The sequence below is a fragment of the Rhineura floridana genome, chromosome 17, assembly GCF_030035675.1.
Source record: "Rhineura floridana isolate rRhiFlo1 chromosome 17, rRhiFlo1.hap2, whole genome shotgun sequence".
Classification (NCBI taxonomy): Eukaryota; Metazoa; Chordata; class Lepidosauria; order Squamata; family Rhineuridae; genus Rhineura; species Rhineura floridana.
Window position 1 is genome coordinate 19,839,157 of NC_084496.1, and position 254,023 is coordinate 20,093,179.

At 44.0% G+C, this 254,023-nt stretch overlaps 1 protein-coding gene and 1 non-coding gene across 4 annotated transcripts; one reads left to right on the plus strand and one right to left on the minus strand.

Annotated features, from left to right (window-relative positions):
- Positions 1-21,512: 21,512 nt before the first annotated feature.
- PRKAR1B (protein kinase cAMP-dependent type I regulatory subunit beta) lies at positions 21,513-238,784 on the minus strand. Of its 3 annotated transcripts, XM_061599940.1 has the most exons (12): positions 238,626-238,784; positions 236,874-237,077; positions 200,412-200,582; positions 188,923-189,014; positions 181,929-182,003; positions 148,635-148,696; positions 146,970-147,016; positions 116,785-116,943; positions 77,208-77,268; positions 68,953-69,074; positions 27,661-27,742; positions 21,513-26,389 (listed from the first exon to the last, which is right to left on the minus strand). In XM_061599940.1, the coding sequence occupies exons 2-12, from the start codon at positions 237,048-237,050 to the stop codon at positions 26,217-26,219; spliced, it is 1,221 nt and encodes a 406-aa protein (XP_061455924.1). In that variant the 5' UTR covers positions 237,051-237,077; positions 238,626-238,784; the 3' UTR covers positions 21,513-26,216. The 3 variants fall into 3 exon arrangements, with proteins under 3 accessions (XP_061455924.1, XP_061455927.1, XP_061455926.1); XM_061599943.1 differs by lacking the exon at positions 200,412-200,582; XM_061599942.1 differs by lacking the exon at positions 181,929-182,003.
- TRNAA-GGC (transfer RNA alanine (anticodon GGC)) lies at positions 97,021-97,092 on the plus strand. Its single transcript has one exon. It is a non-coding gene; the product is annotated as a tRNA-Ala (tRNA).
- Positions 238,785-254,023: the final 15,239 nt, after the last annotated feature.

Consider the following 254,023-nt stretch of genomic DNA (forward strand, 5'->3'; position numbering starts at 1 on the left):
CCTCCCTGCTGAGTTCTACAAGAACAACAGTGAGATGGAGGAGGAGGAAGCGGATAGGCAGGCCCCCTCCTGGACTGGCTGTAAGTAAGCAAGCAGGCAGGCAGGTGGGCTTGGAGGAATCGAGTCTGAGGTTGGTCGGCCGGAGCCCCACTTGCCCTAATGGACCAGCCTCTACTGCCTGATGTCAAATGTGACATCAAGTGTGGGGAAAGGAGGAGTCCCATTCCCATGCATTTCAAACAGAAGCAGTCATCGTACCTCGGTTAGGATTAGGGATGGGGGAGAAATTCAATTCAGTTTGCATTTAAAGCCAACTTGATCAAATTCACACTTTCTGAAACAATATGAGAACTGAAACACGGCCATCCTCCAAACTTGACCCTTATCCAAATTTTGCGATGCGGTTCTCCAACCAAGCAGTGTTTGCAAAAGTGCATTTATCAGGGGAAAGTGTGCACAAAATGAATATATTGGTGAAAATAAAATGCATTATATTAGGATAAATTGCTTGCAAAAACGTGTACATTACCCAAAATTGCCTACAAAAAAGTATGTATTAGGGAGAAATTTGCACTAAAATGCTGAACATTTTTCATGAGGGTTGTTTTTTTTTTAAAAAAAATCATAAATTGCTGCAGAAATGCTGAAGAACAAATTTAAGATTAGAAAAGATTAGAAAAATGAGCAACTGAGAGAAACAAATTGACAGATCATTCTGTCTCTCATTGGGATGAAAGGAGCTGCCGGTGCATATAAGAGATCCAGCCTAAGTCAGGCTTTTAAATATAATGGCACCAAAGAAGGGAAAGCAGGCGGGACTTTGAAGTTGCCCATCAACAGTGAGCACCTGGACAGCAGACTTAGCAGGCACATAGAGCCCCAGGCTTCTCTGCTATGCATTTCTGTGTCTGTAATAGTAATTATTTTTACATTTGCCTCTATACATATAAAATGGCATATGCACATTTTATGCAAATCTTGTTCTCTTTTATGGCAGCACGTAAGTGCCCATCTGTATTGCAAAATATTTATATATTTATTTATTTATTACATTTATATACCGCCCCACAGCTGAAGCTCTCTGGGCGGTTTACAGCAATTAAAAACAATAAAAAGAAATATACAAATTTTAAAACACAAAAAACAACTTAAAAACAATTTTTAAAAAAAATTAAAAACAATTTAAAAACACATGCTAAAATGCCTGGGAGAAGATATAGTACAGTGTGTCACACATTTATTTTATTTTTATTTATTTGTTTATTTATTTTATTTATTAAATTTATTAGTCACCCATCTGGCTGCACCTGCATAAGCTGCTACAATAGAATAAAGAATTTCATAGCCTGTATCTATCACTTTAGATGCATGGTAAGTAAATGGGCTTGGCACACAGTGGGTTAGAACTGATGGGGAACCATGGAAGATAAAGATTAGAAGTGGTTGTAAAAGTTTTTTACCATCTTGTGAAAGGTTTCTGAAATTCAATAAAAGCTGTTGGTCCAGCCACTCTGGGCGACGTACAAAATGAAAACATACAAATACATTAAAACATTTAAAATCTCAATAATAATAATAATAATTTATTTGGAAGATTTATAAACTCCTAAACATTACCAAATATTGTTAACAGTATACAACAACAATAGAATACAACAGATTCCCTAAAACACCCAGGCCTCATCTGCACAATATATTTAAGGCACTGTGATACCAGTTTTAAACAGTCATGGTTTCCCTGAAAGAATCATGATGTGTAGCTTTTGAAGGGTGCTGAGAGTTGTTAAGAGACCCCCTCCTCCCCTCACAGAGCTACAATTCCCAGAGTTCCCTGGGAAGAGGGATTGTCTGTTAAACCACTCTGGAAATGGTGCAAATCATTTCCTTTGTCTTTCCTGGCGAGAAATTTGCCCCAAGTCCTGACGAAAGTGCTTGCCATCTTGTTTCTAGGTGGACAGTGAGCCTGATCCACCCTACACTATCGGAGAGTTTGCGGTGCAGTTAACACAATTCTGCACTGCAACCTTGAACGCAATCCAAGCTTATATGCAGTGCTGGTGGGTGCCCATTGGGACTGGTGGGGCAGAAGGCAGAGAGCCCAACAGCAGGTGGAGTCAGAACCAATGACAGGTGGAGCCAGCTAATTCTAGTTCTCCTGCTTGGGAACTGTAGTTTGTGAATGGTGCTGAGAGTTGTTAGGAGACCCCCTATTCCCCTCACAGAACTATCATCCCCAGAGTTCCCTGGAAGAGAGATTGCTTGTTAATCTACTCTGGGAACTATAGCTCTGTGAGAGGGGTAGGGGTTTCCTAACAACTCTCAGCACCCTTCACAAACTGCAGATCCCAGGATTCTTTCAGGGAAGCCATGACTGTTTAAATAGTATAGTACTTCTTTAAATGTATGGTGCGGATGGGGCCTCAGTTCACATAGGTCACTGGGCAATATCTTTGTACCTCATTTTCATTCTACATCAGTGGTGGGGAATCTCTGGCCTATGAGGCTGTTTCCTCCAACCAAGCCCACATTCCCCACATCTAATGTTATATGTGACATCAAGTATGGGGCACACAAAGTCATGGCTGCCAATGCACAATCAGGAGACTTCGAGTGCACTTCTGACTGCACACTGACAAGGGAAAACAGCCTTTGGCTCTCCCAGCCAACAGCGGATGGGTGGTAGAGCCAACGCCTGCAGGATCGCTTGTGCAGGGCTTGCAAAGCACATTGTGCAGGGGTTCCCAGGGCTTGAAACCCCTGCAACTGGGATTTTGACACATGGGCTGTGTGGGCGGAACAACCAACCTGTCAACCTTCTGATGTCATAATGACATTATATAATTGACAGGCGGATTGTCCCGTCCATCTGTCAAAGGTGGCCTGCAGGGGTGGGGCCAGAAAAGTATTCATCCCATGGAGTCAAAAATGTTCCGTTTGTTTTACATGAATGGGATCTGCTTCCTGAAAACGGAAAGCGCATCCCTGTGGCTGCAAATTGCAGGGAAAATTGGAATAGTGGCCCCCAGTGTTCCCCAGAACAGACTTTGAAACATGCTGTAAACTTCGTAGAGACCTTTGTAAATTTCAATCCAAAGAGCAAGCCTAATGGAAACTGGAATGAATGTGGTGAGATTGCAATGGTGTTGCCACTCAAGATGATATTAGCAGCTCTGCTACCTCCCAAGGCATTCAGCGTTGCTGGCGGATGCACCAGAATGGCATGTTTGGATGTGTTCGAGCCTGGCACGGCTGCCTTCCTCTCTGCTAAGCCACCTCTTTACGGCTCCCTGGTCTCAATGTAAGCTTTTGAAGGTTCCCTTTGCAACTTGCCTACATGCAAGAGCCAGAATCTGTGGGGATTTCCTGTTCATATACAATTTGAGAGAAGCTCACAATTCTGTTTCAAGACAAAGATGTAGGTGAGCAGAAGTGCTCACTGTCGCCAGGCAGCTTATCTGTGCTGTTTTAGGATATGCCTGCAGAGAATCCTCTCGCATTCCCAGTCCATTTTCACATAATAAACAACAGGACCAGACTTACCATTAGGTGTAGTGAAAGAGCCTACCTCATGTGGCAGACCTTTGGGGGCACTGTTAAAGTATGGCTGCCAACTCTTGAAATAAACAATTATAGCACTGGTATAGAAGCAAAGGGTGACAATTCAGTGGTAAAGCAACTGCTTTGCATGCAGGTCCCAGGCTCAATCCCTGGAAAGGCTGGGAGAGATTTCCTGTCTGAAGTCTTAGAGAGCTACCGCCAGTTGGTGTTGACGTGTGGTTCCCAAACATTTTTTGCCCACCAACCTTGACAATTGCTGCATTAGTCTTGACAGACCACTGAATTATTTTTCTACCTGTTGTAGGAATTGTAATTCCATAGCATGCAAACTATAATACAATAAAATGCAATATAAGTAAGTAAAATAGTAAGTAAAATATTTATTTCGGTCAAAGACCAGCAGATACAGGAATAACATGCAACAGCATAATATTATATCTGGTGAGACAAATAGCAAATTTAAAACTACACCACAAATGTCACAAATGAATGCAATATAAGAAGTAAAAGAAGCAATGAAAATGCAATTAAAAATCAACATGAGCATGCAGTGTGATGGATATGCTGTTGCCCATCTTCAAATCCACAGCCATGCTGCCGACCACCTGAATGAAGCTTGCGGACCACTGGTGGTCCACAGACCACAGTTTGGGAACCCCTGGTGTAGACAATACTGAGCTAGATGGACAAATGCTCTGACACGGTATGAGGCATCTTCCTATGTTCCAGGGGTCTGGAGCCTAACTGGATTTGATGGGCCGGCCCAGGGCAGAGCCTAGCTTTTTGTTGTTGGGCTGGGGTACCGCCTAGCAATATTTGCTTTTGCCTCAATTTGAAAAGATCACAGGCATCTAAATGGATCAAAAAGACATGATGCAACCGCTTTCCTGGGGGACCACTGCAGAGTCATCATATTGCACCAGGAATGGGGAACCAGTGGCCCTCCAGATGTCGTCAGACTCCAACTCCCATCAGCCCCAGTGAGCAGGACCAATGGTCTAGGGATGATGGGAGTCAGAGTCCAGCAACACCCGGAGAGCTACAGGTTTCCCATCTCTGCTTTAGAAACAACAGGGACACCTTCCTTCTTCATTTTAATCCTAGTGCAGGCATGTTGTTGGACTCCAGCTAAGATCAGCCCCAGCCAGCCTGGCCAATGGTCAGGGATGATGGGAGTTGTCTGGAGGGCCAAATTTTCCCTACCTCTGATTTACACACTGTGTTCTATTAAAGAAAGTCAAGATATAATATAAATATATTACTATAAAATAAAATAATATAAAATATAACAATACCAAGGATTTACAGCCAAGATTTGCAGCTTTAAAACACACCAGGATGTATGTGTGGGGCGGGTGGGTGAGATTGGCTTTGCCCCATGCTTTTCTGGCTACTAGCCCAAAAGCCAGTTGGCTGTCTTTATGGTCCATTGGCAACCCTAATTAACAGGCAGCAGATTCTCAATTACTGATTTTATTCTTTATAGTTTTTACTACCGGGGGAGGAGGGGCACTGTTTGCGGGTTGTTGCTTCAGGCACTAAAATCTCTCAGGCCATCTGTGGAAAACAGGAGCATGAGCAGCGGTCCCACTAGAGGGACAACATCCTCCCATATGTGCGGGATTATTATGACCGGGGCTCTGTGCATGACAGCTCTGTACCAGATTTTGTGATGAGACAATCTGTGTTCTGCCACATATATACATGTTTGGAAAGTTGCATGGTTTTTCCAGAGTTTGCCCAATATTTATTGAGTTTCTGCTCGTGATGAGCAAAGGCAAAAAGCCAGACAGGCACTCTAGCTGTGGGGAACGTGGAAGCTTCTCCCAGTTTCAGTTTTGTCCATTTCTCATTTTTCCAATCCTAAATTAAGTTTTCCACAGTTCTGCAGCACTTTGCAATGTTTTTTTTAAAAAATCCTCATGAAAATTCATCAGCAATTTCTCCTAATATACACACTTTTGTATGCTGTTTTGAGTAATCTGCACATTTCTGCAAGCTATTTCTCCCAATAGAATGCATTTTGGTATGTTATTTTCATGAATGTATGCACACCATTCATGCACACTTTCCCCAGTATATGCATCTATTTTTTGATTGGAGAACTGCAGCGCAAAATTTGTACACATGCAAATTTTGAAGGATAATTGTGTTTCGATTAGTGGATTGGTTCAACATGTGTGAATTAGGTAGCTTCTTAAAATGAAAATGTAATTGAATTTCTCCCCCGTACCTAACCTCAAGGGCTGCTTCCACCCACACAAAGATGTCCAGGTATTATTGAGAACCTCTGCAGAAACCCTTCTGCACATCCATTCACCATCCACAGTGGAGGCTAGTCCATTAGGGTAAGTGGGACACTGGGACACCAACCTCAATCTGCGTACGTTCGACACCCACCTGCCTGTCTTCTTTCTCACAAGAAGGTGGCCAAAGAATCACTTCTTTATAGAAGTTTTTCTCTCTTCCTGATTTTTATTGCATGGAGTTTTTGTTGACATTTTCTTTTAGCATTCCTATAAACCACTTTATTTTATTTATTATTAAATGTATATCCCTGCCTTTCCTCCAAGGAGGACAACTTACAAACACAGTTCTCCCCCTTCTGGTTTTATACTCCCAACAACCCTGTGAGGTAGATTAGGCTGAGAGGCAGTGATTGGCCCAAGGTCATCCAGTGAGCTTCATGACTGAGTGGGGATTTGAACCCTGGTCTCCCTGGTCCCAGTCCAACATTCTAACCACTACACTACAGTGGCTCTCACTTTGAGAGGTGCCTCTGTCTAAAAAGGGTTGTGAAATGCCTAAATATTGGGATTCGTCTTTGCTTCCCTTAAAATTTCTCAGGTTGCTGAGGCCTCCACAAACATCCCTTGGAACAGCCTTTCCCAACCAGTGTGCCTCCAGATGTTGTTGGACCACAATTCCCATCTTTCCTGACCATTGGCAATGCTGGCTGAGGCTGATGGAGTTGTGGTCCAACAACATCTGGAGGCACACTGGTTGGGAAACGCTGCCTTGGAATTTCCCTTTTGACAAAAATTTGCCAGTCAATCACTTGGCCACTGGGAATCTTCCTCTGCACCTCAGCTTCAAAGGTTTCACCCACATGCTTCTCTGTAAGCCTGTGTGTGTATGTTTTGTAAAGCTGAGGTTCTTAGCTTGCTGAATCCAGTGTAGAAGAAGAGACAGTGAATCCTGATGCTAGCATCCCATCTACATCATCAAGCAGTTTGGTAGCAGCGGGAGATAAATGTGTAGACACTGAATTCAGTAATTCAAACAGTATCTTGAGAGTGAGAAAGGACAGTCAAATGGTGACAGTGAAAGAGAAGCAGAAAGCAATATTCAAGCCTGGCCAGATTATTCTACAATCTTAGAAGGTTGCATAATTTTAGAAGAGCGTGGCTGTGAGGAGGCATGGCTGTGGGCTGCGGCTGTGGCTATGATGAAGGGACCCTGCCCTTCTGAATTTGCACTACACTACTGCCTGCCTGCACCCAGTACCAGCTGCAGGGTACTCATGCCATTCACACAGCCATGGTAGACTATGATCCTCATGCAAGCATGATTAGTGCCGCATGATGGAGCACAAAATGTCCCTCCAAATTCCAAGCAATGGACAGTTAGTAGCAGATGTTTGCCTCTGTGGCTGGCTGGCTCTGTTACCCTGCAAGCAGTGTTAGCCAAATACATCTTTAGTTCCCTAACATGGGCTGTGGGGAATTTTCAAGCTCTGGGGATGAAGCTCATCACACAACTTGTTTTGAATTGATTCACGGAGCTGCGCTCCCAGTCACAATTACATGAGCGCTAGGCTACATACAGGCCATACATTTAAAGCACCCCCCAAAGAATCCTGGGACCTGTAGTTTATCCATCACAAAGCTACAATTCCCTTAATAAACTACAGTTCCCTGGATTTGGCGGGAGGGGTGCTTTACATTTGCTGCATGCTGTGCGTGCATCCCTAGCCTGCCGGTACTCCACTGCCCTTGTATCTTATCTCTCATAGTAGGGAGTGATGTATTAAAGCAGATTACCTTGAAGGGAACAGGAGGAAAGATGGGAGGATTAAACCTTAGTCAAGGGCTGTAGCTCAGTGGTAGAAACTCTGCTTTACAGGCAGGAGGTCTCAGGTTCAGTTCCTGGCATGTCCAGGTAGCATTGGGAAAGTCCTCTGTCTGAAACCCTGGAGAGCTGCTGCCAGTCCGGGCAGTCAATACTGAACTAGAGGGGGAAGCTTTAAAAAAAAAATCCGTTTGGACATTCCAAAGCCTCTGAGCAACCTGTGTTTGCTCCTTGAATCCCAAGCACAAATAAACACACAATAAATCAGAAATGTCATGGTGGGCAGAGACAGACCACCAGGGCCTTCTCGTGTTGATCCTCAGTCGCTACCCATCAGCGCTATAAAATACTAATATAGCTTCTCATAAATTATGAATTAAAACTGTCTACTTGTAAAGCACCTCAACTCTTGTTCAAATATACCAATATACAGTGGCTGCTGCCAGCCCGTGTAGTCAGTACTGAGCTAGATGGACCAAAAGTCTGATTCTGTATAACGCAGCTTCCTAAGTTTCCTATGCATGTACTGAGTCTCCCTTTCAATAAAGACAGATGAGGTCAGACTGGATTGCACAAGTCACTCTTTATGTCATTTATTATTATTTAATATATAAAACAAATATCTTATCTGGAGGACTATTCCGCACAATATAGAAATCGGGGTCTCTTGTGTTGTGGCACTTACTGTCTGGAATTCCCTCCAGTTAAATATTAGACAGCCACTGTCTCCATTGCCTTCTTGGCATATGTTGACAACTTTCCTCTTCCAAAAAACATTTTAAGCGGAGAGTTTTCCTAGTCTGCATCTGTATTGGAATTGTTTTTAAGATGTTGTAATTGTTTTAGTGTTTGTGTGTTTGCCAACCTGGGCTCCTTTGGGGGGAACGGTGGGAGGATAACAACAACATTAATAATAATGAAGAAGAAGAAGCCGTAGTGGTAGGTAGTACTAGTATTATGATGATGCTTTTCTGGGCTAATACCCATCCAAAGTAGCTTACCAGCAAAACAAAAGATTAAAAACAGTACAGAATTTAAAACTTTAAAACACTACAACTCAACAATGACATTAAAAAAAAATACAGAACGGGAGAGAACTTGATTGAACCTTTCTACAGATGCCACCAACATTTTAGTTCATCCTCTTGAGTCTCTTCTGTGTTGATTATTGTCAGGGCCGGCCCAAGACATTTTGCTGCCTGAGGTGGAGTAGCAAATGCCCCCCCCCCAATCAAGATGCATATTAAGGCCCATAGCCAGTCAAGCAATTTGTTTATTTAATAAATTTATATCCCACCCTTCCTCCCAGAAGGAGTCCAGGGCGGTACTAGAGGGAGACCTAAAATCCCCCAAGTCCCTCTCCCCCTGCCTGGAAGCAATCAATGAAATAACTCACCATTTGCTGCCCTGGCACGACACCCCAAATCAGCTGCCTGAAATGGCCACTTCACCCTGCCAAACGGTAGGGCCGCCCCTGATGAGTTGCCTTCTTATTACTCCTTATTGCTCTCCTCTCCACTCTGTCCTAAATGCTGCTGTTTGTTCGGTCTTGTCTGTTTGTTGTTCTGATTATGTCACTCCCTTTTGCTGCACCTTTTGGCTTGCCGTCTCCTCTCTCTTCTCCTCATCAGTTTCTTTTGCTTACTTTCAAATGCCTCTGAGGTCCTCCTCCTTGACCATCTCTTCTTGCTTTCTGCATATGCTGCTCTTAAGGCCCTTTAGGCTATACCCCGGGTGCAGAACCTTTTTCAGCCTGAGGGCCACACAGGGATGGGGCTCCCTGCCTAGTCCCAATCCCCTTGTATTCTGACAGTCCGTCGTTAGATTGATCCTCCCTTTTTTTGTTACCGTTTGCTTTGGCACTTGCTGATTCAATCTGTGTTTTGGGGTTTTTTTAGAGATTCAATCCGCGTTTGTTTGGTTTTTGTGGCAAAAAAACCCATAATTTTTAATGTAAATGCTTACGTAAATGATCATGGTGTTCCACATGTTATTTTCCTGTTTACATATCAATGAGGCAGATAATCGCCTTTTGAGTTTATCCCTTGCCTGGAGCTAACTGATGTGCTACTTAATGATTCCCCTCCCTTTTGCTGTTCACCATTCTTGAATTAGTATGCCAGCAGTACTGCAGCAGCATCACCACCGCCACTAGTGCCACCTTGTATTTTTATTCTCACACACACACAATTCAGCACACAGACAGCGAGCCAGCCCCTGATGAGCTGAGGACAGCACCAATGAAAGAGGGGCGGGGCAGGGCGGGTCACAATGGGTGACCTTGGGCCAGTCACTGCCTCTCAGCCTAACCTACCTCACAGGGTTGTTGTGGGGATTAAATGAGGAAGGGAACCATGTACCCCACCTTGAACTCCTTGGAGGAAAGGTGGGATAAATAAATAAATAAATAAAATGAATAAATAATGTTTCCCATGCAAGAGGATGAAGATTAGGAATGCTCTGAGCTGTCTTGTTTAAAATTGCCATTCCATTGGCGACCACTCGTGGCTGAGTAAGATTGTCTTCCAAGATAATTTGGTTAGAAGACGCCTGTGCACGGATTTGTTTTATGTGGGAAGATCAGTGCACAACAATCAACACACAATCTTGACAGAAAAAGGCTGTGATCCAATGGCATGGGTACCACAACGCTTGGAAGTCTTGTATCTGCTGCAGCCTTCATCCGCCTTCACAGCCGTTGTAACATACACATTGTTATCCTCCGCCTGTTCTGCTGCTGAGGACATTCTTGGATCGTTCTTTGTCTGGTTCCTCTCCCTTGACCTTACCGCCATGGATGACCCTGCTGGGAATACATGACTCCTGACGGCATCACTCACAGGGTTCACTGGAACACACAAGCCCACTCACCACTACAAGGTGACAATGCAGCGAGTGGGTTTAAAATTGCATGATGATTTGACAATTAACATTGATGACACACACATAGCCTAGGGCAGGCCAGAAAACCAATATTTTTTGCATTATGTGACGATAATAACACAAACTTTTGTAATATATAATGGACAAATGGCGATCACTATCACATCTACACTGTTATGAATGCAGCAACTTTGAGGAAATTATGAATATAATTATGTAAAATAGGAGGAAATTTTTGGGGGGGAAATCTGTGCTGATTGCAGACACGGCTGCAAAATTCATGCCGATTATAGCCGTGGCCCACCACAAGAAATCAGTGCTGGTCTGAAAAGATAGTGGATTGTCAAATTCAGTAGGAATCTGGTACTAAGACTGATTTAATGGATATTCTCCCCCATCCCTAGGGCCACATTCCTTTTTGGAAAACATTCTGAGAGCCACGCACCAGGGTAGGTGGAAGTTGGGCCATAGTTCACTGCTAGAGCATCTGCTTTGCATTGCACCCAGGTCCTGCTTGCAGGCTTCCAACGAGGCATCTGGTTGTGAGAACAGGATGCTGGACTAGATGGGCCTTTGGCCTGATCCAGCAGGGCTTATGATGAAAACCTGGGGTTGGTCCTAACTGATTTTGCTGAATGTGGCTGTGATGATGATGATTGTTGTTGTTGTTATTATTATTTATTTCTACCCCGCCTTTCGGCCAAAAGGCCCTCAAGGCAGCTTACAAAAAAACCACAAATATAAAAATATATCAAAATACTTCAAAATAGATCAATAAAACAATACCATTTACAATTTACAGTAGCCAATACATAAATAAATAAATGTGGGTGAGAAGAAGGATGGACACACGAGAAGTCCAAAGAAATGGATCTTAAGGGAAAGACCTGGAGGAGAGATCCTTTCTCCATGGCGACTGAGATGATGGGTTAGCAACGCCATGCTACTCAGAGTGGATTTTAGTCCAGCCACCACTGACTGCCCCAACCCAGATCATCAAATGGCACCAGTCTCTTTGCTCAGGGCTCACTCCTCAGCAGCTGCAGTGGCGGCGGCTGTGGCTTCCCCTCCGGCTCCTGCGCCTCCTCCTGCCCCAGCGGTAGCAGTGGTGGCTTGGGTGAGCCTGGCGTGGGCCACTGTCCAGTTGCCTGGAGATGTTTAAAGTAGTTTCCTGTGGATACAAGTCTCAGCATTTGTTGGAAAGCCAATGACCAAGAAAGCATTGGCATCTGCTTCCGTCATTTCTGCCTTCACTTCCGTTTGCATTAAGCACACTGCCCAAACTGCCACTCCCTCCCCTGCCAACATGACGTTCTCTCAGTCCACTGCAGCTTCTGTGGGCTGATTCAGGTCTGAGGCTGCTGCTGCTGCTGGATCAGATGACAATGATGAAAGGGACATTGGCATCTAGGCATCACTCTCTAGAGACTTCAGTGGACAATAATGTCACACAAGTGCAGTTGAAACCAGGAGTTCTTTCGTTTCCCTCCACTGTGATAGGATACTACGGCCACTGCTCCTTACTCTAGATCTAACATCCTCCCAAGACAGATGCTGCACTTACTTGGGAGGGGAAAGCAACTGTGGCAACCTCTCCACTGGCCCCTGCAGAAAACCTTTGCTCAGAAGACCCCCCCAATGCCTTAGCTTAGCTTTTCCCTACTGGATGCCCTCCAAATGTTGCTGGGCTACAGTTCCCATTGTCCCTGACTATTGGCCATGCTGGCCAGGACTGATGGGAGTTGGGAGTCCAACAACATCTGGAGTGCATCTGGTTGGGGAATGGCTGCCTTTGACAAATGGTGGCAAGCCAGCAGAGAAGGCCTTGGAAATGAGCCGAGGGCAGACTTTGAAAGGAGAAAAGGCAAGGACTCCCCTTTTAAGTGGGATGTGCCCCTTCATCTGTTGGACATAGGGTTGCCAGGTCTCCAGTTTTTGCCCAGAGACTCCATATATTTGGGGTCCTGCTCGGGTCTCGGAGTGAGTCACCCTAATCTGCAGGCTCTCAGCTTTCATTAAAAAAAAGTTTCTAGGTGATCTGGTTCCAGAGATATACACCAAAACGTCACACACACACCCGGCAAATTCTGTTAAATGAGCTTGTATCTGGTTGCTCTAACCCTGGCCTTTCAGGTTTGTAGCCAATAAGTGAAGTCAGGGTTGTGATTGACAAGGAATTTGTTGACCCCCAGGCAATAGCTAGAACCCACTGGAAGGCCAGAAAACTGTTGTCTTTTCCAGCTTCTCTGAAAATCTCATGAACTGATTAAGTTTATAGCTTTCAGTAGTAGTAAAATCCCTTTCTCTCTGTTTGCAGGAGATGTAGAACAAAAATCACAGCAGGATCTTGGTAGGCAATTGTTTACTGTAAATAATTTCAGTTATTATAATAAAACTGTACATTCAGGGTTTTTTTAATTACTTGCAAAATAGCATATTTTACACTTTATCTTTCAAATAAGTTTTGAACAGAAATTTAAAAGAAGTGTACATGCAGCTTATGATGCCATTACTATTCTAATTATGAGGAGTCAAACAAGTTTAAAATTTCCTGGTTTGTTGAAGAGGCGATAAACTATTATATGGGGTGTATGTATTTTTACATCTCTAGCGAATGTGTATATGAAGTCTTTCCAACAACCCTGTGAGGTAGAGTTGCTGATTGGAAACCAAGGCAGCTCACAAGAAATAAAGCCATTTAAAATCCAATAACCATAAAACAAGTATAAAACAGTTGCAAAACAGCTTAAAGTGACATGTTTCTGAATTTTGGGTTGGGTGAGTGAAGTTCCTTATCACTTGAGATTGCAGACCTGTGCACACCTCCCTACTTGAATAGTCCCCATTGAATGCACTGGGACTTGCTGCTGAGTAAACATGCATAGGATTGCACTATAAATATATTTATAGGTTGTGTAAATAATAAACATCTTTGACAGTCATGCTTATATAAATATTTCTGCATACTACGTCTCAGTAAGTAACTGAATTCACACTATGGTTGTACATTATTATTTCCTCTACATTTTAAATGTGCTCTTCTTCCTTGGGCTTGTCATGGTTCCCCTCTGTTGTTTTCATCTTGAGGGGCAGATTAGGCTGAGAGATGAGTAGCCCATGGTCACCCAGAAAACCTTGCGGGTCATTTCCATTTTAAAAAAATTAAAATGGTTTTTACATGTAAGCAAAGTTTATGAAGTAGATCTGAGCAATACATTTAAAACACATCCAACTCGCATTTAAACTGTATGATTTCCCCCTAAGAATTCTGGGAAATGAAGTTTCCCCCTCACAGTTATCGTTCCCACCACCCTTAACAAACTACAGTTTCCATGATTCTATGGTGAGATTCATGTGCTTCAAATGTGTGTTGAATATGCTTTAAATGAATGGTGTGGATCTGCCCTAGGTATGCTGTGGATTCATTAGTGAATTGAAAAGAACTATTTTAAAAGACACTTTTTTAAACAGTGGAAGGGCTATAGTTTGGTGGTAGGGCACATGCTTTGCATGCAACGTTCCAAAATTCAATCTCTGGAAAAGACTATTACTTGGAATCCTAGAGAACCAATGCTAGTCCATGCCATCAGTACTGAGCTAGATGGTATCAAATGGTTTGAGTCTGTAGAAGGCAGATTCCTTTGTTCCTAAAAGTGGAAAGAGACCCAAGGGCCACAGTGACTCCAAAACTTATTTATGCATTTTATTCACAACATTTATACACTGCTTAAATGAATGTTGTGGATTTGCCCTAGGTATGCTGTGCTTTCATTAGTGAATTGAAAAGAACAATTTTAAAAGATACTTTTTTAAACAGGGACAGGGCTTTAGCTCAGTGGTAAGGCACATGCTTTGCATGCATAGGTCCAAAATCAAATAATCTGGAAAAGACTATTGCCTGGAATCCTAAAGAGCCAATGCTAGTCCATGTCATCAGTACTGAGCTAGATGGTATCAAATGACCTTAGTTGGTATAAGGTAGATTCCTTTGTTCCTAAAAGTGGAAAGAGGCCCAAGGGCCACAGTGACTCCAAAATTTATATATGTATTTTATTTACAACATTTATATATTGCTTTATTGTAAAAAAAACCCTCAAACCAGTTTACAGAATGAATTAAAACAAAAAAATGGCAAAAAGAGTTAAAGACTGGTATTTTAAAACATTCAAAATAATAAAACCAACAATTAGTCAAAACCAGATAAAACAATATAATAGTTTCTACATGCCTGGGTAGGTTTGCCTAAACAAAAATGTTTTTAGCATGTGCCAAAAAGAGTACAATGAAGGTACCTGCCTAATGTCAATAGGAAGGGAGTTCCAAAGCGTAGGTGCTGCCACACTAAAAGACTGATTTCTTACAAGAGCAGAACAAGTATTATGTAGCACATGGAAAGCACACCTTGAACTTGGCTTGAAAGCAAATTGGCAACTAGTACAGATTTCAGAGCAGAAGTATTATGTTCTGATAGGGTCTCACTCATGTCAGCAATCATGCCACAGCATTCTGTACTAACTGCAGCAGCCGGGTCAGGTTGGGGATTTCTGTGACCTTGGTTGACTGGCTCCCAGGTATTTTTTAGTTTTGGTTAGGAACCCTGACTGGTTGTGGGATACTGAGTTTTCTGCCTTCTTCATAGGAATCTTTGATTCCTATGGTGGTTGGTATGGTATTGCATTTAGGAAATCAACACCGTCTTTTGCTTTTGTTTTTCTATTTGCACTTCATTTACCTCTGACCCTACTCCCTTACATCCATAGAAGCAACAGAAGTGGTTCCATGCATTCAGCTCAACCCCTTAAACCCACTGATGATGCACCTTGTTGTTTGCATGGTGGTATCCTGCCCAAACTCACGGGACCCATACTCAGACATGGTGTTTTTTCTTTTATTGAAGTAAGAGAAAGTTTCAGTTAAGTACCCTTCATGAATCTACCTACGGCTTACTTAGAACTTACCATCCCTCTCTAGCTAACTAGGTACAACTTGGCAGCATAAAGACGTTGACTCAGCAACTAACCCTTCCCCTTCACCCAGCTTAAGTAGGGCTGGGCGCCCCCCCTTGCTTGTACCCTGAGTCATGGTTGCAGGTGGGTGCTTATTTGTAAACTCCTCCTGAGCTGGGTTTCTTGAATTTCCCATTGCATCTGCCTCCTGGACCTGGGTGAAGGTGGGGTCTTGACATCAGTCCCATCGTCTCCGGGAGGGAGAGCTGTCTGGTGGTGGTGGCGGCGGCGGCGGAGAACGGGCTGGTCCAGGGATCCCTCTTGGGGGATGCCTGGGATGGCTGGAGATGGCCTGTCAATGCCCAGAGTGGGGGCTGCTTCGACATCCCACCCCTCACTGGGTCCTTACCTGGCTGACACATCCCAGTCCAAGTCTTCCTTTCCCCCTCCTGTGCATCGGTGCACCTCTAGCTAGCATGGCTCATGGTTTGTTTCTTGCCCAATAGTGGTAAAAGAGAATCCACATACTGGGAAGTGTGGCTTCATTTCTGTTGTTCTCAATCTACTGCCTGTGAAGGTAGACCAAACTATGTGTGTTTTCTCTCTGTCAATTAATATTCATTGGAATTGGGTTGCTGTCAAAGTTAGTTTATAGCAGCCCACAGGGTAGGCAGGAAAGGCTAGAGAATCTTCTTCTTACTCATTTCTCAAAGCTCTCTCTGCAGTGAAGGGTCAAGTCTGTAAAGAAGTTTAGAGCAGCCACGTTAAAAGGCAGGCAGGGGGTTGCCAATCTTGCTTGGATATCTATATCTTTATAGAGGATCCCTAGTTAAGCCTTACCAACAGCACAATCCTAACCATATCTACTCAGAGATAAGTCCTGTTGAGTTCTGTGGGGTGCTTAGGCCCTTAATAAGTGTGCTTAGAATTGCAGCCTTCAGGGGCATCCATCTTTACTCCTGAGTGCTCCCGAGTCCCATCTAACATCTCTATAACACTAGGCTTTCTTCCTACAATGGCCTTCTGGTGACTGGCCTGGCCTGAGGGCACGTAAACCCTTCTTGCCGGAAGCAAGTAGGCTAGATTAATTGTTCCTCATCCAGGCTCCCTAAGCAGGTGAGAAGTAATGATCCCGTCACTTCAGCTGAATCTGGGAACACCCTCATTTAGCTAAGATTTCTATCTTAATTTCCAATCAGAGATTTTTTTGTTTGCGTGGTATGCTCTAAGCAACTGTGGTTGATGCTTAATGCATCATAATTAATGACATCACTAGGGCCTGCCCTGTGACATCATAGGGCTCACTCCATGACATCACTGTGGCCTGGGTTTGGGATGCTTCTGACCTGGCGACCCTAATACAAAAATGTGAGTGTTAGGAGAAATTCACACGAAAATGCTGATGAATTTTATTGAGGATTTTATTTTTATTTTTAAGAATTGCAAATTGCTGGAGAAATGTGGAGAACTGAAGACTGGAAAAATTAGAAACTGAGAGAACTAAAATTTACAGATTCTTCCATCCCTCTTGGTAGTAGATGATAACTATTAAATATTAATAATAGTAATAGTACCAGATGAAAATATATTAACAATCATAATAATAGTGCTAAAGACTGATGGTGGTACTACTGCTGCTGCTGCTGCTGCTACTAACATCCCTAGACGCCAGGATCTTTCAAACTGTGATAGTGGTTTTGGAGTCATGTGACAATGTTTGCAGCTCATAGTATGGGATGGCAAGGCTGATCAAAGAGAGTTTACATACCAGCAGGGCTTTTGTTGGCAAAGGAAAAGGGTACTGTGGTTTGTGGCTACCTCTGATAGCAAAGATGGAAGCCTCTGGCTACATCATAGCAAGTAGGCTAGATTAAATGATCCCTACCCAGGCTCCCTAAGCAGATGAGAAGGAATCATCTCTTCGCTTTAGCTGGACCTGGAAACACCCACATCTTTAGCTAAGCCTTCTATCTTACTTTCCAATCAGAGAATTGTTTTTTGAGTGGTATGCTCCAAGTATCTGTCGTGGATGCTTAATGTATCGTGCTTAATGACATCACTAGGGCCCGCCCCATGACATCACTAGGGCCCGCTCCTAAAATCTCAGGGTTTGGGATGCTTCTGACCTGGCAACCCTAGCTGGGCATGGAGAAAAGGCAGCAGAGACTGGGAAGGAGCCAAGAGCTCCGGAACTTAAGTGCTCTCCAAAAGGCTGAGAGCCAAGGCTGAAGTCAGTGAGAAGGAACACAGGTGTCAGGCAGACCCAGAAACCGCACTGGACCCAGTTCAGAGAGCAGGAAGGGGCAGGAGACAGTTCCCAGCAGCAGAGACAATCCGGTTCCTGCAAGTGAAGAAATGCCTTCTTGTGCTTCCATTTTTTTCTGTTTTGTTTCTGCATTTTCTCCACTTGTTCTTCAATCTGCAGAGGCCCTTCTCTGTAGTTAGAGCTAAAAGTCCACCGGTACTGAGCTCTAAAGCCTGTTTGGGGGCACGAGCCCCTGCAAAGCACATTTAGTGGCTCATATTGAAACTGTTTCTACTGCTACTAATTTTGTGCTGTGGCTGCTCTGTAACTGTCCTTTTTTTTTGGGGGGGGGAGCAGTAGGAGCTGGAATCTACTCTGACATCTAGGGATGGGGGAGAAATTTGATTCCATTCGCATTTCAAGGCAAATTTACCTAATTTGCACTTCCCAAAACAATATAACCAAAACCCAGCCATCCTTTAAATTTGCACTTGTCCACATTTTGCAATACAGCTCTCCAGCCATGTAATGTGTACAAAAGTGCATATACTGGGGGCAAAGTGTGCATAAAAATATTTGTGAAAATAATATACAAAAATATACTATATTAGGGAAAATTGCTTGCAAACAAAACCACTTAACAAAATGTGTTTATTAGGTGAAGATTGCCCTAAAATGCGGATGAATTTTCATAAGGATTTCTTTAAAAAATAGCAAATTGCTGCAGAAAAGTGAACTGACTATAAAACTGGGAAAAGGAGGAACCCAAAGAACCGAAATTGACAGATTTTTCCATGCCTGACATCTAAACTTTTAAAATGCAAACGAGCCTGTTGCTCCCAATTTAACATTTCCTAATTCTAATTCCTAATTCTAGTCGCCCCTGTTTATGTGGTGCCCCAAGATACTTCTACTGATGGACATGTTACAAGTGAGACCTGCAACAAAATGTTGCAGCATAGAGTGCTCCTGTGCAATGTTCCAGTCATGCATTCTTTTGGGATATTCCATTCCATTCCTTCCCCTCCCCCTTTTTTTCTACCCCCATAGCAGTGAGCCACCATTACATGGCCATTGAACATGTTTAGTTCTCAAAGCGCTGCTTTGGGTCCCTCCCCTCTCTTATGTTTCCCCCCCCCTAAATATTTGTTGCATTTCTGCAAACCTTGTTTCCCCTATGCCTTCTGAGAACCTTGTGTATGGATTTTGCCACTTCAGCTACATAAGAATTGACAGCTGGAGAATGACTTTACTATTTACTATATATTGGTAGATACTCTTAGGAGGGATGGGTGAATCTGACAGTTTTGGCTTCCTTCAGTTCTCCACATTTCCACATTAGTGTGCAAATGTGTGTGTGTGTTTTAAAAAAGCCTCATGAAAATTCATCAGCATTTTAGTGCAAATTCCTCGTAATATATACATTTGTCTATGGAGTTTTGCTTAAGTAATTTTCCCTAATGTAACACATTTTTGCATGTTATCATCCCTAATATATGCATTTTAATGCACACTTTAACCTGTATATGCATTCTTGTACACATGACGGCTGGAAAAATCGTATTCCAAAATTCAGAGAAGTGTAAATGTTGAAGCATGGCTGTGAATTGTTTGTAAATTGTGTCACAAAATGCAACTTGGGTTTGTTCTCCTGTACATGCAAACTGATTCAAATTCTCTCCCCCCCCCATCCCTAACTATTAATATATCTATTAGGAGTCCAAGATGAGTTGGGAGATTCTAAAAAAGGAAATTCTAAAGGCACAATTGCAAACAATTCCAACAAGGAAAAAAGGGGGAAGACAGCAGAAGAAGCCAATGTGGCTCCACAAAAAGATTAAGAGATGACCTGAAAACAAAAAAGGACACATATAGGAAATGGAAGGAAGGCCAGGCCACAAAGGAAGAGTACAGACAGATAGCATGGAATTGCAGGGATGACATCAGGAAGGCTAAAGGTGAGAATGAGCTGAGGTTAGCAAAAGATGCTAAAAGCAACAACAAAGCTTTCTTCAGGTACATCCATAGTAAAAGACAGAGAAAGGAAATGGTGGTACAGCTACTCAGTGATGATGGCAAAATGATAACAGATGACAAAGAAAAGGCAAAAGTGCTCAATTCCTACTTTGGCTCAGTCTTCTCCCCAAAGAGGGTCTATGACCCTCCTGAGAAACATGAAGTTGAAAGTGCAGGATTGCAGCTTGAGATTGACAGACAAATGGTCAAGGATTACTTAATCACTTTGAACGAGTTCAAATTTCCAGGACCCAGAGAACTGCATCCTAGGGTATTAAAGGAATTGGCTGAAGAACTCTTGGAACCACTGTCTATTCTCTCTGCAAAATCATGGAGGATGGATGAAGTGCCAGATGACTGGACAAGGGCTAATGTTATCCCTATCTTCAAAAAGAGCAGTAAGGAGGACTCTGGGAACTACAGACCAGTCAGCCCGATATCAATCCCTGGGAAAATTCTGGAGCAGATTATAAAACTATCAATCTGTAAACACCTTGAAAATAATGCAGTGATTACTAGAAGCCAACACGGATTCATCAAGAACAAAACTTGCCAGACTAATCGTATCTCATTTTTTGATTGGGTAACCTTTCTCATAGACTGTGGGAATGCTGTGGACATAATATAGCTCGACATCAGCAAAGCTTTTAACAAAGTGCCCCATGACATTCTGATTAGCAAGCTAGCCAAATGTGGACTGGATGGAACAACTATCAGTTGGATCCACAGTTGGCTACAGAACTGTACTCAAAGAGTGCTTATCAATGGTTCCTTCTCAAACTGGGGGGAAGTAATGAGTGGGGTACCGCAGGGCTTAGTCCTGGGCCCAGTGCTCTTCAACATTTTTATTAATAACTTGGATGAGGAGATGCAGGGAATGCTTATCAGATTTGCAGATCACACAAAATTGAGAGGGATAGCTAATACCATGGAGGAAAGAAACAAAACTCAAAATTATTTTGATAGGCTTAAACACTAGGATGAAAACAAAGAATGAAATTTAACGTGGATACGTATAAAGTTCTACACATAGGAAAAAGAAACCAAATGCACAGTTGTAAGATGGGGAATGCTTGGCTCAGCAATACTGCATGTGAGAAGGATCTTGGAATTTTTGTTGATCACAAGCTGAATATGAGCCAACAGTGTGATGTGGCTGCAAAAAAGGCAAATGCTATTTTAGGCAGCATTAACAGAAGCATAGTTTCCAATCTTGTATAGCATTAGTTCCCCACTATTCAGCACTGGTTAGGCCTCATCCTGAGTACTGCATCCAGTTCTGGACACCACACTTTAAGAAGGATGCAGACAAACTGCAGCAGGAAACAAAGCCCTATGAGCAGAGACTGAAACAAGTGGGTATGTTTAGCCTTGAGATGTCTGAGGGGAGATATGATAGCACTCCTTAAGTACTTGAAAGGGTGTCACACAGAGGAAGGCCAAGATCTGTTCTCGATCATCCTAGAGGGGAGGACATGGAATAATGGGCTTAAGTTGCAGGAAGCTAGATTGTGACTGAAGATCAGGAAAAACCTCCTAACTGTTAAGGGAGTATGACAATGGAATCAATTTCAACAGGAGGCGGTGGGCTCCCCACCACTGGAAGGATTCAAGATGTAACTGGATGGTTTAACTTGGATTCCTGCATTGAGCTGGGGGTTGGACTTGATGGACTTATAGGCCCCTTCGAAATTTACTATTCTGTGATGCTATGACACTATATAGGGTCTTTATTTCAAGAAACTCACAAGCCACTTTGAAGTTCAAAGAATTTTATTCATCTCATCCTTCCATCTCATCATCCCAATCAGTAATCTTGAAAACACAACATTGCTTGTTTTGTTTCCACTGAAATGAACTCCAGTGGTCCCTGTTTTTGATTTTTCTTGGAACAGATACAACAATAATTGCAATGTGGTTTTGGCCAAACAACAGGAGTCTGGAAGAGAATGGGTGCAATCCAGAAGTATCAGGTGGGCCAGAGTCCCATTTGAAATTAATAATACTTAAGTATTTATCTGTGCACTGGAGTTCAGTCTTGCAAATCCACAAAAAGATGCTACCCCTCCCCCCCAAAAAAACCCTTACTACCCTTCCTGCCCACATGTATAGAGGAAAGAGGATTAAAAAGGGCTGCAAAGATATGAAGAACAACAGCTCTTGTCTAGGGGAATAAATGTTTTGTTTTGTTTGAGAGCCAGTGTGGTGTAGTGGTTAGAGTGTTGGACTATAACCTGGGAGACCAGGGTTCGAATCCCCACACAGCCATGAAGCTCACTGGGTGACCTTGGGCCAGTCACTGCTTCTCAGCCTCAGAGGGAGGCAATGGTAAAACCACCTCTGAATACTGCTTACCATGAACACCCTATTCACATAAATTGGGATCAACTTGAAGGCAGTCCATTTCTTTTCTTTTTTTTACATCTTTCAAATATACCCTGCCCCAAACAGTAATGCAGCAGTTAGGTCTTTTGTCACTTCTCATGGACAAAAAAATCTCACGTCTCTCAAGATAAGACAGCAAAACATCTTATAACCACTTCAGAAATGGTGACTAGTCCCATCAATTGTTGGTCAATTTATCAGCAACACTTTTTTAATCCATTAAACTTTTTAAAACTGAATTTAATTTAGCTACTTACTCAATTTATACATTTCAGCCCTGTTTATGTAATCTGTAGCTGGGCCCCCAATTCTGTCTGTTTCAACGGGACTTGTATTATTTGTTGAATTGCACCCCAACTTTTTATATCTGTAAACCTTTGCACTGTCTGATGCTCTTCACAATGCGATCAAACGTGATCAAATGTTTCCTGCACATTACATCAGTCACATTTTTTAACCAATGCAGTCACAGAATTGCAATAAGCAAACAGAAGGAGTAATTAAACATTCATTTCCCCCCTTTTTAAAAAGCGCCTTTTCTATAAAAAAAATCTGCACAGAATACCAAAACAGTTCACAGGAACTAAATCTTAGATAAGTATTACATATGTTGCATTTTTAAAAAATCTTTTTAGATGGTGCCATTACATTACCAGTTATCTAACACAGCATCTGATTTTCCACATTTCGTAATGCATGCAAAAATGGCAATCAAGGTCATAAACAAGAATCATAAATACACATTACAAAGATCAAACAAAGTGTGTGTGTGTGAGAACCCATGAGACAGAAACTCTTCTTGCAGATACAGGATCCCATCCTGAAATTAATGGCACAAGACACAATCCAGTGGGCAGCTCCTGTACATTTCAAAGGGGCTTGCAGAATCCTGCAGAATCGTGCCTGCAGTAAATGGAGTTAAATATTGGAGGACAACTTGATCAGAGTGTTAAATTAGTGAGTTTAGAAGGTGGACAACCTAACTACAAATCTAAAAGCAGATTCAAAAAAACAGAGTAGCACTCAAATTAATTACTGTCAGAATACAACAATTTCCTGCTTTTGTAAGCATCAAATTTGAATTGAAACTTTATGCAAACAGTTACTAAACCTGTAGTTAGGGCGTGCAAACTCAGCTACTCCCCTAGCAAAGAGATCCAAACTTTGCAAACGTTTGCAAACTTTGGAAGTGTGAAAAATCTAATTAATTGTTTCACATCTTCGGGTCCTAAAAAGCTATGGGTTGTGTCCAAGGCCAGGCCTACTCAGAGTAGACCCATTGAAATTAATAGGCAAGACTAATTTAGGGACTTAGGTTTACACCAAGTAGAACTTAATTGGAAACAACCTTATGAATTTGAACTCCTTTTTCTTTGATGCTTCCTTCATCTCTTGAGTCCTCGCTAAGTGGTAACTTAACCCTTGGTAAGATGATCATCTATATTGCCCTGCCAAGAGGTGAGGTGAATCTTACTACGCTTTGGCAACTGATCAAAGTTCAGGGAAACAGCAGAGGGAATAGCAAGATTCTTCTCCATGTGCAGCGGGGCAGACACTCTGGCTTATCAAGTGGTTGGATGCATATTTGTTACCCCTCAAAAAATGGTCCTTTGTATTTGCTGTCTGCCCTAACATCTTTTTTATGCCTCAATGCAGAAATGGCCACTTTCTTTACCTAGGCATTTGATGGCTGAAGGGGACTATTCCTAGTGACCTGATGATCACTGATGAAATAATGTTTTTAACTGTGAATGTGTTTTAGAACATTGTAAACTGTAACTGTGTTTTAGAATGTTTCAAACTGTTTTTAGAATGCTTTTCTTTTTCTTGTTCAATTGTTTTTGTTATGTTCGCCACATTGGGTTCCTTTGAGAGGAAGGGCATGATATAAATTCAATAAATAATACATAATAATCATTCTGCATTCTTGGAGTGGAGGGACATTCTTTCACCCAAAGGTCCAGAATTATATCCTGCTGAAACAGCATACACAGTGGTCAAGCACTGTAATGAAGCTGTTGCAATGTAAATGTGGGAGGATCACAGATGTGAAGAAGGGCCACTGTACCATATACAACACTCAAAGGGAGATGTTACATTAATGCATGAAATCATCTCATTTTGGGAAGGTTTCTTTCCACCCTGCTGCCCCCTTTACAAGTGAAACTGAATGCAACTTTTTAATCAACTTTTTTGGCCCCAAACAGTCATTTTGCACTTGTATTATTATTATTAATTATTATTATTAGCCTCAGCAAATCTAATAGCTGCTTTGGGGGGGTGAGGGGGGAAAGAAAGTTAAACTGAGAAAATATTCTGCTCCTGTTCCATTTCTTGAATCAAAATCGGAGCTCACCTGCGTTGCTTTAAAGGTTGTTTGCTTTTAAATTGAGAAATCTGATCAGGGATCACACGTCAAGTACACTTTTGCTCCCTCAGAATTGCTCCAAAGGCCTATCTTTGACAGCAGGGGCTCCATTACCTTTCCCTGCCTTAATTATTTTAATCATATTCGTTCTCCGTATACTTCATGTAAATATCAGTTGCCTCGTTCCCCATGTCTTTATAAAGAGCCACAGAATCATAGAGTTGGAAGGGGCCTATAAGGCCATCGAGGCCAACCCGACTTGTGCGATGGTTGAGGAAGGGCCCTGGCTCAGTGCTTAGAGCACATGTTTTGCATGCTGAAGGTCCCAGGTTCAATTCCCAGCATCCCCAATTAAGAGGGTGTCAGGCGCAGGACTGAGGGAAAGATCTCTGTTGGAAATCTACCTTTCAGTCAAAGCAGGCAGTGCTGAGCTAGACAGAGCCATGATCTAACCCATAATAAGGCAGTTCCCTGTCTTCTTCAATAATGCATTGAATGAGTAATTCAGAATAGGAAATGGTGTCACAGATCTACTTTCCCCCAAACAGCAGTGTGGTTTTAGTTCTGGCAGTGGTGGGGTTCCCTGCTATGCCCAAGTCACCTGAGATGGGACTATGCCCAAAGCAGCCTCACCACTGGGGCCAAATTCCTGGGCCATAGAGAGCTATCGTGACTTTAAGGCAGGAAGAAGTTTTGATCTAGAGGAGTGAAGCTTATACACTGGCCAATGGAGGCTGCTCCGTTTGGTCTAGTAGTGGTGGCCCTGACTGTCACTTTCCAACTCTACTATTCTATGATTTACTCTTCCCCTTCAGTCTCAGCGTTGCCCTTGAAAAACTCAGCAGGGACGAGGAGGATGGGGACAAAAGCAGAATGAGTTGGCTCTGTCTGTCCTTGGCTCTGGCTCCACCTAGTGTTAGGGTTCTCTGCCTTCAGCCCCACCAGTCTCAATGGGCACCAGCCGCCAGTAACCCCTACCCCTTTACACCTTGCTGGTACTGTGATCCAGCTATCCTGGGACAGACTAGGTTGTCCAAAATGGAAGCAAAAACAGACCTGCTAGAGACTTTTCACACTGACAAGCAATCGCAGGGTAGGATAGTCCTAGAGGGGAAACCTGCTTTGGTGACGGCCCCTCTTTTGAACATTATTCATGGCCAGGGTGGGTTGGGGTAGCTTAAACCTGGTGATTTCAATGGTATTATGGTTCTGTCGCTCCTTACTGGACTATGGCTCCATTCACTAATTCCCACCTAAATGCTAGGAGGCGTTTTTTAATGTAGTGTTTTGGGAAACATCTAATTCCATAAAAAGAGCATTTAAAGATGAATATTCAAGTATTTCTCGGTTTGGGGTTTCTTTTTCTATTTACAGTTTGTCAAAACATACATAGGACTGGCTGTTCAGCACAATCAGATTAAAAAAATGCCGAAACAGACAACAATGTGGCTTTCAATGTTCAAAAATTACATTCTTAAAGTTAGGAAGGTTTGGTGACAGTGCTAACCTGGAATGTAATTCAGGATGTAAAAAACCCCCTCCAAATAGTTCCTGAAAGCCACTTCCATCCATGCCCTTGTTAACACAAGATAATGACTGGATATCTCGTGCTCCTAACTTGAGCATTTGAAAAATAAATGTAAAATACACACGTCTCTTGTTTTCTTCAGAAAGCTATGGAACAGCATGGGTGAAATGTTAAGTGCACAAATTTTTAACGTAAAAAGCAGCAAACAGGAATGGCTTAAACGGTGAGGGAGATGAAACTGTTGTATCTCTGGATGTTCCTCTTGAGGATTTCTGAGCAAGGGCCAAGGACACGTTCAAAGCGAGGACGATCCAACTTGACACACTTCAGGGGCCCACGAGCCACTACGGTGGCAGCCCGGGGCCTGTTGAGCAAAAGGGCTATCTCTCCTGGAAGCGAAAAAAAAAGTGCCATCATCGTATATTGGAGGATTTTGCATGAGACTGTCCACACCATGCATTTTATGCACAAGCACATGGCTTCCCCCAAAGAATCCTGGGAACTGTAGTTTGTTAAGCGTGCTAGTAATCATAGCTCGGTGAGGGGTAAATGGCAATTCCCAGGATTCTTTGGGGGAAGCCATGTGCTTTAAATGTGTGCTGTGGATGTGACTATGGTTATTTGATGCTTTGACCACAGTGGAGGTCTCTGTTCCCTCCTCTTTAGCTTTATCTCCCTTGGTTCCTCTTACCCAGTTGTGGGGACCCTTTGCCCCTCCAGATGTTGCTGAACTACAACTTGCATCATCCTTGGCCATTGGCTGTGCTTGCTGGGGCTGATGGCAACTGCAGCTCAGCAACACCTGGAGAGCCAACGATTCCCCACACCTGCGCTTAATCATCACTCTTGCTCATCATGCTTTTCTCTGCACTGGTTGATTTTATCACACTTGTTTCATTTCTCACCTCAAGACTGTCCATTTTCCATGTAGAAAAAGTCTTAAAAACTCCAAGTGGAAGCAACAGGGGAAAAAAGCATGCCTGTCGAGGGCCACCCTGTTTTCAACGGGTTTTTTTTTTAAGTGTTCTCTAGATTGACTGTGCTGACCCACCCTCTCTGAAAGTGTTACCCCCTGGGTACCTGCTAGACCAGCCTTTCCCAACTAGTAGGCCACCAGATGTTGTTGGACCAAAATTCCCATCTTTCCTGACCATTGGCAATGCTGGCTGAGGCTGATGGGAGTTGTGGTCCAACAACATCTGGTGGCCCACTAGTTGGGAAAGTCTGTGCTAGACCATTCAGGCCATTTCCTCCTGTTCCAGCTCAGATGGCTCTAGAGTACCCAGATGCAAAAGCGGAGAGGGCACCATTATTATTGTTGTTGTTGTTATATGAAGCACTATTGCAATCCCAGCAGAGAACATATCATATGAAAGCATGAAGAGAGACTCACATTCTGTGCAACAGAGCAGTGTGGCGGCTGGTGACTCTATGTCTGTGGGGCAGTGGAATCCATTCTAGGTTTTAGTCTAAACCTCAGCACCTAAGACAGCTCCTTGAAAGTTTGGACTAAAACCCAGAGCAGATTCCACTGCTCCACTGACATGGAACCACCAGCCGCCACTGAATGTGACTCACACAAAACCATCCTATGAGTGTCATAAACCTACATTTGCTTGATATTCTAAACATTTTCCAGTTGAGATTAAATGGTGCTTACCAAAATAATCCGACGGTCCAAGCCTTCCAACTTCCACATACTCTTCGTTGTCAGACCTACGCTGAAGGACAGAAGCTGTGCCCTGAAAAATATGTCCAGAAGGTTTTGTGTTACTTCAGTTAAATACTGAGCTTGAAAATTCAACCTTGGGAGAGGGACCATATCCAAAGATGTTGTGCGTGCTGAAAGTCCCAGGTTCAAACCAGGGCAGTCCAGTGAAAGACCCCTCTGCCTGAGAGCCACTGGAGAGCCACTGGTGGTGGTTATTATTATCTGGCTTCCTATTTACAATATAATAACATATATAAAACAGCTGCATACATAAAAACAGTTAAAACAATTGCATATATAAAAACGATTTCAAGAAAACAACTATAAATATAAAAACAGTTTAAAGCAACAGGACATACACAAAAGCCATTCAGATCTAAGACAAGATACCCACTGGGATGAAGATTTTAAGGGCTTGTTGAAAGAGGAAAGTCTTTGGCAGGCACCAAAAAGACAATAGATAAGGGAGGGAGTTCCAAAGGGTTGGTGCTGCCACACTCAAGGCCTGATTTTGACATTGTGTGGGATGGACCTCCTGGTAGCATCAGGTGTTCTGCAGAACACAGTGATGGGTTGGGCAGGTACAAGATGAGGCGATCTTTTAGGTAACCTGGTCCAAGGCTGTATCTTGGTCCCTAGTAGATCAGCCTTCCTTAGACTGCTGTTCTCCAGATATTTTGGACTAGCCATCAGCCAGCATGGCCAGTAGACTGGAAACCACCAGTTTGAGGAAGGCTGTAAGTAAACAATATAGGGCTTGGGCTAAATCATGGGTAGCCAATGTGGTGCACTCTAGATATTGTTGGACTCCAGCTCCCATCATCCCTGACCATTGGCCAGGCTGGCTGATAGGGCTGATGGGAGCTGGAGTCCAGCAACATCTGGAGGGCACCTCATTGGCTAGTCCTGGGCTTGAAGGGCAAATCATCTGACCTACTACAAGGCAACTTCTTGCATTCCAAGCCAACAGTTGTAGCCAACTACATTCTACTCTGAGTAGACCCATTGAAATGAAAGAACCTCAGTTAGTCATGCACCTCAATTCCATGGGACTAGCATTGTATAAAACCTTAAGAATATAGGGTGGTATTCAACACTAGTTCTACTCAGAGTAGACCCACTGGAGTTAATGGACATAGCTCACAGGTTCATTCATTTTAATGTGTCTGCTTAGTTGAATGCCACCTAAATAAATGTAAATGTACTGCCTTCAAGTCGATTCCGACTTATGGCAACCCTATGAATAGGGTTTTCATGAGGCTGAGAGGCAGTGACTGGCCCAAGGTCACCCAGTGAGCTTCATGGCTATGTGGGGATTTGAACCCTGGTCTCCCAGGTCACAGTCCAACACCTTAACCACTACACCATGGAGAAGAGTGAGGAAGATAAGCAGATATTCCCAGGAAGGGCATAATGCAGCAATGGCCAGTTGCCCTGGGACTGCAGAGCCAAAGGGAGGCATACAGTAGACTCTGTCATTGGCCAGGGCATCAAGCACCGTTGGAACGCTGAACTCCCTGCTTCCCAAGAAGATGACTGTGGAAAGCTGAAGAGCAACATGGCCCAATCCATCAGCCAGTGAAGAAGCAGCTGCTCTAATCGCTCACTTGCCTCTTCCCTCCCCATTCCGTTTTCCTTTTGTATCATGTCTATTAGATTGGGAGTCCGCAAGCAAGAACTATCTTTCAATATATGTAGAGAACTTAGAAAATGTAGCTTTTAACAGTGTTTGACAACAACTAGGGGACTTGATAAGTGTTTAATAGTAACAGTAATCCAAAGCACAGGATCCTTCACAGAGAAAGCCCTGGTAGATGGCCATCAAGTTGTAGCAGCAAATGTCTTAAGTTGCCTTTCTCCTGGGAGGCGGGGGGTAGCGTTCAGTAATTTGGCCTAGGAAGGCTTCCTAACAAGTCTCGTGCACCATCACAGGGGAGTTCTTGCCTCAAAAAGCCATTTTGGCACATAAGCAATATGTAACAATGCTCATGATATCATCTAAATGCCCTTTTAAATGCATCTTTTAGGACAAAATATATTTAGAAATGTATACAATGTGAGTTAAATATGTATTTTGTGATAAAGTACATATTTATACCTTTATGTAAATTCAAATTTTTGTGCAGTTTTTTTTGGAAAAAAAGCAGATTTAATGCAAAAATGGGATAGAATGGAATTCCAATACATGTGAAATTGACACAGATAGGAAAGAGACTGATTCACCTACCCTTATGCACTAGTCACACACATAGAAAAGAAAGCAATGGCTCTTTTTAAAACTTATATCTTCACTTGAGGTAAAAAAAAAATCCAAATTTTAAGCAATGCTTTGCCTTAGTCAAGACGAGACTTGCTGTCAGGTAAGTCTCATGCTTGCAGGATTGCACCAGCCAAGTGAGGGGGTCTATGGGGCATCATGCAGGTGCACACATTTTGGCTGACGTGCAGAACTGCTGCCCAGTTAATACTGCTGCTCTCGTGGCTGAGTAAGCATAATCTTCCAGGGATGCTGGCCACTCTGCCAAATCTTTCTTGACTGTGGCTGTGCAGACACCATAAACTGAAAGTCCATTCAAAGCATATCCCCTCAGTAATCATGGGGACTCTAGTTTACCCCTCACAGAGCTACAATTCTCAGCATCCTTAACAAACTACAGTTCCCAGGATTCTTGGGGGTGGGGTGCTTTAAATGTATGGTGTGTATGCAGCCATACTGTCCTCTGCTCACTTTCATTCAAGCTGAAGACACAATAGGATTTATCGAAGGTGCTCAGGTGCTGCCCACAAGCTGGCTGCGCACCAGCATGTCTTATAAAATTCTCCAACAGCCCCCCCGCCTGCTAGTAGCTAGAGGATTTCCCCCTCCCTTCCTAGTGCACATTTTTGCAATCAAAATGCAAGCATGTATGCATGATCCACAGACAACGCTGCTGTGTCTTGAAGATGCTTAAGAAGATGAAAATGCAAAACCAGCAGATTGGAAATTTCTCAGCTGCATAGACAGTGGAGGATGCTCCATTAGGGCAAATGCAGAGCTTGGAAAAGTTACTTATTTGAACTATAACTCCCATCAGCCCAATCCAGTGGCCATGCTGGCTGGGGCTGATGGGAGTTGTAGTTTAAATTTATTTATTTATTAAATTTATATACCGCCCCATAGCCGAAGCTCTCTGGGCGGTTTACAACAAACAAACCAATAACATACAATTAAAAACCACATATCATCAATTAAAATAAGTTAATTATACAAAAGTTAAGATATAATTAAACAGATACTAAGTGCATATTAAATACTAAAATGCAAAAATGCTAGGATACTAAAATGCTAAAATACTAAAATGCCTGGGAGAAGAGGAAGGTTTTTACCTGGCGCCGGAAATATAATAATGTTGGCGCCAGGCGTATCTCATCAGGAAGAGTATTTCATAATTCAGGGGCCACCACTGAGAAGGCCCTTTTTCTTGTTTTCACCATCTGGGCTTCTCTCTGAGTAGGCACCCGGAGGAGGGCCTTCAATGTTGACCGCAGTGTATGGGTGGGTTCATATCGGGAGAGGCGTTGCATCAGGTATTGTGGTCTCATGCCATATAAGGCTTTATAGGTTAAAACCAGCACCTTGAATCGAGCCCGGAAACATATAGGCAACCAGTGCAGGTAACTTTTCCAAGCCCTGGCAAATGGGGCACTGCCCCACCAACCTCAGTCTGCCCTCAGGCAGGCAGCCCCTGCCTCTTTATTTATAACCAGTCAAGGAACCCAGGTCCTGCCTGTCAGCCTCCTCCTCCTTAGTTTCAGTGTTGTCCCTGTAGAGCTCAGCAGGGAGGAGGACAGGGGCAAAACTAGCATTGGTTGCCTCTGCCTGCCATTGGCTCTGGCGTCACCTACTGTTGGACTCCCTGCTTTCCGCTCTGCCAGTCCCAATGGACACCAGCTACCACTGTGCATACAGGACCAGACCTTACAGCTGTCCAAACAGACAACTCCCACGCAGGCAGGGGACAGGAACTGACCACAGGAAGGATGCTGGCAAAGGGGAAGTTGGTGTCCCTCCATTCAGTTGTGGCCAAAAGAGGGAACTGCAGCCTGGACCCAGGGAGCAGTCATTATTTCCAGTTTGTCTCAGCAATGCCTCCATTGCATTATGCCTGCAAGCAGAAATGTCTGCGATACTTGAAATTTGCTAGGGCAAAATCGCATTAGGGCCCATTGACAGGAAGGGGAGGTGCCGTAGTTCAGTGGCAAGCCAGGTGATATCTCTGGCACCTCCAGTTAGAAAGGATCAGGATGAGCAAGGCCTCTCTGCCTGAGACCTGGCAGCTCCTGCCAGTCAGAGTGGACAACTGTGGGCTTTGATGGCCTGAACTAGCTTCACAAGTTGCTATGGGGAAAATGGCCTTATCACATCCTAAAGATGTGGACGAAACGCTCATTACTCAAGCCAAATACTTGTCTGTGCTATCTGGAAAAGAAAGCTCCTTCATGTCTCAATGCCTTTTCCAAAGATTTATTACCGATGAAGGAAGGGAGAGAGAGAGAGAGAGAGACAGAGAGATTGGCATTCCTATATCATGTAAGAAAAAAATAACGACCATCCTGTCTAGTCTCAAACCTGCTACTTGCCAAATGCCACGTCCCACAGGTCTCTTGTACCACTTACAGTGGGGCCTCCCCTTCCCCTCCCTCCACATACAAGACTTCAAGAAACACAAGAGTTTTCGAGAGCAGTTGCTGCTGTGCTGCTGTCTGCCTTCTGAATCCAAGAAACACCATGATATCTGCTGGAGGAGGGCAGAGATGGCTAGCCTCCACAATTAAAAGAAGAAGGAGGGGGAAAATTCAGATTGGCAGCAGAGAGCAATGCCTCTTCCAGAGACATATTTTTTCCATTCTTGTTTTTTTTAAGTCACATTTTCTGCCTCTGCCCAGCAAGAATGGGCCTATTGCAGACCCAAAAAAAGCCTCTGATATCCAGACAACAGGAAGCAGATGCAAGAGCAGATTATATCAGTTTGCCTCTCGCTGTAAAGCCTCGCACTTGATGAATGCTTCCTGGAGCACCATCAGAGGGTGACCCTCCTGGAAATCTGGTCCTTTCTAGGGCATAAAGGAGAGGATGCTCATAATTAATCATCAACAGCAACTCCATTTTACATTTGGGATAAACCCCGTAGAATATTCCATCTCAACGCATCCATGTTATTCCATCTGCTAAGGTTGCAAAGTTTAGTTGTAGAAACACAGATGACATATAGCCCACCAACAATTGACACTCAGTAATGTGCAAATACTGATATTTCCAAACCCATGCTGCTTCTCCTGACCTTATTCTGACTGCCCTAATTGGTTCACAACCCTTTGATAAGGATCACAATGAATATATATAGGAAAGTAGGGTCCCATACGTTCTAGTGGGGTTGTCTGTCCTTTAACTGTTGTTTCTAAATCAATGGGGCCCACGTAGTTTGTGAAAGAATCACCCAATGCACATCAGTGCACCTTAGTGCTGTTCAATTAATTCTAATATATTCCATAGATTTCTAATAAAACCATGGAAACTACAGGCTAATCTGTTTATGCAAGCATATCCAGACACATAGATGCTGATGTGTTTTAATTTCTTTTTAGTTTACTGCTGTTTTAATTGTCCTTTAAATGCTTTAACTAATTATTTTAACTGTTTTATTGATAATTTTAATATTTCTTGTAAACCGCTTTCAGATTTTCTTATAATCTAGCAGCGTATAGATATTGTTAAATAAAATAAAATAAAATCTGGAGAACTGAATTTAAGACTGGAAAAATGATAAAGTGGAGAACTGAAATAGACAGGCCTGTCCATCTCACCTCTGAGGCCCCTGACCATCAGATGGACCTCTGGATATATTAGAATGGAATACAATGGTCATGTGCCCATGTGCTCACAGTCTTCTGGTGTTGTTCACTGAAGACTTAACCTGTCAGCTGGAAAGCTTTGCAGCCTTAACATTTTATGAGCTTCAACGTTTCAAGTTGCCTGATGCCTGTTGCATTTGAGAAGGATGTTTGACCTCAGGACAGCTCGTGAAGAAAGATGCCGGCCCTATAGGCTAATAAATGTTTTGGGATTGAAATGATAAATCTTCAGTAATCTCAGGAATTCTGAAAAAGCACTAGAAGGTCTCTCTCTCTCTCTCTTCCCAGTAACTGATATCATTTAACCTCTTCTCCTCCCCTCTGAGTAAATATGAGCATCGCCTTGCAAGAAAAACAGTCCCTGACCTAAAATCAGTTTCCTTTTGCTACCCACCCAGGGTCCTTGCTCCCTCCCTCTCTTCCCCATGCACCTGTCTGCCTCTCCGACCCACCCACCCTCTCTCACCACACCAGGCACTCCTGTATGGCCAACCAGCTCAGGTTGCAGTAGAGCAGAGTGTTTCTTCATGGCTTTTAGATGCACTGGTGACTCATTGTGCAAAACTTTACAGCTTATTGAGGGCGTCATAATTTAGGAGATGAAAAATGAATTAAAATTTACAGCCCGTGGACTTGCATCGCTTCTGAAGTTTCAACAAATCATAATAATATTTTAAAAAATCAGAAGCCACCAAGAACTGATAGATGCTTCATTTTGAAGTGGTGGAACATGTCCAAAATGCTGTAAAGTCCTGATTGCAAAGTTTACCTCATGGGGGGTGGGGTGAAACTGGCCTCCTCTGCCATTTACCCATATACTGCCTGCATATTGGTGGCAATGTTAGGCCTCATCTGCACAATACATTTAAGGCACTGTGATACCAGTTTTAAACAGTCATGGTTTCCCTGAAAGAATCATGATGTGTAGTTTTTGAAGGATGCTCAGAGTTGTTAAGAGACTCCCTCCTCCCCTCACAGAGCTACAATTCCCAGAGTTCCCTGGGAAGAGGGATTGTCTGTTAAACCACTCTGGGAATGGTGCAAATCATTTCCTTTGTCTTTCCTGGCGAGAAATTTGCCCCAAGTCCTGACGAAAGTGCTTGCCATCTTGTTTCTAGGTGGACAGTGAGCCTGATCCACCCTGCACTATCGGAGAGTTTGCGGTGCAGTTAACACGATTCTGCACTGCAACCCTGAACGCAATCCAAGCTTATATGCAGTGCTGGTGGGTGCCCATTGGGACTGGTGGGGCAGAAGGCAGAGAGCCCAACAGCAGGTGGAATCAGAACCAATGACAGGTGGAGCCAGCTAATTCTAGTCCTGTCCCTGTCAACCTTCCTGCTAAGTTCTAAAAGGGCAACACTGATATTAAGGAGGAGGAAGCTGGCCTCACAGAGCAGTCCCATTTGCCCAAATGGACCAGCCTCCATTGCTTACATGGCCCTACACGGCTTGGGATCTGGGTCATGAATGGAAGCCTTGCTTACCATGAACCTTCCTGATTGTAAAGATTGTCTTCTGAGGTCTTTCTCCAGTTTCCAATACAAGGGAAAATAACGATGGCAGCTCCACTGGTGGCGTTGTCCCCCCGTTCCAGACCTGTGTTTCAAATCTACCAATGGAACACCCGCTTTGGGGCCTTACTGTCCTTAGAACAGTGGTTCCCAAACTCCCCCCATCCCACTCCTTCAAACCACTTGGAAATTGCTGAGGGTCATGGAGGATCACATAAAAGATTTTTCTGCCAGTTTTTAATGGTGGTTTTTTAGCAATTGTAATGCTCTGTGAAGATGCTAAAAGTATTTTATTAATTATATGGAATTCAAACTGTAATGTAATAAAACAGAATAAGAAATAAAAGAAGCAATATGGAAAATAAATAAATGATAAGAGTTGCTGCCGCAGACTACTTGAATGAAACTCATGGACCACACTTTGGAAGCCTCTGTCTTAGAACACTGAAGGCAGATCAGCAATGGTGGTGGAACTTTCTGATGCCACACTGGGGAGGCTTCTGGCCTTTGATTTCTCCCTCCCTCCCTCCCTCATATTGTCCAATAATCTCCCAGCTGCCTTTCCAGGGATTCCAAAGGTTGCTCCCATCATTTGCACTTGCATTTCATACCTAGGGTATTTCATTTGTGTATTTCGTTTCATACCTATGCTTTTAAAAAAATAAATCTAACAAAAATAATTTTAAAGTAAAAAAGGAATAAATCCAGAGTTATTATGCAAGACGACTTTTAAATTGCTAAAGACAAAGCTCAAAAGAGGGGGAGGGTCGTTGCTTGGTGGTAGAGCATCTGCTTTGCATTTATTTATTTATTGCATTTATATCCCACCTTTTTCTCCAAGGAGCTCAAGGTAGTGTACCTGATTTCCCCCCTCCTCATTTAATCCCCAAGACAACCCTGTGAGATCGGTTAGGCTGAGAGGCAGTGACTGGCCCAAGGTCACCCACTGAGCTTCATGGTGGAGCAGGGATTCGAACCCTGGTTTTCCAGGTCCTTGCCGACACACGCTGCTCTCCACACTGGCATGCAGAAGGTCACAGATTCAATCCCTGGCATCTCCAGGTAGGGCTGGGAGAGACTCCTTGTCTGAATCCCTGAAGAGCTGCTGCCAGTCAGTGCAGACAATACTGAGCTAGACAGATCAATGGAAAACAGCTTCATATGTTCCTGCCTTTTTAATGAAACACTATAATCTACTATACACCTTTTAGTGGTGTTGAGAAGCGCTCTACAGCTGCCACTGACATGGCCCACCTGTTCACACTGGACAAACCAGGTTATAACAGCTACCTCTCCTTCTCCATTGCAGAGCCATTGTTGAATGTTGGCTTACTGGTAGTATATATATAAAAAAACCCCACAAAAACAACCCTAACTACTACTTAGCATGAGCCAAACAAAAGCACAATCCAAGTCACGCTGAAATCAATGGAAACTCTTGCTGGCTTCTGCAGGAGTTGGACAGAACCCCCTACGAGTGCAAAATACATTTATGGCACAGATGACTTTGAAGTATGTTTTCATCCTGTTGGGTCATGTGCTTGATAATTTACCAGAAATTGACTGACTGACATGATGCCTCATGGTCATTATTCATTTGAATTAAGGTGGTTATTGTAGCTGTAACTGCCGGAATTACAAGTTTGGAAACACAGACAGACTAATCACTCCAGCAGATGGACTGAGATTCAACCCAACCTCAAGGTGATGTTTTTAAAAACTCCAAAACAATTTTTAAGGCAGAGCAGCTGGTTTTAATTTAAACTCTATACCAGCATAATTTCAAGCAATTTCAGTTCAGTTTCACCAGCCTTTGCTTGCATACCTATTCTGTCTTCTTGCCTGTTATAATGATTACCCCCTTTTGAATTGGGGTTGCCTACACAGGCCTCAAATTTGCATTTCAAAAGCAAACACTTTCTTGGAGTGATGTCCTCCAACTGACTCGCTCTTTTCTTGGTCCGTGAAGATTAATTCGACAATAATGTGATGAAAGAAGCATTTCTCAATCTGTGGTGGCACCAGCTCCCAAGCAACAGGAAGAGCTAGTGACTCCTTAACAAAACTGTAAATCACTTCATGCCAAACAGCCACGTGCTGCTTTGTGAATGATGGGCTAGTGGAAGAGAAGTGCCAAGGACTTTCAAAGCCTATGGGTGTTCATGGGATTCACATGAATCTCGCATGAACTTATGGAAAGGACAGCTAAAAATGAAAAGTGTGTATCTAACAGTGTGGCATAGTAGTTAGAGTGTTAGACTACAACCTGGGAGACCAAGGTTTGAATCCCCATACAGCCACGAAGCTCACTGGGTGACCTTGGGCCAGTCACTGCCTCTCAGCCTCAGAGAAAGGCAATGGTAAATCCCCTTTGAATACCGCTTACCATGAACACCCTATTCATAGGGTTGCCATAAGTCAGGACTGACTTGAAGGCAGTCCATTTCCCCCGCAACAGGATTGTACCTGAAAGATCTATCCCATTATAGTGACAAGTGTTTTTTTGTTGTTAAAAATGCAATAGTTCTGTGGTTTAGAATAGGGGTAGAAAACCTTAGACCCAGGCACCAAATGTGGCCCCCCAGACCCCTCTGCTGGAGGAGAGCTTTGCGCATACCATGGACTGCGAAAAAGACAAATAATTGGGTGTTAGAACAAATTAAACCAGAAGCTAAAAAGATGAAACTGAGATTATCATACTTTGGACACATCATGAGAAGACATGATTCATTAGAAAAGACAATAACACTGGGAAAAACAGATGGGAGTAGAAAAAGAGGAAGGCCAAACAAGAGATGGATTGATTCCATAAAGGAAGCCACAGACCTGAACTTACAAGATCTGAACAGGGTGGTTCACAACAGATGCTACTGGAGGTTGCTCATTCATAGGGTCACCATAAGTCATAGTCAACTTGGAGGCACATAACAACAACACACCCCTCTATTTGTGCCCCAGAACTCTCCCCAGGCCACACCCCTCACTGGCCCCGCTTCATACTCTAAGCATTTTTGCCTGACTAGAATGTGCCCTGCAGCTCTGATCATGCCTCTTACTTACCTGGACGGAGGACAGAAAGGGGAGTGTGACTGTGTGTGCAATCTGAAATTTGAATTTGTTGCTTTGCCCACTTTTGCCTCTGGCCATGCCCACAACTGGCATGTGGCCCTCAGAAGATTGCCCAGAAAGGAATGTGGCCCTCTGGCTGAAGCAGGTTCCCCGCTCCTGGTTTAGAATAGCAGTGGTTTTTTTTTTCTGTATTGAGAAGCAGTGTACCACTTTGCTTTTTGTGAAATACCACTTATTCACACATAACAGTTGTCATGCAAGTGACACTGCTGTAAGTCCCAAACTATGGTCTGGAGGAACATGAGGCCACCACCTTGCTGAAGCTAAGCAGGTCTGGGTCTGCTCTGTGCCTGGAAGGGAGATTGCCTGGGAACCACATGGATGAGCTTTAGGTTTCTATGATGCCCACCACTGGCATGCAGCTCCTGGAAGGCTGCTCATAAGGGAATGTGGCCCTTGAGCTGGGGGGGGAAGGGTTCCCCCTCTTATACGTGTATTAAAATAAGATATAGAAGACGAAGAAGGGGAAGAGCAATCCTCTCGCCATTCCTTCAGGCTGCCTCAGCGGGAGAGATGAGGTGTGAGGTGCGTCCCATCAGCTTTGCCAGAAGACCACCTCCCTCAGGCACCTCCTGCCCCTGAACTTTTTCTGTGCCAGCTGGTCCTTCTAAGAACTATTAATAGGTGATGCCTGAGTTTGCTATTTTATCCCCCTCCCTCCCTGTCCCTTTCCCCTCGTGTGTTGGGCTTGTTAGTTTGTAAGGCTGCAGGCAGGGGCTGTCTTGGTTTAATTGACTGTACGCAAGCCACTCTGGGAGCCTTTTGGGCTGAAAATGTTCTAAATAAATAAATAAGAAGAGCTGCTTTGCTTGCTCTTTTTGGCACAGACTCAGAAATATCCACAGGGTGGGGGAGAAAGAGTGAGACTGAGAGGTGCTTTTCAAAAATGACAATCCATCACAACCAGAATGCAGTAAAAACAACTGAGCCCACGGGACATTTCCGAGGGACTCATGAAAGGGTTAGGGTTAAAGCCCAGACACGGCTCCACCCGACTGGCCATTAATCACCAGGAAATTCCTTTTCCTTGATCCTTTTTCTGGTCTTTCCAAATTAGATGGAGGGGTGCTTTTTTACCATCGCCCTGTCATTGCAACAGAAAGTGTGTCTGCTCTGTGTGGTAGTGGCGAACACAGTGGTTTTGTGTGTGTGTGTTAAAATAATCATCAAAAGTTTGTGCCAGGAAAAGCTGAAATCAGTGATTACTATACATTATGCAAGAGGCTCCCGCAGGTAGAGAGAAAGGAGGGATGGGGCTTGATTGCCTACTTTCTCCCAGGGTTTATTCTAGCTAGACACATTTTGTGTAGTGTCAGAAAAAACTGTGCTGTGTGAAATATGCAGGTGAGCATATGGGATTTTATAAGGAGCTAGGTAGTTTTGAAAAAACAAATAGATGAGAAATGATGAAAGGCATAGAAAATGAAGATAAATGCTGGTTTGTATCAAAACTTCATAACCTTATATGAACAGTATATCATGGGACTGATTCCTTGACTAGTTTGGGTTTCAGCAGTGTGCTGGCTGTTTGTGTAGTAGGGGAAAAAGCCTAGGATAAGCCCTGCCTTCTCCCTCATGTGGTAGCATGAGCAGCAGCAGCAGCAGCAGCAGCAAGGTAAGTGATGGAGGTAGGGCTGCTGCGAGTGCCTGGGGGGTGGTTTGGAGAGCTGCCTGTGAGTGGGGAAGCTTTGGTGGCCCATGGGGGGAGTGTCTGGAGCTCATGGAGGGGGCGGGGGAGTGTTGGCAACCTATGGGGGGCAGAGGGAGGTTCAGGGACCTGTGAGGGGAGGGGGAGGTTTGGGACCCATGGGGGAAGGAAGAGCTTCAGTGACCCATGGGGGAAAGAGGGAGAGCTTCAGTGACCCACAGAGGAGGAAGGGGGAGCTTCGGGGACCTATGGGGGGAAGGGGCTTTGGCAATCCAGGGGGGGCCTTGGCAATGGCAGGGGGGGTTGGTGAGTGAAGTGAGCAGGGGCAGAATCCCTAGTAATACCATATTTTAAACACATTATTATAGTTCTTCTCATTATCCACCATCAGTGTATGTAGCATTATGCCAATTGACATAAACAACAAAGAAACGTCCCAGTCTTGCAGGTGGAAAAAGAGGAGCAAGAATAACCAGGTTAAGACAAGGAATGTCTTGTGTGGCGTAGTGGTTAGAGTGTTGGACTAGGACCTGGGAGATCAGGGTTCATATCCCTAATCAGCCAGGAAGCCTATTATTTGGAGACTGTGATAGACTTAGAGGTGGTAGGTAGCAGTACTAGGACTATTGCTGGCTGGGAGGTGAATACAATTTTTAGACCACCCCCCAGCCCTTCTGTACTGCACCTGTTCCTGGACCTGAAGAACTGCAACCTGTTGAGGAGCTAGAAGGTTGAGCCAGCCAACCCCACCCTGGAGAGCAAGTGTAAGAAGTTTGCCACAGCTGTAGCAATGCAATCCATGAATGTATAAAGTGTGATTTATGGTGTGCCTGGATTTTTATATATTTTATATTTTTACTGGTTCATTGTATTGTACTTTTGAATTTGTAGTTGCTGTAACTGCATATTTTCTTCTGTATAATTCTGTTCACCACTTTGGGGGCCTTGGCCAAAAAGCAGCATACAAATAAACCCATGAATGAATGAATGAATGAGGACGCTTGCTGCGTGGTCTTGGGCCACTTGCTATCCCAACCTACCCTCCAGGATTGTTGTGAGGATTAAAACGGAGGAGGAGAACCAGGTACACCATCTTGATCTTCTTGGAGGAAAAGCAGGATAGAAATATAAATGTAACAATAAATGTAATGTAACAATGAACAAAAACAACTTTTTTGGAGGAAAAAGCCAACATTTAATCTTTGCTTTTTCATTTCCTGCTTTATTTCTTCTGCCCCAACCTAAAAAAAAAGCAAGAAAGGAACAAGCCTGCCTTTAATTATCAACCCCTACTGATTAATATACTGATCAAATCGATTCAATCTCACAGCATTTCTTCCAATGCTGCCACAGTAAGACAAGGAGAAAATTCCAGTTGAGAGGGAAATCTGCCAGTATTAAAGGGGGGGGGCTGTCACCTCAAAGAAACTCGGCTAAGAAAAACAGACCTAATTTAGGTACACTAACTATAAAAGGCATAGTCAGGTGTCAACCTGGAAAGAATCACCTGGATGCTTTGGCCATAAAAAATTATTACTGGCTTCTATGGGAAAACAAAAAAATTAACATGCACCCTGACACCAGATCTTTCTGTGCCAAGCAATGTGGCATATTGCCAAGAAGTCTCTGTTTTCCTCCTTCAGACATGCCAGGGGACAAAGCCATAAAAGTCGCGAAGGGAGGGAAATGTTGCATTTTAAAGATTCCTCTGCTCGACAAAGCTGGCCATTCTCTTTTGCTCTCTCTCAGAAGCCAGGAAATGTCCACTGAGTCAACCTAAAAAACGCGGCTTAATAATGGCTTATTCATGAGCACTTCGTATTTGGAACTGACCTTAGCAGTTACCAGGTTTGGAGCTCAGACACTGCAAAATACAGCCCTCCCCCTCAAGTCAGCAAGATTTAATGTGAAAAGATGAAAGGAACAAAGGGGAGAGGAAACAGAGAACGAGGTGGGTGGAGAGGACTGAAAAGATGGAGGCAGTGCAGAACGGCCTGGCTCAGCCCGCCCCAAATGCCCTTCTGGAGGAAATCATGTTAAGCTAATGGACCAAGCTCCACCTGCTACACTGTGAAAATATTCAGCAGATAGCGGGGGCGGGAACCAAAGCCAGGCATCGTAACGAAAGCCTCCGAAAGGATGTTGTGCTTGTTGCCTGGGCCATCAGCCACAGGAGGAGGAAAGGGCAGTAGCGTCTGACCAGGAACAAAAAGGGGATTTTTCTGAATATCTCCTCCTTTGGGGAAGAGTCATCGCTCAGTGGGAAAGCATTTGCTTTGCATGCAGAAGGCCCCAAGTAGGAATGGGCTGTTTTCAACTAAGCCTTACTCAGAGTAAACCCACTGAAATTAATGAATCTAAGTTAGTCATATTCATTATCTTCAAAGAACCTACTTTGAGTAGGACTAATATTGAATACCACCCTTATGTCCCCTGCCTGAAACCCTGGAGTGCCGCTGCCTGAGCCAGATGTTAGGGACTGGGGGGAGATACTCAATTCAGTTCGCATTTAAAGGTGGATTTACCTAATTTGCACTTTCTGAAACAATATGAAACTGAAACACAGCCATCTTTCCCAATTAGCACTTCTATGAAATTTGCAATGCAGTTCTCTGGCCAAGGAATGTGTACAGTCATACATTATACTAACATAAAGTGTGCATCTAAATGCATAAAATAGTGAAAATAACACAAAATGCATTATATTAGGGAAAATTATTGTTCTTTTAGTGTGGCAGCACCTACGTTTGGAACTCCTTGCCTATTGACGTCAGGCAGGCACCTTCGCTATTCTTTCTGGTGCCTGCTTAAAACATTTCTGTTTAGGCAAGCCTATCCGGACACGTAGATGTTGATGTGTTTTGATCTCCTTTTACATTACCACTGTTTTAATAATTAAAAAAATGTTTTTAATTGTTTTTAACTGTTTTTATTGATAATGTTCATGCCTTTTGTAAACCACTTAGTGGGTTTTTATTTTTTAACAATCAAGCGGTATATAAATATTGCTAAATAAATAAAAATAGAATTGTTTTGCAAAAATGTTGATATTAGGCTAAATTGCATACAAAATACGTTGAAAAATTCACACTAAAATGCTTTTGAATTTTCATGACTTTTTTTTAAAAAAAATGCAAATTGATGTGGTAATGTGGATAACTGAACTTAATATTAATAAAAATGAGAAACTGAAACTGACAGATTTGCCCATCCCTACGAACCAGTAGTCTGACTCAGTCTAAGGCAGCTTCATAAGAATGAATCATTTGTCTGGCTGAATGGGCCCTGCACAGCTGTTAGTGTGGAAAGGAGACTTCATGCCCTTTAAAAGAGGATGATTCTATCCAGCAATAATGGGCTTCCCATAATGGGCATCTGGTTGGGCCACTGTGAGAATAGGATGCTGGACTAAATGGGTCATTGGCCTGATCCATCAGGCTGTTCTTATGTTCTTAATAATCCTTATATAGCTTTAAATACTTTCCTTTGGCTTAACACATTAGGAAAAACAGAACCAGATTAGATGACAGACAGACAGATAGATAAAAAATAAAGGGCAGAACTAGACTATAACACTACACATGGAACTCTGATCAAAAATGGCACCTTTGGGGCAAGCTGGTTCCCTCTGTAACGTTGTATTTACTTACAAAAACATGATTACCCCACCTTTTGGTACAAATCCCCTTAATGCAGCCAGCACCAACATCAGTATTAACAGGGCCAGGGCTAGGCATGACTGGGCCCCTGGGTACCATCCTGCCCCGGGCCCGTGGCAACATAGCCCAACCCCCCTACAGGTGGCATGGGGCTAATAAGCCTGCCCACCTGTCTCTCCTGTCCCTGTGAATGAAGTGCACACTGTGAGTGCATGCCTGCTGTCAACCAAGGTGGCGGTGGGGGCATCAGCGCCTTAGGGAAGCCCTCACCGCCATCCTGGGTAATGGCAGGCATGCGCACACAGTGTGCACGTCAATCATAGGGATGGAAAAGGTAGGTGGGGCATGCATGCAGGCTTATTGAAGCCTGCACTGACTGCATTGGGTGTGTGTGCCTGGGACCTTCCTCTCCACGATCTGCGGCAGGGTTGGGAGCCAGCACTGCCACAGATTGCGGAGAAGGAGTGCTACCCTCCCACCATAAGGAGGTGGGGCCCCTCTAGGCAGCAAGGGCACCACAGTCAGGGCCTGACCTGGCTGCACTCTGGCACCAGCTCTGAGTATTAAAACTATAATGAGAAAAAACCCAGCCAATTTTGCAAATAATAATAACAGAATGGTGCCATGTGAGAATACAAAAACAGAACTATAAATGAGCAAAGGTACAGTAATTAATTTGCCCCTGTTGGAAAAGCCGTATCTTTGCTGCTTGGCAAAAGGCAAGGAGCTGAGAGGCTGGGTGGCTGGGGAGAGCATCCCACAACGTAGATAGCACAGTTGAGAAAGCCCCCTTTCAGGTCCCCACCCACCATGCACCAGACACCAAGGGAGACATATAGCTGAGTTTCCATTGATGTTACGCTGCAGCCAACTCAGAAGGGACAGGAAGGGGGGAGGCATGAATTTCAGGCGCCTCCGCAGTCAGAAGAAGCAGAGTTGGGGATTGTTGTATCTGAGCAGGAGCGTGTGGGAGGGGGACAACCTGCTCTTCAGCCATTTCCCACGAGTAACGCCCTTTCCGAGCAGCCGAGCGCACTGCCCCCAGTTGTTGCAGAGAACTTGTGGGAGGAAGTTTCAGAAGCAGTGCCAGCTCCTCCTTTCCCAAGCAGTTCCCAGGAGGATTCCAGTGAGGCACTGCCTCTTGACCTCGAGCCTGTTGTTCGGGAGCAGGTGTCTTCGGATGAGCAAGTGGAGGCGTGGCCCCTGTCTCCTCGTTCCCGCCGCTGCGAGAAACGGACAGGGCAAAGACAGGAGTTACGAAGGAGTCAGAGATTACGTTCGAAAACATTTCCTATATAAGCCTGCTGCTCCCGGGGGGGGGGGTCGCTGAGTCAACTTCCTTCACAAGCTGCAGAGCATGTCTAGAGTTTAGTTAGGGACTTTAGTGAGTTAGCATAGGGTTTCCTATGAAGTGCAATGCTTTTGATGTATCCATTACTCTAATAAAACGAGATTTACTTGCACACACGCTCCAGCCTCATTCTTTCGGCTCTGGGCGGGACAGTTTGACTCAGCCACCATCCCTACTCGAACCTGTTCCCATGGCGGATGACATGGACCAGAACGGAGCAAGAGGGGGAGTACCTATCACCATGGAAGCCTTGTATGCCGAGATCCAGAACCTCCGAGTGACTACGCAAGCCCTACAAGCCGAGAATCAAAACCTCCGAGCCACAACACAAGCATCACTCACATCAGACCGCACCGCTCACGGATTGCCTGAAGAGCTCAGGACCCTTCCAATGCACAGAAGCTGCACAAGAGGCTTTCGAGAGCCTGAAGCGAAGGTTTGCCACCGAACCCATACTACAGCATGCTGACCCGGCGCTCCCTTTTGTGGTAGAGTCGGATGCGTCCGATGTCGCAATTGGAGCGGTTCTTTTGCAACCGGCCCAGAAAGGGGAAGAGCTGATGCCTTGTGCCTACTTTTCCAGGAAGCTAACCGCCTCTGAACAAAACTACACTGTGTGGGAAAAGGAGCTATTGGCCATTAGAGATGCCTTTGAAGCCTGGAGACACCATCTGGAAGGGGCGCAGCATGAAATAGAGGTGCACACGGACCATCGTAATCTAGAGAGCCTACATACCGCCCACAAGCTCAATCAGAGGCAAGTGCGCTGGTCTCAGTTCTTCGCACGGTTCCACTTCAAAATTCATTACATCTCCCAAGCAGAGAATAAACGGGCTGATGTCCTCTCAAGGAAGCCAGAATTCCTGAGGGATCCCACCCCGAGACCATTACAGTACATAATCCCTCCCGAGCGGGGAGTAGTAGGTGCCTGCCAAGATTCTTGGGAAGCTGCAGTGCGCGAGGCGCAACAACGGCACCCTTTCATGCAGGAGCAGCGGGTTGACGAGGGAGTGTCACCCCAGGCAGAACAGAAGGACCTTATATGGAACGATGGCATATTGCACCATCAAGAAGCTGTTTATGTGCCCCCTGGGGATCTGCGAGTGAGGGTACTACGTCAGTGCCATGACACCCCCACGCAGGCCACTTTGGGGTTTTTAAGACCATTCAAGCTGTCACTCTGGAGTTCTGGTGGCCCAAGGTGAAGAAGGACGTACAGCATTACATCCGCTCCTGCCCCACTTGCATGAGGGCTAAACATGCCACTGGGAAGCCACCGGGGCTACTGGAACCCCTCCCTACTCCAGGAGGGCCCTGGAGAATGATTACTATGGATTTTATAACAGACCTTCCACCTTCGCAGGGGAAAACCACAGTTTTGGTGGTCGTTGATGCCTTCTCGAAAATGGCTCACTTCATTCCGTGTGCAGGACTCCCAAGCGCTCAAGACACTGCTAAGTTGTACGTGCAAAATGTGTATTGGCTGCACGGTCTGTCAGACAGCCTGGTTTCTGATCGGGGCACGCAATTCACCTCACGCTTTTGGCAAGCGTTGTGGAAGTTACTGCAAGGTGAGTTGAGACTGTCGTCTGCCCACGACTTCCGGGAAGGGTGACTTAGCCTGTGCCTGCTTTTGAGACGGGCTCCTGCCTCAAAAGAAGCTTATTCAGATATATCAGTCAGTTTTTTCTTTTTTTTTGACTGATTAAACTTCTCCCGGGTAGGGAGAAACGAAGAGATTAACCTCAAAGCCTATTTTTGTTGGGACGACCAGATCTCATTAATTTATGGGACGAGGTCCAGCCGACGAAGGTGGGACGGATTTTCAACAGCAAGCTCTATCTGATAAAGCGAACGTTCATCTTATCTTCTAAGAGAGAACGCACTAACAGGCAAGCACCCTTCTTTCTATATTTTTCTTTTACTTGACTTAAATTGTTGCTGTTTAAAAGAGATTTGCCAGATTGATCGGTTTTTGACATCTCACTGGGGAGCCATAACTTCTCTCTGCTACGCACTAATTAATAGCTTATCTCTGTTTTTGTTGCAAAAAGCTGTCCTGGATTTGCATTCTAAAGATATACACAGAAGAGGGATTTCTATTCCAGATTTTTATTTTGAAGAATATTATATTGTCTGAGACTACTCTCTTTTTGGTCTATTTTATTTTGACGAATCTGTTTTCTGACGACTGCCATTAATTGTTTCGATCCTGGGAACTGCATTTTGTTTACTTAACTATGGAGAGATAAGGCTGTCTGCTCTGTTTATACTGTGATGTCACCAAGTTTGGAGTATTAACCCAATTGTTGCTGAAATAAGAAGTGGTTTTCCTATATTTTTCTTTTAAAATGGCAATTAAGAAAGTGGCTGAGAATCTGGAAATAACTATGTTTCAGAAAATAATGGATGAGATTGAGATAACGAAACAAAACCTGCGACAGGGTTGTAAGGAGTTGAAAATTGAATTGAGTAAAATGACGCAGGAGATTAAAGATATAGGGGTCCCTGTGAGAGAGGTGACCCTGGAAGGGGTCCCTGTGAGAGAGGAGACCCCGGAGATTGGAACAAACGTGGAACAGGAAAAAGATTTGGAGTCTATGGACTTTAGAAATAAAATCTATTGTTTGGAGACACAGGAGATTAAAGACATAGGGGTCCTTGTGAGAGAGGAGACCCTGGAGACTGGAACAGGGGTCCCTGTGAGAGAGGAGACCCTGGAGACTGGAATAGGGGTCCCTGTGAGAGAGGAGACCCCGGAGATTGGAACAAACGTGGAACAGGAAAAAGATTTGGAGTCTATGGACTTTAGAAATAAAATCTATTGTTTGGAACTCAATGTTATCTCTGAAGAAATTAATGAAGATTCTAGAGATAAAGTTATCAATGGCATGGATAATCTTCTGGACTGGAATGACGTGATGGAGCCCAATATAGAGAAAATCTATGGAATTAACTGCAGCCATGTGACAATGGAAAAACTTTCAAGAGATGACCCAGTGTATTTTGAAAAAAAGAACAGAGATATGATTTTACAGCAGTATTTCAGCAACCTATTCAGAATGGATGGCAAGAAAATATTTGGGATAGAGGTAATTCCCATCAGACTCTTACTATATGACTATGGCTTTGACAGCAAGATTATTATGGAATACTGATAATGGAAGATTGGATACTGAAATTACTGGACTTAACAAGACTACTGAAGATGGAAGATGGAAAATGGAACTAATAGGGATAATAGAACAATGGCTACTGAAATTACTGAACCTAACAGATTCTGATGTGATGGATTAATTGAAATGTTTATTTTGACTATGGTTATGACAATAAGATTATCATAATTAGTAATGAGATGGATTAATCGATATGCTTATCTGGAAAAAAAAAATTGATAGATATATTTCTTAAAGAATTGAAACCTCTCTTTGACTTTTTGTGGAAAGAATAAAGTAATGTTTATGAGATTTGATGATTAAGTAAGATAACTATTGGAGGAAAGTGATTTTATAATATGACTTAAGAGACAGGATTGTTATATATTATAGACTTATAACTGATCTGATCTTTGACAAATGGGAAGTCAATATTTTACTCTTTATTTTTTATTTTTATTTTTATTTTTATTTTTTTTTTTGTTTAACTATTTTTGATTTTGTTTTTTGTCTTTGAATGTTTTATGATTTCGTCTTGTATGTTTTATGAAAATTTGAATAAAAATTATTGAAAAAAAAAAAAAGAGACTGTCGTCTGCCCACCATCCCCAAACGGATGGGCAGTCCGAGAGGGTCAACGCAGTGTTGCAACAATATTTACGTTGTTTTGTGGGGTATCAGCAGGATAACTGGATGTCCTACTTGCATTTAGCAGAATTTGCCTATAATAATGCTGTGCATTCACACACGCAACAGACTCCTTTCTTCACCAATTTTGGATACCACCCCCGAGCCTTCCCTGCCCCAAAAGACAGTCTCTCCGTCCCAGCCGCTGAGGATTACTTGCAGGAACTTCACGCTATGCAACAGCTACTCCAAGAACAACTAGAACAGGCCAAAGCGGATTACAAACACGCAGCTGACCAGCACCAGAGAGAGGGGGACCCCATACGAGTGGGGGACAAGGTCTGGATCTCTACACGTTTTCTAGCTATGCCTGGCTGGTGTCGTAAACTGCAGGATCGCCATGTGGGCCCCTTTGAGGTGGAGGCACAGATTAATCCCGTGGCTTACAGACTAAAATTGCCGCCCGTCTTCAAGATGCACCCAGTTTTCCACAGGGCATTGTTAACCAAGGATGCTGGCCCAGACCCTCACCGGCCGAGAGTGGAGCCCGTGCTGCCATTGTTGGTAGAGGGGGAGGAGGAATACAAAGTAGAACAGATTTTAGACTCGCAAAAATGCCGAGGGCGTATTCAGTACCTAATTCATTGGAGGGGTACGATCCAACTGAACGTTCCTGGGAAACAGAGGAGAATGTGCACGCTCCGACTTTGGTGAGATAATTCCATGAGGCTTATCCAGAGAAACCTAGACCTCGGGGGTGGGAAGGGTTAAAGCATGGAGGGGGGATGATGTTACGCTGCAGCCAACTCAGAAGGGACAGGAAGGGGGGAGGCATGAATTTCAGGTGCCTCCGCAGTCAGAAGAAGCAGAGTTGGGGATTGTTGTGTCTGAGCAGGAGCGTGCGGGAGGGGGGCAACCTGCTCTTCAGCCATTTCCCACAAGTAACGCCCTTTCCGAGGAGCCAAGCGCACTGCCCCCAGTTGTTGCAGAGAACTTGTGGGAGGAAGTTTCAGAAGCAGTGCCAGCTCCTCCTTTCCCAAGCAGTTCCCAGGAGGATTCCAATGAGACACCGCCTCTTGACCTCGAGCCTGTTGTTCGGGAGCAGGTGTCTTCGGATGAGCAAGTGGAGGCGTGGCCCCTGTCTCCTCGTTCCCGCCGCTGCGAGAAACGGACAGGGCAAAGACAGGAGTTACGAAGGAGTCAGAGATTACGTTCGAAAACATTTCCTATATAAGCCTGCTGCTCCCGGGGGGGGGGGGGTCGCTGAGTCAACTTCCTTCACAAGCTGCAGAGCATGTCTAGAGTTTAGTTAGGGACTTTAGTGAGTTAGCATAGGGTTTCCTATGAAGTGCAATGCTTTTGATGTATCCATTACTCTAATAAAACGAGATTTACTTGCACACACGCTCCAGCCTCATTCTTTCGGCTCTGGGCGGGACAGTTGATGATCCAAGTGCACAGGCAGATTCACTTGACAGAAATGAATGGGCAACTGACCACAACGTGGGAAGCTGCCTTATACTGAGTCAGGCCATTAGTCCATCTAGCTCAGTACTGTCTACACTGACTGGCAGTGTCTCTCCAGGATTCCAGATAGGCTTCTTTCTCAGCCCTGTGTCATGTACTGGTAACCTTGATTACTGCAATGTGCTCTATGTGGGGCTACCCTTGCACCTGATCCAGAAGCTCCAGCTGGTACAAACAGCTAGGCTGTTGATGGACCACCTGATCCCTTATATCCCTGCCTGATCACTGAGGTCTTTGAGGGAAGTCTCTCTGGTGATGGCCCCCCATGGCACAGCTGCTTGGCTGCTTACTACTAGAAGCCATGCATTCAGTGTTGTGGGCCCAGCCAGTGGAACTCCCTTCCAGTGGAGATTAGGCAGGCACCCTCCATGTTTAATTTCAGGCACATGACAACGACATTCTTATTCTAGTAGGCATTTTAAGGTAGTGTTTGGTTTTATGATGGATTTGTATTGTTTTATTTTCTGTATGGTTTATTTTTTATGTACATTGCTTATAAATGTTAATGGTTAAGGGATATGTGAATGCCACCAACCAACCAACCAACCAACCAACCAACCAACCAACCAACCAACCAACCAACCAACAACTACACTCAGGAGAAAAACGCATTGATCACAAAAAATCAAGTGAAGGGCATGAGTTTTCCTGCTAGTTTACAGTGATGGTGAGCTTCTGTGAGCACCCCTGCCTGAATCCTTGCAACACCTGTAGATCCTACCCCACTCCTCACTTTATATGTGAACAGAGCAGACGTGAAAAGAAGCACATATCTGACATTGCCACATTTAATTAAAGATCACAGCTCAGTGGAAATGGGTCCGCTTTGCATGCAGAAAGTCCCAGTTTTAATCCCTGGCATCTCCAGGCAGAGCTAGGAAAGATTCCACGCCTGAAACCCTGGAAAGCTATTACCAGTCAGCAGGGCTGACCCCAGGCATGCCAGAGCCCTTGGGCACAAGCCTGCCCTGGGCCCTGGCACACACACGCACGCCCCAGGCAGGCAGAGGAGTGGGAGGTCGGGCAGGAGGTTGAATGAGAGAGCGGGGAGGGCGAGAGAGGGAGCCGCCGGGGCAGAGGGCAAGTAAGGGAGGGAGGAAGAGAGCAGGTGGGTGGACCGGCGAGTGAGTAGGCAGCTCCCTCCCTGCGATCCGCGGCAGGGAGCCTGCTGCAGAAGGGGAGCGTTACTCCCCCACCATAATGAGGGGCCCTCAGGACGGCAGACAGGCAAGCAAGTGGGCGCGGGTGGGCCAGTGAGCGGGCGGGCAGCTCCCCCCTTCGATCCATGGCAGCCTGCCATGGAAGGGGAGTGCTACTTCCCCACCATAAAAGGGCCCTCGGGACAGCAGGCAAGCGAGCGAGCGGAGGGAGGGCCAGCAAGGTGGGAGAGAGAGAGTGGGTGGGCAGCTTCCTCCCTGCAATCCACAGCAGGGAGCCTGCTGTGGAAGGGGACCACTACTCCCGCACCATAATGAGGGGCCCTTCAGGGGTCCTGGTGGGCTGTGGGGCCCTTGGCCAGGGCCCCACCTGGCCACCATTTAGAGCCAGCCCTGCCAGTCAGTGTAGACTATATTAGGTGAGATGGACCACTTGCCTGCCTTAATATAAGGCAGCTTCCTATAATCCTATGGATTTGCCCGACTGGCAAAAATTTATCAGGTTCCGTACAGAAAGAGGAATAAACAGCATGTCTTAGCCATGCCATACATGAATGGGGAAGTGTCAGTAAAACTAGACTTACCTAAACTTTGTGAAGATCAAATGATGTGTAAGATGGTGACATTTGTCAGAAGTGAGCTCACACTCAATCTATACATCTGGATACATCACCTTTTTCCCTCTAGCTATCAAAAGAGCCTGTGGTGGGAACTGCTAGTCCCACCACTGTTAAGAACACATTGGCATTTCCAGCGTAAACCTCAATTTTAAGGGGTTTATAAATCAGATGTTTTAGATTACATCTGTATGAGGCTGAACTGTTTGGAGGAAGCTGTCATTCCAGATGTGAATGTAAAAACTAGCCATACTGATCTGTTGCACTAGATGTTCAGCATGCAAAAAAAAAAAAACGGGGGGAAGGAAAGAAAAGAAAAAAGAAAAAGCTTTGCATACTTAAAAAGAAGTTTGGGGTTGACATTTCTCTCTCTCTTTAACATTGCAAAGCTTGTGAAGGTAGCTCAAATCTGGATCAATAATCCAGGTTTTACAGAATACCAAACCTAACTCTATGATGTAGAGGAGAATGTTTTCATATGTACATGTGCTCATCAAATCCTCTCCCTTATTTCATCCCATCATTTCCAGTCTCTGCCCTTCCCCCCCATCTACCTACTGTTAAAACCCCTCTCCACATTCCAGTCTTCTCTCATCTTGACTTAACACATGGTGGATAGGATTTCTGTCCCCCTTGACTACGTAGATTGAGAGCCCCTGAGCGCTTCTGAAACGCTTCTAACCTAGACTTGTTCCCACTTGTTTAAGGCCGCATCTACACTATAGATTTAAAGCAGAGCTTGGGAAACTTACTTTTTTGAACTACAACTCCCATCAGCCCCAGCCAGCATGGCCACTGGATTGGGCTGATGGGAGTTGTAGTTCAAAAAAGTAACTTTTCCAAGCTCTGATTTAAAGCAGTATTATACCCCTTTAAACAATCATGGCTTCACCCAAAGAATCCTGGGAAGTGTAGTTTGTTAAGGGTGCTGAGAATTGTTAGGAGACCCCTATTCCCCTCACAGAGCTACAATTCCCATAGTGGTTTAACAATCAAACCCTCTTCCAAGGGAACTTTGGGAATTGTAGCTCTATGAGGGGAATGGGCCTCCTAACAACTCTCAGCACCCTTCACAAACTATATTTCCCAGGATATTTTGGGGAAAGTCATGACTGTTTAAAGTGGGATAAAATAGAATAAATTTATGGTGTGAATGTGGCCTAGGATGGGATAGACTCTCCAGCCCCTAACTGTACTTTGTTAAGATTGCTGAGAGTTGTTAGGAGACCCCTAATCCTCTCCCAGAGCTACAGTTTCCAGAGTTCTCTGGGAAGAGGGATTGATTGTTGAACCATGCTGAGAATACTGTCAAAACTAGGGTTGCCAGGTCTCCAGTTTTTGCCTGGAGACTTGGGATTTTCAGGGTCCTCTGCAGGTCTCTGTGTAAGTCACCTCAATCTCCGGGCACTCACCTTTCATTAAAAAAAATTAAGTTTCTAGGTGGTCTGGTTCAAGAGATATATACCAAAATGTTACCCCCCCAACTTCTGTTAAATGGGCCCATAGTTGGCTGCTCTAACCCTGCACTTTCAGGTTTGTAGCCAATAAGTGAAGTCAGAGAAGTGACTGAAAAGGGATTTGCTGACCTCCAGGCAATAGCTAGAACCCATTGCAAGTCCAGAAAAATGTTGTTGTTTTCCAGTTTGTCTGAAAATCTCATAAACTGGGTAAGTTTATAGCGTTCAGCAGTAGCAAAATTCTGTTTGTCTGTGGAGATCTAAATGCCATTACAATGTGTTATACTTTTCTAATTATGAGGAGTCAAATCAGTTTAAATTTTCCTGAGCTGTTGAAGAGGGCAATGTTTTGAAAACCTTCCCAATATGAAGCTTTAATCCTGTACTCAATTTTTTGGGAGTAAAGCTGCAATGTTAATCTCACATACTGAGAGTAAACACCATTGAATTCAATAGAACTTACTTTTCAGTAAATAATCCAACAGGAGTCACTTTGGAGTAAACATGGTTGGGATAGTGCTGTAAATTAATGGGACTTTTGAGTGTTTTAAATCTTTCTCTCCCTCTCCAATCCTATTTTTAAAGCAATTAGGCAGGGCTTACTTAGATGTCACTGCTTTGATTTGGTTGGAAACTAATACTGGTTGTTTTTTTTTAAAAAAAGTTCTGCAATGACCAACTGGTTTTGACAACAAAATATAATATGGGGTGTGTGCATTTTACATCTCCAATGTGTGTGTACACAGGCCCAGCGCTAAAGGGTGGCCAGATCAGTCCCTAGCTGAGGGCCCCTGTGGCCCAGAGGGGCCTCTGAACAGCATAGCACGTATGCGTTCCATCAACAGAGATGGCAGTGGGGGTATCAGCCCCTTAGAGAAGCCTCTGCTGCCATCTTGGTTGATAGCAGCTGTGCATGCAGGGCATTCACAGAAAGAGGTAGGTGGAAGGGTCCCGCATGGTCTATGGGGGGGCTGGGAGCAGGAGGCCAAGGGCAGGCTGGTGCCCAAGGGCCCAGTCATGGCTGGTGCCAGCCCTGTGTGTACATGGAGTCTTGCCAACAACCCTGTGAGGTAGGGTTGCCAACTGGAAACCAAGCCAGCTCACAACAAGAAATAAATCCCTTTAAAATCCAATAGCCATAAAAAAACCCAAGTATAAACAGTTGCAAAATAGCTTAAAGTGACATGATTCTGAATTTTAGGTTGGGTGAGTGAAGGTCCTTATCACTTGAGGTTGCAGTTCTGTGCATGCTTCCCTGTTTGATTAAGCCCCATTGAATACATTGGGACTTGCTTCTGAGTAAACATGCATGGGATTGCACTATAAATATCTTTACAGGTTGTGTAAATAATAAACATCTTTGACAGTCATGCATATATAAATATTATATCTGGGCATTGTGCCTCCAATTTCGGTAATAGCGGTCGAGGTCCACTCAGCCTTCCATCCATCCATGGTCGGTAAAATGAGTACCCGGCATATGCTGTGGGGTAAAGAAAGGCTGGGGAAGGAACTGGCAATCCCACGCCATATATACGGTCTGCCTAGTAAACGTCGCAAGACGTCACCCTAAGAGTCGGAAACAACTTGCACTATAAGTGCGGGGACACCTTTACCTTTTTTTTATGTTGCAGTGATTTAAATGCAGGGTAAAAACCTGCTACTTAGGTAAATACACACACTGGCATACACAGATCAGACAGCTGAGTTACTCTCCATATGCATAATAACATCCACAGAAGCAACAACAGTGGTTTCATGTGCTCAGCTCAAGCCCTTAAACTCACTGATGATGCACTTTGTTGGCTGCATGATGGTTTGTTTCTTGCCCAAAGAGAATTCACATGCTGGGAAGTGTGGCTGCAATTGCTATTGTTTCCACTCTACTGCCTGTGAAGGTAGACCAAACCATGTTTGTTTTCTCTCTGACAATTATTACTCACTGGAACTGGGTTGCTGTCAAAGTGAGTTTATAGCAGCCCATAGGGTAGGCAGGAAAGGGTAGAGAATCTTCTTAACTCTTAGTCATTTCTCAAATCTCTCTCTGCAGTGAAGGGTCAAGTCTATAAAGAAGTTTGGAGCAGCCACGTTAAAAGGCAGGCAGGGCATTCCAGGCAGAGAGTTGCCAACCCTGTTTGGATATGGATATCTTGGCAGAGGATCCCTAGTCAAGCTTTACCAACATCACAATCCTAACCATATCTACTCAGAAGTAAGCCCTATTGAGTTCTATGGGGCCTGGAATGGGAATGGACTGCCTTCAAGTAGATTCCGACTTATGGCGACCCTATGAATAGGGTTTTCATGGTAAGCGGTATTCAGAGGGGGTTACCATTGCCTTCCTCTGAGGCTGAGGGGCAGTGAGCGGCCCAAGGTCACCCAGTGAGCTTCGTGGCTGGGTGGGGATTCGAACCCTGGTCTCCCGGGTTGTAGTCCAACACCTAACTACTACACCACACTGGCTTAGTCCCTTAGTAAGTGTGTTTAGAATTGCAGCTTTCAGGGGCATCCATCTTTACTCCTGAGTGCTCCCATCTAACATCTGCACAACATTAGGCTCCTTTCTTCCTACAATGGCCTTCTGGTGACTGTCCTGTCCTGAGGGCACTTAATCCCTTCTTGTGAGAAGCAAGTAGGCTAGATTAAATGTTCCCTGCCCACACTCCCTAAGCAGGTGAGAAGGAATGATTCCGTCACCATCTTTTAGCTAAGATTTCTATCTTAATTTCCAATCAGATAAATGTTTTTGTTTGAATTGTATGCTCCAAGCAACTGTGGTTGATGCTTAATGTATCGTGCATAATGACATCACTAAGGCCCACTAGGGATCTCAGAGTTTGGCATGCTTCTGACCTATCAACCCTAGTCATAACAGGAAATTATTTAAAAGGGACAAGTACCAGAAAATATGGGCTTCCCTGGTAAACAGTGACAGTTGGACATTACATGGCTTTAGTGTTGTTTTAGAGTGGTCCTTACACATCTACACTATATATTTAAAGCACATTTAACATACTTTTAAAGTACATGGCTTCCCCTAAAGAATCCTGGGAACCTGAGTTTACCTCCCCCAGGCTATAATTCCCAGTACCATTAACAGTTCGCAGGATTATTTGGGGCTTCAAAGCCATATGCTTTAAATGTGCTTCAAGGGTGCTTTAAATGTATGGTATGAAGGTGACCCATGTCTCTTCTAAAGCTGCATAGGCACCATATATATAAAGCACATTTTTGATGGGGGGGGGAATGTGCTTTAAATATGTTTCAAATGTATGGGGTTGTCTGCAATTAACTTTTCCTCAGAGCAGACTCATCGAAAGTCATAGGCCTAAGTTAGTCATGGCCACTAATTTCAACAGGTTTGTTTCATTTAACACAAGGATTGCTATCAGGATCGCCATGGACTGGGGGACAGAATAGAGGAGCTGCGTAGCTGACCACTGCCATGGCTGACAGAAAAGGCCGGTGGCTCATCATCCTCATTAATAATTAATCACTCTGCCGTGTTCCTTGAAGAGATTACCAAGCGTGATAGCAAAGTGTATCTAAGGTGGGCCCTCCGCTCCATTAATCCCAAGAGAAGACATTTATTTGGAAGTTCTCAGGCCTTGCTTGGCAGCATGTGTGTGTGCATGCGCACACACAAGTGTGCCAAAGGAGTCTCTCTTGTGTTAAAATGGCAAGCAGTTAAGAGAAGAGACCAATAGCTAGCTAGATTTCTTTCTTTCTTTCTTCACCTTCAGAATCTGCAGCAGCAGATAAGGATGGGGATCAATTCAGTATGCATTTAAAGCTGATTCTATCAAATTTGTACTTTCTGAAATAATATGCAATATACATTTTTGTAAATTATGTTCACAAATATATTTGTTTTTATGCACATTTTCCCCCAATATATGCATTTTTGCAAGCTTTGTTTGGGTGGAGAATTGCATTGCAAAATTTAGATAAGTGCGAATTTTGAAAAACGGCTGTTTTGATTCTCATATTGTTTCAGAAAGTGTGAATTGGAAAAATTCAGCTTCACATGAACTGAACAGACTTTCTCCACCATCCATAGTGTGTACGCAGCCCATGGAATTTAAGACTCTGGATATTAATTAATTAATCAAATTTACATCCCATCCTTCCTCCCATAAGAACATAAGATCAGCCTTCTGGATCAGGCCAGTGACTCATCTAATCCAGCATTCTGTTTCTCACAGTGACCAACCGGCATGCCTGTGGGAAGCCCGCAAGCAGGACCTGAGCAGAAGAGCACTCTCCCTTCCTCCAAGTTCCAGCAATTGTAGTCAGAAGTATATTTCCTTTTCCTATGGTGGCATAGCCATCATAGCTAGTAGCCACTGACAGCCTTATCCTCTATGAATCTATCCAATCTTCTTTTAAAGCCATCCAAGCTGGTGGCTATCACTGTCTCATATGGGAGTGAATTCCATAGTTTAACTATGTGCTGTGTGAAGAAGTACTTTCTTTGTCCTGAATCTTCCAACATTCAGCTTCATTGGATGTCCACAAGTTCCAGAGTTATGAGGGAAGGAGGAAAACTTTTCTCTATCCACCTTTTCCATCCCATGCATAATTTTATACACTTTTATCATGTTGCCTCCCTCACCTTTCCTCTAAACTAAAAAGCCTCAAATGCCTTTCCTCATATGAGAGTCACCATCCCCTCCCAGAAGAAGCCCAGGGTGGCAAACAAGTGATTTGATGGTCTTATGCTTCTGTTCCCTCTTTAGGTGGCAAAATGTGTATTCACTCACTTCAAAATGTGGTAAGCCAGCCCTTACAATTGGGGCCCCTCCTGCTCATTCTTCTGGCAGGGCCCCGGACATTTGCCCCAAAGTCCTGCCTTGACAGTCCCATTGTCAGCCAGCTCCAACCAACCCAAGGTCTTCTGCTGCTGCCTTCAAGTAATTTTAATGTCTATCGTTTGTGTTTTTTCCTGTTGGGTATTTGATTGTTATTAGATTTCTTTCCTCTTAAGCCACCTTCAGCCATGAGGCAAAGTGAAATAAACAAATCTAAAGTTTGAAATCTGCTCCTGTTAATCCTGCAATTAATTAGGAAGTCAAATGGTTCAATTACTCAGTCTTTCGGAGCTCCAGACATTGACCCATGGACCCTCACAGCTTCCGTATTTAAGCAGAGGGAGTTGCTGGCCAGTATTCAACTCTCATCAAAATCAATGGCAGACTTCCCATCTCCATTACAATGTGGATGTTGGGGTGGTGCGCATGGAAAACTTTGCTAGCTTTGCAGGGCTTTCCCCACTGTGGTGCTCCTCTACAGCATGGCCAATGGTCAGGGATGATGGGAGTTGGCCTCCAAAATAGGCAGAGGATACCCGGTTGGGAAGACTGGGTTAGGTGATCTGTGCTAAATGTCACAGAAAATGCTCTGGCTGCTGTTGGCTGAGATGCTCAGTTGCCTGAAGGGCTTTGGCTCCCATTGGCTGCTCCTCTCATATTCTAGAGAGAGGGAGAGGCCAGCCCAGGCAGAGGAATTGATTGAAGGAGAAATAGAAGAAATGTGGGGAAGTTGGAACATAGAAACATAAGAAGTTGCCTTACACAGAGTCAGACCATTGGTCCACTGAGCTCAGTCAGAAGGCTTGGACCATCGGATTATTTGGTAAGCGCCATTTAATCTCAGTTGGAAAATGTACAAGCAAATGTACAAGATTTATGACGTTCATAGGGTGTTTTTTGTGTGTCACACTCAGTGGCGGCTGGTGACTCCATGCCAGTGGGGCAGTGGAATCCACTCTGGGTTTTAGTCCAAGCTTTCAAGGAGATGTCCAAGGTGCTGGACTAAAACCCTGGAGCAGATTCCACTGCCCCACTGCCATGGAGTCACCAGCCTCCACTGATCTGTACTGACCGACCGGCAGCTTCTCTCCAGGATTTCAGATAAGGGACATTCCCTGCCCTCCCTGGAGATGCTGGGGATTGAACCTGGAGCCTTCTGCATGCAAAGCAGTTTCTCTGCCACTGAGCTACGCCTCTTTCCAAGTTGTGGGATGAGACCCAAGAAAAGTGCAGGTAGGGTGGCTAGTTACATATCACCCTCCCAAAGAACAATTTGCATAAAATTTGATGTGCACAGTGCTAATTTATAGACGCACACTTAGACATGATAGGTATAATCTAAGTAGAAATACAATATATCTCATAACAGTGGGTTCGATGGTGGTCAGGTGAGCTATGTGCCTGCTCTGTCTGCTGTCCAGGCACTAACTATTGATGGGCCCCCGATGTTCTCCCTTCTTAAAGTTTTGTCTTTAAACCAGTCTTAGACCCAAGAGCTGTTCAAACAGGACTGTCCTCTGGCAGCTCTTCAAATGTTCTCTGTAAAGCAGGACACATGTGTGAGAAGGGGGGGCAGGAAAGGAGCATTAGAAAATACATGAAGTCCAGAGGGAAGAGAGAGAGAAGGGTGGATGGAAGGATCTGACGGGAAGGGCCATAGCTCAGTGGCAGAGCCCCTGCCCTGCACACAGAAGATCCCAGGTTCAATCCGCAGCATCTCCAAGTAGGGATGGCAGAGAACCCTGCCTGAAAACCCTGGAGAGTTGCTGCCAGTCAGTGTAGACAATATTGAGCTAGATGGACCAGTGGTCTGACTCACAATAAGGTGACTTCCTACAGTATGTTTCTATGAAAGCAAAACTGCAGGGCATCCAGATGTGGATGATTTAGCAGCAGCCAACCAGTGCAATTTTGCTTTCAGCTGGAAGTGGAATATCGACTCAGCATCTGGACTTCTAATACCCTGAGGCCAAGTGAAAAGTCCCCCTTTCCCCAGCCACAAATGTTGGAAAGGGAGGACAATAATCATGGAGATGATTGCATGTGGGGAAAGGGTTAAATGCCTCCCCACCCCTCACTGCACCCAATCATGAATGCCCTGTCTCATTGCAATTTGAGGGATGGTGGTGGGAAAAATGGATATAAAGTCAATCGTGTTTAGAAAAGGAAAGCTTAAAGTGATATAGTTGATTCCTAGAGTTGAGAGTCACAGGCCATAGAGAAAAAAATGCCAGGAGCAATCCAGGAAATGGGTGGAGGTCAGAATCAGCAGAGTAGCAGTGACAGGCCGTCTACACCTGGAGAAATTGTATAGCTCTTCTATTACATTAAAAAAAACACGTTTAATTTTCTGAACTCGGGAGGAAGCTGAACAAGGCAAACATGAGAAGGGGGTGTTTTGTTCATGATGTCGTCCAGATGCGCCATCAGAAGTCTGTGAACACAGCATAGCTATTCCACAGTAAATGCCCAATGTGGCAGCAGAGAGAAAAGAACAGAAGGGAGAGGAGCATCTGACCAGGTTTGAAAGGCTGAAGTTCACATGGGGTTGATTTGAAATGACCAGCAGAGGTTTGAAAGGCTGAAGTTCACATGGGGTTGATTTGAAATGACCAGCAAAATCTTGGGATGGAAGCACTCTGGTGCATTTAAATGTGTCTGGAGTGAACCTTTGGTGTTTAATGTTTTTGGCCAATATTCAGAAGGGAGGTGAGAGAACTTAGACAACACATGGAAAACTGGGTCCCTATAAATTACGTGAAATGATTTGGCATCCTTCTCTTGCTTTCTTTTCTAATTGCATCCTGCTCCATCTCTCTCTCTCTCTCTCTCTCTCTCTCTCTCTCTCTCTCTCCCTGATCTGCAAGTTAACGTTGTTGGAATGGTTTCCCATCAACAATATGGCACTTCGCCCAACTGCTAATCCAGCGTGAAGCTCTCGACATGCAACCAATATCAGGTGGGTGGGGAAAAGGAGGGGCGGCTCTCTCAGCATACTGAGAGGAGTTCCATGACATAACTCCAGGCCATATATGGTGCTTGCTGATGAGAACTAGAGCCAAGGGATCTGATACGGGGAGGGGGGGAGCGTGGGAGCTGAAGAAGCCAGGATGGCCTGCCACAGCTGTGGGCTCCAGCATTCTCGAGCAGCTGAATCAGGCCAACTCCCTCCTAGATACTGTGCTACTAAAGTCAGCCTTAGGAGAGGCTCAGCTTGGCGTTCCTCAAAATGACTCCCATTCTGAAGAACTGTCTGCAGATAACTTCCCACAAGGGCAGGTCAACACCTTAGCCTTAAAAAACAGATGGGCGGGAAATTGGGAGACATCATGATATGCGGCTCAGAGTTCAGTGAGCTGGGCTTCTGTTCTCTAGCATTCATAAGAACATGCAAACAGCCCTGCTAGATCTGGCCAATGGCCCATCTAGTTCAACACTCTGCTCTCAGTGGCCAACCAGGTGCCTATGGGAAGCTCAAAAGCAGAACCTGAGCACTGTAGTGCTCTCCCCACTTGTGGCTGCCAGCAACTGGTATTCAGGGGCATACTGAATATGAGAACATAGCCATCGTGGCTAGTAGCCAGGAATAGCCTTGATAGTCATTGATGATTAATTTTAAGTTCGTTAATAATCAACTGCCAAGACAATGCACAGCTTTACTGGAAACCTTGCACAGAACTTTGGCATGGCATAGGGTAAGCCTCTGGATCATATCCAGCACCAGGTCTGAGACAGCCCTGTACCGCAGAACTACCCAGCTGGATCAGGCCTTTGCCCTTCTGGTCCAGCATTCTGTTCTCACAGTGGCCAGTCAGAGGCATGTGAGAAGCCCACAAGCAGTATCCCCCCACTGTTCACTAATATTATATATGGGGTTGTTTTATAGTTACACTGGAAAACTAGCTAAATACACAGGCTGGTTCTTTAAGGTAAGCACCTTAAAAACACGCACACAACACTGTTTTAGATGACATGAGAAAGGCAAAAGCTGCTGAGTGTTGTGTGCATACTCTGTGATGATAGTTTATGATATGGCTGCAAATTTGTTTTTTTGGAACTGTGCATCTGTTACGACGCTCACTTGCCAAGATCTAATTCTTTATGGCAACAAGCATTGCACGGCCCTTAAGGTTCTGCACCTCGGTGCCAGGAATCTTGAATGGGATAATCCCATGACCTTGAAAATCCAGCAGATGCATTCCACATCTGCCCAGGCTGGGAAAGCCTGACATTGTTGGGTGAAAAGGCAGGGTGGGAAACGAGATCTCAAAAATGTTTGAAGGCGGGAGGAAAAAATGACAGGAGGTTTTCAAAACTATTTTTTCCTCCTATCCTTTGTTCACCAGTTTTCACAAATCAGTGAGAACACTGGAAGGTTCCTTATACTAAGATCAGATTATATTGCCCAATGTTGTCTGTGCTGACTGGCAGCTGCTCTCAAATAGAGATTTACACAACAGCCTATTTCCATTCCGTATCAGTTTTGCATGCAGTCAGTCCTAAATCTGTTCCGTCTAATTTTCTAAGGATTTTTTAAATAAACTGCTTGAAAAATGTGCATTTAAATTGTATGCACTTTCCCCTAAAATACATTTTGTACACAATTCCTCTCCTAAAATAACATGCTTTGTGTTTTGCCCACAAATGTACATTTTTGTATGCATTTTCCATGTCTTACTATATTATATTTTTGCAAGTGTCACGCTACCAGTGAATGCTTCCGCACAGGCATGTGCCTCTGCTGAAGTGTTCATGGGTAGCATGACGTTGGCAGGCAAGGCGAGACAAACCATGGTGGTGATGGCAGTGGAGGCAAGAGGGGCAGCAACGGGGGCGGCAGCGGTGCTGAGAAGAGGCGGCAGTGGAGGTCAATGGGAGGGTGCCGAGAGAGCAGATGGACAGGTGAATGGCAGCAGCAACAAGAAGGCACTAAGCTAAGCAGGTGGAGGCAAAGCTGTGGTGACTGCTTGGGGGTGGTTTAAAGAGCTACTTGGGAGTGGACAAACTATGGTGAACCGTGGGGGGTAGGGGAAGATATGACGCCCTGTGTGAGGGGTGGGGGAGCGTCGATGCCCCATGTGCAAAGGGGCTGTGGTGACCGTTGTGGAGGGCTCTGGCAACCCATGTGGGGTTGGGGGGCCTCTGGTGACCTGTGGGGGGTGGAGAGCTCTGGATATCCATGTGGGGTGGAGTTGGGGTGGGGTTGGTAAGGTGGTGGTGGGAGGGCTAGGGGGTGCCTGGCAGAGTTGGTTTGGGGGGTGCTAGGGGGCATGGCAGAGGCGTTAGAAGGAGGGCTTGGGATGCTGTAGGGTGGTACAGGTGGGGTTGGTGAGCGAAGTGAGCAAGGGTGGCAGCCCCTAGTAAAACACATATTTTTCTGTATTCATGCATTTTCTATATGCCTGACTTTTAACCAAACTGCATCGCTCAAAAAAAGGAAAAATTCAGAGCAGTACACAGTCTGCATTCTGATCCTCATATAAGTCTGGGAACTGCAAATTAGGCCAGATTGCTTTAAGATAAAAACCAAACAAAATTCTCCTCCAGTCATACTTCCAGGGTCTCCTTCTTACCTGATACATGATCCTTGTAACTCAAATGTGGGGAACCTTTGGCCCTCCAGATGTTGCTGAACTACAACTCCCATCATCCCTGGCCCATTGGCCATGCTTGGAGGGGCTGGTGGGAGTTCTACTTCAGCAACATCTGGATGGCCAAAAGTTCCCCACATCTGCTTTAACTGGAGATCCTGGGGACTGAACAGATGAGAACAGAGAAAATATTGATAGAAAGATGCTTGCAGGACAAACAATATGACTCCCAGAGATGACCCAAGCCACACCTTGTTGGGGTGTCCATGTGTGAATCCAGAAACTAAGAACAGCTGGAGGAAAACACCTTCTCATCCCAAATATGACCCAATGAAGCCAATGCCATTCTCCAAGTCATCTTAAGGCAAGGATGGGGAACTTGTGGCCCTTCAGATACTTTTGGACTCCAACTCCCATCATCCTGAGCCAGCACGGCCAACCGTCAAGGATGACGGGAATCGTAGTCCAGCAACATCCAGAGAGCCACAGGTTCCCAACTCCTGGCATGGGGGGAACCCTCTCTTTTGGAAAATAGTATGTGAATGTTTTAGAGAAAGTAGATGGATGTGGCAAAATTCCCCATCCCCAATATCGAAGAAGATTAATTTGAGAGGGGTATCATAGTAAAGCTAGTAAGACTGTGTTATCATCAATTACTGGTCACTCTGCTTGTCTTGGATACATTTGAGCTTTATGTTGGTATTTCATTGACAATGTACCTCTTGCATTTCATGCCCTTTTGGCACCTCTGTTTATCTCCCTTTATGCTTTAATTTGGATTCCTGCACTGCTGGACACAATGATCTGATAGGTCCCTTCCAACTCTGTGATTCTATGATTCCCCCCCCCCCCAGTCTAGATGCCCGTTCACTTACTGAGGATAGTACTTTCTGCATTAGTTAAAGTGGGGTCTTATTGAACGGTAGGTGGAAGGTAGGTCTGGATCTACTAGTAGAACTATGATATGAAATAGATTGGCAAAGATTTCCAACTGCCAGTTGTTAAACAAGAAAATAAACACCCTGGGAAGAAGGGTTGATTGTTAAAACTACTCTGGAAATTGTAGCTCTGTGAGGGGAATAAGGGCCTCCTAACAGCTCAGTGCACTTAACAAACTACAGTTCCCAAGATTCTCTGGGGAAATCCATGACTGTTTAATCTTTGTTAGCTAAGTATTAGGCAAGTGCCATCTCCGTTATCTTTTTGGCGCCTTTTGAAGACTTTCCTCTTTCAACAAGCCTTTTAAGTTGAGACCTATCCCAGTCTGCGTTGGAATTGCTTTTAATATGTTTTTTTAAATTTTTAAGCAATGTGTTTTTAACCCTTTTTTAAAGATGTTTTTAACCCTTTTTTAAAGATGTTTTTAAAGCTTTTTAAAAATGTTTTTAAAGTTGTTTTGTTTTAATGTATTTTAAGGTCTGTTTTTATGATGTTTTGATGTGTTTTTAGTGCTTTTGTTTGCTGCACTGGGCTCCTGCTGGGAGGAAAGGCGGGATATAAATAAATAAATAAATAATGTTGCCACCCCCACTCTCCTTTGCTGCATCCACCCGACAGCAGAAAAACTGAGCATGATCCAATCCAGTGAAACAAAACACAATGGATAGTATTTGCAGTAGACGTGCTCCCTTAATTCTAAATTCTTTCTCAGTCCCCCTTCACCCCACATACACACCTGCATTTCAACCTAGCACACTGCTTAGAAACCGCAGGGCGGGCTGGTATAGAGATAAGTGAGAGGCAAGCACCCTCCTGCTGCTTTGGCACAGAGTGCTAAATTCTCAAGCTCTGTTATGGCTGTAAATCTCCACGAAACGAGATTTTAAACTGTGGCCCCAAACTGTAATGAGAACCAAACGTTCAGGACTGCAGAATCACTGAGCAACCTACACTACAGACTTTAATCCATTTAACAGTCATTCTCTCTCCGAGAGGAACTCTAGGAACTGTGGTTCTGAGGAAGAGCCGGGGTGTATGTGACTGGGTAAGTATCTCTCATAGAGCCTTCTCAGCATCCTCACCAAACTACAATTCCCACATAGCATTCATTAGGCCATGAGCTGATGAATGTGTCACTTCTATAGAACTAATGCAGAACAATACAGACCACTTCCCCGTGAGCAAGAAATTCACAAAAGGGAGGCATGAATATCTAGAGAGGTAAATGGGAACAGACTGCCTTCAAGTCGACCCCGACTTACAGCTACCCTATGAATAGGGTGTTCATGGTAAGCGGTATTCAGAGGGGGTTTCCCATTGCCTCCCTCTGAGGCTAGTCCTCCCCAGCTGGCTAGGGCCTGCTCAGCTTGCCACAGCTGCACAAGCCAGCCCCTTCCTTGTCCGCAACTGCTAGCTGGGGGCAACTGGGCTCCTTGAGACTATGCAGCTTGCCCACGGCTGCACAGGTGGCAGGGCACGTAACCCCTGAGCCACTCACTGTGGGGTGATCTTTAGCTGTCCCTTTGCATCCAGAAGACATGAGCAGGGATTTGAACTCACAGACTCTGGACTCCCAGCCAGGCTGTCCTCCCCACTGTGCTATACCAGCTGTCATCTAGAGAGGTAAAGGAAGTACAATTCATGTTTATGTGCATAGGACTTATCCTTGCTGCCCATCAGGGCCAGCATCAGGAGTGGGCATGGCCGGGCACCTGCCGAGGCCCATGTCCTTGGAAGGGGCTCATGGCCAGTCCCTAGAGCTTCCTGGAACATCTGCTGTTGCTGCCTCCACTGTCAGAGGTAGTATGCTTCTGAATCCATTCACTAGAAACTGAAGGAGGGGAGAGTGCCGTTGCGCTCAGGTCCTCTTTGCAGGCTTCCCACAGACGTCTGGTCAGCAACTGTGAGAAGAGGATGCTGGACTAGATGAGTCACTGGCCTGATCCAGCAGGCTCTTCTTATGTTGTCTTGGAGACAAACTGTGGCTCTGTGGTAGAGCACCTATCTTGTATGCAGAAAGTCCCAGGTTCAGTCCCCAACATCTCCAGGTACACAGACATTCTGGCCTGGCCCATGCAAGAGGGTAAGCCGAACCTTGGCATAGCCCAGCGCAGCAGGATGAAAGACTGCGGAGGAGCAAAAGACTGGCTGTGAGCTCTTCTGCAAGAGCCCACACTTTTGTGCAATCCTGGAAAGCCATTGTTTGGTTTAGCGTGTGGTGTGAATGCAGCCTGTATTTATTTATTTACTTAACAAAATGTATACACCACTTGACTGTGGGGAAAAAAACCCTCTAAGCGGTTTACAAGACACGTTGAAGTTATCAATGAAAACAAGCTAAAAACAAGTAATCAAAAACATTTTTAAAAATAACAGTAGACTAAAAAGAGATTAGAACACATCAGTATCTATGTGCCTGGATAGGCTTGCTGAAACAGAAATGTTTTAACCAAGCGCCAAAAAGAATACAGCGAAGGCGCCTGCCTGATGTCAATACGCAGGGAGTTCCAAAGTGGAGGTTCCAAATACTAAGAACTGCTGAGTCCGCTCTCAAGCAGTGCTGCTCAGCAACCTGCTGTATGGCTTGTTCCCTCCATAAACTGTTTTACATTAAAGCTGTTGTTATACATCCTCTGTGTGGCCTCCTCTTCAAGACACTTTTCACTGGCAATGAGGATGGAATACATGAGGAGCACAGAGGGGTTTTTTCTTGCTTTCTTTTTCATGGACTAGACAAAGAGAGCAAGCCGCTCCTAGTATGGCAAGCCAGGAGGACCAATACCAGGGCCGGCACCAGACTGCAGCAGACCCCTCGAAGATGATAGCTGGTGGCAACCAGCAGCAGCACTACTGCCACCGCTGCTGAGGGCTTAAATAGGTCCAGCCGTGTCAGCAGATTAGCACAGTGCGCGCATGCCTGCAACCTCCCAAGATGGGGGATGTATTGACACCCCGGCTGCCATCTTGGGTGATGGCAAATGTGCACACAACACGCTGATGCAGCACTGCAGGAAGTTGTGTGGCCAGCCCATGCTGGTGGTAGTGGGGGGGTTGCCTGGGAGGATGGCTGCCACCCCACGATCCGTGCCAGTACCAGGTGGCAAGGTGCACATTCCGTGACCCAATGCTAGCACAGATCATGGAGTGGTAGCTACACTTGCCCAGTCCCAGCAGCATGGGCACTCAACCAGTGCCCAACCTGGCTGCCCACTTGCACCTGGCCAATACACTACACAGTGACCATCAATTTTCCCCAGTAACATACAGCCACAAAGACACTGAGAACTGCCTGGAGTAGTGACAAGGAACCTGGTTTCTGTGTGTGATTGCCATATGGGGTGAGCAATCCGAGCTGCAGCTTGGACAATCTTCCTAGTAATAAAGTGTTCTCAGGCTCAGGACTGGCCCTACCAGAACAGGCTGGCTATCGGGGCCCTTCAAGGCAGGGAGGTCCATAAAAGGTTTCCTGTTTGGGCTGCAACCTTACCTGAGCCACAAGTGTGGTGCTTCTGTGCATTCTTCAGTTCTGACCCCCTAGCTTGGCCCCCTGTCTCTGACTTGCTTGCTCAGCACCAAACTCCTAGTTCCTGACCCCTGGATCACTTCTGACAGCTGGCCACAGCTTAGTCTTGACAGGAGGGATGGGTTCACTCTAGAGCGCATTCTCATTTCGCAGGGGATGACGGTAAGGCCCAAAGAGGCGTCTAGTGCTGCACATAAGTTAAGTGAGTACCCTAGAACAGCCTTTCCCAATCTTTGGGTCCCCAGTTTTTGCTGGGCTATAGTTCCCATAATTCCTAACTATTGGCCATGCTGTCTGGGGTTGATGGGGATTGTGGTCCAGCAACATCTGGGGATCCAAAAGTTGGGAAAGGCTGCCCTAGAACATTTCCCAGAATTCTTTACAATGCGGTTATTTTTATTCAGGCAGGTGCACAGAGGGTTTTGTAGCACATCAGTCAATGTGGTCAGTGTTCCATGAAGGTAGGAAGTTTGTTCAGTTTTCAGAACCAGCTCCCTTTCTAGTTCACTCTCACTAGTTTACACAATTTGCAGCTTTGAGCTTAGAATCTCACTTGTGGCAATAGCTCACAGGGCCAGTGCAACACAGCCATTGGATGGTTATAACACATTGGAAAATGCACAATGTTAGAAAACCAGACTTACCTCTGTGATGATGAAAAAGTCATCCCCAGGCTCTCCCTGAACAACTATTTTTTCTCCATCTTCAAATTGGACAGGTTCTAACGCATCTGCCACAGTCAGCCGCTCCCATTTGTCTAGGGATTCTAAAATATGAATGGACACATTGGCTTTTTTCCCCTTCAGCACATCCATTTCATTCATCTATTTGCCTCTAAAAGTTGAATGCACCTTCTTTGCAAATGGCAAGCAAGTCCTACCTCACCCTGCCTCCATCCTTTCTTCAAAATGGTGGCTACTTCTAGGAAGAATCTTGATGCAAACAGCTCAAAAGGCTTGTGAAAAGAGTTACCTCTCTCACTGAATGGGATTTGGAAATTTGAGGACTGCTGGAACGGTCCTGGTTTGCAGCTAGGGCTGCATAGGGTTTTGCGCACTCCTGTTTTGGTGCAAGGGTTTTGCATGAGGGCATTCCACCATATCGGGTACTGGTCAGCAGAGTGATGGAGACCCACCCAATTGCAATGTGACAGTCTGAGTTTATCCATGATGTTGGCACAATGACGCATGTCCTCAGGTTACAGTGATATGCTGTTCATTGTTTCTCCATACTGGAGCACTACCTTGCTGGCACAATAGCTCACTAGTTTGGACCTCGACAGTCCCACAGGAAATTCTCCTACAAAATTATCCATTGGCATATGAATGGGAGCTGCACCAGAGCATGTGCCACGGGTCTTCTGCAATGGACCATAAGAAGTAAGGCTGTGCACAGTATTTGTTCAATTTGTTTAAAGTTCAAAGCTGGCTAGCATGAAAATCCCAGGAGCTATCCACCAGTAACTTGGCAAGTGTACTTCCCTATACAGCAGATACCATGTCTCCAAATTCCGTGTCTCCAGATTAAAAAAGAATGTTAAGGCCATTTTGGTTTTACAATGTAAGTCAACAGGATTTCTGGAGATTTGTAATATCCAGATTGTGATCTGGATTCAGATCCAAATCGAGTTGGATTTGGTCCAAATCTGTCCAGGCTGGATTGGGCCTGATCTGTATTTAGAATCGGATAGGGGGTTCCGGGCACAGCCCTAATAAGAAGAGCCTGCTGGATCAGGCCAATGGTCCTGAGGCCCTCATTCTCCATGACAGCAGGGCAGTGATCATCTTGGGAATGGGACACAGATTTAATGTCTCTGAAGGGCTCATCCACCAGCCTCTCTGCCTCTCTCAACCTTTCCAGGTTAGCCACCTTGGCCTCAAGGGAACAAACTTGTTCCTGGAGAGGCAGGAGTTCACTGTATGTTTCCGAGCTTGATTCAGGGTGCTGGTTTTAACCTATAAAGCCTTACACGGCTTGGGACCACAACACCTGATGGAACGCCTCTCCCGATATGAACCCACCCGTACACGATACTCAACATCAAAGGCCCTCCTCCAGGTGCCTACTCCAAAGGAAGCTCGGAGGATGGCAACAAGGGAGAGGGCCTTCTCAGTGGTGGCCCCCAAATTATGGAATGATCTTCTTGATGAGGTGTGCCTGGCGCCAACACTGTTATATTTTCGGCCCCAGGTCAAGACTTTCCTCTTCTCTCAGGCATTTTAGCATGTATTTTTAAATTGTTTTTAAAAGATGTGTTTTAATTTGTTTTTAAAAGATGTGTTTTAAATTTGTATATTTGTTTTTAATGTTTTTCATTACTGTAAACCTCCCAGACAGCTTCGGCTATGGGGCGGTATAAAAATACAATAAATAAATAAATTATAAATTGCACTGAGGGGACACCCACAGATTCTGTCCAAAAGGCAGATAGCTGTCCAATCAACAGACTGCAAAAACTAGAAAGCCCCCAACCCCCTGCTGGCTTCCTATCTCCATAATGGTTCTTGTAGTTTATTAAGTAACTATATGGAGAGCTCAGGCTTTCTTTAGGTCAAGGGATGGATGGGCAGGGGTGGTGTGCCCTGGCCTCCTTGCCCTGCTGCCGCACTCGCTCCGCTGCTTAACTCGCCTCGACACTTTGTCAGCTGGGGCTCCCTCCAGCTCGAGCAGCTCAACTCAGGGCCAGCTCAAGACATTTTGCTGCTTGAGGCAAAGGACAAGAAGGTGCCCCCCTCCTCCAGTTCCATATTCAGAAGCCGGCTGGCTGGCACCTGCATTTTACTTCAACACTAGCATCCACAGACTTAGTATAGGGGATGCACAACTAGCACACATAGTTCTAGACACCTCTCCAGATGTCCTTTTCATTGTGCATTCATGATGATTTGTGCTACTGGGGTGGTCACACACAATCCCACTTTCAAAACTAACTGTGCTTGCAAAAATTTTGGAGCAGTCACACGGATTCACGTCCAGTCAGAGCATATGCTGTAGCTTCCTGCTGAAATCCCATAACTTTTTATACCACAAATGTTCTGGTTTATTTTTGTCCTGCTTTTGTTCTGCTATCGCCCCTCCAGACAGCAATGATGTAATAGCATTAGGGAAGCATCACGGAACAAACTAAAGCAGAATAAATCTACCACTAATGCACTGTTTTTGTGTCAAGACCTTGTTGCAGAATAGACCTGCAATAAAACAGCACTCTGGAGGGGACCCTGGTCTTCCACACAATGGAATGGCCTGGGGACTTAAGAGGAATTGCCGCCTAAGGCAATTGGCCCACTCTGCCTAATGGTAGGGCAGGCCCTGCCTAATTTACTTGGGGTTATGTATATCCATCTTTAAAGCAATTTTACCCTTTGCATTTGGCTCAAAACTATAAATGGATATAATTTGTCTCTTACAAGTGCAGGTGCCAGGATCTTTAATTTGCTTGCTCTGATTTGCCATAATTGGCATTCTTAAATTATCTTTGAAAATAAGCTCCAACGAAGGTGTTTTTTTGGCATTCTGGATGCATCATAAATAAATGGATGATTTCCCAGACCTTTTGCTGAGCCTTGCAAGTGTAATTGCAAATTCTCCTATCATGATGTAACAAGAAGTATCAGGTATGTGTCTGCAAAAATGGTAAAGGACTATCACCTAATATGTAGAGCTCCACTTAGGGATGTCAGAGAATTCTGACAAAAATGGAAATGGAAGCAAGAAAAGAAGTAAAAATGACAGTCCTCTAAATAGAGGTAACCTTCAAACAGAGGACTGAACAAATGAACACATATGAATGCATGAAGCTTCCTTACACCAAGTCACTCAGGTGGTCCACTCAGCTCAGTATAGTCTACTCTGACTGGCAGTGGCTCCAGGAACATGCTAGGGATGGAGCCTGTGACCTTCTGCATGCAAAGCATGTTTTGTACGACTGAGCTACAGCCTCTTCCTGCAGGACGGTCCTCTGTAAAGTAGGTCAACCTAACATTAACCAAAGCCAATAGAAATAAAACTTCAAGGGCAGTAAGACCCTTAAACAATTGTTTAAACCAGGTGTGGGGAACCTTTGGTCCTCCTGGTGTTGCTGAACTACAACTCCAATCATCCCTGGTCATTGGCCATGCTTGCTGGGGCTGATGGGAGTTGTAGTTCAACAACATCTGGAGGGCCAAAGTTCCCCACACTTGGTTTAAAAAATGGAAGACATGTCTTTCAAAGAATGCAGAGGAAAGACAGAAGGATCTCAGCTCACTTTTGGGGAAAAGTTTATTTTGCCCACGTTACATATGCATGAAAGGCTAGTATTAAGAATTGCTTTTGTCTGGGGAAAAAATAATTTCTCATCTGTCAACTGGAAAACCTAACAGTTTATAGCACATCCATATTTCTCCACACTCCCTGCACTTTCCAGCTGCCTACATGAGAAATGATTCCACGGATTATCAGAGGGGAAAGAAATGCCTCCCCAAATCTTCCAGGAAGCTCTGTGTACTCATACCCAACTCCCCTGTGTTAGGCAAAGGAGAAGAGGAAAATATGACTCTCAACATGAGGGAACTATGTTTTCCTATATCTGTTCTTTCCTTCCCCTTCTTCACCATGAAAGAGACACAAAGATGCTAAGGTGAAGCCTCAGCATTCAATCACTAATGTTATCAACATTTCATCAAAGGTCAAAAATACATTCATAACCACCTGTGACGTGACCATCCCCTCCACTCCAATACACCTGGGAACCATGCAATGGCAATTTATAAGCTTTGCATGCAGAAGGTTCCAGGTTCAATTCCCAGTATCTTCAGGTGGAGCAATGAAAGACTCCTGTCCAAAATCCTCACAGAACTTCTCCTACTCCATCTAGACCAGGGGTGAGGACCCTCTGTTCAGGGGCCAAGTGGGGCCCGCTAGACCTCTATCTGGTCCTTGCGACTCTCTCCCGGCCATGCCCCTCACACACTCTTGTGCCTGTGATCATGCCTCTTGCTTGCCAGGTTAGAGAATGGAGGGGTGTGTGTGCAGAAACCTTCTTGCTTTTGCATGGCTGGAATGAGGCCTACCGTTATAAGGGTAAGACTTACGCCAGTTGCTCTACCTACTTTTGCCTCTGGCCACACCCACCATTGGTACGCGGCCCCTGGAGGGCTCCCCATGAGAGCCCGTTGGGCTAACAAACAATTCCCTATCCCTGGTGTAGGCAATATTGAGCTAGATGGACCAATGGCCCGACTCAGCATAGAGGCAGTTTCCTAATATGTATGGGCTGTATGCACACCATACATTTAAAGCATACGGCTTCTGCAAAGAATCCTGGGAACTATAGTTTATCCCTCACACAGCTACAATTCCCAGCACCTTTAACAAATGACAGTTCCCAGGATTCTTTGGGGGAAGTCATGTGCTTTAAATGTGCTTCCAAGGTACGGTGTGTACACGGTTAAGGGCTATGTGGCCACAATACCTGTTTAAGGCTGCTGTAACTTTTTGGTGTTGTTCCAACAGCTCCCAGCCAATGTCCACAAAGTTCCTCCAATGAGTGGTGTGGATCAAAAAATACTGAGGGGCCCAAATGCAGACAGGAATCAATGGCTGTAGGCAATGATCAAGGGGATGGAGCAATTCCCCCTATGAGGAAAAGTTGCAGCATTTGAGGCTTTTTGATTAGACAAAAGGGGAGTAAGAGGTGACATGATAGAAGTGTATAAAATTATGCACGGCATGGAGAAAGCAGACAGAGAGGTTCTTCTCCCTTTTTCATAATGCTAGAACTCACTGACATCCATTGAAGCTGAATGTTGGAAGATTCCGGACAGACAAAAGAAAGTATTTCTTCACACAGTTCATAGTTAAGCTACAAAATTCGCTCTAACAACAGGCAGCGATGGCCACCAATTTGGATGGCTTTAAAAGAGGATTAGACAAAATGTATGGAGGATATAAATGGCTACTAGCAATGATGCCTATGTTCTGCCTCCACAGTTGGAGGCAGCCTGCTTCTGAATAGCAGTTGCTGGAAACCACAAGGTTGGAGAGTGCTCTTGTACTCAGGTCCTGCTTGCGGGCTTCCCATAAATGGGCATCTAGTTGGCCACTGTGAGAACAGCATGCTGGATTAGATGGGCCACTGGCCTGATCCAGCAGGGCTCTTCTTGTGTTCTAAAGGAATGCATTACCACATCACAGTTTCTGGATTGCACCTCAGATAGGTTCCCATCTAGACATTTTGGCACACTTTGTTCCCAAACTATTGAACATTGTCTACAGTGACCACCAGCATGTGATGGCAACCTTATGCTTGGTGTTCACATGCAGCAGCTGATGAGGGTATAATCTTGGGAGGTGGCAGAATGGACCGCACCACTTCAGACCATGGATGAGAGAGAAGCCATTGTGGAAGGTTCTCCCATATAAACACACACACCTAGCACATCAGAAGGAAATGTTCTAGGTGAGCCCTTTCCCAGCTGTGGCCATTTTTTTTTTACTTGCAGAGAGTCATTTTATGTATGGGAGCTTTAAAAAAATGTATACAAAGACATTCCGAACCTACAGTCTGATGCTGTAATCCATTCTTACCACCTTAAATCTGCTGCACTATATAGACCAGACCTTAAATGTACGCATAGGCTTTATGGATATTTTCTTGATACTCAGTTTTACTGTTAAGCCACTGTGGAATTTTTGTTTTATAATCAGCATATTGTTACAACATGCTCTATATGGGGCTGTCCTTGGGCTGCATCTAGTGCAGAATGCATCAGCTACACTGCTGATGGGTCAGATAGCTGACAGCATGTCACACCTCTGCTGAAACTTCCTAACTGTTAGAGCCATACAACAATGGAACCAATTACCTAGAGAGGTAGTGAGCTCTCCAACACTGGAGGCATTCAAGAGGCAGCTGGACAGCTGTCTGTCAGGAATGCTTTGATTTGGATTCCTGCATTGAGCAGGGGGTTGGACTCGATGGCCTTATAGGCTCCTTCCAACTCTACTATTCTATGATTCTATGAAACATCTACACTGGCTGCCCATATCCCACTGGGCCAGGCTTGAGATTCTTGTGTTGATATACAGTTAAAATCTGGGTTCAGGCCTGGTTATTGGACTGAATTGGCCTTGGTCACCCTGATGGAACACCTTTATCAGGAGAAGGACAGGAGGAGTATGAATCTGTTATTCTTGCTTGAGCAGTTTTTGATACCATTGACCATGGTATCCTTCTGAGTCAACTTGGTGAGATGGGTATTGGAGACACTGTTTTACAGTGGTTCCAATCCTATTTCCAGAGTTGGTTTCAAAAAATAGCATTGCAAGTTGGTGTTTCAGCCCTCTGGCTATTGAGCTGTGGGGTGCTGCAGGTTACCATCTTATCCCCAATGCTGTTTAACATCTATATAAAGCCACTGCAGGCGGTCATTAGGAGATGGGGCAAGGTGTGAGCAGTACACTAATGATACCCAGCTTTGTTTCCCGGTAACTTTTGAATTGGCTGTGCAAGCCCTGGACCAGTGTCTGGACTTGGTGGTGGGCTGGATGAGGGCCAACAAACTGATTCTGAATTCTAGCAAGTTGGAGGTGCTGTGGATAGGTGGTTCCCAAGTCTGGATAACTGGTCACCTGGCTGCTTTGGATGAGGCCATACTCCCTTTGAAAGAGCAGGTTCGTAGTCTGGGAGTGCTCTTGGATCCATCTTTGTCATTAGAGGTCCAGATGATCTCAGTGGCTAGGAGTGCCTTTTACCAGCTTCTGGATCTGGATAGCATCACTGTTGTTGTCCAAGCATTGGTAACCTCCAGGCTATAACATGCTTTATGTGGGGCTATCCTTAATGTTGTTCCAGAAGATGCAGCTGGTGTAAAATGCAACACCAGCAATTGCTTACTGGGCAAGATATCACAACATGTTACCCTGCTGCTGAAAGAATTGCACTGGCTGCCCATTAGCTATTGGGCCAAGTTCAAGGTGCTGGTTTTGGAGTATAAAGCTCTATAGAGCTTGGGACCAGGATACCTGAAAGATTGTCTTATCCCTTATATACCCAGTTGATCACTGTGCTCTGCAAGTGAGGATCTCCAGCAGATACCATCTTATCTGGAGGTATGTTCTGCACAACATAGGCCCTCTACTGTTGTGGCACCAGCATTTTAAATTCCCTCCCCTTTAACATTTGACAGGCACCATCTCTGTTGTCTTTTTGGCACCTATTGAAGACCTTCCTCTTTCAACAAGCCTTTTAAACAGAGACCCTAACCCAGTCTGCATCTGCATTGGAATTGTTTTGGGTTTTTTTAAGATGTTGTAAAGATTTATTTTAAAAGACTTTTAAAACATGTTTTTAAAGATGTTTTCTTTTTAAGATGTTTTAAATATGTTTTTCTTGATTTTGTTTGCTGCCCTTGGCAGTTTAGGACTACCTGATCTCTTATATCCAAGCCCCATCACTGAGATCATTCGGAGGAGCACAGTTGTCTCCCATGTTAAAGAGGCCCAACTGACCTCAACCAGAAGTCAGACATTTAGGCTGCAATCCAATGTGACTCAGAAGTGAGCTCCACTGGGTTCAACGGGACTTAATGGAAAGTGTGTACTGGATTCCAGCCTTAGTGTCATTGATCCCATGCTGTGGAACATTCTTCCACCACAGAATCGGCAGGCAGAGAATCCTCGCTTTTGACTTTCAGGCATCTCTTAAATACTTTTTTGTGCCTACAGACCTATGCAGCTGTTTAGAATGTCTCTTGAGTAGCCAGTGATGTTAATGATTGTTTTGCATGCTTTTACATGTTTCTGTGTTGCTGTACACCACCTGGATGTTGAGAAAGAGGGTGATAAATAAACAAACAAATAACTGGTGCACAGGGGACAACATCCATCCATCCATCCATAGGAAGAAAAGGCAACAAACCCAAAATGGAGACTTTGCTGAGGAATTCTTCATACATCTTCCGCTTTCTCAAGGTGCTGCCCTGATAGAGAAAAAGAGAAAAGGGAGAAAGTGAACTCAGTACGTATTGCTTCGTGGGATCACACTGAAAATTCCAGGTTGCCTAGCAGTCTGTCGCCAACAGTGGACAGCCAGAAGATGCCTCCTGATGGAAATAGAGGGAAGGACCATTGCATCTACCTTCCATGCACAAGTTTCTAGGTTCAGTCTCTGGCATCTCCAGATAAGACTGGGAGAGAACCCTGTCTAAAACCCTAAAGAATTGCTACCAGTCAGTGTAGACAATAGTGAAGTAGATGGACCAATGGCCTGACTCAGTATAAGGCAGCATCCTGTGTTCCCCTGGTGTTTGTCCCCCGAGGCCAAATGGCGGATACCACACTAGGATGTGTTTGTGAGGATGCTCCCCCTTAATGGAGGGCAGGTGTATCCATGGCTATTAAACTATGATAAAAATCCTGCAACAAAATGTTGCAGTGTGGTGTTCTTCTGGTCAAGACACCAGCCAGCCATGTCCTTTTCCAGGATACTCAGTTCCATTTCCCCACCCCAGTTTTCTGTAATCCCCCTTAACTACTAGTTAGCATTCTGTAGTCATTGTGCATTCTCAATCCTCACTGAGTTCATGGGGGAGGAGGGAAGGTTTCCCCCCAAACTCTTTTTTGTATCTCAGCAAATCTTAGGGTTCTCCCAAGGTGCTTAAACATCCGTCTTGTGCATGGATTATGCCATCTTGGCTTCATAAGAATCCACACTTTGAGAATGAGCTTGCAATTAGTAAAAATGATTAATCCACATGCCACTGAACCAATGCCTGGTCCACAGGACTCCTGATTTCAGCCCAGCAGTACGTGAGCCCCAGAACTCCCCTTACTAAATGCAGTACTCTGTCCAGTATACCAGGGGTGGGGAATCTGTGACCCTCCAGATATTGCTGGACTCCAACTCCCATTATATCTGACCATTGGCCCTGCTGGCTGGGGCTGATGGGAGTTGGGCTCCAACAGTATCTGGAGGGCCATAGGTTCCCCACTCCTGTGCTGTACCATGCTACACAACACAGTTTCACTCTGATGGTGGTGAGCTACACAACAGGTTTCCATAACCTGAGTTTTCAGCCGTTTTTTTAAGTGATTCCTTCTGCTGCCATCTCTCCACTCCTCCAAAACATCAGCACTGATAAAGCAAACAGCCTACAGAGAAAGTGTATTCACAAACCTACCTGGATCAATTACATTCCCAAGAAGTAAACGTTATGGGGATCAAATGAATACCAGGTAGAATGCCACCGGTTTTGTCGTCATGTAGGCAAAGTGACACCAAGGGCAAATCTGCTCCCTTCTCTCTCTTTTAAATGTGGGCTGGATGGAACAACTATCAGGTGGATCCACAGCTGGCTATAGAATCATACTCAAAGAGTGCTTATCAATAGTTCCTTCTCCAACTGGGGGGAGGTAACAAGCGGGGTAGTACAGGCCTTGGCCCTAGGTCAAATGCTCTTCAACATTTTTATTAATGACCCGGATGAGGAGGTGCAGGAAATGCTTATCAAATCTGCAGTAGACACAATGTTGGGATAGCTAATACCCTGGAGGAGAGAAACAAAATTCAATGGGATCTTGATAGGCTGGAGCATTTGGGCTGAAAACAACAGAATGATTTTATCAGGGATAAGTGCAAAGTTCTACACCTATGGAAAAAAAACAAATGTGCACAGTGATAAGATGGGGGATACTTGGCTCAGCAATACTACATGTGAGAAGGATCTTGAGATTATTGTTAATCACAAGCTGAATATGAGTCAACAATGCAATGTGGCTGCAAAAAAGGCAAATGCTATTAATGCAGCAAAAGGCTGCAATAACAGAAGTATCATTTCCAAATAATGTGAAGTACTAGTTCTCCTCTGTTTGGCAGTGGTTAGGCCTCATCTTGAGTACTGCATCCAGTTCCGGTCACTGCACTTTAAGAAGGATGTGAACAAATTGGAACAGATTCAGAGGTGGGCAACAAGAATGATCAGGAGAAAGAAACAAAGCCCTATGATGACAGAATGAAAGAACACTGGGCATGTTTAGCCTTGAGCAGAGAACACTGAGGGGAGATATGATATAGCACTCTTCAAGTACTTGAAGGGTTGCCACCCAGAGAAGGGCCAAGATCTTTTCTTGATCATTCCAGAGTGCAGGATGCAGAATAATGGGCTTAAGTTACAGGAAGCCAGATTTTGACTGAACATTAGGAAAAACTTCCTAACAGAGCGACACGACAGTAGAACCAATGACTTAGGGAGGTGGTGGGCTCTCCAACACTGGAGGCATTCAAGAGGCAGCTGGACAGCCACCTGTCAGGTATGCTTTAAGTTGGATTCCTGCATTGAGCAGGAGGTTGGACTCAATGGCCTTATAGACCCAACTCTACTATTCTATGATTCTATTTTTCTTCTTCTCAACAGCAGACTCAGCAGAAGCATCTAGCGGTTAATTGCTCAATTAAACTGCCTTGTTATCCCTTAAAAGTTAGGCAAGCCTGTAATTGAAACCAGAGGAAGCCATGCAAGTTACACTACTCAGAGTCCCCAAAGGCCTGCTTGAGAACAGACCTCATCGCCTGGTTTCCTATCTTGTATATGTCTCTGTCTCCCTGGGGTAACGCACCAGGATATAATTTTATTGATGGCACAGCACAAAAGATGTTGTTGCACCCAGGGATGGTGGACAAATGCAATTCAGTTTGCATTAAAGGCAAACCTACCTAACTTGCTCTTTCTGAAACAGTATGTGAACCAAAACACAGCCATCCTTCAAAAATTGAACTTTTGTGAATTTTGCAATGCAGTTCTCCAGTCCAGTAATTTGTACAAAAAATATATACATTGGGGAAACATGTGCATAAAAATGCTTAGATTAGTGAAAATAACATACAAAAATACATTATATTAAGGGAAATTGCATACAAACGTATATTAGGAGAAACTTGCACTAAAATGTTGATGAGTTTTAATGAGGACATTTTTTAAAAAACATTGTGAATTGTTATGGAAATGTGGAAAACTGAACTTAAGCTTTGAAAGATGAGAACCTTAGAGAAACTGAAATTGATTATTTATTTGTTTGTTTGTTTATTGTATACCGCCCTATAGCCGAAGCTCTCTGGGTGGTTTACAGTAACAAAAAACATTAAAAACAAATATACAAATTTAAAACATCTTTTAAAAACAATTTAAAACACAATTTAAAACAATTTAAAAACACATGCTAAAATGCCTGGGAGAAGAGGAAAGTCTTGACCTGGGGCCGAAAAGATAACAGTGATGGCGCCCACCACTGAGAAGGCCCTCTCCCTTGTTGCCAGCCTCTCAGCTTCCCTCAGAGTAGGCACCCGGAGGAGGGCCTTAGATGTTGAGTGTAGTGTACGGGTGGGTTCATGTCGGGAGAGGCGTTCCATCAGGTATTGTGGTCCTAAGCCATGTAAGGCTTTATAGTTTAAAACCGGCACCTTGAATCGAGCTCGGAAACATACAGGCAGCCAATGCAAGCGGGCCAGAATCGGTTTTATATGTTCAAACCATTTGGTCCCTGTTACCAAGAGTCCCTTGTTTTGCCTCTGTATGGGATAAGTACTTGGGCTGCAAGAAACAAATGTAAATACGGTGATAATGTGAGTATCTGCTGCTAGAAGTGGGGGCCTTTACAGTTGTGTGGCCTCTAGAGTTAAGGAATTTGTTTTAAATTATCCCTACCTTGGTTTTCAATTTCAAGGAAATTTACAAGGTGGCTTATGAAACATCAATAAAATACCATTGCTCCTCTTTGCTTGTATTCCGGATGGGCTGAGAAACCTACCTTTTCTGTTGGGATTCTGAGATTTCTCACCTAGAGTGACTTTTCTAACTGGCTGGTACCATTTTCTAATTTTTCTTTTTGGTTTTTCATTTTTTTTAATGCATTTTATATTATTGTGGATTTCCCACACACACAGTTGTAAGCTGCTGTGAATGCAAGTGGGATATAAAGATTTAAAATAAATGTTTAAAATAAGATTTAAAATAAGATTTTAAAAGATTTAAAATAAAAGTCTTAGGGAACAAAATCAGGTCAGATTATTTGTCCATTTAGCCCTGTATTATCTACTCCAGGTGTGAGAAGCCATGGCCCTCCAGAAGTCGCTGAATGATAATATCCATAAGCCCCAGCAAGCATGGCCAGGGATGATGGGAATTGTAGTTCAGCAACATCTGGAGGTCCACATGCTCCCCATACTCAGACTGTCAGCAGTTTTGCAGGGTCTCAAGCAGGAGTATTTTGTATAACTTGCTACCGGATCCTTCTAACTGGAGGTGCCAAGGACTGAACCTAGGACCCTCTGTATGCAAAGCATGTTCTCTGCCATTGAGCTATGTTCCCTCCCTATCTATGCTATGAATTACACAGGAGCTCAGGTTCTGTCCAGTTCAGAGCGAGAACCACCAGTTGGAGACGAGGGTGCAATCAATTCTTGTTTTATTAAAGTAATGGATACATCAAAGTCTGTGCGCCTCGTAGAAACCGCTATGCTAACTCACTACAATCCCTAACTGCACTCTAGACATGCTGTGCAACTTGTGAAGAAAGTTGACTCAGGGCCTACTTCCAGGCGCGGTAGCCTCAAATAGGAGAGGTCTTGGGGCATAACCTCTCACTCCGTTGCACACACGCCCCCTTCTGCCCGGTCCACTTCTCCCAACGTCGTAAGCACGGTGAGGGGGGCGAGCCTCCAAAGGCTCATCGGAAAGCACAGGTTCCTGATCGGCAGGTGGGAGAACGGAGGGCGGGGAAGCGTCGGGCATTTCTAAGATACTGCTTGGTGAAGGAGGAGTGTCTGCTCTCTCAGGAGCATCCCCCAACAGTCCCGTGGGAGTGCTGGGGGGCTGAGCGCTGTCCCATTGAGGGGCAGGATCAGCCATGGGAACTGGTGGGGCAGGCGACTCGCTCTCTTCCTCAAGGTCAGGGTTAGACTCAACAACAGCTGGATAGTCCATGCTCCCTAATGGCTGAGGCTTCTGAAACTCATGCCTTCCCCCTCCTTCCTCGGGAAGGCCGCTGGGTCCGTCACCCCTGGGCTCAACATCATCCCCCCCTCCAGGTATCCCCTCCCCCCAACCCCTCGGTCGGGGCTTCTCTGGATAAGCCTCATGGAAGTCTCTCATCAACTCTGGTGCATGCACGTCCTCCACTGACTCCCACGAACGTTCAGTCTGATCATACCCTTTCCAATGAATCAGATATTGGAGACGCCCTCTGCGCTTCCGCGAGTCCAGTATCTGTTCTACCTCGTATTCCTCCTCTCCAATGACTATGAGAGGAGAGGACGGCTCTGACTGTGGCCGGTGAGGGTCGGGGGAAGCTTCCAGCGTCAACAGTGCCCGGTGGAACACTGGATGCATCATGAAAGTGGGGGGTAACTTGAGTCTATAAGCCACTGGGTTGATTTGCGCTTCCACCTCGAACGGACCCTCTCTCCAGACTTGTAACTTCCGGCAATGGCTGGCCATGGGCAAGTAGCGCATGGACAACCACACCTTGTCTCCCACCTGGATGGTGGGACCCTCTTGCCGATGCTGGTCTGCAGCTCGCTTATAAGCTGCCTTGGCACTCTCCAACTGCTCTTTTAGCAACTGCTGCATGGCTTGAAGTTCCTGCATAAATTCCTCAGCTGCTGAGACAGAGGGACTGTGTTGGGGGTTCGGAAAAGCTCGAGGATGATATCCTAGGTTAGCGAAGAAAGGGGTCTGTTGTGTGTGCGAATGCACTGCATTACTATAGGCAAATACAGCTACAGGCAAATAGGACATCCAATTATCTTGCTGGTACCCCACGTAGCACAGTAAATACTGCTCCAAAACAGCGTCCACCCTTTCCAACTGCCCATCTGTTTGGGGGTGATGAGCAGATGACAGTCTTAGTTCACTTTGTAACAAATGCCACAAAGCTTGCCAGAAACGGACTGTAAATTGGGTTCCTCGGTCCGAGACTAAGCTGTCTGGCAGGCCATGCAACCGGTATATCTGTTGTACATATAATTTGGTGGTGTCTTGAGCATTCGGGAGCCCAGAACATGGAATGAAGTGTGCCATTTTCGTGAAGGTATCCACCACTACAAGAATGGTGGTTTTTCCTTGAGAGGAAGGGAGGTCTGTAATAAAATCCATAGTGACTATTTGCCAGGGTCCCTGTGGAGTGGGGAGGGGTTCCAACAGCCCCGGCGGTCGTCCAGTGCCATGTTTAGCTCTCATGCAAATGGGACAGGATCTCACATAGTGCTCCAAGTCTTTCTTCACCTTAGGCCACCAGAATTCCCTGGTTACAGATTGCATAGTCTTAAATACTCCAAAATGTCCTGCCATGGGGGAGTCAGGGCATTGACGCAGTACTCGGGCTCTCAAGTCCCCTGGGGGCACGTAGACGGCTTCTTTATGGTACAGCATGTCGCCCTTCCAAGTGTACTCATCTGGTGCTACTTCGGGCTGTGTAGCTAAGGCAGTTAATCTTACCTTGATGAACGGGTCTTGCTTTTGAGCCTCGCGCAAGTCCCTCTCCCATGAGTTTTGGCATGCCCCCATTACGCCCTTCTCGGGGAGAATAATGCACTGCAGTGGCCTCAGGGTGGGGTTTCCCAGGTACTCTGGTTTGTGAGAGAGGGCATTGGCCCTCTTATTCTGAGCTTGAGGAACATAGTGGATTTTGAAATGGAAGCGTGTGAAGAACTGGGCCCATCATACTTGCCTCTGGTTGAGTTTTCGTGCGGTGTGAAGGGTTTCCAGGTTGCGATGGTCTGTGCGCACCTCAATCTCATGCTGCGCCCCCTCCAGATGGTGTCGCCAGGCCTCAAAGGCATCTTTGATGGCCAACAGCTCCTTTTCCCACACGGTGTAATTTTACTCAGCATCGGTTAACTTCCATGAGAAATAAGCGCAGGGTCTCAGCCCTCCGCCTCTCGGCGCCGGTTGTAAAAGGACTCCCCCGATGGCTACATCCGATGCATCCGACTCCAGCACAAAAGGGAGCATGGGGTCCACATGTTGCAGGATGGGATCCGACGCAAACCTCTGATTAAGTCTTTCAAAGGCTTCCTGAGCATCTTCCGTCCACTGGAAAGGTCCTGTGCCTTTTAGGCAGTCAGTGAGAGGTGCCATCTCCTTTGAGTAATTGGCTATGAAACGGTGGTAATAATTAGCAAACCCCAAAAAGCGTTGCAAGTCCTTTTTCGTCTTAGGGGGTTGCCAAGTGAGAACACAACGGGCCTTCTCAGGGGCCACCTCCACTCCCTCTGGGGAAATGCAATACCCTAGGAAGTCTATGTTGTTTAGATCGAACCCACATTTCTCCAACTTTGCATAAAGGTGGTGCTCTCGCAGCTTCTGCAGCACTGCACACACATGGACTTCGTGTTCCTCCTGAGAGTCTGAGTATATCAGGATTTCATCCAGATAAACCACCATGAACTGGTCCACAAAGTCCCTAAAAATGTCATTCATAAAATTCTGGAAGACTCCAGGGCCCCCCGACAATCCGTAGGGCAACATTAGGTACTCATACTGACCATAGCGGGTCTTGAATGCGGTCTTCCACTCATCCCCTTCCTTTATCCGCACCAAATTATAAGACCCCCTCAAGTCAAATTTTGTAAAGACTTTGGCGGATTGCAACCGCTCCAGCAGCTCCCTGATGAGAGGCAAGGGATAACTATTGGGGATCATGATTTGATTGAGGGCTCTATAATCATTACACGGATGTAACTCACCCCTTTCTTCTTGATAAACAACAGCGGTGCCCCAGCCGGGGACTGTGAGGGACGGATGAAGCATTTCCTCAGATTAGTGTCTAGGAACTCCCTCAATGCCACCAGCTTCTGCTCTGACAGGGAGTAAATCCGTCTGGTGGGGATGCGCGCCCCCGGCAACAGGTTGATGGTGCAGTCATAAGGCCAGTGAGGGAGTAGATCCTCTGCTTCCTTCTTGTCAAATACATCCCAGAACTCCTCATACTTAGCGGGTAAGGGTATTCCCCCTTGGGCAGGCACTCCTGCCAGCAACTCTGGTTCCTCTGAGGGCAGGGTAGGCACTTCCGCCAGCAACTCTGGATCTTCCAAGGGCTGGCAATGTTGATGGCAGTATTTGGAGGTAAAGACCACCACTGCTTCATCCCAGAAAATTGTGGAGTTGTGTTGAACCAGCCATGGCATCCCCAGGACCACCGGAAAACAAGGTAAGGACGCTACATAGAACGACAGTCCTTTCCGATGCCCCGGGACTTCCACCTCCAACCTCTCCATTGCCTTGGTCACCCCGCCGGCCTTCAGGGGCCGGCCATCTATGGTCTCCATTGCCAACAGCTGCTCCAGTCCTTGGGTAAGGATGGCATGCTTTCGCACCAAATCAAGGTCCATGAAACAGGAGGATGCTCCACTGTCAATCATCGCCTTGGCCTGGAAGCTCTGCCCCGAGGGCAGGGTGACTTGGATAGGCAACAGTAGAGCGCCCTGGGACGGGAGGGGTTGTTGTTCGAGGCCTATGGTCTTCTCTGCCCCCCAACTCTACGGCCTTCACGACAGCTGGGATGTGTAGTTTCCCGGCGGCTGGGTCTTCCCGGCCTTCGCTGGGCACCCTTGGGCCAGGTGGCCTAATTTTCCACAGTACAGACAGGCCCCTTCTCTCCTACGCTTCTCCCTCTCTTCTTCGGTTAAGCGTGGCCTAGCCCCCCCCAATCTGCATGGGCTCTTCCCCCAAGGGTACTGGGGCTCCCACGCTGGGCGGAGGGCACACACGTGGAAGGGGGGTAGGTGCCTGAGCGCGAGGGGACTCCATCCGCAGCTCCAACTTCCTCCCTTCAAGATGGCTATCGATTTGCATACACAGCTGGATCAGGCCCTTCAGGGTGTCCGGGGACGCGGAGCGTGCCAGTTTGTCCAAAATCTCCGAACTAAGGCAGTTCCTGTAGAAATACATCAAGGCCGGGTCATTGTAATCCGTTTCCTGGGACAAGACACGAAAAGCATTGGTGCCCCTTCCCTGCTTCAGGGTTCCCAGTTGGCGGGCCACCGTCTCCTTTTTCTGTGGGTCACGGAACATCTCGGACATCACATTCTTAAAGGCATCAAACTGTCCCAGTACCGGGTCATTACGAATCAAGGACGGGGTGGCCCACTTTGCGGCCTCTCCTTCCTGGAGGCTGATGAGGAATGCCACCTTGGCATCATCTGTCAGGAACTCGGCTTGGCACACATGAATATACAGTTCACACTGGGCCAGAAATGTAGCGAACTGGTTGCTCTGAACCCCGTAGCAGGCAGGCAGTCCCACTGGAGACTTGACCGGGACCGCCACCACCCCAGGCGGCATGGCTTGGATCTGGGCAGTCAGGGCTCGGAGGTTCTGGTTATTGGTCTGCAGAGTTTGAGTGGTGGCTTGGAGGTTCTGGTTATCAGCTTGCAGAGCCTGCGTGGCCATCCTGAGGTTCTGGAGGCCGGCATACAAGGTTTCCTTTTTTTTTTTACAATAATTTTTATTCAAATTTTCATAAAACATAGAAAACAAAATCATAAAACATTCAAAGACAAAAAACAAAACAAAAATGATTAAACAAAAAAAAATGTTGACTTCCCATTTGTCACATATCAAATCAGTTATAGGTCTACAATATATAACAATCCTGTCTCTTAAATCATATTATAAAATCACTTTCCTCCAGTAGTTATCTTAATTAATCATCAAATCTCATAAACATTACTTTATTCTTTCCACAAAAAGTCAAAGAGAGGTTTCAATTCTTTAAGAAATATATCTATCAATTTTTCTCCAAATAAACATGTCAATTAATCCATCTCGTTAATAATTATAATAATCTTATTGTCATAACCATAGTCCAAATAAACATTTCAATTAATCCATCTCATCAGAATCTGTTAGGTCCAATAATTTCAATAGCCATTATTCCATTATCCCTATTAGTTCCATCTTCCATCTTCAATAGTCCTGTTAAGTCCAGTAATTTCAGTGTCCAATCTTCCATTATCAGTATTCCATAATAATCTTGCTGTCATAGCCATAGTCATATAATAAGAGTCTGATGGGAATTTCCTCTATCCCAAATATTTTCTTGCCATCCATTCTGAATAAGTTGCTGAAATACTGTTGTAAAGTCATATCTGTATTCTTCTTTTTTACAAAATGCACTGGCTCATCTCTTAAGAGTTTTTCCATTGTCACATGGCTGCAGTTAATTCCATAGATTTTCTCTATATCAAGCTCCATCACATCATTCCAGTCCAGAAGATTATCCAAGCCATTGATAACTTTATCTCTAATATCTTCATTAATTTCTTCAAAGATAACGTTAAATTCCAAACAGTAGATTTTATTTCTAAAATCCATAAACTCCAGATCTTTTTCCAATTCCACATTTGTTCCAATCTCCAGGGCTTGTATCTTCCCTTTATTTTTTCTTTTCTCATCTCTGATCTCATTCTCCTCTCTCACAGGATCCCCTATTTCTTTAAGCTCCTGCGTCATTTTGCTCAGTTCAATTTTCAGCTCCTTACTACCCTGTCGCAGGGTTTGTTTCGTTATCTCAATCTCATCCATTATTTTCTGAAACATAGTTACTTCCAGATTCTCAGCCACTTTCTTGATTGCCATTTTTAAAACCACAAAAACAAAGCAAAACAAAAATAAAGAAGAACCACTTCTTATTTCAGCAACAATTGGGTTAATATTCCAGGCTTGATGACATCACAGTATAAACAGAGCAACCTGCCTTATCTCTCTATGTTCAAGAATGCAAAACAAATTTAGTTCCCAGCATCAAAACAGTTAGTGGCGTCGTGAAGAAGCAGATTTGTCAAAATAAAATAGACCAAAAAGAGAATAGTCCCAGACAATATAATATTCCTCGGAATAGAAATCAGGAATAGAAATCCCTCTTCTGTTTATTATGTTTAGAATGCACTTCCAGGACAGCTTTTTGCGACAGAAACAGAGATAAGCTGTTAATTTCGTGAATAACAGAGAAGAGTTATAGCTCACCCAGAAGTTTTCCAAAGCCGATCAATCTGACAAATCTCCTTTTGCTGCAACAATTTAAACCAAGTAAAAAAAATAATAGAAAGAAGGGTGCTTGCCTGTTAGTCCGTTCTCTCTTTAAAGAAAAGATAAACGTATCGCTTATACAGATAGAGCTTGTTCGGAAGTCCGTCCGGCATTGTTGGCTGGACCTTATCTCATAAATTAATGAAATCCAGTCCTCCCAACAAAAACAGGCTTTTGAGGTTGATCTCTACGTTTCTCCCTGCCCGGGAGAAATTTCATCAGTCAAAAAAAAAAAATGTTCTGACTGATTTATATCTGAATAAGCTTCTTTTGAGGCGGGAGCCCGTCCCAAAAGCAGGCACAAGTGAAGTCACCCTTCCCGGAAGTCGGCATACAAGGTTTCCATGGTGACTGGGATTCCCCCGGCTGCCCCATTCATATCCATGGTATCCGTCATGGGAAGGGAGGCGACGAGGGATTGTGGCTGAGTCAAACTGTCCAGTTCAGAGTGAGAACCACCAGTTGGAGACGAGGGTTCAATCAATTCTTGTTTTATTAAAGTAATGGATACATCAAAGGCTGTGCGCCTCATAGAAACCCCTGTGCTAACTCACTACAATCCCTAACTGCACTCTAGACATGCTGTGCAACTTGTGAAGAAAGTTGACTCAGGGCCCACTTCTGGGCGCGGTAGCCTCAAATAGGAGAGGTCTTGGGGCATAACCTCTCACTCCGTCGCACACACTCCCCCTTCTGCCCGGTCTGCTTCTCCCGACATCGTGAGCACGGTGAGGGGGGGCGAGCCTCCAAAGGCTCATCAGAAAGCACAGGTTCCTGATCGGCAGGCAGGAGAACGGAGGGTGGGGAAGCATCCGGCGTTTCTAAGATACTGCTTGGTGAAGGAGGAGTGTCTGCTCTCTCAGGAGCATCCCGAACAGTCCCATGGGAGTGCTGGGGGGCTGAGCGCTGTCCCATTGAGGGGCAGGACCAGCCATGGGAACTGGTGGGGCAGGCAACTCGCTCTATTCCCCAAGGTCAGGGTTAGACTCAACAACAGCTGGATTGTCCATGCTCCCTAACAGCTGAGGCTTCTGAAACTCATGCCTTCCCCCTCCTTCCTCGGGAAGGACGCTGGGTCCATCGCTCCTGGGCCCACAGGTTCCAAGCTGCAGAATATAAGGGAATCTTCATTCATTCACTTCATTGAAAGAGGAGACACACACAGGGATACATGCAGTGGGCTTTCTCCTGTGCTGAAATGAATGGGGAAACCAGTTTGTATAGGAGCTCCCGTGTCTGCTGAAGCATGTGTAGGGCTCTGAATCAGGATGGATGTGTGAAATTCAGAGAAAGCTAGCTGCTACTAAGGTTGCGATGTTATGAACCTGTTACTTTTTCTAATAGTATTTTCAATTTTTGTAAACCACCCACATAACATGCAATTGAAGGCTGATATTAAAATCTGATGCGCAAATAAATAATACCTGGGAGGAAGAGACCATGTGCCCTACTTTACAAAAGCCAGTCCACAGTTTAAGGGGTGGTCAGAGGAGTGTCCTCTGAAGGGCTCCTCAACCCAAATCCAGTTTAAAGATGAAGAACCCTAAGAAGGGAGAGCATTGGGGGTCTTGAAATTAAGGGGAAGAGCCATAGATCAGTGGTAGAGCAGATGGCTCCAGGTTCAATCCCTGGCACCTCCAGGCAGGGCTGGGAAAGAACCCAGTTTGAAATCCTGGAGAGCCACTGCCAGCCAGTGTGGAAAAGGCTGAGCTAAATGGACCAATGGTCTGATGCGGTATAAGGCAGTTTCCTGTGTTCCTATGCCCAACAGCAGTGAGTACCTGGACAGAAGTCACAGTCTTCCCCACTATGTGGTCAATTTCTATTTAAATTATAATTATTTCTAAATTTCCATCTATACATATTAATTAGCATACACACGCTTGTCCTTTTTTTTGGTGATCCATTTCTCTCTTTCTCTTTTTGGGAAAGTGAAAGTCACCACCCTCCATGGGAGTAAGTTCAACTGAACTCCCTCACTGAGGTTTACTTCTCAGTAAATACACACAGGATTGGGCTGTGTGGTTCGTTTCATTCAAGGGGACTTTGTTTTCAAGGGGGAGCACTCTCCAGGCAGTGGGGAGTCCCACCCTTCCTTTCTAGCAGCTGGAAAGTAACCTAAGAGCTGTCCATGTCCCCCCGCTGTGTACAGCTCAACTGGTTCACTGCGAGGCTTTAAAATTCTGCATTCAATGCTTTAACTGATTCATCACACCGATTAGCCAGTTCAAGCTTGCAGTCTTAATGCCGAGCTGCACAAAATTACTTCCCGTCTTTCTTGCCCATGGCTCTGCACCTGCCAGCCGCACACTTAGGAGGCCAAAAGGACTTAGCAGAGGGTTGACATGTTAATCTATCAAGGGATCAGAGAAGCAGAAGCCGACACACAAATTCATGGGCTGGGTGGTTAAGCCGTAAACAAACACTCCAATGTTTGCTTATAGCAAAGGGGAAAAGGGCACTCGCCTTGCCTTCCTTGCCAGGAAAGGGTGTTGATAAACTCTGAGAGGAGACAAGGAAGCGGACAGCGATTACAAAGAGCAAACAGAGGGCATCCTTCTATATGCCGGCAGCAAGCCCCACTCTCTGAGTGCTGATCTTCATGCAGCCAAAGCCTCACCATTAGGCAGAATGAAGCAGGAGCTGATTTTGGGTGTCATGAAAGGGCAGCAATTTGTTAAGTTATTTAATTCATTATTATCACCACGGAATTGGGAGAGGTTCCTGTGGGACTTTCTGCATCAGGTGCCAAAATAACTTGGCTAGTCTTGGGTACGTACTATGCACCTTGCCTTGGAGAAGGGGTGCTAACCTGCTTCACCCCAGGCAACAAATCATCTTGGACCAGCCCTGCCAGAAAAAGGCAGCATTAGGGATGGGGAGAAAATCGGTTCAGTTTGCATTTATAGCCAAACATAATTCACACTTCCAAAAACAATATGCAAATCAAAACACAGCCACCTTGAAATTGGCCTTACTCTGAATTTTGTAATACAGTTCTCCAGCCAAGTAATGTGTGCAAAAATGCATTTTACTATGGTAAAATGTGCATTAAAGTGCAAATAACATACAAAAATTGCATTATATGAGGGGAAGTTGCTTGCAAAAATGTGCATGTTATGAGAAATTCACACTGCAAAGCTGATGAATTTACCTGAGGACTTTAAAAAAAAATATCTCAGACTGATGTGGAAATGTAGAGAATTTAAGATTGGAAAAATGAGAAACTGAAATGGACAGATTTGCCCATTCCTAGGCACCATCCATAAACAAGAGGGAAGTATGAGCGTGCTGGAGAGAACCTCAGTTTTGCAGACATACAACAATATTTTAGGAGGAAAAAACAGCCACCCCAAAACAGGCCAATGAAGACAGAGCATGCTCAATGGCCACAGGTTACTGACTAACTATTGGAGGAGGGGAGGAAATGAAATGGAGTATCCTGGAAAACGGCATGGGTGATTGGCTGGAACACTGAGCAGGAGCACTCTACACTGCAACATTTTGTTGCAGGTCCCACGTGTCATCCCTGTCACCTTACGTAAACCATATAATAAAAGCCAACACTGAAAAGCGGGACCACATATATGGTAATTCACTAATATGCAAAAAACCTTGCGGTTTAAGAATGTACCTATAGCCCACACATATTTCTATCAAACTTTAAAAAGTAGGGAAATTGGGCAGCTTATAGTGAATGCACCAAGGGAGCAGGAGACCTGAACTCCTCTCTGAGATATTGGACTGCCCTACAAAGTTGTCAAAATGCAAACACAATTTGGGTTGGTCTTTCACAGTCCAATCCACTTGCTGTGTAGCTTGGAAGAATTTGGTAGCATGTGCCTCTGAGCATATGGTGAGTGGTGGCAACACCTGCCATCTCCAAAAATGAAGAATTATATTTTTGTATGTTTGTTAGTGTTCTTCTTACTTTGCTTCTTTTCTGTGTTACTAATGTTTCTACAGAGAATCTAAACCAGAAAATTTCCCCCCTCCTTATTCATCCTAGAAATCTGTGTCAAATGTATTTTTATTAATTTCAAAGCCTTTTTATTGGTCATTGTCATGTGATGGTGAAGACAGCCTTTTGTGTTTTATATTGGAGGTTATGTTCTATTTCTATTTTGGGTGCATTAACAGTTGAATCTGAAACTGCAGTTTGATGTAAAATCAGATTGATCACAATATGTTGCTACTTCAGCAATGACTCTAGGTGTTGGAAAAAAGAGGATGAATGTTTTCAGCCTGCTATGTTTAAACCACTTTATTTAAGGCAAGGTGTTCACGATCAATTAAAAACATAGAGCACATCTAGAATTTTGCTAGAATATATTTCACCTCCCACTGTCTTATCTTGTGCAAACTGAGATACATCTGAGGTCCACTGGAGACGATTCTGCAGAAGTCAGTGCCATTATTCCACAATTATGTTTGGAGCTTTTTTAGTATAAATTTTGCAAAGTGTTGCTGTACTTCACATATTCATAGAAACAAAAGCAAAAGAAAATGATTTCCTATAGGAAACTTCACTAAAATTGCAAAGTAAATCAGACATATTTAAAGTGACCATCTCAACTATATCTTTTTTTTTTCATAAATTTTTTTATTCAAGATTTCAAAAACAAAACAAAACAAAACAAAAAGAACAAATTAATAACTAATACAATAAAAAATATTGACTTCCGATTTGTCATAAATCAGCTATAGGTCTATAGTATATAACAAACCTGTCCCTTAATATATTACAGAATCACTTTCCTCCAGTAGTTATCTTGATTAATCATTAAATCTCATTAACATCATTTCATTTTATTCTTTCCACAAAAAGTCAAAGAGAGGTTTCCAGTCCTTGAGGAATATATCTATCGATTTTTCTCCAAATAGGCATGTCAATTAATCCATCTGTTCAAGTCTAGTAAATCCAGTAATTTCAACAGCTATTCTTCCATTATCAGTGTTAGTTCCATCTTCCATCATCCATCCTTGCACACATAATCCTGCTGTCATAGTCATATAGTAAGAGTCTGATAGGAATTTCCTTCATCACAAATATTTCCTTGCCATCAATTCTGACTGTGTTACTGAAATATTGTTGTAAAGTCATATCTCTGTTCCTCTTTTTTACGGAATGCACTAGCACATCTCTTGAGAGTTTTTCCATTGTCACATATCTGGAATTAATTCTATAAACTTTCTCTATTTCAGGTTCCATCAGATCATTCCAATCCAGGAATTTTTTTGAAACACTGATAAATTTATCTCTGATATCTTCACCAATTCCTTCAGAGACAGCGCTGAATTCCAAACAATAATCTTTGTCACTAGGATCCATCACAGCCATAAAATCCAAATCTTTTTCCAATTCCACATTTGATATATCTATTCCAATCTCCAGGACTTGCACCTTCTCTTTAATTTTTCTTTCATCTTCTGTTGCTTGTCCAGTTATATCTTCTTTTCTCATAGAATCCTTTATTTCTTTCAGCTCCTGTTTCATTTTGCCAAATTCAATTTTCATCTCTTGTCTGCCCTGTCTCAATTCTTGTTTCGTTATCTTAATCTCATCCATTATTTTCTGAAACATATTTAGAGAGAGAACCCCTTCCTGTACATCCAGGGTCTCGGCCACTTTCTTGATTGTCATTCTTAAGACCGGAAAAAAAACCCTTCAATTTCCAATATAGCCACTATTCCCAAGCAAAGAGCAATTTATTTCTTTTTCCAGCAACAAAGGAGTTAATATTCCAAGCCTGTCGACATCATCTTCTAGACAGCACAAACTGCCTTATCTCTTATGTTACCAAGAGTGCAAAACAAATTTAGTTCACAGCATCAAAATAGTTAGTGGCATAAAGAATAAGCAGATTCGTCAAAATAAAGTAGACCAGAAAAAATAGTCCCAGACATATAATACTCAAATGTTCATATTAATCAGATTTTTCCTCCTCAGATTAGATGCCCCTCATCCGTTTATATCTTTATAATGCTCAATTCCATGCCAGCTTTTTGCAATAAAAACAAAGATAAGCTATTTCGATTTTCTTCCTCCTTAATTCCGTGTATAAAAGAGAAAGGTATAACTCACCCAGGGATTCTTTGTTGCTGATTCTTTAACAAATCTCTTTTACTGTAACAATGATAAGAATGATAAGAGTAGACAGAAGAATGCTTGCCTGTTAATCCGTTTTTCTTTAAAGAAAAAAAAAGTCTCGCTTAGTCAGTTTGAGCTTGCTTGAATTCCCTGACTCCGTCCGACGCTGCTGGCTACACCTTCGTTCATAGGCAATCCTGATGAATTCCAGTCCCCAACAAACACAACGAAGCTTCTGTGGGTGATCTCTTCGTTTCTCCCTTGCCTGGGAGAAAGTTTTTACCAGTAAAAAAATTCTTCTGACTAGTTTTAAAACTGAAAAAGCTTCCTCTGAGACGGGACCTCATCTCAGAGGCAGTCACAGGCGGAGCAATCCTCCTGGGAAGTCCCACCATCTCAACTATATCAACTGCCTTAATAATGTTGCTTCCTCCCAGCTAAAACAAGATCAGCACAGGTCATATCTTCTTTCTATTATTTGGGCTGATTACAGGTGTTGCGACCACTCACCATATGCTCAGAGGCACATATTACCAAATTCTTCCAAGCTACACAGCAAGTGGATTGGACTGTGAAAGACCAACCCAAATTGTGTTTGCATTTTGACAACTTTGTAAGGCAGTCCAATATCTCAGAGAGGAGTTCAGGTCTCCTGCTCCCCTGGTGCATTCACTATAGCTGCCCAATTTCCCTGCTTTTTAAAGTTTGATAGAAATATCTGTGGGCTATAGGTACATTCTTAAACCGCAAGGTTTTTTGAGTATTAGTGAATTTCTCTGCTTTTTAATCCGGGAGGTAAGAAATGGGATCCTGCGCAAGTTTGCTGAGAATGGATTGATCATTTGCATGCTTATTGAGTTAAGTGGGATTTACACACACACACACGACAGTCATGCTTAGGATAGGTGAAACTGACCACAAGGGATGGGGAAGGGAGGAGGGGGAGGAGGGAGGGGTGGAAAAGAGACGGGAGGACTGGGATGGGAGCAGGCAGGAGGGGGAGGGGAGAAGAAGGACAGATGTGGTCATTTGCATGTTTATTGAGTTCAGTGGGATTTACTCCCGTGCAATCATGCTTAGGATAGGTAAAACTGACCGGGGGGGAGGGATGGAGGGATGGAGTGGGCAGGGGAGGAGGAAGAAGGAAGAGGGGAGGGGAGGAGGAAGGGAGAGGAAAGGGGAAGGAGGGAAAAGGCAGGTCTGATCATTTGTATGATTATTGAGTTGAATCGGATATACTCCTATGCAATCATGATTAGGATAGGTAAAATTGACCAGGCTGGGCCTGGCAACCAACATGTCTTCTGTATCTTTCAAAGTGGGGCAGGGGGAAGGGAGAATTCTACCTTGTGGTTTTTCCCATTACATTGTTGCAAGAACACCTGCACTTGGCTGACTTTCTCTTCTCCTAAAGATACAGGATCAGGATCAGGCCCTGAACCTGGCAACCCTACCTCCCACCCAAATTTAAAACAAAGCTGTCCCTGGCCACATCCACACCAGGCCTCTATTACACTTTGGACAATCATTATTTATTTATCTATTTATTTAGTGTATTTATATACCGCCCCATAGCCGAAGCTCTCTGGGCGGTTTACAATAACTAAAAACATTAAAAACAAATATACAAATTTAAAAACACATCTTTTAAAAACAATTTAAAAGAATTTATCATGGCTTCTCTCAAAGCCATGGCTCAAAGCCAATCATGGCTTCTCTCAAAGAATCCTGGGAAGTGTAGTTAGTGAAGGGTGCTGAGAATTGCTAGGAGATGCCCTGTTCCTCTCACAGACCTTCAATCAGAGTGGCTGACTGTTAACCATTCTCTCAGGAGAATAGGAGTCTCCTCTCAGCACCCTTCACAAACTACACTTCCCAGGATTCTTTGAGGGAAGCCATGACTGTCTCAAGTGAAATCAAGTCTGGTGTGGGTATGGCCCTCTTATTAGCCAAGCCCAGCAGCTGTGAGGCTTTTAGAACACTGACAGTTGGTCCTTACTGAGCATGCCCCGCGTTATAATAGGCTTCCAGCCAAAATTTCTTAAATTAATTAAAAATCAACCAGGCATTTTTTTAACTTTTAAACTGCAGTATATGAAGGTCAGAGTATGGGGCAGCGTCAGTATTAGGATTACAGGTACTCTGTGAACATGGCTGATTTTTAATGAATTTCAACAAATTATGAGAACTCTGGCAGAAAAAAGTCCAAAAGGGCTCTGAGGTTTTTCTCTCTCTTTTTAGACTTTCAACTCTCGATTCTCTCTGACTGTTTTGTGTATCACCATGAAAATTGACAGGGTTGTTAAGCAAGCGTTTCTGAGTTCAGAACTATAAGTTTTGTAAGGTTTTGTTTTGAAATGAGCTTATGGGAAGAATCAGAATGGCATGTGGGGGTATTTTCCATTTAACATTGCGGAATGTGAAAAATCCATGCTGGCTGTATAAACAGCTGGCAGGCAACTACTGGGATGTGAGTACTGGACAGATTCTTGCTAATTTATGGATTGGCTGAGGCTGGCTTCAGCATGTAACAAAGGAAGAGGGATAGCAGGTGAGAAAGGGCAGTAGCTCAGTGGCAGAGCATCTGCTTGGCATGCAGAAGGTCCCAGGTTTAATTCCTGGCAGCTCTAAGTAGGGCTGGGAGTGTTCCCTGCAGGAAACCCCAGAGAGCTACTGCCAGGCAGTGTAAACAGTACTGAGCTAGATGGACCAAATGCTCTGACTCAATATAGGGCAGCTTCCTGTGTACATCAGCAACTTGAGAGCATGCAATCATCTTATGGAGCCCAGGAACAAGAAGGAGGCAGGGCATCTCTCTGTCTGTTAATGGCCCAGGAGCACAACAGACTGGACCAAGCCACCAGGAGTAATTCTTCTTCAGGCTGGAACTGTGCTTGCAGCCAAGAACAACAGAGCAGAGTGCACTGTATCACTTTAGACAGGGAGATGCTATTTTTCAATCACTCCACATTTTAAAAACAAGCAAAATGAACCCTCAGCAATTAGAAGCTGAGCACATCAGGGGGAATGGTTCTCACCCAGTCTGCTACCCCTGGGTGCCAGTTTTCAGCTTCCAGGGAGGGTTTTCCCCCTCCACTATGATGTAATTCTCCACCTGTGGTCTGGTGATACAGCCTTTTCTGCAACCTCAGGACTATACCACTTCATTCTGCTGCACGTGTAGGTTCGACGTGAAGTGTAATGGTTAATAATATGTAATGACTGACCCAAGATTTGACCCAAGCCCATGGAGCTTCATGGCTGAGTGAAGATTTGAACCCGTAGTCTAACACTCTAACCACTACACTATACTCCCTTAAGCAGCATTACTAGAAGGACCTGGAGATCTGCTGCTACTGACCCAGCTAGGCAAGTATTGTCCACTTTGACTGGCAGCAGCTGTACATCTTCCCGCTACCTGAATCTTTAACTGCAGATACAAAGGACTAAATGTGTTGTGCCACTGAGCAATCAGTTCTGCCTAGTGAGTCATCTAAGGCACCTTAGATAATAATATAATAATAAACTTTATTTCTACCCCGCCCTTTATCCAATAGGACTCAGAGCGGCTTACAACTAAAAACACCAATTAAAACATACAGAAGTAAACTATTAAAAAAGAATTAAACTATGAGAAAAATTAAAACCATAAAACATAGGTTAAAAACAGCGGACAATTTAAAATAATAAAATCATATAATGTAGTCACCAAACCTATGACACTTAATCCTGGTCGTTCTCTATCCCAAATGCCCGTTGAAATAAAACAGTCTTTACTTGTTGCCAGAAAGACGGCAAGGAGGGAGCTGATTGCACCTCACTCGGAAGGGAGTTCCACAGCCTAGAGGCGGCCACCGAAAAGGCCCTATCTCATGTCCGCGTCATATGTGCTTGCGAAGGTGTGGGGAACACAAGAAGGGCCTCACCTGAAGATCTCAAATCCCGGACAGATTCATGTAGGGAGATACGAACTGTCAAATAACCTGGACCTGAGCCGTATAGGGCTTTGTAGGTCAAAACCACCACTTTGAATTGTGACCGGAAACAAATTGGCAGCCAGTGGAGCTGTTGTAACAGGGGAGTTGTATGGTGACTGTAACCAGCCCCGGTTAGCACTCTGGCTGCAGCTCTTTGTACCAATTTAAGTTTCCAAACAGTCTTCAAAGGCAGCCCCACGTACAGCGTGTTACAGTAGTCTAAGCGGGATGTAACCAGGGCATGCATCACCCTAGTCAGATCAGGCAGCTCCAGGAATGGGCGCAGCTGGCGCACCAGTTTTACTTGGGCAAATGCGCTCCTGGATACAGCAGCAATCTGGGCCTCCAAATTCAAAGCTGAGTCAAGGAGTACACCCAAACTGTGAACCTGAGACTTCAGGGGGAGTGTGACCCCATCCAGCACCGGTTGAATCCCTATTCCCTGATCTGCCCTCCGACTGACCAGGAGTACCTCTGTTTTGTCAGGATTTAATCTCAACTTGTTTGCCCTCATCCAGTCCATCACTGATGCCAGACACTGGTTTAGGACCTGTACGGCTTCCTTGGCTTCAGGTGGAAAAGAGAAATAGAGTTGAGTGTCATCAGCATACTGATGGCACCGAACCCCAAAACCCCGGACAACCTCTCCCAGCGGTTTCATGTAGATGTTAAATAACATGGGGGACAAAACTGAACCCTGAGGGACCCCATAGGTCAATGGCCAGGGGGTCGAGCAGGAGTCCCCCAGTACCACCTTCTGGGTTCGGTCCTCCAGGAAGGACTGGAGCCACTGTAACACAATGCCCCCAAGTCCCATCTCAGCAAGGCGGCCCAGAAGGATACCATGATCGATGGTATCGAAAGCTGCTGAGAGGTCCAGTAGAACCAGCAAAGACACACTCCCCCTGTCCAGTTCTCTGCGTAGGTCATCCACCAAGGCAACCAAAGCCGTCTCTCTCCCATAGCCAGGCCTGAAACCAGATTGAAATGGATCCAGATAATCCGTACCATCCAGGAATCTCTGGAGTTGGGCGACCACCACACGCTCTATTATCTTGCTTAAAAATGGAATATTGGAGACTGGCCGGTAGTTACCTAGTAAAGAGGGATCCAGGGAGGGCTGGATTTTCCATTCACTGACCTGGCATTCACCAGCAGCAGTTTTAACCCAGGGGCACTGTCACCGAGGCCATCCAGGTTATTTGAGCGGGAGGACAGCTTGGGGGTTATCAACAATCAGTTACACTCTACCCTCCCTTGATAGCATGGCTGTCTCCCTACTTCGTATCTCCCTCTGCCTTCAACAACATTAATGGCAGCCCCTTGGATTCCCTCCTTCACCCCATGGATCCCCTCCTTTGCCCACTTATCCACAAACTTAAATGACCATCTTATACTAGGGGAGTGGGGCAGAGGCAGTCAGGGAGAAGGAAAGGTATGTGTCAGCCTACAAACATTAGGGGGAAATCAGAGGAGCTAGCGAAGTTAACAGGACCGGTCCTCGACAACTAGCTGACGACTCCTGTTCTGTATTCTCCAAGTCAGACCAAGATGAGTCGAAACTGGTGTTCAAAGATACCCTTTGAGAACAAACACTAGACAGGGTAGGGGTGGAATGAACAGTCTCAATATAGTTCTCAGATGAAAAAGAATTTAAAATAGCTGTGGTAACGGGCATTGCTCTGCTGGGGTCATTCTGCTTGAATTTACTATTAGAATCATAGAATCATAGAATCATAGAGTTGGAAGGGGCCTTGTAGGTCATCGAGTCCAACCCCCTGCTCACAGCAGGAAATCCACAGCTAGAGCATCTTCCGCAGATAGCTGTCCAGCCTCTGCTTGAAGACATCCAGCAAAGGGGATCCCACCAACTCCCTAGGCAGTCGGTTCCATTGCCAAACTGTCCTTACTGTCAAGAAGTTCCTTCTAATGTCCAATCTGAATCTATGCTCCTGCAACTTAAAACCATTAGACCTAGTCCTACCCTCTGGGGCAGCAGTGAACAAATCTGTACCCTCCTCTATGTGACAGCCCTTCAGGTACTTAAAGAGTGCAATCATACCCCTCAGCCTTCTCTTCACCAGACTAAACATGCCAAGTTCCTTCAACCTTTCCTCATAAGACTTGTTCTCCATACCGGCTATCATCCTCATCGCCCTCTTCTGAACCCACTCTAACTTGTCCATATCTTTCTTAAAATGAGGTGCCCAGAACTGAACGCAGTATTGCAGATGAGGCCTGACTAATGCAGAATATAGTGGGACTATTACTTCCCTCGACCTGGAAACTATAGCTCTGTTTATGCAGCCCAAAACCGCATTTGCCTTTTTTGCCGCAGCATCACACTGCTGGGTCATGTTCAACTTGCGATCCACTACAATTCCAAGGTCCTTCTCACACGCACTACTGCTAAGCCGGGTATTTCCCATCCTGTACCCATGCATTTTGTTTTTGTGGCCTAAATGCAGAATCCTGCATTTGTCTTTATTTAATGTCATTTTATTAATTTCAGCCCAATTTTCTAGTCTATCCAGGTCCCTTTGGATTTTATTCCTGTCTTCCATTGTGTTAGCTATCCCTCCCAGTTTCGTATCATCCGCAATTGGACAAGTTCGTGAGGGTATCTTTCAAAGATGACAAACAGTTCAAAATCTTACGTTGTCCCTTTTCAGGTAACACCGCAAAAGTGTTGATGAGTAAAACTTCTTCTGGGCAGTAATTCCCAATGGTCGAGGTCATAACGTTCTGGGGGAAATTTACCCGCTCCAACTTATCCATTGGATTTAATACATCTGGGATAGGAGAGTCAGGGTTTTCAGTTGTTACAGTCAGAGAGGGGTTAAGGCAATTGGCAGGTGCTCTCATTTGAAATTCCTCCTTTTCCGAGATTGGGGGAGAAAAACATGTCTCCTTCCTGCGAGAAATCAACGGCAAGGGAGGCGAATAATCTCTGAAGTACCTTGTAACCCCAATGCCTTTATTTTGAAACCCCTCCTTATGAGAGTAAACCAAGTCCATAAATGAAGCTGAGGTGAAAGATACAAGGGCTCTGGCCGTTGTTGTGTTATCAAAGAGGTATTCAATCTTCTTGATTGAGCCAAGCTCCAACGAGGTCTTGATGGCCACTGGTAAAAGCTTCAGTAGATGGATTTTTCGGTCCCACTGCAACAACCTGCCATATGGTTTGGGATAGTTGGTAAGAACCAAGGCCCTGTCCTCCAACAAGAGACGCCATTTCTTTTTTCCCAGAGATGTTAGCCAAAGGCACTCTTGACATTCACGTTCCTCAGAATCACTTGAAGAGATTGCTTCCTTAATCAGCAGTTTCGAGTTTATCTGGTGCTCCACGGGGGCTGATGCAATATCGTCTGGGCCCACAAGGCCATTTAGCCAAAGCCATGCCAAGCCACATCCACCTACCCATAGCTGTCGGGCAGGTAAAAGTGCAGCTGGGCCAAAATGGGGTTTGCCCCTGAAGGCAGCCCCGTGAAGCATTGCACGCCCTGACAATCAGCTGATCAATGGGATTTGCAAAGCACTGTGATTTTGATTTTAAACCACATGGGCAAAAAGAGGTCACCTGTAAAATGTGGCCTGAAGTGGGTGGGGTGGGGGAGATAAGGATCTGACCCACCAGCCAGTTCCAGTTCCCTACCCCTGACTTAAGGCCAGTACTGGCCACATCCACACCATACATTTATTCCACAATTATTCCACTTTAAGCAGCCATGGCTTTCCCCAAAGAACCCTGGGAAGGATATTTTGTGAAGGGTGCTGAGTCCTCACAAAGCTACAATTCCCCAAGTGGTTGAACAGTTACTCCCTCTTCCAAGAGAACTCTGGAAATTGTAAGGGGTCTCCTAACAACTCTCAGCACCCTTCACAAACACTCCTACCCAGGATTATCTGGGAGAAGCCATGGCTGTTAAAAGTAGAATAATAGTGGGGAAAATGTACGGTGTGAATGTGGTCTGGTTCATGGTGCTGAGCCACAGGCTCACCATGGTTTCAAGCAGAGGTCTTCCTTATCCACCTCAGAACCTATAAACAAGGAATGGGAAACTGTGGCCCTGCAGAGGAACATAGGAAGCTGCCTTAACTGAATCAGGCCATTGGTCCATCTAGCTCAGTATTGTCTACACTGACTGGCAGTGGCTGTCCAAGATTTCAGACAGGAGTCTCTCCCAGCCCTACCTGGAGATGCCACAGATTGAACCTGGGACCTTCTGCATGCAAAGCAGATGCTCTGCCACTGAGCTATGGCCCTTCTACCCATGTTACTGGACTACATCTCCCAGGATCCCTGACTCTTGGCCAAGCTGGCTGGGGATGATGGAACTTGGAGCCCAACAACATCTGGAGGGCCACAGATGTTCCTCATCTCAGCTTTAAACTGAGATGCCAGAGATCAAAAGCATACAAAGCAGATGTTCTTTCACAGAGTGACGGGCCGGGTAAGATAAGTCCTGCAAAAACACACAGTGTGTGCTCAGGCCTATCTCACTGGGTGTTTGCTACGATGTGCCTTGGTTGTCTGTGACCCTTCTCTGACCTCCCCATTGGATGAACCTGGCTCCTTATCCTGGAGGATGCGTGAACCCTGGAAATGCTAGACGTTCTAACAACAAAGGCTTGCCAAAACCTGACAGCTCAGCATGGGACTGTGAATGGAAAACTGGACACTGTGCATCCATCCATGGCCTCCCTTAGCAGCAGCAGCAGCATCCAAGGTGGAAACTGCCACTGGCGCACACTATGACAACAGGCTGTGGAAAGCCAGGCAGGTGCCTGCTTTTACAGTGATAGGCTGGGGAAACAGAGAAGGCAAGGGTGGTGATGGGGAAAGCAAAGGCAGATGTTGTCTGCCACTTGTTGCAATGACTGTGGGCACAGAAGAATTTTAAGAAGCAGTAATCAAGGAGCTGGGCAGTCCTATATAACCTGGTAATATGCAGGCTTATGTAAGTTTAATTGAAGAATGGTCAATGTATTGGACAAAAAACAGCTGACTAATCAAATTACACATTCTTTTAGGCTGCAATCCTAAAGCACATTTAACACAATGGGACTTACTTTTGAGTATACATGCATAGATCCCCTTGGCAAACATGGAGAACAGGTTGACAGGGCAGAACCGCAGCTTGAGATTGATAGACAAATGATCAAGGAATACCTAATCACTTTGAAAGAGTTCAAATCTCCAGGGCCCAATGAACTGCATCTTAGAGTAATGAAGGAACTGGCTGAAGAGCTCTCAGAACTACTGTCTATTCTCTTTGCAAAATCATGAAGAACAGGTGAAGTGCTGGATGACTGGAGGAAGGCTAATGTTCCTATCTTCAAAAATAGCAAAAAGGAGGAACCTGGGAACTACAAACCAGGCAGTCTGAAATCAATCTCTGGGAAAATTCTGGAGCAGATAATAAAGAGGTCAGTCTGTAAGGACCTTGAAAACAATGCAGTGATTAGGAGGTGCCAACATGGATTTGTCAAGAACAAAACTTGCCAAACTAACCTCATTTTTTGATCTGAGCGGGAAGACTGTGGGAATGCTGTGGACATAATATATCTTAACTTCAACAAACCTTTTCACAAAGTGCTCCATGATATTCTGAATAGAATCATAAAATTATAGAATTGAGTATGAAGGGGCTTATAAGGCAATCAAGTCCAACTTCCTGCTCAATGCAGGAATCCAAATTAAAGCATACCCGACAGGTGGCTGTCCAGCTGCCTCTTGAATGCTTCCAGTGATGGATCAGCAAGCTAGCTAAATGTGGGCTGGATAGAACAACCGTCAGGTGGATCCACAGTTGGCTACAGAATTGTACTGAAAGACTGCTTATTAATGGTTCCTTCTCAAAGTGGGGAGAGGTAATGAGTGGGGTACCGCAGGGCTTGGTCCTGGGCCAAGTGCTCTTCAACAAGTTTATTAATGATTTGGATGAGGAGGTGCAGGGAATGCTTATCAGTTTAAGTTTGCAGATGATAGCTTATACCCCTTGAAGACAGAAACAAAATTCAAAGGGGTCTTGATAGGCTGTTGAAAACAACAGAATGAAATTTAATAGGGACAAGTGCAAAGTTCTATCCCTAGGAAAAAGAAACCAAATGCACAGTTACAAGAGAGGGGATACTTGGCTCAGCAATACTACATGCAAGAAGGATCTTGGAATTGTTGTTGATCACAAGCTACATATGAGCTAACAGTGCAATGTGGTTACAAAAAAGGCAAATGCTATTTTAGACTGCATTAATAGAAGTACAGTTTCCAAATTGTGTGAAGTATTAGTTCCCCTCTACTCAGCACTGGTTAGACTTCATCTTAAGTACTGCATCCAGTTGTGGACATCACACTTTAAGAAGGATGCAGACTCATTGGAACAGGTTCATAGAAGGGCAACAAGGATGATCAGAGGATTGGAAACAAAGCCCTATCGGGATAAAGTGAAAGAACTGGGCATGTTTTAGCCTTGAGAAAAGAAGACTGAGGGAGAGATATGACAGCATTCTTCAAGTATTTGAAAGGTCATCAGACAGAGGAATGCCAGGATCTCTTCTCAATCATTCCAGAGTTCAGGACTTGGAATAATGGGCTCAGGTTACAGGAAGGCAGATTTTGGCTGAACATCAGGAAAAACATATTGTTAGAGCAGTATGACAATGGAACCAATGACCTAGGGAGCTGGTGGGCTCTCCAACACTGGAAGCATTCAAGAGGCAGCTGGCCAGCCACATGTCGGGTGTGCTTTAAGTTGGATTCCTGCATCAAGCAGGGGGTTGGACTCAATGGCCTTATAGGCCCCTTGCAACTCTACAATTCCATGATAGCCATACACACACCCTGGACTTCAGGAAAGCTGATTTTAATAAACTCAGAACAATTGTAAGCACAGTTCCATGGCAAGCCACCCTAATGAGAAAAGGAGTCCAAGATGGGTGGAAGTTTCTAAAAAAAGAAATTCTAAAAGCGCAATGGCAAGCAATTCCAACAAGGAAAAAAGGGGGGACACAACAGAAAAAACCAATGTGGCTTCACAAAAAGCTTAGAGATGGCCTGAAAACAAAAAAGAACACATACAGGAAGTGGAAAGAAGGCCAGGCCGTAAAGGAAGAGTACAGGCAGGTATCACGGAATTGCTGGGATGGTGTCAGGAAGGCTAAAGCTGAGAACGAGCTGAGACTAGCGAGGGATGCTAAAAGCAACAAAAAAGCTTTCTTCAGGTATGTCCATAGTAAAAGACAGAGAAAAGAAATGGTGGCACAGCTACTCAATGAGGATGGCAAAATGATAACAGATGACAAAGAAAAGGCAAAAGTGCTCAATTCCTACTTTGGCTCAGTCTTCTCCCCAAAAGGGGTCTATGACTCTCCCGGGAAACATGAAATAGAAGGGGCAGGATTGGAGCTTGAGATTGATAGACAAATGGTTGAATGGAGGGAGGTGCCCAGAATGACGAAAAAGCTTGAGTAAAAAGTCACAGTTTTATTCCATTTATGTAAATTAAAATTGTATAAAAAAAGCCCAACGCATTTCGGCTAATCTTATATAGCCTTCATCAGGGGATGCTTATTTTAAACTCTTCATTCAAAGTAATGATGATTCAGGTTTTATTCAAAATATTGTTGATTATCAGCAGCATGTTCGTCAGGCCAAATCTGGAGGAACCGGGGAACTACAGACCAGTCAGCCTAACATCAATCCCTGGAAAAAATCTGGAGCAGATTATAAAGCAGTCAATCTGTAAGCACCTTGAAAGCAATGCAGTGATTACTAGGAGCCAACATGGATTTATGAAGAACAAATCCTGCCAAAGTAATCTCATCTCATTTTTTGATCGGGTAACCTCCCTTGTAGACTGTGGGAATGCTGTGGACATAATATATCTCGAGTTCAGCAAAGCTTTTGACAAAGTGCCCCATGATATTCTGATTAGCAAGCTGGCTAAATGTGGGCTGGATGAAACAGCTATCAGGTGGATCCACAGTTGGCTCCAGAATCATACTCAAAGAGTGTTTATCAATGGTTCCTTCTCAAACTGGGCAGAAGTAACAAGTGGGGTACCACAGGGCTTGGTCCTGGGCCCAGTGAACTTTAACATTTTTATTAACGACTTGGATGAGGAGGTACAAAGCATGCTTATCAAATTTGCAGATGATACAAAGTTGGGGGCCATAGCTAATACCGTGGAAGACAGAAACAAAATCATTGGGCTGAAAACAACAGAATGAAATTCAACAGGGATAAATGCAAAGTTCTACAATTAGGAAAAAGAAACCAAATACACAGTTATAAGATGGGGGATACTTGGCTCAGCAGTACGACATGTGAGAAGGATCTTGGAATTGTCATTGATCACAAGCTGAATATGAGCCAACAGTGTGATGTGGCTGCAAAAAAGGCAAATGCTATATTAGGCTCCATTAACAGAAGTATAGTTTCCAAATCGTGTGAAGTACTAGTTCCCCTCTATTCAGCACTGGTTAGGCCTCATCTTGAATACTGCGTCCAGTTCTGGTCTCCACACTTCAAGAAGGATGCAGACAAACTGGAATGGGTTCAGAGGAGGGCAACAAAGATGATCAGAGGACTGGAAACAAAGCCCTATGAGGAGAGACTGAAAGAACTGGGCATGCTTAGCCTGGAGAAGAGAAGACTGAGAGGAGATATGATAGCACTCTTCAAGTACATGAAAGGTTGTTACATAGAGGAGGGCCGGGATCTCTTCTCAATTGTCCCAGAGTGCAGGACACTGAATAATGGAAGCCAGATTGCAGGAAGCCAGATTTCAACTGGACATCAGGAAAAACTTCTTAACTGTTAGAGCCATACGACAATGGAACCAATTACCTAGAGAGGTAGTGGGCTCTCCGACACTGGAGGCATTCAAGAGGCAGCTGGACAGCCATCTGTCGGGAATGCTTTGATTTGGATTCCTGCACTGTGCAGGGGGTTGGACTCGATGGCCTTGTAGGCCCCTTCCAACTCTACTATTCTATGATTCTATGAGTATGCTGTTAAACTGGCGACAGCCCTGAACACGTCATTTTTAAAAAAAAGAAACAACCAAATACATTGGTAGATCTTAAAAAAAATAGGATACTTCTAAAACCTACATGGACGAGAAAACAATATAAAGGAATTTCAAAACAGACAATGTCTAGATATCAATGAGATGTATTTTCGAAAACTGTATCTGTGGTATCTAGACAGTAAGAAAAAAACCACTCTAAGGCACAAACATTTAATAGAATAGAAGAATGCTGAAGGATTTACAGCAGTTAAGTGAGTCCAGGGTTTGCAACATGATACGGCATCAGGAAAATAAAAGCTGATGCCATTTCGATTAGTTTTTGCAAACACACCATCACACAACTGGCCAGGGAGATGACGGCCTCAATCTTTGTGGCTCTGATGTTCCTGCACCTGCAGCCTCGTGTTCCATCTGGAGGTCTCATTGCCAGAAAGATCCCGACAAACAAAAAGGAATTCAGAAGTATTGCTAAAATATTCGGCAGTGATTTATGAGGGCAGGATAAGCATTTAAAGCTGCACAGCTTTCAATTCTGGGTTTTGTTTTTTCATCTCCCCTCTCCAAAGCCGGACATCAATCAAGAAAATTTTGGACAAACAGAGCAGCCAATGGAAAATCTTCAGATATATTTGGAGGGTGAAAATCGAAAAAAGAGTGATGAATGATGGCTGTATTAAAAAAAAAAACCTGCATCGCTAGACAGGATCAAACCGAAATGTTTGGAAAATCCACCTGTCTCGACAATCTTTTAGTCTGCCTCAAAATGGTTTTCCATGGAAAGTCACAGTCATTTCTTAGGAAGATAAGAACAGACCGGTCAGAGCTCTGGCAAATGAACTATGGTGGGGAAACATTGCCACACTGTCTATACATCATCAAGGGGGAAACAGAAGGTGCCAGCTACATTTGCCCGCAGAATGTTTTGCAAAAGCCATCAAACCAAGTCCTTCTCAAAAAAATCCATGTACAAGGCCCACCTTCAAATGCTTTCCCCCGCTGGGATTAAGGCTGGCTACTTACACTCTAGCAGAAAGAAAGAAAGAAAGAAAGAAAGAAAGAAAGAAAGAAAGAAAGAAAGAAAGAAAGAAACCAGATTGGCATTAAAAACTGCACTTGCTAAATTACACATGCAGGTGTAAATTCAGAAAGAATTAATTTAATTTAAATAGTAATACAAATCTCCAGAGCAGGGAAGACAGTGACCAAGTCTGTATACACTCCATACATTTTAAGCACAATTAAAGCACATGACCCCCCCTCCCAAGAATCCTGGGAACTGTAGTTTACCCCTCACACAGCTACAATTCCTAGCACCCTTAAAAACTTCCATTCCCAGAATCCTTTGGGGCAAGTCATGTGCTTTAAATGTATGGTGTGTATGCAGACCCAGTGACCTGCTGTGTGCCTTGCTCCCTCTGCTGTCCAGGTGCTAATGGCTGAAGGGCAATGTCAAGCCCCCACCCCCACATGGCTCTCCCTTCTGAGTGTTCTTTATCTTTATACTAGGCTTGGACCCGAGAACTCTTCAAAAAGAGGACTGTCCTCTGTAAAGAACTGTGGGGCAGGACCTGCCCAGTCATCTTAGCCTAGACATTGCCAACAATGCAACATTGCTAGCTTTGCTTCTGGATCTGACTCTGAGAGGAAGATTTTAGGGGCTGCTCTTTACCAAGAGCATGGCAGGCAGAACGTCCACTGACATCAGCTGTGACTTTTAAACCTTTAACTTTTAAGAACTTCAGCTTGAGCTTGCTTTTTCCTCCTCCACTCTCATTCATTTTTCCTCATGTGTCATGTCTTTTTAGATTGTGAGGCTGAGGCAGGGACTGTCTTAGGGCTGATTTTTGTAAAAGCTGCTCCAAAGGCCTTTTTGACAAAAGGTTTTAAATGCTTTAAATAAATAAAGCAGGGCACTTGGCCCAATGGGATTGCTGCTTGCTCATAGTCAAAGCAAGCTTAAAGTCACTCGTATGTGGAGGTATTCTTGGTGATTTCTACATTTTGTGCAGTAAGGCAGAGTGGAAAACTAGCTCAGTTTTACACTTGAAATACCGATAAGTACGGTAGTGGTGTGTGTAAGGGAGGGCTGCAGCTCAGTGCATCTGCTTGGCATACAGAAGGTCCCAGGTTCAATCCCTGACATCTCCAGGGAGGGCAGGGGAACATCCCCTGTCAGAAGCCCTGGAGAGCTGCTGCCAGTCAGGGCAGACAGTACTGAGGTGCATGGACTAACGGTCTCACTCGTTATAAGGCAGCTTCCTATGTTCCTATATCCCTTTGTGATTCTAGTCTTTTTTTTATGTCGATGGTTATGGGGAGCCCGGGAGCCATTTCTTTTGTAACTTCTTTCCTCTGTTGCAGTTCCTTATCTGTGCCTATAGTAGGCTGATCAGGGGGTAAGTGGGGCTCCTGGTTAGATGGTCCTCTGCCTGTGCATGGCTTCATCAGTAGCAGACATCATGGTCAAGGCCGACTTATCCATTAGGCACAGTAGGCACAGTGCCTAGGGCCCATGATACTTTTAGGGGCCCACAAAAATGTTTTAATTTCTTTTAAAATCAGAAGAAAAAAATGAACTTTTAGGGTCAAAGAAAATGTTTTAATTTTTTTCTCACGTCAGAAAAAAATGAAAATTTTAGGGCCCAAGAAAATCTATTAAATTTTGCCTAAAACAGAAAAAAAATGTTGAACTATTTAAAGTTATATCAAAAATATTTTTTAATATTGATATTACTGTGGGGGGAGGGGCCTATGATGGCAAAAGTGCCTAGGGCCCACAAAAGTCATAATGCGGCCCTGATCATGGTGGCTGGAGGCACCTCTGTCAGGTGAGTGGCTGCTGCCCATCGGAAGGGGCATCAAGGAGCAGATGCACCAGTGGAGCCCATCTGGGGCGCCTGTCAGTGCGTTTGCACAACGCCACCTCTCCCCTCCCTGATTACTATCACTGATTCCCATCTCCTTGCACTGCCGCAACTGGCAACGCCCTTGCTTAGAATGAGAGGAGAGGGGTTTTTGTGAAGCAAAAAGAAGCAAGCCTGCAAAGAAAGGCTGCTTTCCCCCTTCCTTCCTGGCAGCCAGCCTGCCTCCCTGGGGGAAGGGGGGTCACAATTTTTTTTCAGCTTATAAAGGGGGTCCCGTGCTCATAAAGGTTGGGAACCACTGCTCTACACCATCTCTACCCATTCTTAATACTCAGTTTCTTTGCTTCTTTTAGGTATTGCTATACCACTTTTTCAGGCAGATCTTCCAAAGCTTTTCATATGGGTCTAGCTGCCTCAGATCCACAGATGGAAAAAGACTAAAAACACAGGCCATAATACTCCTCATCAGCACTTCAGGTATAAAACTGAACTGAGCTTCCCACTCTAACTTCCAGCGCAAAGTATACAGAGTTTTCACCATAGAGATACCAAGATCTAGAGCGATGCCACTCTTCACCCATAGAAAATAATGGCCAATGGCAGCTTTCTTGCCAGACGTTTAGGCTTTGCATCCTTCTGATCTTTTAGTTTTTTTACTCTCCCATCCCATAAAGCAAGGCAAATTGAACACCAGAGAAAAGGAAAGGCAGGAACCCTCCAAGCAGTGAAGGCTGGTGGCTCCATGTCAATGGGGCACTGGAATACACTCCAGGTTTCCCAGACCATCAAGTCTAGCACAGTGGCCAACCAGATGCCTATGGGAAGCCTGCCAGCAGGACCTGAGTGCTAGTGGTGGCTGGTGCCCATTACAACTGGTGGGGCAGAACGCAGGGAGCCCAACAGTAGGTGGAGCCAGAGCCAATGACAGACGGGGCCAAATAATTCTAGTTTTCTCCCCCATCTGCTTCCCTGCTTAGTTCTACAAGGGCAAGACTGAGGAGGAGGAAGCTGAGAGACAGTGCCACCCTCTGGACTGGTTGTACGTTAAGAAGGCACCCAGGTGGGGGGTAGCTGGGGGCAAGGGTTAGTGGGGCAGTGCCCCACTTTCCCTAATGGACCAGCCTCCATTGCTGAGCACATATTTCTTCGAAAGCATACTCCAAACTGCTTACTCCCTTCGATCCCACCTTCTTTGGTTTCCCCCTGCCTGCTCCTCCTCTGGCATCATTCTCTCTCTGCATCTCATTCCCCCACTCCAGGTCTCTTATCTTTCCCTCTGCCTGTCCGCCCCCATTCCCCCTCCCCACCCTCAAAACCCCTACATCTGTGCTCACAGGAGTTGATTGGCTGCTTCCCAGAAAGCCCCACCTTGAATTAAGAAGATTGGACCAATAAAAGTGAAGAGATGGGGAAAGCAGCCTCAGGTCACAAATAAAAAGACTCATCCTGGCAGGTATACAGTTGGCTTGGAATCCCAGAATGGAGTTCTAGCTAATTCTTATATAAGCCTGATATTGAATTATGCTTAGAATGGTACATTCTTAGTAGAGCACAAAACAGTCTGTGCACACACACAGTGGGCTGAGACAAATGCGTACAATGCTAAGTACAGGGACAGCAACAGGCTTGCTTTTACATTTGTGCATGTTGTTTTCCGCAGAATCGCAGAGTTGGATGTTTTTGAGCAGTGGGATGGGATTTTTTAAAAAAATATTCTCAACTCTTGATGCCCTTTGAAGAGTTGTTGGCAAAACAGGGATTTGGACCCATGTTTCAGAAAAGTGTTGAAGAGCCTTTTACCAAAAATGCATTTATTTAAAAGATTTCCAAACCACCTTTCATCCAAGGACTCCAGGATGGAGTACAAGCATAAACAAAATTATTCACACACAATATACAGAAAAAACATAAAAACAGGGACCTTCATGACAACAAGCCAACAAAGAGACAAAAAAAAATAGGAACATAGGAAGCTGCCTTGTACTGAGTGAGACCACTGGTCCATCTAGCTCAGTATTGTCTACACTGACTGGCAGCAGCTCTCCAAGGTTTCAGACAGGGAGTCACTGCCACCCCTCCTGGAGATACTGGGATTGAACCGGAGACCTTTTGAATGCAAGGTGGATGCTCTACCACTGAGCTATACAGAGCAGAACTAAAATTAGGGCAAATAAGATTGTCTTAACCTGGTGCCAAAAAGGATATACATACAGTGCCAGTCATACCTCTTTGGTGTGGGTATGGTCACAGTGCCCTGGCAAACTTCTGCTATAGAGGGCACATGGAAAAGGGCCTTAATCAAAGATTTTAAGAAACAAACGGATTGGTATGGGATCCCAAGCAATTTAGGGCAGGTGTGGGGAACCTGTGGCCCGCCAGATGTTGCTAAACTACAACTCCCACCATCCCTGGCCATTGACCTTGCTTGTTAGAGCCGATGAGAACTGCAGTTCAGCAATACCTGGAGAGCCAAAAGTTCTTCACACCTGCTATAAAGCACCAGCAACTTGAGTTGGGCTTAAATGAGTAAGTCAATAATGTCATTTTAAAACTGGCACAATATGGACCTACCTGGCAGAACTAGCTAAAACCCTGGCAGCCAAATTCCGCAGTAATTGAAATGTCTGAGTTGTCTTCAACAGCAGCCCTACATATAGCACATTACAGTAATCGAACTGGGAGTTTACCAGAGTATGGATCGCTGTGGTCAGGCCATCTCTGTCCAGGGAATGGATGAAGCTGGCAAACTGGCTGAAGCTTTTAAAGCTGAAGCTACAGCACCATAAACCCACAAGTGAAAGGTTTTGGCTTAGCCTTCTTCCTGACATGGCATGCTGGTTTTGGATGTACAGGGAGCGCACAACTCCCTCCTCTTCATCTGGAACCTGAAATAGTACAGCCTAGAAGTAGCTGCACTTATTTGACAGCTCTGATGTGTGTTTCTGCTTTTCGATGGCAAATCCTCTGAGGTTTTGTGTAGGGATTTCATAGCATTCCAAGGACAATGGAAATTTGAGTAGAAATGGCTGGTGTTCACTTATTTGTCCCTGAATGGAAATCAATCGAGCAAATACCATTAGTATTCACTGTTGCTGTTGCTTTCAAATGGGACAGTGGTCTGACTCGGGAGCAGGCAGCTTCCTATGTTCCATTTGCCGGCTGAGAAAATGCTACCTGTATCTGACAAGGTGGACTCTAGTCCCTAAGAGCACCTGCCATATAGAACTGTTGTTAGTTATTATATTGAAAGCCAGTCTTTCATTAATCATGGAACTCAAGCTGCCATACGTTTCCAGGTTGCCTCCTATCCAGGCTCTGACCAGATCCAGACCTGCTTAATTTCAGCAAGATGGCTGCATCCTATGCCTTCAGACCATGCCCTGGCATGACTCTTTGTTGTGCAGGGATGGGGAACTTCCCATCATCCCTAACCACTGGCCATGCTCTTTGGGACTTCTGGAAACTGGAGTCCAGCAACATCTGGAGGGCCATATCTTCCACCATCCCCAGGTTTAGATTGTTTGCCAAAAGGAGGGATGGGGAAAGCTGTGGCCATTCAGATGTTGGCGGACTCCAGCTCCCAGGAGCCCCAGCCAGCTTGGCCAGAGATTTCTGTCAACATCTCAAGGACCACAGGTTTCACCTCCCTGTTGTATGTGCTGCAATGACTGTACACAGCGTCCTCGCTGAAGATTTTGATTTGTTTTCTCGTAGTGGTATTTGGACATACTCAAACTATTATCCCCCCACCCCCAATTTTGGCAGGCTCAGTGTTATTCATGCATTTGACAACTTCAAGTTGAGAAAACAGCACAGATAGTTTATGGGCAGGATCTAGCTGACAAACTTGAAATAGTCACTAATGATGTCCCAATAAGAAATGCACTGTCATCAGCAGGGCTGTCCTACGTACAGTATGTGGTGCTGTCTACCCCACTAATTATCCCACCATCACTACCACCACCATAGGCTGTCCCACAAAGATATTCAGGCCAGGGATAAATGACTCTTGGATGTATTAGTCTGTACAAGGCCCCTTCCAACTCTATGATTCTATATCCAGTGTAATAACTAGCAGGGCCCCCTCACAGAAGTTATGGCTCACAAGAAAAGAGTTGCACAACATGCTCCATTTGATCTCTCTGATGAATGGCAAGAAATTATTTCCCACTGACTGTGGGAGAAAGTGAGCAAAAAATGAATGAGAAGAAAATGAAGGGGAAAAGACCCACTGAAATGAGTTCTGGATTGGAAAGAATGATCCACTAACATAGAAATGACAGCAGGCACAATCCACCAGAATTTCTACTGCACAAGAAGCACTGCAAAAACATGCTATTGACTTGTAAGTGCTCTGTGCAAACAGAATGCAAGAGGAGATTTTTTTTAAAAAAAGAAGCACGCTTAGCATAACAGCTACTAGAGTTTCCCCACTCTATATTTTTCCTTGAAATTTAATAAACCTGAAAGCTAAGCCACTTCTACTCTATAATGTGATTTGAGGTGGTTGGTGGTAGTGATTGGTTGAGCTGTCCTGATGTCACATAAGGATCACTGGCTGAAGGATCACTGCCTGCTATTGAGATACTCCACTGAGCCAGGCAGGGCCAGATTAAGCTGAGGAGGACCCCTAGGCTGATTGGTGTTTGGGCCCCCCTATCCCCATGCTTCATCTACCTTTCCGTTGTTTTTTGCGGCGCGTGCAGGTTTGCCATCAATCAAGATGGCGGCCGAGGTTTCCCTAAGGAGCTGAAGCCTCTGCCGCCATCTTTGTTGATGGCAGCAACGTGCAAGTGTAGCATGCATGTGTGCCATCAGCCAAGATGGCGGCAGAGGCTTCAGCCCCTTAAGGAAACCTCGGCCGCCATCTTTATTGATGGCAAATCTGCGTGCCACAAAGAACAGCGGAAAGGTAGGTAAAGCGGGGGAAAGAGGGGGATGGCGGTCCATGGATGCTTCCACGGATCATGGAAGGAGAGCGGAGGGCTCCCTGTAGCTCCAGGGGCCCTCAGGCCAGTGCCCCACAGGCCCCCAAGAGCTTTGGGCCCCTAGGTTTCAACCTACTAAGCCTAATGGATAATCTGGCCCTGGAGCCAGGATAGGCAGAAGGGCCTAAGAAGGAAGAAGCAGGGATCAAGGCATATCTTAATGCTGTACTGGAGGAGGCAACAGGCAGAGGGTCTAAAAAAATCAAAAGTGGATAGCTAGAGTAAGGAGTCTGAGAGATGAGGGAAAGCTGGCACAGAAAGAATACAGAGAGGATATGTTTATAGCGCCAAGAGTTGCAGAGATGAACAGGCTAAAGAAGATCACACTGATTTTACTCTTGTGGGGTAAAAGCCCCACAAAAGGAAGCAGAGAGCATCAACAGGAGGACTATTCCAGGCTGGGAGGAGAATACCATTTTAGCCTTCCCAACACTTTTCTGCAGCATCTGCAGAACAGCAGCCTGTTAGAGGAGTCAGAAGGTTTGGCCAGTGAGCCCTGCCCATAAAAAGTAAGAATTTTGATACAGCTGTAACAGGTTTCTAGGGACTAAGTCTACTTATTTGGAGGCTGCCAGCAGACTGGTCCCAAAGGAAGAAACACAAAAGAGGATCTTTCCTTTGGGCTGCTCCTTTGGAGTGTGATGGGGGCCCACTGTATACCTGTCTTTTGTAATAATGTGTTATTTACTGCCTTGTGGGCCTTTTGGCCAAAAAGTGGTATATAAACAAACCATGACATAACATTTCACCCGACTCCATCAGGCAAAGAGGCGAGACAGCGAGGGCTCCTCCATCGGCCTGGCTGGGACCAGCTGCCACTTGGCTCCTTCTCTCCCAGAACCATCTCTGTTACCACCTGCAGTGCAACCTGCTATACCCGTGGTCTCTACGGCTGTTATCCTCATGACAGGCAGGACGAGTGGGGTGTGAGGGGCTGCAGAAGAGGGAATCTCAGCAGATGAGGATAAGGCAAATTTGGCCCTTCCAGTTGGTAGGCACTACGAGACTTCTGGATTGTCCAGGCATCCTAGCATATATACTATGAGCTGGGCTTTCAGCCTTAACTTCTTCAACACGGCAGTACCTGCTGCCCTTTAGGTTCCAGCTTCCCACTACTTCCATCCTTTTCACAGCCTCCAGGCCTAGATTTGGGGCTGGGTCCTGACACTTTTCCTGCTCACTATACTTGCGGACATGAAAGAGAAGGCCTGGAAGCTTCTCCTTCCTCATAATGTGGGAGGTGGTGCTGTGTGTACAGTCCCTTTCCCTTTCATAAATTGTGTTTCAAATCTGCACACCACTATTTATTTTGTAAACCCAGCAAGCACCCAGCCCCAACTTTCAAAGCCTTTAACTTCTATTGGAATATGCTAAAAAGCCATGAAGGTTAACAGCATCAATGAATAACCAGTGAAATAGTGCCAATAACTTATACAAGTACTTAGGTTTTAAACCCACCATTAGAATGCGCCTGTAGCTATCCCTGTCAATGCCCCAAAGCTTGAGGTCTGTCTTGGCTTTAACGGTGGCAGCTCGTGGTGTTCCGTAGATAAGCGCAAGTTCCCCGAAGCTGCCTCCTTCTCCAATGCTGGTAACCCATTCTCCATTCACATACACCTACCGGTTAAACAAAAGAGAGGAAAGCCATTTATTTATTGCAAATAGAAATAAAGAAAACGTCAGCTCTCATTAACAATAAGAATGATTCATCAATCCAATCTAAATATATATAGTAGCTTTGGGGGACCTTTGGCTCTCCAGACATTATTGTACCAAAACTCCCACATGCCCAGACATTGGCCATGCTTGCTGGGTCAAAAGAGAGTTGCAGTTCAGGAGGAGCACAGGTTCCTCACACCTGATATATAGTAACATAGGTAGTCTGTGTGTCCAAACAGATATCCAAATACGATTGACAATTATGATATACATTCTAATGTAGGAAGGGCGGTAAGATATTCAAACAATTGAGTAATGGATGGTGGGTACTTATCCTCCAGTATTGAAGGATAAGGTCACATCCACACCATACATTTAAAGCACTCTTATATCAGTTTAGCAGTCATGAGAATCCCGGGAACTGCAGTTTGTTAAGGGTGCTGGGAATTGTAGCTCTGGGAGGGGGTCTCCTAACACCTCTCAGCACCCTTAACAAACTACAGTTCCCAGGATTCTTTGGGGGAAGTCATAACTGTTAAAGTGGTATAGGAGTGTTTTAAATGTCAGGTGAGGATGTGGACTAAGTCTCTTGGCAACCATAAAGCCTTGCAGGACCCATTTTCCTTGCCTATCTGTTAATCCCCCCCATCACAGAAATATAATTTAAAAGTGTGCAGACATCTGCAAACATCAAGGATTTTTTTAAAAAAGTTAATACGAGGAAAGAAAACCAATTTAGTTAGAGGAACTCGGCTGAAAGGAAAGGACAGTTGTCCTCCAAAATACACATTACAAAAAAAAAATCCAAAATAGCTGTCTCTCTCATGCTATAGTCTGTGGAAGTCAACAGTCCAGAAGCAATAGCTGAGCCATTTCCTTACAGAGTCGCTAAAAAAAGAGGGGGGAGAGATTAGTGGAACAACCTGCTTTGTGGACAGAATTTCAAGTCTTCTTGCTTTAGTACAATTACTGTATTTACTCTTTTTGAGTTTTCAGCTGCCTGTGGTGTGTTGGCATCTGAGGGTTTCCCCCCAACCCTCTTCTTTTTAAGAGTCCGGCTCACACACAGAACCAAGGGGCAGAACTGCCACCCCCTTTTTTTCCTGTTTCATTAATACTGTCAGCCTTGAAAGGAGAAGGAAAGATAGTTCCAATGAGGTCTGTAGGAAAACACCATCACTATGAAACTGAAAAGAAAATCTAGCACAGGACATGGAAAAGATCTTACATAAAGGGGATGCTTTTCCCCCTTTTATAAACTTCATTAGCAAAGTGAAGTTTAAGCAATTTCTAAGACTATGTTTAGACAGCCAACTCTGGGGTTTGGCCATCAAGAGATGGGACCACCTTCATTGTGAGGAAGGCAGCCATCTCAACTGGCAGAATTTGAACACCTTTAGGCAGAAAATGGTTATTTATTTATTTATAATGGAGAGATAGGCAACCATTTGGATTTTCTGCCTCAAGTGACTGGTGAAGGGACAGGCCCAGTGTTGATTATTACATTTTGGCTACATTTGGAGAAGGAGTCCACTATCAGTAAATAGCTGGGATGGGGAATTTGTGGTCCTCCAAATGTTGTTGGATTCCAAGTCCCATCAACCCTGGCCAGCATGGCCAATGCTCAGGGATGGTGGGAGTTGCAGAGGGCCACGAGTTCCCCATCCCTGGTGAACACCAAGGCCACATCTGCACCTTACATTAAAAGTAGTATTATACCACTTGAACAGTAATGGCTTCCTGCTGAGAATTGTTAAGAGACCCCTATTCTACTCAAAGTTACAGTTCCTGTGTGCCATTTATCCATACATTGCCTGCATATTGGTCGCACTGTTACATTTAAAGCACCACAATACCACTTTAAACAGAATCCTGGGAACTGTAGTGTTAAGGGTGCTAAGAGTTAAGAGGAGCCTGCTCCCCTTACAGACCAACAATTCCCAGAGTTCCTTGGGAAGAGGGATTGATTGCTAAACCACTCTGGGGATTGCAGCTCTGTGAGGACAATAGGTGTCTCCTAACAACTCTTGGCACTCTTAACAAACTACAGTTCCCAAGATGTTTAGGGGGAAGCCATGACCATTTTAAAGTGGTATGATAGTGCTTTAAATGCAAAGTCCAGATGCAACCAAAGCTATAGCTCACAGAGTCCCTGGGACAGGAAATAATTATTAAATCTGTTTATGTCTGTGGTTTAACTATGCCCTAGGATAGGGGCATCAACATCCCCTCCCCACGCCACCTCCCATTAGCCCTATGCAGCAAGGCCAATTGTCATGGATGATGGGAGGTGTAGTCCAGCAATATCTGGAGGGCACCACGTTGGCTATGCCTGCCCTAAAAGAAGCAATATTACCCCTCATTCCCTCATTACCCCTCATTCCCTTTTCCAGTGACCAGCCAGGGTTCCAAAATGCAGCTATCTGGACATGCTGAAGTTTTCTGATACTGAATTCACTTCCCCAATAAAAATGCCATTTTTAAAAATATCGGTCTCATAAAAGAAGGAAAAAAATGAGAGGGAACTAACACAAACAACCAATATGTTTCAAGTGGGAAGCCACTGTACTAAAAGTTTAAAAGCTCAATGCTTGGCCAGACTTGACAGTAAATTTTGTCTTTGTGATGATGACAAAGTATATTGATGATACATTGTCCTGTCATCCTGTCCTCTGGGCTGAAAGTTCAGCCATGCAAAGTTTACTTGCAAATCTGCCTCTTAAAAAAAAAGGAGGGGGACAGAACGAATGAAATATTACCCATTTGGAAGAGGACTATTTAAAGTCCCAGCTTATTTTAAGCCTTCTGGTTTCCTGAGAAAGACTAAGAGGGGTGAAAATATCAGAATAGCCTAAAGGAGCACTTTTTCCAAAGACAGAGAAACTTTTTTAAAACATTTGCTTCTTGGGAGACTAAAGGCTGTGTGGACTTGTCCCTTAGGGCAAATGGGGCCACTCTTCCACTAACCTCAGTCGGCCCTCAACCAGCCCCCCCCCGGCCTGCCTTCTTACTTACAACCAGTCCAGGGGGTGGCACAGAAGAAGGGTGGGGACAAAACTGCAATGAGTTGACTCCACCTTCTGTTGGTCTCCTTGCCTTCTGCCCTCCCAGTGCCAATGGGTGCACCACTGACTTAAGGACATCTGAGTAATTTTGTAAGCCAAGTTTCTTCATTTGGTTGGAATTGCCTGTAAAATGGAGGGCTCAGTGGTAGAGCACGATTCACATGCATAAGGTACTAGGGCTAGTCCCTGGCTTCTCTAGTTAAATGGGTCTTGGATAACAAGACTGGGGAAAACCTCTCCCTGCGACCCGGGAGAGCCATTTTTTGCCAAAGTTTTGGACTAGACAAAGGTAGGGATGGATGGATTGGGCAGTTCCAGTTCTCTCCGTTTCTCATTTTTCCAGTCTTAAATTCACTTTTCTACATTTCTGCAGCAATTTGTGGTTGTTATAATTGTAAAAAAATCTCATGGAAATTTCTCAGCTTTTTAGTGCAACTTTCTCCTAATAAACACATTTTATATGCCACATGCACATTTTTGCAAAACAATTCCCCCTAATATAATGCATTTTTGTATGCTTTTCTCACTAATATAGACACCTTCATGCACACTTTATGATATAAGCATTTTTGTATGTGACTTGGCTGGAGGAGTGCACTGCAAAATTCAGAGAAGCATGAATGTCAAAGGATGACTATGTTTCAGTTTGCACATTGTTTCACAAAGTGTGGATTTAGTAGGTTCCCCTTTAAAAGTGAACTTAATCAAATTTAACCAGGGATGGGGAAACTTTGTCCTGCAAATATTGTTCCCATCATCCCTGAAAAGTGGCCGGGCTGAGTGAGGGTTGATGTGCGCAGGAGTCCAACAGCTTAGATAGCTTTTAGAGGGGATTAGACAAATCAGAGGAAGAACATGGTTCTCTCCATGGCAATTAGGCATGGGGGCTGTATGGAGTCCCCTTGTTAAGAACATAAGAAGAGCCTGCTGGATCAGGCCAGTGGCCCATCTAGTCCAGCATCCTGTGCTCACAGTAGTCAACCAGATGCCTGTGGGGAAGCCCCCAAGCAGGACCTCAAGAGCACTTTCCTCTTATGTGGTTTCTGGCAACTGGTATTTGGAAGCATGCTGCCTCCATCCATAGAGGCAGAGCACAACCACCATGGCTAGTAGCTAGATAACCTGATCCTCCATATTCAGAGGAAACATGCCATTGAATATGAGCTGCTGGGGTGAAACAGTAGGAGCGGGCTACTATCTTCAAGCCCTCTTGTGGGCTTCCTGGAGGCACATAATTGCAATTTTAAAAAAGTCATGAAAATTCATCAGCATCCTATTGCAAATTTCTCCTAATAGGCACATTTTTGTACACAATTTTGCCTACTATACACATTTTTGCAAAGCAATTTCCCCTAATATAACAAATCTTTGTATGCTATTTTCATAAATATATGCATTTTTACATATATTTTACCCTAGCATATGCATTTTTGTACACATTACTTGGCTGAAGAACTGTATCGTAAGATTCACAGAAGTGCAAATTTCAAAGGATGGCTGGGTTTTGGTTTGTGTATCATTTTGGAAAATGTAAATTAGACAGGTTTGCCTTTAAATGTGAACTGAATCAAATTTCTCCTCCATCCCTACTGACTCCTGCTGCAAAGGCTGTTCCTGCCCAGAGGCCATCGGGTGTGTGTGTCTTGTTTAAGTGCTGTTGCTGGGAGCAACTTTCTGTTTTGGTTAAAGCATATTATTTTTGCTGCTATTTCAATTGTGTTTTTTGTACTTCTGTTAGCATTAGTAAGAGTTATTAGTGGATGTTTCATCTCTGCATATATTTACTGAGATGTTTTAATTAGGCTATGAATATCTGCTTCTGTGGCTATTTAAAGTTTGTTATGTCTTGTAACCATTAGTGAAATGTTTATAATTTATTATGTACACTTTTCTGACATTATGGGCTGCTTTGAGCATATTTTTTGCTATGGAAAAGTGGCATACAAATAAACTGATGATGATGAAGTAGGGTAACTCTTTTCCTCCTCACAATGCACCCAAGCATTCCTGGTAAGCAAGACAAGCCCCCCCACACACACACACACCTCACTTTACATGCATCCTCTTTTGCATCCTGCTCTTTGCATGCAGAGAGGGCTAATTGTGCTCCGATACAGCTTGGGACCAGGTAGGATACCTACAAGATTGTCTTATTCCTTATATACCCAACGAGACACTGCATTCTGGGGGAGAGGGCATCCTGCTGATTTTATCAGGAGGTCGTTGTGCACAATGTCAGAATTGGGCCTTTCGTGTGTCAGTTGGCACCAACCCTTTGGAACTCCGTTCCACTACATATCTGACAGGAGCCATCTCTATTGTCTTTTCAGTGCCTGTTGGAAGACTTCCTCCTTCAACAACCCTTCTAAGTGGAGATTTTTATCCCATGCAGCATCTTTATAGGATGTGAATCTGATTTTGTATATGCAACTGTTTTGTTTTTACATATGCATTTGTTTTAACTGTTTTGATATATGCAATTCATGCTTCATAGGAAGCAATTCATAAATGATGATAATGATAATGATACTTTTCTAAAGGCAGATCTAGACTATGGACCTAGACTCTGGGATCTTTGGTTCTGTGAAGGGGGCTAGGATACTAATAGGGACTTTTCAGCACCTCCAACAAATTACAGTTCCCAGAATGCTTGGGGGGGGGCAACCACTCCTGTTAAACAGGTATGAAAGGTGTAGACATAAGGGTGAGATCCTGTCTACACTCTCCTGGAAGAAAGTCCTATTGAACACAGCTGGATTTAATTCTGAGTAAACATGCATGGGCTGTTAGTATAGACTTTGGGATCCTTCACTGCAGAATTTCAACTCACTTATTGTTTTGCTTTTAATGAGTACTCAAAGCCCAGAGTGGGGCTGGATGAAGACGTTTCAGTGCTTGAGTGAAGAATAAGATGGTGGCACCTCTCCATTCCATGTACAGAAGCAAACTAGACTGGCAGATGGAATCTTACCACTCTGCCTAACAGCAGTGGTACCTGGTGCCCTTGGATCTGGTGAGACAGAATGCAGGGAGCCCAACAGTAAGCGGAGCCAGAGCCAATGACAGGCAGAGCCAACTAATCCTAGTTTGACCCCATCCTCCTCCCTGCTGAGAAATTCTACAAGGGCACCACTGAGCCAAAGGTGGAGGAAGCCAACTGGTAGTGCCACCCCTTGCACTGGTTGAAAGTATAGTAAGAAGGCAGGCAGGTGAAGTTGGTAGGGCCCTGTCCCATTTGCCCTAATAGCCTCCACTGCCCACCAGAGGAGCTGGCCCTGGGCACAGGTTGATGATGAAGCTGGTCTACAAGAAGAAAATCCCTGAGACTGACTACAGAACAAGATGCAGGTTCAATAGGATATTGACCATAATAGGCTTTAAAAAAAAAATCCTGGGGATCTATTTTAAAAGTTTGGCTGAGCATGCTTTTTTATGCTGGAAAGAAGAGATGGAAGTGCAAGACTTGTGAAATTAAACGAACCAACAGGAAAGTTTATATTTGGAAATATGGATTATGGATCCCCCCCAGTCGAAAATACACACTTTGGAGCAGGTACTTTTGGCATTTTTACTGGAAGGCCATCATTTATGTTTCACCATTTACATTTGGGCAGGCTGCCCAGCTTCTCAGTGTACTGACACTGCTGTCTGACCACCACAACGGAAACGACTTAAGCTGCTCCTCCATCTGGTGGGCAGATTTTCTATATCGAGAGTGGATTTTTGGTTTTTACTGTGAGTTAAGATGACTGAAAGATGTTTCTGGGCAGCTTGCTGATCAATTGCAATGCTACAGCAAACTTCCTATGGATGGAAATGGGGCTGCAGCAAGATCCATTCCTCATCCCCAACTCACCCACCCCACTGCAGTCCTTCTTACTACTTTCCATTGCAACCCAGGACTCAAAAGGTCATGGTCAAGAGATCATTCTGAATCATAGCCTTGGACACATTATACTCATTTACACATATGCAAATCCAGATCAGCTGGAAAATTAAACTGGATGGGCAGAGCCAGTCCAGGGTCTGAAGGTCCTTCACTGAGAAAGCTGCTACCTGAAGTTTAGTGGTTCACCACAAGGGCGGTTGCACGTAGCTCCAGCAGCTTCTGACAGGTAGGAGTGGACAATTCTACCCCTTTGCTGTGTCAACTACAACTGGGGCATTCATTCACTCCCAATATAGAGACACAGAAGAAGTGACCTCCTATTGCATCTCTGGACTAGTCACCCACCACTATGGGCTTGCCTCCTTCTTCCTGACTGAAAGAAAGTTGATTCATGCACAAACACACCCAGACTAGTGAGTCATGCATAAATGCAGGGCATGGGCTTCTCTTGGGGGTGGGTAATTCTTACTCTTCTGTGTTATTGAAGTTAACCTTTTTGGATGTAAGAGTGAAATAATGACTCTTATTTTAATTCAGGGGGAAGGATCCTTGCTTCTATAAACTTTACAGACAAATACATGTAATAGAAGCCTGATGGTCCATTTCTTGCTAGCCGAGATAGCCATCCTCAAATATCTGAAGGGCTGTCACATAGACAATGGAACATATTGGCTTTGTGCTGCTCCAGAGGGTGGGACCCAAAGCAATGGGTTCAAATGACAAGGAATTTGACAAAACAATAAAAAGAACATCCTGACCATACAAGCTGCTTGACTGTGGGACAGGCTCTCCTTCATTAGAGGTTTCTAAGCTGAGTCTGGATGAACCTAGGAAGCTGCCACATACTGGATCAGACCATTGGTCCATCTATCTCAGTGATGTCTGCAGTGACTGGCAGCAGCTCTCCAGGGTCTCAGACAGGGAATCTTTCCTAGCCCCACCTGGAGATGCCGGCAATTGAACTAGGTACTATCTGAATGTCAAGCAGATGCTCATCTACTAAGCTGCAGCCGTTCCCCACTGAGGATGCTGTCGCTGTGGATTTCCTGCATCAGTAGGGAGTTAAGACTAGATGTCCTTTGATTCTATGATTTGAAGTAGCAAAGGGGGGGTGACTTGAAAGGGAGAGAAGCAACAGGTGAAGTGCTGAACCCTTTCTTCTCCACTAAGTCTCTATTGCAACTATCTCTCCCCAATTTTCCTACCCAAGGGATTCCAGAGACATGCTTAACACAAAAACACAGACCTAGAATCCCAAAGGAGCTTACTACCTGGACACACCAGTGATTGAAGCTGGGACCACCTGCACGCAAAGCAGATGCTCTACCACTGAGCTATGGTCCTCCCCCTTGAACAAACAATGTGTACAAAAACGTACCTATATTAAGGGAAAGTGTACATAAAATGCATATAGCAATGAAAAATGGAAATGGACTGCCTTCAAGTCGATCCCAACTTATGGTGAACCTGTGGATAGGGTTTTCATGGTAAGCAGTAATCAGAGGTGGTTCACCATTGCCTTCCTTTGAGACAGAGGCAGTGACTGGCCCAAGGTCACCCAGTGAGCTTCAGGGCTGTGTGATGATTCAAACCCTGGTCTCCTAGGTCGTAGTCCTAGGATAGCTAAAACTGACCATGGGGGAGGGGGAAGGGGATAGGAGGGAGGAGAAGGGAGGGTGGGTTTGATCATTTGCATACTTTTTTAGTTCAATGGGATTTATTTCTGTGCAATCATGTTTGGAAATGGACTGCCTTCAAGTCGATCCCAACTTATGGCGACCCTATGAATAGGGTTTTCATGGTAAGTGGTATTCAGAGGTGGTTTCCCATTGCCTTCCTCTGAGGCTGAGAAGCAGTGACTGGCCCAAGGTCACCCAGTGAGCTTCATGGCTGTGTGGGGATTCCAACCCTGGTCTCCCAGGTTGTAGTACAACACTCTAACCACTACGCCACACTGGCTCTTGCATATATTAATTTCTGTTGTTATGTGCCTTCAAGCTGATTACGACTTATGGTGACCCTATGAATCAGCAACCTCCAACAGCATCTGTAGTGAATCACCCTGTTCAGATCTTGTAAGTACAGGTCTGTGGTATCCTTTATGGCATCATGCATTAACATGCATTATATCAGGGGAAAATATTTGAAAAATGTATACATTAGTCAAAACTGCATACAAAATTTTTTTATCAGAAATTTGCACAAAATGCTGATGAATTTTTCATGAGGGTTAAAAAAAATCTGCAAATTGCTGCAGAAATATGGAGAACTGAATTTAAAACTGGAAAAAAATGGGAAACCTGAGAGAAATTAAAATTCACAGTTTTGCCCATCCTTAGAAGAGGATAAACAGAGGAGGGATATTCAGCCACGTCAGGACAACAAAGCATCCTGTGGCACCTTAAAGACTAACACATGTATTATGGCAGAAGCTTTCATGGTGTCCACTCCATCAGATGCATGAAATGTTATCCTTAGTTGGCAGGTGTATATACAGATCAGCAGGTGTATGTCATACAGGGCTGGTGTCAAGGGTCAGTATGGCTGGGCATCTGCCAAGGGCTCGTACACCAGCAAGAGGACCATTAACAAACACACCCCAAAAAGATCCCTGAACCTGATGCAGTGAGGAGATAAGACTCATTGAGCAAGGGGGATCCCATGGAAGGTGTCTTGCTCAAGGGCCCTCTAAAACCTGGAGATGACACCACTCTGCGTGTGTATATGCGTGCATGCATGCGCATATATGTATGTGTGCATTTATGTGTACATGGGTGAGTAGGTATATATACACACACATCGGCCTAGAGCAAAAATATAAAAGATGGCAATGCAATGTGGGGAAGGGCCATAACTCAGTGGCAGAGCAACTGCTTTGCGCACAGAAGCTCCCAGGTTCAGACCCCGGTGTCTCCAGATAAGGCTGGGACTGAACGCCTGTCTGAAACCCTGGAGAACCCCTGCAAGTCTGTAGACAATACTGAGCTAGACAGACCAATGGTCTGATTCAGTATAAGGCTGCTTGCTATGTTCAAATGCAAAAAATAGTTGGTGAGAATTACATTAAATATATACAAAATAAAAATGTTCCAGTTAATTTACACATATTTATGCTTAGTTTTAATAAGAGATTAGGACTATGTGATTATGCCAAAGGTTTCACAGAAATTGTGCTTTTTTGAGGAGGAATTTGAAGAAGGGAGTAGTTGTAGCAAATTACAGAAAAAAAGCGAATATATCATATCTTATCATGCATTATTCAGCTTGCTTTGACACAGAATTTGGGACCACCTGTGTACTGAATGCTGACGCTTGCCTCCCTTATTTGAGTGCAGAATCAATACCCATCTGTGCTTATGCTTGTTAGCTGTTAAGGTGCCACTAACTTTAAAAATAAAACCAAAGATATCACACAGCTATGAGCACTGTACTTGTGATAATTGTCAAGTTTGGTCTCTTCTGCTTCTTGACCTGCCGATGTGGCAACATTTTGCTGCTGAGGCTTCTCTACCTTCCGCGAGAGGAACAATGACTCACACGGATTTCCTGAGCAGCAACTTATGGAGTGTGGGGTTTTCAATTCCCAACAATGCCAATTAGATGGTCCCTTGACACAAACAAGTTGCTTTAAAAAAAGAAAATGCCTTTCACTAAAATAACTCCAAGGCGCTGCTTAAAATACATTGCTTCCTTCTTGACACAGAACTGGGTTGGGACGAGATTCACTGGATCAGGTTATCTAATCCCCGTGGCCCTGAAAAGGGGAAGGGCCGTAGTTCAGTGACAGAGCTTTGCCTGCAGAAGGTGCCAGGTTCAATATTCCCAGTAGAGCTGGGAGAGACACTGGTCTCAAACCAAGTCAAGGTAGGCAAGACTGTGCTAGATGGACCAATGGCCTGACTCAGTATAAGGCAGTTTCCTAGGTCCCTATGAGATCAGCCTATACCTAAAGAACCCACAAAAAGGTTGTCCTTCCAAATTTTGTTTATAATTTCAAAGACGATTTCTCACAATCTCCCCAGGCATCTGATCTTCTAGATTAGTAACAGCAGCAACAGGAGCAGCAGCAACCAGGATCAGTAACAAAAAGTTGACAACATGAAGTGCTCCCTGTTCAGTATTCCAACTACTCCATTGCACACACACCCAACTTTGACTTTTTTTGTCCAAATTCCATCAACATTCTATGGCCTGGTGCACAATTACTCCCCATTATTAGGGATAGAGAGAAAATATGATTGTTTCCATTTAAAGGCAAGTCTACCAGATTTGCACTTTCCAAAACATGCAAACCAAACACAGCCATCCTTCAGTATTTGCACTTATCTGTATTTTCTGACGTAGTTCTCCAACCAACCAGTGTTAACAAAAAAAAAAAATTATTGAGGAAAAGTGTGCATAAAAATGAATACATTGGTAAAAACTACATACAAAAATGTGTTTGTTAGGAGAAATTAGCATTAAAATGCTGAGGAATTTTGGTGAGGATTTTAAAACACACACACACACACTGCTTCAGAAATGTGTAGAACTGAATTTAAGAACGGAAAAATTATTAACTGAGAGAACCAAAATTACTAGATCCGTCCATTCTACTCATTGGGGTCTTTTGGTTCCCCCCCCTTCCTTGGGAATTTTGCCCTGTTTTGTTTATTCGTTTGTGTGTGTGTGTGTGTGTATCATTTTGGCTATATAACCAAATGTACTCTTTGCCTGATCATTACAAATGGAGGAAATTGCAACATGCCTCCACGGCGGTTGCTGTATATTATTTTATTATTATTAATAGATTTATATCCCACCCTTTCTCCCAGTAGGAGCCCAGGGCAGCAGTAACTGAGTAACTGAGTTTAAAAGAACAAACTTCCTCTACCACCTTAAAATTAAGAGAATGGGACAGAACAGAATGGAAACCTTTAGTTAAGTTTTTCTGCACCAGCCTGCAGTTTTTTCCTTAACAGGCTGACTACTGAGATGGGAAAGCTCAGTAGTAGGGTATCTGCCTTGCATGCAGAAGGTCCAAAGTTCAGTGCCTGACCAACCAGGGCTGAGAAAAGGGCTTCTGTCTGCAATCCTGGAGAACCACTGCCCATCAATGTAGACAATCCTGAGCTAGATGAACTGCTGGTCTGACTCGGTACAAGGCAACTTCCTGTGTTCCTATGGGATGTAAGCCCAGCACTCAAATCTCCAATCAGCCCTGAAGCTGACTGAGGTCATCATCTCTCTTAGACCACTTTCACACGTCAGACATTTTAAAACAATACAGAATAGAAGGGTTCGATAGTCCCATGACAGACTGATTTGTTTGCTTATGTCAGGGTAGAGAACCTGCCCTGTTGCTCCCATCACCCATCACTGTTGGCCATGCTGACTGGGGGTGATGGGAGTTGGAATACAACATCTGGAGAGGTCCGGGTTCCACATCCCTTATTTTCACAATAGTTTTGTGCCCTGCTTTTCCTAATCTTTCAGGCTGGCTGACAAATACAAAAGCTGACTTAAGCTTATGAAAATAGCCACAAGAACCTGTACTTAGTTTATGTAGGTGGCAGGGCTGGCAAAATATTGATTGTACCGATTGGGCCCAACCGGGCCCTGTGCTTAGCGGAGGGGCCGGGCTCGTGGGGGAATTGCGCTGAGCTGAGCGGGGAGGCACTGGCGCTCCACTCTGATGCAGAGCCCGTCAACGGGCTGCCCAATGGCACCAAGTGGGGAAGCCCCACCGCCGCCGCTGCTGCCACCACAGCACGGAGCCCCATGGGCAGCCCAGGTGGCCAAAGTGTGGCAAGCGGGACTGGCAGCCCAAAGATGCCCCCCTTGGTGGCGGCTGGCCACCCGCCTTCTCCCAGGCAGCCCTTCTCCTTTCTGCTGGCGATGCCTGGCGGCGGCGGTGGCAGCAACAGCTCATCGTGCTCCTCTCCTCACGATGCGCCCCCGGGCTCCCCTCCAAGTGGGGTGCGCCGTGTGCGGGTGGTGAAGGTGGAGGCGGGCGGGCTGGGCATTAGCATCAAGGGCGGCCACGAGAACCGCATGCCCATCCTCATCTCACGCATCTTCCCAAGGCTGGCGGCCGAGCGCTGCGGCACCATCCGCCTGGGCGATGCCATCCTCTCCATCAATGGCATCGATCTCCGGGACACCATCCACAACCATGCTCTCCCCATTGGGCCCCACGTTTGCAAACACCGGCCCTGGTAGGTGGTGTAACTATCACTTCCATAAGATCCTTTCCCACATCTCCCTGCCTCATCACATTTAAATTAGGATGCCCACATGGGAGGGAATGCTACTTTGTTACTTTCCATGCCAGGATTAACCACCCTGCGGAGAGGGGTAAGGACACCTTACCTAGGAAAGTTAAGGATGCTAAAAGAGGGTGCTTCACCCACATAGGAACACAGGAAGTTGCCTTATATGAGTCAGACCCATTGGTCCATCTAGCTCAGTACTGTCTATGCTGACTGACAGCTGCTCTTCAGGGTTACAGGCAGAGGTTCCTTGCAGCCCAACCTGGAGATGCCATTGGGGATTGAACAAGGAAAACTCTGCATGCAAAGCAGATGCTCTACCACTGAGATATGGCCCTTTCACCTAATGATGTGATGATGTAGCTTTGTTGACCTTAGTAAATGTCAATAAGTGTGAAAATGACTCACACCTGCTTCACCATATTACTATCATTTTAAAGTGTGCATTTCGCAGTCCTGTTTGTTATTGTATATATGCTGTCTACTAACTAAATAAAGCAATAAAGCACATACAGGAAGTGGAAAGAAGGCCAGACCACAAAGGAAGAATACAGGCAGGTAGCATAGAATTGCAGGGATGGCGTCAGGAAGGCTAAAGCTGAAAATGAGGTGAGGTTAGCAAGAGATGCTAAAAGCAACAAAAAAGCTTTCTTTAGGTACGTCCATAGTAAAAGACAGCTACTCAGTGAGGGTGGCAAAATGATAACAGATGACAAAGAAAAGGCAGAAGTGCTCAATTCCTACTTTGGCTCAGTCTACTCCCAAAAAAGGGTCTACGGTAATTGGTTCCATTGCCGTATGGCTCTAACAGTTAGGAAGTTTTTCCTGATGTCCAGTTGAAATCTGGCTTCCTGCAACTTGAGCCCATTATTCCGTGTCCTGCACTCTGGGACGACTGAGAAGAGATCCCGGCCCTACTCCGTGTGGCGACCGTTCATATACTTGAAGAGTGCTATCATATCTCCCCTCAGTCATCTCTTCTCCAGGCTAAACTTGCCCAGTTCTTTCAGTCTTTCCTCATAGGGCTTTGTTTCCAGTCTGCTGATCATCTTTGTTGCCCTCCTCTGAACCCGTTTCAGTTTGTCTGCATCGTTCTTGAAGTGCAGACAATGGAACCAATTACCTAGAGAGGTAGTGGGTTCTCCGACACTGGAAGCATTCAAGAGGCAGCTGGACAGCCATCTGTCGGAAATGCTTTGATTTGGATTCCTTCATTGAGCAGGGGGTTGGACTTGATGGCCTTATAGGCCCCTTCCAACGCTACTATTCTATGATTCTATGATTCTTTTCGTTCTCCCTACTTCCTATACCACAAATATTCTATGGTTGACTAATTCAACTTTAAGATCCTTTATTTAAGTATCCAGTATGTGCTAGGGCAGGGATGGAGAACCTGTGACCCTCCAGAGGTTGCTGAACTACAAATGCCATCACCCCTGACCATAGGCCATGCCAGCTGGGGCTACTGAAAATTAGAGTCCAGTAACATCTGGAGGGCCATAGGTTCTAGGCTCCTAGGCTATGATCCAAATTTCTTGCAAAACCAGCCCTGCACACATAAAAATTAGATATTCTTCCTGTACCCTTTAATTTGAAACAGTTTAGGAGATGACAGCCTCATCACTGAATGGGCTTCCTGGATTGACTTTTGATAACCCTTGTCTCTCACAGTCACTATGATTTCTGAGGTATTGCATGGTCCATGTCACAAGTGATGGATGTCACCTTTTCTCTAATCATGAAGTTTTAGGTTTTAAAACTAGACAGGACTAGTGTATCTTTCTTTGCTCTTTCGATTTTATCTGATATTTGTGTGATTGATGAAAGGGCTGGTAATAACTATTCCAATGTCAGGAAAAATCGCCCTTACGCCAAATTGGCTTTGTGACATCATCACTTAGACAAATCTGGCTCAGTGGCACTCCATCTGGTGTGAGGACAATTTCTTGTGTAATCGATGAAAGGGCTGGTATTAACCAGATATTGAGTGGGTCTGACTGTTCCCAATTCTTGCAGAGATCTACTGGGATAACTAGTTCAGGTAGGTTTTGCTGGTGGGCTCTTGTTGGGTCCATATCAGTTGTTTAGGAGGAGTCTTAGTAAGGAGGAACATGGGTGATGCCACCCCAATTTCAGTGATCCTGGGTAGAGGGAGGTATAGCCATGGGGAGGTGGTGAACTATCATAGAAAATGAAGGCAAGGCTATCTACACCTTGCTCCTCGTTCCCACTCCTCTCATGGACGGTTTCCTCATTGCTCATCTGCTGTGCCCACTGGCCTGTGTGTGTTGTTGTGTAACACCAGATCAGCACTCAATAAGACCACGCTCATCTATGATTTGATTGTGGAGGAAGGTGCCAATTTGGTGTGTATTACCAAGACCGGGGTGGGTGAGCTGGGACGAGTTGATCTGACCAGGTTTGCCCACCTGGATACTCGGTGCAACACCACCACAGGCTGCAAGGATGGGGGGGGGGAGTTACTGTGTTCTACAGAACTTCCATTTCTGTCACCAGGAAACCACTCTGTCTTGGAGCTGGCTGTGAGGGCCTGCACCTGGTGTCTGGCCAAGGAGACAGGAAACTAGGGTTGCTGCTGGTGTACCATCTACCCTGCTGCCTGGAAGCTTCTCTGACCGAGCTGGCAGAGGCCCTCTCGGCTGTGGTATTGGAGGAGCCCAGAATGAGTCCTGGGTTATTTCAATGTCCATGCTGAGGCTGCCTCTAGTTTTCCAGCTCAGGTCTTCATGTCCTCCATGATGACCATGGGGCTGTCTCAAGTTGTCACCGGCCCGACGCATAGGGCAGGGCATACCCTCAACTTGGTTTTTGCTCCAGATAGAGCAATGGATGGTCTGGAGATGGGTGGTGGTGGATGTCACCCCATTGTCATGGTCAGACCACTTTCTGGTGAAGTTTAGACTTACGGCTCTGATCCTTCCTTCTGTCCCTGGAGACTAATGGAACCCACTGGATTCCTGAATGCCCTGGGGGAGTTCCCAGTAGATAGAGCAAGTGACCCTGTTGAAGTCATTGTCACGATGTGGAAGAGCGAGGCCCAACGGGCTCTTGACACAGTTGGCCCTGAGCACACCCTCCGGCCTTGTGGAGCCCAGTTTCCACCTTGGTACACCAGTGAGCTAAGGGCAATGAAACAGCCTGGATGATGGCTAGAGCACAAGTGGTGAAAGACGTGCTGTGAGGCTGATCAGGAATGAGTAAAACATCATAACCATGTCTACTGTGTGGCGGTGAGGGTGACGAAGAAGGTCTATTTCTCTGCCACCATCACAACCTCAAATACCCATCCAGTGCAGCTTTTCCGTATTGTCAGGGGTTTGTTGACATCAACTCCAGGAAATGGAGTTTTACACCATTCAGGGGCCCACTGTGAATTGCTTTCAAGGCACTTTGAGGGTAAAGATGCTCGCCTTCATAGCAATCTTGATGCCCTATCCACATCTACTGTAGTCCCCAGTGGGGTGTCCAGTGCAACATCTGCTGCAAGTTCTTGGGAATGATTTCAGTTGATGCTGCCTGATGACTTGGACAAGGTGCTTGCGATGATGTGACCAACAACGTATCTTCTTGGCCCTTGCCCTTCTTGGCTTATTAAAACTTGCCGAGGGGGATTGACCGAGTGGATCCAGGATGTGGTCAATGCATAGTTGCAGAAAGGAGTGGTTCCAGCCACCCTGAAAGAGGCAGTGATCCAACTGCTCCTGAAAAAGCCCATCCTGGACTCATTAGTGCCAGCTCTTCACTGAGACAGCAGTGTCGGTGGGGGTGCAGGCAGGGCTGGAGATTCCTTGGTAATTGCCAGGCCGTAAGTCCTCAGCCGGCAGCTTGGCTATAAATCTGCCAGGCTAGCAAGGAGGAAGCAAGATAAGGGCAGAGGCCATTCAAAGTTTATGTGCCAAGCCAGAAATCCAGAAGAGACGTCAGTGAAGGTCCGGGTCTAGTTTGCCAAGAGATCAGTCCAAGTCAAGGTTCAGGGGACAGGAAGACACACAGTGGTCACGCCTGACGTTGTAGTCAGCAACGCGCTGAAGCCAAGGTTTGTCTTTTATGGAGCAGGTTTGTCAGCAGGTGTGAGCCCTCAGCGTTTTGGCCTTAAGTGGACAGGCCTGCCCCTCTTCTGCCTGACCTTCTGCTGTCTACGTTCTGCAGGTGAGGGGGGAGTATCCTGTTCACTGGCTGCGTCTGGCTGAAGGGCTTCAGCTGTGTCTGGGGTGCTCTGCAGCTGAGGGGGAGAAGGAGCTGGGTTCTCAGGAGTTTCCTGCAGGAAGAAGAAACCATCGCCCCAAGGGAAGGAGAGGCTGTGCTGCTGCTGCCGCTGCTGCCGTGGGACCACCACCTCCACCACCCTTCCCAGAGGGACTTCTGCCTGGCAGGACCAGGCCCCAGGTACCCAGCCAGCCAGGACTGATTCTTACCACCTGTCCCTCTTTGGAGGGATACATAAGCCGGCTGGCTGAGGTGGCCTGGGAGACCCAGTGCCTGCAGGAAGAAGAAACCATCGCCCTAAGGGAAGGAGAGGCGGCTGCTCTTGCGGCTGCTCTTGCGGCTGCTCTTGCGGCTGCTCTTGCGGCTGCTCTTGCGGCTGCTCTTGCGGCTGCTCTTGCGGCTGCTCTTGCGGCTGCTTTCTTTTCTTTTTCTTTTTTTTTCTTTTACTTTTTGTTGGTGTGTTGATGCAATTTGAGATGAATGGGTGCCTGATTATATGAATGTATGTCTGAGTGAGTGTGTATGTTTATATGCTGTATATTGTTGTATATTTTAGTTGTATTATGTGCTTCAGAGAGAGTTTTATCCATCAGGCGGGGAGACTTGAGGGGGCCCCAATTACTGTAGTGACGGGCAAAGGAAGGTATGGCGCTGTGAGAAGGACGTGCCAGGTAAGGGGAACGCGGTCCAGACATGTTGTGGCTGTGCCTTGTTCCGGTCCTTCCCACACCCGCAAGGTCGTTGGTAGTCCTATCAGCCAACTCTCAGAGATCCAGTTGCTGTTATTAAATGCCAGATCGGTATATAATAAAACCTCCCTCGTCCACGATTTGATTGTGGATGAGGCAGCCGATCTGGCATGTATAACCGAGACCTGGGTGGGTGAGCAGGGAGGAGTTGGTCTCTCTCAGCTCTGCCCACTGGGGTACTTGGTTCAGCATCATGGTAGATCTGAGGGTCGGGGAGGTGGGGTCGCTGTCGTCTATAAGAGTTCCATCTCACTCACCAAGCACCATGTTCATTCAGTTACTGGCCTGGAGTGTTTGCACCTTGTGTTGGGCCAGAGGGACAGGCTGGGAATCCTTTTGGTGTACCGCCCACCTTGCTGCCCAATGGCTTCCCTAACTGAGCTGGCGGAAGTGGTCTCGGATATATTGTTGAGGTCCCCCAGACTAATAGTACTGGGGGATTTCAACATTCATGCCGAGACCACTTTGTCTGGCGCGGCTCAGGACTTCATGGCTTCCATGACAGCCATGGGGCTGTCTCAATATGTTAGTGGTCCAACACATGTATCGGGGCACACTCTAGACCTTGTTTTTGCTACTGAGCATGGGGAAAGTGATCTGGATGTGGGGAGTTTTACAACACTCCCTTTGTCATGGACAGACCACTGCTTGCTGAAGTTTAGACTTTCAGTAACCTCTTCCCTCTGCAAGGGTGGGGGACCTATTAAAATGGTCCGCCCCCGGAGACTAATGGATCCTGAAGGTTTTCAAAGGGCTCTGGGGGATTTTCTGGCTGATAGGACTGGTGCTCCTGCTGAAGCCCTGGTCGCTCTGTGGAATACGGAGATGACCCGGGCTGTAAACACGATCGCTCCTGCACGCCCTCTCCTGTGTAGAGCTCATACAGCTCCATGGTATACTCCGGAGCTGAGAGCGATGAAGCAAGATAGGAGGAGGCTTGAGCGGAAATGGAGACGAACTCCCGACGGATACAATTATGCGCTGGTTAGTGCTTCGACTAAGCTCTATGTAGGAGCAGTGAAGGCAGCTAAAAAACATCATTTTGCTGCCACTATTAAATCATCTCTTTGCCGCCCAGCGGAGCTCTTTCGAGTTGTCCGGGGACTTCTCCATTCAAACCCTCCGGACACGGTGGAATCATCGGAGGCCCGCTGTAATCAGTTTGCTGATCACTTCCAGAATAAGATCTCATGTATCCGCCAGGACCTAGACTCTCAAGTTATAGCAGTAGATCCTAGTGAGATGTCCGGAGCACAGTCTTGTCCTGTTTTGTTGGATGAGCTTCAGTTGGTTCAACTCGAGGACGTGGACAAGGTGCTTGGACAGGTACGTGCAACCACTTCGGTACTGGATCCTTGCCCCTCCTGGCTGATAAAAACTAGTAGGAATGGAACAGGTAGCTGGGCCAAGGAAGTGATAAATGCCTCTTTACGAGAGGGAGTGGTCCTGGGCTGTCTGAAAGAGGCAGTGGTGAGACCACTCCTGAAAAAGCCTTCCTTGGACCCAGATAATTTTAACAGCTACAGGCCAGTGGCGAATGTTCCATTCCTGGGCAAGGTCTTGGAACGGGTGGTTGCTGGCCAGCTCCAGGCGCTATTGGATGAAACTGATTATCTAGATCCATTTCAATCGGGTTTTAGGCCCGGTTTTGGCACTGAGACAGCCTTGGTCGCCCTGTACAATGACCTACATCGGGAAAGAGACAGAGGGAGTGTAACTCTGTTGATTCTCCTTGATCTCTCAGCGGCTTTTGATACCATCGACCATGGTATCCTTCTGGAGAGGCTCGCGGAGTTGGGAGTTGGAGGTACTGCTTGGCAGTGGTTCCGCTCCTACTTGGCGGGTCGTCTCCAGAAGGTAGTGCTTGGGGAACATTGCTCGACACCGTGGGCTCTCCAATATGGGGTCCCGCAGGGGTCAGTTTTGTCCCCCCTGCTTTTTAATATCTACATGAAGCCGTTGGGAGAGGTCATCAGGAGTTTTGGAGTGCATTGTCATCAGTATGCTGATGACACGCAGCTCTACTTCTCCTTTTCATCTTCTTCAGGTGAGGCTGTCAATTTGCTGAACCGTTGCCTGGCCGCGACAATGGACTGGATGAGAGTTAACAAACTGAAGCTCAATCCAGACAAGACTGAGATGCTGTTGGTGGACGGGTTCTCTGATCGGATGGTGGATATATACCCTGTCCTGGACGGGGTTACACTCCCCCTAAAGGACCGGGTTCGTAGTCTGGGAGTCTTTTTAGACTCTTCCCTCTCACTTGAGGCTCAAGTAGCCTCGGTGGTTAGGAATGCGTTTTACCAACTTTGGTTGGTAGCCCAGCTACGTCCCTATTTGAGTAAAGAGGACCTTACATCAGTGGTACATGCTCTGGTAACCTCACGTTTGGATTACTGTAATGCGCTTTACGTAGGGCTATCTTTGAAGACAGTTCGGAAGCTACAACAAGTGCAAAATGCGGCGGCCAGATTGCTGACAAGGACCAAGCGGTCCGAGCATATAACACCTGTTCTGGCCAGCTTGCACTGGTTGCCAATATGTTTCCGGGCTAGATTCAAAGTGTTGGTATTAACCTATAAAGCCTTATACGGTGCGGGACCACGATACCTTGCGGAACGCCTCTTCCAATATGAACCGGCCCGTGCACTACGTTCTGCTACGAAGGCCCTCCTCCGGGTTCCAACTCACAGGGAGGCCCGGAGGGTGATGACAAGATCTAGGGCCTTCTCAGTGGTGGCCCCCGAACTATGGAACAGTCTCCCTGAGGAAGTACACCTGGCGCCGACTCTGCTCTTCTTCCGGCGCCAGGTCAAAACCTTCCTATTCTCTGAAGCATTTTAAGTTACACTGATTTACTTTTAAAAATGTTTATTGTATTGGATTGTTGATTGTATTTTAGTATTATTTTGTTATTCATTGTATTTTTATGCTATTTTATGTTCACCGCCCAGAGAGCTATTGCTAGTCGGGCGGTATATAAATTTAATAAATAAATAAATAAATAAATTTCTCCTTCTGGGTCTGCTGCTGTTACTCCCGAGTCATCCTTGTCTGATGAGTACTCTGATGGGGCCATGACAATTGGTTTGTGACAACTACTGCCCGGTTGCATATAGGGAAGGTGATTGAGAGGGTTGTGGCGCAGCAACTGAAAGTACTCTTGGATGAAACAGGTTATCTTGACCCATTCCAGTCTGGGTTCAGGCCTGGTTATGGAACTGAATCAGCCTTGTTTGCCCTGATGGATGACCTTCATCGGGAGAAGGACCCTGTTATTTTTACTTGATCTCTCAGCAGCTTTTGATACCATTGACCATGGTATCTTCTGGGATGACTTGGTGAGATGGGTATTGGAGGCACTGTTTTACAGTGGTTCTGATCCTATCTCCAGGGTCGTTTTCACAGAATAGCATTGGGCAATTGTCTTTCGGCCCCCTGGCAGTTGTGCTGTGTCCCCCATGCTGTTTAACAGCTATATGAAGCCCTTAGAAACAGTCATCAGGAGAATTGGGGCAAGGTGTCAGCAGTATGCTGATGATACCCAGCTCTATTTCTCCGTAACATCTGAATCAGGAGAGGCCATGCAAGCCCTGGACCGCTGCCTGGACTCAGTGGTGGGCTGGATGAGGGCCAATAAACTGAGTCTGAATCCCAGCAAGACGGAGGCGCTGTGGGTTGGTGGTTCCCGAGTTTGGATAATTGGTGAATTGCCTGCTTTGGATGGGCTTGTACTCCCTCTGAAAGAGACGGTCCATAGTCTGGGGGTGCTCTTGGATCCATCTTTGTCACTGGAGGCCCAGTGTCAGTGTCTGCCAGCTGCACTGAGGTGATATATGGTGCTGCAAAACAATTAGCTGGCAGTTTGCCAATGCAGGAGCTTGGTTGTAAAGTAGATAAGCAAAACCTTCCACTTTCAACAAACATTTTGAGTAGAGACCTTATCCCAGTCTGTGTCTGTGTTGGAATTGTTTTTTATTATGTTTTTAAATCTTTTTTTTAAAAAAAAATGTTTTTAAAGCTTTTTTAAAAAAATGTTTTTAACAATGTTTTGTTTTAATATATTTTAAAGTCTGTTTTATGATGTTTTTAAGTGTTTTCAGTGCTTTTGTTTGTCGCCCTGGGCTCCTACTGGGAGGAAGGGCAGGATAGATATAGATATAAATAAATAAATAACCAACCAACCATTCCAGTGTAATGGCAGGAAGCAGTGACATTATTATACAGTTAAATCTGGTTGGCTACCATTGCTTTGGTATCGTGGAATCATCAACTGAGTACATGATCCCTGATTGACCGGGATCATGCACTCAGTGTGAAGAACTCCCTGTTTTTCATTTTTTTAAAAATAGAACTGAATTGAAACACATGGCAATAGCAAACAGCTCTTGCAAAACAGCAAAAAATATGAACATATTTATGGATCATATATATATTTATGAGGAGAAGTTACGGAAACATTTCAGTTCATACAAAAGCACTATTTTCACATTTAAAACATATGCACATTGCTTTGCAAATGCCAGTCACATAGGTTAAGGAGCATATGCTAAAGCTTGCCTATTGATGGCATATGACACCAATACACTTGTCCTGGATTTCTGAGGATGTTTCTTCATTGTGTTGGTGTGGCTGTAAACACAGGGGCACTTTTTCCCATAATTAGTTGACCTGTCCAAGGGTTGAGCAATTCTGTACCGAAGTCTTTACTGAGAGTCAAAAAATAATTCTTCAGTCCCTGCATAGAACACCTCAATTGGCATTGCTCAATCTATTTACAGACAATAACATGGATTCGGTTCTGGCACCTACTTGTGGCAGCACGATTAACAATTGCCATGCATTGGGAAGACATGCAGGGGACTAACAGCTTATTGATACCAAAAAGTATGGCAGATCGCAATAGCTAGAAAGATTACACAAAAGCTGAGCGTTTGTCAAGGCCAAATGAACAAAAATTATTTTATTGGGGAATGGTTTGAATTTATCACATACGTTAATAAGACAAATAATACTGTAAAGCCTCCAGACCAACTTCTTCATGACGGAACTCATGATGGAGGTGCTATCGACTCATGCTACACACGGGCGCACACATGCACATACACACAGCATATAGTTAAGATGTTTTAAATGTATAGCTAAAGAAATATAAAGTATGGATGTGACAAACATAGATCTCATATGGGTTACAGACAGATATCATATGGGTTTGATTGGGAGCCAGGATTGGCTGTGGCTCCTTGTTGTTCAGTGTACGCTCAGCAGCAAACCTAGTTTCCCTCCTATATCACGCACACCAACGGCCCTCAGCAGCAGAGATCCTTAGAATTCTACTGAATATTTTAACGCCATTTGTGAGACTTCCTCAAAGCAGCTCACATATGGTTCCCTGGGGGTCTCCTTTCCAGGCAGCTGACAGGTCCAGACTTGCGTAGCAACAGCAGTAGAATTACTTCGTCAGCCTTCAGACCACTGCCAGATCCCTCACTAATAAGCTCTATAGACATTTTGCTGCCTTGAGTAGACTGTGTCCAGAAAGGTTGCTTATAAATATTTAATTGCATTAAAATAAACTTTAAATGTGTAGAGTGCTGGACAATCCTGACACACAACCCGGTGAGGTAGGTCACCCTTGCTCCAGTTTTACCAGTGGGAAGCTGAGGAACAGTGAGCTATCCAAAGCTACTGAGCAAACCTGTGGCTGAGGTGGGATTTGAACTCAGGTCACCGGAGTCCAAGTCCAATACACAATAGGCAGGATAAGCAACTGGTGACCTGGATGTTCTGTCCACCACCCTAAGTGTTTTCTGTCTCACCCCCCCCGCCATATTGGCCACTTCCCCTTATTATGTACTCAGTGACCCAAGATGAAGGCAAAGTTGAGTGACCAGCTGAAGTACATAAGAAGAGGCATTTGACATTGTGTGGCTGGAGTCCATCCTGATAGAAGAGATTAAAATGACCATGCATATGTACTTGCGTTAGCCTTAGTGGCCAGACAAAATCTGGCCACACACTGCCCCCGAACTCCACAAAGGAAGGGGGAAGGTCGTGTTTGATGTCACAGGGCAACTTTGGGGAGGAATCTCTGTCCTCTTCCTGAGCTCTAAACTGGAAAGAATTGGGGGGGAGAGATAGGGCTCATACCTGTTGTGCTGAGTCTCAGAAAGCAGCAAGAAAGTGTCACTGTTTTCCAAAGGCCTCAAAGGCTCAGTACACACTGTCAGGGAGAGTCCACACTCTTTCCCTAACAAGTGTATTCACCAGACTAAAACAAGAGAAAAAAACTCTTGTCAGTGGTGAACTGGGCAGTGCATTTGAGGACCTTTCAGTATACCTGCAAAATAACACTCAGCACTAATTCACAGCACTGAGGGCCCCTTTTTAAAGCATTAGTGGCTGCAGCATATCAAATCCTGGTATATGCTCTCCCCACAAGCTGGCCAGTCCAGTCGCTGCCACTTTTCTCTTCTCCTCCTCCTCCTCATGGGAAATGAAGTGCCCTGCAACTGATTGCCTGAGATCAGAGGAGGTAGTGTTGTGGAGTGCTTTATCTCCAAATGGCAGGCGGTGGGCGGGGAGGGGAGGAGGAGGTGGTAGCAGTAGTAACCACAGGCAAGAAGGAAGAGGCATTAGTGTCACTCATGTAAGGCAACCGATTGTACAGCACCTCATTTCCCAACAGGAGGAATAGGTAGTGGCAGTGATTAGTCCAGTCAATTCTATACTACTGTACGATTTACTGGTACTCTACAACCAGAAGTACATTTTTTTAAAAGCTTACAGTGCTCTGAATGCACTTTGAGCATATTATATTATATCTCACCCACCCTGCAAATGCTATATTAGGCTGCATTAACAGAAGTATAGTTTCCAAATCGCGTGAAGTATTAGTTCCCCTCTATTCAGCCCTGGTTAGGCCTCATCTTGAATACTGCGTCCAGTTCTGGTCTTCGCACTTCAAGAAGGATGCAGACAAACTGGAACGGGTTCAGAGGAGGGCAACTAGGATGATCAGGGGACTAGAAACAAAGCCCTATGAGGAGAGACTGAAAGAACTGGGCATGTTTAGCCTGGAGAAGAGAAGACTGAGGGGAGATACGATAGCACTCTTCAAGTACATGAAAGGTTGCCACATAGAGGAGGGCCAGGATCTCTTCTTGATCGTCCCAGAGTGCAGGACACGGATTAATGGGCTCAAGTTGCAGGAAGCCAGATTTCGACTGGACATCAGGAAAAACTTCCTAACTATTAGAGCCATACGACAATGGAACCAATTACCTAGAGAGGTAGTGGGCTCTCCGACACTGGAGGCATTCAAGAGGCAGCTGGACAGCCATCTGTCGGGAATGCTTTGATTTGGATTCCTGCATTGAGCAGGGGGTTGGACTTGATGGCCTTATAGGCCCCTTCCAACTCTACTGTTCTATGATTCTATGATCCTCCCAATGGAGCCCAGGGTGGCAAACAACAAGCAATAAACAATAAAACATCTTAAAAAGTAATTCCAACACAGATGCATCCTGGGAAAGATCTCTACTTAAAAGGCTTGTTGGAAGAGGAAGGTCTTCAGCAGATGCTGAAAAGACAACAGAGATGGCACCTGTCTGATATTTAATAGGAGGGAATGCCAAAGGGTAGGTGCTACAGCATTAAAGGTCCAATCGCAATGTTGCACAGAATGGACCTCTTGATAAGACAATATCTGCAGGAGGCCCTCCCCTGTAAAGCACATCGCTATGCACCCAAAGAGTCCTTTGTCTGCATCTCAGAGTGAGTGACTAAGAAGCAAATACGTGACGACTCTGAACCTACAGATGCTTGTACCAGAGAGGAGAGGGTTAAGGAGTTCTCTGTTCTTCTCCTGGCTTCAGCCCTTGCCAGATACACAGTCTGGCACGTTTTAAAAAAAGTTCCTGATCAGGGTTCTATGTCTAAAGAACTATCTCCTTGAATGGCAGGGGATAAAACTTTCAGACATCTGGGTTTATAGAGCCAGCAAGAAATCTCATATCTGCTTGATGAAAGCCTTCCTTTTGTGAGTGCTCCCAATCCCACAATTTAGCCCTTCAGATCAAGCTCTGAAAAGCAAAATGAGATTTTTGAAGATGAAACTACCAGCCTGAGGCTCCCACTCGTTCTCTGAGGGAGGACACGAGTTACACGTAAACTAACCTTGGTGATTACTGAAAATAGTCTGCTCGGCTTTCATGCAGCCCCTCGGGTGCATTCCATCGTGATAGCCTTCCATCTCGATCATCTTGTGGTAAGAGTGTTGCCTACAGGTGCGGTTAATATGGGTTCTAAACCTAAAGTAATTTGTTTGCATATGATACCCCATTAACCAACATCATATGGACAAATAAGTTTGGCTCACGACTGCGCTGTGTGGAAAAAATTACTTCTAAAAGGTTTAGTCAGCCCTGAAAAGCTTCTCATTTTGGATGAGAACTTCTCATGGGAGCTGGGTGGACATACGTTGGGAAGAGTATTGCTATGAGAGTTCCTATGAGGAAAGGTTGCAGCATTTGGAACTTTTTAGTTTAGAGAAAAGGAAAATAAGAGGCGAGATTATAGAAGTATATATAATTGTGCAGGACAGACCCTCTCTCATAACACCAGAACTCATGACATCCAATGAAGCTTAATATTGGAGGATTCAGGAAAGACAAAATAAAGTACTTCTTAACATAGAGCATAAACTATGGAGTTCACTCCCACAGGAATCTCAATGGCAATTTTATTAATGTTTTATAATTGTACTATATATATATATATATTTCCACACTTGCTCATATTTTAATTGTGATTTTATTTGTTGTACACCGCCCTGAGAGCTTTCTGCTATAGGGCGGTCTAGAAATGTAATTAAATAAATAAAAATAAATAAATAATCAGTGATTGCCACCAACTTGGATGGGTTTAAAAGAGGATTAGACAAATTCATGGAGGATAAGGCTATCAGTGGCTACTAGACATGTTGGCTATGCTCTTCTGCCATGGTCAAAACACAACCATCTTTCAAAATTTGCACTACTTTCAATTTTGCAATGCAGTTCTCAGCCAAATCATGTGTACAAAAATGTATATACCAGGGTAAAGAGTACAAAAAAGTGCATACATTAGGGAAATAACATAGAAAAATGCATTATATTACAGGAAAATTGCTTTGCAAAAATGTGTACGTTAGGAGAAATTTGCACGAAAACAGTGACAAATTTTCATGAGGACTTTTTCTTTTAAAAAATTGCAAACTGATGTGGCAATGTAGAGAACAGAAGACTAGAAAAATGAGAAAGAACAAAATGGACATATTCACCCATCCCTACCTGTTGCATCTGTATACAGGCGGGCCTTGCTTATACGGCAGGTTCCGTTCCAGATTGCCACCGTAGAGCAGAAATCGCCGTAAAGCGGAACCCATTGAGTATAATGGGGTGCGTTGTGCGAAAATGCCGCAAAAGCGCAAAAACGGCTTTAAAATGGGGAATTTCCCCTAACTGAAAGCCACCGCATTAGCGGAACGCCGGAATGTGAAGTGCCGGTAAGCGGGGCCCTTCTGTAGATGGAAGAGAGAGTACTGTAAGATTTCTTGGACTGAAGAAATATGACGAGAAGCTGGAAGTCGTGCTGAAGAACAAACTCCACAACAAGGAATGATACATCCAGACCCTCTCTTGCTTCCAAAGTGACTTTTATATGAATTCCATCCCACCTGCCTTTTATTCATTCACTTAAGCTTGATTTTAAGTTTGCTTCTGATGTAGTGAATGCATCCCTAAAGTAAAACAAAATGTCATATAGTGACTTTTTCACAGACGATTCTCTCCCTCCCCAAATGTGGTGATGGATGGTATTTACCACATCAGGAAGTCTAATATTTCAGCTTTTGCCATGTGCTCATAGGCTTAAGAAATATCCACTTAGTTGAAACTGATGTTGTAAAGGAGCCCTTCTCAATCTGGTGCCCTCCAGCTGTTTCAGACTATAACTCCCACCAGCCCCCACCATTCCTTAAAGTTTACTAGGGCTTCTTCAGTGAAAAGATCATTTATTTATATGCTTACATTTATATCTTGTCTTTATTCTGCTGTGGAACCTAAGGCAGCATGTTATTATAAATGTTGTTATTTATTGGATTTATTAGTTGCTTGTTACCCAAAGGTCTTCAAGCAACTTACAACGTTGTTAAAAACCAAAGTAAATATACCATACCATAAAAACAAAATAATAAAACAACAACAAACAAAACAATCACCCCCATACAGCCACAGAAAGGTTTGGCAACACACTGATATAAACATCAAGTCAGTCTATCAAATGCTTAGGAAAAAAGGTAAGTCTCCGCCTAGCGTCGACAAGATGTCAATGAAGGCGCCAGGCGGACCTCACAGGGGAGCATATTCTAGAGATGGGAAGCCACAACTGAAAAGGCCCTCTCCCGTGTCATCACCCTCTGAGTCTTCCTCAGAGGGGGCACCTGGAGAGGGGCCTCAGAAGAAGATCTAAGGGTTTGGATAGGTTCCCAGGCATTCTCCCATCCATGCAATGACCAGACCCAAACCTGCTTAGCTTCAGCAAGGTGGTGGCTTCATGTGCCTTCAGACCATTTTTGTGGCCAACAACCCCCACCAAAACACAGCTTGCCTACTGCTAGCTACATTTTTTTCTTCTGCAATGTGTGGCCACAGGGGAGTGTTGAGTGAGTGTCTGGGGAATGTGCTTTCCAGCGAGGTCCATCTAGCACTTTCACTGACATCTTTTTGGCACCAGGTAAAGACTTTTTCCCAGGCATTGGATAGACTGAGATGATGCTGTTTTGTTATCAGTATGCTGCCAAAGCTTCCTGTGGCTGTTTCAGTAGTGGTGCTGGTGGTTTTATTGTTTTGTTTTTAGATCTATTTATTTTTGTTTTTCACAATATTGCAAATCACTTGGAGACCTTCAGGTAACAAGTGACTAACAAATCAGCATCAGCATCAGCATTGCATATGAATGCAAAGCGTAACAGTCCCTCACCCCCAGGACTCTGCTTGACTGAGTGTGCACTCTGTAACAATCCTCTGCAACATGCAGTAACTCCTCAGCAGACAAGCCAACATGGAAATGGCTCCCTAAAAATTGCAAGTTTGAAAACCACTGTGTTAATAGCTTTTAGTATTAATGTGATCTGTTGGCTTTCCTAGGGATGGATAAATCTGTCACTTTCAGTTTCTCTGTTTTTCAGTTTCCCAATCTTGAAGTCAGTTTGCTCCATTTCCCCATCAGTTTACAAATGCTTTTTTAAAGGTCCACGTGAACATTTGTATGTACTGTCAGGCACTTTTCTTTTAACATATGCATCATTGTATTCAATCTTGCCTAACCATATGCACTTTTTCCAAGCAATTTTCCCTAACAGAATGCATTTTATATCCTATTTTAACTAATATATGCATGATATGCTTGGAGAATTGCATCCCAAAATTGGGAGATATGAGAATTTCAAAGGGCAGCTGCATTTCAGTTTGTGTATTGGTTTGAGAAGTGCAAATGAAACAGGTTCACATTAGAATGCAAGCCCAATGAATTTCTCCCCCCCCCATGCCTAGACTATCTTTAAACTCTGGATGATAAATATAATATCCTCCATTAAGTATCATGTCCTCCTGATCTCTCCTGCATTCAGCTCCAAGGCAAGCCTGGCAGCCTAAAATCTAACCATGTGATCACATCAGAAGAATCCAAATAAAGATAGCTTGATCAAGATCTGAAAGTAAGCAATAAAGTTCTGCAAGGTGAGAGGTTAATTCACACTTACATCCACTTCTCCTTGATCAATCACATAAAAGTTGTCTCCTTCATCTCCTGCAAGGAAACAAACACAAGCTTTTAATGGTTTTCAAAAACCATTTCTAAAATGCATAGAATATACTTCTGCACAGACTCATGGACCTGTACAAGATTTTCCATTTCCAGTGAGTGTTATTTCAAAATAGCCTCCTTGTTTATTCATGATAAACATGATAAACATTCATGATAAACAGGACATTGCTGGAAATTAAAACATTTCTGCATGTTATTTTATTGCCATTTGCCATCTAAGTACACGATATGATGAACTGCCAAACATCTTCATTAGCACATCTTCAATTTTATCTTATTAAGACTTTTTCTGGCCAGGATACTCATGCAACTTTTTCAAGCAGACTAAGGGAAGACTAAGGGCAGTACTACAAGTTACACCTCCACCTTCAAAGCACATCTGCCACTTCTCTTCTACAGTGTGCTTCTGGGAGGGTGCTACTTCCAACAAAGAAGTGGCTGGCTGGATGGCAGGTAGGCAAGACACTAACCCTGCTGTTACCCATCAATCCCACCCCTGCCCCAACTCATCTCCCCACACTTTTCCAACAGCATTCATCCAGCATTGCCGATGGCTGAGGCTGATGGGAGTTATGGTTCAACAACATCTGGAGGCACACCTGTTGGGAAAGGCTGGTCTAGGTTCTAGGACCAGGAATGGGAGACTTTTGGTCCTCAACAAGATACTGGACTAGATGGGCCACTGGCCTGATCCAGCAGGCTCTTCTTATGTTCTGAACACGTTATTGGGCTTTGACTCCCATCAACTCCATCCATTATAGCCAATGGTCAGGGATGATGGCAGCGGTAGTTCAGCAACATCTGGAGGGCAACAAGTTTCCCAGCTCTGGTCTAGACCCATGCTTGTGTAACCTCTATTGATTATTGGTTTGGCCAGTGGATGGGGAAATCTTAAGGAAGGGGCTGTACTTACGAGTGTTAGTTCAGAAAGAGATGGAGAGGAAAGAAGCTGTTAATACCACGCAGCAAGAATTAGACCCTTGTCACCTTGAATTAGGTAATGGTATTTTAATTTATGTGTATAGGCAGGAATGGAAAAGTAAATTCCTTTTAGTGGCTGTATGTATTTGTATCTATCTTATAGTTTATTTGGGGCTTTAAGGGTTTTATCTGTGGGAACCACTGATCTTCCTATCTTGGACTTTTCTGCAAGCAACTCCTGTACTGGTGCCTTGTTGGATGCATGGAACTCTGGGAATTGTGCATATGTGTTATATTCTGTTGGAATATGCTGTATTGTTGTTGCTATTTTTGCTACCTGATTTAAACTTGCAAATTGTTACAAAATTGTAATTGTGTTTGTGTTATTCATTTATACAGTAGCCCCATAGATTCGTACAGTTGCAATGGGAAACAGGTCAGGAACCCCTGATGGGTGGTGGTAAATGGCTCAAGGAGACATTGAGATAAGAGCAACAGCTGTGGGCAGGTCTAGGTTTCCAGTTATCCATTGGAAATCTCACCCTTCCAGCTCCCCGCTTTGTAGAAGCGAAGCAGTGGTTGAGCGCCTTATATTTTCAAGGGAATCAGAACCTGTCCCCCTACATGTGGATATTCAAGTGCATTTCACACCAGATATATGCAGGGTTGGAATGCTTACCCTGTTGTATGACAGTCTCTCCAGCAATGTGTGTGACAGGGAACATGGCATCAAATATGTCACTGCAAAACAAAGAGAAAGAGAGAAGACATATTAGGCATCTTTGTCTGGCTCACTAGACAAAAGCCCTCAATTCCCCATGGTATGTGGATTTCTTATATTCAGCATATAAAGAAGATGAAATGTTGTGAAGGTTGCTTATTTGCAACACTTGTCTTTTTTTAAAAAATCACACACACACACACATATATGCAGTATTCAGAATGAAATGTAACAATGATGAGAGTGCCTAAATAAAAATAGCAAAAGCAAAACAATAAGCTAGACAATTAACATAAGTACTAACACATAAATACATAAAGTTTGAAGTTGAACAAAACAATATTTGAATAATTAGGTAAAAGCTTGGATGAAAATAACAAACACATGATTGTAGGTAATAGAAGGAAGATATTGATTAACCCTTTTGTTTATTTATGTCTGTAAAATAAAAACACTGAGTTAAAAAATGGTAATAAAAACCTTTCCCATGATTAATATAGCAAGCCAGCCCTCTTGATTTTTTCCCCCCAATGGCCTTTAGAGTTGAATTGTGCACCCCTGATGTAGAACACATTCCTGACCATGCCACATGAGTAAGAAGAACAAAGGGATTAAAAAAAAAAAAGATTCACCCAAATAGCTGGGAGGTCAGCAACTAACCTGTGGCAAATTTTCACTCCCGTATATGGAAACTACACATTGCAAAATCCCATTATTAGTTTATTTCCTGCCCAGCAGTTCCAAAATTCACTCAGGCTTGGATCTAGGAAACACCCGGTCATAAAATTAAAACTAAAGCATTATTGTTACTCCTGAAGAGTTATCATTTCATTGGAGAACCTCCATTTGATTAACAGACACACACAAGCGAGATTTGAATAGGGGAGCAGGTAGTAGGCTCAAGGTTGGCCCCTGCTAGGGCAGTTGAGTGACTGAGTTCGGTTATATGCCAACTTTCCACAGCAAGCTGTGTTCTATGTGGCTTACAACAAACATTCCAAATGCAAAGTGTTAGGGGACGGGAGAAGTCAGTGTACAGAAGATAACAATGACTCCAAATAGGCCCAAAACCAACAATTTAACAAACATAAAATAAATTCAATTTTATAAAAGAAATAATCTAGATTTAAACACATAAGTACAAAGCAAAACGCTAACAAACAATAGTGCTCCATGTGCTCATCCTGCTTTTCTCGCAGGAGCTCAGCGGCCTGGCTGAAGTACAGTTCAGAGGCGAGGGGTCCTCTCACCATGCTGGATGGCCTACAGTTGGCTCTCTCTTCTCTCATCCAGAGAAGACCAACAACAGCAAAAAAGGGAGATGTTGGGGAGGGTCATGATTTTAAATCCTCTTCCCAAGCCTCTGGGAAATTCCAGCTGCTAGTGCAGGTGTTACCACAGTTGCTGTGGGGCCGATGCTTCTGCAGAGGTGGCCAAGAAGCCTCTGAAACTGGAGGGCTCCATTGCATCCAGGTCCCATTCCAGATGTGGCCAATAAAGATATGAAAGGTTGAGGCAGATCTTGCTTATAAAACTCTCTAAACCAACCAGAGAGTACAGTGCAATTTCATGGCGGATAAGAGCTATCACTGGCTAATAGTCATGATGACTATAAATCATCTCCGGGATCAGATGCAATATGCCTCTAAATGCTGGGAACATGAGTGGGAGAGGACTGTTGCATTCCTGCCCTGCTTGTGGGCCACCCACAGGTGTCTAGTTAGCCACTGTGTCTTTATTTCCTTTCTATATGGGGCTAATGAAATAAGGAACCCTTGAGATGCGCACATGCTCAAAGGCACCATGATCCTTATTTCAAAATGCCTCTCTGAGCCACTATGTGCCTTTTAACACCTGAGATGTATCTTTTAAGGACCCGCCCTACTCGTGTGAATGTATTTTACATTTTTGTAACCCTCATTGAGACTAATGATATATTATAATAATAATCAGTCGCAGTCGCAGTCGCAGTCGCAGTCGTTATGTCCCATCTGCCCTAAATTTTAAAAGAAGTATTATATCACTTTAAGCAGTCATGGCTTCCCCCAAAGAACGAGTAGCAGGAGTGGATGGCATCCAACGAAGCGGGGGGGGGGGGAACCAGGATGCCAGAAGGAAAAAACGTAGATGATGAAGTTCCAAATGGATTTATTAAAAATAGTAAAGAAAATATGCCCAACGAGTTTTGGCCAAACAAATCTCGGCCTTCGTCAGGGTCGAATGTAGAATCTGTAAAGTTTTTTTTCTCCTCCTCCTTCCCCCAAAGAAGCCTGGGATGTGTAATTTGTCAAGGGTGTTGACAGTCATTAGGAGGCCTGTCTTCCCCTCATAAAGCTACAATTCCAGGGCTCCCTGGGAAGGGAGATTGACTGTTCAACACTCTGGGAATCCTCCTAACAACTCTCAGCACCCTTGACAAACTGCACTTCCCAAGATTTGGGGGAGACGCCATGACTTGTTTACAGTGGTGTGATACTGCTTTAAACGTTTAGTGCAGATGGGCCTTGTCAGACCTCAGGGGTCTCCTTAAAAAAATCAATGCAGATCCAGCTACTCTGAGAGAAGGCCAATTCTACCATTAAATGTGAAATGGCCACTTCATGCAGATGATGTTGGGCATCATGAAAAGGCACCAAACTGTTAGTACTGAATTTATTATTGTTACATTTTCACTGCCAGGGAAGGAAAAAAGGGCTTCAGAGATTTCTGCCTCAGGTGACAAAATAACTTGACCAGCTTAGGGTGTCATGCACCTTGGCTTGGGAGCATAGGAGGGGCGCCATTTGCTACTTCACTTCAGACAGAAGGATGTCTTGGGCAGGCCCTGGCCTGGAGTCTGCCCAAACCTATCCCAGAATCTTCTACAATGGGCAAGGTTTCCTTGGCAGAAATGCTGGACTTCCTCTGCTGAGACAACCTTATGTAAATAAAATTTCCTGAAAGTCTGAAAACCACTATGTAAGGAAAGCATTGGCCTAGGAGCATATAGATCCACTACTGAGCTTTGGCTCATTGTGAAGGAATTGTGTATATATCTGAGAGAGCAATGTCCTTGTTCATTCATTCATTCATTCATTTTTTACACATTAGATTTATATCCCGCCCTTCCTCCCATAATATGCATGCCGTATTTAGCTCATGACTAGGGAGGGGGGAAATGCCGGTCACAAATTCATAATTTCAAAACCATTACAATCTGTAGATTATGGCTTGACAGAACAGACAGGTGTTCTGCATTTTCCTTGCTCTGCTAAACTTTTATTACCCAAGACAAAAGACATGCCTCCAGGCACTCAACACCCGTATCTTAGCCCACAACAAGAGCACCTCACATAAGATGAGAGGGGAGGAGGAATTGGGAGTTTATGCCACACATTTATTTGTTCTGTTACTTATCTTGAGTTAACTCAGCAGAGTTACTATACACAGTTTGGAAGGTGGCTGTATATTAAATGTTGTACGAGTACCCTTCCCTGTGGCTCCAATCACATGGAACCTTTTCTTACGGAAAACGAGAAAGCTTAGTTAATTATGGGAAATATATACTTGAACAGAAAAGAGCTCTTAGTTCTAGCTAACTAAGTTGGAGACGCAAGGAGCCACACTTGCTCCTTTTATCACACCAGACATTTATTCCACTATTATTCCACTTTCAACAGTCAAGGCTTCCCTTAAAGAATCCTGGATAGTTTGTGAAGGTTGCTGAAAGCTGTTAGAAGGCTCCTGTTCCCCTCACATAGCTACAGTTCTCAAGAGTTTTCTGGAAAGAGGAAGTGACTGTTAAACCACTATGGCAAATTGTAGCTCTGTGAAGAGAATTGGGGTCTCCTAACAACTCTCAGCACCCTTCACAAACTATACTTCCCATTATTCTTCGGGGGAAGCCATGACTGTTTAAAGTGGAATAATAGTGGAATAAATGTCTGCTGTGAATCTGGCCTAAGAAGACAGACGTTCCCACCTCTATCTACACTTTCCCCATGCAAAAGCTATGTAGCTTCAGTTTCCTGTGTAGCTTGGAAGAATTTGGTGACATGCCTTTGAGCATATGGTGAGTGATGGCAATGCCTGCAATCAGGGCTGCATCTCCAAAGATGAAGAATTACATTTTTGTACATTTGTTGGTGTTCTTACTTTGCTTCTTTCCTGTGTTACTACTGTTTCTACAAAAAATCTAACCTAGAAAATTATATTTCATTCATTGTCCATCTGTGTCAAATTTATTTTTATTAATTTCAAAGCCTTTTTATTGGTCAATATCATATGATGGTGAAGACAGCCTTTTGTGTTTCATACTGAGACTATATTCTATTTTGGGTGCAGTAATAGTTGAATCTGAAACTGCAGCTTTGTTGTAAAATTAGACTGATTACAATACGTTGCTACTTAAGCAATGAATCTAGCTGTTGGAAAAACAAACTTGGACTGCCCAAGATGCATGTTTTCAGCCTGCTATGCTTAAACCACTCCACTTAAGGAAGGAAGGGCATGGTCAACTAAAAACATAGAGTACACCTAGAAATTTGCTAGAATGTATTTCACCTCCCACTGTTCTATCTTGTGCAAACTGAGACACTCCTCATGCCCACTGGAGACTATTCTGACAGAAAAAAAGTCTAACAGGGGTCTAGATTTTTTTATTGTGTTTCAGACTTTGAACTCTGGATTTTCTCTGAGTGGTTTGTGTATTGCCACGAAAACTGAGAGGGTCATTAAACAAGCATTTCTGAGTTCAGGACTATATGCTTTGTAAGATTTTGTTTTGAAAAGAGTTTATGGGAAGCAGCAGAATGGCATGGGAGGTAGTTTCAATTTAACGTGGCAGAATGTGAAAAATCCGTGCTGGCTATAGTATACAGCCACTCTTGTGGCTGTATAATAATCAGTATATGTTAGGAGGCTCTTACTCCTCTCATAGAGCTACATTTATCAGAGTGGTTTAACCATCAGTCCCTCTTCCCAGGGAACTCTGGGAATTGTAGCTCAATATGACAAATAGGGGTCTCTTAACTCTCAGCGCCCTTCACAAACTATACTTCCCAGGATTCTCGGGGGGGGAAGCAACTTTGGAATTCCCTGCCTGATGGGAATTTAGTCAGCATGACACTTCTAATAGTGCAAATTACACAGGGTTCTAAATAGAATCCATTCCATAGGGTTCTAAATTGCACAGGGACCCTACATGAGTTTAGGAGGCCCACTCTAGACAGTTGACCTTCAGCTTATGGAGCGTTGTAAAGATGAGGACAGTAGCACACTGGGGGTGGGGCTTACCAGCACCCCTCCCCACTTACAAGATTGCTATTGTTCAAGTGAACTGAATGCACAACAGGGCTATAAACTCATGTCAATTTCTCCAATAGGGCATGCGAGGTAAATGGGGCAACCAATACATTGCTACTATTTTTTTCAAGAAAAGCATACATTGGTTTGTCCTTCTGAAGATTGGCTGTTTCAGCTTTTTAATAATGACCACAGGAAAACAAATAAAGTTACTGGATTTGTAATGGCATCAAAAAAATGGATGGATTTTATTAGGGAGAATGTAAGCATTAGAGATGTTGGACAAATCTGATTTTTATTTTTTACTTTCTTGTTTTATATTTTTAGGTGTCCTGTTTTTAAAAAAAATTCTTGGAGTTTTGAAATGACAGATGGTAATCAATAAAAAACTCAACCTTTCTTTAACAGTAGACTAAACAGTAGGAATGAACAGCACAACTCTTTCTCTCTGAAGACTTTTGAGACAGAGATCAATCAATTAAGAAGCTGGGAGAGGTCACATAGTCCTCATGGATCAGTCTAAATTTGGAAATGGAAATATGTGGCCCTCCAGATGTTGACTACAACTCATAGCGACACAGGAAGCTGCCTAATACTGAGTCAGATCATTGGTCTATCTAGCTCAGAATTGTCTACTGACTGGCAGTGATTCTCCAGGGTTTCAGGGAGGAGGGTCTCCCAGTGCTACCTGGAGATGCCAGGGATTGAATCTGGGACCTTCTGCATCTCTAACACTGAGCTACAGCCCTTCCTCATGATCTATTGGCCAAGCTGGCTGGGGCTAATGGGCGATGAGTCCAACAACATCTGGAGAGCCACAGGTTCACATCTCTGATTTAAATTCATGATGTGAACTCTGAATACCAATTGCTGGGGATCTCGTGAGGGCAAAGCATGTTCTGCTTGTGGGCTTCTCACAGCCATCTACTCGGCCAATGTGAGAGCAAAATGTTGGGCTAGATAAGTTTTTTATTTGATCCAACAAGACTCTTCTTATGTTCTCTCCCATATGCAGATCTCGGGACCCAACAGGCTGCCCATCCTCTGGTATCACTGAATGGCAATCCTCTGTTGGTACAAGACTGCAATCCATTCTACCTGGCTTTCCACTGCAGTCAGTAAACATTCTGAAACTCCTTGCAAAAGGGAGGGAGGGAGGAAGGTTATGCATAGGAATTACTGTACACTTGCTTGATACCATGATCTACCACAATAAATCAAATTGTCAGCAAAAAAGAAGTTACAAGTATGCAATGTAAAGGTTCGTGTTAACTAGATGAGCAAAAAAAGATGAAGAATTTGTTCAGACATGAACATTTTATCTAATGGATAATGAAAAAAATATCACCAGCTGCCTTCTCTAGGAAAATCAAATTTTACAAGATATTATTGAAGGCTGTAGATATCAAATACTCACTGCAGGTTTTAACATGCAGAGAGCCCTGAAAGCTACTGAAGTTTATCTAAAGTTATAAACACCCTCTTTGTCTTGCAAAGAGGACAGGAAAACTCAGTGTACAGCTAGTGTGTAATGCTGGTATATTAGCTCACCTGAGATATATTTTCACCCAATGTAAAAAAATTGCTGTAATTCTGATCAGGTAGCAGTTTTCAAACCAGTGAAACGCAGTGGTGGCTGCAGCCCATTAAGATCAACTGTGGGTGGAGCTAGAGCCAATGACAGGCAGAGCCACACCCTTGCAGAAGGCAGACAGGTTGCCAGGCCCAGTCTCCAAGCGGTCTTCTGTATCTTTAAAAGTTGTGCAGGGGGAAGGGAGAATTCCACCTTGTGGTTTTTCTCATTACGGTGTTGCAAGAACACCTGCACTTGGCTGACTTTCTCTTCTCCTAAAGATACAGGATCAGTCTCAGGGCCTGAACCTGGCAACCCTAGTCTGCATAGGGCCTATGTATAATATTGATTTGGGATTCACACACACACACACACATACAGGCCAGTATTGTAGGAGATGGGGTGAAAGAGATGAAATAAATTGGCAGCAATTCCAAAAAGTTCCTCTGCCCTTTTCCTGAGTAAGGCTGCAATCCAATACACATCTACTCAGAAGTAAGCTCCATTGGGTTCAATGGAACTTACTCCCAGGTAAATATGTATTGGATTCCAGCCTAATACTTTTAAAATCTTAGTATCACTTCTTACTAGGAAGCCCCAGCCATTCTGGGCCTCTCAGGTGTTTGCCTACACTCGGCTAAGTAAATATTCCTGATGCTCCCTTTCAAAAGCTTCCTGCAAGTCTTTTCTGCTGTACACTTCAAAGTAGGAAATGCTCCTCCTTGTGTTTGTCTGGAATAAACTGGCTGTCCGTGATGCCTTCAACTGATCACAATCAGCTCTAAGCAAACACCCCATGCGCCCTTTGCAACAAGGAGGACAATGAACAGTGCCACTCTCCAAACCACTCAATCCTGGGCATTTGTACACAGAGTTGCCTTACTCCTACACGCTTGTTGCTGAGCACCAGTATACACATGAACATACATAGATTTGTGCATATCAACACAATATATTTAAAGCACATTAATGAACAGATTCCCCCCCCCCTGAATCCTGGGGACTGTTGTTTACTCCTCACAGAGCTACCATTCCAAGCACCCTTAACAAACTACAGTTCCCAGATTTCTTTGGGGGAAGCTGTGTGCTTTAAATCTGTGTTAAATGTATGGTGTAGATGGGACCTTAGTTTCTCTAAACATGATTACTAGATTCCATTTATAGCAACTCCATGGCAATATTTAGATTCTATCAGACTTCCCCAACCTGCTGTGTCCAGATGTTGCTGGGCTCCAACTCCCATCATTCCTGACCGTTAGCCATGCTAAACATCTGGAGGGGACCAGGATAGGGAAAGGGTGGTTGTATTTAAATGCATACTGTATTGCATTGTTAGGTAGATAGCATTTGTGGCTCCATTCTAGCAGAAGTTTTTAAGCTGCCAGAGTCAACCCTACCTGGAAACTGTGTGAGGCAGCAAGCAAAGATTTGGGACGAGGTTTGAAATTGTCAAGCAAGAAATGGAATGTATCGGCATTACAATACTTGGTGTGAGTGAATTAAAATGGACGGGAATGGGACACTTTCAATCAGGCGACTACAAAATATTTTATGCAGGAAATGCGAAATTAAGAAGAAACGGGGTTGCTTTAATAGTGAGAAGTGACGTAGCAAAAGCAAAAGCCATAATGTCTGTGCAAGTTATATCAGTGAGATTTAACGGGAAACCTATTAACATAACCATCATCCAAATCTATGCTCCAACAGCAAACGCAGAAAAGGAGGAATTAGAAACATTTTACGCAGAAGTACAGGGAGAAATTGATCACACACCAAAACAAGATGTGCTGATCATCATGGGGGACTGGAATGCAAAAAGAGGGAACACAGAAGAACTAGAAATTGTGGGGAAATGGGGCTTAGGAGATAGAAATGAAGCAGGAGAAAGACTCATTGAATTCTGTGAAGTCAATAATTTGTTTCTTACAAATACATTTTTGAGCAACCAAAAAGACAACTCTACATGTGGATATCACCAAATGGTTAATATAGGAATCAAATTGATTATATAATTGGTAGCAGAAGATGGGGAAGTTCCATACTTTCTGAGAAAACAAGATCAGGAGCACACTGCAGTACAGATCATTAACTGGTAATCAGGGTAAAACTAAAGAAGAAGAACAAAGCAATCATAATGCCAAAATACAATTTAAATAACATCCCAGAAGAATATAAAGATCAAATGAGGAAGAGATGTGAGGCTTTAAACTTAGTTGACAGAGAACCAGAAGAACTATGGAGTGAAGTCAGAGACATTATCAGGGAAGAATCCAAAAAGACAATACCTCTAGTTAAAAAGAGAGAAAAACCTCAATGCATGACTGAAGAAACTCTTAAAATGGTTAAAGAGGGAAGGAAAGCAAAAGCAAAAGGAGATAGAAACACTGTTAGAACCCTAAATGCAACATACAGCGACTAGTACGTAGGGACAAAGAGAACTATTACAATAGTTATTGCATAGAAATAGAAGAGGACAACAAAAAGGGTAGAACAAGAGCCCTATTCCAAAAGATTAGAGAAATGAAAGGGAAATTTAAACCAAGAGTAGGGATGTTGAATAATCAACTAGCAGAGGTCCTCAAATGCCAAGATGTATCACTGAACATTGAAGTCAGGATAATTCAGACCATGTTATTCCCTATCTCTACGTATGGATGTGAAAGTTGGACAGTGAAAAAAGCAGATAAGAGAAAAATCAACTCATTTGAAATGTGGTGCTGGAGGAGAGCTTTGCACATACCATGAACTGCGAAAATGACAAATAATTGGGTGTTAGAACAAATTAAACCAGAACTATCATTAGAAGCTAAAATTATGAAACTGAGGTTATCATACTTTGGACACATCATGAGAAGACATGATTCACTAGAAAAGACAATAATGCTGGGAAAAACAGAAGGGAGTAGAAAAAGAGGAAGACCAAACAAGAAATGGATTGATTCCATAAAGGAAGCCACAGATCCAACAGGGTTAGCAGGACATGTCTAACTACTAGGAGCCTGGACTAGCACATTCAAAGTTCATGGCTTCCCCCAAAGAATCCTGAGAACTGTAGTTTGTTAAGGGTGCTTGGAGTTGTAACTCTATGAGAGGTAAAATACAGTTTCTAGGATTCTTTGGGGGAAGTTGTGTGCTTTAAATGTATGGTGTATAAGGGATCCAGTCAACATAGTAGCATCTTCTGTCTGTTGCCCTTCTTTCAGCTCCCCGCTCCTGCCAACGGCCATCTCCCAGCTTCTCCTCCACACTCCCCAGCCCAAGGTTTGGGTATGGCCACTCACAGCCCCAATCAGGCCCAGATGCTGTCATTCAGACTGAATGCCAGCAACGTAAGTTATGCTTTGTACTAGGTTCAATTAAAGCCTTATAATATAGTATCAAATTACTTATAATATAGTCTTACTTTCCCCTTAAGAAATGTCAGGTACGAATGAGCCCAATTTATTCATTAGCCTCAATTCTCTAGTGTGTGTGTGTTGTATTTGTATGTCCCCCAGCACTAAGTTACATATATGAATACCTGATGGAGCTGAGAAATATATGCAGACACCACTAAGCACATGTTTTCCCTGTAGTGTCTTGCAGCACTCATCATCCCTGTTGCGGCACTTTGGCTGCATTCAAAACATACATATAAAGCATGTTTTCTCTCCCAAAAATCCTAAGAACTATAGTTTACCCTCAGTGAGCTATAATTCCCAGCACCCTGTAACAAACTACAGTTCCCAAGATTCTTTAAGGGGGCTGTGTGCTTTAATTATATGCTGTATACACAGCCTCGGGGGGGGAACCCTTGTCTTACTTTTACAACATCATCTTGAAACCCATTTCCCTCCCCCCTCTTTTTCAGATGGCAAACCAAGTGAACGTTTTGTCATTTTAATTGGTGGCAGTTATAAAACACCTACATTGAATGTAACATCTCCTTTTTTCAGAGATTCAATACACAGGAGTCAGCTGAGACAGATATATATTTGACTACCAGATTTCACTGCTTTAGAGAAAGCTACCACCACCACCACTTTTTGTTTTCAAACCAATAAAATGGCTGAACAGCTTTGCCAAGAGACTTGCCCGCCTGCCAGAAATTTAATGGCTGGAGCAAAATTTCAACTGCACAATGAGCTGCCAGAACAGAAGGATGGAAAGCCAGGGGGGAAATGTCTGTGCTCAGTATTTTCTTTATAACATTCTTAGTTCTAGAAGATGTGTCTTTGAAAAACAAAAATAAATTGAATTATAGCAATCTTGGATACACTTTGCACATGTCTGGAGGCAGCTCTGACAGATTGTCACCTGATTAAAGAAATCTAAAACTGCAGTCCTAAACACACCTATTAGGAAATTAGCCTCACTGAACACTGTGGGAATTACTTCTGAAGGCCAAACTACTCTGCTTTGGGGAGTAGCAAGGCTTAATCAAGGTGTAGGAGCAGGTGAGGTTCAGGCTACAGGTGAGGTAGGGCTGGTTGCAGGCTGTAGCCTGGGAAACAAAGCTCTGAAATTGTGCCAGCAAGAAACAAACTGAAACTGAGCCCTTATATAGTAACAGCAGCAGGTGCAGCCCCCTGGTCAGCCCGAACTGTGCTGCAAGATGCTGTTTGACTTAAAGGGGTGGAGTGGGGGAGGCTCAGGTTTTCCAGGGTCTTGTACAGCAGCGGGTGAGAATGGCAGCCCACATCATTGGGCTGGGAACAGGGCACCGGCCCCACAGGCACATCTGGCTGGCCCAGCTTGTCCTTCACCTTCAGGTTCAGAGTCCTCGCCTCCATCAGCTGACGAAGAAAGATCAGACTCCTGGTCCCTGATACCAGCTACTCGTTACACTAGCCATATAAGCTGCGCCTTTACGTCGAGGGTTGTCTGATCCAGATCAGGACCCTAAGGTTGTACCCAAATAAGTCCTACTCAGAGTAGGCCTATTCAAATTACTGAACCTAAGATAGTCATGTCCATTAAAATTTCAGTGGGCCAACTCTGAGTAAGACTAACATTGGATACAATCCCTGATGTTAAAGCATAGAGAATTTAACCCTTTACCACCACCACCACCACCATTCACTGTGGTCCCGATCCATATAGGGGACCTCATGCCTGCATTTCATTCGGAGGGCCAGATTTGGAGTCCCCCCGCCGCCCTAGAGTCACTAGTTACAGACACCCACCTGCAAGACAAAATGTACATCATTTAGCTCAGTCTCTCTCAGCCATTCTCTCAGCAAATGAAAATGCAAATAATGAAACGCAGAATAGATGAGTGTGTCAAAAAGTTTTACTAGCATGAATAAGCACCTGCTACTTTACACTGCAGATAATTCATATACTATGATTTTGTTGGGTTATAAATATCAAGCTAGCAAACACAATGCTATTTTAATCCATCTGCCTCTATATCACACTTTTAAAATATATATATATCTGGAATAGCATGAGGGATAATGACAACTATTTCTCAATTCTAGACTGATATCCCATTTTTATCTTTTCAGAGGGAACTGTCAGGTTTTCAAAGCATATTTAATGTAATATTGCCTTTTAATAAAAGCAGAATTGCTACCTTTCCTATGCCTTAGCAATAGGGTGGGTTACAATCTGATATGCTATAAGGCAGCAATTCCCTAACTTCCCCACCCCATGAACCACTTGAAAATTGATGATGGTCTTGGCAGACCACTTCATGATTTTTTTGCCTCTTGTAGCAACTGTAACACATCACAGACCACTTGAATGGAGTTTGTGGACCACAGGTCATCCACAGACCCATTCGTCTAATTGTTTTTTAAAACCATCCAAGTTGATGGCCATCACTATTTCTTGTGGAAGTGAATTCGATAGTTTAGCTATGTACTGTGTCAAAAAGTACTTTCTTTTGTCTGTCCTGAATCTCCCAATATTCATCTTCATTGGATGTTCCAGAGTTTTCATGTTATGAGAGAAGGAAAGAAATCACCCATGGCTATTGGTCATGCTTGCTAGGGTTGATGGGAGTTGTAGTTAAGCAACATCTGGAGAGCCAAAAGTTCCCCACACCTGCTGTATGCCAACTACCGCCAGTACACCTTTACTGGGCAAGGTAACAGGGAAGGTGGCAATGGTTCAGCTGCAGAAACGTTTGAATGCATCTGCTTATTTTGACCCATTCCAGACTGGGTTCAGATCTCATTTTGGGAAAGAATCAGCCAGTGAATAACTTGGGACCAGGATGCCTAGCAGACCACCTGCTGCAGTACAGGCCGTGCAGATCTTTAAGATCTTCCAAGGAGACCTTGTTGGTCATTCCACTTGGTGGCATCTGCTGGAATGCCCTCACTTGAGTAGTTCATGAGGCAGAGACAGTAAGGATCTTTAAATACTTAAAAAGTTATATGTTTACCCATGCTTCCCTGGACTCTTGACTCTTTAATTTTTGATTCTGTACTATAATTTTAGCTTAGATTTGATATATATTTAACTGTTAATTTTATTCATTTTGTCTTTTTATAAACTTGTTTTTAATGTTAATTTTTAGTGACAATTTTAATGTATATTTTCTGTTCTTTGTAAACTAATTAGAGGTTTTATTAGTTTAGCAGTATATAAAATGTTAAATAAAATAAAATTTAAAAATCTACTGCTCAGTTTTATTTGTGATATATGCCTGTGTTTTGTTTTTATCTAGTTTTTAGGAAATATTAATGACTGTTATATTTTTATTGTTTTTATGTAAACTGCTTAGAGATTATTATAGAATTTTTAAAAATAAATAAATAAAACTCCATCTCCCATAATGCTTGACTACTGTTGGCTGGAGCTGCTGATGGAAGTTCCAAAAACCTCTGAAGGATACTATGTTGGGTATCTCCGCTATAAGACAGAGCACTTGTTAACACCATTGGGATGATGAAGAAAACTTTCTTTCCTAAATACTCCCCGCCCACCCCCCAAAAAAACCCTCAAAGCCCAGCATGCTGCTTTAGAAGGAAGAGAAAGGGAAAGTAAATATCCTTAACAGCAGCAAACAAAGGGTTACCTTTGCTGAACTGCCAGGAAAGACACCTTCCACACAACCATGGTTGGAGCTTAGAGAATGAATGAGGGGAAGCAGGGGAGTGAGAAGGGAAGAAACTAGCAAATATCCAGTTATGGTGCCAACTGCCAAAGGATGACATGGTTGAGCTAACAAGGAAGCAGACAGCACAGTAGAATAAAGGCATCCTTCCTTGCATCTCCATATCCCCTTTGTAGCAGCAGCAGCAGCATTTTTATAGCAATTTATAGGCGAAACTATCTACTCTGCATTTCCTGAAATAATACCAAACTGAAACACAACCACCCTTCAAAATTTCCACTTCTCCAAATTTTGCCATGCAGTTCTCCAGGAAAGTAATGTGTACAAAAATGCACGTGCTAAGGTAAAGCGTGCATAAAAATTGTATGTATTAGTGAAAATAGCATACAAAAATGCATTATGTAAGGGAAAACTGCACTGCAAAAAAGCCCGTGTACATTAGGAGAAAATCACACAAAAATATTTCTGGATTTTCATGAGGACTTTTTTTTAAAAAAAATTGCAAATTGATGTGGAAATATGAAGAGCTGAACATAAGAGTAGGAAAAAAGAGAAACTGACAGAAACCAAAATTGAGATACTCGCCCATCTCCATCTCTCCTGTACTCTCGGATAGTATGCTAACAGACAGGCAGATCTTCAGTTGTCTTCACCATCTGCCTCTTCAGTCTCTTTCACCCAATCCCCACTTCCCTCACCAACAGGGGCACTGTTAGGAGGCAGCAGCTCAGGGTCTTTTGGACAAGGATCTCCTGCCCCTTTCTTTCTCTCTCTAAGAACCTAAGAAGCTCCTGCTGGATCAGGCAAATGGCCAGTCTAGTCCAGCATCCTGTTCTCACAGTGATCAACCAGAAGCCTCTCTTTTTCTCCACACACACAGAGAGAGAGAGAGAGGGAGAGGGAGAGGGAGAGAGAGAGGTGGCTGGTGTCCATTGTTACTAGTGGGGTGGAAGGCAGGGAGGCCAACAGTAGGGGCAGCCAGAGACAATGACAGGCAGATCCAACTCATTCTAGTTTTGCCCCCATCCATCTCCCTCTCGAGTTCTACAAGCAGCAACACTGAAACGGAGGAGGAGGAGACGCAGCCAGGCGTGGTTGTAAATAAGAAGGCAGTCAGGTGGGGGCAGACTTTCACCCCTCTACATCTCTTTGACTTTTCTAGCTGGCAGATTACAGTAGGGCTCTGCTTTGCAGCGCTCCGCTTTGCAGCGTTCCACCGATATAGCGGTTGTCAGTTGCAGAAAGGCCCCGCTCCTACGGCGCTTGTTCCACTTTTATGGCATTTTTTGGGTTTCGGGCACCATTTTAGACAATGTTAGTCAATGTGTTCCGCTTTGCGGCAGATTGCACTTTACAGCAGCAGTCTGGAAAGGAACCTGCCGTATAAGCGGGGCCCTACTTTACTGGATCTATTTGGCTGGGGGAAGGGTTCCCCAAATGGACTCATCCTGTCCTTTTAACTTCGTACCTCGTTCATATCTCTACCACCACATTAAACCCCTGCCAGTACTGCCTCTCAGCCTCAGAGGAAGGCAAACCCCCTATGAATACTGCTTACCATGAAAACCCTATTCGTAGGGTCGCCATAAGTCGGAACCGACTTGAAGGCAGACCATTTACATTTCCTTTCCCTAAAAGGCACCCCCCTCAAAAAAAAATCTGAGTTCAATTAGCCACTGACAGGTAGTTGGGTAAGAGTGCTGGACCAGTAGCAGGGAGACCCAGGTTCAAATCCCCACTCAGCCATGATCTTCACTGGTGTCGCAGCAGCCATTATCTCGCAGCCTAACTTACATCACAGAGTTGTTGTGGGGACAAAATGGAGAGTGGAAGAACCACCTGCACTGCCTTGAGCTCCTTGGAGAAGGGGGAGGAGGAAAGGCGGGGTAGAAATGTAAGAATACATAACCTCACACTGGTAATGTAACCTTCTTAAAGTTTAGATCCGAAGCAGGGATAGGGAAATCTGTGACCCTCCAGATGTTCCTATTATTATTTATTTATTATTACATTATTATTTTATAATAGTCACATTTTTGCACTCAGTATCTCAAAGCAACGTACAGAATGAAAATGGAAGCAACGAAGACATTAAAACCAGATATGAAACCAACAATAAACCAAACCTAAAATACTCATCTGAACATATATTTAAAACAAACCCTACCCACTTAAAAGATGCATCCAAGAAAGGCCACAGACATATGTAACTACCCTCCCAATTAAAAACCAAAAGCTTAGGTAAATAAGTATGTTTTTGCCTGGCACCTAAAAACAGGTGATGGTGCCAGGCATGAATGTAAAAGGGATGAGAGAAAACGTTTTAATTTGTCATCCACCCTGAGAGCAGTTCTGCAGACGGTTGGGATAAAAACTGCTTAAATAATTGCATCTACACTTTGGAACTACCTGCCTATTGACATCAAGCAGGTACCTTTGCTGTATTATTTTCAGAACCTGCTTAAAATATTTGTTTAGGACGACTTCCGGGAAGGGTGACTTCGCTTGTGCCTGCTTTTGGGACGGGCTCCCGCCTCAAAAGAAGCTTATTCAGATATAAATCAGTCAGAACATTTTTTTTTTTGACTGATGAAATTTCTCCCGGGCAGGGAGAAACGTAGAGATCAACCTCAAAAGCCTGTTTTTGTTGGGAGGACTGGATTTCATTAATTTATGAGATAAGGTCCAGCCAACAATGCCGGACGGACTTCCTAACAAGCTCTATCTGCTTAAGCGATACGTTTATCTTTTCTTTAAAGAGAGAACGGACTAACAGGCAAGCACCCTTCTTTCTATTATTTTTTTTACTTGGTTTAAATTGTTGCAGCAAAAGGAGATTTGTCAGATTGATCAGCTTTGGACAACTTCTGGGTGAGATATAGCTCTTCTCTGTTATTCACGAAATTAATAGCTTATCTCTGTTTCTGTCGCAAAAAGCTGTCCTGGAAGTGCATTCTAAACATAATAAACAGAAGAGGGATTTCTATTCCTGATTTCTATTCCGAGGAATATTATATTGTCTGGGACTATTCTCTTTTTGGTCTATTTTATTTTGACGAATCTGCTTCTTCACGACGCCACTAACTGTTTTGATGCTGGGAACTAAATTTGTTTTGCATTCTTGAACATAGAGAGATAAGGCAGGTTGCTCTGTTTATACTGTGATGTCATCAAGCCTGGAATATTAACCCAATTGTTGCTGAAATAAGAAGTGGTTCTTCTTTATTTTTGTTTTGCTTTGTTTTCGTGGTTTTAAAAATGGCAATCAAGAAAGTGGCTGAGAATCTGGAAGTAATTATGTTTCAGAAAATAATGGATGAGATTGAGATAACGAAACAAACCCTGCGACAGGGTAGTAAGGAGCTGAAAATTGAACTGAGCAAAATGACGCAGGAGCTTAAAGAATTAGGGGATCCTGTGAGAGAGGAGAATGAGATCAGAGATGAGAAAAGAAAAAATAAAGGGAAGATACAAGTCCTGGAGATTGGAACAAATGTGGAATTGGAAAAAGATCTGGAGTTTATGGATTTTAGAAATAAAATCTACTGTTTGGAATTTAACGTTATCTCTGAAGAAATTAATGAAGATATTAGAGATAAAGTTATCAATGGCTTGGATAATCTTCTGGACTGGAATGATGTGATGGAGCTTGATATAGAGAAAATCTATGGAATTAACTGCAGCCATGTGACAATGGAAAAACTCTTAAGAGATGAGCCAGTGCATTTTGTAAAAAAGAAGAACACAGATATGACTTTACAACAGTATTTCAGCAACTTATTCAGAATGGATGGCAAGAAAATATTTGGGATAGAGGAAATTCCCATCAGACTCTTATTATATGACTATGGCTACAACAGCAAGATTATTATGGAATACTGATAATGGAAGATTGGACACTGAAATTACTGGACTTAACAGGACTATTGAAGATGGAAGATGGAACTAATAGGGATAATGGAATAATGGCTATTGAAATTATTGGACCTAACAGATTCTGATGAGATGGATTAATCGAAATGTTTATTTGGACTATGGTTATGACAATAAGATTATTATAATTATTAATGAGATGGATTAATTGACATGTTTATTTGGAGAAAAATTGATAGATATATTTCTTAAAGAATTGAAACCTCTCTTTGACTTTTTGTGGAAAGAATAAAGTAATGTTTATGAGATTTGATGATTAATTAAGATAATTACTGGAGGAAAGTGATTTTATAATATGATTTAAGAGACAGGATTGTTATATATTGTAGACCTATAACTGATTTGATATGTGACAAATGGGAAGTCAACATTTTATTTTTTTTTGTTTAATCATTTTTGTTTTGTTTTGTTTTTTGTCTTTGAATGTTTTATGATTTTGTTTTCTATGTTTTATGAAAATTTGAATAAAAATTATTGTAAAAAAAAAAAAAAAAAAATTGTTTAGGCAAGCCTATCCAGACACGTAAATGTTGATGTCCTTTAATCTCTTTTTTAGTTTACTGCTGTTTTAATTGTTTTTTTAAATGTTTTTAATTACTTGTTTTTATTGATAACTTTAACGTTCCTTGTAAACTGTGTAGAGGTTTGTTTTTACAATCAAGCAGTATACAAATGATGTTAAATAAATAAATAATACAATTGTGGTGGTGTAGTTGGTTCTTATCCCCTTCATGTCAATACAATTCTTCTAGGTCAGAGGTCAGAACTTGACAAAAAGTTATAATTTTTTTTGGTCTGCTGTATACAGTTCTGTTAATCAAATGCTGACAACAATAACCTCCTCTGTAAATATGACTTCAAGCAGGTATGTGTCTCAGACAAGTACCATCAGGTTTTCTTTTATAAAACAGCTAAAAAAAATAGCTTCTGGCATTCTAATCTCTCCAAAAGTTAACTGTGGAGGAAGGGGGGAAATGTTTCACAATCCTTCCCCTTCCCCACCCCCTTGAGGGCTTGACATAATGCTAAGCCAAAATTATCCCAGTTTTAAAAAAAGGAAAAATATAAAGCTTTGACAGTTTCTTTCTGAATGAAAGGATAGGAAAGTCATTGGGCAAACTCCTGTAAGTTATATTCTGAAGTTCAAGAAGATCACAAAATTTCCGGGCTGGGAAAGGCCTGTATAAAGGTTATTTGTCCTGCTGTTCTGCCATGAAGAAGCACGCACCAAATCCATCCTCTGGGCCAAACTAGATACAATGCTAAACATGTCACATAAAAGCATAGAAAGGCTGTTTTAAAATTAAGAACAGGCACAAGGGACACCAATTTTCACCAGGAGTGGAACATACAGGGTGTGGAGGTTTAATCCTTCCCTCCCCAGCCATGTTCCCAAGGAAAATGCACCCCCCTGCCTGTCAATTAGACCCCAGGCAAGAAACATCCCCATTGGTGCCTGGATGTTTTTTCGGGGATGCATCATCAGACTGGCCATTTTCATCAGGACATTCCCTGCATGTTACAATCCCGATGGGAAATCCCCCCCCCCCCGTCATGCCTGCAACTTAAAACAAAACACCAGGCATCGTGTGCTTCTGGCTTACGCATTTAGTATCACATTTTAAATTATTATATGTAAACTTCATAGAGGTTTTCTACAATCAAGTGGTATATACATTTTGTTAAATAAATACATCTAGTTTGGGCCTCAGAGAGCTAATTCCTCTCCCCTTTCCTTTAACAAAACAAGCAACCCTGTAAACTCCCCTGTAAGAAAGGGGCATAGCTCAGTAGCAGAGCACTTCCTTGGCACCGGAAAAATAATAATCCCAGGTTCAATCCCTGGCATCCTCAGATGGAGCTGGAAAAGATTCTTGTCTGAAACCCCGAAGAGCTGCTGCCAGTCAGGGTAGACAATACTGAGCTAAAGGGACCAGTAGATGCAATGAAGGCAGTACAGTATAAAGCACCTTCCTGGGGTTCCTTTGTCTTGCCAGAAAATGGGAGTCATAGGAACCTAGGAAGCTGCCTTATCAGACCATAAGTCCATCTAGCCCAGTACTGTCAACACTGACTAGCAGTGACCCTCCTGGGTTTCAAGGCAAGAAGCCTCTCCCAGCCCTGCCTGGAGATGCCAAGGATTGGACCTGGAAGTTTCTTCATACAAGGCAGGGGGTTCGCCAGCAAGCTATGGCCCTTCCTCATACTATAAGTAGACCTACTTTATTAAAATAAACGTGCATGACTTATTTAGGTCCATTAATTTCAACAGGTCTACTCTGGGTAGAACTTAGTTGGATACAACCTATAGCATTATGATGTAAAGCTACAATGTTAATAAATCTACAGCTGGCAGGCATCTTCTATATCTATATCTACACACATGCATGCACGCACACACGCATGCACACACACACACAGCAATGTACAGAGCAGAGTCTGTATGTCAGAATATAAGATAAAGAAAAGCAGCAGGAATTTCTATCCTAAATCCAATTTACAATTAATCCACTTAAAAAAGAACTGAGAAACTGAGAACAAATTCCTTCTATTTTCCTTGCAAGTAATGTTCCTATAAATCCATATTCTTGCTTGTATAACATTCCAAGCATAGTTAACCAGTTCATTGCTTGGTTGTACAAAGTTGTTGAGTTGGGGTTTTGGATAGTTTCCAAATTTGCAAGAGTAGATGAGATCATTTAAAGCCAAATTTATCAAATATCCAAAACAATATGAGAACTGAAACATAGCCATCCTTTGAAATTTGCACATATCCAAATTTTGTGATGCAGTTTTCTAAACAATGTTTACAAAAAATGCATATATATGCATAAATTATTTGTGAAAATAAAATGCAAAAATGCATTATATTAGGAGAAATTGCTTGCAAAAATGGGCACATTAGTCAAAACTACATACACAAAGGTGTTCAGTAGGAGAAATTAGTACTCAAATGCTGAATAATTTTCATGAGAATTTTAAAAAAAGATACCAAATTACTACAGAAATGTAGAGAACGAATTTAAGCCTGGAAAAAATGAGAAATTAAGACAGCAGAAACCGACTGAGCCATCCATCCCTAGCTGCCTTCTGCTGAGTCAGGCTCTTGGGTCAGACTAGGTCAGTATTGTGGGAAGCAGCATTCTGATTTCTCACCCAGGAGTCTTGTCCATCACTTGCAATTTGATCTTTTAGCTGGCGATGCCAGCGATGGAACCTTAGACTTTTGGCGTGCAAAGGATGTGATCTACCACGGCACCTACAACCCTTCCCACCCAAATACTATCTATCTTACAGCAGCGGTTCTTAAACTGTGATCTGCAAGTCTGGGATGAAAATCACAGAGCATTTGCTAATGGGTGATAGGGAAGACTGCTTTGCTGTCACGGTTCAGCCCTAGTCCCTGAACTTGAAAAATGGAAATGGACTGCCTTCAAGTCGATCCCAACTTATGGCTACCCTATGCATAGGGTGTTCATGGTAAGCGGTATTCAGAGGGGGTTTACCATTGCCTCCCTCTGAGGCTAGTCCTCCCCAGCTGGCTAGGGCCTGCTCAGCTTGCCACAGCTGCACAAGCCAGCCCCTTCCTTGTCCGCAACTGCCAGCTGGGGGGCAACTGGGCTCCTTGGGACTATGCAGCTTGCCCATGGCTGCACAGGTGGCAGGGCACATCACCCCTAAGCCACTCCCTGTGGGGGTGATCTTTAGCTGGCCCTTGACATCCAGGAGAAACGAGCGGGGATTTGAACTCACAGACTCTGGACTCCCGGCCAGGCTCTCCTCCCCACTGTGCTATACCAGCTTGTGTCCCAGAACTTAAGGTCTCCTCAAATGTACAGCAGGACCCTCCAGTAGCTCTCCACACTACCAATGACCCTGGAGAGCCATTGGGTTGTATCCAACTAAGTTTTACTCAGAGTAGAACCACTGAAATTAATGGACCTAAAGTTAGCCATGTCCATTAATTTTAATGGGTCTAATCGGGGAGACCAGGGTTCAAATCCTCACACAGCCATGAAGCTCACTGGGTGACATTGGGCCTGTCACTGCCTCTCAGCCTCAGAGGAAGTCAATGGTAAACCACCTCTGAATACAGCTTACCATGAAAAAACCCTATTCGTAGGGTCGCCATAAGTCAGAATCGACTTGAAGGCAGTCCATTTCCATTTTTCAATTGGAGCAGAGCTAGCATTGGCTAGAGGAGATTGGGCTCAGGCTCTCCTGCCCCATAAATCCACATACCAGATGCCTGGATTTCTGGCCAGTTCACAGACCTTACTTTCCCCAGGGCCACATAAGATGATGATGACATTTATTACCCACCCTTCACCAGCACGTTGTAGGTTTAAACTGTTAAACAACAGTTCAATTTCAGTATTTAGAATGGTTAAATTACATTCACAAAAAATAGGGTGGGTCCTGAAAACATACATCTCAGGTGACAAAGGACAGGGTAAAGAGCCGCCCTGGGGTCCTGCTGGGAGGAAGGGTGGGATATAAATCAAATAATAAATAAATAAAAAGATGCATCTTCAGCATACGATGAAAGCTGCACAATGAAGGTGCCTGACGCACTTGTGCAGGGAGGGAGTTCCACAAATTAGGAGCTACCACCGAGAGTGCCCTCTCCCCTGAACTTCTAAGGGTGGCTGAACTACTAGGAGGGCCCCTTCTGCTGATCTTAACACCTGAGGGTGTGTAGGGAATGAGGCATTTGGGGCCCAAGTCATTTATAGGTCTTTAAACACCAGCATGAGCATGTTGACTTGGACCAAGAAACAAATTGGCAACCAATGCAGCTGTTTTAGAACAGGGCTATGCAAGTCCTAAAGCTGCTGAATTTTGGGGATTAATTTTTTTTATTAATTTCTGTAGACCTTATAAACTCATAAAAACATAATTTTATATAACAAAAGAAATTAACAGAAATCATCATTACATTTCCATACATCAGTTCCTTACATTCAGGTGTTATATTGGGCCTCCATTTATGCTATATATTAAATCAATTGCATATTTATTAATTTCTAATATTTTCCCTTTTGCCTTCACAGGAACATTTCAGGGAGCTTGGTCCAACTTCCTTGTTAACTATCCATCAACTGTTCCATATCTGAGAATATGTCATTGGTACTATTGGACCATCAGCCTGTTCACTGATAAATCTAAAAAAATCAGACTAAACCACTGTAAAATTGTCTCTCTTCCTTATATCTCGTGCCATCTTTAAATTTATCTGTAAGCTTTTCCAGTAATGGTGTGTCCTGCCAGATCCTTCCAAAATCGACTATGGTGAGTCGTGCTGACAATAATAAAACACTGATTAATTTCTTATTCTGTAATTCCAAATCTTCAATCAAGAACAGGTTCAATAGCTTCATTTGTGGGAACAAATTAATCTGCTGTCATAATATCAGTCCTATTTCTCTGCAACTGTTGCCCAAAACCTTTGAACTTTTTGGCAATCCCACCACTTATGCAAATAGGTACCTATTTCCATACACCCCTTCCAACTGTATTGCTGCTTGCATAAATGAGATCTTTCTAGGTGTCATATACCGCCTGTATACCAATATTAGCGAGAGCTCTCTATGTTTAGTGGATATTGAAGTAAATGGTAGTTTGTTCCACAAAATCACCCAATCTTTTCTATCTATTTGAATACCTATTTCTCGCTCACACCAAGTTTTTAAATCAAGGGTGTCTCCATTTGTCTTATCTATTAAAATCTTATATATATATTAGATATCACCCCCTTAGAGCAATTAGAATAGTTCATCACCAGTTTTTCAAACCTCAGGCTATGGTCTGAAGGCACATGAGGCCAGCACCCTGCTGGTCAGTGCCTGGATGGGAGACCGCCTGGGAACCATCTGTAAGCCGCCTTGGGTTTCTATGATGAAAAGAAAGGAGGGATAGAAAAGCAATAAATAAGCCTGGAGGGTCTATAGATTGTACTTTCTTTTACTACTGGACTGTTTAAAACATCTTTCAGCTGCTAACAACCATGAGAGTGGAATCTCCTGTAACCGATTTTTTGAATTGTTCCTCATTTAATGGAGTGCAATTTATGTAAAAGTCACTAAGATGATATAATCCCTTTGCACACCACCCTCAAAAATTATAAAAGGTAAAGGCAAAGGTGTCCCCGCACTTGTAGTGCGAGTCATTTCTGACTCTTAGGGTGACGTCTTGCGACGTTTACTAGGCAGACCATATATATGGGGTGGGATTGCAAGTTCCGTCCCCGGCCTTTCTTTACCCCCCAGCATATGCCGGGTACTCATTTTACTGACCACGGACGGATGGAAGGCTGAGTGGACCTCGACCCCTTTTACCGGAGATTCAACTTCCTCCTTTCATTGGAATCGAACTCCAGCCGTGAACAGAGCTTCGGCTGCGTTACCGCTGCTTACCACTCTGCGCCACGGAGGATCTTGAAAAAAGCAAAAAAAATCATAAGCCATATTCTTATTAAAAAATGAAGGGTAGAATGCCAAGGGAATCAATGACAATATAGCTGGGGTCAATATTGTTGTTTTCTTATCCAAGCCCGAAACATTGTTTGCGTGAATTTATTTTCCATTCTTGACACAATATGAAACTTATTTTTTAGAAAAGGAATCATGTTTAATGGAATACCATTTACTTGAGCTGTTCAAGAGTGATCCAATGCTTTTCTGTATCTCCCAAAATAAATGTGACCTATTTGGTTTGCAAAATAATATAATTCCAAATTCAGAATCCCCACCCTCCTGTTTTTGTTGTTAAATATAATCCTTTTTTACTAACCCTTATCCTCTTTTGGCCAAATACAAATTGGTTCAATTGTTGTTGCCATATTCTTAATTGCCTTAATGGTATCTCAGTCGGGAGCACTGGAAATAAATAAGTCAATTTTGACAATATAATCATATTAGTCATATCCAATTTATCCATCAACGTATTATTAGCCTTTTTCCATCGTTGTACATCTTTGCTAATGATCTGCCATTCCCTCTCATAATTCTCCTTATACAATTTATTAAAATTTCTCAGAATCTGAACTCCCAGGTATCTTAATTTATAGGTATTCCTAATGTTATTGAGAGAGTCCTTTCGGCCCCAGGAGTTATATTAAAACAAAGGGCCTTTGATTTATGAAAATTGACCCTTAATCCCTCTGCTGCTCCAAATGATACAAATTCCTTTTTAATTATTACTGCAGCTTGATGTGGATCTGAAATATTAAGAACAATATCATCATAATGCAGAAAGCCCTATTACATAGTTTTGATATCCAGTTTTAACCCCCATGCCTTCTAATGTTTGATGCAGCAGAATTGTTAATGGCTCCCATGCTAAAATAAACAAAAATGGGGAGAGCAGACATCCTTGCTTTGTTCCTCACAAGGCTTCAAATGGCTCTGATTTCACTCTACCTTTTGTGGTAGATTTTGAGTATATTTAAGATAGTTCATTCTTAATTTTTATTCCAAATTGCATTTTAGATATTACTTCCTTAAAAAAAAATTCCAAACTATCAAAAGCCTTAAAAATACCCATGGCCAAAGTCCCCAAAGGAGCAGCATAATTGTTAATATATAGAATGATATTTAACAAATTCCTAATTGGATCTGCAATATGCCTGCAAGGAACAAAGCCATTTTGGTCTGCCCCTATCAATTTACTATGAATCTCTTCAGCCTGTTCGCTGCAACTGCAGCAAATATTTTATAATCTTGGTTAATTAACAATACCGGTCTGAATGAATCAACCCACTTAAGATCCTTTAACGGTTTTGGGATTGTTACAATCTTAGTTTCTAACCATGTTTTTGGAAAGGAGGATCCTCATTAAACAGCCTGGTTAAATTTGGAAGAAGAAGCTCTTTATATGTTTGATAATATAAAGAAGTGAATCCATCCGGTCCGGGAGCCTTTCCTGATTTTAGATTCTTTATTATTCCCTCAACTTCCTCTGTTGTAATTCATTCTTCTAACATAGATCTATCCTCTTCAGTTAACTGTGGTAAATAGATATTTCCTAATCGTTTCCACTGGGGGGGTTGTTGTACTATATAAGTTCTTATACAATTTCTGAAATTCTCCACTGATTATCTCAATGGAATATATATTTGTTCCATCATCCTTAACTCAGTTTTTGACTCTAGCTCTTTTTTTCTTATTGAAACACTGAGCTAATAACTTTGAGCCTTTACCCCCACATTCATAATACCTTTGCTTCAGATATAATAAATTTACTGTTACTTGGTTTATTTCTAAAACCTCTAATTCCCTTCACTTAGTCTCCAACTGTTTATATATTCTGTGTGCCCCTATTCTTCTATATTTCAATGCTAGTTCCTCTATTTCCTTCTCTAGCTTCTCCATGTCTCCTCTTCTGTTCTTCTTTAATGTACTATATTCCTTAATGCTAATTCCTCTGATTACAGCCCTTTCTGCTTCTCATAGCAGACCACTATATATTACCTTCCACATAATTTTCCTTAAAATAATTTTATATCGATTCATGTATCTTCTCTCTACATTCTTGATTTGTGACTACATCTGGGGGAAATATCCATGCACAGGAGGTGAACAGAGCCAGCCTCACCTCCACTGGGGCATGATCTGTTGTCTTAATTTGTCCTATATCTGAATATATTAGCTGCTCCAACAGGGAACAAGAAATTAGAACAAAGTCTATCCGTGAATTCGTATTACGGGGAACAGAGTGAATGTAAACGTTATACAAGTTCTAATGCTGCTGCATTTTGTACCAGTTGAAGCTTCCAAATTTTCTTCAAGGGTAGCCCCATGTAGAGCTCACAGCAATAATCTAATTTGGAAAGGAGGCAATGAGCCAGGCAGACGTTTCTGTACTACTGGCAAAGTGTCTGGCTAGCTGTACGTGAGGCTACCTGGGAGGAAGGGGAAGTGCATGGAAACACCTGCTTTGATCAGAGCCTGCCTGAGATCCAGGAAGTGATGGAGTCTCAAACTCCTATATAAGCTCCCAGTTGCTTCATTGCTGAAGAAACAGCTCCACGTTCTGGCTTCCCGAAATGGGGAAATGGACAATGACCCTATCCTGCACCCACGATTCTCTCCTGCAAAAGTATCTTTGAGATCATTTCCCCTTATCTGGGGTTCACTTCACTTCTGGTATTTTTTAAACCGGGGAGGGGGTAAAATTACATGGAGGGTAGGGATGTGGGAGAAATTTGATTCAGTTCATATTTAAAGGCAACACCTAATTTGCACTTTTGGAAACAACACAAAAACCGAAACACAGCCGTCCTTCAAAATTCAGAGTTTTCAGAATTGTGCAATGCAGTCCTCCAGCCAAGTAATGCATTCGAAAATGCATATACTAGTGTAAAGTGTACATATAGCTCCACATATTAGTGAATATAATATACAAAAATGGATTGTATTAGAGAAAATTGTTTTGCAAAAATGTGTACACTAGGCAAAATTGCATACAAACGTGTACATTAGGAGAAATTTTGCACTAAAATGCTGATGAGTTTACATGAGGATTTTTCAAAAATCATTCCAACCTTATGTGGAAATGTGGAGCATTAAGTGAACTTAGAGAGCCAGTGTGGTGTAGTGGTTAAGGTGTTGGACTACGGTTCGAATCCCCACATAGCCATGAAACTTACTGGGTGACCTTGGGCCAGTCACTACCTCTCAGCCTCATAGGAAGGCAATGGTAAACCCCCTCTGAATACTGCTTACCATGAAAACCCTATTCACAGGGTCGCCATAAGTCGGGATCAACTTGAAGGCAGCCCATTTTCAATTTTTTCCAAGTGAATCTAAGATTGGAGAAATCAGAAACTAAGGTTCACCCATCCCTAATGGAGGGTCCAGCCAGCAAAGAGAAGGTTAACCATCCTCTTCCCCCCAAGCTGAGCTTCCTCACCAAATGCTCCCCCTACCTCCTTTGGAATTATGAGGCAAAAGTGGGTTTGGGACCCCATGTTTGCCAAGATGGTGCCTAGATCTGCCCTGAATGTTTGCTACTAACAAGTGAGATGTGTCCTCAGCTAATTTCACATCCAATTGTTCCTGCTGGCTATTTCCAGAAAAGGAAGAATGTAAGGATGTAGTAATGGGGGCGGGGGGAGAGAAAGTGATTAAGATGGCAATAAACCAGAGGCTATTGAAAAGAGAAAAGGACTATTAGGTGAGATTTTAAGAAAGGAAATGATTCAGTGGTCAGGTGGGAGATATCTACAAGCAGATGGAGTTTCATATACTTAATTAAATTGCAGTCTGTTGTAAAGAAGGATGTGCTGGGAACCAAGGTGAAAAAACAACCATATCAAATAAGGAGGCTGTTTATGGGGAGGGTTTGGCTAGAGATGGACAAATCTGCCCATTTTGGTTTCTTTCTCATCTTACCTTCCAGTCTTAAGTTCAATTTACCCCATTTCTGCATCTGTTTGCTTTTTTTTTTTTAAAAGAAAAGTCTGCATGGAAATACATATGTATGTGCTATTGTTTTAAACTGATTTGATATACATAATTTTGTGGGGTATTTTTAAATGGGTTGTACCCAGTGCTAGCCCTATTCAGAGTAGGCTCATTAAAATTAACTCAGATCTATTAATTTCAGGGAGTTTAACCCTGAGTAAGACTTAGTTGGCAACAACCCAATGTTTTTCTATATGCAACTGTTTTAGGTATGTTTTTATTATATTGTAAATTGGTTTGGGATTCCTCCTGGGAAGCAATTAATAAACCGAACAACAACAACATTTTGTACACAATTTCCCCTAATATAATGCATTATTGGGTGTTAGTTTCACTAACGTACCCATTTCTGTGCACACTTTGTCTTAATATATGCCTTTTTTGGCTGGAGAACAGCTTCAGAAAATTTAGAGAAGTGTACATTTTGAAGGACAGCCACATTTCAGTTCATGTATTGGTTCAGGACGTACAAAACTAGAAATTTCAGCCTGAAATGTGAACCAAACAAATGCCTCTCCCAGATGTGGGCTTGGAGGAAGGGAGCACCGCAAGCAACCTTGCACCCCCCCTAAAGTCACCAGAGTCTGCCCAAGAGCTTTGTAGGAGGGGAGGATTCCCACTGGAATCCAACCAAGCTTCCCAAAATAGGCATTTACCTTTTACTATCTGTCCTTCTAGTCTAATTGTGCCAACACTGACTGGCAGCATCTCTCCAGGGTTTTAAGCAAAGGTATTTCAAACACCTGTAACCTGATCCTTTCCAATGGAGATGTCAGGGTTTGAATCTTGGACCTTATGCATGTAAAGAAGAGGCTCTACCACTGAGGACATAAAAAGAACCCAGCTGAATCAGACCAAACTAGTCCAACATCCGCTTCTCACAGTGGCCAGCCAGATGCCTATGGGAAGCCCACAAGCAGGATGTAAGTGCAAGAGCATTCTCCCTGCTTGTGGTCCCCACCAGCTGGGATTCAGAGGCATACCACCTCTGATTCTGGAGATATTACAAAGCCATCGTGACTAGCAACCATTCATAGTTTTATCCTTCATGAATTTGTCTAACCCCTTTTTTCAAGCTGTCCAAGTGAGTGACCATCACTACATCCTGTGCCGGTGAACCCCACAGTTGAACAACGTTTTGTGAGAAGAAGGGCCTCCTATCGCCTGACCTGAATCTTCCAATATTCAGCTGCGTTGCATGACCCCACAGGAACATAGGAAGCTGACTTATACTGAACTAGACCCATCTCAGCCCCAGCAAGCATGGCCAATAGCCAGGGATGATGAGAGCTGAAACCCAGCAGCATCTGGAGGGCCAAAGGTCCCCCACAACTGGTCTACACTGACTGGCAGTGGCTTTCCAGAATTTCAGAGAGGTGACACTCCCAACACTGCCTGGAGATGCCGGGGATGGAACCTGGGACCTTCTGCATGCAAAGAGTGGCTGGATAAACAGCCAGATGGGCAACTAATAAATTCAATAAATAAATAAAAGCAGGTGCTCCACCACAACGGTGTGGCCCGTTCCCCAGGTTCTAGTCTCACGAGTGAGGGAGAAAGACATTTCTTTTTTCACTTACTCCACAACACGTATGACTTTATACATGGAACAATCATCCTCCCCAGCTGTCCAGGTCCTTTTGAGCACCTTCTACCTGATCCCCTTACCTGCAGGTGCCAAGTACTGACCGTGGGACTTTCTGTAAGTCAAGCATGTGCCCTATACCACTAAGTTATAATCCCTCCCTAAAGGGACTTGTCCTCTGAGTGGTCAGCAATAAAATGTAAAACCATAAAAACTTTATAAATGAGGCGGGAGGGGAGGGAAACAAACATGTGTTGGAATTGCTTTTTAATATGTTCTTAAACCTTCTTTTTAAAAATGTTTTTAAGCTTAGAAGATGTTTTGAACGCTTTTTTAAAGTAACATTTTTGAAGATGTTTTGTTTTAATGTGTTTTAAAGTTTGTTTTTATGATGTTTTAATGTTTTAGTGCTTTTGTTTGCCACCCTGGGCTCCTGATGGGAGAAAGGGCAGGATATAAATCAAATAATAACAGTAACAACAACAACAATGATAATAATGATAATGATGATGATGATAATATAATAATAATAATAATAAAACAAAAAACACCAGTAGCAAACCCACTAATACATCAGAATCAAAAGATCTTAAAATAAAAACACCTGGGGAAAATGAAAGAAGCCAAGGTATTCCCTGCTATAGTCACATCCACACCATACATTTAAAGCACATGGCTTCTGTGATGTTCCTATATTAATGTATATATGGTAAGTGTTGTTGTTTTAGAAGATACATGGTACGTGGAGTGAAAGAGGAGGGGGAGTGAATGGGCAGTAGAATGCGAGATGATTGGCTGAGTGTTTAAAATGGCTGAATGTATAAAAGGAAGAGTGAGAGTGGAATCTGGGGGGGAGAAGAGAAAGAGGTGGATGTTGATAGGTGGATGTGGTGTGAATTTGAGAGAGTTGTTTGCCAGGAGAGCGTGAAGAAGGAGGGAGGTGGAGTTCGGATTAGTATTGAGTAAAACCATATGCTTATGTGCCTTAAGAAGAAATCTTGTTAATCTTGTTAGCTTTGTTATCTTTAATAAATACTTAATTTGGTTTACCAAAGGCCTGATCCTTGGCTGGGGTTTCACAGACCAGAAGGGAGGGTAAGGTAATGACCAAGGCTGAAGGGGAACTGTAACAAATGGTGGCAGCGGAGAAGAGAATAACAATACCAGTATTCAGAGTCTCTGGGAATACTAGTATTAGGACGTGACTGGTGGTTGCCTAGCAGGGGGATCTGTTGAGATCTGTGCTAGAGCAGATAGGTAAACCATAAGAGAGTGCGGTCCGGACTGGTGGAGTCCCTGGTGGTGCCTAGTGACAGGCAGTAGCCACGCGCAGGTAGGAACCTGACAGGGAGAGCCAGGGAAGGACGCATCACAGCTTCATCCAAAGAACTGTTGTTTATCCCTCACAGAGCTACAGTTCCCAGCACCCTTAGCAAACTACATTTCCCAGTATTCTTGGGGGAAGCCATGTGTGCTAAATGTGCTTTAAATTATGGTGTGTATGTCTGCCTCTTGCACTGGCATAATACAATTTCGCTTTGCTCGTCTGGCAGAAGTTAGAACAGCTTCCAAAACACAGCCTTGCTATTTGTGCCACTGCAGTCCTCCTCCTATGCTATGACATTGTTTCTATTTAAGCCTTTAAGTCTGTTTTAGTGATGTTCTCAGCTTCCACATCTAGAAAGCAAAGCAGCATGGGTCAAATGCAGACAGAAAGAGAGAGAGATCCCATCTCAGGGAGGTGTGATCATCCGATCGCCTGGTGCCTGCAAAAGAAGTGGGGAGGAAAACACCCCTTCGAATCCTCATCATACATGCCAAGGACTAAAAAGACACTTGCCACTGCAATTATGGGAAAGGCCGATGCATGAGTGTTAAAACAGGAGAACCTAGAAGAACATAGGAAAAGCAGCTGCTGGCATGCAGAGCAAAAACACATTTCTCCAGATGTAACTTCAAGCTGTCTTTCACATCACCACCTGTTCAACTCCCCTCACTTCACCACAACAACATACATGAGGAAAACATCCACCCAGACAGCTGCATGGATAGCACTTCCTGGCCAAAGGTCTGTACCATTGCAATAGGTACTGTGGCGTCTTGGGCAAGGAACGCAACCTACAGCAACATTAATACAAAATGTGTAGCTTCAGTACTGTCACACAAAGCCCAGTTTCTGAGCGGGAAGAGACTCCGGGGGTTCCAGCGCTTACACAGGGTTCAGTTTCCTTGAAATGAAGGTCACTGGAGCCTGTGGTGTATTTAGGATATACGGTTTTATCTACACATCTGTGCAACCTGAGCATAAGATGCTGGGGCTCACAGCATCAACACCCAACAGATCTTGCTTTCCTATTAGGTTTCTAGGGGAGTCCCCAGAGTTATAACTTTGGATTCAGCACACAGAGCAGGTCAAGCCTCCATCTGTTTCCAGTTCTATACCAGACTAAAAAACACAAAGGTTATCTCCAGGCCCTAGGATGAAATAGCCTCCAGCCCGGTGAGGGGGAAATATACCCCCTCCTCGAAGAGCATCACTAACTACTTTGTTCCTATGACAACACATCTGCTCCTGACCAAGTTTTTAGACATGTAGGTAGGCTACTTAAGTCCAGCTAGGCCTATAAACTAATTAATGAAACTGGTTCAGCAGGTTCTTTACATTACAGATCCTAGCCATACAGATACAGAATTGCAGGCTTGTAGGGGACCCAAAGACATCATCCAGACCAACCCCCAATCCTATAACAATGTTATTCATCCCATATAAAAGGGCCTCTGGCCAGTGGCTGAGCATTATCCCCTCACCTAGTATAGACCCAAATAAAAACCGGAAGTCATATTGATGTAACTGAGGAGGTTTAGTGCAGCATGCACCATTCCCCCTGTCCCATAATTCTTGTCTCAGGACCCCTGATTTATGAGGTGCTTATGGCTTTTGCAACCTTCTTGCATAGTACAAGGAATCTAAGAGAGTTTTGTTTGTTTTACTGAGCTCAGATTGCAGGCTTCTGATGCTGCTTAGGATGAAAAGCCGGGAAATCTTCTTTAAGAAGTTTGTTTCACTCTGCCTAGGATGGCAGAAGCCAGGACAAGGCAATTTAATTAGTCAAAACACACACACGGAGAGGGAGGGAAGTCTTCCCAGCTGTATTCTCAGCCCTGCGAGAACAGCTTCAAGGTCATTGAGTGGTAAACAAAAGTTAGAAGCGTGAGATCAGAGACACTAGCCCCTGGGAAAGATAAAAAGCTCACAGGTATAGGTGCCACCTGTGCCCCCTCCCAGGGGGCCTTTTGGGTATAAATAAAGGACCCTCGATCTGGGCAGATAAGCCTCACCACGGGCTAGAACCTTGGCACCAACCTGCAGGAAAGAGCAGTGCGGTGTAAATCCAAACAGGGCCAAAAAGGATCTCTCTGCCTGCTTTCTGAGCAGCTTCTGGCAGGGAAAACAGAGAATGTAAGATCAAAGCTGTGCTCATTATTATCTGCTCTAAGGAATTACAGCCTGCTTGTCAAAATCATCAGCTTTGCTTCAGTAAAGGCACTAAGTTTTCTTTCCTCATCAGTGTGTTTCGTGGTCATTCAGATCTCAAACTTTCTTGCCTCAGGGAGGGGGAAAACCTTTGGCAAAACTCCTAGCTGTTGTGGGACTCCCAGCAGTGCCACAATAGTTACTGGTATATCCTGTGCAAAGGAGGCAGGGAAGATCCACCCATCTTCTGGCTGGCACAAAACCATGAAGGTACTGGGGCTAAACTGGACACTCGGTGGCAGATTTGGATCCGGGAACCCAGTTTTGCTAAACATCTAAAAGTGGTCTCGATGTGACTTTGAGAAAAGCAATGGGCGACAGAAGGGGTGTTTAATCCTTCCCTGCTCACCTCACTCCCTCGCCCAGCTGATTTCCCCACACATATTTGGAAAGCAGCTGGGGAGAGGATTGTGCAGAGGCCAATAGTGGAGCCTCTCCCCTTCATACTGCTTACCTCCCTGAAATTGCAACCTCACAGCTCACTTTTTCGATCTGGGATGAGGAAGCTTTTTCATCTCAAGGGCCACTTTCCCTTCTGGGAAATCTTCCAAGGGCCACATGCCAGTGGTGGGTGAGCCGGAGACAAAGTGGGCAAAGCAACACATGGAAATGATACCTTTGTTCAATAAGCTAGCTTTGACACACAAACACCCACACACCCACATCTCTCTCTATGTTCCATCCAGGCATTATCTATCCCGGCTAGCCCCTATTAGACTCGGGATCGCTGATGTGTTTTTCAGTCACACCCTCTGGGTTTCTACAAGGCATGACTAGGCATGGCTACCCAAGCAAAGACATTGTTACAACAATTAAACATGCTCCCAAGGACCTCTTAAGAAGGATTGGGGCAGGCACACTACTTTCGTGGGAGCTCTCTTGAAACAGGACTGGGCAAGCATGCAAGCACTCCTACTGGAGAGCGGCCTCGGTCTTTTTGTGCCTGTTCAAGTGGCAGCACATCATTGGTGATGGAGGCACAGATGCCTCAGTCAAACCATCCCAAGGCTCTGTCTCCGAGTGCTCCTGCCAGTTGGTGGATGCATCTCTTACAGGAGTCAGATCGGAGACCAGGCAGAAGACAGCAAATGTCCCAGAGGTGGGGTAAGTGGGTGATCATTTGGGAATTCAGCCTTGTCCATGGCGGCCCACACCTCAGGAGCAGGGCTGTCATTCAGCAGATGACTGGGTTTCTCCCCACCTTCGCTGATCTTCCCCTGCAGACCACTGGGCCCTTCCTTGGATCCCAGTCCTCTTTATCTTCAGAGCCACTCTTCCAAGAGTTCTCTATGGGGCTCATGACATTATCAGAGTTCAAGAACATATTCTAGACAAGCAAAAAGACTGATGGACAGTGTGAAGCAGGGCCGATGAAGGGTATGGCTGGGGAGGGGCTGAAAGATTTGACCCCTGGTCCTGATGATCCCCAACATTGTAGCAGATGTTTAGCAGAGCCAGGTTGTAAGGATCTGCCAGTTTGGCCCCAGCTTCTTTCTTTCTTTCTTTCTTTCTTTCTTTCTTTCTTTCTTTCTTTCTTTCTTTCTTTCTTTCTATCCCGCCCTTCCTCCCAGTAGGAGCCCAGGGCGGCAAGGAAAAGCACTAAAAACACTTTAAACCATCATAAAAGAAGACTTTAAAATATATTAAAACAAAAACATCCTTAAAACATATTAAAATAAAACACCTTTTAAAACATTTTTTAAAAAGCTTTAAAGACATCTTTTTAAAAAAGGTTGAAAAGCATGTTAAAAAGCAATTCCAACATAGACACAGAATGCGATAAGGTCTCCGCTTAAAAGGCTTGTTGAAAGAGGAAGGTCTTCAGTAGGCACTGAAAAGATAACAGACATGGTGTCTGTCTAATATTTAAAGGTAAAAGTGTCCCTGCACTTGTAGTGCAAGTCGTTTCCGACTCTTGGGGTGACGTCTTGCGACGTTTACTAGGCAGACCATATATATGGGGTGTGATTGCCAGTTCCATCCCCGGCCTTTCTGGGTACACATTTTACCGACCACAGATGGATGGAAGGCTGAGTGGACCTCAACCGCTTTTACTGGAGATTCGACTTCCTCCTTTTGTTGGAATTGAACTCTGGCTGTGAGCAGAGCTTCGGCTGCATTACCACTCTGAGCCACGGAGGATCTTTTTGTCTAATATTTAAGGGGGGTAATTCCACAGGGTAAGTGCCACTACACTACACTAAAGATCTGTTCCCTTGTTGTGCAGAACGAACCTCCTGATAAGACGGTATCTGCAGGAGGCCCTCACCTGCAGAGCGCAGTGATTGACTGGGTATATAAGGGATAAGACGGTCTTTCACGTATCCTTGTCCCAAGCTGTATAGGGCTTTGTACGCCAAAACTAGAACCTTGAACTTAGCCTGGTAGCTAATAGGTAGCCAGCGCAATTCTTTCAACAGCAGGGTGACATGTTGGCAATACTCTGCCTCAGTGAGCAGTCTCACTGCTGCATTTTGCACTAGCTGCAGCTTTCAGACCAACCTCAAGGGTACCCCCACATACAGCACATTACAGTAATCCAATCTGGAGGTTACCAGTTCATAGACAACACTGGTCAGGCTATCCCTGTCCAGAAACGGCCGCAGCTGTCTTACCTGCCAAAGCTGGTAAAACGTACTCCTAGCCACTGAGGTCACCTGGGTCTCTAGTGACAAACATGGATCCGGGAGCACCCACAGACTACAGACCTGCTCTTTCAGAGGGAGTACAACCCAATCCAAAGTAGGCAACTGACCAATTATCTGAACTCGAGAACTACCAACCCACAGTGCCTCCATCTTGCTAGGATTCAGACTCAGTTTATTGGCCCTCATCCAGCCTACCACTGAGTCCAGGCAGCGGTCCAGGGCTTGCACAGCCTCTCCCGATTCAGATGTTACAGAGAAACAGAGCTGGGTATCATCAACATACTGCTGACACCTCACCCCAAATCTCCTGATGACTGCTCCCAATGGCTTCATATAGATGTTAAATACCATGGGGGACAAGATGGTACCCTGCGGCACCCCACAGCACAACTGCCAGGGGGCCGAAAGACAATCACCCAATGCTATTCTCTGAAAATGACCTTAGAGATAGGATCAGAACCACTGTGAAACAATGTCTCCAACACCCATCTCACCAAGTCAGCCCAGAAGATACCCAGAAGATACCAATGGTCATTCATCAGGGCAAGGCAACCAAGGCTGATTCAGTTCCATAACCAGGCCTGAATCCAGACTGGAATGGGTTCCAGTTTTCCAGACTGGAAGAAATACTTAACAGCTTTGTGGCAGCTGGACAGTAAAAGACCTGCTGTTTCACAAAATCTTTCAGGAGATGTTGCAGCACAAGCCTCTGTGAGCACCACAGCAGCTAATAAAGTAGATATGCTGAAGCCACATATTTTGTATTTACAAACCTGCATGTAAGCCATACATGTGGTTTTCACACAAGCGATATGCTTTTCATTTAGAGATGTTGGTTGCATCAGATCCAAAGTTTAATATGAATTAAAACAACTCTGTTTTTGTACTTCGGACAAGAAAAGGTTTTGTCTTTTTTTACTGTCTGCTCCTTTTCATGTTGCTTCCCTCTCTCCTTCCTTTTTTTTAAAGTAATAATCTTGAACACAGTGACCCCACGTGGCAAGGACCAAAATGGTCAGCATGTTAGGACCAAGTGTGAACTACTTGATCTTCCAATTAAGAAGGACAAAAAGAATAATCCCGCAATAAAATCACATGAATCAAAATGCAGTGTATGCTGTGGAGGTTGGCTCCATTAGGGTAAAGTGGGGCACTGCCCCTTCAATTTCAGTCTGCCCCCACCTGACTGCCTTCTTATTTGCAACCAGTCCAGGAGGTGGCCCTGGCTGTGTCACCTTCCTCCTCCTTAGTCTCAGTGTTGCACTTGTAAAACTCAGCAGCAAAGGAGGATGGGGACAAGACTAGAATTAGTTGGGCCCTGCCTGTCATTGGCTCTGGCTCCACCTGCTGTTGGTCTCCCTGCTTTCTGACCTACCAAACCCAATAGAAACAAGCCACTATGTAACATGTGGTGGTTTGCTGAGATTTGAGATCATTACAAAAAAAGGATTTCGGAAAAGAGCAAAGAACAATATATGCAAGCTGATATGATGGTGTCTTAATGTGCCATGCTTAATGGCATGCTGAGAAATGTACCAGCATTTGGTAGGAGAAATACAATTTAATTGGGTGGGATGGATGCACAGGAGGACAGACTCCTGTGCCACTAAGTGTTGCCTAGAAGAATGAATCTCATAGTTGTTGCTATGCAGGGATGAGGAAAACTGAGCCTGCTGAAATTCCCTCTTCTACATCAGGCCTGGGCAAGCTTCACACTTGCAGGATCTCCTTTGTTTTCTTCTAGAATCCTGAGGTCCACCAAACAGTATGCAAAATAGTCGGCTCAGAAGGGCAGAACCTGATGCAAGATGATGGCTCAGAGGTACAGCCAGTTAGGAAAAAGCCACAGCTCAGGAGTAGAGCATATGCTCTGCGTGCAAAAAGGTCCCGTGCTCAATCCTTGGCATCTCCAGACAGTCCTGACTGAAACCCCAAGGCCCCTCCGGACTGGTATTTTATTGCACTTGTTTTCTGCAACACATCCTTGATTAGGTGTGAGGGAGAAAATGGATTTAGTTCACATTTAAAAGCAAATCTATCAAATTTGCACTTTCTGAAACAATATGCAAACCAAAACACGGCCATCCTTTGACATTCGCACTCATCTGAATTTTACAATGTAGTTCTTCCACCAATGATTACAAAAATGCATATATTAGGGGAAAGTGTACATAAAAATGAATATATTAGTGAAAATAGCATACAAAAATGCATCCTAATAGGAGAAATTACTTGCAAAAATGTGTATGTTAGTCAAAACTGCATACAAAAATAAGTTCATTAGGAGAAATTTGTACTAAAATAGCAAATAATTTTCATGAGGATTTTTTTAAAGATGCAAATTGCTGCAGAAATGTGGAGAACTGAATTTAAGATTGGAAAAATCAGAAACTGAGAGAACCAAAACTGATAGATCCTGCCATCCCGCTGACATCCAAAACACATAACCCTAAACATTTGAGTTTGCACATGACATGGAATGAATGGACATGCAAATTCTCTCCAGGAAGCACTCACATTGTGGCTATCATCCATGATTACCACGTCACTAAAATATTGCATATCCCAACTTTAAAAAGAAAAACAAATGACAAAATAATCTGGAGTTACCAAATGCTTAAAGTATTCTGTTACTGGCAGTCTAAATATCTGCATGCAGCAGCTGACAGAACATGGCATATCAGACTCTTACAGCTGTTGTAGCTGTTTCAAAGACCACCTTTGTTTCTGGAAACAAAGAACAAGGATAAGCCAGCTGCCAACTCACAAGATGTAATGCCACTCAGGTCAAAAAACCTAGGCTGTAATCCATAATTTATTTAGTCCGGAAGAATTCCATTAAAATAAACTGGGCTGCTCTGGAGCAACTGGGTTGTGGACTCAAGCCTGCAATGCTAACTTGACCAACGTTAAGTACTGTATGGATGCATATCAATGTAACATTAAAACAGGAGTTGCACTTAATCTTTCTTCCGCAGAGTGAGATTGGCTTCCTCCTATATTCACAGTGTAAATGACAGACAAATATACTAGCAATCTGAACACACGTTCGGACAACAGACTTCCCTCCCTCTCGCCCTCCCCCTCATCTTTATCTTTGTAAAGCACTGCACTGCATGTACATTTATTCATTTCAATTCTACTCATTTTATTTTTTAAGAGCACAATCAAATTTAAAAGAGTTGCAAAAGTGTCCCAGAGGTTAGTCACACTGCAAGCTACAGCCAGTCAGTGCTCTGCATGCCTGATTTCTGCTGCAAACTCACAAAACAGGATTTCCCAACACTGTTTGAATCAAATGCAGTGAGTGCACTTCCAGAGTGGCCTCATTGCTCAAATAATGTTATGTCTGCACACAGCCAACTTGCACTACTACAGGCTATACCCACTTCTCCAGCCACAGCCCCTACTGGTACAGCTTCATACCATCCCAAATGTTTTTTGTCTGGCTAGAATTTCACTGATTGCTCCACCATCTTTTGCCTCTGGCCTCGCCCACTACTGGCATGTGGCCCCCAGAAAGTCAGCCAGAACAGAATGTGACTCTCGGGATGAGAAATGTTCCCCACCCCTGGTCCAAGGGAAGGGAAGGGAAGCTGGAATACAACCAGCTAAGCTTGCCTTCACCAACCTGATGCCCTGCAGATGTTCTGGACTACAACTCCCCTTAGCTTCAGTTAGCACAGGATTATGGGAGTTGTAGTCCAAAACATCAGCAGGGCACCAAGTTGGCAAAGGCAAGGAACCTAGTAAATAAGGAGGAAGCAGCAATCAAGGAATGGCGCTGAAAAGACCACAATGTAGGTGCCAAGCAAGCGTTTCTGTAGAGGGCATCCTATAGTAAGGATGCCACCACTAAAAAAGCCTTGCAAAGCCAGCTGGAAAAAAGGAAAAAGACCACACTGTTTATTTAACCAATAAATCAATCATATTTTAATCCTCTTTTGTTGCATTTTATCATATTTGTGTTCTTCTTGTTAGCCAAACCCAGCACTGTTTGGTGGAGAGGAGGGGCACAAATTTAACAAATAAACAGACAAATAAAATAAACTGCAACCCACCAAGTCTGTTAAGCTCACTTGATTATTTCCATTCCCATTGTCAATATTAGATGGATGTTCTGCTAGCAACTGATAACAAAAAAAAAATGGCAAACTCAGAGGATCATAGCATACCTTCTCTCATTATCATCAAGGTGAGCAAAGAGCACATTCTTGGAGATGGCCTTTGCAAGAGCAGTCATGGTTTTATAGTCCTTGGGAATAACCTGGAATGGAAGGAGAGAGAGAGAGAAAATAATCTAGGTTCAGCCAAATGCCCCACCATGGACAGTCTCATAATGAGGAATGCTCCTGAGTTAAGAGTTCTAATATTTCTTCTTCTTTTAATTTTAATAATAATAAAAAACTTTTATTATAAGAAGCAAGTAATGTTCCAAAACAACATATACATCATAAACACATCTAAATAATATAGCCATATAACAATGCATTGTAACATCAAATCCCATATAAAAGTCCTAATAAGTCTGATGCAATTTGCACCTCAGATGAAGATCAGATGCAATGGTGAAGATAAGATGCAATGGTGAAAGGCAGTGTTGTGCAGCAGTCACAGAAACCCATATGCCCTGGGGGTGCCTAACCTGTGCCCTTCCATATGTTGCTGAACTGTAACTCCCATCATCTAACCTACTTCACAGGGCTATTGTGAGGATAAAACGAGAAGGGGGAGAATCATGTATGCAACACTGAGCTCCTTGGAGGAAAGGTGGGATATAAAAGTAATCATTGTCCCTGATCACTAGGCATGCTGGTGTGTACCTCCAGGTTGTTTTGGATTACCAGAGATGAGATGCAGACAAGAGGTTTGCTTACAAAGAGTTAAAATTTATTGAGTAACTTACAAGCATTCAGCCAAGTATTCCCAATAAAAGTGGATCAGTCCCACCGCTCTGCAGTAGTGGACGTCAGAGACTGAACACCCATACCGGGCACAGATCATGTTTATATAGCATAAATCTTGGCACATATCATTGGCATACACATGAGGTTACATATATGATTAATGACACTTAGAAGTAAGACCTTCTGCCTGCAGGAAGAGGAACATTGCGCTGCCAGGGAGGGAGAGCCCCTTGTCATCTGCTGCTGCTGTGCTGCTTCCCCTGGCGGTCACCACCACCACCCTTCCTGCTGGACTGCTGCTATTGTATTCTATTGTATTTTAATGCTATTTAATTACTTGTTCTGTTGAGTTTGTTATTTATTTCTATGTTTTTGTATTTTATGCTGTTTTACTCTTATGTACACCGCCCAGAGAGCCTTTTGGCTTTGGGCGGTATAGAAATTAAATTAAATAAAAAATAAATAAATAAATACATAATGACATCTGTTGCATATAATTGGCTGTTCTGACCTTTTCACAGAACACCTTCAAAGCAGACTAATTATTGGAAAACTATACTATCTTTCTTGGAGCACCTTGACATCTTCTCTTGGCAAACTGCATGGCTACCATCTTTATCTCCATCTTTGCTAACAAGCAAGTGCATCATTGACCGTTACTTGACTCGTGCATTAACAAGCAACTACTGTACTATCTGCTCATTGACCGTCGTTCGACCCATCCACATGTATCCTTGAATCTATGCCTATCAAAGCTCCTTTAAAGTCTTTATATTAACAAGGTGCTTTCCAGCAGCATACTGGCAAGCCATCATATCCTCATTAAAACACCTAGATTAGACTGCAGGTGGCTATGAGGTGATCTGACATACCCAAAGATGCTGGGGCCTGAAAGGGGAATACAAGCCTCCAGGCTAGCTAACAAATACATATTGAATATATATTGATTAACTTAAGGCTATAATTGCTTGCTAATACAATGTGCTGGCACAGGGTATACATTCCACCCCTGGATGGTCAAAGGACGTCAATGTCTTCGCGTTACATTCTCTTCTTACTCCGGGGGGCCGGTTCTTCGTTGCCCTAGTCGTTTGACCCCAAGGGTGGTTTTAGCTGGTTACCCATTAAAGCTACGCCAGCAGGACAAGCATATGCATATTAATATCACTCCACAAATAAGAGTGAGCCCAATAGAAAATAAATGTTTCCACCAGCCTCCTATTCCTTGAAACCATTCTAAAATAGGATTTAAGAAGGAATCTTCTTCCAAATGCTTTATTTTACTACTTTGTCTATATAATGCTGCTACACTATGATTAATGACACTCTGCTTATCTGGAATGTACACACAACATTCCTGTTGTAACATTGCGCATGTTCCACCCATCCTCGAAGTTAGGGCGAATCTATTCTATAAGACTGCTGCTCTTATGCTTGTCATTTCTATCCCTATAGCTTCTAGGGCCAGAGCTGTAGCATTTAAAGCTACTTCCATTGCTCTCCCAAAGATGTTTACTTTATACATTATGTTGGCCACCCCTCCTCCAGGCAACGACCCAGGCATCATCAGCCGAACTAAAGATATCCCTTTGCCATCTGACTTTCCAAGCTCTGTAATTTCCCACAAAAGGTCTTGCTAGGGTTTTCTCAAATCTATGGGGTCCCCATAACAATCCCAGAGAACATAACTCCCATTAGGGGCTCCCCAATTAACGCCAGGTCATAGGGTCCAACTAGTACATATCCAGCCCTGCTCACTGTCACTGGGATTGGGACATTTATGCACTGTCTGACATCCTCTATTGAAGCCCACTCGCCTCTGGAATTTAGCTTCTGTTCTATGATGTTTTACTTGTTCCCAACAGACTTCAGGCTGTGGTGGGGCGTTTACTCTCAAGGGGATGACCCATCCTAACTCATCATGTAACTGCTCAAATCCACCCCTGATCCGAACAGTGAAGTTGGACTTTTGGGTATCTATCCTAAATGCTCTGGCATAGGTGACTCTTTCATCAAACCATTTGGGTCCTCCCTCAGTATCTTGTGGGGTGATTACTGACTGTAAGGATTTCTGCAATTGTTTGGTCTCATTTAGAAAATCATAAAACACACACAATAAGCTTTTATTAAAATCCACCACCATTAGAGGAAAACCAGCAGCATGATGAGGCATCATCCAGCAATCATATTGATCTTCCAGCTTGGCCAGGCTATAGCTGAGTTCTAGGCATTAACTTCAGACGCTGTCCAGACCAATGGAATGCAGCATAACATCCACAAGCATGCAGTGAGCTGTATCATCAGAACTGAAAAAGGAAGAACAAAGAACGTAATTCTCTCCCTCCCCCCAACCAACTATACACACTCCCACATGCTAACAGAAACACCATAATAAATCTTAAGCATTCAGCATTTAATGCTAAAATCATCGAGAAAACGCTTTTATCGCACACATACTCACAAACCAGCATACAGTTTCATGTGCATAACTTCATCCACATGGCTCTTCCCCATCGTGGGTTTCAGGAGGTTCCAGTTCAAGCTGATTTCTGCGGCCACAGGCAGGGTGCCAGGATTCCTCTCCAGGAACCGCTGTGTTTCCTTGGCAGCACGCAACAGGTCTTCTGTTGAAGAGGCCATCCAGGGATCTCTTCTGCTGTTAAGCCAACAACTTCCAGCAGCTGTGCCCACACGTGCCCCCCTGCTTCCTGAAGCGAAGGAGGATTCACAAACCGCTCCATGGGTGACCCTCCCTCCAGGAGCCCTCTCTGACTGAGTAGATGGCTGGCTTCTTCCAGGTTTCTTCCTTTCCAGTGCTTCCAATCCGACCTGACTGTCAGAAGTTTGATTTGCTGTTTCGGACCGCTGGTTCTTTCGATTAGGGCGGCTACTCTTGGAGGGTAGAACCAAGCCACTCCTTTCTCTTCTGCCCATTTCTTTACTTCTTTACTCTTTGCCCAGGGGCTTATGTAGACATGCAGGGACACTCTTGTCTCACCTGTGATCACTGCCCAAACAGCACACCATTCCACCCCCTGACTCAGCTGATCTTGCTCTTCTGCCCAAGAGAGGGTTTGGTCTTCTAGCTGGTGGGCAACGGCTACTCCCTGCTGCAAGCCAGCGTCCTTATCGGGGGGAATCTTCTTTATGACCAGCTGGCCTAACCCCCCCAGGTTGGCAGAAAGAAATTGTCTCTGTTCTCCCTCACAACTTCCTGTGTAAATCATGAGCCCAAACAGAGACAGGCAACCCTCCCCCTGCTCCTTGCTTTTCACACGCACAGGGCGCCGGGTGCCTCTCACTGCTGAAGTTTGCCCAGGGACTGAGCTCATCAGAGGAACTGCTTCTCCCTTTATGGGGTCATCATGGCGCATCCCAGGGGCGATGTCACTGAGGAATTTTAACTCACTCATCTCAGCAGGCACTGGGAGCTCTGCTTGGACTTGAACTCCCACCTGCTTCTTCCCTTTTGCAGCAGGCACACACGGGGTAAAGACAGCTGTTAGCAGCGGCTCTTGCACACACACCTCCAGCTTTTCCTCTTCCACGGCCGGCACACAGGGAATGAAGGGCTTCTCTTTCAGCACTGTCTCTGTAACAGGAGCACACAGAATGCAAAGATCTGGTGGGCATGCCCCCCCTCTTCCTGCACTATTTCTCTAGCACACAGAGTGAAGGGAGCCGGCAGCAGCTGCCCATCTCCCACACATTCCTTCTCCTGTATTTTCTCGCACGGAGCAGAGGAATTCATCGGCAGCATCTCCTCTTCAGCCCCTACTTGAACTTTCTCTAAAGTTTTTTCCCTTACCAGGGGGTTTGCTTCCAGCTCTCTGCAGTCCTCCCCCCCCGGCAGGCTCTGGCATACGCACGGCTTCTTCTTCTTCCTCCATTACTGACGGCAACTCTTCACAGTCCACCCCCGCCAGCTGCTCATTCACCATCTGGGCCTCTTCGACCACCCCAGGCTGGGTGCTCTGCAGCTGGACGTCTGGGTCACTTTTGATCTCTTGCCGTAGCTGCACAGATAAGGCTGCCACCTCACAGGGGGTCTCTTTCTCTTCAGAGAGGCTCTCAAATATCTCTCGCCCTTGCTGCCAGGGCTCCGGCAGGGCTCCCATCTCCTCATAGGGGGCTTCCTCCCCTTCTTCAGACACAATCACTCCATCTTCTCCCTGGCTCTCACCCTCCTCCCGCTCTTCAACTTGGGGATTCCGGCTGGGAGAGTTAATAATACTACGCACTTTAGTGCACGTTGGGCATTTCTTCTGGGCTCGATGAATTAGCCTTCCTGCCCATTTTTCAGCTCTACACCACAGGTTCCATACCCTGCTCTTCTTTCTAGCTGGTGTGCAGTCTTCCTGTGCTTCATTAGTGGCAAGACTGTCCTGCAATGTCTCCCATTCCAGCTCCTGTTGCCCGGCAGCTTGCACAGCTGTCAGCAAAAGCCAAGCCAGAGTTCCTGCACGCTGTTTCTCCCTAGCTGACCACTTTTCCAGTTTGAGAGATTCAGTGGCTGTCACCAGACCAGCTGGTGTACAGTCTTTCTCTATTTCTGGCCAAGGCATCTGTCCCATCAGTACAGATATCTCCTTGGCCACTGGCCCCCACCTTTCATGTTGCGGCCAGCCCAGAAGGCGATTTTGCACATCGACCTCCGTCCCCTCTTTCCCTCTAAATCTAAACATTCTCAAGTCCAGCAATCCTGCTCACAGCGCCATTTGTGTACCTCCAGGTTGTTTTGGATTACCAGAGATGAGATGCAGACAAGAGGTTTGCTTACAAAGAGTTAAAATTTATTGAGTAACTTACAAGCATTCAGCCAAGTATTCCCAATAAAAGTGGATCAGTCCCACCGCTCTGCAGTAGTGGACGTCAGAGACTGAACACCCATACCGGGCACAGGTCATGTTTATATAGCATAAATCTTGGCACATATCATTGGCATACACATGAGGTTACATATATGATTAATGAGCATACACACTTAGAAGTAATACATAATGACATCTGTTGCATATAATTGGCTGTTCTGACCTTTTCACAGAACACCTTCAAAGCAGACTAATTATTGGAAAACTATACTATCTTTCTTGGAGCACCTTGACATCTTCTCTTGGCAAACTGCATGGCTACCATCTTTATCTCCATCTTTGCTAACAAGCAAGTGCATCATTGACCGTTACTTGACTCGTGCATTAACAAGCAACTACTGTACTATCTGCTCATTGACCGTCGTTCGACCCATCCACATGTATCCTTGAATCTATGCCTATCAAAGCTCCTTTAAAGTCTTTATATTAACAAGGTGCTTTCCAGCAGCATACTGGCAAGCCATCATATCCTCATTAAAACACCTAGATTAGACTGCAGGTGGCTATGAGGTGATCTGACATACCCAAAGATGCTGGGGCCTGAAAGGGAAATACAAGCCTCCAGGCTAGCTAACAAATACATATTGAATATATATTGATTAACTTAAGGCTATAATTGCTTGCTAATACAATGTGCTGGCACAGGGTATACAGCTGGCTAGGGCTGGTGGGAGTTGGAGCCCAACAACACTGCAGGGCCACAGATTCCCCATCACTGTGTTAGAATGTAAGAGCAGGATTGAGGAGGAGTGAGTTCAAATCGCTGCTCAGTCATGAGTTCGATGGATGACCTGGATCCAATCACTCTCTCTACCTAACCAATCTTCCAGGGTTCTTGTGAGGATAAACGTGTAAGTGCTGGAAAGGGAATGTGTGTATGTGATGGGAAGGATGGGGATCTTGAGCTCCCTGGTGGAAAAGTGTGAAATAAATATAAGAAGTAAATGTCCCACAAAACTGAAACGGAATTTGAATTTCTATGCATTTTAGTTGACCAAAAGCATTCAGCTGATCACATATTTTTCCTTTCCAAAGCTCAATAGCACCCCGAGCAGTATGCCTTTCTAGGGAACAGCAAGCCCTGATGAAACATGATCAACATCATAAAATTTAGGGCTTCATGAGAAGGGAGGAAATATTAACCAGGTTTCATTAGCTAGTAAGCAATCGCTCTGAAGAAGAAAAGATAGTCATGGAGAGTTTTATTGGTAGGCTATGTAAATAACAATAAGACTCCAAATGGAGGGTAGGTTTCAGAGTACAGATGACAGAATTAATCAATCAAGATGAGGAGGCATTTGTGCTTTAAATACAGGATCCGTGCACTACACTGGATGCAGGAACACACATGTGCCAGATGCTACCTTGAGGTTCTCCAGATGTTGCTGAATTACAACTTGGGGAAGGACCATAGCTCAGGAGTAGAGCATCTGCTTTGTATGGAGAAGGTCCAAAGTTCAGTCCCTGGCATCTCATCTCCAGGTCAACCTGGAATGTCCCCTGTCTGAAATGCCAGACAGCCACTGCCAGCCAGTATAGACAATACTGAACTAGATGAACTAATGATCTCATAGAATCATAGAATAGTAGAGTTGGAAGGGGCCTACAAGGCCATCAAGTCCAACCCCCTGTGCAATGCAGGAATCCAAATCAAAGCATTCCCGACAGATGGCTGTCCAGCTGCCTCTTGAAGGCCTCCAGTGTAGGAGAGCCCACTACCTCTCTAGGTAATTGGTTCCATTGTCGTATGGCTCTAACAGTTAGGAGGTTTTTCCTGATGTCCAGTCGAAATCTGGCTTCCTGCAACTTGAGCCCATTATTCCATGTCCTGCACTCTGGGATGATTGAGAAGAGATCCCGGCCCTCCTCTATGTGACAACCTTGCATGTACTTGAAGAGTGCTATCATATCTCCCCTCAGTCTTCTCTTCTCCAGGCTAAACATGCCCAGTTCTTTCAGTCTGTCCTCATAGGGCTTTGTTTCCAGTCCCCTGATCATCTTTGTTGCCCTTCTCTGAACCCGTTCCAGTCTGACTCGGTAGAAGGCAGTTTCCTATGTTCCTAATTTCTTCCATCATCCCTGACAATTGGCAATGCTGGCTGAGGAAGTCAGCCTCTTGTCCAGAGTATAGGTTGCGCATCAGGACAATCAGATGCTGTGGCACCCCCATTTCTTTTAAAGCATTCCATAGTTTTTCATGATCTACACAGTCAAAGGCTTTGCTGTAATCTATGAAGCACAGGGTGATTTTCTTCTGAAATTCCTTGCTCCATTCCCTTATCCAATGTATGTTTGCGATATGATTTCTGGTCCCTCTTCCCTTTCTAAATCCAGCTTGGACGTCTGGCATTTCTAGCTCCATATATGGTATATGGTATGCGTATATATTTTGTAAAATCAAGTGTGACCCAATTTTAATCCAGAGATAAAAACTGTGTCCCAAGTAACTGGGAAACCCTGGGCTAACCTATGGATTTTTTTATGACTGGAATTGGGGCAGCAAAGGGGGAGAGGGCATGAGAGGGAGAGACATTATTGTCCTGCAAGGAACAGCTAATGGGAACATTAAGAACAGCTGAATAGGACATAATTAAGTAGCTGGCAGGATCTTATAACATATTACTGTTTTGTAAATGTGTCTTATGCAGTGAGATACATTAATCATTTAACTTGCTGTCTTGAATATGGGGCGACTGCCAGCCTGGCTTTCTTTAAACACTATAGGAGAGATCCCTAGGGAATTGCTTCAGTGTTTAAAAAACTAAGGTTGGACAACTCAGGGCCCATTCACACAACCACTTCTTCATAGGACAACTGTCACTTAGAATACATGGAGGTGGTTGTGACGGGTGTTCTGCAGGAGCTGGGATTTGATCTTTGTGCTGTCCTAATGAGAATGTAAGTTGATCAGTAGTGAGTCTGGCTGACACTACGTATGTGCCAGTTTAGGCACGTAAAGCCTCTGCATGGGCTCACACGGTGACATGAACAAGATAATAATCTTGGATCATGAAGAACAGAGGTAGAGTGCCACTTTTATGCTCCCACTGTTCACACCATAGTGCCATGCATCCTCTGGGATTTAGTTTCAGTGCAACAACGCTGATGGTAGCGAACTCTAGCTCCCATCAGTCCCAGATGGCATGGCTAACAGTCAGGGATGATGGGAGCTGTAGTCCAGCAACACCTAGATGGCCACAGGTTCCCCATCCCTGTTTGAGAACAAGCCGTAATTTCTGCCCTGCACACTTATTGCCACCTTAGCACATGAAGCAGTAGCATGAACAGATCCCTCCTCCCTCCCATTGCTTTTTCCTTGTGTGCTGTGTCTCTTTATATTGTGAGCCTCAGAGGAGCCCTCGTAGAACTTATTTTTGTAAGCCGTGCTCAGAACATTCTTAGCTAAAGAGCTGAATGAATAAGGCTATGCTTCAGAGATTACAAGAGGGGCAAGTATTAACTCTGCCTCCTTCTTGGGCTTGCCTGGACTACATGCAGGCCTGGCACCAGCAGACAGCCAGGTTGGGCACTGGCCAAAGGCCCCTGTGGCTGGGGATGAGGGTGAAGCTCCCACACTGAGATCCCTGCAAGCATCAGGTCACAGGGCACGATTGCAAATTGCAACCAGATGGTGGCACGGATTGTGGAGTGGGAGTTCCACTCTCCCAGGCAACAGCATCCCCATGTGCACTTAAATAGGCCTGGTCACACATCCCTCTTGTGTTGCCGCATTAGCGGCAGCAGGGGTGTCAACATCCCCGCGCCACCATCTTGGGTGCTAGCAGCATACATGCATGTGCAAGAAGTGGCACAACTAGATTTATTTAAGCACACATGCAGGGGGTGGCAGGGGCCCACTGTGGTCTGGTGCTGGCCCTGGGTCCATCCTTCCCCAAACCTGCCAATTTCTCAGGCATTTGGTCCTTGGGAATGTAGACTGAACAGCTGATTGACGCTACCCAGCTAAAATCAACTGCTTCTGAAATCCCACTACAATCAATGGAACGAAAGTGCACAGTGAAATACTTAAGGCAGTGGTCTTTGGGGATGGGCCCATGCATAGCTTGAGTGGCAGAGGATCTCCTTTGTATGCAGAAGATCTCAGGTTCAATCCCTGGTATTTTCAGTCAAAGGAACTAATAGTCAGCAATGGGGAAAATACCCCTTTCTGTAGAGGTCTTGGAGAGTCCTGCTTGGTGACCTTGAGCCAAACTCTCTCTCTCTCTCTCTCTCTCTCTCTCTCTCTCTCTCTCAGCCTAACCTGCTTCGCTGCACAGCTTGCAAGGATGAACTGGGAAGGAGAGAGGGATAGAACTATCTACACGGTCTGCAAAGGCAGTATAACAGGGGTTGAATCCAATGTTAGTCCTCAGAGTAGACTCATTGAAATTAATGAATGTAACTAACTTGGGTCCATTCATGTCAATGGGTCTACTTTGAGTAAAACTTCATTGCAAACCAACTAATTAATTAATTCCCAGCTTATCTAAAATTATGTTGGGGCCACACCACAACCAAAAACGGGACAACAAAATCCATATTATCATTCTCACACAACAGCCTTCCCCTACTTAGTGGTCTCTAGACATTCTACACTCCACCTTCCATCAGTCCCGGCTATGATGGCAGTGCTGGCAGGGGCTGATGGAAGTTGGAGTCTAAAACATCTAGGGGACAAAACGCTGGAGAAGGCTGTCTTGCAATAACCAAGTAATTTTGTCTGTAACAGGTTTCACTCTTAATTGCAAATTTAGCTCAAAATCCAAGCAGTTCTTGGAAAAGAAATCATTTGTTGTACTAGCAGCTTTTCCCTTCTTTTCTGTGCTATACATAGAATCATACATCGGGGGTGATGAATCATTTTGGCATAGCAGGCCAGATCATAATCTGACCTCACCCCGTGGACCAACTTGGACACGAGTTGGACAAATCAGCTGTCAATCACCTGATAACATTATGTCAGATGACTGACAGGTAGATTCCCATCACCACACCTGTCAAAGCCCCTTGCACAGAACTGCTCAAATGATCAACAACCAGCAAAGTGTCAAGCGCACAGCTGGCATAGCCACTTTCTGCAGGAATCGGCTACATGGTCAAATTTCCTGTGGGGAACTCAGTCACGCAGCAGACCCAGCAGGGTTGAAGTGACAGCCCATCACTGGATGGGTAGTGACTTCAGCCTTGCTTTCTGAATTGTAGTATACATGCTACTGGTAAGGATGGGCGACTCTGTCATTTCCAGTTTCTCTCAGTTTCTGATTTCCCAATCTCAAATTCAGCTCTTCACATTTCCACATCAGTTTGTGGTTTGTTTTTGCAAAAACTCATGAAAATTAATCAGCATTTTAATGTAAATTCCTCTTAATCTACGCCTTTTTGTAGACAATTTTGCCTAATATTTTTTTGCAACACAGCTTTACCTAATACAATGCCTTCTTGTATGTTATTTTCACGATGAGTTTATATCTACACTTTACACTGGTAAATGCATTTTTGTATACATTACTCGGCTGGAGAACTGCACTGCAAAATTTGGAGAAGGGTAAATTTCAAAGGTTGGTGCATTTCTTATGTTGTCTTGGGAAGTGTGAATTAGGTAAGTTTAAATGCAAACTGAATTGAATTTCTCCCCTATCCCTAACTACTGGGTAGTATACATGATTCTGGGACAGGCCCTTTAGTGTTGGTGTGGGAAGAATTTGCACAAGGACCAAAGCAGAAAATATGGAACAGAAGTTTCAGCTAATGGGCAAGTTGTACTATATTCCTCAGAAAGCAACACTTCTGATTTCTGGATTGACAGGGGGAAAAAATCTTGCCATGCATTCATCAATAAGCCATCTATAGCACCAATATTGAGAACAGGATCCTGCAGAACTTTACCTTCCTGACATACGAAACTGCATCTTCTTCAGTGTACACTTCTGCACTGACTCCTCCCCTTCTGTGTCGCGCCTTGACCACTGGGTTTGGAGGTGGAGGAGAAATTTCATCATCATGAGAATCTGACTGGGAGTTGGATTTCTGCCAAGCCAGTATCTGTTTGCATTCTTCCTGCGAGGAGAAAAGAGGAGTGAGAGATCTGTTCACCGCCAAAACCACCCTCAAACTATTTACGGGTTAACCTCACTGGCCTTCATCCTGCATTGAAAGAGAGGCTAAGTACATGGGCACATTTGCTCATGCCCATCTCTTGGTGCAAAAAGTGGGGATGGCATTTTTGTAGGACTTTCGCATTAGGACTTAATTCCCAAAGTGTGGCTGTAAAACAAGCTCTGAGTGTTTACAGGGTTGAGTTTCTATACAGGAGAGGGACTCTTAATGGTCTCAGTGGGGGCCCCTTTGAACTGAAAAACTGAAAAATATAAAGAGACAAATTTTATTGCAATCATTGCTTTCAGGCGGATTTGCAGCTGAAAAAAAGGACTGTGTGTGCAGGAGATGGCTTTCTACAAATACCAGAGCCCTGTAGACAGAGAAGATATTTGCCCATCACCACCCTGAGGCCCTCCATCTCCCATCCACAATCACTAGGAAATATAGAGATCTGAAGAGAAGGGAAGGTGATGAAGCTTAGTCCTGCACACACACCATGCATTTAAAGCACATGATTTCCCCCAAAGAATCTAAGGAACTGCAGTTTATTCCTCACAAGGTTACAATTCCCAACATCCTTAACTAAAATTCCCAGGATTCTTTGGGGGAAGTCATGACTGTGTTAAAGTGGCAGAGGAGTAGTTCTAATGTATGGTGTGGATGTGACCCCAGTTTCTCTGCTCTCCATACAAATTCAGTGGGGCCCAATGTCCAAGCCCTCAAAGCAAGGACTTCAACTCCTCCCTCTCAATTGTCACCTGGCACTGGCCATTCCACCAGGCTGCCCCAGCAGAAGAGATGGGAAGTGGGGCTGCACCCATCAGCTCTGCTGAAAGACCAGCTTCTTCAGACACCTCCTGCCCCTGATCTGTTTCTGTGGCAGCTGGTCATGGTAAGAATGACTATTTAAGAAGAGTTGCCTGAGTTTGCTTTTTTCTTCTTCCCACCCTGTCCTTCTCCCTTGTGCGCCACATTTTTTAGATTGTAAGCCTGAGGACAGGGTCTCATTTTAACTGATTGTATGTAAACCACTCTGGGAGCCTTTTGGGAGGCTCTAAATAAATAAATAAAGGCAAGAATGGGGAACCTGTAGCCCTCCAAATATTGGAAACATTACACACCATACATTTAAAGCACATCCCCCCCCAAGAATCCAGGGAACTGAGGTTCATCCCTCACAGAGCTACAATTCCCAGCACTTTAACAAACTAAAGTTCCCAGGATTCTTGGGCAGGGGGAACAGGCTTTAAATGTGTGGTATGTACACAGGGTTCTTAATCCATGCTTGGCCATGAAGCTCACTGGGTGACCTTGGGCCAATCACTGTCTTTCAGTCTAATCTTCCCCATGGGGTTGTTGTGAGGATAAAATCAGGAAGAGGAGAACTATGTTTGTATGCCACCTTGAGCTCCTTGGTGAAAGGTAGGGTATAAAAGTGATAATAAAATAAATAAAATAAATAAAAGTGACTTGACTAATAGCTTCCCAGTGAAAAACTAAGGTTCCTAAGCAAATTGCTCATCCCCCTGTTCTGTCATACCATATATAGGGCCAGAGTCCCAAGTCTTGTCTGCTTTCGTATTGCACTGACAAGGCAATTTAGGAAGTGTGTCTACCAAGTAATAGGGTGCGGAGGAGGGAACAGCTCAGCTCTGCGTGGCAGACATGTGGCTAATTAGCATCTTAATCTGCTGGTTGTATTGACACAGGAAATGAGTTATGGTTAGCTCATCGTCCATAGCATGAGAAGAGAGTACGGGACCTATAAGTGCTTCCTAATGAATGGCATCTTCCCAAAAGGCTTAAGAGTTGTAAAAAAAACACATGATTAATGTATCCGCTGCAAGCAATATGTGTGACCATCTCAAAAAAGAAAAGAAGATCTTAGAGCTTGAAAATGTGCAGAAAGGGGGAAGCAAAAAGACTGGGGATTGGAGGACCTTTCCTCCAAGGAAAGGCCAGGGCAAAAGTAACCAAAATAGTGCCCTCCAGATGCTTTTGGACTACAGCTCCCATCATCCCTAGACCCTTGGCCATGCTGATGGGGGCTGATGGGAGTTCAACAACACCTGGAGGGCACCCTACTGGTTAACTGGTTAAACTGGTTAAATGCTAGGGCATTTGGGGCTTTTAAATGTTGGAGACCATTAATGGGGGCAGTGGTGGCTGGCAACCTTCAGGACTGGCGGGGCGGAAGGCAGGCAGACCAACAGCAGGCGGAGCCAGAGCCAATGACGGGCAGAGCCAAACTAATTCTAGCTGCATCCCCAGCTTCCTCCTCCCTGCTGAGTTCTGCAAGGGCACCACTGAGACTAAAGAGAAGGAAGGTGACGCAGCCAGGGCCACCCTCTGGCCTGGTTGCAAGAAAGAAGACTGACAGGCTAGGGCAGACTGAGATTGGTGGGGCGGTGCTCCACTTGCCCTAATGGACCAGCCCCCACTGAAAGGGGGACATGGCAGAGGGTTTACAGAAGTGGGCAGAGGGTGGAGAATGTGATGGAGATAGTTTTTTCTCTCCCTCTCTCATTATCCCAGAACTCTAGGTCATCCAATTAAATTGTCTGGCAGCAGATTCAGGACAGATCACAGTTGTTCACAAAATGCGAAATTAATTCAGGGAATTTGTTGCCACAAGCGACAGTGATGGCCACCAGCTCAGAGGGCTTTAAAAGACAAATTCAACCAGGCTAGTACTTTCAGTGGCTACCACAGAAGAAAATTAACCAGAACCTCCTGGTTTAGAAGCAGTGTACCTCTGGATCCCAGTTGCTGGGGAAAGTTATATGGATTGCATTGATCTTTGATCTGAACCAACAGGACACTTCTTATGTTCTTATGGCTAAACCAGCCCCTTAAAACTATTTGTATCATCAGCAGGATTTATATGGTTTGGCAGCTCTTTTTACTGTGGAACCCCTAACAAGCTTCAAAAGAACCTTGGAACTCCCCACACCACAGTGTGAAAATCACAGGCCTAGCATAATGAACCATGGATGGTATTCAACACTAGTCCTACTAAGAGTAAACCCACCGGAGTTAATAAACATGACTAGCTTAGGTTCATGAATTCCAATCGATCTACTCTGAGTGTCCAACCCCAGGTTGTATTCAGGACTCAGAGCCTTCTTCAAGCGCTTGCCCAGCCTTGGCAAGAGCCATTATGGAGACACCAGGGCATCATGAACTTCCCCTGCTTTTTTTTTTTTAAGTGGAGCATTGACATAAGACCTGCACCTGGAGCTCTATTATTGTTCACTTTCCCATTTTATATTTACATCTAGACTGTTTCTTTTGTAATATGATTTATTCTACGTTTGCTGCATTGTTGATTTTTGTCTTATTGGAATTTACTGTTGCTTTTTGCAGACTGACTTCTCTCTCCTACGCAGTCCTTTGTATGTTGAACTTTTGTGGTAAGCCGCTTTAGGCACAACTTGCTGTGGAAAGGTGACTTATAAACAAACTCAGTCAACCAGTCAATCAATCAATGTGAGATTGCACCCAAGCCTGAGTCCTAAATCAGCGCCAGTGACAGCTGTAACTGTGGAATCCTCAGACTCAGAAATGCTCCACAGACTTAGCTTCAGATAAAACCACTCAGGGATGATCTGGTTTGATTCTGTAAATCAGCCATCTGATGCCCTCAGATGTTTGAACCACACAACTTCCATCAGCCTCAGCCAGCATGGCCAATGATCAGGAATGATGGGTATTTGTGTCTGGCATCATTTGGAGGACATCAGGTTGGGAAACGCAACTCTACTGTAAGTATGAAATACTGTTATGGAGTAACAGTAGCTCTTTAACCTTGGCTTTTGACTCTTGAGAGATGTACTTTTAGGACCCCTCTGCCTGAAATTTGTTTTGAATTGTTTTTAATATCGTGTTTTTAAATTGCTGTAACCCTCTCCATAGGACCTTATGGTGATGGACAGGTAAGAAATCAAGTAAATAATATTAACACAGATGTCAGGTGTGTTCCATTCAATGAAATGTGCCAGTGTTTACTGTATCACCAGAACAAATTTGCTCCAAGCCACTGAAACTTTCCCAGCCCACTTTCCAGCTCAGCTTTGTCAACACAGAGAGCTTTGAAAGAGGCAAGCCTTGTTCATTCTCTCCAAACTCAGTGCCCTCCATAAACATTCCAGCATATTCTTACCATTCTATCACCAGCTGCATCCACACTACAAACTTAAACTGGTCTGGTACCTGCTTAACTGTCTGTCAGGGCTTCCCATAAATCCTAGGCATCATAATTTGGTGGAGGTACAGAGAACAATACTGTTTTGGCTCTCACAGAAATAGTTTCTCTGACTAGAGCAGCTATTAAGCCAGTTTGAGTCTGTGGTAGGGATGGATGGATAGATCTGTCAATTTCAGTTGTCTCCGTTCCTCATTTTTCCAATCTAAAATTCGGTTCTCCACATTTCTGCAGCAATCTGTTTTTTTTAAAAATCCTCATGAAAATTCATCCACATTTTAAATTTCTCATAGTAATCTTTTTGTATGCAGTTTTGACTAATGTACACATTTCTGCAAGCAATGTTTCCTAATATAATGAATTTTTGTATGCTATTTTCACTAATATAATATATTCATTTAATGCACACTTTTCTCTAATACATGCATTTTTGTAAACATTATTTGGTTGGAGAACTGCATCCCGAAATTCATAGAAGTGTATGTTTTGAAGGTACTGTCGTACTGTTTTGGAAAGTGTAAATTAGATAGGTTTGCCTTCAGATGCAACCTTGACCAACTTTCTCATCCTTCCCTAGTCTGTGGCATAGATAATACTCCTGAAACCACAGTGTAGTGGTTACAGTGTCAGATGAGATCTGAGAAACTCACATTCAAATATCTACTCAGCCACAAAGCTCACAGAATAACCTTGAACTAGTCACTACCTCCACCCTAATCCATCTCACAGGGTTGTTGTGAAAATAAAGGGGTAAGGAAGTATGCACACTGCCTTGATCTCTTTGCTGGGAAGGCAAAATATAAACACAATAAGTACACAAACAGTAACAAAGCATTATAGTATACATCAACACAAACATTTTGAAAGAAATGTGTAGCAGAAAAACTGTACCTCTATAGCTGAAGTTAATGATTGCTGACCAACAAAATCAACCATGTTTCAGAACTCACAGACCACAGCACACTAGAGTTAGTGCAAACCTCGGAGTCACCTGCTTCTGGCTTAGGTGGGGTCCTTATGCATACCTAAAGTGCATACCTAAAGCAATCGTCCCAAATGCCTGTATGCCACCTTATCTTCAAATACCCCAAAGATAAAAATTCTGCAACAACTCCTCTGCCTAGAGACCTTACAATATTTTGAAATCAGAATAGTTATCAATACTCTGTTTTACAAGCTACTCAACAGCAAAGCTGAGGATCTATACTACCGCAAGGGGGGCAAACTCATCCCTTCTGCATATCAGAATCTGAACTTGAAAACTTGAAAAACACTGACATTAAGCTAACTGGGCTAGCTTTACATTACTTTGGATTCTCTGTGCCACAAATATTTCTACCACAAATCATTTCCATTCCCACTGACTTTTTCCAATGATGTTTTAGGGACTGGTTCAGAAAGACATGATTTTAAGAGGCTGTTTAACCCTGCCTCCTGCCAGTCAATCTCAGGTTATGATTTGGCTGACTTTTGCCTGTCCCCCAATTGCACTTGCAGAACTTTGCTTTCCTCTTCAGATGCATGCTGAACTTTATGAATGGAGCCTTATTCACTGGCTGTTAAAAACAGTATTGAGACTGTTAATTAGTATTGCTTGCTCCAGCACAGAACGATGGAATTGGAAGGTTTTATAACACACACACACACACACAGAGAGAGAGAGAGAGAGAGAGAGAGAGAGAGAGAGAGAGAGAGAGAGAGAGCCCAATGGCTATTAACGTTTACAAGCTAAGTACCCAAGGACAACAGCTTAGAATTATAAAGAACATAAACAGAAGATGCAGCAAGATTCACATTTATATCCTTCTTCAAAAGGAACCCTCCCACTTTAAAAGGAAAAAAGAGGTAAATATAAAAAAGCAAGTTACCATATGGTTTAAAAAGAGGTCTCTTCGCTACAAATCCCCTTTCCACGCGATGAACCAGCTAGCTCTTCCATATGCTGCTATTTACTGCCCAGGTTTGAAAATCCATTACAGAACTCAAGAATGTACGACATCCAGAGCTAAGCTTTTAAAAAGTCATCCTCCACATATCCTGGGGTAAAACCGCGCGCACAGTCTCCCTCTCCCTTTCTCTCTCTCACACACATACACACAAAGAGTAGTAGCAAATCTTTTAAAAGAACAATAAACAAACCTTTCCAAGAGGAACCCTTTAAGTAATGATCATCCGACGTAGCTTGCCATGAAACCAACTACAGAACTCACAAGTAAACACCTCACCCATCCCTTTTTTTATTACATTGTCGTCATGACAACAAGCTCAGATGATGCATCAGAATGGCACCTATAATTCACAAGTGCAGGGATATGATGGGTTTGGACTCTCTCAGTGTCTCCGAGATCATGCTTGGTTAAAAAAAAAAAAGTCACGCACAACACACAAAACTACTGAGAACAGAATTAAGCCTTGTGTACTATATGCCCAGGACAGGACTTCCTGGAAAAGGAGAGCTGGCCTAAGACATATTGCTGCCTAGAAGAAGAGCAGCAGACAGTGCCCTCCTCTTCCCATCTACCCCCAGTTGCCCAGGACCAGCAGTGGCTGGTGCCCGTTAGGACTGGTAGGATGGAAGGGAGGGAGCCCCACAATGAGTGCAGCCAGTGCCAATAATAGACAGAGCTAATTGATTCTGGTTTTGCCCCCATCCTCCTCCCTGTTGAGTTCTACAAAGATAACACTGTTGGAAGAAGGTGGCAGCCAGTGCCATCCCTTGGACTGGATGTAAGTAACAAGGCAAGCAGGTGGGGGGCTGTCTGAGGACAGACTGAGGTTGGTGGAGCAGTGCCCCATTTGCCCTAAGGGACCAGCCTCCATTGTGTAACACTACCCAAGGACAGCCAAGTTAGTTTGGCACCAGAGGCAAAAAATCCCTCAAGGACTGGTCCATACGAACACAGGAAGAGCCCTGCTGGTTCACCTAGTCCAGCATCCTGGTCTCACAGTGGCCAAGCAGATGCTTCTGGAAAGCCCACAGGCAAGATGTGAGCACAACAGCAGCACTCTTCCCACTCAGGCTCCCCAGCAAAAATCTAATGGTCAATTCAGTAATTGACAACTTGCTGCTCTTTCATGACACCCGATATTAGCTGTCTGAGAGTGATGAAGGAAGGAAGGGGTCAGGATTACATTTGCATAACACTGGAGACAGGAAATCCCCCAAACTAAGCAATGGATGATCCTCTAGATTAGCAGATTCCGTTAAAAAGCACTCCGTGTCGTTATTATATGTGGTTTCATGGCAGTTTTGCTTGTGTTGTTTGATCTCTGTTGGCCTGTCCACACAAGCAGAGTCATGCTGGATGCTACAGTCAAGGTGACCGACACAGGGTTCCCAAGGAATCTCCTACTTAGGCACTGAATAGATCGAGACTTGCTGACCTTCAGCAAGGTCATTGTACCACATGCCCTAGAGGCCAGCATCATGGATACCTATCAAGAACCACATTCCAATTTGGGCCCCACTACTAATGCCAGAGCCCCTTGGCCTGTCCCTCCTGCTCCCCTCTGTTGTCTGTTCACATGCCCGCTTCAAGTTTGCAAGGAGTGACAGGAGCAAGGAGAAGTAGCAGCCACCACTCGACTTGACCTCTCCATCTGGACAGTGGTGCAGATTGGGCCCAGAAAGAGACAGTGTGGACAGACCCACTTGGGGAGAGGCTCCCACTGAGGACACCTTGCTCAAGCTCCCCCCCCCTCAAATGTCTAGCTGACACAGATGTTGCCATGTTCTGGTCTGATGCCAGATCCCATGGAGAAAGAGGCAAGGCTGGTCAAATGTTGCAGGACCTCAGATAGCCCCAGGTGAGCAACTCGCTCCAACAAAGGTTGGGAGAAGACTGAGGCCTTTTAAGCCTCTGTCTCTAGACTACCCCCTCCAGGCTCCACCCCCTTGGAGAGAACTTCAGACTTGCTTCCTTTCAGTGCTTCTTCAGGTCCAAAAAAATAACATTTCTTTCTTGTCATTATGTCTGTTGACCTTTCTCCATCATCCTCTAAGAGGTTTTGCCATGTGAACGCAAGATACAAAGTAACTGTATGGATTTTTTAATACAAAAAAAACCTTTAAGGGAAGGGCTTCAAAAGCAAAAGCTAGCTATTAAATACCACCTAAGTGCTGTCTCCATTTTGCCCTTATGGCATTCTAAAAATCACAGCACGGAGCACGTTCCAGATAAACGATTCCACTCCCTTCTTTTCATCAGGTTTAATCCTCAAAAGTATAATCAAAGTTGTGCTGAAAACAATTTTATCTACAAAAAAAGTGACGGTGATAGAGCAATTTCCCATGCTTCTAAAACTGTTTTCTGGTGATGGGTGAAATGATCCAGACCGGTCTCAAACATTGTGGTTGCTAACAAATAGTAACAACAGAGGCTGCAATCCTAACCTAACTTAGCTGGAGTAAGGCCCATTGAATGCAACAGGAACATAAGAGCCCGCTGGATCAGGCCAGTGGCCCATCTAGTCCAGCTTCCTGTTCTCACAGTGGCCAACCAGATGCCCATGGGAAGTCTGCAAGCAAACCCCCAGCGCAACATCACTCTCCCCACCTCTGATTCCCAGGAACAAAACTTGCTTCTGAGTAGACATAGTTAGGATTGTGCTGCAAATCTGATACCTTGTCTTGTTTGATAAATAGCTGCTAGCTCAAATGAAGTGGCAGGAACAGCAATGGATGGTAGACTTCATGATAATATAAGAAGAGTCTGCTGGCTCAGGCCAGTGGCCCATCTAGTCCAGCATCCTGTTCTCACAGTGGCCATACAGATGCTTCTGGGAAATCTGAAAGCAGGACCAGAATTCCTAGGGAAGAATCACATTTAGGACAGTTTAAAACAAATTAGTTGTGCCTTAAGAGATTCCAAGTATGTACTTTTCCTTTGGCAATTCTGAGCATATCAGTGAACATTTGGGGTTGTAGAAGGAGCAGAAGGAAGCAGCAATGCAAAACTGAAGTCTACCCATGTCTGACATAAAAGAACAAAACCATCAATCTTATCTTGAGGGAAGGATTTTGATCCATGGGCAATTATTCAGCTAGACCAGTGTTTCCCAAAGTGTGGTACGCGTACCCCTAGCGGTACGTGAAAGGGTTTCAAGGGGTACGCGGCCGAATGTTTTTTATTGTACTTTATCATTGGGTTTTAGCGGCAAAGAGCATGTATGTGTGTTCTTTTAAGAGAAAATACAGTTCTTGTGATTTCTCCAGTTTCTCACACAATCATGTGAGGGAAGATCAATATAATAACAGTGGTTTATCCCGATGCTATTCAACGCGTAGTCTCTTTCGCTCTTAATGCATTCCTTGTCTTTTCGTGCACCCCTCCAGTTTCTCATAAGACTCGGACTCCCTCGCAATGACTTTGGCCACAAAAAAACACTTCTACAAACAGACAGATGGCGCCACAAAGATATTTATGTGTATGCTTGACTACAAAAATGTTCACACCAGGAAGCAGGGTTTTTTCTCTATCTTCAGCCCTGCAGCGGCCATCTCGCCAGCCACTTCCCTCTTGGGGAATCTCCCGCTCTTTGGCTGCAGAGTAGTTTTTTCCCCCATCCTGCCTGGCCTGCCCGCTCATCAGCTGTGAATTTTAGGCGGGAGGTTTGAATCCCCTGCCTGCTCTTGGGCTGCGTGCCTGAGTGGCTTCCCAGGCAGGATGGGGGGAAAACCGCTCTGCAGCGAAAGAGTGGGAGATTCAAACCTCCAGCCCAGGCAAGCGCTGCCTCTGTAAACCCGCTGCATGCTGCATGATTTTCGGCTGGTGTTTCCGGTTTTGGGGGGTCCCCTCCAGGTCTCCAGCTAACTTACCTTAATCTCTGGACTCTCAGCTTCAATTTAAAAAAAACCACCAAGTTTCTAGGTTGTTATATAAATTTGTTATATGTTTATTACTTACTTTGTATTTATTTTTTTACAAACATTTCATATAAAATTATAGGAATTATGAATGTGTTATAATACCTTACCCCTCTCCCAATTATTTTTGTGAAAGTTGGGTACGCCGGTAAAATCAATGTCTCAAAAGGGGTATGCGCATGTTGAAAGTTTGGGAAACACTGAGCTAGACGTACGGCTTTGTCTAGCAAATGGTCTGTTGATATTATAGGGAAAGGTCATGGCTCAGTGGCAGAACATCTGCTGTGCGAGCAGAAGGCGCCAGGTTCCAACTTCTCTCACATCTTCAGGTAGGGCTGGGAATGTTCCCTGCCTGAAACCCTGAAAGGCAATGTAGTCAGTACTGAGCTAGATGCACCAGTGGTCTGACTGAGTATAAAGCAGCTGCGTATGTTTCCTCTCTTCCTGTAGACTCATCATGTACAACTCATGTCTCAAGATTCTAGATGCTTCACCACCTAAGTACAGGGTTTAATTTAGCAGATTTTTTTAAAAAACACCTCAGGTTGTTTCTGTGCTTTGCAAGTGCGCACACATTATCACTGAAAAGAAAAATGAAAAAACACACTTTGAATCAAATGCAAGTTTTCATCCATCTCTGCTGTGTTCAAAAACAGCCTGCCATTATTAAGGCAAAAGTGTGCAATGACATCATGAACAGAAGAGCTTTTTCTCCATCCTTGGGGTACCGACCATGAGCGTCAAACCAGATGTGTTTGTTAATCACATGACCTCCTGTCTGACTATAAAACGGATACGAGTCTGTGAATCTGCTTTCATCACTAAGTAGAGCACGCAGAGAATGGGAGTAACCCTCACACCCCTTCCCCACATATCACTATTTCCTTCACACCCACTCCAGCCCAGCTCTGATACTGGAAATAAACCGACTGGGGAAGTCCTCAAGCAGTTGCAGCCTTCCCATTGATAGCCAAACTGGCAAGTATGTATTTAACAAAAAGTGCATGTCTGGTTACATTTCCCAATGGAGTCATATGGGCCAGAAAGAAATCCCTCTGGTTTTACTACCCAGGTATTACACCTACTGCAACTGTTTCACAAAAAAATTAAGTATTTACCACTCTCTTCACTGGACGGTCATTGGGTTTTCGTTTGACCTGCATACAACCCATCAGTGCCATCCCTGCACAGTCACTTGATGCTCCTTTGATCTGCAAAGAACCCATCAGTGTGTTTCCTCCTTTGACCTGCATAGAACCCATCAGTGTCTTCCCTGCACAGTCACTTGATGCTCCTTTGATCTGCAAAGAACCCATCAGTGTGTTTCCTCCTTTGACCTGCATAGAACCCATCAGTGTCTTCCCTGCATAGCCACTTGGCGATCAGTGGACTTGTATGGAACCCATCACTTCATTTCCTGTGCCATCTCTGGATGTTCCTCTGACCTGCATGGAACCCTCCACCGTCTTCCTGCCATGCTTGCTTGGCACGCCTTTCATCTGCATGGAACCTGCTTTTGACATGCTTCTTTTTCATACTTGTCCTTGGCTTGTCAAGACTAGGCATTCCCAATAAAGAAATGGATTTTTAAATAAGAAGAGAGAAAAGTCTCAAACATAAATTTTAAAAAGAACATGTATTTATATATTTTTGTTAACCCTGGTTGGCAACTAACTTACAACAAGGGCCAAATCTTCACCTGGGCAACAGGAACAGGCCCAGCATCATTAGATCTGCCTCAAGTTGAAACACAAGCAGAAGGACACTGAAATTCCTTCTCTTGACAATAGGGGCTATGGTACGCCCTACTCCTTAGTATGCGCCTTAAAGTCAGTGGAGTGCTGAAACCTATTCCCAAACTAGGTTCGGCACCTTGGATAGCTCCTTGAAATTTCAGACTAAAACCCGGAGCGGATACACTTGCCCCACTGACATAGGAGCCACCCGTCTCCACTGCTTACAGTCTTATCCAAGGGTTGAGAACTTGTGGCTCTCCAGATGTTGGACTCCTGTTCTCATTGGCCCCAGCCAGCATAGACAACAACCAGGAATGTTATCAGTTTTATTCCAGCAACATCTACAGGGTAACCATCCCCAATTCAGGTATAATTGTATGCCTAATTATTCAGAAGAAGTTTACTTCTTTCAAATATTTCTACCATGCCTAGGCTGGCCACTCACCCAATGCTCCAAAGAGGAAATACATCGCCAAAAAAAAGGCAGACAAAAAAGGGTCACCGATTTGTAGAAAATTTGCATATGCTCACGTGTATGCATAGATGTAAATTTAGAAACAATTACTGTGAAGTTAAATAGAAATACAATACATTTCACCATTGTAGACAAGGCTGTGAATCGGTGACCACCCCTGTCCCTGATCAGGCTGCTGTCCAAGTGCTGACTGTTAACAAGCAACTTCAAGGCCCCTCCTATTCTCCCTTCTTATGAACCTTTGTCTTGAATCTGAACTGGGCCCAGATAGCCCTTCAAACAGAGGACCAGCCCTGCCATGTGTGCACAGCCTAAATGAGCATCCTTTACAGCTGGGATATGGAGCCTGTGACCCTTCAGATGTGAGACTCCAGCACCAGTCAGCACCAGTCAGCATGGCCAACTGTCAGAGATGATGGGAGTTGGAGTTCAGCAACATCTGGAGGACCACAGATTCCCCATCCCTGCTATACATGATACTAACCCCATAGCACTACGTCCCTTCATCTCTACCTATCCTCTCACAAGAAGGGTGGGGAACCTCTGGCCTATGGGCCGAATTAGCCCCTCCTGGCCATTTCAGCCAATTCGCACCCACCTGCCCTAAACCTGATGTCTGCCCTGTGCACAGCGCTTCCCAAGCCCCTGACAACCAGCTGATTGTTGGATGTGCTGCACAAAGTGCTGCACTTTGACAGGTTCAATCAGATGACATCATTATTGTTGGGAGTTAAGCACTAACACACTTTACAAGTGCCCTGAACCAATGGGGGCAGAGAGACAGAAAAGTAATCTATTCGTCCCTCTGCTGATTCCTCTTGTAAAGTGTTTGTTGTTGTTGTAGGCTTTGGTCCTCCCCTTCCCTCCCTTCTCTTCCTGTTCTTTGTTCTCAGTTAGTTAGTCATGGCTCCCTGAGTGGAAGCCACATGGCTGCCTCACCATGTATGGATTTACCTGCTTGTAGTAAACTCTAACAATTATGACATCAGATTATTGATGAGTGGGTGATCCCACACACCTGTCAAAATTGGGGGGAGATAAAGATCTGGCCTTCCAAGCCAAAAAAGTTCCCTACCCCATCCTACAATATTCTTTCCTTTAGAACATGAACTCTTTTCAAATCATATGGCCTTTTAAAGAGAATTCTAACCATTATCCTTGGTCCAACCCTAAATTACCATAGACAGGTCCTTGGGAACAGCTATGTGTGAACTATGTTTCAGGTAGGTGTTCTTGCCTTGTGAGGTCATGGAACTCCTTAAGAAGGCAAGGCATCCTTCTGTGTGCACTCATTATTGGGCATACTGACTAGGAACCTGATTGGTTATCTTCAGATTTAACTTTCAAGTCACAATCAACACACACTGCTTTTGCAACAAGCCATAAACCTATTGCTTCCAGCAGGATTCCTTTGCCATGGGATCTATAACTATGGGCTGTTTTTGTTGTTAACTTCCCATGACTATATTCACATTACTCTAGTTCAATTTATTTATTTATTATTATTTATTAATTAAATTTATATCCCGCCCCATAGCCGAAGCTCTCTGGGCGGTGCACAACAGACAAACAACCAATATACAATTAAAACCATATGTTAAACAACTTTAAAATAGATTCATTATAGCATAAATCGAACAAATTAAACACAGATAATAAATATTAAAATTAAATTAGTTAAAATATTAGGATGTGAAGATGTTAAGGTGTTAAAAATTACAATATTAGATATTAAAGTATTAAAATATTGAATAGTTCAAATGTCTTTTGCTGCATGTTTCCAAATGTTAGAATTCCAGTGCAGATATAAAAGGTCCCCTCCAGACTGGTGTATTATTGCAGGTATATTCTGCAGCATCTTGGCCCAATAATAGTGCCTCAGTGGTGGATTTATTCTGCTTTAGTTTGTTCTGGGATACGTCCTCAATGCTACCACATTACCACTGTCTGGAGGGGCTAAAGAGCAACAAAAGCAGGACAAAAAAAACCCCAAACATTTGTGGTATAGGTAGTTATGGGATTTCAGCAGGAAGTCATGGGATGTGCACTGACAAGAAGTGAGGCAGCGTGACCGCCCCAAAATGTTTGCAGGCACAAACAATGTTGAAAGGCCCTAGGGAACAGTCTGAATGCACATCAGGCAACCCCCTTGCTGAAGGTAAGCAGGTCTGGGTTGGGTCAGTGCTTGGATGGGAGATCGCTTGGGAACCACATGTATGCCGCCTTGGATTCCTTGTAGAAAGAAAGGTGGGATACAAATTTAAGGAAATAAATAAATAAAAGTGGGACCACCCGAACAGCATCATGGGCACAAATAATCATGAATGCACAATCAAAAGGATATCTGGAAAGGCCCCAGTTGAGCGGTACATGCAGTGGAGTTTTGGGACTTATACTATACCTAAGATGCCTGACACACCTGCCCAATATTAGCAATACTGGGCTGAATATTTGCACTGCAGCCTGAAGAAGCACAAGAGGTAGGTCCACACTATACATTTAAAACACATAACGTCCCCCAAAGAAGCTATGGAAGGCTCCGAAGCATTTTCAAGGGCAGTCCTCACTGCTGCATCTAACTCTAGCTTTCTTCTACCACCAGCAATCCCTGTGGACTGGGGCCCTAAGCCTTCATCCAAGTAGGTATGAAGCATAACCTCCAGCAGAGGGGTCCTTCACAGACAGAAGAGGTTTCTCCATTGTGATGCCCAGACAGTGGAGCTCCCCATCTCAGGGAGATTACATTCTGCCCCTCCTGTATGGTGTTAAGCCATCTGAAAACAAATGGCTTGGTTGGTCCTTAAAGTTTGCTGCTGATGCGGAATACTATCCCACCAGTCATTTTCTGGGTATTCCCTTTTTTATTTTGGTGGGTTTTTTTAGGTTATTACAAGATTTTGATAAGTTGGGGGTAGGAGCCCCTTTTTTTTAAGCTCAGGGTTGCATTTTCCTATGCTTTCAAGGGGCCACATGCCAGTGGTGGGCAGGCCCAGAGGCAAAAGTAGGCAGAACAATGCATGTGACTCTTGCCTTTGTACAGTAAGCTATATTCCAACAGTGGTGGTTGGTGCCCGTTTGGACTGATGGGGCAGAAGGCAGAGAGGCCAACAGGAAGAGGAGCCAGAGCCAACTCTTTCTAGTTTTGTCCCAATCATCCTCCCAGCCGAGATCTACAGGTTCAGCACTGAGACTAAGGAGGAGGAAGCTGGCCGCCAATGCCACCCCCTAGACTGGATGTAAGAAGATAGGCAGGCACGCAGGGGCTGGCTGAGAGCAGACTGAGGTTGGTGGGGTGGTAACCCATTTGACCTAATGGACCCGCCTCCACTAATTCGAATGCCAGAAACCTACAGATACATCCCTCCAGCCTCTTTCCAGGCAAGCAAGCCGCATAGTCACAAGAACACATTCCAGCCAAGCAGTGGCAAAGCATGGAAAGAGTCCTAAGGGGCAGATAAGGAGGCCTGAAGGAACTTGTTCAGACTGTGGGCTGGAGATTCTTCACCCCTGTTCTGAATGTATCTGTTGTGAACCTCCTTGAGCATAGCTGATCAGCTGGAAGGGTAGAGATTCAGTCTTGTGCTGAATGGGACGGTACTGCCCTTGGAATCACAGTTTAGGCTGGACCCTGGACGCCAACATGACAAGCATGGCCACGGAACAGGCTGGTGCACCAACTATACCCAATGGAGAAGCATTATCTGGTTGTGGTGACACATTCCCTAGTTATATCATATTTGGACTGCTGCAATGAGCTCTGCCTTAGAAAATTTGATCAGAAACTTCAACTTGCCCTAAATGCAGCAGCTGGATTATTACCTGGAGCCAGATATTGGAGGCATGTCACACCGTTGCTAAAAGAGCTGCTTCGGCTCCCAATTGGTTTTCAGTCTCAACACAAAGTCCTTGTCAGGATCTTTAAAATCCTATTCAGTTTGGAACCAGGATACTTATCCAATTGAGGATTATCAACAGAGGACCTCTTCGTGACCACAGTTTACAAGAATTAAACAAGGGTTGTCTTCAGTTGCCACACCCAGATGTTGGCATTCCCTGCCCAAAGAAATCCACCTCACCCCTTCCTTGATGGTCTTCCACTGCTAGCTGTTCTTTGTAAGGCCTTCAATCATTAGGGATTTTAGTGGGCTTTTCCAGGAAGGACATTGCATGACATTGGCACCACAGTTGAACAGGACCTGCCCCTTGTACCTTCCTGCTGCACTTCACTCAGCGGGGGGGACACTGAGCAGGACTGCTGTTGGGGTTCAGTGTGTGCACGGGACGGAATTTACAGGAGACAGCAGTCTCATAACATTAGAACGCAGGAACATCCAATGCTGGAAGGTTCAGGACAGACAAAAGGAAGTTCCTCTCTACTCAGTGCATAGTTAAATTATGAATTGAATTGAATTTATTGTTACAGTCAATAGACCACTCCAAACAACATATAGAGTTATACAAACAAATACCAAAAATTTGGTGTTTGTTCCAAACAACATCACTTAACTAAAACAGTTAATTAAAAGGAATTATGGAATTTGCTCCAAAAGGAGACAGTGACAGCTCAGTAAGTTGGACGACTTTTAAAAAAGGATTAGACAAATTCTAGCCATGATGGCCTGCGCTCTGCCTCCATGGTTGGAGGCAGTATGTTTCTGAATGAGTTGCTGGGAGCTACAGGAAGGGGAGAGTGCTAGAGTGCTCAGGGCCCACTTGCAGGCTTCCAATTGGCATCTGGTTGGCCACTGTGAGAATTGGATGCTGGACTAGATGGGCCTTTCACCTAATCCAGCAAGGTTATTTTTATGTTCTTTTGCTGTTAAGGTACTAGCATAAAAATACCTATTATCATGACATGTGGTACATGCGGTTTTAAAAACCAGGGCTTGCTTGCCTCTGAAACAATCCTGCCACATGCCTCCTCTAGTATTCAAATAAAATTTACTTAGCAAATATTATTGCTTTGTTTGTTTCATCCTCACTTTCCTTCACAACTGTGACCTTTTCAAGGCCTCTATCCCAGCTTTCTCGTGACTGCTTCACTGTTGAGCAGAAAAGTGGTGCATTTTCCATCCTTCAGAACTCATTACCCAAATGGAGCTGCCATCATTCCTAAATGCAAGCTTTTCATGCAAAATTCATGCCCACATCTCTGCAGACATCGCTTTTATAATGCATTAAGCTGTAACGTCAAGCTAAGTTTGCAAATATAACATGTGGCTATGATAGCTTTGCAAAACAACAAGTACTGATAAGGGAAGGTGGCAACTATTAGGATGAGGCGGGGTTCAAATCTTGTACAATACATCAGCTCCTTTTGCATTTAATAGGTTTGAATTCAGCTGATCCCAACAACTTCAACAAGGAAAAAAGCAGGAACTAAATGCCAGGCACCAAGAGTCTCAGAATGGGAATCCTGTGCTGGTTCACTGTACCACCAGCAGCCAGGACATTGGCAACAAAGCCCAGGATCCTCCTGGCTCAGGGAAAAGGGCCTCCTGTTCTCCCTTCTTATGATTCTTTCTCTTTAAGCTGAACTTGGACTGGACACCCTTCAAAGAGAGGACAGACCTCTGGTAGACAATCAAACAGAGACCTGTACTCTGTAAAACAGGACATCCTGGTCATCTTGGAGTCTGGCAGTGGCCCAGACTAGAGACTGAAAATCAGCTGTGCTAATGGCCTGGGGACAGCTCCAAGGGCCAGGCAGAGAGGCTGGGAGTGCCCTAGTCCTGAGGTTCCCCACCCCTGGGTCACCTGAATGAAAGGCACTTTGCACAGATAAATCAAAACTCAACCCTAAGCTGGAAATTAAAATAAGACTGCAAGGCTAGGTACATTTAACTTGAACGTTAGTGCACTAAAACCCATAGGAGGTACTTTAGAGGAAATACATTTAGGATGGGAGCATTAATGAAAAATACATCCCATCATTTCTCCTTCAGAAATCTTACATGTTGGACAAAGCTCATTCCACCCCATCCCAGAAATGCACATCGGTCCTTCAGCATCCTTTGTACAGTTGAGCAATCCTGTCAATTTAGATTTCTCCATTTTTCCAGTCTTAAATTCAGTTCTCCACACTTCCATATCAGTTTGTGAATTTGCTTTAAAAAAAAAAAAAAGTCCTCATGAAAATTCATCAGCATTTTACTGGGAATTTCTCATAATACACACAACTTTGCAAAGGAATTTCCCTCACTACAAAGTATTTTTGAATGTTCTTTTCATTAAACTATGCACGTTTATGCAAATTTTACTCCAGTATATGTATTTCTGAAGACATGACTTGGCTGAAGGACTGCATTGCAAATTTCCGAGAACTGCAAATTTCAATGGATGGCTGTGTTTTAGTTCACATCATGTTTTGGAAAGTGTGAATGAGGTAGGTTCACCTTTAAATGTGAACTGAATCGACTTTCTCCCCCAAACCTCATCTTCCCCTCGAATTTTGCTCTGATGTTTCCATTGCCAGGCTTCTCAATGCCTGCCACAGTGGACAAACAGAGATCAGTTAGTCATCCACCTGTCTGCCTCAAGGATACCTGCCCACCCTCAGGCTTGAGCATCTGATAAGATAAGGTCCCTGAGCCCAAGCTCCCGCAGCCGCCCCCCGACATAAACCACCACCAGCAGCTACTTGTTATTTAATTTTTCTAAATTGTATTGCTTTTATTTTTATACCTGTGTTTATTTTTCTTTGTAAGCTGCCTTGAGGGCCTTTGGATGAAAGGCGGGGTATAAATAAAATAATATTAAAAAACCATCACATCCCAATACTTATATGTTTTTTCTTTATTATTTCATTTATGACTTGCCTAATTGCTTTAAGATGTTTCTAAAGATGTTTTATTTTCATATGTTTTATACAATCTTTTGTTGTTAAGATGTTTTATAGTGTTTTTAGTGTTTTTGCTTGCAGCTCTAGGCTCCTTCTGGAAGAAAGGGTGGGGTATACATTTAATAAATAATAATAATTCCACTAGGTGACATATAACAGAACATACAAAATTAAAAATGCAGCAGATACAGACAAAACCAATCCAGCAAGAACACAGTGATAAAACACAGCAATGTCCAGTACTCAGGACATCTCAGACAGTGACTGTGAGGCAGAGCAAGTTTATACAAACGGTGGTCAAGAGAATTCAGCCTCAGGTGCCCTTACATTCCCTGAGCCTTCCTATCATGTGATAACAACCCACTCTGAGGAAGTGGCTTGCACACCTGGCTCTGCCAGGAAGGCTCGCTTTAGTCAGACAAGGAACCTGAATCCACAGTTCTGCTACCTCACAAATTATCCAGGGTCCCTCACATTCCTCTTGGCTCCCAGCTGAAAAGCCAGGGGGGCATCTACAGCACAATCCCCAAGTGCTCTGCTACAGGCCAGGGCCTTGTCCCTCTCGAGTTCCTCTCAGTTCTTGGCCAAGGAGTACAGCTTTGATCCTCAGCTTGCCAACACCATTATTTATGGCACCCCATTATGAAACAGCCGTCCCAGAGAGGCTCACCTAACGCCACCTTTGTGGTCTTTTTGGCACCTTTCTGAAGACCTTTCTGTTCACTCAGGCTTTTAAACATTTTCAGTGATCTAGATCTGTTTTTATTTTTGGAGGTACAGCGAGTTTTGTTGGATTTATGAAAGGTTTCCTGCCCCTTTTTTAATGGTTTTAAGTTTTACTTTGTACTTCAGTTGCTTTTTATTTATTCACTGTAAGCCATCCAAAAAAGCTTTATGTTAGGGGCGGCGTACAGTGTGGCAAACAAATACATTTAACAGCTCCACTGGGCACTGGGAATTCTTAAAGCAATCCTTGCTTGCTTTTGAAGTGCCTTCCAGGAATTCGATTCTGACTGCAGCCTGGAACTATTTGACAGCTGCTCCCCATTGACAAGCCAATCTGGATCCTGTGAATCAGTCACTGTACTGATTGGCCACAGACATACACCTGTGTGATCCCATCTACTATCTTGTCTTTGTGATACATGGGTCATGAATCAAGGACATACACACAAACAATCACACATCCATGGCATTCTGCAGGTGTTAAGTGACTCAAGCATGTTAGGTGGCCACAGGGCTCAAACCAGTGCAGGCCGGTCCATCAGGGTGAATGGGGCACTGCTCCACCAACGTGAGTCCGACCTCAGCATATCACCACCTGCCTTCCTACTTGCAACTAGACCAGAGAGCAGACTAGCTGCTAGCTTATTCCTCTTTAGTCTCAGTGATGCATTTGTAGAACTTAGTAGGGAGGAGGATAGGGACAAAAGTGGAATTAGTTGGCTTTACCTGTCATTGGCTCTGACTATGTATCTCATTGGCTCTGGCTCCACCTACTGTCCATCTGCCAACCTTCTGCCTTACCAATCCCAAGGGGCAACAGCCAAAACTGACTCAAACCAGGAGCCGTGTCGACCAAGTATTGATCTATCATGGTTGCTGGTTGGAGGACAGGATTATGGGCCAATGCATTCAGGCTTTGGAGATGGCAGGACATGATCTTTCTGGCTTAGGAAGTCAGTGATGCTGGAGGGTGGTCTTCCTCCAGGCTACTTGTTATGGGGGAGGCCATCTTCTCCTCCCTCTCCTCATCCAGACTTCTGGATCCCAGCTGGCCTATCTCCAGGATGTTTTAACTAACCTGGCAGCCTGCTGTTAGCACACCTGCATCTGAAGTACCTGCCTGTCCCAGTGTTTGACAAGGCAAGAGTCATTTGGAGACTCCTATGAGAGCCAGTGTGGTGTAGTGGTTAGACTACGACCTGGGAGACCAGGGTTCAAATCCTCACACAGCCATGAAGCTCACTGGGTGACCTTGGGCCAGTCACTGCCTCTCAGCCTCATGAAAACCCTATTCATAGGGTCGCCATAAGTCGGAATCAACTTGAAGCCAGTACATTTACATTTTTATTCCCCTCACAGAGCTATAATTCCAAGAGTTTCCTGGGAAGAGGAGTTGATTGTTAAACCACTCTGCGAATTGTAGCACTGTGAGGGGAACAGGGGTCTCCTAACAACTCTCAACACCCTCCCTGAACTACACGTCCCAGGATTCTTTGTGGAGGAAGCCGTGACTGTTTAAAGTGGTATAAGAGTGCTTTAAATGTGTGAAGTAGATGTGACCACAGCTGAGTCTTGGGCTTGTCTTGTCAGACATGAAGGCAGGCAGGTACCTCAGATGCAGGTGTGCTAATAGCAGGCTGCCAGGTGAGTTAAAACATGCTAGAGATAGGCCAGCTGGGATGCAGAAGTCTGGATGAGAAGAGGCAGAAGTAGACTGTTGAAAGTGGTTTAAGAGTGCATTAAATGTATGGTGTGGATCCAACTGGTATATAAAATCTACTAGCTGGAAACCTACTCAGTAGGCCTCACAGCAAACCCATTTTTAATAGGCTGAATTTTGGAGGAGCACTGCAGGATGCTTGCTTCTGACCTCTACTATAGCTCTCCACCTTTAGAAGATACTAATAACTGGAGGGGGAAAGGAAAGAACATCTTTTAATCTCTTTTTAAAATCCATAATTTAGCCAAGCTTGCATCATTCCTTATTGACAAAATGCCAAAAGCCTTAAGAAACAAAGCTTCTCTCTCATGTACTGTAGATAACTCTGCCTTTGGCATTTCTCAAAATGTGTTTTGGAAACTCAACGACACAGTAGATTATAATTATGCATTATTTATAAAACACTCGCCCATTGGCATTGTGCACAAGGGAGAACGCTACACTAGGCAAGCAAGAGAGAGTGAATGGTGAGGTTTGGGGATCTGCTTTCAAAATCCTTTCCTCTTTTGGAGTCTTTGCTCAGCCATTGTGAGTGCTTCTACATAACCACTCTTCCTGGTTCGGAACAAAGCACCTCAGCATCTTTAAAACAGCCAGCACCTGTGTCCATCTGCAGCTCCTTCTGCTCTTTCCGACCGGAGGAAACAGCCTGGTCTGAATCATCAGCTGTCAGGAGCCAGCAGAGAATGCCACACACACATACCAGTTTTCATTGTAATCCTTTTTGGAAGCTAACAGTGGCCCTGTTCACACGTTACAGTCAACGAGTGTACAGTCTGTGTACCTAGGTACAGAAGTAGTCGGGCTGTACACTCGTACAGTTATTCACATGTAACATTCAACGAGTGTACAGTCTGTTATATACACATTTGCTGCCAGGGAAAGAAAATGGCTTCAATGACACTTTTTAAATGCACCATTGAAGCAATTCCCTTTTACTGGCAACAAGGCAAGGCATGCTGGGTCTGTTATACTTCCTGAAACTGTTTCCTGTCAAGGGGTACATTCAATAGAAAGAGTTTTGGCAGAAACAGGAATATAGTTTTACTCTTCATTTTTCCTGCAGATTCTTAAGTTTTTTAAATCAAAACCCCAACTTTTAAAAAGAAAATACTCACCTGTAACTATCATAATTATACTTATTAAAATATTGCATTTTTCATTGCCTGTTATTAGAGTATGTATGTTTTTTGATGTAGGCTTTCATGAAACAATCCTATACATGTCTATACAGTTCTATAGAGATCAATAGGACTTACTCATAGATAAATCTGTGAAAGTGCAGACCTAAATATATTGAATATTTATATATGAAAATATTTTGAGGAGGGGGCTGCAACAAAAACAAGCTGCTTAAAAGAGTATAAACTGAAACTATTCTTCCAACATGGTACACCTGATTCTTTCTTGAGGATATCATGTGTTTTAATACACAAAACTACACTCAAAATATAAATGTGGGGGGAAATCTTTATCAATTGGGCTTTCCAGCATACTGCTCCCACTGTAACATACTCTGTCCCCTGGAAAGCCTTTCCTGGTATTTGGGAAACAGGAAAGCTCTGGGCTGTGGTTTTTATGTTTTTTCAGTAGAAATGTTTGTAGCTCAGTATCAAAGTGATCATCCGTATCTCTTTTTATGATCTCTGTCAGTGGTTCCCAACCTTTATGAGTACGGGACCCCCTTTATAAGCTCAAACAATGTTGTGACCTCTCTCCAGGAAGGCAGCTTGGCTGCCAGGAAGGAAGGGGGAAAGCAGCCTTTGCTTGCAGCCTTGCTTCTTTTTGCTTCACTAAAAGCCCTCTCATTCTGAGTAAGGGCATCAGCAGCAGTGGTAGTGTGAGGAGACGGCAGTCAGTGGTAGTAATTCCCTCTTCTTTCTGGTAGCTTCACCCTCAGCCTCCTTTGGTGTCTGCCATGTATTTTATACCTTTGGTGTGCCTGAAAGATGCTCTAGCACTTCAGCAAAAGTCCTCCCCTCTCATTTAGAGCAAGGAGGTGTCATTTGCAGGGGCAGTTGGGAGCAGACAGTGTCCAGGGAGTGAAGACTTTAAAAAAAATCAATAATTTCTTTACTGTTTGCAGCCCCCTCTGGATTACTTCGCAGCCCCCAGGTTGGGAACCGCTGATCTATGTCATAATATTTAGCTTTTGGACAGCACTTTAAATGCAGGGTGGGCAGAAAGTACATCAAAATGTATTGGTGTATCTCAGGATGACTCACGGAAGATCAGTGAGGATTTCAGACTCCTGTTTCACAATGAAAACAAGAAAATGACCACCCCACCATTATACTGCTGAAATGAAGAAAGTGGGGGGTAATCAGAGTGGATTTTTGTGTGGAAATACTGTGAGCTCAGTTCAATTTTGGAACTCCAAACAAATTCCTGGGCTAAGAATTATTTAACTCTAAGTGCATATATTTTGTGGCTTAATCTGGTTGGTGGATCTTGGGTTTTTGTAATAATAATAAAATCAATACAAAAAACCTGATGTCTAACCATCCTGATCTAGAGTATTAGATCCTGATCTAGTCAAACCATGAAGTCTAACCATCCGAACCATAGAGTATTTGCCACCCTGGGCTCCTGCTGGGAGGAAGGGCAGGATATAAATCAAATAATAAACAAACAAAACATTACAACCCTACAAGGCAGGTTTGTGTTACCATAAAACCATGTGATGCAGCTACTTCTGACAGCTGTTTCTAATGGAAATCATGTGTTTGACCATCAGGTGTGTCTAATTTTGATGCATGACACTTGACATAGAAGGTAAGAGCTGCAGAGATAAGCAAATCCACAATTTTTCTCTTCTCAATTTCTGGATACACAGTAGAAAGGTGACATTGCTTTTTTGAAAATGCCTTCTTTGGCAATGTTTTGAAGAGTCTTACCTCTGCTACTGTAGTTTCATTCTTGCAAGCACTCTTTTGAACCATGCTATAACAACCCTGCAAGGTAGGTCTGTGACCATACAAATGATTTAGTGCAGGGATGGCCAGAAGATAGACTGTAATCTATTGGTAGATCCCTGGGAGATTTGTAGTCAATTGGCAAGCGCTTCTGGCTTCCAGTTGTTTAACAATAGCAACAAAAGGGCACACATCCGTTTGGAAATTTGACAACTGAAATTAAGAATACTTGTGTAAAGTAGGAATAGATCTATGTGTGGAAAGACTGTGAGCTCATCTCAGTTCTGATAACCCTGTGCTCAGCAGCTTTGCAGAGACACCATGTTCTTTCATACTAGACATATGTCTTTTGTAGCTGGCTGCAGTTGGTGGTTCTTGAGGTTTTAGCAAAACACAGGGTGGATCCCAGACTCTGCAATAGCAGTGCTCTCTCAGTAATGGCAGTATTGCCACTCACTGAATGGGGCAAGGTGCCTGCAAGTTCAGAGCTGGTGACACCACCATCCTGCAGCAGGTGGGCACACACCTGCAAGCTTGTGCTGCATTCCACCAAAGTACCCCCAACTTTGCCATCTCTGTGCCACTGCCATTCTCTCCCCCCCCTTTGCAAGAAAGTTGAGATGTAAAGGAAATAAGGCATTAAATAAGATTAAGGCTACAATCCTTTGCACAATTACTTGAGAAATTATATATATAATTTCTGATCAATGTATTACCTAGCCATTAAGTTATTTTATTATTGCAGTTGTGATAGCAGCTATTATTCATTACCTGAACAGGGGGGTTGGAGCAAGTTTTGGAATCTATTTGTGGCACTATCCTGAAAAGTAGGTGTACTAGTAACAAGCAACAATAAGAGTCACATGATGACACATTGAACATTTAACAGACATTATAAATTTTATAATATTTATTGATAAATCACCTAGTATTTAAAGGAAAGGATTGAATTTAGAAGTTAAAGGCTGTAATTCTATATTCACATTCACTTCAGGAGTAAGCCCCATTAAACTCAGTGGGACTCACTTCTGGGTATACATGGCTAGGACTGGTCTGGACTGTGAGCAGACATAGAGACAAACTCCCCTCCCTTTCTCTGCCCCCCCCAACTGTTTCTTTTAAGAGGCTGGAATCCTAATGCTTCTTACCTGGGAGTAAGCCCCACTGAACTCAGTGGGATTTACTTCTGAGTAGACATTTTCCCTCCTTCCTTCCCTCAAGCACGTTGCTAGCACAAACAAGCTCCACTCCACTTACCTGGGAGTAAGCCCCACTGAACTCAGTGGGATTTACTTCTGAGTAGACCTTTTTAAAATTCAAATGTGAATTCTCCAAAGCTTTCCCTCTCCTCCATTTTTTTCTCCTTCCTTTCCTCAAATTCAATCACTGCCAGCATACAGAAGCATTGCACTCAATGGGACTTACTTCTGAGTAGACTTTTTAAAAATTGCAGTGAGTCCTTCAAAGCTCTCCCCCCCCGTTTTTTGCCTCTTCCCCCCCATTTTTTGCATCTTTCCTTCCCTCAAGCTCTTTCGTTGCTTCAGGCTGGTCTTCCTTTCCTCTTCCTTGCACTTGCCTCCATTTTAGCTTTATTTTCTTTCCCGCTCCTTGGCTCCAGAAACTGACATTTTTCTTCAGCCCATTTCTGATTGGCTGTTGCTGCTGCTGCTGGTACAAGGCTCAGGCTGTCCCCGGGAAGAAAAACTGATTGCTCACGATCAGCTCCATGGGGACAGCATGCAGGGAGAATCACCACATGAGCAGAAGATGGCTTTTTTCAGGATGCCTGTACACTTGGTGATTTTTGAAGTCACCACGTGTAGACTCTTTCTCACGAGCAGCTGTACCCAGGTACAGGGGGCTTCTACCTGGGTACAGAGTAACGCATGAATACCCTGTTTAGTTGAAAAGCATTGTATGAATATAGTACGTTAACCAACAAGGATGTCATCTCCGTAAGTAATATATAAGCCAAACCTTGGCCTATCATCCACACATCTCAATACAAAATGTTCTATTTTGAGTTCTTATGCACATAAGAAACAAGCGGGGAGGGCTGTAGCTCAGTGGCAGAACACATACTTTGCCTAAGATCCCCAGTTCAATCCCCAGTATCACCAAGTAGAGCTGGGGAAAACTTCTGTCTGAAACTCTGGAGAGCTGCTGCCAGTTTGTGTAGAGAACACTGAGCTAGATGGACCAATAGACTGACTTGGTATAAGGCAGCTTCTTATATTCCTAAGGAGCAAAAGAACAAGCACAAATAATTTGCACCCCTCTTTTTTGCATTTCTGTATGAAAAGGGGTTTTTTTCACATTTCCTTGGTGGTGAGATTCTTCTGCTCTCGATATGGAAACAAAGGGGAAATGGTTGAGTCTCCCCTTTGCACATTTATTTATTTATTTATTTAATTAAGCTTATATACCGCCCGACTAGCAACAGCTCTCTGGGCGGTGAACATAAATACAATAAAAATAACACAAAACTGTACACAAAACTGTACAGTCTAAAATCAAAATATAATAATTTACAATCAACAGGAATTAAAATGCCTCAGAGCATGATAGCAGAATTATAAGAGCATGATAGCAGAATTATAAGAGAGCCTGGGATTCCAAACTACGTAGGTAACAAGCAATGCACTGGCAAATATTTTAAAGAAAGACAGCTTCACAATCTAGACCTTTTCTCTTACATGGCGCTTGCCCATCACCAATGACCTTCTCATTACCACTGAGCACAGCTCACATGTATGGTCAGCCATTCTGGTTATCAATCCATATAATTGAGTTATTAAATGCCAGGGCAATGTGATGATTAAGAGACTGAGCTGTGAACACTTCTACCTTGACCTCAATGGATGGCCTGAGAGAGGCTTCTCTATATAGGTGGCCAACTCTGGTGTAAACAGGTGCACAGTCCATCAATGTCATCCACTACCCAATGCTTAATATGGAACAGTTCTTCCATATTACCATAATCATGATTCCATATTACATTGGACATGTTCAAAAAGAAAACAGGACAGTTCTTCAAAAGCATTCTTGGAATAGAGCAGAAAAACTCTACAAAAAGAAGCTGTTTGGGGGGGGAATTAGGCTGTGGCTCACTGGTGGAACAAAGGCTTTCTAAGAGGAAGGTCCTGAATTCAAACCCCAGCATCTCCAAATAGGACTTAGAAAGACTCCTTTCTGAAGCCCAGAAAGCCATAGATAGTCGGTGAAGATCAGGCAAGGCAGAAGAAGAGGTAGATTTACTGATTAATATTTGGGCAATAACCACACCATGCATTTAAAGCAACATGGCTTTTCCTAAAAAGATCCTGGAAACTGAAGTTTGTTAAGGGTGCTGGGAATTGTAGTTCTGTAAAGTACAGTTCCCAAGATTCTTTGGGAGAAGTCATGTGCTTTAAATCGGTTTTAAAAATATAGTGATATAGTGTGTATGCAGCCAAAATATACACACAAAAGAAATCACAGTGGGTTTTTCACCCATATGTGATCCCAGCTTTCCATTAGCTTTTCAGTTTGAATGACAGATGTACATACCAAGAAATCAAATCCAGCCACCAGACTTGCAAGCTACAGGTTGCTCCTGTTTCTCACCCCCCCCATTTTTAAAGCACCATATATACATTTGTTCATGTTGATCCTTCCAATTTAAAAAATGCAAACATTTACAAAAAGAGTTGGAAAACTTCCCTAGAGATTAGGGTAGGAGGGTACCAACCACCAGGTGCCCCTCAAAGTCAGATGATCTCCACTGAGCCACCTTTCACATTGAAAACCTACACAGCCATTTTTAAAAGAGCTTATTCAGAACAGAAGAATAATGTCTATTTACAAAGCTGCAAAACTACTGCCTGTGCTCTCACACCAATACATTTGCACACACCTCAAGGATGGCAAAGCCGCATAGTGATATGTCCCCCGAAAGCAGGTCACAGTGTGCCCATAGAAGATTCATATTCAGATGAATCACAGGCCACCCTTGTTGGAAGGGCCTGTCCAAAACTCTGCCTCTCTATCTATAACTTTCCTTATTTAACAGAAGGTATATACTGCTTAGTTGTAATAATACCTCAAAGCAATTTACAAAAAAAGACTTCAGTCACATCCACAACATCCATTTAAAGCCCATCTAAAACACATGGCTTCCCCCAAAGAATCCTGGGGACTGTAATTTGTTAAGAGCACTGGGAACTGTAGATCTGTGAGGGATAAACTACAGTTCCCAGGATTCCTTGGGAGAAATAATGTACTTTAAATGTGTATTAGATGTGCTTTAAATGCAGAATATTATTATTAACAACAACAGCAGTAATATTGGTGTGGATGTGATCTTCATTGCTGAAAGACTTAGAGAGGCAGCATCTCAAATACCCTATCCCAATACATGATAGTGTTTTCTCTTCAGTCAACTCTGCCTGCCCAACAGGAGCACTAGAGATTGTTCTTCCAATTTATACCCACTTCCCCTCTCTAAGTGAAGCAATAAACGCGCCCAAGCCAAGCATCCATCTCCAAACATTTCCTATGTACATGGCCTACCTTAGGCTGCCCCACGTCCTTTCCCCAATGGTTAGACTTTCCCCATTTATCCCTACAGAGAAGTGTTAAGATCGGCAAAGGGGGATCTCTCATCATCCTCAGAAGTACAGGGAATAGCAGACCAGAAGATAATTTTCTTTACGGCCACCCCTAAATTGTGGGACTCCTTCCCCACAAAGGTGCATCTAGCATCTTCATATGGGTTTTGCCATATGCTCTAGCTGCACCTCTTTACCCTAGTCTTTGATTAATGTATTTTATGAGACCCCACCTTGTTTACTGAATATATACTGTTCTGTGCGGAAGAGTCTTACTTGTTCTTACAACTGTATATTATGTTGTTGTAACCAGGAATAGATGAATTTGTAAACTTTGGTTTCTCTCCATTTCTCATTTTCCCAGCCTTAAGTTCAGTTCTCCACATTTTCACATCAGCTTATGAAAAAGCCTTCATGAAAATTCGTGTCAGCATTTGAGTGCAAGTTTATCCTAACAGGCACATGCCTGCATGCAATTTTCCCTAATGTAAATATTTTTGCAAAGCAATTTTTCATAAAAGTGTATTTTTGTGTCTTACTTGCAGGAATATGTATTTTTATGCACACTTGTCCCAGTGTGTGCATTTTGTACACATAACTAGGCTGACTGTGGCCCTTTGTTGAAAAGAATCAAAGGCTACAGTCCTAATCCACTTACCTTGGAGGAAGCTCCACTGAATTCAGTAGGACTTACTCTTGAGTAGGGATGGAAGGATCTGTCCATTTTACTTCCCTCCATTTCTCATTTTTCTAGTCTTAAATTAAGTTATCCACATTTCTGCAGCATTTTGCTAATTTTTATTAAATCCCCATGAAAATTATTCAGCATTTTAGCATGAATTTCTCATAACACATTTTTGCAAGTAATTTCCCCTAATAGAACACAATTTTGTATGTTATTTTCACTAATATATTCATTTTAATGCACACTTTCCCCTAATGTATGCATTTTTGTAAACACTGTTTGGCTGGAGAACTGCATCACAAAATTTGGAGACGCGCAAATTTCAAAGGATGGCTGTATTTAGGCAAGTACAAGTTAGGTCACTTCACCTTTAAATGCAAACTGAATCGAGTTTCTCTCCCATTCCTAGTTGTAACCTGCCCTGGGAATTTATGGTGAAGGGCAAGCAAGAAATTTATTTATTTATTTTTATTATCATTATTTTTACCCTGCCCTTTTGCCAAAACTGGAACTCACAGCAGCTTCCAGATAAAAGCACACACATAATTAAAAACATACAAAAGTCTAGATTAAAATCGAATTAAACTATTTACAGTATTAAAACCATTCATACAGTTAAAATAATTCAAACTCAGTTTAAAATAATACTCTAAATAAATAAATAAAATCTTGACAATCCCTACATAAGCCAAGCATGTACACTGAACCTCATCATTTATCCATGTCTTGGACTAGCTAGTTGCTAAGTTTATGTTTTATCTTATCTTGTACTCTGCTTATCTTGACCCTGCTCTTCCTTAATCTCTATTCTTTACTGAAATAAACTCTTTTATCATTTGGCATACTGGAGGTTGGCTGGTTTGTTTTGATCACTACAGTATTATCTCCTACAAGCCCTGCTATTCAGCAACATATTCCAAGACCTGGACAAACAGGGAATCTGGAGAGGTTGGGCAAATTCTCGCATCTAGTGCTGACTGGAGAGAGTCTGCTGGCAGATTCCCAGGACAAGACTGTGGGTATCCCTTCTCCCCTCTAGGGACATAGAAAGCTGCCTTATACTGAGTCAGACCCTAGGTCCATCTTGCTTAATATTGTCTGTACTGACTGGCAGCAAGCACCTCTCCAAGGTTTTAGATGGATCTCTCTTCTTAGCTCTTCCTAGGTCATAGGTTCCATTGTTGTACTGCTCTAACAGATAGGAAGTTTGTCCTGATGTTCAGTTGAAATCTGGCTTCCTGTAACTTGAGCCCATTATTCTGTGTCCTGCTTTCTGGGACAATTGAGAATAGATCCTGGCCCTCCTCTGTGTGACAACCTTTCCAGTACTTGAAGAGTGCTATCATATCTCCCCTCAGTCTTCTCTTCTCATGGCTAAACATGCCCAGTTCTTTCAGTCTCTCCTCATAGAGCTTTGTTTCTAGTCCCTGTTCACCCTTGTTGCCCTCCTCTGAACCTGTTCCAGTCTGTCTGCATCCTTCTTAGAGTGCAGTGTCCAGAATTGGATGCAGTACTGAAGATGAGGCCTAACCAGTGCCGAATAAAGGGGATCTCTCAGAACCACTGTATATTATCTTTGCAAAATCCTGGAGAATGGGTGAAGTGCTGGATGACTGGAGGAGGGCTAATGTTGTCCTGTCTTCAAAAAGGGCAAAAGGGAGGAACCTGGGAACTACAGACCCGTCACTCTGACTTCAATCTCTGGGAAAATTCTGGAGCAGACTGTAAAGTGGGCAATCCTTAACCACCTTGAAAACAATGCAGTGATTAGTAGAAGCCAACATGTTTTTATGAAGAACAAATCCCACCAGACTAATCTCATTTTTTGATCAGGTAACCTTCCTGGTAGACTGTAGGAATGCTGTGGATGTAATATATCTCAACTACAGCAAATATTTTGACAAAGTGTCCCCTGATATTCTGATTATCAAGCTAAATATGGGCTGAATGGAACAACTATCAGGTGGATCCACAGTTGGCTACAGAATTATACTCAAAGAGTGCTTAACAATGGTTGCTTCTCAAACTGGGGGGAGGTAACGAGAGAGGTACCGCAGGGCTCGGTCCTGGGCCCAGTGCTCTTCAACCTTTTTATTAATGACTTGAATGAGGAGGTGCAGGGAATGCTTATCAGATTTGCAGATGATACAAAATTGGGAGGGATAGCTAATACCCTGAAGAACAAAAACAAAATTCAAAGGGATCTTGATGGGCTGGAGCATTGGGCTGAAAACAACATAATGAATTTTAACAGGGATAAATGCAGCATTCTATACCTAGGAAAAAGAAACCAAATGCACAGTTATAAGATTTTGGGATTGTTGTTGATCATAAGCTGAACATGAGCCAACAGTGCGACGAGGCTGCAAAAAAAGGCAAATGCTATCTTAGGCTGCATTAACAGAAGTATAGTTTCCACATCACTTGAAGTACTAGTTCCCCTGTATTTGGCACTGGTTAGGCCTCATCTTGGGTATTGTGTCCAGTTCTGGACATTGCACTTTAAGAAGGATGCAGACAAACTGGAACAGATTCAGAGGAGGGCAACAAGGATGATCAGGAGACTGGAAACAAAGCCCTATGAGGAGAGACTGAAAGAGCTGGGCATGTTTAAGCCTTGAGAAGAGAAAACTGAGGGGAGATAGGATAACACTCTTCAAGTACTTGAAAGGTTGCCACACAGAGGAAGGCCAGGATCTGTTCTCAGTTGTCCCAGAATGCAGGACACAGAATAATGGGCTCAAGTTGCAGGAAGCCAGATTTTGAATGAACATCTGAAATGTTTAGAGTAGTACGACAATGGAATTAATGAGTGATGGGTCTCCAACATTGGAGGCATTCAAGAGACAGCTGGACAGCTATCTGTTGGGTGTATTTTAATTTGGATTCCTGCACTGAGCAGGGGTTGGACTCGATGGTCTTATAGGCCCCTTCCAACTCTACGATTCTATGATCTGCTTTGTATGCAGAAGGTCCCAGATTAACACTGGAGGCATTCAAGAGGCAGGCAGACAGCCACCTGTCAGGTATGCTTTAATCTGGATTCCTACATTGAGCAGGGGTTGGACTCGATGGCCTTACAGGCCCCTTCCAACTCTCCTATTCGATGAAGTTTGTTTTTCTCTGATGAACAATTGAGCATGTCAACATGTGTCAAAGTTGAGAATGAATTGTCACACACAGCTGTAGATGCACCAAAGGTGAGTCCTACAGCATACAAAGTGTACATGCATGGAAAGGCTTCCTTGTGCAGGTACAATGATTAGTAAGATAGTAAGCTGTGAATTCAGTTCTCCTGAGACAGCTACTTCCCAGAACTAACTACCCCGGTCTCCGTTGCCATGTCAGGAAAGCAATTTAGAGAAGTTTCACTTTAAAAATTAAATTAATATCTATAAACATCACTTTTCATAAGAAAATGCTTGACAGCATGTCACATAAGAACTTATACATTTGTCTGAACTACAGGTGCTAGAACCAACTGTACAAGCACCCAATCTCTGTTCTACAGAAAGGCCCTGGGCCAGCCAGCTAGCTCACACTGCTTCTGATGGCTCTACCAGCACATGTCACACACCCTATTTTGGTAGTACATAAGTTCGCAAGAGAAAAGTTAAATAAGGTACAGTAGGGCCCCACTTTACGGCGTTCCATTTTCCGGCGTTCCCCTGATGTGGCAACTTTCAATTAGGGGAAAATCCCCGTTTTAAAGCCAATTTTGTGCTTTTACGGCCTTTTGGCGCCATTTTCACGCGATGCGACCCATTATAGTCAATGGATTCTGCTTTACGGCGGGGGCCTGGTCCCTAACCCGCCGTATAAGCGGGGCCCTACTGTACGCTTTACGGCATTCCGTTTTCTGGCATTCCGCTAATGCGGCAGCTTTCAATTAGGGGAAATACCCCGTTTTAAAGCCGATTTTGGGCTTTTGCGGCATTTTCGAGCGACGCGACCCATTATAGTCAATGGGTTCTGCTTTACGGCGGGGGCCTGGTCCCTAACCCGCCGTATAAGCGGGGCCCTACTGTATAATGATTTGTACAGTTGGGTGGATGTCTAAAACTGTTGCAACTAAGACCCTAGCAACATTATACTCTTCAAAACCATTTAAAAAATGGAACTAACTTGAAAGAATTGAAACAATATCTTTTTCAACTTTTTTAACAAACTAGGGAAGAAATTCCCCCCAAACACATGCACACACACAGTATTCTAGCTCCCCATTGCCTGGGCTAAGTTAGTAAGGTCTCATTAGGCTTCCTGGGCCTTGGAGAGCCAGCTCATTCACCTCTCTGCTTCTTCTCAGGTCCTGCCCTGGACTAGGCTAGGTTGCTGCACTCCCTAGCCCAAGACCTAGGCACACCCACCAGATCCACTAACACCACCCACCACCTACAGAGGCTGCCTGAGCAGTACATCACAATACTGTCCTTCCCACCTTTTCTTCCTCCATTTGCAAACCATAATTGTATTTATATCCCACCTTTTGCTCCAAGGAGTTCAACGTTTACACTATTTGCCCCCTTTTCATTATATCTTTACAACAACCCTATGAGGTAGGTTAGACCGAGGGACAGTGACTGGCCCAGAGTCATCCAGTGAGCTTCATGGCTCAGCAAGGATTTGAACCCTGGTCTCCCACGTCCTAGTCCAACACTTTAACTACTACACCACACTACATTTCCAGTGTACGGATAGATAGTGTGAACAACACATTTTTGGTAGACTGGCAATGGTTAAGTTGTCCAACAGCAGCAAAAAAATCCCACACAAATTATACAGCTGACGGGTAGAAAGATTGAGGTAAGTGAGAGGAGGCGTCTGGGTGGTAAGACTAGGCGCTCAGTTCACTTCTGGTGTGCAAATAAACTCATTTGGACTCTTCTACATTAAAGAGCGTAGAACCACAACAGGAATGACAGGGGCATCCTCCAGGCTCTGGGACAAGGACTAGAACCAGTGTTGGGTGATGTTCATAGGGACTGGTATGGCAGAAGGCAGGGAGCCCAAAAAATAGGGCAAGCCACAGGCAATTAATTCTACATTTGCCCCCCCTTTCCCCCTGATGAGTTCTACAGGGCAACACTGAGACTGAGGAGGAAGAAGTTGACAGATAGGGCACCCCTTGGACTGGATGCAAGTAGGGAAGTGCCATAGCTCAGTGGTAGAGCATCTGCCTTGCATGCAGAAGGTCCCAGGTTCAATCCCAGCATCTGCAGGTAGGGTTGGGAGAGTTCCCTGCGTGAAACCTGAAGAGCTGTTGCTGATCATTTTTGGCAGTACTGAGCTCGAGGGAACAATAACCTCACTCAGTGTAAGGTAGCTTCCTATGCTACTAAAGAAGGCAGACTGAGATGGTAGGCAGCGTTCCATTTGCCCTAACGGAGCAGCCTCCATTTACTAGATGGAGTTGTTGAAAGATTGGAAAACCCGACATCTCACATTTGGCTTGCAGAAATTATTAATGCTGTGTATTTTGTTTGTACTTAGCTATTTTGATACGTGCAGTGCTATCCTGCTTCTTTTTAAAAAATAAAACAATTTTTTAAAAACAAAACCAACTGCTGGACTCAGAATCCTTTCATTTTAAATGTGTATTTTTTGCACCAGGCTCCAGTAAATGGATCATAGGGTTCTAACAGAAAACAAAGTAGATCCCACAAGCCTGAAGGTTGTGCTTTCATAGAAGCTTTGCTGCATACTTACACTCAGGGAACAAGCCCATGACATAAAGGTATATAAGATTTGCACATGCTGAATTATATGCATAGATCCCTCTGGGGAATGGAAATGGTGGGTGGGTGGAGTCTCAGCACCACTGCACTTTATATTTAATTGTTTATTGTATTACATTTATATATCACTTTTTCTTCCAAGCAGCCTACGACAGCACACATGGTTCTCTCCTTTCCCATTTTATCCTCACAACAACCCTGTAAGGTAGGTTAGGCTGAGAGACAGAGGTTAGCCCAAGGTAACTCAGTGAGCTTCATGGCTGAGTGAGGATTTGCACCCTGGTCTCCCACATCATAGTCTAACACCCTAACCATTACACCACAGATGTCATGCATACACACCATATGTAGCTCTCTGAGGGGTAAACTACAGTCCGTAGGATTTTCTTGAGGGGGAAGCCATGTGGTTAAAATGTATTGTGTGTATGCAGCCCAAGTTAAAAACAAAACGTTCATAGAAAGTGGGAAAGGAAAGGATGTACAGAGACTGCCACTAGAGACTCAGGGTTCAGGCCAAGGAGCGAACCCTGCAACAGCAACCCTGTGCTTTTTCCCATACAGAGCTAGATAGACCAAGGGTCTGACTCAGTATACAGCAGCTTCCTAAATATTGGAAGTATCTTGATTTTGCTTTGTTTTTATACTTGTGCCCTTTGCACAAAGTGCCGGATTGAGTGGTGCTTCTCAGCTGAGAGTTTTTGGAGGCCAGTTATCTTATGCGCACACACACAGACATGAATATTTGACAATCACTGACCTTCTCCAGTTTCTCAAAATGTTCCCGCAAGAACTTCATAGGCTGATCAGGTTTTGCTATACAGAGGTTGACAATGCACTCTTTCAGAATCTGCTGGATATTATGCTTCTGAACATAACGCTCACATCCCTTTAGGCTCTCGTCGTCTTCCACGTTGCAGGAAGATGAAGCAGCCATCTTTGTGATTGTAAGCAGACCACAAACCTAGGTGAGAAAATGGTGCAGTTTGAACGTGGCAAAAGTCATTATACAAAGTCTTCAGGTACAAGACTTGGGACAGAAAGCAAACTTTTGAATACTGTGCAAAAAGCAAATGTGATATTTCAGCAGTCATTTGCCAGCAATATAGACAGATAGCATGTTCTCATCCAAGAGTCTTGAACAAGCCTACTGGGTGGCAGTCCTTTAATTCAATGTGTTGCAAGTCATAGGCTCCACATCAGAAGTTTATAAAAAAGGTGATATTTCTACTTATTTTTATCCTACTTTTGCAGATGGATCTTAAAATACTCTGGATTATAAAGCATTGCCTGCACTGGACTGGTTTCCTATTAAAGATTTTTGAATAAGAATATTTGGATATTGGTTTATGGGAAACTGATCTTTTTCTCCTGGATCCCTGTTGAGCTGGTGATTTGGCCTTTAGCATACTGAACTCCCCAAAATCAGGTTCTTTCTTGCTAAGAATAAACTCACAAAAATTCTAAAGAAATAATTCAAACTATTGTATATTATTCTTTGTCTAATTCTATACTGTATTGTTAATTCCCTCACAAATACGATGCAAACCTCTATGCTTTTTTGTGTATTTATGGTTCTAGCTTTCAGTGCAGAAAAATCTTGTAAGAAAATGTTTGTTTGTTAAAAATGGACCAGATATGTAAGGCACTTCTTTCACCCTAAAACAAGCAGAATATGTAGTTTCAAGAATGGCCTGTTCCTCCAGTCAATGTATTTTGGACACCAAGCTCAAAGTAAAAGGACACATGTTTAAACTGCCGCAGTTGCGCTTTTGCAAGATTTATCCAAATTTGCAGTATGTCAAATGCCATTCATTCACTGCTTTTCTCTCTCTACATATGTCCAAGATTCAAACGTGATTTGCATGTACAGGTGCCCCATTGGTGGAGGACCTGAAATCAGAGATCTTTGGAACAGGGTCTGCCAGCAAGACTTCTAAGAGAGAGAAGGAACTACAAGTCCAGTCTCTTGTCAAGCTGAAAGTCAAATGGCGGACATCAAATTAAATATGGGAACTGAGGACTGGAGTGAAAAAGTATTGCACAGCCTTAAATCTGCACAGAGTGGGAAACCCCTTCCTTTCCTTCCACGTGCATCATTGCCAAAAGAGTATGAAAGCCTCTCTCAATCAAGCAACATCTTTTATAACGTGAGTGATCTCGAATGAGGGCTGCAATCAACCATCATCATCTCTGGATCAGGTTTGATATTGAAATGGGAAAAGGCTGCCTCCCCGTGCCTTCCTTCTAATCCCTGACTCTCTTGCCCCTCTCTCCCTAGCCCCATGGAGAAGGGGATCCTTCATTCTCCTCCCCCTCCTCTTCTTCCCCCGTCTCCATCAGCAACAGCCTTTTATGCTGAATTCATTCTCAGCCATTGTTGCTGAGGGAACAGCTACCAAAAGCAAGCAAGGAAGGATGGAGAGAGATGAAAGGGGATCCCCTTTCCATAGCGCTGGGTGGACAAGAGGAGGTTGCCTGTGTAATGCCAGAGAGGACCATATCTAAATACCTGATTTGCTGGATCAACGACAAGCAGCAGCAGCGGTAGCTACAGCCTCTTCCTCTTTTTAGCTCCCGTTATTCCGCAGTGCAGCCTCCTCCTCTTCCTCCTCCAGCTGCTGGCTGGCTTCTTGTGAATCCCCCCTCTTTTTTTCTTCCTGTGTTTTCAGAAAAGCCCCAGCCAAAGAGATCCCCCACCCCCAGATCTGTCTGCCACCCTCTATTTTTCCCCCTTCCCTTGCACGCAAAGCGTTAAAGCTCTGTTGCACCACCACTAGCAGCAAACACACACAGGAAGTCTCAGCTGCTGTCAGTCATAGGCGAGCTCAGCCTCCCTCCTCATGGAGATACAAACTACAAAAGCACATGCAGGCTGGGAAGGCCTGTGGGATGCTTGTAGTTAAGTTACCTACCGGCGATTTAAAAAAAACCCTTTACCAAAAAGAATAGTGAGGAGACCTGGGGAACTGATGCAAAGACAAGGTGGCAAAGGATCTCGGGTGGGCACGTAGGCATCACCTATAAGGAGGATTGGAAGATGGTGAAGATTTGCACAGGACTTCCATATGTTCATTTGAATGTATAGGTCAGAGGTGGGGAGCCTGTGGTCCTGCAGATTTTGCTGAACTACAGCTCCCATCAGCTCCAGCCAGCATGGCCAATGGCTAATGGCCAAGGATGATGGAAGCTGTCATTCAGCAACATTCAGTGGGCCAAAGGTTCCCCCACTCCTGGTATATATATAAATAATTGCTAGAACCAGTGCATGATTTTGGAAAGATATGACTTGGGCCATCAAAACTTACTGGTACATTAATATATGGAGTATTGCTTTAGTACAGCAGTGCCCAAATTTTATCCCCCCACCCCCAGGGACTGCTTGAAAATTGCTGAGGGTCTTGATGGACCACTTAATTATTTTACTCCCTGTTATAGCAATTCTAATGTGATGTGCTAGATGCTGCATCATTTCTCATTGTATTTTTATTGCTTCTTTTATTTCTTATGTTGCATTTTATTGTATTACAATATGAATAGTATTCCATAGATTTCAAATTGGACGTATTCTTCACAGATCACCTAAATGATGTTTGTAGATCACTGGTGGTCCATGGACCACAGTTTGGGAACCCGTTTTAGTAGGAAAATTGCCAAATAAATTAAAAATGGCCAGGAGAAATAGGAAAGGCAAGTTTATCTCAGAATGGATTGATTTTGCTATGTACATCAGTGAAACAAACCACAGTAAAACTCCACCACTACAGTATACAGACCTTTGGGATTTTTCATTCATGCTGTAATACAAACAACACCTTCAAAGATGACAGACACTTTAAACAGATCAAGTAAAAAAAAACACTGGTGAAAATTGGATAAGCAAAACCCTAACTAATTGTGTGCCCAAGTGTCTCAGTGTTTGCTTTGTAACATTCTTTTTTTATATATGAAATTAATAAAAATAATTTAAAAAAGAAAGAATAGCTATATATTTAGAGATACAACAATATACTAGTGGGAAAGACTGGTGAGCTAGGTCCCTGTTCAGGTGCTGTTGAGGGACAACTTATTAATTTGTTGCTGAAGATGCCCCAGTTTACCCTTGCCTTTGACACCTGAGAGATATTTAAATGTTTTTAAATGTTATTGCTATAACTCAGCATAGGACCTTATAGTGAAGGGAAGGCAAGAAACCAAATTTTAGAAAGTCATAATCTTACTCAAGGCTCCCCCCCCCCAAGAAACCAAGATTTTGGCACTAGCAAGTCTTTTGATTAATATAGTTATTTCTCCCACAGCCACCCAACAGTTCTTTTTTGTGATATCAATTCCTCCTTTTTGTTCTGGTCTTGAAGTTGCACATACAAGCCACCTTTGTAAGAGAACCACAATGACTATATTTTTCACCCAATCACAAGCTCCTGTTTAATAAACCCAGAATAATGCCCCACTTCAGCACACGCTCTCAGGGGCGCTAGGATTCCAGTCCCATGAGGTGTAAGCCTCTCACCAAAATTCTTACCAGCCAAGGCTAGGCTCTAGTACAGTGAGACCCAAACAAACTAAGGTCAAACACAGGAAATCAGAATAAGTCCAAACATGGTCCAGAGACAAGATGGGGGGGGGACACAACAACCTCTTGCTGCTCCTTCTATACCCCATGACCTGTAGGCTGCTGAGGAGTCTATGTGTCTGGTTTTCCAGAAAGACAGAAATGAGAAGACGTGTAATGAGTTAAACACTGTGCAGCAGCTCAAGGTCAGAGGCTGCAGCTGGCATGAAACAGAACATCTATAAAGCCTTGAAAGAGAAACTACAAGGTGTAGGGGTGTGAGGTGTTAGAAGAGCTAGGAAAGTATTTGTGTCTGTATCTGTGAGAGAAATCCTGTCAGTAAAGACTCTTAACAAGTAACGGTCTGTGTGTGTGGATATCTTTCAGCTGGTTCTATTCCTACTGGGCACAGGGCTGGCACACGCTGTCAATACGCCGCTGCAACAGGGGTTATGGGCCCAACCTAGCGGCCCAGCCTACCAGTCTAGAGACCCAGCCTAGAGCCTAGCAGCCTAGCGACCTGTCTACTCAGTAAGTCTGCCAGAGTGCTGAGGAAGAGTGCTTAATTGTGGAAGCCAGTTGGGCGAAGGAATAGTGTTTAGCCATGTGCAGAAGAAGTAGCTGCAGGCATGGCAGTTTCACTTTCAGCCGGGATGCCTTTGGAAAGGCTCACTGAATGAAACTATTCCAGTTGGCGATTAAGGATGCAAGCGTTCCTTACCAAGGAAGATTTATGGCAGGTAATTGTGACCGACCCATCGGCGGATCCGCAACCGGCTCCGTGGATTCGAATGGACGAGAAAGCGAAGGCGTTAATCATCTTGGCGGTTGATGATTCTCAGTTGCTGTTTATACAAGATAAGCCAACGGTGAGGCTTATATGGACTGCATTAAATGAAGTGCATGTGCGAAGGACGGCCAGCAGCAAAATTCACTTAGCACGAAAACTCTATCAGATGAAGCTGGCTGAGGACGGGACTATGTCTGCTCATTTGTTGGAAATAAAGAAGCTGTTTGCAGAGCTGCAAGAAAGGAATGTGGAGCACACACAGTTGCAGCAAGTGTACATCATCCTCTCTTCACTGAATTCGTCTTGGGACCCGATCGTGAGCTCACTGGAAGCTATGCCAGATGAGGGTCTGACAGTTGAGTACGTCTCGGGCAAACTGCTCCAGGAGTGGGACAGACGCAAGGAAGCCGATGGAAGAGAGAAAACTGAGAAAAGAGAATGCAGAAAGCCAAACTTCAAAGACACAGAAGCAAGATCGTTTGGACTAAAAGCCTGTTACTTCTGTGGTGCTACTACTCATCTACAAAGAGACTGTGAAGCGAAGCGTAAAGGACGAGGCAGGAAGCCGTCGTGTGTGCAGCTGGTGAGTGCTGACAACTGCAAAACTAAAAGCAGCAAAGACAGAGACAGTACTGTATGGGTACTGTCTACCCACAGTATGGTGAAGGACTTAACTTTGTTCAAAACTACAATTCCCACAAAAGAGGATGTTGTGCTTGCGGATGGCACGCACAGACAGGTATTGGGGAGGGGAACTGTAAAATTAAGCGAATTGAACACCATAATGACTGATGTATTGTTTGTACCAAGCTTAGAATGCAATATCATGTCTGTTAAGAAACTGAATGCAATGGGATATGTTGTCACGTTTAGACAAGGGACATGTGAGATAAAGAAAGGGGACAAACTCTGTATGAAGGGATATCTTAGGAATTCACTGTTTTACATACAATTCAAACCCACAGGATGTGCTACTATGTGTGCAAATAAGAAGCCTCATGACCGATTATTCATCTATGGCATAGAAAACTAGGTCATGCTAGTTTTGGAACGATCATGAAAACACCCAGTAATAGTGTGGATGTGACACTAAAAGAGTGTAACCAGTATGTGGAATGTGATGTATGTAATCAAACCAAAGCCACTGTTGCTCCTATATGTAAAGAGGCAGAGAGTAGCACAAATGCACCATATCAAATGATTCATATTGATTTAGCAGGACCGTTTCAAGGTTCACAAGGTGGTGCCAAGTATTTTCTGGTGATTGTAGACGACTATACCAGGTTTTGTACCTTTTATTTGTTACATGCAAAAGACGAAGCAGAGGGGAAACTGAAACAGTTTGTGAAAAAGATTGAAGTACAAAACGGTGTAACAATCCAAAGGATACGCTCTGATCAAGGGGGAGAGTTCACTAGTAAATCGTTAGAGCAGTATTTGGCAAAGAAAGGGATAGAACAGAATTTCACTGCCCCATTTTCTCCGTTTCAGAATGGATTAGCGGAGAGAAAAAATAGAACCCTTCAGGATGCAATTAGAGCCATGTTAAGGGACTCTGAGTTAACAAATGCGTTTTGGAGAGAGTGTATATTATATGCCAATTACATTCAAAATAGGCTGTATCATAGAGCAATTCAAATGACACCATATGAGAAACTCAATGGAAAGAAACCAAAACTGCAACATATTGTTAGATTTGCAGTAAAGTGCTGGGTACACGTTCCCAAAGGAAAACGACATGGGAAATTAGCTCCCAGAGCACAGAAAGGGAATGTACTGGGATTTCAAAATGCTTACTATCATGTCTGGATACCAAATCAGAGAAGGGTGGTGCTAAGCAGGAGCATTAAAGTCCAGGAACAGGATTGGGATAACATGGAGTATGTGGAACTAGGCAATTCACATGAGCATGATGCAACCACAGAACATGACCCAGAACAAGGGATAAAACAAGAGGAAGAGGAACAACCTCTTGCTAGTGAGGATGAGAGAGGCAAAGAGGAAACAGAGCTTCAGGTAACATTAAGACGCTCTGAAAGAGCAAATCTGGGTAAACCACCTGAAAGGTTTCAGATTGGCACAGTAACAAGCCAAGAAACAAACAAGTGCAAAGTAATGGATGATGGTGAAACACTGTACCTCGAATGTGTTAAACAGTGTATTAAATAAAGATTGACATAACTGTAGAAATCATACTGTAATTGTGGAAAAAGCTATGAAATGTATGTACTCAGGTCTTTATGGAAAAGGTGGGAGCTGTAGGCTGCTGAGGAGTCTATGTGTCTGGTTTTCCAGAAAGACAGAAATGAGAAGACGTGTAATGAGTTAAACACTGTGCAGCAGCTCAAGGTCAGAGGCTGCAGCTGGCATGAAACAGAACATCTATAAAGCCTTGAAAGAGAAACTACAAGGTGTAGGGGTGTGAGGTGTTAGAAGAGCTAGGAAAGTATTTGTGTCTGTATCTGTGAGAGAAATCCTGTCAGTAAAGACTCTTAACAAGTAACGGTCTGTGTGTGTGGATATCTTTCAGCTGGTTCTATTCCTACTGGGCACAGGGCTGGCACACGCTGTCAATACGCCGCTGCAACATGACCATTCCCTAGGCTGCTTTGCGGTAGGACAAGACTCAACCAGGACATAGCTCAGTGGAACCTATGCTAGACACAAGGCACGCTCCAGGCTAAATACAAAACTGGCCATATGAAACACAGCATCCTTGTGAAGCTTCAGTAAGGAGCCAGCCAAAATTGAACCCTTTTATAGTCCTGGCACCAGATCCTGCCTTATTATTAACATCACCTGTGCTGCAAGAGGCTGCTCTACTTAATGAGGCCCAGCCTTCTCTAGTAACCTCCTACTGCAATGGGGTTGAAGAGGCTCAGGTCCTCAGTGCTACATCCTCTGCCTGGGGGAGGGGAGGTACAGGCCAATCTAGCAGCAGCAACACTTCAGGTTCACAGTCTTCACCTCTACCACCTGTTGAAAGAAGAATCCAATTCCTGATTCCTAACAATGCCTCTGTTGGAGTTGTATATGAGTGGCTTGTCCTGGAGACCCCAACTCTGCTGCTTCAGGCATGGTAGAAGACAAAGGCATTTGCCAGTCCAGTTGGCTCCTGTATGCAAAATGGGGAGGGTGTCATTTTCTGTTTTGCCTCAGGTAGCAAAATGACTTGGGTTGGCCCTGCAAAAGTAGCTTGTCATGTGAGGTGAGGGAGAACTAGTGCTTCAGCATCACAAGCGTGAAATCTCCTTGGCCACTTGGAACTATCCAGTTCTCTGGATCCTGAGCACATCCACTTATGCCAGTGCTTTTCAAACTTTCCCCCTTGAACATTTTCTATTTATTTATTTATTTTATTCCATTTACGAATCACTTCCCATAAAATATCTTCACATAATTTCACAGTAAAAGCTCAACAATAAAAACAATTCTGTATACATCAAAACAATTCCATATATATACAACATAAAAACAACTTCATATGTAAAAACAATTTCAAATCCAATATAGATACAGAATGGGATCAAGATCTCTACTTAAAAGGCATTTGGAAAAAAGAAGGTCTTCAACAGCCAAGAAAAAGACAATAGAGAGGGCACTTGTCTGATATGTAATAGGAGGGGATTCCAAAGGGTAGGTGCCACCACACTAAAGAACTCAATCTTACATCCTACAGAATGGATCTCCTGATGAGATAACTGCAGGAGGCCCCTTTTTTGTCTGCCAAGAGCATGGGATGCATTGCAAAGAATTCTGGGGCATAGTCAGTGGCAATAGCCTGACCTTTTCAGACCTGGGACTGAAATATACTGAAACATGTATTTGGGAATGCACTAATTTCATGGTAGTGCTGCTGTTGTGACCCACGCTAGATCAGGCTGTGACTCAAGAACAGTTCCTGACCCACCAGCTGAAGACCAATGTCTTGGGTGCACACTGAATTCACATGGATCACTGGGTCCCTTGTGAACTGACTGTGCCCTGTAGTACACCTTCCCTTATAGGAAGGACCATAGCTCAGTGATAGAACATGCAAAAGGTCCCAGGTTCAGTTCCTGTAAACAACTAAAAGCGTTCAGATAATAGGTTACATCAAAGGTTGGCAGATGGTAGATCAGGATCTACTGACTGGAGGAGGACTAATGTCCCTGTCTTTAAAAAGGGTAAAAAGAAGGAATCTGGGAATGACAGAGCAGTGGCGTCACTAGGGTTGGTGTCACCCGGTGCGGTAACTCATGGTGTCACCCCCCATGGACCTCCTCCCGTACCAGACCTAGGGGCGGGGCGGCTCTGGGTTAGGGTTGCCATATTCCAGTTCCACAAATCCGGGCAGGCTAATTTGCATATTATGCAAAATATTTGCATATTATTTGCATATTATGCAAATATTTGCATGTTGATATTTGGATTGTCCAGTTGTTTTGTTTTTGTGCCTAGGAATTACCACCAAAAACTGGGGAAAGATGTGAGAAATCTTTTTTTAAAAAAACTTAACATTTTCAGCCTTAAATGCCTAGACTCTAGATTCCAACACTATAGAATATTTATTGATTGATTAAGAGGATTTATATCCTGCCCTTCTGCTGTTAAAAACAGAGCTCAGGACAGCTTACAAATATAATAAAAACAATAAAAATGCACAATCAATATAAAAACATAATAAAAACACAAAATAGCAGCAAACATAAAGTAAGTCAGGGCAGCAGTACGGTTAACCATTACATATACAATATATTTCAGAGATGAGTGGAGGTAATGAACAGGGTACCACATGGCTTGGTCTTGGGCCTGGGCTCTTCAACATTTTTATTAACGACTTGGATGAGGAGGTGCAGGAAATGCTTATCGTGTGCAGATGATACAAAATTGGGAAGGATAGCTTTTACCCTTGAGGACAGAAACAAAACTCAAAATTATTTTGATAGGCTTAAGCATTGGCCTAAAAACAAAAGAATACACCTAAGGGAAAAAAACTAAATGGACAGTTATAAGATGGGGGATACTTGGCTCAGCAATACTATATGCGAGAAGGATCTTGGAATTGTTGATCATAAGCTGAAGATGAGCCAACAGTGTGATGCTGTTGCAAAAAAAGGCAAATGTTATTGTAAGCGACATTAACAGAAGTATAGTTTCCAAAATGTGTGAAGTACTGGTTCCCCTCTATTTAGCACTGGTTAGGCCTCATCTTCAGTACTGCATCCAGTTCTAGACTCCGCACTTTAAGAAGAATGCAGACAAACTGGAACAGATTCAGAGGAGGGCAACAAGGATGATCAGGGGACTGGAAACAAAACCCTATGAGGACAGACTGAAAGAACTGGGCATGTTTAGCCTTGAAAAGAGAAGACTGAGGAGAGATATGATAGCACTCTTCAAGTACTGGAAAGGTTGTCACACAGAGGAAGGCCAGGATCTCTTCTCGATCATCCGAAAGTGCAGGACACGGAATAATGGGCTCAAGTTACAGGAAGCCAGATTTCAGCTGAACATCAGGAAAAACTTCCTAATTTTTAGGAGTGGTATGACGATGGAACCAATTCCTGAGGGAGGTAGTGGGCTGTCCAACATTGGAGGCATTCAAAAGGACAGCCACCTGCAGGTATTAAATTGGATTTCTGCGCTGAGCAGGGGGTTGGACTCACTGGCCTTATCCCTTCCAACTCTACTATTTTTGATTCTGCTGGCAGATCTCTGTGTGATTTGTAGCAGATCACCAAGGATTTCTGACTGTTTAAAAGTATCAACAATTCCCCCCCTCCAAAATTAGGCCGCTGAAATGAAGAAAGCTGGGGGTTGGGATCAGGAATGGATTTTTATTATTTAAATTTGAGCTTTATCCAGCAAAAATGGATACTTTGGATATATTGGGTTCCACAATGCCTTTACAAGAAGGCACTTGCAGCAAGTGCAGATTGGTGGCGCTCCTAGAAGAAAAGGTCAGGGGACTGCAGCAACGCATAGACACCCTGCAACTTATCAGAGAAGATGAGGACTTCCTCGATAGAACACAAGAGGAATTAAGGGAATGACACAAAGTACAGGAAGAAAACGACAAGGAAGAAGAGGACTGCAACAGCAACAAATCCCCATGGAGGACTGTCACTGTAAGGGCAAGGAAAAACAGGAGGGATTCAGAACGGCTGCAACTAACAAATCGTTTTCAGCGTCTCTCGGCAGACAGCACCTCTGAAGAGCCTCAACAAACTCACCTGCATAAAGAGCCACTGGCTGCAAAGGAAGACTCCACACCCCAGAGGAAGGAAGCTGATGCAACCACCGCTCGCGGCAAAAAGAGGAGGGTGCTGGTGGTTGGAGACTCGCTGCTCAGGGGGGTAGAGGCACCGGTATGCCAGCTGGACAAAATGAATCGGGAAGTCTGTTGTCTCCCTGGGGCACGCATCCGGGACGTCACTGACAACCTGCCGAGGCTCATTGGGAACCAAGATAGGTACCCCTTTCTCCTCATCCATGTGGGCACAAACGACACAGCCAGAAACACCTTGGAACAGATCACCTCAGACTATGAGGCTCTGGGTAGGAAGGTCAAGGATTTTGGGGCACAGGTGGTCTTCTCGTCAATTTTTCCCGTGAAGGATAGATGACTACAAAGGGAAAGGAAGATACTGCAGGTCAACGACTGGTTACGCAGATGGTGTCGACGGGAGAGATTTGGATTCTGGGACCATGGTCTAAGCTTCTTGGAGGGGGGACTGTTGGCAAAAGATGGGCTGCACCTCACGAGGACTGGGAAGAATCTCTTTGGCAGAAGTATGGCAAAACTCATCAAGAGGGCTTTAAACTAAACCCTCTGGGGGATGGAGATGATAGCTTAAATACCGATCCAAAGACAGTGGGTTGTAAACGCAAGGATTTGAAGGGTACAGGAGACACTGGGAGAGAGAAAGGGATGCACGGCAAAGCTCACGGTATATTAACGGAGGAATCCAATCGGGACAAAAGAGACTTCTGGTGTCTATATACCAACGCGCGCAGCTTGGGAAACAAGCAAGAGGAGCTTGAAGTCTTAGTGCATCAAGACAAATATGACTTCATAGGGATAACAGAGACTTGGTGGGATGACTCCCATGATTGGAATATAGCCATTCAAGGATATAAACTCTACAGAAAGAATAGAAGCAACAGAAAAGGAGGGGGAGTAGCGTTATACGTCAAAGACAAATACACCTCTATGGAAATCCAAGAGCGAACAAAATGGTCCGATAGAGACCATTTGGGTAAAAATAAATGGAGAAACAAATAAAACCGACATGGTTTTATTACTACAGACCCCCTGGCCAAGAAGAGGTGGTAGACAAGGCCTTTCTCAAACAAATCTCTGAAATCTCAAGGAGGCAAGAAGTAGTAGTGATGGGGGTCTTCAACTACCCGGATATCTGCTGGGAGACAAACTCTGCGAAGCACAAAGCCTCCAACAAATTCCTGATGGGCCTTGCTGATAATTTCCTCTTTCAAAAAGTAGAAGAAGGAACAAGGGGATCGGCAATCCTGGACCTGATCTTAACTAACAGGGAAGAATTGGTCACGGGAATTAAAGCGGTCAGTACCTTGGGGGAAAGTGACCACGTAATGCTGGAATTTGTGATTCTGGGGAAAGCCAAAGAAGAATATAGTCAAATATGGACCTTGGATTTCAGGAAAGCCGATTTTAGCAAGCTCAGGGAAATGATGGGTAGGATCCCGTGGCTAGATAGACTAAAGAAAAAAGGAGCCCAAGAAGCATGGGAGTTCATGAAGAACGTATTACAAAAAGCGCAATCGCAAACAATTCCAAAGAGGAAGAAAAACGGAAGACATCGGAAAAAGCCAATGTGGCTACACGGAAGACTGGTGGAGGAGGTAAAAATAAAAAAAGAGCATGTATAAAGAATGGAAGGAAGGATGCATCACCAAGGAAGAGTACCGACAAGTGGCTCGGGCTTGCAGGAATAGCGTAAGGAAAGCTAAAACCCAGAATGAGCTGAGGCTGGCGAGGGAAGCGAGGAACAACAAAAAGGGGTTTTTCAGATATGTTCGAAGCAAGAGAAAGACCAAGGAAACGGTGGGACTGCTGCTCAATGAGGATGGCAAAATGTTGACAGATAACAAGGAAAAGGCAGAACTGCTCAACGCCTATTTTGCCTCCGTTTTCTCCCAAAAAGGGAACAGTGTGCAACCTTCCATCGGTAGCAATCTCAGTAAGGGGTCAGGATTGCAGTTCAAGATTGATAAGGAGATAGTCAGGAAATACCTAGTTAACCTAAATGAGTTCAAATCTCCAGGGCCTGATGAACTGCATCCCAGAGTATTGAAGGAACTTGCTGATGTACCCTCGGAACCTCTTGCCATCATCTTTGAGAAATCCTGGAGAACAGGAGAGGTGCCGGAGGATTGGAGATGGGCAAACGTCGTCCCGCTCTTTAAAAAGGGTAAAAAAGAAGATCCGGGGAATTACAGGCCGGTCAGTCTGACTTCAATACTGGGAAAGATATTAGAACAGATAATAAAAGAGTCCATTGGCAACTATCTAGATGACAATGCTGTGATTAGTAGGAGCCAGCATGGGTTTGTCAAGAAAAAATCCTGTCAAACTAATCTCATCTCTTTTTTTGATCGGGTCACTAGCTTAATAGATGGGAAATGCTGTAGATGTCATCTATCTAGATTTCAGCAAAGCGTTTGACAAAGTCCCCCACGACCCTTTGATTAGCAAACTGGTCAAATCCAGACTAGATGGAAATATTGTCAGGTGGATTCACAACTGGTTGGAGAACCGTACTCAGTGGTCGTCGGTGGCTCTGCTTTGGACTGGAAGGAGGTTTCGAGTGGAGTGCCACAGGGTTCTGTCCTGGGGCCGATACTCTTCAACATTTTTATCAATGACTTAGATGATGGGGTGGAGGGAAGCCTTATGAAGTTTGCGGATGATACGAAACTGGGAGGGATAGCTAACACAATGGAAGACAGGAATAAAATCCAAAGGGACCTGGATAGACTAGGAAATTGGGCTGAAATTAATAAAATGACATTCAATAAAGACAAATGCAAGATTCTGCATTTAGGCTACAAAAACAAAATGCACGGGTACAGGATGGGAAATACCTGGCTTAGCAGTAGTGCGTGTGAGAAGGACCTTGGAATTGTAGTGGATTGCAAGTTGAACATGACCCAGCAGTGTGATGCTGCGGCAAAAAAGGCGTACGCGGTTTTGGGCTGCATAAACAGAGCTATAGTTTCCAGGTCGAGGGAAGTAATAGTCCCACTATATTCTGCATTAGTCAGGCCTCATCTGCAATACTGCGTTCAGTTCTGGGCACCTCATTTTAAGAAAGATATAGACAAGTTAGAGCGGGTTCAGAAGAGGGCGACGAGGATGATAGCTGGTATGGAGAACAAGTCTTATGAGGAACGGTTGAAGGAACTTGGCATGTTCAGTCTGGTGAAGAGAAGGCTGAGGGGTGACATGATTGCACTCTTTAAGTACCTGAAGGGCTGTCACATAGAGGAGGGTACAGATTTGTTCTCTGCTGCCCCAGACTAGGTCTAATGGTTTTAAGTTGCAGGAGCGTAGATTCAGATTGGACATTAGAAGGAACTTCTTGACAGTAAGGGCAGTTCGGCAATGGAACCGACTGCCTAGGGAGTTGGTGGGATCCCCTTTGCTGGATGTCTTCAAGCAGAGGCTGGACAGCTATCTGCGGGAGATGCTCTAGCTGTGGATTTCCTGCTGTGAGCAGGGGGTTGGACTCAATGGCCTACAAGGCCCCTTCCAACTCTATAATTCTATACAGATAGATTCAGGAGGCATATGATGTGGGCATGTCCATTAATATTTTCTTTTTGGTGTGAATTTGCATTAATTTTGTAGCAGAAAAAGTCTTGATATCTGCAGATGTTCATATACTTTGACATTCTATTCCTGTAGTATTGAGATTAACAGCAGGACAACAAAAGTGAATTCTGTGAGCTTTTATGGTTGCCAAGATTCATAATTCGAGCCTGGAAGGATAAATACCCACTGTCAATAGTCTGAGAATGTTACCACGCTTGCTACACACTTCTTATAAATGTCATCTACGTGTGGATACTTTTTTAGGCATTTGGATGGCATATGGAAGATGGAAATGGTTTGTCTTCAAGTCAATCCCGACTTACGGCTACCCTTTTTCATGGTAAGCGGTATTCAGAGGGGGGGTTACCATTGCCTCAGACTGAGGCTAGTCCTCCCCAGCTGGCTAGGGCCTGTTCAGCTTGCCACAGTTGCACAAGCCAGCCCTTTCCTTGTCCGCAGCTGCCAGCTGGGGGGCAACTGGGCTCCTTGGGACTATGCAGCTTGCCCACGGCTGCACAGGTGGCAGGGTACGTCACCCCTGAGCTACTCACTGTGGGGGTGATCTTTAGCTGGCCCTTGACACCCAGGAGACATGACCAGGAATTTGAACTCACAGACTCTGGAATCCCAGCCAGACTCTTCTCCCCACTGTGCTATACCAGCTGTAGGGTTGGCATATATAGGTATCAATTTACATGTTTAAACTAAGATATACCAATGGTGATTGTATTTTAATGAGCTGATGAGGTTTTCTTTTCTCTGTATTTCTCTTTTTCTTCTTTCTTTGTTACTTTTTAAGGAAAAAAATTAATAAAAAGGCATGGATTTTTATGTGAAAGTATTGTGAGCACAGTTTTGATACTGAAAATGAATCCCTGGGCTGGGATACACTGGGAGGTGCCCTGTTTCTTCATTCTAATTGTACATCTGTCCTTCCCCTTTCTAAGCCTTATATCGGGTCCAAGTGACATCAAGGTAATCTTGATTCCTCCTGGCATTCCAAAGCCAGAATGCCACCACTGAAAAAACCATTTGCCAGTAGCCACCTGCTGCTGGATTGAAGGTCCTGCCAAGCACTTACAGGTTTCCTACTCCCAAGGTGTGAAAGATTTAAAGGCCAAAACCAGCATTTGGAATTAGGCCTAGAAACATACTGAGACCCAGTGAAGTTGGCAAAATATCATGATGTGCTCATAAACATTCCTTCTACCAGCTTTGGCCAGTACACCAGCCGCAACTGTAACTGGACAGGAATACTTTAGCTACAGTAGTTCATCTCAACCTCCAGACTGGTTTACTACAATGAGCTTTATACGGGACTGCCCTTGAGGTCAGTCCAGAAGCTGCAGCTAGTGTAAAATGCAGCAGCTATACTGTTGTGTGGCAGAGATTACCATCAGCGTGTAACATCTTTGTTGAGTAGTTGCACTGGCTGCCAATATGCTACTGGACTGAGTTCAAGGTTTTGTTGTTTGTATGTGACGGACTACACAACTCAGAACCAGGTTACCTGGGAGACCATTTATCCCCCTACGTACCTGCCCGATCACTAGTCCGCTAAAGAGGCTCTGCTGACAATACCTCCTGTCTCAGGTGACCTCTTCATGGAAGAAGGCCTTCAATGTTTAGGCTCCTTTGGAATTCCTTCCCTCTTAAAATATGCCAGCTCTTACAATTCAGCATATGTTGAAAATATTTTTCTTCACTCAGGCTTTTCTAGCTTAACCTTGTTGTTAATTTGTTCACAACCACCATTTTAAATATGTCTAAAATCTGTTTCATTATGCTTTTATATTTCATTGCTTATTTCTGTCTTTTTGGATATTTTGATGTTTAGCAGTCTAAATGTTCTACAATACATACATACATAAATACATATTAGCAGTCTTGTAGCAGTGTTCTGAATGAACTGAAATATCCAGGCAATCTTCATAGGGAGACCCTAATTGAAGAATTGCAATCATCTAAACAGGAGGGTGACAGGTCATGGATAACTGAAGCTAGGCTATGCCTGCCTAGGTAAGGTTGTAGCTGGCACATCAGCCAGAGCTGGCAAAAGGTGCGTCATGCCACAATGGACCTTCCATATCTGCTACTGACAAAGATGGATCCAAACTACATACCTGATGTTTTAGACCCAGAGATGGGGAGCCTGTGGCCCTCCAGATGTTGCTACACTACAACCATCATCATCCCTGATAACTGGCCATGCTGGCTGAGGCTAGGGGCAGTTGGAGCCCCAAAACATCCAGAGGACCACAAGTTCCCCATCTCTGTTTTATGGCCTCTCCTTATGCTGTGACACCATCTGCTGACACACACCCCCCAAAAAAACCCTGGTGTGGCAATTAGGCTATAAAAAGGCAAGGTGTGTACAAGTGCTTCTTAATTGTCTGGGTTGTATCCAACTAAGCTTTACTCATAGTAGGCCCATTAAAATTAATGTATCAACATTAGTAATGTCCATCAGTTTTAATGAGTGTACTCTGAATAGAACTTACATTAGATACAACTGTCATTTGTTTGTAAAAAAACCCCCTATTTTTTCATTCCTTTTTTTTTGGCCAGTGGAATTTTTATTTTGGCTTTAAAATACCTTAATTCCACTTGCTGCTTGTGTCAACAACATTCACACTTGTGCACAGAAAATAACACTTTTCGAGTTAATGTGCAAAAGTACCCAAATGTTTTCTTGTTCCTGGACGTAAGAGGTGCTGGAACCAAGATGGCAAG

Bases quoted from the DNA above. Each gene is read 5' to 3' on its own strand.
- PRKAR1B (XM_061599940.1), bottom strand. From the start codon at position 237,050: ATGGCTGCTTCATCTTCCTGCAACGTGGAAGACGACGAGAGCCTAAAG. The intron at 200,583-236,873 runs GTCAGTGATTGT...TTCTCCTCGCAG, and splicing joins ATTTTGAGAAACTGGAGAAG to GAAGAATGCAAACAGATACT. The intron at 77,269-116,784 runs GTGGGTTTAAAA...TTTCTCTATCAG, and splicing joins GCTACAGGCGCATTCTAATG to GGCAGCACCTTGAGAAAGCG.